The sequence below is a fragment of the Lepisma saccharinum genome, unplaced genomic scaffold, assembly GCF_977018435.1.
Source record: "Lepisma saccharinum unplaced genomic scaffold, izLepSacc3.1 HAP1_SCAFFOLD_310, whole genome shotgun sequence".
Lineage (NCBI taxonomy): Eukaryota > Metazoa > Arthropoda > Insecta > Zygentoma > Lepismatidae > Lepisma > Lepisma saccharinum.
The window spans coordinates 1-238,007 of NW_028143045.1; the positions used below are offsets into that span (position 1 = coordinate 1).

At 37.6% G+C, this 238,007-nt stretch overlaps 4 protein-coding genes and 1 pseudogene across 6 annotated transcripts in view; 4 read left to right on the forward strand and 1 right to left on the reverse strand.

Moving 5' to 3' along the window:
* Positions 1-17,405: 17,405 nt before the first annotated feature.
* LOC145982672 (glutathione S-transferase pseudogene) lies at positions 17,406-21,225 on the reverse strand (annotated as a pseudogene). The gene is made up of 3 exons (XR_014441128.1): positions 21,125-21,225; positions 18,582-18,719; positions 17,406-17,599 (listed from the first exon to the last, which is right to left on the reverse strand). The product of XR_014441128.1 is annotated as a glutathione S-transferase pseudogene (transcript).
* Positions 21,226-27,716: 6,491 nt separating this feature from the next.
* Positions 27,717-46,403, forward strand: LOC145982675 (caspase-1-like). Its single transcript, XM_083116045.1, has 6 exons — positions 27,717-27,816; positions 37,878-38,230; positions 39,428-39,687; positions 41,453-41,628; positions 45,446-45,581; positions 46,111-46,403. Exons 1-6 carry the CDS (start codon positions 27,799-27,801, stop codon positions 46,401-46,403), a joined length of 1,236 nt encoding a protein of 411 aa, XP_082972171.1. The 5' UTR covers positions 27,717-27,798.
* Positions 46,404-56,161: 9,758 nt separating this feature from the next.
* On the forward strand, positions 56,162-165,593 carry LOC145982673 (uncharacterized). Of its 2 annotated transcripts, XM_083116041.1 has the most exons (12): positions 56,162-56,276; positions 57,190-57,482; positions 58,514-58,764; positions 74,192-74,367; positions 75,206-75,347; positions 126,428-126,657; positions 130,177-130,394; positions 135,213-135,460; positions 158,058-158,236; positions 160,481-160,619; positions 164,513-164,748; positions 165,409-165,593. In XM_083116041.1, exons 1-12 carry the CDS (start codon positions 56,259-56,261, stop codon positions 165,460-165,462), a joined length of 2,184 nt encoding a protein of 727 aa, XP_082972167.1. In that variant the 5' UTR covers positions 56,162-56,258; the 3' UTR covers positions 165,463-165,593. The 2 variants fall into 2 exon arrangements, with proteins under 2 accessions (XP_082972167.1, XP_082972168.1); XM_083116042.1 differs by lacking the exons at positions 158,058-158,236; positions 160,481-160,619.
* A 15,894-nt stretch (positions 165,594-181,487) lies between these two features.
* Positions 181,488-185,071, forward strand: LOC145982674 (uncharacterized). Its single transcript, XM_083116043.1, has 2 exons — positions 181,488-181,524; positions 183,279-185,071. The coding sequence occupies exon 2, from the start codon at positions 183,309-183,311 to the stop codon at positions 184,923-184,925; it is 1,617 nt and encodes a 538-aa protein (XP_082972169.1). The 5' UTR covers positions 181,488-181,524; positions 183,279-183,308; the 3' UTR covers positions 184,926-185,071.
* A 4,169-nt stretch (positions 185,072-189,240) lies between these two features.
* The window catches only part of LOC145982676 (uncharacterized), an 89,289-nt gene continuing 40,522 nt past the window's right edge, over positions 189,241-238,007 (forward strand). Inside the window, exons 1-10 of the mRNA XM_083116046.1 lie at positions 189,241-189,317; positions 193,550-193,730; positions 194,882-195,129; positions 195,507-195,682; positions 197,406-197,538; positions 207,601-207,830; positions 215,383-215,642; positions 217,167-217,417; positions 223,612-223,787; positions 225,390-225,525. Coding sequence (XP_082972172.1) covers positions 193,615-193,730; positions 194,882-195,129; positions 195,507-195,682; positions 197,406-197,538; positions 207,601-207,830; positions 215,383-215,642; positions 217,167-217,417; positions 223,612-223,787; positions 225,390-225,525 — 1,726 coding nt within the window. The 5' untranslated portion in view covers positions 189,241-189,317; positions 193,550-193,614. The remainder of the gene's footprint in view (positions 189,318-193,549; positions 193,731-194,881; positions 195,130-195,506; positions 195,683-197,405; positions 197,539-207,600; positions 207,831-215,382; positions 215,643-217,166; positions 217,418-223,611; positions 223,788-225,389; positions 225,526-238,007) is intronic.

The following is a 238,007-nucleotide window of genomic DNA, read 5'->3' on the forward strand; positions in this document are numbered from 1 at the left end:
ATTGGTGAGTGATTCGAAATTGATTGTGCTGCTGTTTTTATGGTTTAGACATATGCCTTTCACCTTGCAAACAGTAGTAACATTAGTATTGTCTGGATTTACTACCTCAAATGCATAACTTTTCGGCCCACTGGATGAAAATGCTCTGATATAAGCATTTTTCCCATAGAGTTCTAGTTCATTTGTTAACTCCCCTAGGTAGTCTCCAACAGGCAGATCAACATCACCTGGCCTTTGAATATAAATAACACTATCGGTATCATAGTACAATACATTTTCGCCTAATGTATCCAAATATTCATAAAGCTCTAATCGTGCATGTGTTGTAGTGTATGCTGCAATAACTACATTTACAGTCGATAATGGAAGTGCAGATTCTTCGAGATATTGCCAGTGAACTATCAACATATCTTCATTTATAGGTATAACTTGATGTACTTCAACATTGGGATTTTCTAGTTTATCGAAAAAATCCTTAGGATTGTTGATAATACTAACTTGACCAGGGTTTTCTCTCTGTCCAAATTTACCCCAAAATGAATTCAGCATAAGTTTTGCTAAGCTTCGTAATCCAGGATTAGCACATATTCTGTTTTCATCCAACAACACACCCTCCTTTTCAAAATAGTCAGCTATGTATTTTTTTTGGATTCTTCATCAATACACCACAATGGCCAGCCGCTTGCTTCAACTTTTGCTTTGAGAAATGTATTGATGTACTCTGCAAAAACACCACCTGATTTTTTTGCAGGATCATATTGTTCAACATTATATTCCCATACCTCATGTAATTCTAAAATTTTGTATTTCTTTTGAACTGCCTTCTGAACTTCATCCACAACCCAGGTTCCAGTTATAGCTCTTTCCCTAGCAGTATGGTTACATTCCGCCTGGTTTATTTCATCGGCACAAGTTCTACATAGAGGGAAAGTTAATTTTGAATTGGTTCGATATGGTAACACAGGATGGTACAGATCTCTCGGTGGAAGTATTGTTGCTTTGACAAGCCCTTCAAAAGAATAAATATCGGGGCATTCTTCCCCCACATAAATTTTCACCGGATGGCCAACTGGAAACTTTTTAACTTTGCAACAATAAGGGTACAGGCTACATACATCCTTATATTGAATTGTTTCAGTTTCTTTCACAGTGTAATGTAGTTTGGTAGCATTAGTTCTACCACCATAAAACGCCTCCCGGGGAATTATGGGGGCTTTAATTGATAACGGATGTTTTTCAACATAATGTTTCATGGTTTTGTTATTTCTCAACTGCTGGTGAAATTCGCACCCCCACATCTCATGGACAATGTAGTTAAGTGCTTTTAATCTGGTAATTTTATTTTCTGTTCTTTCATACCGAAAAGACAAAGTATCATATGGGTCATCATGAAGAGGTTCTGTACGTGAAGTAGGGAAACATTTGACACAACCATGTGTTCTGCATCCTTGATATTCAAATACATGCTCTTGCCCTTTTTGATCTTTAAAATATCCATCTACTTTCAAATTTCCTCCAACTTTTACTTCTGGTCCTCTGGCTGCATGTTGGATTTCGATTTTATGCTTTTTTTCCTCCCATACCAACCATTGAATAGCCTCTATAGACTGAATATCACACCATCTGTATCCGTTTTTAGGAATAATTCCTATATGTTCTGCTTTCAAAAATCTTTTACGGAATACTTTATTACAAGCTGAAGCGATGGTGATGGCTTCCAATAATGGGTTCACTGTTGTTTCTTTTTCAAAAGTGGTCATGAATTTCAAACAGGCAGCACGTAGTACATTAACATCTTCTACACAGTATTTTCTCAACTCCTTCTGCATATCGAAAACTACCCCTGTTTTCTGTTGTTCACTATGCCATTCCAAAAAACTGGTTCTCTGATTCTCCATCATAGAATCAACAGCGTAAAATTCAGTACCAGGGATACATCCGACATATTCTTTATTTTTCAAAGTATTAAAAAAATGAGGAAAATACCCTTTGGACATTGGGAGATCAAATGCTTTCGGTAATTTGTTGAGCGCCATTGGAATAAAGTTGAGAGAATCTATGAAATGGATATTGTGCATCTTCAAAGATAATATTTTGGCTCCATTCATGATCACAGACGGTGTCCATTTCATTTTTTCGATCATAGTTTGCAGTACAAAGTGCGAATCATACCCTCTACTATTGTGTGCAATACACACAATATTGTTAATTTTGGTGCGGTGAGCTGAAACAAATTGCAGAAAATTGTAAACAGGTTCTGTACTATCAAAAATGTGCTGTCTTTTTCCGCATACACTGCACCATTGAGACATATCTTTGTTCTCAATGCAATTATAGCATACATTTTGGCACACCAAAAGATTTGGAATATGCAGAAATTTGTTTTCAGTGCCTTCTAGTTTTGTGTCCTGCCTCGATTCAATATCGTAGAAAACAAGCATTGCTTTTTTTGATATAAGAGAAGATATTTGTTTGCTATAAATTTTTTGGATGTGACATAGATGTTCAGATGGTACCATATTTTTACAGCTGACACAGAATTTCTCTCCACATATATGAGGATTTCTGTTTGTACGGATAGCATACGCTTTCAGGCATTTTTCACAACATTTTACTGTCTGACAAAGAGAGTTTTTTCTATTGTAACATGTTTTATGATTATTGTAACATTTTTGACCATAGAAAAATCTGTTACAATCAGTGCACTTTATTTTGGTTTCTGAAACAGTACATTTGGGCTTTTCTTGGCATTGTGAACAAACAGCTGTACAGGATCCTAGATGTCTAGAAACATGATCATATTTTTTATGGCAAGTTTCACAATAGAAATTAGCGGAGAATGCAGCTGTAAGAGATGTTATAACATTAAAATGGTTGTTTATGTACACCAAATTTAAAGTTTCGCGCCTAGGTAATAAAGGACCTTCATATATCACATCACTCCCGGAAAATCCATTATATACGGTAATCTTGAAATCAGATAAATAGTCCTGAAATTTTTGAATTTCGGTAGTTCCTCCACCACCATTCAAATTTTCCCCAGCTTCTCTGCACAGTTTATCCACTTCTTCTTCCATAACACATTTATGTTGTCTAACATATTGATAACGTTTTTTAGGTTCATTTTTGTAAACATTAATACCTCTTGCCACAACCAACGCATAAGCCAAACACCTGCTATCGGAATTTTTAATAGTTATAATTCCTTTTTTTAGTTTACAGAATTGTTCCCCATTCATTGCATTTTGGCGAACACGTCCTCCCCCTCGTGGCATTTGGACATGATGGAGATATACATAGAAATTGTTGTCAGAAAGAAATGTTGTATTGCTCTGCAATACTTTTTCCAATGCTGCCCACAATATCTCCATATTTACCGCCTGTGCTTCCCGAAAAGATAACCAAAAAGGGCGATCAGGGTGATCTTCATTTCTGATAGTAATACCAACTTGGTCATGCTCGGCCACATCACGTAGAACATATTGGACCAGTTCTTGCAATCCCTCCTGAACCCATATCACCGGATTCTCATTGTGTGGTGCCCCTCGCAACCGAGCACGCACCATTCGTCCTTCCATATTGAATTTTTGGTAACGCCTTTTTGTCTCTTCTATAACTTCAACATGATGTAACACTGCATCATCGCCACCGCCTACCTGTTTGCACACTTCCGCTTCCTGAATACAATCCCGAAGAACCATTTGGTATAACGCTGGCGAAATATGATTTGTACATTGCTCCAATTCTCTAGTGTCTAAAACAGATTCTAAATGGAAAATATCTCCACATTTTTCATCGGTTGTTCCAATACACCCAAATATCCCTGTATCCTGGTTGTTATACTTGTTAGGAAACATTTCAACATGTTGGTTGGTCTCACTAGAAATAGAGACAGAGGGTCTGGATTGATTGCTGTTAATAGCAGTAGAGGTAGAGGGGGTAGAATGTTCTGCTGACTCAACATTAAAACCGCTACGACAGAATGTAACATAACACCAGTTGCATCGAATTTTTGCTGACGCGTAGGAATGAATAATTTCTACGCCATTCCTACGCGTCAGCAAAAATTCGATGCAACTGGTGTTATGTTACATTCTGTCGTAGCGGTTTTAATGTTGAGTCAGCAGAACATTCTACCCCCTCTACCTCTACTGCTATTAACAGCAATCAATCCAGACCCTCTGTCTCTATTTCTAGTGAGACCAACCAACATGTTGAAATGTTTCCTAACAAGTATAACAACCAGGATACAGGGATATTTGGGTGTATTGGAACAACCGATGAAAAATGTGGAGATATTTTCCATTTAGAATCTGTTTTAGACACTAGAGAATTGGAGCAATGTACAAATCATATTTCGCCAGCGTTATACCAAATGGTTCTTCGGGATTGTATTCAGGAAGCGGAAGTGTGCAAACAGGTAGGCGGTGGCGATGATGCAGTGTTACATCATGTTGAAGTTATAGAAGAGACAAAAAGGCGTTACCAAAGATTCAATATGGAAGGACGAATGGTGCGTGCTCGGTTGCGAGGGGCACCACACAATGAGAATCCGGTGATATGGGTTCAGGAGGGATTGCAAGAACTGGTCCAATATGTTCTACGTGATGTGGCCGAGCATGACCAAGTTGGTATTACTATCAGAAATGAAGATCACCCTGATCGCCCTTTTTGGTTATCTTTTCGGGAAGCACAGGCGGTAAATATGGAGATATTGTGGGCAGCATTGGAAAAAGTATTGCAGAGCAATACAACATTTCTTTCTGACAACAATTTCTATGTATATCTCCATCATGTCCAAATGCCACGAGGGGGAGGACGTGTTCGCCAAAATGCAATGAATGGGGAACAATTCTGTAAACTAAAAAAAGGAATTATAACTATTAAAAATTCCGATAGCAGGTGTTTGGCTTATGCGTTGGTTGTGGCAAGAGGTATTAATGTTTACAAAAATGAACCTAAAAAACGTTATCAATATGTTAGACAACATAAATGTGTTATGGAAGAAGAAGTGGATAAACTGTGCAGAGAAGCTGGGGAAAATTTGAATGGTGGTGGAGGAACTACCGAAATTCAAAAATTTCAGGACTATTTATCTGATTTCAAGATTACCGTATATAATGGATTTTCCGGGAGTGATGTGATATATGAAGGTCCTTTATTACCTAGGCGCGAAACTTTAAATTTGGTGTACATAAACAACCATTTTAATGTTATAACATCTCTTACAGCTGCATTCTCCGCTAATTTCTATTGTGAAACTTGCCATAAAAAATATGATCATGTTTCTAGACATCTAGGATCCTGTACAGCTGTTTGTTCACAATGCCAAGAAAAGCCCAAATGTACTGTTTCAGAAACCAAAATAAAGTGCACTGATTGTAACAGATTTTTCTATGGTCAAAAATGTTACAATAATCATAAAACATGTTACAATAGAAAAAACTCTCTTTGTCAGACAGTAAAATGTTGTGAAAAATGCCTGAAAGCGTATGCTATCCGTACAAACAGAAATCCTCATATATGTGGAGAGAAATTCTGTGTCAGCTGTAAAAATATGGTACCATCTGAACATCTATGTCACATCCAAAAAATTTATAGCAAACAAATATCTTCTCTTATATCAAAAAAAGCAATGCTTGTTTTCTACGATATTGAATCGAGGCAGGACACAAAACTAGAAGGCACTGAAAACAAATTTCTGCATATTCCAAATCTTTTGGTGTGCCAAAATGTATGCTATAATTGCATTGAGAACAAAGATATGTCTCAATGGTGCAGTGTATGCGGAAAAAGACAGCACATTTTTGATAGTACAGAACCTGTTTACAATTTTCTGCAATTTGTTTCAGCTCACCGCACCAAAATTAACAATATTGTGTGTATTGCACACAATAGTAGAGGGTATGATTCGCACTTTGTACTGCAAACTATGATCGAAAAAATGAAATGGACACCGTCTGTGATCATGAATGGAGCCAAAATATTATCTTTGAAGATGCACAATATCCATTTCATAGATTCTCTCAACTTTATTCCAATGGCGCTCAACAAATTACCGAAAGCATTTGATCTCCCAATGTCCAAAGGGTATTTTCCTCATTTTTTTAATACTTTGAAAAATAAAGAATATGTCGGATGTATCCCTGGTACTGAATTTTACGCTGTTGATTCTATGATGGAGAATCAGAGAACCAGTTTTTTGGAATGGCATAGTGAACAACAGAAAACAGGGGTAGTTTTCGATATGCAGAAGGAGTTGAGAAAATACTGTGTAGAAGATGTTAATGTACTACGTGCTGCCTGTTTGAAATTCATGACCACTTTTGAAAAAGAAACAACAGTGAACCCATTATTGGAAGCCATCACCATCGCTTCAGCTTGTAATAAAGTATTCCGTAAAAGATTTTTGAAAGCAGAACATATAGGAATTATTCCTAAAAACGGATACAGATGGTGTGATATTCAGTCTATAGAGGCTATTCAATGGTTGGTATGGGAGGAAAAAAAGCATAAAATCGAAATCCAACATGCAGCCAGAGGACCAGAAGTAAAAGTTGGAGGAAATTTGAAAGTAGATGGATATTTTAAAGATCAAAAAGGGCAAGAGCATGTATTTGAATATCAAGGATGCAGAACACATGGTTGTGTCAAATGTTTCCCTACTTCACGTACAGAACCTCTTCATGATGACCCATATGATACTTTGTCTTTTCGGTATGAAAGAACAGAAAATAAAATTACCAGATTAAAAGCACTTAACTACATTGTCCATGAGATGTGGGGGTGCGAATTTCACCAGCAGTTGAGAAATAACAAAACCATGAAACATTATGTTGAAAAACATCCGTTATCAATTAAAGCCCCCATAATTCCCCGGGAGGCGTTTTATGGTGGTAGAACTAATGCTACCAAACTACATTACACTGTGAAAGAAACTGAAACAATTCAATATAAGGATGTATGTAGCCTGTACCCTTATTGTTGCAAAGTTAAAAAGTTTCCAGTTGGCCATCCGGTGAAAATTTATGTGGGGGAAGAATGCCCCGATATTTATTCTTTTGAAGGGCTTGTCAAAGCAACAATACTTCCACCGAGAGATCTGTACCATCCTGTGTTACCATATCGAACCAATTCAAAATTAACTTTCCCTCTATGTAGAACTTGTGCCGATGAAATAAACCAGGCGGAATGTAACCATACTGCTAGGGAAAGAGCTATAACTGGAACCTGGGTTGTGGATGAAGTTCAGAAGGCAGTTCAAAAGAAATACAAAATTTTAGAATTACATGAGGTATGGGAATATAATGTTGAACAATATGATCCTGCAAAAAAATCAGGTGGTGTTTTTGCAGAGTACATCAATACATTTCTCAAAGCAAAAGTTGAAGCAAGCGGCTGGCCATTGTGGTGTATTGATGAAGAATCCAAAAAAAAATACATAGCTGACTATTTTGAAAAGGAGGGTGTGTTGTTGGATGAAAACAGAATATGTGCTAATCCTGGATTACGAAGCTTAGCAAAACTTATGCTGAATTCATTTTGGGGTAAATTTGGACAGAGAGAAAACCCTGGTCAAGTTAGTATTATCAACAATCCTAAGGATTTTTTCGATAAACTAGAAAATCCCAATGTTGAAGTACATCAAGTTATACCTATAAATGAAGATATGTTGATAGTTCACTGGCAATATCTCGAAGAATCTGCACTTCCATTATCGACTGTAAATGTAGTTATTGCAGCATACACTACAACACATGCACGATTAGAGCTTTATGAATATTTGGATACATTAGGCGAAAATGTATTGTACTATGATACCGATAGTGTTATTTATATTCAAAGGCCAGGTGATGTTGATCTGCCTGTTGGAGACTACCTAGGGGAGTTAACAAATGAACTAGAACTCTATGGGAAAAATGCTTATATCAGAGCATTTTCATCCAGTGGGCCGAAAAGTTATGCATTTGAGGTAGTAAATCCAGACAATACTAATGTTACTACTGTTTGCAAGGTGAAAGGCATATGTCTAAACCATAAAAACAGCAGCACAATCAATTTCGAATCACTCACCAATGCTATTCTCAACAACACCTCCTCTTTAACTTTACTCAACTCGAACAAAATCGTACGCACAAAAACACATTCCGTTGTTAGTAAGCCGGAAATAAGGGTTTTTCAGGTGGTATATACCAAAAGAAAAAGATGTGCATCAAATTTCGAGACTTTACCATATGGATTCAAACAACAGAAAACAGAATGAGTTAATTTTGTAATGCAGTGGAATATATTTTTATTAGATTAAGTTAATGCTATCCTTAGTAATAGTATATCTGTGATTTGGTCAACATACAAACTGGATACCAAAATAAATCTCATATTATATGCAAATGTTAAAGCTTTTCATTACCAAATCTGTTACTTAGTAAAAAATAAAAATGAAAACCATTCATTTGAAACCATTTGCTGTCATTGAAATATAATTATGCAGCCGCTATAATTTTTTGCTTATTATCAGTGCAAATCTGATATTATGTTGTGCACTTTAATGATGGAGTGAGTGACTAGTTGACAAGTTGGTTCTTCGGTGCAACGTTGTATGGTACAAACGGCTTTGTGCCCCTCTCCAACTTAAAAAAAAAAAGAGGCCCCCACAGATGGTAGCCACGTTGATGTCGTTGTGGGGCTTTCTACAAAAAGCTACCTGTACCAAGCCCAAAAACTTATTTTGAGATGGCGAGTAAAAACTTTCCATGCCTGTTGACCTTTAGTTTCCTCAACACACATACCCCAGTTGTAATCGAACCCTCGACCCCCCTTTGGTTTCAAAACACATCTGTTTGTGCATAATGGCTAATCGAGACTGTTAACGCATTTTTTTTAAAATTCGATACTATTATTTATTTTTGGTTTTAAAACATAGCATACATTAGTGGTAAAATCTTTGCATTGTAATCAAAAGGTTCCAGGTTCGATATTCGTTGAAACAGCTTTATGCATTACGGTTAATCGGGACTGCGTTAAAAAAACGCCAACATTAGCCCCTGGTTGCAAAACTCCAAAATCACCCCATTTTCTATTTGTGTATCAAAAATAATCGGAATAGTAACTCACTTTTTAAACAAATCAATGTTATTCTGCAAATTTGCCAGCATTGGAACCCAAAACCTTTTGAATACTAAACAACAATATCAGCTATTTTGTTTTGCTTTTTGAATATCTGTTCGTGCTAATCGGGACTGATAACACACTTCTTTTTTATTTAAACAGAAAATCATTATTAGGCACTTTGACAACAATTTCTATGTATATCACCAACATGTCCAAATGCCACAAAGGGGGGAGGATGTGTTCGCCAAAACGCAATAAATGGGGACTAATTGTGTAAACTAAAAAAAAAAATTATAACTAGGAACTCGAACCTGGAACCTTTCGAATACTAAACACCAGTCACAGCCATTTTGTTTTGATTTTTAATATCTGTTCCTGCATAAATACTAATGGGGACTCACCACACTTCTTTTTTTTTTATTTTAAAAACAACATCATTATCAGCCAATTTGACATTGTGAATCGAACCCGAGACCTTTTCATTACAGCATAAACATCCTATTTCCAATTAGTTCATTTTCTCTTTGTGCACAAAAAGTTAATCGGAACTTTTAAACAAATACAATTGAATATCCAATTTTCACCAACATTGGGAATCGAACCCTCAACCACTTGGTTAAAACATCTCGCGGAATAAAAAAACAACCCCCCCCCCCCCCCCCCCCCCCCCCCCCCCCCCCCCCGCGCCGCGCCGCGCCGCCCCGCCCCGCGCCGCGCCGCCCCGCGCCGCGCCGCCCCGCCCCGCGCCGCTCCGCGCCGCTCCGCCCCGCGCCGCGCCCCGGTCGCCGCCGCCGCCGCCGCTAAATACAAAACGCGGCCGCCATATTGATTTTATTCAAATACTATTTATGCACAGATGGACTAATCGGGACCTATAATGGCGGCACAAAACAATTGGCCTCATTTAACTACCTAGAGAATCGAACCCGCGACCTCTTCATTACCAGGCGACAACATTAACCACTAACCCAAAGCCGCCATATTGATTTTATTCAAACACTATTTATGCACAGATGGACTAATCGGAACCTATAATGGCGGGATTAAACAATTGGCCTAATTTAACTACCTAGAGAATCGAACCCGCGACCTCTTCATTGCCAGGTGACAACATTAACCACTAACCCAACTCGATTTTCGAACTCAACCATTTTGTTGCCTTTATTTACATACAGGTTAATCGAGACCATTCAATATTGACATCGTCACCTTGTAATCAAGGGGTCCCAGGTTCGATACTCGGTGGAGGCACATAGTGGTCCGAATCACCACTTTTCAACTGTAGATCCACTCCTGATTAGTCTTGCCGTTCATAAAACGGACTTAAAAAACGAACTCAATCTATCAATCGATCAATATTGACTCTACCAGGAATCGAACCCTCGACGCCTCTTGTTTTACAGAGCAATAACCTTAGCCGCTAAACTTTCGGGGTAAAGCACCTTCGGCGCCATCTTTAAATCATTTCTTCATGTCTTTGAATCATACGCAATAGTTGCGCGCGCATTTCCTCCACACACACACACACACACACGTGTTAGGTTAGCATACATCAAGAAACAACGTGACAAATCCATTGACCCCCCTCCCCCCCACCGCTTCCGATGTCTTCAAGGTGATCACACACGTTCTGCTGACTCAACAATAAAACCACTCGTGGCCCGCTACGACCGGATGTAACATAACACCAGCCGCATCAAATTTTTGCTGACGCGTAGGAATATAATGCTGCCATTACTACTTGAACTACACGATTGCCTTGCAGTTGTGAGTTGAGTACTATTGAACAGTGGTTCCAACCTAGGACATTACATCTTATGATAACATTTACACGTAATTTCGAAACACTTAGTATGTTTACGTTCTAAGAAAACCCGAACTCATACACAAAAACAGATATTCAACTAGTATGAAAAAACTATTTCTATTGCCCGTTTAACTCAAATGACATTGTGTGGCGAGAAATGTGATAAGCGTGTGGACTTGTGTTTAGAAGAAAATATCGACCATTTTCAGCACCTAGTGTGAACTGGAAGTCCCCGAAAACAAAGCGCTGAAATTGGTTTGCCGTCTTGTTAGTGTGCTTTTTTGACCTTATAGATTGCATTATTATTCACATTTAGTTTACAAATGATTTTTGTTTGCGTATTTCAAGATATAGTTAGCAAATGTATGTATTCATTACGTTGACAAGTTCAAAAAATTATAAGCATAAAATTCTCAAACTTTGAATGCGGGGACTTTTCGAACGATCTCTACTTCCCAGGAATAAATCTGACGAAATCAACCATACTTGCCATTGCTTCCGGTTTTCATCGTTTATTTAAAAATGGACAGATAAACTTCGAGCTTTTTCTAAAGCCTCTGGACGACGACAATACGTACAAGTAAACAATAGGCTATTTAAAAGTAGAACTTCAGAGAAGAAGTAGATACAATTGTTTTAAATGTTAAATAACTGTTCCCGAATAATTTCTAAGTCGTGTTTGTTCCATACTTAATAAATTATATAATGGGTATGCTTTGAGGGGGATAAAAGCATCCCTCACAGGGATTAAAAACAAATTCTTCTGCCCGGGATACATTTTTTTGTGAAGAGAAATCCCGGCATCCCCCGTTAATTCGCACACTGCTTCTTCAGGAGTTAAGACCAGAATTCTTGTCTTAACTCCTGAAGAAGCCGTATTATGTGGCGAAAACTTGAGTAAAAGAATCTAGTACATGCCAAAACTGGATCTTTTTAACTTCTCTACTTAGTGATATGATCTGGGGGGGGGGGGGCAAATACCAGGATAAACGTACCAATAATAATAATAATAATAATAATAATAATAATATTTTTAATAATAATAATAATAATGTTAATAACATTATTATTATTGTTATTATTGGTTTGCTTTATTTTACTTCACTTATTGTGCCACTTTTGGCTAGTTTGCGAAGATGGGAATGAGTGATGAGATGAAATTGATGAATGCACACTCACAAACATCCATGCCCAAGTCAGAATTCGAACCCGGGACCAACATCATTATTATTATTAGTAGTAGTAGTATCAAAGACTTTATTACCCTCGTAAATTATGCAAAAGGGGGTAGAAGTTGGTGCTAAAGCATTTGTGTTCGAACAAACGATTTGAATTATTATTTCAACACGTTCAATTTTTCATTAATAATGGAAACCAAGCACACAAACTATTTTTGAAAGACAGAAAATTTTTGATAAATGAATTCCAAATATAATTCTTTTTTACATTAACATGTATAACTTTCATGCACGATATATGTTTCACATTATGCAACATGGAGCGACGTGGGCACTAAATTGTGTACATATTCATATTATATACAACATATATTATTTAAATACATTACACAACCAATTCATCCATCTCACAATAAACCAACAGCAAAAATGACTTAAATTGTCTCTCAAATGTGCACGCGCCCTTTCCTGAAAACAATTCTTCATGAATTTAAAACAAAATCAATTAAGATACAAGTCTTATTTCTCTGCCTGGCACTGCGAGCGAAGCGAGCAAGAAAATTTTCGGATCCAATTTTTTTGCAGGCTGAAATCAATATTGATTTAATAGGGTGCAAATAATTTCACGGAACGCCAATGCATTCTCTCTTTTACAACTTTTGTGTTTCCCCGATGGTGTAGTGATAACATCGTAGCCTTGTGATCAAGGGGACCCAGGTTCGATACCCGGTGGAGGCACATGGCACAGTGGTTCGTATCCCACTTTAAACTGTAGGTCCAGTTCCGATTAGCCTTTCTGTGCGTAAAGTGGACTTAAAACCACAAATCAATAAATGAATATTACAACTTATTTTCATTTAGATCGTTCGGCGTCCAGAGCCGACTCCCGCCGTCCCCTAACTACAGTCCTAAACTTGATAATACGAAGAAGAGCAGGAATTGCGAGCGAAGCGAGCAAGAAAATTTTACGAAAAGTATTTTTATTTGCATAAAATTTGAAGTTGTGGGCGGTAATTGCCCCCTGCAGGCACACTTGGCCGTCAATGTTTGCCCCCCCTAGAACTTATTTCCATCCAAGGTTGGGGGAGGGCAATGCCCCCCACACCCGCCCCTGTGGTTGCGCCACTGGATATGATGGCATGTAATGTCCACCTTGTGTGTGGGACAGTTACATATACGAGTATTACAATGTTAAATATAGCTTTTACACAAATACTGCACGTATCATGCACACGGAATATAAAGGCAACAGTCGTCGCTTGATGCGACAACTAGGCGACGCGTTCTCCAATACTTGAAAAAATGTACTATTGTGTATAAGGATCATATTAAATTATTAGGGACCTTTCAGACCGAAGCGACAAGCTACACGTGTCACTTGGAAACAACCCTTTAGAAATAAATACAACCTTTCTTACCAAAATGAAACAAACGGCAAGCTGCGCGTGTCACTTGTCACTTTAGTGCGCTTGGAAAGCAAGAAAAAAAAAGGAAGAATATTTCACTTCCGGCGGAGAACGTACCCTTTGAGGGGCGGATACTACATTAATTCCCGAACCTAAAACGCCCCAGACCCCAAGTTTTTAAGCCCTCGTTTGTCTGTAATGGCGTCTTCAAAATGGCGGTCATGACGAAGATTCTAAACCTGAAACCTGTTAATTTATTGCAGTTTTTTATCATTCATGACATCTTATTTTCACCTAATTTGCAGCTTGTAAGAAATTAAAAAGACCCACTTTATCAAATAATATTAGATATGGCCGCGAAAGGTCTAAAATTAACCCTTTCAGCTATTTGAACATGTTTTGGATCAAACCTTATGTTTTGGATGTACCAGAACAGCAGCATCAAAAATAGTGTCAGACTAAGCCCATGAAATAATAATAGTTCAATTTTTGACAATCTGTATATGTACAGGGTGTTTCAAAAGTCTTGTCACCATAGAACAACTGCGTTATTAGTGCAGATGGCGAAAAATGGAAAGAGGGGAAAGTTGTTGGAAATATGAGGTTTTCAATAAAATAAAATGTGCTTGAATTTTTCAACGTAGCAGTCACCGTTGAGGCTGCTCGCTGGTACGAGCCTCAATGAGAACTGACATGCCTTGTTGCCACATGCTTCGTCCTTAAAGAGAGCATTTACATTATCGCAACACCGTAATGTACTCGGTAAAGTGAGAATGATGGCGCAAAATTAAAGGCAAACTAAGAATGCGCTTTACGTCATCATAAAAGTTTACTCCTGGCATGCGGGCATTTTTTATTGCTAGTAACTCTCTTGGAGTTAAATGCCGCTTTATCCAAGCAAATCTCTTTTTCGAAGAGTGTATGTGTGTGTGTACAGAAACACAGACACACACGCACACACAACTACAAAATCTAATGTTTTGTGAAATATAGGTTGTTCATTAAGGTATAGTGGTATGAACAAAGGATAAAATTCAGCTGCGTATACTCTGGGTCATCTAGGTAATCGCAGATGACCCGGCTGTATTTCTTTCTTTTTTTTTTTTTTTTAAAAAAAAATATATATATATATATACATTTATTTCTTCGCAATATTCTTCCAAACCAATTTCGATGCATACATTTTTTTGCTTCCAGCGCGCGAATGCTTCCAACCGTTTGCCGCTGAATGTCCGGGAACCTTTCTCCAGCCGGTGGAATGACGTTAGGGAATCTCACCCTGACGTCATTCCTCCCGCTTCCCTTACAACCCTTGGCGAGGAGGGAGGAGAGAGGAAAGAGGGGGAGGAAACACTGCTTCTCAGGCGCGGTGATTCCGTGCCCAGGGTAACCTCCTTCTTGTGAGAGTCCACCGGTCGCACTCTAAACCTTCAGAGCCTTTACCGTTCCCTCCGCTGAACTAGGGAAAACATACCCGGTAGAGTGCGAAGAACAGGAAAATTGAATAACATGGGCAAACCAATTCTACGCTAATTTTCACTTTACATTTGCTTCTGTCTTGCTGATTTCTGTTACTTGAACATAAATTTATCAAAAGGAAAAAGCTTAAATATTGAAGATGAAGCAAACTAAAATAAAATTCAAAGCTTAAGCAATTAAAGCACCTATATGCTGACTCCCCCCATCCTTGTATTTACAAAAATAGTGATTGTTTCTCCTCTCTAATCTTCAAAAGCAGCGAGAACACTTCTTTCACGGAACTGAATATTTTTTAAAGGGAAAGATATCAAAAATAAATTATATATATGTATTAGTTAATTTAAGTTGCTATATTCCGCCTCTTTAGATTAATAGTGATGAAGATGAACGAATTAAACATAAAATGAAAAACACATCGGCACGTAGCCAGGTGGAGGACTCGGGGGGGGGGGCTGAAATCCCCCTCCCCGAAATCCTACAATTATCTAATTTAAAAAGTGCATAGTGGTAATTAATTTTACTTCATTAGCAGGATTAAACACCTTGCATAATACGTTGTCATAATCTGAGATTCATCTTCAGGACTTCTAACCCCACTGTTTCAACTTTATGTGGTGGTTGCTAATAAGGGATGATCCCCATCCCGAAATAAAATTCTGGCTCTGGCCTGCAATGATTCGAACTTTTAAAACCTGTCATTTCGAGCTCGGAAAGGGATTTTTTTATCATTCGTAGGGAATTTCATTCTGAGCCAAGAACACAACAACAGAAGTTTGGCGCGTGAAACTGAATGCGTGTAGTCGTTCTTTTCGTGCTGTGCTTCGTGTTTATTATTTATTTAGGTGTTAGTGTTTGTCGTGATAGTGCTGTGTTAAAGGGTAATGGATGTGATACAAGATTTGCTGGTGAAACCTTTTGGAACAAGATCTTTTCAGGAGAAGTTGCAAATTGTTAATACAGGTAGGCCAGTGTCATCGCTTGAACTTATTTCTACACACAAAGACAAAAATCGGGAATATGTGAGGCATTTTCGCAAGCAAGTTATGACAAAACACCATGGTTGACAGGAAGTATTAGTGTCAATAAGCTTTGCTTTTTTGTTTGCCGTGCTTACTTTTCGGGGCTGAAAAGAATGTATGGACGCGTGGCGAATACTGTAATCTTTGCAACGCTTGTGCCAAGCATGAAAAATCCAAACGTCACATAATTTCCTTTGTTAAGCTGCAATCTTTCGCACAGACACGTATTGACGTGCAACTGGACAAACAGCGTGCTTTGGATGTGGTACGGCACAAGAAATCGGGTCCTGGAGTAAGTTGAATTTTGCACTTAAATAAATATTGCCGGTTTTTATTTCACTAGTGCACGTCTTTCATTTTATATTTCACAGGTTGTTTTTTATAGCTTTATAATACTGTCTTGTTTTATTATTTGAAATTCTACACGTATATTAAACTGCAATAACGAGAATTAATTGATTGTGGTCGTAGCAATAAGACAAACATTCCGCCACAATATTCCTAAATCCAATATGGATCCTGGATCAAGGGTCGGAGATTACCCACTCGTTAGAACCAGCATACGCCACTGATAAAATTTCGAAATGAAAGGGATCTTAATTTTTTCCCTTCTAATCAGGGTAGATCACCTCTAATATATATTTGTGCTCAGACAACATATTCTGTTGGCACAAACCGGAAATGACAACAATAAAATGACGAATAAGATGTCATGAATGATAACTGCAAAAAATTAACAGGTTTCAGGTTTAGAATCTTCGTCATAACCGCCATTTTGAAGACGCCATTACAGACAAACGAGGGCTTAAAAACTTGGGGTCTGGGGCGTTTTAGGTTTGGGAATTAATGTAGTATCCGCCCCCAAAGGGTACTTTCTGCGCCGGAAGTGAAATATTTTCCGGTGTTCCGACCGCACTACTTGCGTGTCGTTCCGAGTGGATGGTTGTTTCAATAGCGTGCATCGTGTCGTTTGGGTCTGTTGGACGCGCATGCATGACGAATGCTTTCTTATAGAGTGAAGGGATCCGTGTGGCTTGCCACTTCAGTGTGAAACTCCCGTGTCGCTTCGATATGGAAACTTCAGAAACACCAGGTCTCTCTAGTAAATCAAAATACGACATATGTGTACACAGGCATGAAACATGTGCGTCGCACAAAAAAAAATATTCTCGCCTCCTTACCATTTTCTGTCACTACTGTTGATTGATTTATTTGGTTTATTTTACTTTCGCTTTTCTGCCACTTTTTTCGCTAATCGCGAAGATGAGCATGAGTCATAAAGTGATGATTTGATGAAGGGGACTCACTAAGAACATCCATGCCCAGGGCGAAATTCGAACCCGGGACCCCTGGCGTCGTTGCGCGCTGTGATAAATATTCCGCCACGGAGGTTGGTTATCATTACTACTATAGTTAAGGCAATTAGCTTACGATTGTGCAAATCCACCATGGTATCCACAACAGCATCAATTTGTAAATTTTCCATATCATCTCTTCCGACCAGTTTGTATTTCTTGGCTAGATAGCGTTCTATTGCTACGGACTGGTTGATCACCTTCCCGTCAATTTCAATAACAGGAACCCTTCGAAACGGCATTGCTGAAAAGAAAATGGAAATTTGCTTCTTTACCTGTAATTGTACTTTATGTTCATAGGTAGAATATTTTATGATCTATAATGAGAGATAAATAGATATCACGGTTCAAAGTACAGTGAAACTTTTGTACAGGGACGTAAACATGTCCGTTATTGAGAAGTGTTTACTATTCGGAATTAAACTTACAATGCGATAAAAACTCTATTTGTGCAATAAAATAGTTTATATATTTAAATGGTTAGAATTTTTTCTAAGTTTAATGCACAAAATGTAAATTTTTCATGTTCATTTCTAACGTACAGTCACGGCAATAAAAGTGGGACACCCATATCCTGAAATACTGGCTTCCCCGCAAGGCGTTATGTGTGTTGCCTAACTCTACGCCGATAAGTGAATTTCGATAGCAGATTTTCAATGACAACTTGTACCACCGCCGTAGACTTAGGCAACAACACACATAACGCCTTGCAAGAAAGCTCGTAGACATCGATGATTTCGATGTTTCATTTAAATTTTATCGTTTGCGAGTCTGCCACCGTAACACACGTGCCACTAATTGCACAAGATAAGAACTGTATTTTTTTAAAAAAAAAGAATGAGCTCTTACAATTAGGTACTCTGTAAACGCGTAAAATACTTACATTTCGCTACCAAATCCACAAATTCTGCCCGAAAAAAACACGTCTTGCCCATTATTGCAAATTTCTACGAATTTCAGAAATCACAATTGTCATTTCTCACGGTTGTCCGTTATCCGTAAGTTTTAAATCAGCGCAAGGGGGTTAGTTTTCAGTATCTGCGTCCACTTCGAGAATGTTGAATATTAAGTAAACCTCCACATACCTCATATATTTCGAGGGAAGTTTCCTTTCATGAAGCAATACTAGTCACCAACTGCATACTGATATACCCAAGAAATAGATAGGTTTATTTTGTAACCTTTGTGACTAATACAGCTTGTGAGATCAATTAACCTACACGTACTTGCTTTAATTTCAGGCCACTTGGCCTTGCTAATCCTGATGTCTTCGTAATCTTCCAGTCCCTGAGCAAGAAGAAACCTGATGGGTTCTGCTCTGCCGCGAGCATTGAAGTAGGTCAGCTTGTAAGTCATTTAGGAAACTGAAGTAAAGAAAGGAGCAGTATCTATTAATTTAGGAAATGTTCAGATAGCTTAGTATGTAAAAAATAAAGACATATGTTATAGAAAGTATATTTTTGAAGAGAACTAGTCTGTTTACATTCATCTCTGCGGACAGAATTGTATTACTAAACGCACGGCTATGAAACAAGGCGGGTGGCAGATGGTCGTGCTGTTGCCACGTCGGAGCACAACCCCGTGTACTAGGAGGTTTAAGAGAATGAAAGATCTCGTTGGTCTTTGTAATCCATGTCATACAAACTGACAGTATTTGCTCGAAAGGTCAGGTATGACACAAAAGTGCCCCGGAGAGAGGTCGGTCTGACGCTCGAACTAGGCAACGCAGCCCGGTTGACGTTGCCACATAGTGCGAAGGAACCAGCGACTTTTGTTCCGCTCTCGCTTTGCTTTCCCCATATTTGACACCAGCGATATGCTGCCCAGTCGCCTATTTTCATGGCTGTGCGTTTAATTATATACGTTCCTTGTTTCGAATACAATGACCGAAAACACGTGAAAGGGAACCAATGACAGTGCCAGAAAAAAAAATAATGGGATGGCAGAGAGGGTGGATATTTGGGGGGAGGGGGGTAGTCACATTAAGTATACACGTAAATTGCGTCTACGTTCCTACCTCTTATTCCGGCGTCGTCACTAGACGGAAAATATAATTTAAAACTAAAAAGACACATTTCACCAACATAAATAACAGATTAAGAGATTAACTAAGGCGCCAATTCATCGCTGTTATGTGACATTGTGAGAGGTTACTCTAAAAACCTAGGTAAATTTAGCAATAAATATGAAATTATTTTCTATAATTCATTTAGATTGTAATTGGTTGTTTAAGAAATATTCACATATTTATAAATATGTATAATACATTTGTTTTTCTGCTTCTCAAGTAGACCAGGGGTTCAGTGTTCGAATCCCAGTCCGGGCATTGGTGTTCTTTGTGAGTATCCATCAATTTCATATATCACTCGCCCTCATCTTCGCGAATAGCCAAACAAAAGTGAAGTAAAATAAACAAATCAATCAATCACTCTACCTCTCTAATTATGTAATTATGTAGTAATGAAAATAAAACCAGACTAGATTGACATAGATTCGTGTGCAATTTTTCATTCTTGTATCAACTGTAGCTACTACTGTGCACTTCGTTGTGATTTTTAAACAATGCATTTCACAAACAAGGGGAAGAAAGAAATTTCTAAAAAAATAAATTATTAGAACTATCTTGAATATGTGAATCTAAAGCTATTTGTAACATAACAACAACTTCAAATATTATTGTCATTTTCTTTTAACAAATGATGGGTAAATTTCTCGTAAGGGACAAACAGCTGAAATTTCCTAGTTTATTTAATTTGAATATTCGTACTTACGTATTCTGCATTGAGAAACATTGCTGAAGGTGGCATTTCGCTTATTTCACGGAAATAAGCTATATTTGCGACATATCGAGTAATTTTTCTTCGTTTCTTTTTGCCTTCGGTAACACGCAAAATGGCGATCACAGTTTCACTACCGTACTCAGCATGCAGTGTTTCCACCCCACTGCACCCAAAGATACCTACGTAGCCCACAAACCATTCATACATAGCCCCACGAACCATTTCCGGTAAGGTTAGGTTAGGTAGGGTCACTATAGGTTACAATAGTTAAAAATTGGTTTCGAAAAAAATATGCGTAGCCCCACACACCATTCTCGCATAGCCCCAGGAACCATTGACGCATAGCCCCACGAACCATTGACGCATAGCCCCACGAACCATTGACACATAGCCCCACAAAGCATTTTTAGAAACGTATCTTCTTCAGTTACAAAAACACGTGTTTGGAAACACTGACCAGGATTACGTCATCACACACAGGCTACATCCACCTGGAAGTAAATGGATGCAAGAACTTCCGTGCATCGGTCACACATTTATATCGAAAAATAGATGATTTACCGTCAAAATTCAATGAACGATGCGAGAAAACACTTCCCCGAACTTCCAGAAGTATAAAGAAACTGCATTCGGTAAGTAATTTCTCCTGTAAATTTGATGAAATCCGTTTGTCCCTTACGAGAAATTTACCCAAATGATGTCTCAAAAGTTGTTTTTGAAAGTGCATCAATACCCCCTCCGGTCACAATAACATTTTATATCTATGAATACAAATAAAAGTGTAAATATATTGTAAGAAGTAAAGTTTAAATTATTACACTAAATTAAATTAAGCGATTATTTATTACTGAAGAGAAGTTGACGTTATCGATTTAAATTCACTTCATTTTGCAAACTAAATTTAAACCGATTTAAGCATTTTGTAAGCCTAAAGTAAAATACTTCTCGTTCAACAATTAATTGCATTTAGTTCTAATTATAAATCCTACCTTACTTAGTATCCAAAATGGGAACAACTTTCTATGCTGTATTCCAGAAACTAAATATCGCACCCGATCACCATCATCAACATCAACAAATTTTATTGTACTTAAGCTTTATATTTGGCTGTTTACGCCCAGCATACATTCTGAATACATAGACACTTTCGATATAAATTTCTACACATAAAGTTCAAATATGTCCTTAAAGAACTTGATTGCATATAATTAAATTCACTTATTCGTTATTTCTTTTCTACTGTTTTCAACATAAGGCTGATAGCTTTCACCAACATTTTCTAATACATTATTACACCATATTTGCCAGATATATTCCTAATACATTATTTCCTCTACTGTAAATTTGTTAAATTGGAGTTTCGACCCTCTGGTTCTCACACGCCGTATTTTAAATAATTATTTTATTGCGATTAATTTTATCCTGACAGAAACAGATCATTACACTGACTCCATATATACCACTACATTAGGAATATTTCTTTATTTATCCCATACGTCTCCAGAATTTTTTATTGGTAGATTGATTGATTTGGTGTTTTAAGTCCACTTTATGCACAGTAAGGCTAATCGGGACTGGACCTATAGTTTTTAAAGTGGGATCCGAACCACTATGTGACTCCACCGGGTATCTAACCCGGACCCCTTATTTCAAGATGACGACGCTACCACTGCGCCATCGGGAGGCCTTTTTTATTGGTAGAAAAGGAGCAAATATTTTTATTGGAAGATTTCAAAAGCCCATTAATCATATTCTAATACTGATCGATAATAATTCTCGTGAAACATAAGAATGCTGGTAGGATGCTCCCCAATCACTATTTGTCATAGCTTTAAATAAATGAAATCTTTTTCCGACCTATTTTTCATCATATTTATTTGATGCTGCCATGATAATGAAGCATAAAATTATACCTTTAGGTATATTAATTGAGGCATAACTGGAATTTGTAATCTTTTAGGGATAATGTTTAAACTTTTTGAAAAACCCTTTTACTTAAATTCTAATATCGCACAGGAAGGACTACATGCATTCTAAAGAAATGTAAATAAAAGAATCAAGGAGTGTCTATATTATGCACAGACTATCCTTGAACGATTCGCGAGTGGCGTTATAAGTTAATAAAATGTACCGTAGTACATCGTCAAGAAAGTGATAACAAAGGTACTATTTGTACGCCCACTTGTTTTAACCCAACATCAGTGCGATGAGCGTCAAAGTGATAGAAGATTAAGGTTATGCCAATATTTTCACTCGCTATCTATGTTATTATTTTTTCGTTCTGTATTTGCCGGAAAAAAGTACTTGCTACACAAAATCCTCACACGATCGAACGGATATTTGAATGGGGTACCGAGCTGAGTCATGCGTAACCAGATTGCGATATCTTGTTTGTTTGTTTTTGTTTGATTTGGTGTTTTAAGTCCACTTTATGCACTGTAAGGCTAATTGGGACTGGACCTATAGTTTAAAGTGGGATCCGAACCACTATGTGCCTCCACCGGGTATCGAACCCGGGACCCCAGATTACGATATCTTTCCAAAGAGATGTGTACAAATATAATTGACTTGCGAAATCTGAGGACCTGGGACAATATCAAATATCAATGTCCTGATTGTGGAGTGTCAGACAGCCTACAGGTTGTTACATGAAATATATGAATTATGAACATTTTACTGTTTTACTGATGAATGTCCAAGGTCAAAGAAACACCAAATCAACGTGGTTGTTTCTCAATGAGTATCTGAATTGAACTCTCAACAAATTTCCTTTAGCGATGAAAAATCTACATTGATCAGGAAAATACGGAAAAATTAGAATAGAGTATGATGGGGGCGTGAATAAGAAATCATACAATATTATATCGGTAGGCTCTTTTCTCGGTAGGGACATACTTCTAAATCAGTCAGTAAACAGCGAAGTGAAAGGAAAGCTAACCAGAATTGAGAGTGAGTATTCCTTGAGTAGCTATACCTTTGAGCTCCAAAAACCCTTAGATATGCCGGTGTGCCTGGTATTGGCGTGGTGTAAGGCTGCGTATTCTGTAAAATACCTTCCTTGTACAAACATATCTTTCAAACTGTTACAATGTAAAAATGCCTAATGCAGCACGTACATACGTACAGTGAGATGCATAAGTATTACCAAGCAAATTGTTCATAGCCATGTTTTTACGACGCAAATTGTCGTAAAAATACATTCTTTAAAAACACGTAGAATGCAAGAGAAAAATGAATGAAATGAAATTAGTCATGGACAATTTGTAGAACAATACTTGTGCATACCACTGTACATCTACTAGTGCTGACCTCCGTGGCGGATTGGTTAGCACAGCGCGCTACGACTCATGGGTTCCGGGTTAAAATCCCGGCCTGGGCTTATGTGTTATTTGTGAGTGTCCCTTCATTAGTTTCTTTATATCAACACTCATCAAATGTACAGTGTTTCATTTATATGCGTAATAGATTTTCAATGCCACAAATACATGTTGTACACAGGTATAAACAGGTTTTGATATAAAAATAAATGATATGATACAAATCGTCCTTAATGGATCCTTGCCCAAATAAAACAGAATAACAGACCACAAGTCACAAACTGCGATCTTCTATTGCTTTCATTTAAGTCAGTGGTTATCAAACCATGGTACGCGTACCCCCCCGGGATAAATGAACGACTTGAAGGGGGTACGCGATCAGCTGAAGGTTTTGTAGTTCAGCATTTTGCTCTGACGTTTTCTCCCACATCAAGAAGTTTGCTCCACAGGCAGAATTTGTCCCCTGTAGTCTTCAGAGGGAAGGTCTATCAGAGGGAAGGTCTAGTTGCCAGAAAATGTCCAAATGGTATGAAAACTGTATTAACAGAAGCAGTGAAAACAGTTAATTTCATAAAATCAAAAGCAGGCAATTCCAAATTATTTGCAATATTATGTGAAGAAATGGGTAGCAAGCATAAACATATTCTCTTCTACACCGAGGTAAGGTGGCTTAGCAAAGGAAATTGTCTTGCTCCTTTGTACGAATTGAGACAAGAAGTTCAAATTTTCCAGTGTGACAGCAAGTGTGAGTTTAGAGATAGATTTTCAGATGAACAGTGGCTTGGTTCAAGACTTTGTCGAATGCTTTCCTGAGACTTTAGACAGTAATTTCTCGATACCAGAGTCTTTTTCTGCAGTGCAAGATTCCAGACTACCAGACTTATTTTCAAGGAAGGAGAAGAAAGAAGTTGTTGAACTGTCCTGTGATGAAACTCTGAAATCCAGTTTGAAAAGAACATCTTTGACAGACGCTTGGTTTCAGAGAATGAACGATTTTCCTCATATCGGTGACCGTTCAATAAAGTTTTTGATCCTTTTCTCCACTACATACTTATGTGAGAGTGGTTTTACATCCATGGTGTAGGGGAGACCGGGGCTAGTTGACACACTTTTTTGTTTTTTGCCTACAGCTACCTAAGTATTTATCCAGAGTAAGAAATTAAACTATTGCAAGAACTGCCATAGTGTCCTCTACTAAAGAGAAGAATCAGAGATATTTTTCGTCCAATACGTTCGGAGTTATGAGCACAAAAATGGAGGCATGTGAAGTGTGTCAATGTGCCCCATACACGGGGCTGGTTGACACACTATGTGGGGTAGGTTGACACATTGAAAGGAAACATAAAAAAAACTGTTTTCTACCTCTTTTGTATTTGAAGCTCATACATTGTTCTGTTTTAAACGATACAATCAATATACAATTGTTTTTCAAACTATAGAATTGCTAATACTAGATTGAAGTACACATTAATTCTTAGTAATGAGATTAACACAAATTGGCCAATCATAATTTAGTGATTATACTAAAATGATGTACACTCTACTCTTCTACCTAAGCAGTGATCAGTCTTTTATCATTATGTTTCAGTCAGATAAATCATCCATGGAATCACAGTAGTGGCATACATAGAAATCTCCTCCTGGGGTGCATGCTGTATGAGCCCAATACTTGCAAATGGAACACTGAATCCATGACTCTTTTGGCCTACTATTAGAATAAAGATCTGTGCAAACCAAGCAGAAGACATCATCTTCATCAGAAGATATATCTAAACTATTTGACTGTTTATGCTTCTTTGCTGACTTTCTCTTATCACTGAAGAGTCGCTTTGGTTTTGATGTTTTTTTCTTCTGTTCTTCTAATTTTGCCTTCACAGGTGTGTCTGTCAATATAGCAGAAGGACGTTTTCTTACATTCCTGTTGTGGCATTCTTTTCTTGGTCCTGCCTTTGGTAATGGTCGTACATCTTCAGGGGATTTTGAATGATTTGCAGGACTAATAGTGAGTTTTTGCTCGTTCAGTCTTCCTATGATAATTGCGTACCACTTTCTGGAAGGAAAGAGAAGCAGATATGTAACACATGTACTTGATCAAATGAGAGTTTATTGTCATGAAAATACGGAATTACAAAGATAGAAATTTAAAAATCCTAATTTCAAAAATGATCATTCAGACAATGACAAATTCAGAATTTATTCTGAAACCGAAATTTAAACTGGAAAATATTATTGTAAAATTTAGTTTTCTTTTTATTATATTTCACAATATCAAATTGTGGAACACTTGGCAAAAAGTGATCTACATGTAGCCAATACATCCAGCACTAGCAATAAAACATATATTTATTGCGGAAAAGTATTACCAACGAATATGTATGGATCATTATTTTGCACATGGGGCAAGTTGACACACTGTGTCAACCAGCCCCAAGCGCTTTGTGTCAACTTACCCCATTGCGCCATTTTGAACAAAGAACTTTCCTTCACAACAACCATTACTAAGAAAGATTCTCTATTCATACATTTTATCAACGAAATATGGTTGCTTGAAAACCAATACCCGGCATCTTCATAACTTCAAATAAACTATACAGAAAAACATAAAATCTGATGATGTCAAAATTTACTTACCCACTCGAAAAACAGTATTTTTCTTCTCACAAGCTCTGAATGGTTGCGATCCGCTCCAAACTACACCAGCAACTGCGTTTCTGTCGCGCGCTTCCACGACAAAGCCATCAGGACTACCAACTGCAGAATATGGATTTTATCGGCAGCGTGTCAACTTACCCGTGTGTCAACTAGCCCCGGTCTCCCCTACCTAACAAACAAGTACCGAAATAGACTGTTCACTTGAAAGTTTCCAGGCTACAAACAGACATTGAGAAACGGTGTCAGGATATGCAGGAACATCCTTCTCACTAGATATCGTCGCCGCCTTGTAATCAAGGGGTCCCGGGTTCGATACCCGATGGGAGCACATGACACAGTGGTTCGGATCCCACTTTAAACCGTAGATCCAGTCCGATTAGCCTTACTGTGCATAAAGTGGACTTAAAACACCAACTCAAACCTTCTCACTAGAAACTCTGAGAATTTACAATAAAAACTTAAAAATTGTGCGTGACAGTAATACATGCTTCCAACATATGAAAAATGCCCGACCTATCAAGCGCCCAAAAAAAATCCCCAAAACTCACTATTCGGAGAAAACTTATGGTGGGGCTACACTAGACGTTTGCTTACGACTAAAGGGTACAATGAGAAAAACGTTTGAGAACCACTGATTTAAGTCATACTGAATCAATTAAAGAAAATATTTTAAGTAAAATGTTATATTGGACATGTGTAAAGATGATAAACAGTTATGATCCAACATGTATATCATATCTGTAATGTTTTCTATTATAGGAATAAACATAAATATCTATCTGCTGTAAAATCGAATTTTTTGACTTACGTGCTTTTTCCAGAGTACGTAATCAGAGAAGAATTAAATCAGATGCCAATAGAAGAAAAACTGACACAAAGACAATTAAAATGGTTCGGACATGTGGTAAGAATGGACGAAGATAGAAAAGCAAAAATCAATTTATGGAAGCTAGAACAGAGGGAAGGAGAACAAGAGGTAGACCCCGGAAGACATTCGAAAAAGGAATAGAGAAGAAATAGGACAAAAGAAAGGAAAATGAATAAGAGAAGAAATAGGACAAAAGAAAGGAGAAGGAATAAGAGAATTGAAGAGGATGGCAAAGGAACGGGAGAGATGGTAGGAGTGGATAGAGGCAACCCCGACGCTATGAGGCAAAAGGGGAAAGAGGAAGAAGAAGAAGAAGAAGTGCTTCTTCCCGAACAGCCTGGGTATTTGCATTTGCATAATGCTGAATTGTAAGAGTTTGTATATTCTTATTTTTTTGCTGATCTCTTTCTTTGTATTTCTTTCCTAGTCGTAGTCACAATGATGAAAGGATGATGGATGAAATGAAATTGATCAAGCGACAAAGAAACATCCATGCCCATGCCAGTATTCGAACCCAGAACCTTTGAAAACAAGCCATTTATTGGGTTCCTTGCACCTTACACGAATTCGGGGCAGCTGTCTTTCTACGAAGTACTGGCTTTGACCTGCAGAATCAACGACAAGAAGTTGTATTCACCGACGAACAAAAATCACAGATAACAGATCAGATAACCTCCCTCCCTTCCACGATCTTTTCTATTTCAATTGTAATGAGAAATCTGATGAGATTAAATTGAGATAACAGTTCATTAGAGGTGGAAGGTTGTTAAATACAACATTTCAAGACGGCTTCTGTACAGCGTAGTCATTTCTGATCACATCCACTATGTGCGACAGCAGTGAGGTGAGTAAGTTATTACTTTGGTTTTAAGCATAATAGCGACCAAGATAGGAAGGCAAAGATTTATTTTTAAATTAGAAATGCTAGTTGCATAGTGTGCCCATTTGTTTCTTCAATTCCCGTGTCCAGAAATTTCGTACCATCCGTGGACTGCCTTGCCGCAAATACTTCAAAAATAAAATTAGATATTAATAATTTCTCAATTTTTTTGTACGTTTCAATTTGATGACTGGTAATTACTGTATATCTTGATTGATTGATTGATTTCTTCTTTTAAGTCCACTTTATGCACAGTAAGGCTAATCGGGATTGAACATACAGTTTAAAGTGGGATTCGAACCACTACGTGCTACCGGGTATCGAACTCGGGACCCCTTGATTACAAGGCGACGACGCTACCACTGCGCCATCGGGGAGGCCCTACTGTATATCTTGACCAAAGCTATTCCACCAGCACTTCCGCTCTGTAATATATCTTGTGGCAAATTTTTATTTTCATATGATTTTTTTATCCGTTTTAATACCTAGCACATTATATAAGTACGTACCAGAAATTAGCATATTCATATCTTTTCATGAAACGGTTCTTACGAGGGCCATTTTTCTTGTAGTTGCAAGACTGTTGGTATACGCTTGTCAGTTGTCGCTAGGACAATAGACGATCGGTTTTTTTTTAGTCTTGTACGCGGATCGTGTGTAGGTGTTTGGTGCTGAACAGTGAACACTACTGTTGTGTGGTAGTTAGAAGACGTTAAAGTGAAGTGTGTGTACAATACCGCCCTCAACAATGTTCACGCGTGAAGAACAGCGAATATTCAATTTTTAGGTTGCACGTGGAAGGAATGCACGGCAAATTCACAAGGCCTTACACTTCAATTCCGGCTCGTACGATCTGTCCCACGTCTCGTCACTGGTAATAATGCGAACAAGGAATGCGTTACCTTCCAATCGCCAACGTGCAAGGTGCATGCGTGCAGATTCCCATCTGTGCCATTCTCAACTTCCGTCAGGAAATGCGATACCCATTTTGCCGATATATTACGCAGACCGATACGGTAACGCGTGGTCCCCACATGCCTCGCTTAAGCTCTTGTGAATTTGCTGTGCATTCCTTCCACGTGCAACCAGAAATTTGATTAATTTTCGCTGTTCTTCACGCGTGACCATTGTTCAGGGCAGTATTATACTCACACTTCACTTTAACGTCTTCTAACTACCGCACAAGCACCAAACACCTACACACGATCCGTAGTACAGTCAACGACAAAGATAATGGTAGGCAAATTGTCCACCTCTATTTCGATTACTTTGCATCCTGTGTTGTTTTAAGGAATTAAACTATGTTGGTTCCAGCAGGCATTGCCCTCTGCTTATTGACGTCATTATTTCAATTCATTGTCATCACATTGTGTAATACAGACTGAATGAATGAAAATGGTGGTGGGCAATTCGCCTACTGTTTCTTTTGCCGTTGGGTGTACAAGACTAAACAAGACCCCATCGTCTCTTATTACAGCGACAACTGACAAGCGTCTCTTACCATCAGGTTGCCTAACAAGAATCTTGTAAACTCTTCTTTCCTCTCCCATTCGTGCCACATGGCCTGCCCACCTAAGTCTTCTTCATTTAATTATCCTAATAATATCTGGACATTAATACAAATGATGTACCCTTCTCCACTCACCTGTATCCTCATCCCTTTTAGGTCAAAATATATTTCTAAGGATTTTTTTTTCAAATACTCTTAATTTATGTTCCTCTTTTAATGTAAGGGACTAAGTTTCACACCCATATAATACTACAGGCTATTGGGTCATATAAAGTGCACGAACATGGTACCGTAGACAATTTGCACGGTAATATTCATGGATCCCACTGTACGTAATATGAATACGGCCACTGGCTCCTTTACAGCCTGACAGTATTTTCGCCTAATGAGGCGCGCATGGAAAACTTCTAAAATTTGAGGTGCGTTTTCTCGGAAATGGCTGGCAAGTGAACGCTAGTACTTCGACACATCAATACCTACAGAGTACCCTAGCGCTACACGAAGTCCCGTCCCAAACTCAATTTCCTAAGCCCTGCCCTCCTACGTAAGACAGATAAAAAAGAGACCTTGTATTTTTTTATCAGAACAAATCGAAATGTCCTAAGTACATTACGGATGCACTTCTCCTGTGACCCAATTTTCGTTCATTGCAACAGATAAAACAAATATTCGTTTCTTTACAGTAGCAACTCTGAGCTTGAACTAAATTATTTATAAATAAAATCTAGGTAAACGGTTGGAAATGGCTGATAAAGCCAACAGTTGCATTCCAATCCGGTTAACGTGTGTTGATATGGGTTCAATAATTCTTCCTGAAACGGTAGTGCTACTTCAAGGTGCTACTGACACCACGGACAAATATTCGGATGACGTCAATCACCTACTTGATTATGCTGTTCTCAACAGCCTATGAGTCAGACATCTTGTTTTCTGATAGTTTAATTACATCAGGAATTCATTTCCATTTTACTAGTTGATCTTGCACTGTTTTGGTGAATTGTGATTTAGTGCACGTCCAGTTCGGTCGGATACCTTAGTTCGTAAGTGCAACCTCAAATAATACTAGGTGAAATAGTGTTTGCGTGTTTGCAATTATGGCATTTGAAAATGCGAAAAGTGTGTTTCTTTTCACTTTATAAGTTTGCAGTTGAGACTTTATGAAAACTTTATATAACTCATTTGATTTACGAAACTTGTTTAAAATGTTTGTTATTGTTGGTGCCGCCGTGAACTTGTACATAATCTCTGCTACGAGGGTCACTATTTACATTTTGAGCCTAACAATGAAAAAACAGGAATTTGGCATTGAAAACTGCTTTATTGTTTTTCGAAGTATTCCCCTTTATGGTCAATACACATTTGCATTCGTTCAAACCATTTGTCAAAGCAGTTTTTCCAATCTTCTTGAGACGCCTCCATAATATGGTTTTTGAACGCATCAACGGCGTCTTCCGCCGACGAAAATCGTTGTCCACGCATTCGGGAACAAGAAGAAGTCATTGGGTGCCAAATCAGGACTGTACGACGGATGACCCATCAATTCGATTTTTTGACTGTTCATAAAGTCGGTTGTTAGACGAGATGTGTAACAGCTGGCATTGTCTTGATGAAGAATGATCCGACGGCGTTTGTTTGTTTTCCGTATTTGACCGAAGACCTCTGGCAAACAAATTGTTGTGTTCCATTCAGAGTTGACCGTTCTACGTTCCTCTAAAGGCACAGTTGCAACATGACCAGTTTTCCCGAAAAAACAGGCGACCATTTGTTTCGATGTGCTTCGACCGCGAACAACTTTTGTTGGATTGGGTTCATCTTGAAACACCCATACAGTCGACTGCTGTTTACGTTCCGGCTCATATGCATATATCCATGATTCGTCACCTGTTACAATCTTATATACGTCTTTTGAAGCACCACGATTGTATTTATTGAGCATTTGTTTGCACCAATTGACGCGAGCGTCTTTTTGAGTTTTTGTCAAATTGTGTGGGATCCAACGAGAACATACCTTTCTCACAGCTAAATGATCATGTAATATTTTATATATGCTGGTGGAACTAATGCCTATGGTTGCCTCAATCTCACAGTATGTCACATGACGATCTTGCAGTATTAGGTTTTGCACAGCATCAATGTTTTCTTGAACAACAACTGATTTTGGACGACCTTCGCGAATCTCGTCGGTGAGCGAATGGCGGCCACGATTAAATTCGTTACACCAGCGTTTCACAGTGGCAAAGGATGGGGCTTCATCGCCAAATGTGGAAGTAAGTTGATCGATGCACTCTTGTCTTGATAATCCACGTCGAAAATCGTAAAAAATCATCGCACGAAAATATTCACGAGTTAATTCCATTTTATTGTTGTCGCGCAATCTCCAAGGCAACATAAACAACACAAATGAAGCTATTGACAAAACATTTGAAGTACGTTATGTTCAATAATGCCAGACGATTCCGTGCAAACGTCAAATCGCGCCTAACTTCAATCAGTGTTGCCAAGGCTCAAAATATAAATAGTGACCCTCGTAATCTAGCAAATAGGAGGCTATAAATTGGATCGGGATAATTTTCTCACTTCCTATTGTGTACAGTGAATAACAAAGATTTCGGTTCATTTGGTTTATTTTACTTCGCTTTTCTAGGCCTCCCCGATGGCGCAGTGGTAGCGTTGTCGCCTTGTAATCAAGGGGTCCCGGGTTCGATACCCGGTGGAAGCACAAGTGGTTCGGATCCCACTTTAAACTGTAGGTCCAGTCCCGATTAGCCTTACTGTGCATAAAGTGGACTTAAAACATCAAATCAATCAATCAATCTACTTCGCTTTTCTGTAACTTTTGGCTAATCGCGAAGATGAGGGTAAGTGAGGATATGATGAAACTGATCAAGGGACACACATAACAACCATACCCAAGCCGGGATTCGAACGCGGCGATTCGATTCCCTGGCGTCGTTAGGCGCTGTTCTAACCACTCCGCCACGGAGGTTGGCGAAAGATTCTTGCTTATGAGAAGATCCTGTATTCTACTAAAAAATCACATATGCATTAACAACACAAATTACTTAATTTGATACCGAGTTTCACTTGCGCAACCTATTTCCATAGTCACTAGCACGGAACTCTTTCTTTAGTTCCAGCACAGACTCTTTTCTTCCTCATATTCTTTTCCAACACTTCTCTATTACCTGAAGTATATAACAGTTATAGCGAAACCACAAGTTTCAAGTTTGTTTTCCGCATGCACTGGTAGACTCATCTGGATTAGACATACAGTTCTTCAAGGTGCAATCCGATCCAATATGTGCTTTAGATCCTGTGGTTGCCAACTTATTCAAATCTAATTTTACATTTGTCAACAAACTTAGATATTACCTAACTTCATATTACTCTTCATTATTATGCCATAATTTAGTTGTTAACATTTAATTTCAAGGGTACATATTAATTATGTGTAAAGTTTTAAAAATTAGAAAGGTATTTACGAGTAAAATTGCTGAGATCGGGACACTTAGACTTAAAACAAAAGAGTTTATCTTGCGTCGCCGACTCACATTTCAAAGCTTCGGTCACGGGATAGTTTTATCTTAATTCAAGACACAAAAGAGTTTTGTAGTAGATCACTTACCGAGACAAAATCGTAATTATTTCACTATGACTTTCCATTACAATCAAGGATCTTTTTACATGCATTGATCAAGGGAGCGCCTTATTGATGATGCCTTTTGGCAATTCCAGTCCTCCCCTGACTCCCGTAAGTGTGTGTGTTACAGCATAACAGAGACAACATGTTTACAAGAGGACTCTGGATAATGAGTCTTCCACACATGGATTTCGCTTGCATAAACCTAGACATTCTAGATTTCAAGATAGAATTTTGCAGAGCACTCCAATAATACCTATTGCTTTCATTTTTTCTATGTACTGATAGTTAATAATAGCCAGTGTTTGGAAAGTTTCTTTTAAAAAGGTAACTAGTTACAGATACAGTTACTTGCCTAAAAAAGTAACAGTTACAGTTACTCATTTTAAAAAGTAACTCAGTTACAGTTACCTGTACTACAAAAGTAACTGTAAGTTACTTTTACAGTTACTTTGTGTTGAAAATTTTCTTGCAACCAAATTACACAAATCGATCATTAATTGTAATAACATATTTTGTGAAGGCTAACATATCTTTTACTTATGTTACTGGTACATAATATAAGTCTTCGTATATTTATATTTATTACAAAACAAAGTGCTCCACTGTGCTTTGCGCGACGCCATGGAGGCGTATGGGGTGTGTGAAGTTAGAGCTCCACACTTTCTTGATCATGGTCGAAGGTGGGGGTGATGTGATCAGCACCACGTCCATGGCATCCTTTAACCCCCAGAGTTTCCTTCAGATACCCACTTTATACGCTGGGTGGGCGCTGGAGCCGCTTCAACAGGTGGAAAAAGTCTCTGTTCTCCCCCACCGAGGATCGAACCCGGGGTCTCTGGCATGGTAGTCAGGCACCCTAACGACATTTTTTTTCAAGGAATTCCCCTATGCGGTAGTATCCCCCGTTATTCACATTTTCTGAATTTTCACGTATGCCAATTTTCTGTATTCTCATTGGAACAAACACAAACATCCATGTCCGAAACGAACTAGAATCCGGGACCCCTGACATATAATGCGTTGTGCTAACCACTCCGCCACGGAAGTTGACCTGAGCTACTGCGACTTAAACATTTGTATTTATTATCATTGTTGTTCTTAAGGACTGTTCATTGGAAAGGGGGGGGGGAGGATTCTAGAAACTATATAGAAAGAGAGAGAGAGAGAGAGAGAGGTATCACTCACGTAGAATATATTCTAAGAAGGGAGGTCTGTTTCGCATACAGGGCGTGTCGGAGAGAAATAAATTTGTTGTATAATTTCAAGTGTTTATGAACCAGAAAATGATAAAAATTATAATGTAGTAGCCTATAATTGTGCATTATCAATGAACGTGAAAATGGCATTTTAAACTTACCTATCCCTTCAGTTCTCTCTGAGAGGATTACATAAACAAGCAAGAATGATGGCTAGGGTCTTCCTGATTCTTTCGTTTGCCACTTGAGTGTTGTAATTCACTGTTGTATCAATAATAATGGTGAAATCTGTCGAATCTGTTATTGCAAGAAAATGGGTTCTCATTTAAATCTTAAAAGAATAGCACTTACCAAATATATTACATTTTACAAAATGTCCAGAAATTCTGAATAATCGTAAGTAAGTGAATTCTAACCGGAAATATTTTTACTTCCATTTTTAACAGGAACTGAGATAAATGAAATCACGTGGAAACAATTACATTGTTTTCCATTCGTATGCGCATTTGCTAGCTCTCGTCTTCTTCAGTTTCGTTCATACTACCAGTATCGTTGAATTCTTTCGTAAAAACATTGAAATATTGCAGTACGAGTACGTGCTTAATACGATATTAGAGCAAAGAAAGAAACTGTCGGATGCTGCTTACAGAAGGGGGAGGGGGGGTTATAAGGTCACAGAGGGACAAACTACAGAAACCAGACGCACTTCACAGCACACAGCTGACAATTGCAAACTGTGAGCAATAGGTAGGAATTCTCCTCCTAGAAGGTTATCTTTCCAGTTCTGGGATATCCATCTTTCTTCTGAGGTGTGTATATCGCTTTGAAATTCAGGTCTACCAAACGAAAGATGAAACATACGATAAACCTTGAAATTCTTGGCACCTGGCTGAAGCCTACCGACTGACCACCGCCAGGAGATAAATTTAGTACAACAACTTTCTCTTTTCCTCTTCATCTATTGTTTGCAAGAATTAATGTATCCAAGGATGGGCTTTATATCACAGCAGAAACTAAATTCCGGATCACCTTGAGTCCTAAATAGCCAATAATTAAGACACTTGCATAGCAATTTAAGTGTCGCAAAGTAAATGTAAGAGTAACTGTAGTAGAAGTAACTGTTAAAACGTTACATCTATCGTAAAAAAGTAACTCAGTTACAGTTACAGTTACTCACTTTTAAAAGTAACTAGTTACAGTCACATTTTCTCAAAAAAATAACTGTTACTTGTAACTGAGTTACTTGTAACTAGTTACTTCCAAACACTGATAATAGCAGAGTAGGTAAGGCTAATTGCCTTGGATGGACGAACAAGCACGAAAAGCAGAAAGAGAAAGGTCGAGAACGAATACCATAGCATAACGTGGAGCCAAAGAATCAAATTATAAACATAGTACACTAAGCACTAATCTCAAATCCAATAGTGTAGAATTCAAGCAAACATTGCGCTTCTTCTCAAAAAACAAATATACAGGCTGCGTGCTTGCATACGTAACCGGGGGAGGCAATTTTAACAGGATTTGTAGTTTTTGTAACAGTTAATTCTGACAACCTGGAATCATGAGAATGGTAAATAACATTATTATTTCACTCATTTTCGTTCCTTTATTTCTCACAACCGACAACTTCTTTTCACTTTACAAAGAGGTCTACAACGCGCCTTCTGCGCTTTTTATTCAGATTTTTTCCCCCAACCCGTGTGCCATTGACAACATTTGTATGAAACGAGGAAGTTTTTTCCGTAATTTTTACGCTAAGTGTGTTACCAATTTTTTGAGTAATCCTCTTCGATTTAAACGATAATTTCCAAATTTCTTCATGACGTGTGCACTACGTCTGTGGGTATGGGAATTTTGGGCATGAATTTTTTCCCCAGTAGTCACTCATTCGTCAGCTGTTAGCAACGTGTCGATTAAGTGTCCAGGGTGTAGTAGTTTTTTCATAATTATTAGTTTTTTGGTGGCAAGTCGGAATATTTCACGAAAATCTACAAACTGCAATAACTCGAAACCCATTGATTTCCGAACCCCGGTGCATAGGGTCAAATTTATTGCAAATGTGCTCTAGTATTACCCCTTTCCAGGAATAGGTCGAATTACCAATCACCCTGTATACGGAGTGGAGGCAGATAGTGGACCGGGCTCCACTTTAAACTGCAGGTCCAGTCCCGATTAGCCTGTCTGTGCATAAAGTGGACTTAAAAGCTCAAACTAAAAAACGAATAAGAATTAGCAACTTAATGGTCATGAGTGCAAAACCCTGAAGGCCGTGTTTGATTTCAAATGTATTTTTTACCAAACTGACTAACCTATATAATTTCTGTTGTAGTATGCTTAATATACACATAGATAGGATACACCTTAATTGTTTCAAAAATTATTGTTTTGAATAGAAAAATAACAGAGAATCATACTCAAGAAAGAAAAATCTATTTCTTTGTGACCTTTCAAAAAATTATATTGCCAATGATTAGATTAAAGAAAAGATATGTATTTATTGAGTCCAAATCATTGTTTTCATTACAAGTGATTCATAAGTATTCATTGTCATAAAACTATCATTGTTCTTGAAAACAATAATTTCCTGGATTTACGTAAGGTACAAAGCCGTTGTCAAAATTTCCAGATTTTTCTAAAGATATGATGGCACATTGTATAGTGCGATAAACTAACATAATACATCAGCGTATACCCAAGGTCAGACATTCTCGTTTTAACAAAAGTAATTCGTAATGAATCTGTCACAAACTAAGAATACGCAATTGATAATTATATTGCGCCGTTAAGGAAATAAATATTATTTTGTAGCTACTGTAAAAAAAAATAACAATAGAAAGACTGTTGTTACATTACATATATAATGAGAATCTTGCTATTGCCTGTATAGATTAATCATAAAAAGCTATTCATACTGTCGTACGACATAGTACGTATGTTGATTATGTTCATTGTGTTGTATTTGTATTTTTGTTATATTATGTCGCTTGAGAATGTGATGATTAGATAAAATGGATGAAGGGACATTCACAGAGAACAACAGTGCCTCCCCGATGGCGCAGTGGTAGCGTCGTCGCCTTGTAATGAAGGGGTCCCGGGTTCGATACCCAGTGGAGGCACATAGTGGTTCGGATCCCACTTTAAACTGTAGATCCAGTCCCGATTAGCCTTACTGTGCATAAAGTGGACTTAAAACAACCAATCAATCAATAAAAAATCAGAGAACAACAGTATCCAGCCGGAGCTCAAACCCCAAAACTTCGGTGGCGAGATCGAAATTTGACCACTAATCGCACACGGACACCACGACGGCTAATTTGCTTGTTGTATTAACAAATATCGTTGCACATAAGAGTAAATAGCCTAAGGGCTGACGCACTCACCTATCAATACATAATTGCTCATGTTATTGAGTCTTTATTGGTAGATGATCGCCCCCTTCGACTCCCTCTCCCCTTAGCACGTCCATATACTTTGCTAAAATTTGCCCTTATGGTACTCCTATTTCTATCATTTCATGTATCCAATGTTTTCTTGTTTTCTTTTCTTTAATCTTAGCCAAAACATCTTATACTTTAATGCACGTCACTACTTATGCCTGCCCAGCCTGCGACACTATAGCATAGCTCTAAGAGCTTAAATGAAATTTCTACTTCTTATAACAACGCCATTCTTTCAGGAAGGAGAACGGAGTCGTAAAGGTGTGAAAGAAGATAAGAGGAGCAGAGTGGACGTTCATTCGGATGATTCTGGCGACAGTCATTGCGATGTCATAGACAGCATTGGCTGCATCAAACCACCACCCGAACCTTATCTAGTGGACACTCAGAGTGAAGAAGTTTTGCATCTAACCACCTTCAAGATCCCTTTGGCAGACATGCGGCACGAAGACATTGTATCGTCCGAAGAAGACGACGTGCTTGTTTCAGAGCCGATGAGGTTACCAAGAAAGAAATCTGACACCGTAGACGTAACTCCATTTCAGCCTAATGCCTACGAGTCGCCTGTTGGTTCTCCAGGCTCGGCAGCCAGGTAATTCCCTATTTTTCCTCCGTCTTTTAACTACCTCCCTTACAGTTTTCACACTTCGGACAATTCGGCATAAATTAATCCCCTTTTTCAATCTCTCAGGCCAGTGTTCGAAATTTCAAAGTTGCAAAACTCTATTGTAATTTGTTTCGGTAGCTATCTTAATCTATTATGTTGCCAGTTCTTATGCCTGTAAACATGATGCAAAATGACACGCTTTCTTCGAAAAATGAATGAACGAGAACATAAATTTGGTGCGAGACAAAGAGCATCATAGTCAGAATATGTACTACCACAGATAAGGGTATATAAGAATCTATTCTTTACATAGATGTACATCATTCTATTGTTTCCTAACCACTAGTAAAAGTCACGCCTTCGCGGTCAGTTTTCAATGTCGAAGCACTGAGGCTTCATGGTGAAGGTTTTCTCGGAATCCATCGCTTCAGGGTAATCGTTCCGGTGACGTCAGGCTTGACAACTGTTGAAATTTAGCAGTGCCATCTCTTGTTCTGTTTGTCAGAATAAGTGGAAGCAAGATTGCGAGTGATGCCTCTCAGCACCTCTTAGCGGATTATTACGAAACTTCTTGCGAATGGGGATTCTCAGCAGGAGATCAGTACACCGGTTTCCTGCCTTCGTTCCAGATCTGCTTATATACCCTTATCTGTGGTACTACTATGTAGGCTACCACAGAAGAAATCTTCGTTCATCCTACATGTTGCCACACAACTGTGTAGTATATTTCAGGAACAAAAAATATTTCAGCGCTCTCATAAAATTATTAATGTATAAATATAATAGCAATGGTGCCAGCGAGTGCTGAAATAATTCTCTGGATGTTAGTGACAATGGTCTTACATTAGCATGCAAAGTTAATTCTATATATTCGACTGTCTAGGACTTTTACCTCATTATAAACTACGTATGTACTAACACCACGTTTCGATAGAGCACCTTTTCTCTCCAAACGTAGTGTTAGAATGCATAGTTAAGAGCACCAGACAATGGGTAATACCCAATTAACTTTGCACGGTAATGCTGAAATAACAATATAATATGAATATTATTAGACCTCCACCTCTCTCTCATCTGGCCACTCCTTTGCCTGTGATAAACGAAAGTTCCATGATGTTTCCAAGTACCTTACCAATACAAGGGTCTTAATAGAATAACTGCATTCTGTACTTTGCTTACAAGTTTCACCAAGACCCGGCGAAGATCTTCCGCCAAAATTTCAGTCTCCAAGGACTCTGACGTGTACAACATGAGCCATCCCCGCAGAGGCCGAGCCATAATTTTCAACCAAGAGGAATTCGACGGGGATTTGAACCTGGAGACTCGAAAGGGGAGTCGAGTGGACAGAGACAGGATGAGAATTCAACTCGAGCGTCTAGGTTTCGAAGTTGCCTGCTACGACAATCCGGACCTTGGGACAATAATTGAAGTTCTAGCAAAAGGTTAGTAAGTGCTCAGTGTCAATTTTAAGAGTAGATTCTTAGTGTTATCGATATTGTTATTATAACTTGTGTAGTTATGTCTTCTCGGTGGTGGAGAGCATTGAGTGATCGGCTCACGATTTTGGCCACCGAAAGCTCTATGTTCGAGGCCTGGCTTTTATGAGTGTCCTTTCATAAATATCATCTAACCATCATTTAGCTATCCTCGTCGTCGCGATTAATTTAAACAGGAAGAAAAGCTTATCTTGAAAGTTATAATTTTGCAGTTGCGTTACCCAGGATTTTACTTTGGAAGAAGGCAAGTATATTTCACACACTTATACAGGGTGTTTACCAAAATAATAAATCCAAAATTCTTGACTTTTTCATGACTTTTTCTTGATCTTTTTTCCTTTTCTTTAGCATATATTTAATATATATAGTATAGTTGCAAAATTAAGAAAATATATAGCTACTTTTATTCAATAAAAAAAACCTACCACAATGCCGGTTAAGATGTAAACTGAAGCTGTAATTTAAGAAGAGATTTAGACTTGCTTTTATTATTAATGCATGTAAAAATTAATGTCTCAGACTTTATCCTGGATGGGGAATGGCCACATTATTTAATATTTATACAAAACTTCACGCATACAAGAATGTAATTCTTAAGAAACGAAGTGAACAAATCTTAACCACAACTCAATAGAATTTCAAATTTCCAAATATTTAATTTTATCAAATCCCGGTACAGGTATATAACAATGTAAATTCACGATACTGTAAAGAATAGCAAAAATTCTTGACAACAAGCATAATTTCTTGACATTTTCTTGACTTTCTTCACATTCTTGACTGGTAGATACCCTGTTATATATACTATACTGTATATTGTCGTAGGAAAGCAAATGAGAATCAAAAGTAAAATTAAAATAACACCTCAAGACAATACACTAACCCAATCAAGGCAAGTACAATAACAAATTGTAGACAGACTGAGCTTGCAACTATCGGGTAGTTGGTTCTTCATGATCGAAACAGGAAAGAAGTGAAGCTTATAAAAAAACGGCTCGTGACGAGTTGGATAATTACCCCGGGTGTTATGTGTGTGTGTGTGTTTCATACCCTATAAAGCCAGATAACAGCAATCATTAAAACATTAAGATGCTGACCAAGGCAAAACTTATTGTATAAAAAATACACTAAAAACGTTAGGGTGGAAACGTTAAGTTTTTAGTGTATATTTTCTATACAATAAATTCTGCGTTGGCCAGCATTTTAATGTTTTATTATCATGAAAACAAGGCTTAACAATGTTATCATCAGCAATCATTGTGTTCAGTACGATTATTTGGAAAACTTTAAATTCGAGTCACGGTCAGGTGATCTTTCTGTGTTCCTTCATTAATGTCATGTTATCACTACTCATCCTCATCGGTACGATGAGCCAAATGTGGCACTAAATGCAAGAAAATACATACACCTAAGACATTACAAAAACAATTTAAGGAAGATATTGTTGTTTAAACAAAAACAATCAATTCACATATTATATAAAATATGTCAATTTGCAAACCTTCAAAAGTCGTAAGAAGTCGGCGCCATTGGTTTCTCGGTACACAAACGCTACAAAATAGAAAAAAAACAGAGTCCATGAAAGTTTTCATGGGCAAAGTGATGATCCTATTTCAAGAGGATCCACGCCTTGGAAACCCTTAAGTATAGAGACCTTTTAGCAGCTTCTCAAATGTAGAGCCCCATTGTAAAGGTTCTTGTCTTGTTCCAGCGAAAGACGAGGACCACTCGGATGCCGACTGCTTTGTGGTAGTCGTTCTCACGCACGGGGACAAGGGCACCTTGAATGCCAAAGACATGGCGTACCCCGTCTACTCGATATGGAAGCCTTTCACGTCAGACAAATGCCCGACTCTGGCAGGGAAGCCGAAAATCTTCTTTATCCAGGTGAGTGGGATTAGAATTAGATGTGACGTATACCGCTAAGTCGCCGATAAAATATTAAGGTTTATTCCTGTTTAGGGATGGTATCCAGAATTCCAGTCCGTATTTGATATTTTTCGATTTTAGATTCTCCTATCTCTTGAGGCTAATCGCTACATTGATTGCTTTTTAAACTGAGGCCACGTTACCACATACATAAGCCTCTTAACTAAAATGAAAATGATCACAGGACCTTAATAAGAAAAATAAAACATGTTAAAAAAATTCTGAATCAATTTCTAAAACTCATACTGATATATGGACTCCTTACGAACAACTAAAGCTACATTGTCTCAGGAGATAAAATCTCCAGACCCTAGTTAAAAAGCTGAGACTGTAAAGGGACACTCAGCACAAATAAGGACGAACACAGGACAACACAACTCAACAGATCATTTTACTGGCTGTGGGTCCAGGTGCCAGAGCCTCTATAGCCTGCAAAACTACAGTTACAGGAGTTTACTACGGGAAGTGAGGTTGACATTTGGGTACCTTCTCAGATCACCATTTATACCTCAATCCTGACAATGAAGATGCATGATGACTGGATGAAATTGATGAAGAAACTCTCATACAGTAACACTTGCCCAGCCAAAGAGACTTAAACCCGAGGTGGCTCTGCTTAAGTCTCGAAATAAAAGTATTGATTAGCCTATATCTCGATCTCATGTCGAGTCGCGAAATACAGGCAACAGAAGCAAAAACGGGGAAAAGGAGTAATTTTTAAACTATACTGAAACAAAAGTCTTTCTATTGTACATTAAATTACGCATGACTTAAATCTATAAATCAATCAATCATGTTCTTAGTATGTCTGCATAAGTCACATAGTAAAGCATTTTATTTGAGTAAAATTTTAATATATTTATGTCACATGTACGATCCCTCCCCCTCCAAAAAGAAATGCTGATTCACTCAAGACGCTAAGCACTAAAGACTAAAACTAAATATAACGTTTTGCTGAGGTTATTTATGAAATAACGAGGATAGGCAAGACAAATGAATTTATTTTATGATATAATTCATTATACCCACCGCACTCTTTCCACGCGGGCCGGACAGGTCCATCTCGACATAATAGAAGTACAGTAAAACCTCGTTAATTCGGACTAATGAGGGGATAAGTTGACCGGTTTAACGAAAGTACCGGTTAACTGAAATATCCTAAAAGAACAGTAGAAAGAGTGCATTAAAACTCCGTTTATAGCAACAAAACACGTTTATTATGGTGTATTTAAAGGGCATAGGCATACAGTACAGTACAAAGTCTGCGGGAAACAGAATTTCATCAGTGGTTGACTGCCTTTTCTTTTGGAAGTTCTCTTGTTGACTTCTAGCCACATTTGAAACCTTGCATTCTGCTTTTTTTTTTCCTTTTGCCTGTCCGGATTAAGCGAAGTCCGGCTTATCGGTGTCCAGATTAACGAGGTTTTACTGTACTATGATAAAGCTGACATTAATTCGAACTGGTCCGTGGGGCTCGAGGCCATCCAATAATTTGCCTATTATTATTAAACTACTAGTATGCTTCCTGTATTTAAGTTTAGAAATGAAGTCATCTAGTTTGACAAATCAATTTTTCACATAATATTTAAAGATTCTCTGATATACGAGTTCGAGTCCTGGCATGGGTGTCGTTTGTGAGTGTGCCTTTATCAATTTCACCTAATCATCATTCACGATTAGGGAAAAAATGAAGAAAAGCGACGTAAAATAAAAAAATATATACAAGTGTTTGCCACGTCCCGGAGAGGGTAGCACCAGTCCAGCTTAGGACAGGGTAAAGCATGAGATACTCAGGGTAACTAAAACTGATTGATAACAAGGAATTGAAGGAAACAACTCGTTTAACCCACTACAGAAGGCATAAACCGACATATATTCTGAAAACATTAGCACGATACATTTCATATACTTGACTGGTTTTCTTTATACAATTTCAGATAAAAAATGTTTGCTTCTTCTTTATATATATGTCTCTACATCTATATTTCCATAGGCTTTTCCTTCTCTGGGACGAAACTGATTTGCTTCTTCTTCTTATATGAAATTCCACAGGCTTCTTCTTCTATGGACCAATCATCTTCTTCTACTATGAGATTCCACAGGCTTCTGCTTCTATGGACTTCTCGGCTTCTTCTTCTAATATGAGATTCCACAGGCTTCTTCTTCTATGGACTTCTTATCTTCTTCTTCTAATATGAGATTCCACAGGCTTCTTCTTCTATGGACCAATCATCATCTTTTAATATGAGATTCCATAGACTTCTTCTTCTATATGTTAATTTGCTTCTTCTTCTAATATGAGATTCCACAGGCTTCTTCTTCTATGGACCAATTATCTTCTTCTAATATGAGATTCCATATACTTCTTCTATAGACCAATTTGCTTCTTCTTCTAATATGAGATTCCACAGGCTTCTTCTTCTAATATGAAATTCTCGGCTGCTTTTTCTTCTATAAACGAATCTGCTTCTTCTTCGTCTGTAGATCTCTGCTTACATATTCATGTTGGATTCTTCTTGGATAAGCATACATGGATTCTTCTTGGGTTACAACCATTTATCTAAATACACAATTCTTCTTGGACTACAACCATTTATATGTATACATTAATTCTTCTTGGGTAACAACCATTTATCTGCATACACACTTCTTCTTGGACTACAACCATTTATATGTATACATGAATTCTTGGGATACAACCATTTATCTGCATACACAATTCATCTTGGACTACAACCATTTATATGTATACATGAATTCTTCTTGGGTTACAACCATTTATATGCATGTATGAATTCTTCTTGGATTACAACCTAGTACCTGCATGTTTGAATTCTTCTTGGACTACAACCATTTATATGCATGTATGAATTCTAATAGGATTTTAACCTTATAACTGCATGTATTACTACCCAAAATATCTGTATGTCTTCCATAGGGTCGCTAGCTAGCTTGTTGCGCCACCTACTAGCTAAATGGAAATGTGGGTAATCAAAGGGCGCCGCCTGTCCCGCGCTCACCTTGATAGATGCGCCTGCAATAGATGCGCCTACACGGAAGTGCTTGGCGGCTGACTATGACTTGGCGCCACACCGGGGAAACAACCAAAAAGTCCTGCAAAAAATCTCATTTCTGCTCGAACGATAGAGATAGACCCAAAATCGTAATTACTTTTCGACTTCTTTAAGTTCTACATATTATCGTATACGCTATACATGGCGATCATTTGTTTTTCTAGCCTTAATCCCATCTCATTATTATTCTCCGTTCATAAATTAAGATAAACATAATCCATTCAAGTATTTGCAAGCACTTTCATTTCATTCTCATACTTATTGTTTCTTTAATCAACGTTCCTAATACATTCGTCACGTGCTGCCGTCTATCAGCCATTATATCAAACATCCGCTAACTATTCTCGCCATGTGGGCACGTGACATGTTCCTACCAAAATGATTCAAAATCATTGTTTTATAGCTCCAATTTGATATTTTCTGTATTCTTACTTTTATAGTAGTACCCGTTGTCACGCCGATATTATGGAAGTTATTACAATGATCCGTGTAAGGAAAGGTAAGGTGTTTACGAATGTGTTATTTTTTTGTATGACATCATAAAGTAAGTCTTTTAGTTGGGAATATCTACAACAGTTGGCAGGACTGGTATGAAGGGTACGTTCATGAAAGAGGACAGTATAATAAGGATGTGTGATAATATCCGCATATAAGATTTTTCCTCTGGCTCGAGCATAATTTATGTTCCTTGTTCTCACCAGGCTTGCCGTGGAAAGGAGACGGATGCCGGAACACTTCTGGAAGCTGATTATGGAGAAACGAAAGCAGATTCTGGTCCGAAGTCCTACTCCATCCCGTCCCACGCCGATTTCCTCATAGCCTTCAGCACCGTGGAAGGTAAGAGGGTGTGACCACTATAGGGATTTAATGGAGCTCTTAGATCCAAGCGACACTTGGAAACGAACCTTCAAAAATAAATGCAATCTTTCGTACCGAAGCGATACGACAAGCTGCGCGTGTAGCTTATCGCTTGTATGTGGCTCGGACTGGGCCGTTAAATAAAATTCCATTCCGTGCTTATTCTCCATTAAAGACATAGTAGGATTTACTATTACAATTTTAATATTAATACAACTACCCAACAACTATTTTCAACAATATTAGGAGACCCGTCACCCTGTGATCAAGGGGTCCCGGGTTCGATACCCGGTGGTTCGGATCCCACTTTAAACTGTGGGTCCATTTCCGATTAGCCTTTCTGTGAATAAAGCGGACTTAAAATCACAAATCAAATCAATATTAAGAGACCCAGAATGATACTCCTTATTTGTCTGTACAATTTTACGATCTATCCCAAATAAATTATAATTTCAATAATTATACCAATCAATCTTTCGTTTTGAGTCATTTGGCATTCTTTCTCCAGGCTTCTACTCATGGAGAAATCCTGATGAAGGAACGTGGTTCATTCAATGCCTCTGCCATGAGCTTGCTGAGCAAGGAACCATTTTGGATCTACTAACACTGATGACCCGAGTTTGCCGGAGGGTGGCTCTGGACTACGAGTCTTTCAACAAGAAGAAGCAGGAAATGCACGAGAAGAAGCAGGTGCCATCAATCGTCTCAATGCTCACTAGAGACATTTACTTCTCTCCAAAGCACTACGAAGCCTCGCGAACAATTCACAAGAATCAAGAGGACGGAGGAACTGATTCTTAAGTCGTTATTTAATCTTGATCAGTACTTGTTCAAATCACTGCCATATTTGCGATATGATATATGTTTGTAGAAAGTTAAAAACACTTGAGGCAGGAAAGTGCAATAGGATACACAAGTATCGATTGGCAAATTGTCCACGACTATTTTCATTTATTCTTCTCTTGTATCTTTTGTGTTTTAAGGAATGGATATTTGTGTGTGCTGGTGCAGAGGTTGTCAGCAGCGTGTTTTGCATTTTTCCAATTCTTGAAGCTCTCGTTGCTTAACACAAATAAAATAAACATGATGATGGACAGTTTGCGTAGTAACACTTATGCATCCCAGTCTACACAGCACCTTCCACTGGCCCGTTGGGGGAAAAAAAAACGGGTAGCTAATAAATATATTCTGCGCATTGGCTCACTTGATGTGTTCTATTTTCGAAACCTATAAGCTCGCTGGATTAACTCGGTTTCTTCCAAAGATAAGTCTACGAATCTTCTTTGAAAGTAACGTGATGGATACACCAAGACCAAGAGAAGCTCTTTGCCATTTGTTGCCTGGGAAGGTTCAAGAGATTCGTGCACAATTTGATTCAAGTCCATTTTAATTTAACCTTCGCAAAGGCTATCCGCATGATATGAACATCCTTCTGGAATCTACTAAACATCTCTTTCACCCATACCTGCTTATTTTCTCTGACTAATTTTTCTCGATTAGACTATTTTTGGTACTGATCTGAAGCAAATAAAGCCTCTAAGAATTATATTAAGTTACCTTGGGATTACACTATACCATGCACAACTTCCACTGTTATATTATTCTATAATAATAAGTTCCAAGATTTGAAAAATATAATAAATTGTTGCAATAAAAATGACATACTTTTACAGATTGTATTTAAAATGAAAATGATACGTGAATGTAGTTAAATAATTTCTGAGAAGACAATGGCAAAGTTCATTACATATTTAGTGTTTTGTTTATTGCTGTAGTGGTCAGAAAGAGAAATGGCAACCTGTTAAAAATAGCTTCAAACATTGCATCGGACATCAATAATACGTAAGAGAGTTGTTTGGAAAATAACGAATAGAGAAAGTTTAATTACAAAAGTCACTTCCAAGTGCACAACTCGATGAATTTTTCCACATTATTCATTATAAATTATGTTGCTAGCAAACACGCAACTTCGTCTTCTGTCCTCAAGCTAAAGTAAAGTCTGAATGTTAGTCTTGATTTTGTTCATATAAGGGGGTACAATAATTGTACATACGATAAACTTGTTTAAACTAACTGTAGAAATATGCGAGTCAAATGTACTTGATGACTAATGAAATAAACGAAATGTTAATTACATAAACTTTACGACTTCACTTCTTCGTTCTAACATTTGTTCTAGATGAGAGAAATCAGGGAGGAAATAGACGCTAGACTGTTCTTGTGATACTAGTAAGAGCAGAAAGAGACAATCAGATGATTATGTTTTGGTTATATGCCGCTATCTTTTGATTCTGAATCCATGCTGGTTCATGAGATTCCTGTTTTTCTAAATAAGGAAAATATACGCAACTTTGACTTCTAGTTTTATAAATTGTGCCAAATACGAATAAAATCTACATCCATTTTCAATTGTTGTTTGTGACAAATTGACATAGTAATTTATTATACATTTTATTTATTTGTTTATAAATATTTATGTAACATCGTTCTAAAATATTACAAGAGATTTCGATGTAATAAAAGACTGTATTGTACATGCTAGTTATTTGTTTATTAAAAATTTAACATTGTAATTTCTTATTAATATTCTGCAAGTTATTATCAAGAGACATAAAATGAAATGTACATTTTTACGCAATGTAAATGTTAATTTCAGAAATAGGTCACAACTGAAAGGTTACTGTACGAATCATCACATCTAGGATGTAATCAACTTAACACTTTACTTCTTTAATTTTTTTAAAAGAAAAGACAGTGCTCACCATCCGACTTAAAAGTAGGAACCGTGAAGAGTGAAACGACTGAAACATACGCGCACCGAAGTGAGGACCTCTTGGGGCATAATTTTCTTGAAGAAAAATAGGTCAATATAATTGTTTCGCTCCATTTTCCTAAACATAATGACATTCAAAATACTTCTGCAGCAGCTGAATCCTTCTCCTTTCAAAAGAAAAAAAATCCTGGATGTATCTGTAGGTTGGAATATGTACTGTGTTCATTGAACACATTGCGAATTTCAGGGAGATTTTTGGATTTTTTACACTCACAAATGTAAAAACACGAACTGAAGCAGATGCACAGCTAGACCACGGAAGACGTCTAGTTGGAGAGGACAAATCCAAACTAGAAAAGAGAAGTATGTAGAAATTACTTTACGAGTTTCAGAGCAGTAGTTTGCTTGTATGCATTCGGTTGCTTATTATCGCTAGCTGTTTGCTAGAGCGACGATACTACCACTACTCTTGATGCTTCAAAGTTCTGTCAGCAGCAGACGATTTTCAAGACTATTAACGATTAACATCTGGTGGGATTTCCCGGAACTACTCTAACAGTTGGGCTGAAAAGTTCGTAGGCTAACATAGTAAAAAATATTTTTTTGGCAAAATTCGATTTTATTATTCAATATAGTTGCCTTCGAGGGCGATACAACGATTATAGCGGTCATACAATTTTTCGATGCCATTTTTATAGTACGATTTCTCTTTAGCCTCAAAATAGGCCTCAGTTTCGGCGATTACCTCTTCATCAGTGCTAAATTTCTTTCCAGCGAGCATTCTTTTAAGGTCTGCAAACAGGAAAAAGTCACTGGGGGCCAGATCTGGAGAATATGGTGGATGGGGAAGCAATTTTATTACTGTTGAATATCGCTAAACATTGCTCCGAATCATCAAAACGTTGTTGCTTTTGATCGATTGTGAGCACGCGCGGCACCCATTTTGCACACAGCTTTCGCATGTTCAAATATTCATGCACAATATGTCCAACACGTTCCTTTGATATTTTTAAAGTCTCAGCTATCTCGATCAACTTCACTTTACGATCATTTAAAATTATTTTGTGGACTTTTTTGATGTTTTCGTCGGTAACAGCCTGTTTGGGGCGTCCACTGCGTGCTTCGTCTTCGATGCTCATTTCGCCTCGTTTAAATTTAGCAAACTACTTCTCAACGGTTGATTTTCCTGGTGCTGAGTCCGAATAATGTTTATCAATCCAAGCCTTGGCTTCAACAGTATTTTTTTCGCCAAAAAGCAATGCTTTATTAACACACGAAATTCCTTTTTTATCCATTTTTTCACAATAACAAAAGCTGCTTCACTCACAATGCTATATCTCACGAACTAATTATCCGGCAGCTGTGAAATTTATACACGTATCTTTTGAAGGTTAGTACTAAGTAAAAATCACATGGATTTAATTCTAGTAACGCCATCTATGAGTCAGCCTACGAACTTTTCAGCCCAACTGTTATGTAGGATACTATGTTGTGTTGAAGTCGTTCAAAGCATGGGAAATGTTCGAAGGAGTAACTTTTAAGGTTCAGTTTTTTGCTCTAAATCGTTTTGTTGGTCAGGACAAGTGAAAAGTTTATAAGGGTTTCCAAAGGTGTTGGTACCATCCAGTTTATTGATGGTATCATGGATGCATATGTCTATTTGGAATTAAAGAACAATGTAAAGGAGAGTGCCCAAAATATGGACATGCCGCCTATCTACAAATTCCAACAAGACAATGACAATAAGCATAAGGCGCAAGTTAATATGAAGAAGTTATGGTAAACCGAGGAAGGTTTGAAAAATTGTGTACGATGGCTCAACAGAAGAAATGGGTTCAGCATACTACTTGAAAGGACTTTAGAAAAGTCTCTGTTTGCCTCAACCTTCTATCGATTTCCTGCCATAAAATTTCCTCACGAACAAAATCTGGCAAGATAGAGGATGTATCGTGGCATAGTTGTGAAAAGCTTATGGCTGTGTAGATATACTCCCTTTTATTTGAAACATTCCGTTGATGAAGTAAAAATAAGATTTGGACCTAATTTTACTTTTATTTCCTGAAAACACATTCCATTAAATTAGATTTCCCTCTCCAAGAGACTCACGTTTGCAGATTATGCTATATTTTAGCATTATGCCAAAAGTAGGGTGCTAGGTGCCAACAAAAATCAAACTGTGCTAGTTTCAGTACCAATTTGCTGGGGTTGGCATCACTGATTGAGGAAACCCTCGATGCTTCCTCGCTGGATGCTTAAAAAAACGCAATCTTCCCCCTGCCTCTTTTCCACTTCCCACCCATCTGTTTATAGTGATACCAGCGAGGTTCCTCAGGCGGGCAGCAAAGCGTGTGTGTCCACTTTCTTTGGGCTGCGGCTGGAACTAGAGACAGCAGTCAACTCTTGACAGTAGTCAGCCTAGTCAATTGTACGTACATTAAGCCCATAATTTTGCAATGTGCATTATTATTAAACTTCTAAAAAGTAGAGAACTGGAAGCAAGTATAAGTGAACTGTAGGAAGTTCCTCACTTCCTACATGGAGGAATCGCCCCTGATCTGACGATGAGGATTAATGGCGATTAGGTGAACTAGAAAGAAAGAAAGAAAGGGGAGATGCCCAACCTTCACACGCATATATTCAGGGGTAGGCGCTTAGTGTCCCGGTGCATTTAAAATAAACCAGGGCGTCAGATCTGCTAAATTTCGGTTCTCCCGTTTTTCTCTTTATTGACAGATGGAACTGGTGAAATGACCATCACAAGTACACGTGGACAGGACAGAGAAAACAAAGTTCTCGAGACGATTATACCGGCTTAGGTCCAGCCAGGGCATTGTCAGTCTGAAGTTGCGATCCTGCATTAAGTGGAAGAGAGCTTAACACGTCAATGTCTTCTCAAAAGATCATCCCTTACACAGCTAACTTGGTATCTGAACCACTGCACAATATGTATTTATCTGGAACCTGAAACCCATTACAAGGTAACACCGTTAGCCACCATACTACAGAAGAGGCTCTGTACATACAGGTGAGAATTTATTTGGTTCAAAGTCGAACGTATCTTCTTTGAAGCTGATGAGCAGAGTTAGGATTTTTAGGTGCGCACCTTTTTTTCGTATTGAAAGTGAGACCTCTCTGGAAGGACGTGTGTGAAATGTTGCCTCAACGTGAGAATGGAGCGAATTTGCCAGCACCTTTTTCCCCCTTTTTGATAACCTTTCCCCTTCCCTCGCTTTTCTGGGACATTTATCTATTTTTCCCCTTTTTCGTGTTCTTAATCGCTTTTCCTCTCCTTTTTGTGTCCTTTTACTGGTGTTGTTAAATATATTTCCTCAGAAAATCATTGAATTTTTCTTTTCTTTTTTCACGATATTTTTCTCTTTAAGATGTTTTCACATTGTTCACTGAAATTGAATGTATTTAAACTGTGCTTGATTGTTGCCTATTTGAAATCAGCAATGGAAAGACCGCTACTGATATGTATCAGATCGCCGTTATTTTTTTTTAAGATAGAAGGAAGAAGGAAACGCAGTTAGGTCTTGGAAGCAGTGAAGCAACAATGTATTTCTGAAGTGGTGGGTTTCACGTTTCATGTGTGCGCAGTGGACAGATATTGTTTGTGGATGTAAGTTCCTTACCTGCTTTTCCACTCTGTTAGATGATGTTAGTGCATGTACTTTACTATGCTGAAAGTGCCCAGATCCCGATTTCTCAGTCTGGCTCAAGAATTTAAGCACGACTTCATAGAAAGTGATGGAACTGTTATTCGATGCACGGTTTGTGATACGGGAATCACATTAGATGAAAAACACCAGAGAGATCGCATCCAGCAACATATTTCCAGTTCTAAGCATCAAAAGAACAAGAATCTGTAAGGAAGTAAATCTCGGCAGCCTCTCTTACGCAATGCATTTGAGCAGTGTTCTTCCAAGAACCAAAATTTAAAGGAATTTAATGTTGACTTGTTGCATCTTTTACACAGGCTTCTTTCCACTCAACAAGATGAACCATCCCGCCTTGAAAGGGTTCCTTGAAAAGTACACACGGTTGTCAGTGCCCGATGAGAGTACATTAAGGAAAGACTATATTGAACCTGTGTATGAAGAAACTGTTCGTAAAATTAAGGTGAAAGTGTCAGATTGCGATATAGGTGTCATTCTGGATGAGACGACAGACTCAATGCAACGATATGTTTTGAACATTTTGGTTTTTCCTCTGACAGGTTAGGAAGTTAAGCTCATGTTACTAAATATGTATGAGTTGCAGGAAACCAATGCCAGTACAGTGATGCAGTCATTTATGGATTTCTGTCAAAAACTGTGGCCCGGTGGAATTCAGTTCGAAAAAGTTGTTCTTGTAGTTACTGACCAGGCTCCCTACATGCTTTTGGCATTTAACCAATTGAAGCCGTTGTTCCCTAAGTTAAAGCACGTAACCTGTTTGGCTCATGCCCTTCACACAGTTTCTGAATCTATTAGGAACGAATACAACATTGTAAATGAGTTCATATGTGATCTGAAGAAAATACTCCTTAAGGCCCTGAGTCGCATTCTTGCCTACAGAGAAACTACTTGCCTGCCCCTGCCACATTTCCCCATCATTACTCGCTGGGGATCATAGATTGTGTGTGCTGCATTTCTGCGTGAAAATTTTGAAAAAATTAAGCAGTTTGTGCTTTCCCTCGATTCAACCACCGCAGATGCAATTTCCAAGGCACAGCAACTTCTCCTCCCAGACAAGACATATGATTTGCAAAAAGAACTATTTTGTGTACATTCCTACAAGTACCTGTCGACAGCCATCAAAAGCTTAGAAGAACAAGGCGTCGAAAATAAAAAAAACAATGGGATATCTTTACTACTGTGAGGGAGATGTTAGATGGTTTTGCCAGATACAAACTTGAGGCTAGTCTTGACAAGAATCCGGACGTTGTGGAATTTGCCACTTCCACAGAGTTGCCATTCCGAGTGACTACTAAGTTTGCCCCACTTGTTTCTGTGGATGTAGAGAGAAGCTTCAGTTTATATAAAGATATTTTATCTCCGAAAGGAAACAAACTCACTTTTAAAAATTTAGAAATGCTTAATGTTGTAAGGTACAACAGCTTTGTGTTTTCCCCGACTGTGGTGAATAACTGTAACACAACCTATGTGTATGATGTGTACGCAGCTTCGAGTGAATAGCTTAGACTAATAAAATAGGAAGGAAAATTTTAATAAGTAGTATAATTATCAGCACCTTTTTTTCCCCAATCAGCACCTTTCTTGCCCCTTTTTGGGTCTTATTTTAGCACCTTTTCTCTTCCTTTTTCCTAATGAAATTTTCCCCTAAAAATCCTAACTCTGCAGATGAGTGTCAGTTTCCAGAAAGCACTACATTGGCTAACTGGCTGACGGCCCGAATTATCCGAAATTCGTCGGTTTCTCCACGGTGTCTGGTTAAGAAACAGACGCACAAAGACGATATATACATATATTTAATTACTACTATACAAATACACGATGGACCAAACAATATACACGAAGTACTGTGAATTCGGCTGTCGAATGTGTCTCTACAGCGCACTTGTAACCTCGTGCGTGTGTTACGGTTCTTGACAGGAAGACTTGCTTACGACGACTGTTGCCATTTGCCAACGCCCAAAAAGAGAGCGTGGCGCAGCTCTCGGGATGTTCCCGAATTTCACTTGTGAGTGTAAGTTCCCGTTCTCAAAGTCTGCGGGAGGTTCCGCAGTTTTTATTCCCACACCCACACACATGTCTAACTTACACATAATATACTAAAATCATTTTACACTTGATGCATATACACAAAAAAGGGAAAGAATATAAAAAACACTAATTATATACATTGTTCACTGAACAAAGCTTTAAACTAAAAGGGCTTTAATATAGAGGGTGTCCCAAAAATCCCTTAACAGCCGTCCTAGAGACGTGTAGTGAAGAGATTGACATGATTTGAGTATATAGTAATACTATATGGGTAGGGGGAACATGATTGCTGTGGGTGACCATGGTGGCGGCCATCTTGGTATCCGCCATATTGTATGGAGGTCAAATTTTTTAAATGGGAAGGTATATGTGTGGCACATAATTTTAGGCTAGAATTGCACCAGAAACAAGAATATGAAGTCGGTTTTCAGATATCTTTAATCTGTGGAAAGTTATTGATGCAATGTTGAATAAATGATGACGTATGAGAAAGTATGGAAATTGTGATAACTGATATCATATCTCTTTTGTTGCAGGTGTAAATGACATAGAACATGATGATATCCAATGAGAAACGAATTGAGATCATCCTCATTTCCGCCGAAAGGAGTTCACGGGACATTGCCAATGACTTCAATCAAAAACATCCGCTTAGGCCGCCAGTGTCGCATGTTAGTGTGGCCAATGTGATGAAGTGGTTTAAAGAAACGGATGCAGTGCACGATAGACGTCGATCGGGAAAACCAAAGACAGCCACGGATGAAGAAACAACAGCGGCAGTTCTGGCATCATTCGTGAAGTCACTCAAAAAAAGTATACGACGACTGTCCGCCCAATGTGGCGTTAGCAAGAGTTCGATTAGCAGGATTATGCAAGAACACAAGTGGCATCCCTACAAGATGCAAATGCAACAACATCTCAGTGAAGATGATCCTGATAGGAGAATGGAGTTTTGTGAGTGGTGTGTCGGGCAACTTGAACGTGACCCTGACATCTGGCGAAACATTCTGCATAGCGATGAGGCATTTTTTTTATACCAATGGCGAGGTCAACCGTCAAAACATGCGGTATTGGTCCTCTGAGAACCCGCACTGGGTAAACTCGGCGAACGTGGTTGGGCCAACAAAAGTTATGGTGTGGTGTGGAATTTGGAATACCCAAATCATAGGTCCATTTTTCATTGAGGGGACATTGAATGCAGAGACCTACCTGCAGTTGCTACGCGATCTTGTCTTACCTTCAGTGTGTATGCCGGATAGGTCTTTCCCAGAATTTTTTCAACAGGATGGTGTGAACCACCTCACTATGGGAACATTGTTCGGCAGTACCTTGATGTCCAATTTCCTGGTAGGTGGATTGGCAGACGAGGACCAAGGGAGTGGCCAGCCAGGTCCCCAGACCTCACTCAACTTGATTTTTAATTGTGGGGCCATCTTAAGGCCATGGTTTATGCAGTTCCAATACGTGATATGCGTCACCTTCGTTAGCGAATCACTGATGCCTGTGCCTCTATCACTCCCGAAACTATTTTGAATGTCCGGCGTTCATGGGAGACTCGCTTACGGATATGTTTACGGGACCATGGAGAGCACATTGAGCATACTTTGTAGCGCAAAAACTTTTCACAGATTAAAGATATCTGAAAACGGACTTCATATTCTTGTTTCTGGTGCAATTCTAGCCTAAATTTATGTGCCACATATATACCTTCCCATTTAAAAAAATTTACCTCCATACAATATGGCGGATACCAAGATGGCCGCCGCCATGCTCACCCACAGCAATCATGTTCCCCCACCCATACAGTATTACTATATACTCAAATCATGTCTTTCTCTGCACTACACTTCTCTAGGACGGCTGTTAAGGAACTTTTGCGACACCCTGTATATTCCCACGTAGAGCAAAGTATATCGACATTGCACGTTTATCTACCTGGGAGACTGAAGATGTTTTATCAGCACCGATTCCAAGAAATTTAGATTTCTAAACGCCCATGTAGTGCAATAAGAGCAAAGGTTGTCGAAACTGCAAGTTTATCTATCTGAGAGACTGAACAGTTCTTATCAGTACTGAGTGAAAGAAATTCATATTTATATAAGCCCATGCAGAAGATAATACACCTGAATAATTGAATACGAAGTCTGTATAGCAAGCTGTTACAACTGGGCGGAGATGGTGAAGTTGGACAAGGTAGGTCATGAAAGGCTTACTTTATTTATTATGTATAATTTATACTTATTACTTAAAAACAGGTAATATAGGGGAAAGTCTTACAGTACCGGACAACGTTAGTTCTCGCTTTGGACGTTACAGAGAGTCTGCACGGAGTGTCCTGGGAAAGGGGAGCGGTTGAAGCAGTTCGTTGGAAAATAATATTTTGAAGTACCACATTCTTGTTTTCAACTTACATTCCGCCTACTCATTTTCTAATTATTTCCAATAAACTTAGGCTGTCTGGTACTGTACGACTTTCCTCTATATATTAGTATTAAATGATGATGTGAATTACCATTTACCAAGTAAAGGCTGACGGTATATGCAGATGCGTTTTGAAAATCGTAAATGAGCAGAAATTGGAAATACACCCATGTCCGACGACGTTTGTAAAATCATATTTTAAGTATTTATTAATTAATAGTCTCAATTACAAAATAACACTTTATTACGGTATTTGGTTTTATTTAGGACACATGATTCAGTATTGCGATATTGTATCATGTATGCTGCATAATTGTACTCAATATATAGTACTGCATAGTTTTGCATTGTAAATTACTGAGTGAGGCACGGAAGTAAACAGAAGATACGAATTCGAACTTCTTATCACAGAATAGTTTTATGTTAATACAAGAAAGACACAAAAGAGTTTTACAACAGAGCATTTACTGAGACAAAATGGAAATGATTTTGATACGGAATTCTATTACAATCATCGGTGAAAATTGCTACCAAGCTCTTGGAAGTCAAAGTCCGGCACTGCTCTGGACATAGGGAATTGCAGACTGAAACGGTGTGTAATTAATTTGAAATTGTTTTCTTAGCAGCTTTTGCAACAAAATGCTTTATCTTATTTCATTGTATTCCTTATTCTCGTTCGGTTCAGCAAAAGAGTAACGGCGAATGTGAGGGTGGCACACAGGAGGAAAATGACCTAGAAAACGAACAGCAAGAGGTAAAACTGCACCTGCCACGAACTGATATCGATGAAGCAACCGAAAGAGACCCCTTAGTAGAAAGAATCGAGGAAGCAAAAAACAATAACGGACTTGGAGAAGCAGGCAAAGCTAAACCAAGTGACGACATCCAACTCCGAAGGGGAACGTCAACATTTCAAGATAACGTGGTCGATAAAAATATACCAACATCTTCACATCGTTCTTCACTTCCAACACAAAGGTATGAACTTATTTCTTACATACAATTATTTCTGTGTAAAAAGTTATAGACTTTTGTGTGTGCACGTCACATTAGACTATGCGAATATTTACCACATGTTCCAAATGGTATGAATGAAATGTTTCTTGTACCGACTCCAACTTCTTTAATCGTAATGAATATTTACACCATATGGTCATTTCACATTCCAGATTTTGTCTAACAATATTCTTGGACACGAATAAATGAGCCTATGTTTCTATCGATTTACAATACCATCTGCTCATGATGAATCTAATAGATTGCTTAGATTTTAGAAAGATGTTTTAGGTTTGAACTAGCAAAAGTTAAATTTGAGAATATCATTGCTGTATTAATTGACAGAACTTTGTAGGTAAAACATTGGTGTGAATATCTTAAATGGTTTTCATGCTACAGACACCAGTGTTCGGAATTTACTTATAACACAGTCACAAGTAACAGTTTCGTTTTCTAGTAACGATAACAATAAGTAGCTACTTTTCATAATGATTACTGGAACTTAGTAACATTTTTCAGGCAACGAGTAAGAAGTGAAGAGTTACTTCCAAACATATTTTTATACGCTTTAACACTAATGAGCAAACTTAATGGTGCCATAAAGAAAATAAATGGTAATGTTAATACAGACATTTGTTAAATGTTTTACGAAACGAAATATTTCCACATTTCAAATTTCTTAACTCTGCATTTCCTTATCTAATCGCTTGAGGTGTATTGTAATTTAATGAACATTAATTAAATGTATTTGGTAATAAATCAAGAAGAGATCAACAATTCATGCATCCAACAAGCTCAACAAGTTATTTCGTATTTAAAATAAAATAACTTTAAAATTAACTTATCGTTACTTTTTTTAAATAACGGAAACTGCAAACCAAGTTACATTTGAAAATAAATAACGTTAACCTTGTTACCATCAAGAAAGTAAGTCTATAAACTCGGATAGACGTGGTTAAAGTGACTTTTACACCACCCTGTTTCTGAAAATTATACTGTATTGTGTGTTTTAGGGTTCAGCGAATGTCTATGAAGAAGGTCGCCACTTCAAAAGTTGCCGATGCATATCACATGAATCATCCTCGAAGAGGCAAGGCTATAATTTTCATCAATGAAAACTTTTTGGAAGGATTAAATGTCACTCCAAACCTAAGCATTGGAGAGAGCAAAGACGATCTTATCATGACACTGGAAAACCTTGACTTTGAAGTAACTTGTTACATTGATTTGGAGTTTAAACAGCTAGAGGGTACTATCACCAAAGGTTAGTGAAATTGTTACATAAGTATACTATGTTTCATTAATGTCAATTTTGTCCTGCACAGTTCACTTCGGCAATGAGAAATTTTTGGCACACAAGTTAAAATGTTCAAGTAGGGTACTGCAACGTTCACCCCCACAACGCAGCAATACAGCACAGCAGTTCAGGCTGCGCTCAACACTTTAGATACTCCAATTAGGAGGTCAGCAAAAGTCTACCCATGTGCTAACTTCATACCAGTAGTTGAACATAGACTCCTATAAATATCTCAGGGCTTACTGGGATAAGGAAGAGGGTACATCTGCTTCTTATATATATATATATATATATATATATATATATGTTTATTATAAACTCAACATAAGAAAGTCTGTTAGTACACGTGTCCTTTACCACTTACGTGCATTTACCTTTACCTCATACGTGGTCTGGAAGAGATAAAGGGGGCAGGGATCATTCAATTTATTCCTCGCAGTGAGGCTCTAGGGGGCGATATGAGGACCAATTTTTATTTAGGGCCTTGGTCGCTGATGACGTCACGGGCTCCCCTGTAAGAGAAAGTAGGAGGCACGCGGTACCCCCGACGAGCGGGCGCTTGGGTAAAGGATCAAAGGATACGGCGACACCCCCAGCGTAAGCCAACCGGTGTCTCCTATGCAGGAACCGCGGGTTGGGAAGGAGGTCCTGGTACTCCCAGTCAAGCCGGGCAGGTGGAACATGAGCACCTATCAGCCGAAGCGATTGAACCAGGTACGCAGGTTGCTGCTAGGCTCTTCTTCCTTCCTTCCTTCTGGGATGGCTGCTAGGCTTCTGGCTGGAATGCCAGTTTACCCTGTATGTTCGCCAGTTGACATCAGGAAGCCAACTGAGCTCCGGATGCGGTGCGGTAATATATCATAATCGATATGGAGTGTCATGCTTATATTTGACTCCAATCTGTTATATGCTGTAGACAACATTTTTAACAATTAACTTCATATACATACTAACAAGAACAAGCTTCGGCAACTGTCGCTCGAAGTTTAAAATATTGTGTTCCCAAGGTGAACGAAACAATTACAATCACCACATACATAACACAACAATCAAAAATTTACTCCAATCTCGGGAGTTTAACGCGGAAATGACGAGGCCTCTCCGACCCCAGCATGCTAATTAATGGATTTGTGTGTCCTCTTATTTTATTCCAAAAGGATACTTTGGCTTGTCGTAGTGCTATATCAAGAAGCTCTAAATTCAGATCTTCATGTATCTGGATTATGCGAGTAAGAGGAGGATGCCTTCCAATTGCTCTAGCAGCTCGATTTTGGACTCTTTGCAGTTTAATTAAATGAGACTTCGCTGCATGCTGCCAGGCGGGACTGGCGTATAGTAATATCGGCCGCACCATCATTTTATATAAATGCAGGCGTGTCTCGAGTGTGAGTGCCATGGACCGGAACATTGGGTATATATATATATCCTATCCTCTGTTTGGCCTTCTTAGTCTGGGCATTGATGTGTGGTCCGAAGGTAAGGCGTTTATCAATCAACACCCCCCAAGTATCTAACTTATTCAGCGCTGGGTACATCTCGCTGAAATTGTTGCAAGCTGGCCCCTTTTTTAGCATTGGATAGACTAAAAACGACTGAAGTACTCTTTTCTGGATTTATCTTACTTTTCCACCATTGATACCAACGTTAAAAGATCGGCAGGAAGGTTTGCATCTGTTTTTGACACTGAAGCACACGTTTGCCGGTAGTGAATAGTGCAGTGTCGTCTGCGTATGTGGCAATTATCCCTTTATCTGGGGTGGGTACATCTGCAGTATACAAAGAGTAAAGTATCGGAGAAATCACCGATCCTTGCGGTACCCCAGCACGCACCAGTCTTGGCGTCGATTTCTGCCCATTTATGGACGTAATGAAATTTCGGTTAGACAGAAAGCTGGCTATGACCTTTCTATAGCTGAGTGGAAACCTCATTCGTCGCAGTTTATACAGGAGTCCAGCATGCCAAACTCGTTCGAACGCCTTTTGTACATCGAGAAATAATCCTAATGCTCGGCGCTTCCAATCAAGGCGAATCGCTACATAGTCAACGACGCGAACAAGTTGTTCGTTCGTCCCATGGGAACGGCGAAAACCAAATTGATCTGGAAGCAGATGGTTAGCTTCTATGATATCATGAAGTCGTCGTTGCATAACTCGTTCAAAAAGCTTGCTAAGATGAGAAAGCAAACTGATGGGACGGTAATTGTTGGCATTGTGGATCCTTTCCAGGCTTTGGTAGTTCGATGAGTTTTGCCAATTTCCACTGAAGTGGAAAGTAACCAAGCTTCAGGATGTTTGTAAATAACTTTGCCAAAAAGACGTAACCCTTAGGGACAGATGCTTCAGTGCAGCTGGCGGTATCCCATCTAAGCCGGCAGCAGAGTTCTTTTTCAGTTTCCGTGTTGCATTTGCCACCTCGCGAGGCGAGACAGGTGGAACATCCAACGACGAAGGCTGGCGTTGAAGACGTTGGAAAGCAGCATCGACAATCTGTTCTGTAACAGCGTCATTGTTTGGTTGAAACTGATCGTAAAAATGATCGGCTAGAAGCTCAGCTTGCCTCTGGGGATCCATAATTGGACCTGCAGGGCTATTAATGGCCGTCATAGTAGGCTGTTGTCGTTGATGTAAGTTACGAGCAATCTTCCAAAATGTAGGATCAAGCTCTGTCAGTTGGCCAAGTTTACGATCCCATTGGTGGATTCGTTCACGGTGTAAGTATTGATGAAGGTGACGCTGAAGGAGCATCCAGTCTCCCCGGTGGATGGGCGATCTGGAGCGATGCCATCGTCAGCGAGCCCAGCGCACAAGTCGTGTTAAAATGTACAAAACTGGAGTAGCCTGCCTGCCTGGCCTGATTGGCGCCAGGAATCTGCGATGACGTTGGGGAAGATAGTAACACCCCTGTCGATGTCTGCAGATGATGACAACGGAGTAGTTAGGTCAACGGAATTGTGGACACGAGCAGTAAAGAGAGTCCAATCAGTAATAGCTTCTCGTAAGGTGCGGAACTGATGTTGATATAAACCGTATCTGATGGAAGCAGAGACAGGGAGATGATCGGAATCGAGGTCCCAAGTTACAAATGGCATATTGCTGAGGCCGACATCTTTGGTCAGGATGACATCTAGCACATCGGGGCGACTTCCATTGCGTGGATAATGAGTCGGTTCGTGAGGAGCAGAGATGGAAAAAGCCAGCTGATCCATTATATCAGCCAAAGCGTTTCCGGCTGAGTTGGAGGTGATAGAATGCCAGTTACCGTGTTTGGCGTTCAAATCGCCCCCCCAGTACAATTCTATCGCCAAGTGTTTCTAGTACAAGGAAATCGTTGGTGGCCAGAACTTCTTGTGGAGGCTTATATGCTGAAATGACAACTAGGTCTTCATTTGGTGCATGGAGCCTCACCGCCAAGGCTTCCAACGAAGCTAAAGGTGGAACTGGTATCTTGATAGAAGTGAGGCCACGTTTAACGAGTATTAACAGACCTCCCTTGCGACGACCAATTCGATCTTCTCGAAATATTTTGTAGTTGGGAACTGTCCATGTGATATGAGGTTTAAGATGAGACTCATTGATAAGAGGGGTGTAAGGGGTAACCTTCCACGTAGTACACCCAAATGTCAACCTCACTTCCACGTTAGTACACCCTGGACTGAAGACTAACGAGGCTCTGGCGACTGGCCCCATGGCCAGTATAATTTTGTGTGTATTGCCCTGTTGTCCTTATGTGTGCTGAGTGCCCCTTTACAGCCTCAGCTTTTAACTGAAGTCAGAACATTTTGAGATTTTTAATTATGCAACGTTCGAGTTGTTCTTTGTAATGATAAGGGGCTGGCCCCCGTATAATGTGACGGGAGCAAAATAGCCTAAGTGCTGACGCTCCCACAATTTTAAAATCAACTTCAACTTCATTGATAAGAGCGACATCTATATTCCATGAGTATAAATAATGTTGAAGCAATGAGGTCTGTTTTTCGATGCCATTTGCATTAAAGACAAGCAGATTTATCTGACGTAGAAGTCCGTTGCGATTAAAAGCACCCATCACCTTGCATTTCAATGAGTGTTTGCAGAACAATCGTGACATAGTTCATGCTGGTTGTAGCACGTGACATTCGCTGGAGTCCTCTAGTAATGTGCTTCAATATCTTCTCGGAGTGCATTTTATTAACCATATCCAGTAGAGATTTGAGTATGGAACCCACATCTTCTTCGTTTTCTTCATTAGCCTTAGGACGTTGTCGTCGTCTGTTGTCTGCCACACTACTCACGGTATTTGCATAGCTGGTGGCATCCTGAGAGGAGGTTACGGCTGGAGTGGTCAAGGACTCTGTGTTCGCATTCGACGCGCGTGTAGACTATGTCGGTTGTACTGTTTGCCATTTCGCCATGGCGGTGAAGTATCGGCAACCACGGTAATTTGCCGGGTGATTTTCCTTACAATTACAGCAGACTGCGGGTGTATCTCTGTCCTTCTTTGGACAATCTGCGGTAAGGTGGTCACTTCCACATTTCACACAACGTGGTCGAGCTGCACAGGTACTTTGGATGTGGCCCAGGCGCTGACTTCGGTGGCATTGTAGGATGCTGGGTGGTCGATATGCCAGAATCTTGATCCGATAATTGGAAAGGTACTCTTCTGTATAGATGTCAGCAGACTTTTCGTTCCTGCGAAGTGTGACCAGATACAGAGGTATTTGCTTCCGGACGTGAGTTTTTCGGTCCCTCTGCGTCATGCGTTGGTACATTTTGCACATCGTAACCCTTCTTTGCCAACTCCGCAAACAAAGCATCATAGGGCACGTCGATAGGTAATTGCCTGATTACGACCTTGTTAAACCGGTGCACTTGCGTGGTGAGGTTGCGTTCGAGAGATTCGAAGTCAGCAGTTGTTTGACAGTGAACTCGGATACTGCTAGCTGTATATCGAATTCGCGGGTCGGATTTCAGAATATTGTGCAGCGTAGCCACAAATGTGTGTGGGGACGAGACATTGTAAATAAATATCGGAGGTATCTTGCGATACAAAGTTGTTTCACCCGCGAATTCAATTCCATCTTGATGTCCGTTGGTGGCAGATGTTCCTGCCGTAGAATCAGAGTCCTTGGTATAAGTCTGAAGACGCTGATATGCGTTGGACACTGGCACTGAGGCAGCAAGCGGCACAGATTGACTAGGCTTCGCAGCTTTCCTTGGATTCACTAATTGAAAACCATCGTAGTTGGTATCTTGGTCTGCACTGGAAAATCGACTGTTGACGTTCTCTCTTGCAAGATTCTTCAACATCTAGCCTACTCACCGGTCTGGGGTTCAGGCCACCACGAAAACCACCTCTTGGGTAGGGATGATGCCGAGGGATGGCGCCGATATTTCTGGATTTCAGATCTTGGAAATGTGGAGTCATCTGGGTTGCTGGCGTGCCATCCTGGTTGGTAGTCTCTGTTGATAGGTTCTCTTCCATCTCGACCTCGTCTGACCAGTCGCGTCCTCCTTCGGAACCCATGGCTCAAGAGATGAACAACACACCGGAAGGAATGCGGTCGTCTAATGAAATCTTCTGCTTCTCCGACATCTAGGCACAGGTTCCACAACTAGGCGACGTCTTCCGTAATCCCTTGGCGTGGTTTGGTATCCACCACACCAGGGACTCCCTGCTGACCTGTCTGATGTGTTCGAGCTCCGGGCCTCGCTGCGCTGGCTATATACTCGCGGTGGAGCATGGGCGGTGAAAATCCTAACTATGAGTAAGCGTTGCCAACTCACTTCTTGTTTACATGTTGCAACCTCCGTACTGAAAATTATCATGGTTTGATATTGAGAAATCACTAGTGGAAAAATCACTAGATGCACGTGCTACCATAACAAAAACTGTGTGCTTTAAGACAATACAATTAATAATGAGAGTCGCCTAGGACTCTGAAATACTAAACAATATATTTAACAGTGCAAATGACAATAATTAATAACGTTTACAGAACAAATTAAATTAAAAACTAAAGGCTTATGCCTCACTCAACTCATTCAACTGATATGTTAATTCAACCGGAATATTGTGACCAAGCATGGTCTAATAATGTGTTAGTGATGACCACGCCGGGTCTATTAGTAAATGGTGACCACGCAGGGTCCATTAGTAAAGTGCGACCACACGGGGTCGTTACATATTGTGTGACCGATTGTTAAGTTGTCCGAATAGACTAAAGTGAAGAACTATAAACACCCCTGCTAACAATGGAGTAGGTCTCGCGGGAAACATCAGTATCAGTTACTTTTGGCGCAAAGAACTGTAGTGAGCGAGCGTGGGAAGTTTTCGGATGGCCGCGCAGTTTTCTTCGTGTTAAGTCGGAAAATGTAGTCTTGTCGACTGAACGGTAGTTCGCGATCACGTTAAGAAGGAATCTAACTAAACTCTGAATCGGTGACTGTCCGTTGTTAGTTTTCGATATCCACGAAAACTGTAGGGTCTAAGTTGGTGGGCCCGGAAGCTGCAGTGAGGAAGATGGAAACGTGTGCCCAGAAGCATGGGTCTGAGCTGATGACGTGATCATCTCGAAGGGATTTTGTCAGCTGTTCCAGAGAGTTTTCTTTTAATTGGATCCGACTTTGCAGAAAGGAAAGTGAAGTGAAAAACTTAGTGCTAAAGTGAAACGTGATTACTTTGATAACAAAGAGTGCTCTCGTATTCAGTGATTAAAGTGATTGTCACAAAACGGTGAAGAAAAAGCGCTATATTCAGAACAATGGTAGAGATCTCAAAACAGGCTAGCCTTTGGTTATGTAAGTAAATGTAGTAATATTCAGTAATTATTTTTAACTCAAACATTACAAGAGTGTGGAGCTACAGAATATTTTTTCTTCAATACAATCCAAAGTACCGCTTTAATCCTCGTATTAACTTGACCTTTATAAACCGAGGACAAGTGGGAACTCAGCGGCATTTCACTTTAAATTTTATAATTGTTTACTAAAGGGTGTTCTTTAATAAATGTAATTTTTATTGGATACGCAACTTGACAGTATTAATAAAACCTGAAAAGGAATTGTTTCCCGCTGAACGAAAGCTAGAAACGACGCAAAATCCAGCTTTATCGTTACATGGCGCCGAAAAACGGGAACTGCTTTGGATTGTATTGCTGAAAGAAAAAAATAATAGCGAGCATTGTTTGTAAACTGTCGAGTGTGTTTCTTTGTATTGATTTTTGTATAATATAAAAAACACGGGAACTACTTTTGCTTATTGGTTAAAAGAAAACACACTCCCGTGTCCAGACATTCTGTCGTCAAGCGAAGTTGAGTTGCGTCAGCTGTTAGGCTTAAAGGAAAAAACTGACACCTCTTTGTTTTGTGTTATCGGAAAGGGGAGAAGTAGGTCAGCAGAAACGACAACATGAATCGTATAACAGTGTCACCTTATGAGAAGAATCAGACCCCCGAAATTCCCTGGGATACCGTGTTAGATTGCTGCGGGAAAAGACTGGACATTGATTGCGTTGTTGAATGTACATTTTGTAAGAAATGGTCGCACAGAAAATGCGAAGATATGAGTGAAGAGGAGTTTAAAAAATTTCAAGATAAGCCTGAGGAATTTTTTTCTTGTGAGCGTTGTCGAGATCAGCTGGAGAATGAAACATCTAGAAAGGGAAAAGACAATGAAATTCCACAGGGTGTCTCTAAAGTAGTCGACAAATTTAAAGAAAAGGAAGATAATAGTTTTTGATGAGAGCTGTGATTTGAAATCTGTTTTGTTAAGCTTGAGAAAGGATCAGCTTAGATTTAGGGAAGAAGATAAGCTAGAGTGGAGTAGAGATAAACACGAACTACTTAAAATTATGGAACAAAACAAGTTAGAACAGGATAAAATATTTGATATCCTATATCAGAGTATAGAACAGACTAAACGCACTTTTCGGGAAATAAGCGACCGATTAGGGGAAAAAGTAGAGAAATTAGAAGTTAGGGCACAAGAGAATGATCAGCAGAAAGCCAGTGCTTTGGGACGGTCTGCCAATCCGCGGCGTAATGTGGTCGTTGTCAAAGACGAACCAACTCAAATAAAATCGAGGTTTTGTGGAAATCAAAAGAATTCTGAAAAGATACAAGATCTTTGTAAACAAATAAGTGCGTTAGAAAGAAAGATGGCAGATAATCAGGCTAGAATGAAAAATGAATTAGAAGAGGTAATACTTAATGTTAGGGACGAACTAACCTTCAAATTGCAGTTTAATAATAATAATTGTTTGAGCAACGAAAGAGAAAGCAGAAGACGACAGCCGACGGGAATGCAGTCTTCTAATTCAAGTGATATTGTGATGGGCTATAGACGACGACAAAATAAGAAATTGAAAGAAAAGGAGGAAAGGAGAAAACATTGATAGGTGATGACAAGGAAACTGAAACTTCGTCATCAATCAGTTTCGAAAGAGTTTTCAGGGAGGCGTAGTAAAAAAAAGAAGCTGTACCGAAAGTATGTAGAGTCTGAAAGTTATATAGAGTCTGAAAGTTCTGCAGGTAGGGAGAAGAAAATTTGTAAAAGAGAAAAAGACTTCAAATATCTTCAAGACACAAGTAGTAGACAAGAGGTCGGCATTAAGTATAGTGAAATTACTAAAATAAAATAAAAATCTCTGGAGAAATGGATGCGCAACTTCCATCAGAATTTCTGCAGGACCTACAGGAAAGTTTAACTTTAATGGCCTTGAGTGATCAACAGTATTTGAATGTAATCCCCTTTGTTCTTGTGAAGACAGCTAAACTGTGGTTTATGGAAAATAAACACAAATTGAACAACTATGGTACTTTCAAGAGAAAATTTCTGAAGACCTTTGAATCCCAAGATGTTAAATCTACCAGACTGACGCAAATTCTTGTGCAAAAATTTGTGCCAGGTAAAGGAAAGAGCTTAGAGGAATTCTTATGACACAATGCCAGACAGCTTAAACTGCTACAACCCTGTTTGTCCGAAGACAATTGTATAAGCTTGATTGTTAATCAACTCCCATTTTGATTGAGAGAAATACTCTTAACAGTTAGATGCAAATCTTTATCTGCTGCTGCTGACTTGGTACGCAGACGTGAATTGCTCTGGTTGGAGCAGAAGAATCAGTCTTCCTATCGGAGTAAGAAGAATGATGAAAGAAGACAGAGGGAGAGAGAGAACAGAGCTACAACGTTAGAAATGTAAATGTAATTTCAAATTCTCCTCGTGGAGATGATTTTACAAATGAACAGAGTGGAAACAAAAAATGATTCGGCAACGGAGATAGGAGCCCGATCTCAAATAGAAACGGATTCAATATGGAAGAGAACGTAACTATGGAAGAAATTCCAGATTTCAGTGGCGGTCAAGAAGTGGAACCCAGGCCAATGATCCTCACCAACAGTCCACTATTAGGGAGACACAGCATCGAACATATGAGCGAAATTACTCTCCAATTAGACGATATGGAAGTAGTGAGACTACTATAGCAGAAGTTCATCATGGAATTGATCCAGAAAACGAAGAAGCTCTAAACCACTAGACAGTGAGCGGATAGAGGAAACAACTAAGGAAGATGACAATGAAACTATGTTCAAAACTATTCAAATTGACAAGAATGATAACTCAAAAATGAATAATTTAGAATATTTTCGAAATTTTGATGTGTACTGTTCGGGATATTTAGAAGAAAAGAAAAATAAAATTTTAGAAATTCTCGAACAGATCCATAAAAGAGAAAATGAATGTGCGAGAAATTCACACGAATATAAGGTCGAGTACGGACCAGAAATTGTTGAAAAATAGTATGTCGATTGTTGAAAGGTTTGTGTACAATGAATATATGAATATATATACTATATAAACTAGAATGTTAAATGCTGTAAAGTTATTGATTAACAATTAATGATGTCTGTTGTATGAAGGTATATATTTGATGAAAGGTTTTCGTAAAATGTTCATTATGCTTGAGTGTTGACTAATTATTATTATGTATACTTAGTTGAGAATATTCTTACTCTACGGTATATATCATGTTAAAGGAAATATGGAAATTGTAATCCGATTTTTTTTAAATGTATGTACGAGGGTAGGATAAAAATTCAAGGAGAAGGAAAGAACTTTAAATGACATTATCTCTCCTTGCAGTCCATATAATGTCTCTTTGGGAGACCGATTGTTAAGTTGTCCGAATAGACTAAAGTGAAGAACTATAAACACCCCTGCTAAAATTGGACTAGGTCTCGCGGGAAACAGCAGTGTCAGTTACTTTTGGCGCAAAGAACTGTAGTGAGCGAGCGTGGGTAGTTTTCGGATGGCCGCGCAGTTTTCTTCGTGTTATGTCAGAAAATGTAGTCTTGTCGACTGAACGGTAGTTCGCGATCACGTTAAGAAGGAATCTAACTAAACTCTGAATCGGTGACTGTCCGTTGTTAGTTTTCGATATCCACGAAAACTGTAGGGTCTAAGTTGGTGGGCCCGGAAGCTGCAGTGAGGAAGATGGAAACGTGTGCCCAGAAGCATGGGTCTGAGCTGATGACGTGATCATCTCGAAGGGATTTTGTCAGCTGTTCCAGAGAGTTTTCTTTTAATTGGATCCGACTTTGCAGAAAGGAAAGTGAAGTGAAAAACTTAGTGCTAAAGTGAAACGTGATTACTTTGATAACAAAGAGTGCTCTCGTATTCAGTGATTAAAGTGGTTGTCACAAAACGGTGAAGAAAAAGCGCTATATTCAGAACAATGGTAGAGATCTCAAAACAGGCTAGCCTTTGGTTATGTAAGTAAATGTAGTAATATTCAGTAATTATTTTTAACTCAAACATTACAAGAGTGTGGAGCTACAGAATATTTTTTCTTCAATACAATCCAAAGTACCGCTTTAATCCTCGTATTAACTTGACCTTTATAAACCGAGGACAAGTGGGAACTCAGCGGCATTTCACTTTAAATTTTATAATTGTTTACTAAAGGGTGTTCTTTAATAAATGTAATTTTTATTGGATACGCAACTTGACAGTATTAATAAAACCTGAAAAGGAATTGTTTCCCGCTGAACGAAAGCTAGAAACGACGCAAAATCCAGCTTTATCGTTACATGGCGCCGAAAAACGGGAACTGCTTTGGATTGTATTGCTGAAAGAAAAAAATAATAGCGAGCATTGTTTGTAAACTGTCGAGTGTGTTTCTTTGTATTGATTTTTGTATAATATAAAAAACACGGGAACTACTTTTGCTTATTGGTTAAAAGAAAACACACTCCCGTGTCCAGACATTCTGTCGTCAAGCGAAGTTGAGTTGCGTCAGCTGTTAGGCTTAAAGGAAAAAACTGACACCTCTTTGTTTTGTGTTATCGGAAAGGGGAGAAGTAGGTCAGCAGAAACGACAACATGAATCGTATAACAGTGTCACCTTATGAGAAGAATAAGACCCCCGAAATTCCCTGGGATACCGTGTTAGATTGCTGCGGGAAAAGACTGGACATTGATTGCGTTGTTGAATGTACATTTTGTAAGAAATGGTCGCACAGAAAATGCGAAGATATGAGTGAAGAGGAGTTTAAAAAATTTCAAGATAAGCCTGAGGAATTTTTTTCTTGTGAGCGTTGTCGAGATCAGCTGGAGAATGAAACATCTAGAAAGGGAAAAGACAATGAAATTCCACAGGGTGTCTCTAAAGTAGTCGACAAATTTAAAGAAAAGGAAGATAATAGTTTTTGATGAGAGCTGTGATTTGAAATCTGTTTTGTTAAGCTTGAGAAAGGATCAGCTTAGATTTAGGGAAGAAGATAAGCTAGAGTGGAGTAGAGATAAACACGAACTACTTAAAATTATGGAACAAAACAAGTTAGAACAGGATAAAATATTTGATATCCTATATCAGAGTATAGAACAGACTAAACGCACTTTTCGGGAAATAAGCGACCGATTAGGGGAAAAAGTAGAGAAATTAGAAGTTAGGGCACAAGAGAATGATCAGCAGAAAGCCAGTGCTTTGGGACGGTCTGCCAATCCGCGGCGTAATGTGGTCGTTGTCAAAGACGAACCAACTCAAATAAAATCGAGGTTTTGTGGAAATCAAAAGAATTCTGAAAAGATACAAGATCTTTGTAAACAAATAAGTGCGTTAGAAAGAAAGATGGCAGATAATCAGGCTAGAATGAAAAATGAATTAGAAGAGGTAATACTTAATGTTAGGGACGAACTAACCTTCAAATTGCAGTTTAATAATAATAATTGTTTGAGCAACGAAAGAGAAAGCAGAAGACGACAGCCGACGGGAATGCAGTCTTCTAATTCAAGTGATATTGTGATGGGCTATAGACGACGACAAAATAAGAAATTGAAAGAAAAGGAGGAAAGGAGAAAACATTGATAGGTGATGACAAGGAAACTGAAACTTCGTCATCAATCAGTTTCGAAAGAGTTTTCAGGGAGGCGTAGTAAAAAAAAGAAGCTGTACCGAAAGTATGTAGAGTCTGAAAGTTATATAGAGTCTGAAAGTTCTGCAGGTAGGGAGAAGAAAATTTGTAAAAGAGAAAAAGACTTCAAATATCTTCAAGACACAAGTAGTAGACAAGAGGTCGGCATTAAGTATAGTGAAATTACTAAAATAAAATAAAAATCTCTGGAGAAATGGATGCGCAACTTCCATCAGAATTTCTGCAGGACCTACAGGAAAGTTTAACTTTAATGGCCTTGAGTGATCAACAGTATTTGAATGTAATCCCCTTTGTTCTTGTGAAGACAGCTAAACTGTGGTTTATGGAAAATAAACACAAATTGAACAACTATGGTACTTTCAAGAGAAAATTTCTGAAGACCTTTGAATCCCAAGATGTTAAATCTACCAGACTGACGCAAATTCTTGTGCAAAAATTTGTGCCAGGTAAAGGAAAGAGCTTAGAGGAATTCTTATGACACAATGCCAGACAGCTTAAACTGCTACAACCCTGTTTGTCCGAAGACAATTGTATAAGCTTGATTGTTAATCAACTCCCATTTTGATTGAGAGAAATACTCTTAACAGTTAGATGCAAATCTTTATCTGCTGCTGCTGACTTGGTACGCAGACGTGAATTGCTCTGGTTGGAGCAGAAGAATCAGTCTTCCTATCGGAGTAAGAAGAATGATGAAAGAAGACAGAGGGAGAGAGAGAACAGAGCTACAACGTTAGAAATGTAAATGTAATTTCAAATTCTCCTCGTGGAGATGATTTTACAAATGAACAGAGTGGAAACAAAAAATGATTCGGCAACGGAGATAGGAGCCCGATCTCAAATAGAAACGGATTCAATATGGAAGAGAACGTAACTATGGAAGAAATTCCAGATTTCAGTGGCGGTCAAGAAGTGGAACCCAGGCCAATGATCCTCACCAACAGTCCACTATTAGGGAGACACAGCATCGAACATATGAGCGAAATTACTCTCCAATTAGACGATATGGAAGTAGTGAGACTACTATAGCAGAAGTTCATCATGGAATTGATCCAGAAAACGAAGAAGCTCTAAACCACTAGACAGTGAGCGGATAGAGGAAACAACTAAGGAAGATGACAATGAAACTATGTTCAAAACTATTCAAATTGACAAGAATGATAACTCAAAAATGAATAATTTAGAATATTTTCGAAATTTTGATGTGTACTGTTCGGGATATTTAGAAGAAAAGAAAAATAAAATTTTAGAAATTCTCGAACAGATCCATAAAAGAGAAAATGAATGTGCGAGAAATTCACACGAATATAAGGTCGAGTACGGACCAGAAATTGTTGAAAAATAGTATGTCGATTGTTGAAAGGTTTGTGTACAATGAATATATGAATATATATACTATATAAACTAGAATGTTAAATGCTGTAAAGTTATTGATTAACAATTAATGATGTCTGTTGTATGAAGGTATATATTTGATGAAAGGTTTTCGTAAAATGTTCATTATGCTTGAGTGTTGACTAATTATTATTATGTATACTTAGTTGAGAATATTCTTACTCTACGGTATATATCATGTTAAAGGAAATATGGAAATTGTAATCCGATTTTTTTAAATGTATGTACGAGGGTAGGATAAAAATTCAAGGAGAAGGAAAGAACTTTAAATGACATTATCTCTCCTTGCAGTCCATATAATGTCTCTTTGGGAGACCGATTGTTAAGTTGTCCGAATAGACTAAAGTGAAGAACTATAAACACCCCTGCTAAAATTGGACTAGGTCTCGCGGGAAACAGCAGTGTCAGTTACTTTTGGCGCAAAGAACTGTAGTGAGCGAGCGTGGGTAGTTTTCGGATGGCCGCGCAGTTTTCTTCGTGTTATGTCAGAAAATGTAGTCTTGTCGACTGAACGGTAGTTCGCGATCACGTTTAGAAGAAATCTAAACTCTGAATCGGTGACTGTCCGTTGTTAGTTTTCGATATCCACGAAAACTGTAGGGTCTATGTTGGTGGGCCCGGAAGCTGCAGTGAGGAAGATGTGCCCAGAAGCATGGGTCTGAGCTGATGACGTGATCATCTCGAAAGGATTTTGTCAGCTGTTCCAGAGAGTTTTCTTTTAATTGGATCCGAGTTTGCAGAAAGGAAAGTGAAGTGAAAAACTTAGTGCTAAAGTGAAACGTGATTACTTTGATAATAAAGAGTGCTCTCGTATTCAGTGATTAAAGTGGTTGTCACAAAACGGTGAAGAAAAAGCGCTATATTCAGAACAATGGTAGAGATCTCAAAACAGGCTAGCCTTTGGTTATGTAAGTAAATGTAGTAATATTCAGTAATTATTTTTAACTCAAACATTACAAGAGTGTGCAGCTACAATTTTTTTTACCAATACAATCCAAAGCACCGCTTTAATCCTCGTATTAACTTGACCTTTATAAACCGAGGACAAGTTCGCGTTCATGTTCAACAACTGCATGGGGATTCTGCTCATCCCATATTCTACAGTTATGCCTATGCACTTTTCCGGAAATGTTTCCAGCAATTGTTTATGCCATTTAACAATGTAATGACGTTCTGGTGCTTCCTGTCCATATTGTTGCCGGAATCTTCTTTGTACCGTTACAGGAGACTTCAATTCTGCAAACCAAAAGCAGCACTCAACTTTCTGACGAACAGTAAACGGTGCCATTGTACAGACTACTCACGAACAAAGCCGCGCATGTGCTTAATTATGTTACGAGTTTTTCCCTTCTGGTGGTAAAAAAAAATCCTTTCTTCCCTCTTCCAAATAAACGTTATTTGACACTTCTATCGTTAACGATTGTTGAGTTATTTAAATTCTTTATTGGTATATTTTTTCTCGAACACACTGTATAACGATAGTACCGATATAAGATGGTAATTAAAGAACATGGTCGTTAAAAGCAGTAATTTATTTCAGCTTCAGAGCTGAAATTACAAGTAACCAATAGTCTTATCTCTCTTGCAGTTCAAGAAGAAGATCATTCAGATGCCGACTGCATTTTGATAGCAATATTTACAAGCAGAAAGGATGAATTACTTTATGCTAAAGACAGAGACTACACAGTTTCTAACATATGGAATCCATTTACAGCCGTTAAGTGTCCGTCACTTGCAGGAAAGCCTAAGATCTTCTTGATTCAGGTAGATTTGGATACGTTTTATACTTAGCAAACTGAAATTATAAAACAAATTCTAAGATCTTTACTGCCTGTAAGATTCATTAGATGTTGGTGTGCACTGTAAATTTACACTATAGCATAATTTATAGAGAGAAAACATACAAATTCAAATAGGGTTGGGATAATTGTAACCTCGTAACCAGTCAAGGAAACTCTGGCATGTCACTGCAGGATTGAACCGATAAGAAGCAGCGGTGGAGAAACATATTACTACATGTAACAGTATACTCAGCGTGAGGAGGCCAAAGCTAAATAATCTCTATTGTGAAATACAGATGGTCATGTTCCATATCAGATAACAAAGTAAAATGTATATGCCTATTCCATGCTCTTAGTTCTGATTGTAACTTTCTATGTAAGATCTACGAAAGTTCTGAGAACAAGTTACAAAAAATTGGGGTTGCTTCTAAAATATTAAGCTTCCTTAGACTTTCTGAATTTATATCTACAATAGTAGTTTCACCTATTTGCTGAAATTTTTATATAAAAAAATACAGATCGTTCGTGCATGCAATTTTTTTTGCACAACAAAACTTCAACTCCTCTAAGAAAAGATAAAATGTGGCGAACAGATTAAATTCAGAGCAGCTGATGTCCTGGTTTATTTATAGACACCAGGATTTAAGCGCATGCCCTCGAATGTATGCGGGTGGAGGCGGGCTTACATCGGGGGTCCCCTCTTTTATCGAAATCAAAAATACAATTTATTAATCCATTGAAACGTATTATTCCTAAAATAGCTGAACATTTAATATATGCACTAAGAAACATGTTCCTAAAATTTGATTTTCTGTTTTCAGACATGCTGCGAACCCGAACCACTGGCGGAATCTGAAGTATCGATTATTGACAAAATCGAAACAGATGTTCCAACCATTGAGTGCACAATCCCACGCTACTCTGATTTCCTAATAGTAAACAGCAAAGTCAGTAAAATCAGAGGTAAAGAACGGTCATAGACATATTGAAATATTTGGGCATTATGATAGAGTGATCTGATCAGATATACAAAATGAAAAGAAAAGGACACTCGTTGCACATTTGTTATTATTTATTTATTCCATACCAGTTAGAAATAAGTGTCTAGTTTTATTGAAATTAACTAGATTGTTGAACAACTGTTACAATTCTCACTCACTCACACACTCATTCTGCTCCAGAGTCAGTTCAATATGTGTAAAATTATCTTCACGACTGGATTTCTTCCAGCAGTTCCCTTCAACCTACCTGTCACTAATTTTCACAACACATTTCTTTCAATACTCAACTTTTCTTACACATATACTCTTCACGTGACTCAATCATTGAACAGAAGCTCTTCATCTATATAGGTATTACTTTTAGTATCTTGCTGTCAATTTTGGGAATATTTTTGTAGATATTTTTGAACATCGCACGAAGATTACATCACTACACAAGAGTATCCTCTTAAAATTACACAGTTCTTGAAAAAACTTGGCCCAGTTTTCAATGTATTTCAGGAAAATATAGAAATCGTTAAATATTTTGACAAATTCAGCTTCTCTGACGACACCACCTTCCACTAGCTGTTTTTTTTTTTTACTTCCCGAACAGCAGATGTAAATGTTGTTCCATTCCATTCACAATACGTTTTTTCAAGATTGTCAGTTCTGCCACTTCACTCTCACAAAATCTTCTGTTTCCCATCTTTTCTATGCAATTACTGCATACTTCAGGCTGGCTATGAATGAACTTGAAGTACAGAATGAACTGTGTGTCATTATAAAAGTCTCTCAAGATTTTGTGTTTTCTATGTTGTGAAAAAATATGAGACCATCAAACATCTCAATCATTACTTCCATTGCTGACACCAAGGAAAGACACCTGGTATTTACGCTTCCAAACATTGACGTGGAGTCAACTTCTTCTAACTTGAAGAAACTATCAACTCTAACTTTAGAAATGCGAAAAATGTTGGAACACTTTGTTAATTATTGATTATAAAATGCAGTTTTTTTTCCTTTCTCGCTTAGTAATGATTTTAACTTACGAAGTACCTATTGGGTTGAACTAAGTTAATCAATTCAACTTCCATCCTTACTTGTTATATTGTGAATTCTTAGAATATTTTTTCTAATTGCCCACCAATTATATTTCCCTGTCTAAGTTTTTGTGCATTATGGTTGCTAAACACATAAGATTAAAATATTAAAAATTATTTTCTGTTGGAACATATACACTGAAAACAAATCTACAAAACTGAACGGGTAATCCAACAACAAATTTTGATTAACAAAATATTTGCTTTAAAGATATAAACATTTCATTTGGTAGGTTATACAGTACAGTAAATTCAAATTCTACTTTGCACAATATTTGTTAGTATTATTAATGAAATATGTCACGAATGAAATGTAGCAAATGCACTTTGATTCTATATCAGATATGCATTTAGAGAACATAAGATTATAGTAGTGTAATTGATGATACTACTGGGTCGATAAAGTATGAACCCCCCTCAGGGAGATTTGGCTACACTTAAAACAAGCTCAACATGCCCATATGAGTTTTTTGCTCAAGTGTGGAACCCTGTCTAATCCAAGATTTTTGTAAAAATGCCCTCGGGAATTTCCCGTGAAAGTATGACCCCCCTCAGATTGATTTGCCTACACTTATAAAAGGCACTTCTGTGAGATTGTTGTCCATAAATTTGTTAAAAATATGCCCCTCTTGATATTTTTTTGGCTACACTTACAACTAGGCCAAACGTATTAACACACACACACACACACACACACACACACACATTGACCTTGACCTTGAGATGACCTTGACCTTGACCACACCTACACCCACATACACACCCACACCCACCCACACCCACCCCCATACACACCCACACACACCCACACCCACCCACACATATTTACTTCCGGCCCACTTGTGGCCTATTTCTGGTTTATTTATATTGCATCATGTTTTGCAACAAATTATTACCTAATATTATGCAAAAAATTATTAGACATGTGTTGTTTTCTGATTGGTTGGTTATGACATAATGTGATGATGTGTTATATTCTGATTGGCTTACTGTTTCAGATGTTTTCAATGCGGTCTGTGCTTAGGCTATATAAAGAGATTTTGCATTGCATATCAGCCAGTATTGTGAGAGTTGTTGAAGAGTAAGGGTGTGTTGTTGCAGTGCTGCTCATATTTTTTAAACACAAAAATATTGCAGATTTGTATAAATTGAATTACAAATCTATTTGATTTAATATACAGAATTTTTAACAACCTGTCATAGGTTTATTAAGTATAAAGTTTTGATTTGGACCCCAAGAAATTTTATATAAATAGCAAAGCCAAAAATATTAACACACACACACACACACACACACACACACACCCACAGATTTGTCTACCCTACCATGCGAGGACATGAGCAGATCACATACAATACGAGGACATGGCTCAACTGCAATTAGTAGCGCTCAAGAAAGACGTTTTATTGAGATGAAACACCACGCGCATCGGCATACTAAATGGCTAAATAATAACGAAGATATGACAACTTTTCTCCTTACAGGCATGTAACAGACATTACGAGGACGGTCCTCTAACTGTAGGTCATCTGTATAACCAAATGTACACCTGTGTTTCGTGTGCACAGGTCCTCGCATCGCACATAATTCTATCAACGATGCGAGGACATTGATGTCCTCGAACTGTAGATTCTGCAACAAACGAAATGAGGACCTGAGTGTATGTATGTTGCCGCAGCTGGTGCACCACAGGGGGCAGGGAGAGGATCGGATAAGGAGGGATGTGGCTATAGCGAAGGGAACTGTTCTAAATGAAAGCCACGTGTTTCCTTCTTTGAAGTATACCGTGTTGCGGTTAGCAAACTTACAACTTAAAAAGACTCCTGAGGGTCTGGATTCCATTTTAGAAACAATGCCAGAAATGGAATTTCTGATCCAAGAAAAAAAGTTTTCCAGGTAGTTTCACTGAACCTTCTCAGAATGTATAACGTGATACTGTTTCTAATTATAATCTAATTTAATCTAATTAATCTTATGTAATAAATTGTATATCTCTTTTAATCGTACTTTTAACCAGCCACCTTTCTCTAGGGATGGCCAAAAAAATCCTCATTCGGAGAATTTTAAAACCGGATTCGGAAAATATAATATCAGGATTTCGGAGGGAATCCAATCCGGATTTCAAAGGGAATCCAGATTTCAGAGCGAGAAGAATACCGGAGGCAAGACAGGTTCTGGAATGATAACGTATTACAGAGAGAAAGCAAATTTTGGAGGGAAACTGATTTCGAGCCATATTTTCAATAATTGCCTCATGAATTTAACAATATACTCTAATCTACCAACCCAATGTCAGACTGTCTTCCACGTAGTACACCCTGTACTGCATTTAGCAGACTAACGAAACTATGGCGTCTGGACTCACAGCCAGTACAATCCTATATGGAGCTTTTTTGTGGTTATGTGATTTGCCCATGTTTGTTTGTGATTGTCCTTTTGTCTGCTTCATCTTATCACAATTCATCGTCAATGTAGCAATTGAAGGGCATCAGGGAGGGGACACATACATGAGGGAAGTAGGGAGGCCATATCAAGATTCAGACAGGAAAGATAGATTGATTGAGTTGGTGTTTTAAGTCCACTTTATGCACAGTAAGGCCAATTGGGACTGGACCTACAGTTTAAAGTGTGATCCGACAGGAGAGATAGGAATGATAGCCAAGAGGCTTTACGACAGGTGACGGACGACATCGGTTACTTTGCAATCTATCAAAATATCGCTCTTGTGAAACTGCTACGACAGATAAGGAGTCATCGAGCAATGTGGGCATGTTTGGCGGAAAGAGAGAACTGTTGTACAATACTACTGCACATTGCTTTTCAGTTAGCCAACTATTCCTCTTTCTCAGTTTGGAATTAGCTGCAAACATATTCAGTAGACTTAGTTACGTACAATTTAAACATTTAAAATAAGCGTGAGCCAGGATGGATCGAATTCGAAATCTGGATTCCATTCAAAATCCGGATTCCCTCCGAAATCCGGATTCTCCGTTTTTACTATACGGATTCCGGATTTTTTTTTAAAAAAAAACAACGGATTTGGCCATCTGATATTTCTACATATGTATGACTTTTCCAATAATATTACATGGAAACTTTCTTAGAAATATTAGCGAAAGTAGAAATCTTCCTTTCTACTTGTTTTCCATTCATTTGCACTGTATGGATATTTTATTTCGTACTGATGTGTATGAGACTTCACAATCATCAGAAAATACATTGTAGTGCCTGTCAGAAGGAAAATATATATATTTCGAATTTATTTTTCTTATTTTGCGTCGCCATTCTACCTTTTTCTTTAATCGCGACGATGATGATGAATGATGAAAATTTGTTACATGAAAGGGTTTATCAAATTACCGAAATCCGATAAAGTTAAAGATAAAACAACATAAATTTCATGAATAAAATTGTCCTTCATTGTCATCTGACAAAATACAATTATGCCAGATATTAGCTCATCAGGTGCTTCGAGTGGATTGATTGATTGAATGATTTGCTTTATTTTACTTCGCCTTTAGTGCCACTTTTGCCTAATTTGTGAAGATGAGGATGAGTGATGATATGATTAAATTGATGAATGGACACTCACAAACATCCACGCCCATGCCGGGATTTGAATCCGGGACGCCTGTCGTCGTAGCGCAATGTGCTAACCACTCCGCCACGGGGGCCGGCTGTTTCGAGTAGAGAAATGCACCAAGTTTATAATCATAACATTAATAATAATATATAAAACTAATGGTTTCATTGCAAATGACGTATTTAGGGGGCAGGGGGTCTTTTTCCCCAAAGTTCATGGTATTATTTAAAACGCCATCCCAGTTGTATTATTACGACACAGAATGTACACATAATTCTGATTCCGAAGCTTTTGGATATATTCATGCAGTAGTTCCCAACCTTTTTTTACTGACCACGCCCTTCACCAAACCCCTGCAATCACGACACACGTTCATTTGAATTTCTAATTATTATTATTATTATTATTACATACAATTATATGTAGTATCAGAGCGCTTTGAGTACACTGATAAACAAACACTGTAAATTCACCTTACAGGGGTGACTGGATTGTAACAAATAGACGTCCACAAAAGGCAAGTTTCCTCGTTCTAAACAAAGGTGAGTTTTCCTTCATGAACTTGGAAGCGCATTTACACGCCCGCGAAATGATGGATGGTTATACTCACCCGAGCTGAGGGGGTGCATTTGCACTGTGTGCAGATGAAAGGGTGTAAATACACTCCCTTAGCCAGGGTAAGCATATTCACCACACACATTTTCTAGAGGAATAATTACAAAGCGTAGACTAGTGTGAGAAAACTCGCCCCTGCTTAGAAATTGGAAACTGGCTCTTTGAGGACTCCTATTTGTGACAAAACTCGCCTCAAAAGTCGTAAACTACTGACTCTTCATGCAGTTCATCTGATGATCATTCATCTTCATCGTCGCGATTAGTCAAAATTGGTAGAAAATCGGCATATAAAAAGATCAAGTCCAAATTGAAATTAAGCACTTTGGTAAAATAGTTGCACTGCTAGCACACGCATATGCCGAGTATGTTGGTTCACGCTAGATATTATAAAAGGTATAAAGATCAAGTCGCACCATCATAAAAAATGGAAACAAAAACAAGGGAATGTAGGGTATCATGAAGCTAACTTTAAAGCCCTAAGAACGAAATTAAAAGCGGAAATAAACAAAGCTTACCAAAACTACCTTAACAGCTGCGAAGCTAATCTGACTCGCGCCCCAAATCTATTTTGGTCTTTAGTTAAGAATCAAAGGAAGAATCCACCAGCCCAACCAACCAAACTCAATGGTGAACCTATCGATAACAATAACATCCAGAATGTTTATGCTACATATTTCGAATCTGCCTTTTCCGCGGAACCGTCCTCTTACGAAACCACACGTACGAACGCGCTCCCGAAATCCCAACTTAGTATCTTAAGCATCCCAGAAATCTCCCTAAAAGAAATCGAAAAAGCCATCAAGAAACTCAAACCAAAAAGAGCAGCTGGACCGGACCTAATCCCCCCCTACGTTATTAAAGGTTGCTCAGAGGCGCTCAAGTTCCCTCTCCACACCCTCTTTAATTTAATCTTGAAAACAGAAAAATTCCCCGCAAGTTGGAAAACGACGGAGATTTGTCCAATCCAAAAGCGGCAGATAAAACACATAAGTAACTACAGACCAATCGCGAAACTGTCAGCTCCAGCTAAACTCTTTGAGCAAATAATTTATAATCATATTTACTCTCATGTCAAACCTATCCTTTCTCCACACCAGCATGGATTTGTACAAAACCGTTCAACTGTGACTAATCTCGTCGAATTAACAAATTACGTTGCGTCAACTATTGACGATAAAGGACAGGTCGATGTAATATACACGGACTTTTCAAAGGCCTTCGACACGGTACACCACGATACTTTAATTCAGAAACTAGCTTACATCTGCCTCTCCCCGCAACTTATAAAACTACTTGCTTCATATTTACAGAATAGACGACAATATGTCATGCACCAAGGACTAAGGTTCTCCTATTACGTAGCCAGCTCCGGTGTCCCCCAAGGTTCGAACCTAGGCCCCCTGCTGTACTTGATTTTCATTAACGATTTACCAGATGCACTAAAAAACTCCGAAAAATTAATCTTTGCTGACGATGTCAAAATTTTCAAACAAATTAAAAGTGATCACGACTGTACGAAATTACAAGACGAACTTAACGAAGTACTTGATTGGTGCAAGAACAACAAGGTTAATCTCAATCTCAAGAAATGCAAAGTAGTGTCATTCACACGTAACAAACATCCCATCCAATATTCATATAACATTTCCGACATAGAAATCCTAAGAGAGAATACCGTAACTGATCTTGGAGTCACTTTTGACAAAGTTTTAAATTTCCAGACACACACTGCGCGCATCCTCAGTGAAGCGCACAGGAACCTAGGATTTGTGATGAGAATGTGTAGCCAGTTTAAGAAAAAAGAAACCTTTTTGCTACTTTACTATACGTTTGTCAGATCAAAACTTGAATATGCCTCAGTCGTTTGGAACCCGTTATTTATAAAGGAAATCGAAAAAATAGAGAAACTCCAAAATAAATTCTTAAGGTATTTAGTATATAAATTAGATGGCATTTATCCAAAATTCACTTCGGGTGACATCTTACGCAAAATGCTGAGTGTCACGTCCCTTGAAAAAAGAAGACAGATGCACCAGTTAACATTCCTTTCGAAACTTGTCAATGGAAAAACAGACTCCTCCGCACTTCTCGCAAAAATAAACTTTTACGTTCCATGCTCAAAATTAAGACCCAGAAATGACCTCTTTAAAATTTCACGCGGTAGAACCAGGATGGCTGAAATGGATCCCATGAGGAGGATGTGCGCGTTGTACAATATAGTCTCCAATAATAACCCTGACATTGATCTATTTAGACCTAAAAGCAAACTTATTATGTGAACCCTGTATAATAGCATTGTAACCAAATATGTTGTATACTTTATGATATACCACCCTTGTATTATATATTGTTGTTATGTAATGATTATTCTGTTCCGTCTTATACGTAGTTATTTTCTACTTGTCTTTGTTGTTTTCTCTTACTAATTTTTAATTACTTGTTTTGTCAATATGTATGTAAACTGAACTCAGTTAACCTCAAAGCACTGTAACTGGGCATTTGCCTGTAGTGTTTAATAAATAAATAAATAAATAAATAAATAAATAAATAAATAAACTGACTATTACAATCGCACGATAGCAGCAAGTAGAAAAATTAAACTTATCATTGCTACCGGTGTTGACCCTTTGGTATAGATATTCTCAAAATAAAACGACGTATTATAGGGTAGGTAGCAAATAGTAGAAAAGCAGTATGGAATATGGAACCATTCCAAATGAAATTATATGTATTTCGCCATCCACTTACTGGGGTTTCTACACTTTTTTTAATGTCGTGTTTTCAGACATGGGCGAGGGAGGCTTAGCCTAACCTGGACCGAGACCCCTTTCATCGTATTTCACAATGTCCTTCCATGCTTCTTCTTCTCATGCATGTCAGAAAGAATTTATAAGTTTATTGATATCTAATAAATTTGCATCTCTTAGCCTATATCGCAAACGAGAACCTTTACTAGGGGCAAGTAAGGAGGTACAATGCATTCCATTCAATTTCAAAATTTTAACTAATAATTCAGTTTAAATTATCGATTTGTTTAAAAGAAAAAATAGTAATTTGTTCTTGCTCAATACGCTAGCACCACGTTGATTTGTATATTAGTCATATCAACTTCATACTTATTACGAACTATGAAAACTAGCCCTCTCACCGGTAAAATTAATATTGTTGTCCATTTTAAAAAATAGAAAGAAGAGTAAAAATCTTCTCACTTGCTCTCCTTGCAATGAAAGTGCTTTTGAAACCATCATAACAACTTTTCTAAAAAATAATACAATTCTGATAGAAGAATTTAGTTATGTGTATGAATTCAAGGAATTCTATTCTCACTTTGAACAAAAAAAATAAAAAACATCTCTAGTTGCAGTTCATGTTTCATTTCTGTTTAACTATTGAAAGTAAAAGTATCATGTTTTACATGTTTGAAACAAGCTCTCCCCCACTAACCAGTAACCCGTAAACGCCTCCTCAAGAGATCAATCCAAGCTACAGGCCTGCGTGTTGTCAGAGTTTGGCATGTATTTTACCAGAAACACTACCGAAGACACGATTTCCGTTTGCATATTCATATTGGTCTGCAAAAACTCTTTCACAATACTTTAAAAACATCAGAAGGAAATATTCTGAACGTGCGAATTGAAAAAAAAATACTAATAAAAATAGCAATGAAAGCTAAGCAATTTGGAACAAGTAACATATGCACTGGAATATATAAAAACATGAATATTTTCAGTGGTGGTTGTTCAAGAGAATATTCACCCTTCAGTACGTATGATTCTTCCGTCCTCTGAGCACTCCAATGTGTGAGCAAATACTGATTAGTTTAAATAATTTCAGGCAAGAACTTTAGAAACTCTAGTGCAGTTTAGAGTCATGCGATTGGTCAGTGTAGGGACACTGAAGACAGACCTTTCAGCCTTATATTGTTTTCAGTGAAAAGCGTGGAACTACGGGAAAAAAAAAGGGTGCGACTCAAACGAAATGCGTTAGGGGTCAATCAAGTAATTTTCGAAAACTCACTAAAGATGGGGAAAGCTGTCATAAATTACCGATCTTTCGAACCAGAATGTCCAACCCTTCTGGTAAAATTGATGAGGCTATGATAGGGATGAAAATGTTAAAACATTTAAGAGAGAAGGGTCGGTAGAGAAAGCGTGCAGAGGGATTGGGAACAAGGGGGGGTGTTGCACATAAACTCGGAAAAACACAATAAAAAGGAGCCTGTTTTTAAGAATTGGCCTCAATGAGAGAAACATCCCTCAGATGGTTAAGGGGTTACATAATGGCACGTGTGGAGTTAGAAGGCTGGGGTCAAGAAGAGAAAGTGAAGAGATCTCCCCCTTCAGAAAGTGAAAACCGTCACTCTCTTCAGATTTATTGTACTTCCCTTGTTAGTTCTAACACTTTCCCTTATTGGAGTAAACACTCTACGAACAAAGGCGGTACGAACTTTACCCTGTGGGTGAACCACTTCGTGGGGCTTCTTTTAAGATATTCAACGATCTCTAAAGGGCCACAAAGATTATAGATTATATTGATATTGACGGTATTTATGTGCAAGCTGATTATCTTTAACGATACAATAGTAAATCTAAATGTTGAATTGCATGATTTATTTATATTTCTGGCTATTTTACATCAATGTTTACAGGTTTCGCTTGACCATGACAATGAAAGATGAAGTAATAAATTACGGAAGTGCAATTACCGGAATTTGTTTGACGGCACAGAGAACGTCAATGGTATGAGATTTTAAGGGAACATATAGTACGAGATTGCGACTATTTTAATCTACTTTATTTAGTTGCTTTTGGATCGTTAGGGGTGAAATTTGAAAAGTCAATGAGGCAACGAACGAAATGATGAGTGATAAGTTTTGAAGTAATCTTAAAACTTTAGCCATTATATTTATTTTAGAAAGTAGGTAATGTCCCCTTCCCCCTGGATACCGCCATAATTGGATCTGTACTTTAAAGCGGGGTCTGAACCAATGTGCAATGTTCCTCCATCGGGATCAAACTCGATAAGCCTTGATTTAAAAGTCACAATGTTAGGTTCTACATTAACATCGAGATCCATCGTGTACCTCCGTGTCAACCATAGCTTCTGAGACACTCATAAGTGAGTATCTCAGAAACTACAACAGCCAGAGAGACAAAATTTTGGGATTGTTAAATTTAACACACAGCTAAAACACCACCACTAGACTCTGCGAAAGTTCGGCTCCCCAATCCCTGGTTTAACTCCGGCCTTCGGGATTACTTCCCTTCCCTTGTATTATCCTTTCAATCTCTCCTTCCACCTCACCTTGCGTGCCAAGCGAGCAGATTATATTTGCGCCGGAATTACGAAGGGGGGGGGGGGGGGGTCACATAACATTTATATTTTTAGTCCCTGGTTCGTTACACATGTACAGAAAGTGAAAAAAATATTTTGTTAAAAATGGACAGTAACTGCAGTTCTTGGAGTTACTTCAGCAAATCATAACATTTCTAGTAGGATTATATGGATTTATTATACGTTGGTATTATTTACATATTTACAAAGTGTTTCCATACTTATGTGCATTTACATAATCAACCAATTGCCTTAATTCAAGCAAATTCGTACCTATGGCCTAACCATTGGTACTTTCATTAACACAGAGTTAGCCTAACTATCTCTGTAGCCTGCCCTCGACTTACTTGATATTCCGACTAGTCTTGCGTTTCCTTACGCAGCATCCTCATTCAGCCCGCTAGGCATTCTGATGCGATTCGGCAATATCGTACAAATGCAAATCTTTTCCTAATTGGGAATCTTGGGGATTTCAAACAGGGGTTAGCTTTACCAAATGCTACATATATTTTCCATCATTAGTTTAGCCACCATAAGTGAACTAAAACTAAGACTCTCGAAGCTGTTCATTTGCCAAGTATTACATTTTCTATCATTCAGTCTTGCCACCCTGAGTGGACAAGACTTTCGAAGGGTCTTCGTAGTTGTGAAGGTAGTAAAAAACTGTTGTTTTTTTCTAAAGCCCAACTGGCCCTTCTTTATAGTCGGGGTAAATGTCCGTGAACGTGAACCCCGTACCTTCAACCCGACCATTACAACTCCTACTTCTTAATTTCTGTCTAGCTTGGGTATTACTTGACCTTTTATTTGAAAGATTGAGGGGCTCCCCGATGGCGCAGTGGTAGTGTCGTCTCCTTGTAATCAAGGGGTCTCTTGTTCGATACCCGATGGAGGCTCATAGTGGTTCGGATCCCACTTTAAATTGTAGGTCCAGTCCCGATTAGCCTTACGGTGCATAAAGTGGACTTAAAACACCAAGTCAATCAATCAATCTTCAAGGATATTCGAATTTCGAAGATTGCACCTGACAAGTTGGATTGTGGCACGTAATAATAATAAAATGTCAGATTGACGAGTATGAAGTGGAACTCTAGAAGCTGTGAAAAACATCTGAATTTTTCAATCACATGTGATTACAAACGCATTTCAATGAGTGTACGTAACTATTAAAGGCTGTACCAAAGATGTGAAAAATACTATACGGCCGTAGGACGGACTAGCTATTGGGACAAGAATGCATTTCTCCCCTTGCCCAACACAATAATCGTCCCTTGTACTTGGCATCAGTCAAAAGAAGAGAAACGTAATGAAGGGGTCCCAGGTTCGCTACCCGGTGGAGGCACATAGTGGTTCGGATCCCACTATAAACTGTAGGTCCAGTCCCAATTAGCCTTACTGTGAATAAAGTGGACTTAAGACACCAACTCAATCAAAACTCAAAAGAAGAGAAACGGATTTACGAAAACAAATGGTTTCTAAATCGAAATCCAATGTCCGTGTGCAACGGTAACAGTTGTCGCTGAGGTTGTATTAACATGTTGCTAGAAAAATTCTGGATTCCTCTCTACTTACACGTTATTTTTTCTTAAAAAAAAACTGGTCACCGCACTACAATTCAAAGCAAGCTAAGTGCATCTGGAGTACACCATTATGCTTGCAAGGTAAAGCACCCGAAAATATAAATTTGTGTCTGATATTTTGAAATTCCTTTGAAACAATAGCCATGATTATGACAAAAATAAATTGATTTCTTGAAGGAACAATATTAAAGATGATGGAAGTATCCTAAACCTGCTGTTCCTAGACCTATTTGAGATTACTAGGTTATTTTACGTCGCTTTTCTGCCACTTTTGGCTAATCGAGACAGTGAGTATGACTGATGATTTATGAAACTGATGAAGGGACACTCACAAAGAACAATCAACACCAGACAGGGATCCGAACCCAGGACCCCTGGCGTCGTAGCGTGCTCAGAAAGCCACTACGCCAGGAAGTCTGCTCCTAGGCTTACCTGAATTGACATTGGTTTATTTTGGGAATCTCTCACATAGTATGGTGTTACAAGTACAGACTTTTACAAGAAAGTTATGTTCTCTTTGGTATAATGATACAGCATCTTTTACAAACATACTCTCATCGCATGAATTCCAAAAAAATATATAGTAGCGTGCCAAAAATGGGGGCTGGAGGAGATTATTATCCCCCTTTGGCCCAGTAAAAAGAATGTCAAAGCAGGAAAAGGTGGCGAAATGATGACTGACTATTGTAAAAATGTATAAGTGCCCCCCCCCCCCCAATTTCGTAAGTCCTTGGTACGCCACTGTATCTAGAGTTTTGTCTTTAAACCCAGTTTATGCACAAGATGGCTAATCGGGACTGGGGATTTGCAGTTTAAAGTGGAATCCGGACCACTTGTACCTCCACCCTGCATAAAACCCGGTACCCTTTGATTGCAAGGAGGTGACATTACCACTACGTTATCCATCAAAGAAATAAAAGCTAAAACTATCCTACAACTTTTCAAGACATGGAGTGTTCCACTTGGAAGAAAGAAAGGGAGGAGAAATGGCTGTTCCACTTTCTGATAAGAGAGGAAGCGTGATAATTTACATTGACATTTCTTAACATTTTGATTTTTTTTTTCTCGAAAATGGGACGAGCCCCAATGATTTTTTATTTCCATGTGTTAGTACATGTATTCAGCTACAATATATCATACCACGTTTTTTGCTACCCTTCCGCTGTTTTGAGATAAGCCTAAATCTAAAGTTGCCGATTTCGCAGTTTTTGAGTGTTTAAATCTGCGTCAATATCCAAGTAATGTGCTATATCAGGTAGCTTTCCCTAATAGTGAGTTTCCATGCCCAGTAAAAAAAAATGGGGTAGTGTTACTTAACCAAGATATTAAGGGCCAAAAACAGGCAAAAACTGCATTTTGGACCCTCTTTGTTGCCGCATAACAATGGAAAGCAACAATACCCCATCAAAACAATTAAATGTATACAAGCAGTCTTATAATAACAGTATATCAAAACAAAAGTTTGGGGTGTTGTTGCTTTCCAAAGATACAGCACTCCAAACGTACTCATGTTTCACTTTTCATGAAAAGTGGACGGTTTGACCTTGAAGTATGACATTTTCTACAGGGTACGGAAAATTTTTCCAGAGTCTGAAAATTGCACAAAATTCATTTTTCATGACCTACTTCAACATATAAAAAAGTCACGGAGAACAAAAAATACAACTATCCAAATATAACTTTTTGGTTCGAATTTCAAAATAATGCCTCTTAAACACATTAAAAAAACTTTATGTTTTTTCCTATTTCCCTTTGACTACTGACACATTGCAGACATCAAAGAACAATAGATAATGCATTATGCATTCTCACTTTCAGTCAGCTATAATTCTCTTAGGTCACCTTTCTTTACACTTTTCATTGTATTTTATCTCCCTTTTAAAAAAATAAGTTCCCTGAGTAATTTTGCAGTTGACTTGCTAAATAAGAAAGTCATAAAAGTTTTCTTTACTAGTTCGCACTAGAAACGTTTCTCTAAAAATCCCATCCCGACACCCTTCCTTCAAATACACTACTGTCAAGAGGAACTAATAAATCTTGCTTATGTGCCTAGACAGAAATTGAATAGTTTATTTCAGAAACCCCATATCTCCACAAATATCGTTTGTGAGAAAAAAAATGCTATTGTCCCACATAATATTTGTATTCTAATTTTAGGTGGAGTGAAAATGTTGACAGAATATATTAATTTGTTCACAACTTCGTTCGTTCATCTTGTGTATGAGCAGAAGTCTAAGCAGCGGAAAGTGTTTAGAAGATTATCTAGACTTTAGAAAGTTCTTTCATAGAGCGCCTTCTTTATCTGTACCATCCCTGCCCCTGTTGCAGCCTCTCGTTTGACAGAAATCTGTGACTTTGATGTCATTATTCACATTTCTCCCGCATCTGCGTCAAATGTCAACAGATCCCAAGTTTATTGCTTTGGCCGGGGGTTGAATGTACGATAGGCACTATGATTGAAGTGAATATTGTACATCTTGACATGTATGATATAAATATTTGTATCATCAAAAATAGTATGGAGTGTGTGTTAAGGGATGGTGTCAGTGGCAGTCATTAGCACTTCAAGAGATGTTTTAGAAGATAAATAGAAAAAAAACTGTAGTATTTGTATATTTCTAAATTTATATTTTAATTTCACTTAATGACCCCTACACACATAATTTACCTTCATTTAATACTATTGAACTTTTGAAAAATGGACTTGGTTCACAAAGCCTCACCTGATACCGGTGAGCCCCACCTGATACCGGTGAGCCCCCCTGGAGGTCAGTTCTAGCTACGGGCCTGGGAAGGACGCACAATAGTTAGCACCCTCCCCCCAAGTTGTAAAATGAATGAACCCTTCCTTCCCATTTTTCGACATCGACTTAGGCTATATATCAGTTTAGTAGTTTGTCGAAACTAAATCAGGGTGGTCTGAATCGCTAATAAATAACTGGATGAATACATTAGAAATATTTTATCTTACTTCAACGCACTGGCACAGCCAGGATTCTTTCTTAAGGAGGGTGGAGGCTTCACACAGCCAACTATTTTGTTCATGATCCTTTGTATTTTTTGATCGAAGCGTTTTTTTTTCTTTAATGTAGGTTACATATAATACACATATATTTAAAAAATACTGTTTGGATAAATTGTTTAAAGGCTAGTAAACACTCCTTTTTTGGACTTAGAGGTGGATGCACCTTCAGCCCAAAAGGCCATCCTCTGGCTATGCCAGGCCAAGATTCAACGTAAGAGCACTCACATTACGCTTCTAATACTAATACTGAGTTATATACTCAAGCAAACTTATCATTTCAGTTACGGGGGTTGAAATGGACCTCTACATTGTCAATGGTGAGCTAATATCTTCGGGTCAATTGCAATCTACTGCTAAGAAATAGAGGCGGACTCAAGTTTTGAGAGATAGAAAATTAAGCAGCGACTGGACTTCATTCACTGAAAATTTGTCACTCAATGAAATGTCTATTGGAGGGATTGGAGCACTTCGAGCACTGTATACTTTGTATACCCTGCATGGCGGTATTGGGGCTACTGGACGTAAGGGCAAAGGGAAAATTGTCCTTGGGCTCAACATCCTAGGTTTTTGGGCTCCTTTGAAGTAAAACGTAATAGGTGTGGACAATGTGGGAAATTTATCTCAGATGTTATTTCAATCTCACATTGAGGCTTGGGGGGGAGGGGGGGCTTGAAAATTGTTGGTGGGAAGTTACATTTTAAATATCACGTAATATTACTTGTAATAAAAATGGCATAAATTATCAAGTTTGCTTGTTTAGGTATTGTGTAACAATAAGACATCGACCGGTTGAGCAACTGAATCTTTCTACCCGATTCACAACTGTACTACACTACACTATCACGAAAACCACGTAGGTATAAAGGTATGAGATGAGAGAAGCTTCCTATCGATTGCCATCTATGAGCAAGTAACTTAATTCTGAATTTCGGAGGAGACCCATAATGTCAAGTTGCCCGGGCCCCTCTGCTTATTATCGCAGACGTCGTCATATGATATGTTACTGGGAACCAACTTTCTGTTTCGTAAATCCATTTCTTAAATAAGCGACAGTAAGTGCTGAATTTCTGAGATTATATAAAATTTCAGGATGACAGAGAGAACTCGCCCCCCGCATTGCGGGGTTTGCGGGTGGCGGCTGCTACGCCACTGTCATAGACCAAGTTGAAGCATTCAGCATGTGTTGTTGGCCACAGAAGAATGTTGTCGTAGAAGTTGTCATATTCTCGTGTGTAATCCAGCAACTTACGAATATCGTCCAGTTTCTTCCTGATTATGGGGACCTTTCCTGTTGTTTTTTTTTTGGTGAATTTAGCTGAAGATGAACTTTGTCAGGCAACATTTCATGCAGTGGCGTGCTCAGGATTTTCTAAAAGAGGGGGGGGGGGTTACGTATATATTTGTTTAGTCGCCAGCCTTCATTTTGCCACTTTTTCGTGCTTTTGATGTCCTTTTATTCTTGAATGCTGGGCCAAAGGAGGTGGGTATGACTTCCACCAACCCCTCCCCCCTTGGGCACGCCACTGAATTCACGACAGTGTTAAACACGCCAATCCACGGGAGAACACTTGTTCTTGGATACAATGTAGTATTGCCAACTGTACGGAACTTGCGATTGAATCAGTTGGTACCAAGTGAGTTACATCTTTACTGCAGAAAGCCTCTATGTTGCGACCCTTGAGGAGTTTCTGCAGTAAACGGATATTTCATGGCCACTTACCTGCGTTACGGTATATGAGCGGTTTCTACATCAAATGATGCATCTTGATAAGGGCTAAATGAAACTGTAAAAATGTCGTTTTGGCCAAAAGTAGTAGGTAGGGGGTCTCTTAAATAAACAATTCAATTGTGATGGTATTTCGGCATTGGAAACCTGGGGTTGAAGCGAACCCCATAAAACTGTCATCAGTAACCTTGTTCCTTTGCCAACCATTCTTCCAGGAAGACACCTCGTCTGTTCTTCCACTGCTTTTGTCGACCGCTTCACACGAAAAAGGACTGGGATAATCGGAAGCTGAGGATGAATGATGAAGCGATGAAAAACATAAATAGACACAAATCCAATACCTCCCCCAGGATTTCAACATGACAGAGAACCTCTGGCGTACAAGCCTGCTACACTCATGACTTCATAACGGAGGCGGAAAAATAACAAATTTTATATTATAATTTTTAATTTATGTTGTATATTAGAAATAATGCAAATTATTTCTAAAAAATAACACAGGGACTTGAGATGTTTGTGAAGCAATGGAACTACAGTACTTTTTCTTATTCGAAGTTTAGCATGCTGCTTGGAATATAAATTAGTAACAAACTTTGAGACGAAAATGGATAGTTTAGAAGTGGAGGGGGGTAAACACCCATTTTCTGACAACGAATGCTTTAAATGTACTGTAAGCACTGGCGTACGCAGGATTTTTTCGGGGGGTGGAGTTCTGGAATTGAACAAATGGATGCTTTAAGTGGCGCGAATTTATAGGGGCCCGTGGCAACATATAGAACAGCTAATAATTTGTCGTGTTATTACTATTATTATTATTATATTTATTATGTATTTGCGTGTTGAAATCAGTAAATAACAGATTGAAAATAGCGAGTATGATGCATTAATATCATAATACATGGAAAAGAGAATTTCAGATATTTTCTTAACTTAGAACCCAATGTTATCAAAAATGGCAACTGGGGGTCAAATTATGGGGCTTGCATTTACCACTCTGGCTTTTCCCGAGTTTTTACAAAGTCAAGAAATCATTCTTGTTGTCAAGAATTTTTGCTATTTTTTACAGTATAGTGACATTGTTATATACCTTTACTGGGATTTGATAAAATTGAATATTTGTACAAATCTTTTATAAAATCACAATACAGGTACACAACAATGTAAATTTTCTTAATTTCCAACTGTACGTAAGTAGATACCGATTAAATAAATGCTAAGAAAAAGAAAAAAAGGTCATGAAAATGTCAAGAATTTATGATTTGTTATTTTGGTAGACACCCTGTTTTAGTGCTTTTATTTTAAATTGTTGATTTTTCAAAATTTCGGGGGGGGGGGCTGTAGCCCCTTTAGCCCTCTTTGCGTACGCCATTGACTGTAAGTACCATTACGCTTACTCCTTTTTGTCCTTCAGATTATTTCTTGAATTTATCCCACTCAGTCTAGTCTCAGTTTATTGTTATTTAAGTGAAAATTTATTTCCTTCATTTTCCTTTCTCTTAATTATATTGGAAAAACACAAAATAAGAAAATAAGGAACATTGGTTAAAAAAGCTTTATTCAAACATTGGTTTCAACTCTATTTTAAACCAAAGTGATTTAGAAAAACAATCTTGTTGATTGCCCAATTTTAATCAACTGAGTCAAGATATAATTTAATGAAAAAAAGTAGTTAGAGTTTCCGCATGTAACCGCCGCAAAATATAGTCTGAGAATGTGATGAGGAAATGACAAGTCGTAACTTAGTTTCTTTTAGATTCTGGAACCATCTTATAAACAACGACGTTAGTTGTTAACATAAGAATCTAGTATCTGATAGGTCTTCCATCAGTAGACCACGGATTTTTAGGTTCTAAAAAAGTGTGCTTTTACGTACCTAAAATAGGCTCTGAAAATTCAAAAATAGGTTCTAAAAATCCTAAAACAGGTATTAAAAATCTTAAGTAAGGCTAAAAAAATCCTGAAGTAGGCTAAAAAAAAAACTTAAGTTAGTTCAAGATTCCTGAAAAATACTGATTAGGTATAGTCACCGGCAATGAAAATGGGACACCTATATCCTGAAATACGCACTATCTTGTATAACGTTATGTGTGTTGCCTAACCCTACAGCGATGGCAGAAGTTACCATTGGAAATTTGTTATTAAAATCCACTCTTCGCCGTATAGTTAGACAACAATCTGTTTTCATGTTATCCACAGTCAAACTCCGCAATTTTGTCTGTGAGGATCAGCTTGTATGCTGAAAATAATCTTTCAACAAAAACAAAGTCAGTGGTGCAAACTTCAATGCTGGAATGTTAGTTTGCAATCAGTGAATGCCACAAAGCACCAAAGTGATGCGAAAGTGAGCAAGACCACACATATCAGAAGTTTGCACTTTGGACTGTACAGGTATCAGTGGCACCAGACATTTTGCTTTGTTTAGAGCTTTGAAAAATCACCATGGACGTGGAGGAAGAGAAATCGACAAAGAGTACGTTTCAACACGTTCGTCATCGAGTTTTTTCTTGACTAAACAAAGCAAATGCCTCTGTGTGACATAAAAATCCTGTAAAACATTTTAAAATATATAACAAACCTAAAAAGGGCTTGATTTAGGCGCATAAATCTAAAATAGGTTTTAACAAGCAAAATAGGTTTGTTTAGGTCCTATAAAACTTCACCAGTCGTTGCGTTTTGTAACGAAACGCTGACATAACTTATTATTTCTTACATACCTGTAAAGGAAACAAAACATTAGGTTAAAAACCTAAAATCCGAGGTCTATTCATCAGACAGTTTTCGTTTGCGCCTTTAGAAGTTGTGAGTAATCAATATAGTCTGAATCGATCAGTTCGAGTCTTCGAGTACTTTCTTAACGATCGACGATGGGAATTAATTCTGATTGTTGTCTACAAAAAAAATTGACAGGAGAAGGGAAAATATGTATATCAAAGAATTTGATAATACAGAGTTCTTTCAATTCAAGAAATTTTATATTTACTAAAAAATTCACCTATTAACAAGTTTTCGTTATATATCACCATTTACGAGTAGAAAAACGGAGACTAAAAGTTACCTCATTAAACTGGTAATTACCAGCCTTACAACTTGAGCTTACTTCAAATCTTGAAATTTATAAGTTTGTGGAATTTACATGTGTGGTGTTTTCCGGTTTGGCTTCTTTGAAAACACCGTGGTAGACAAACCGATATCAACGTTACTCTATTGTCGCAAGTGTTCGAGGAATAAAGCTTGAAGGGTTTTTACTGTTTTGTACATTAAGAGTAGGATACAGTAACAAGATAGAAGCTGCCACCAGACGTAACGTCAATATAGTAATGAAATACTACATAAAAACTTCTGAGAGGAATTTTGAGTCTGTTTGTGTGGAATTATGTGAGGAACGAGGTTTTACCCAGCGGAGTTCCAGGCGGAACAAAATGATGTTAAAAGGAGGTGTTTTTTACTGACAGTGTTCCTTCGACTACAGTGCACACTGTCTTGTACTGTCTCTTTCTGACGAGACTATTCGTTGAGTGAATGGTTTCTGATAATTAACTGTCTATCACCAAGTACGAGAGGGCCTCCCGGATGGCGCAGTGGTACCGTCGTCGCCTTGTAATCAAGGGGTCCCGGGTTCGATACCCACTGGATGCACATAGTGGTTCGGATCCCACTTTAAACTGTAGGTCCAGTCCCGATTAACCTTACTGTACATAAAGTGGACTTAAAACATCAACCCAATCAATCAATCAACTACGGTCGAGAAAGGTCCAGTACTAAAGTGTGGAAGAAAAGTTTCAGCGTGAAGAGTAATAATGTGCCTAATGTGTTGCTGAGAATTATGCTGTGCAACCTGGCACGACGCTCATCGCAAATGGTGTTACCTCGGGACCGAAGTCCCTTTCTTTTCATCCAAACCAGTGATGCATAATTTTGGATGAAATGCTCTGGTATTTTATTTACTTTTGGAGAAACATTGTTTTCGCAATTTGTGACGTAAAATTGCACTTGTTAACTGCATTTGCTACTTTGCTGGTGCATGAACGATGCGTAATGATAGCATGTTAACTATGTGTATTCTCGGCGAGCAATAAGTGTGTTTGTACGTAGTGTTCATATCAGTGGCAACGCTAAAGGGTGGCCAGGGTGGGCCACAAACTCCCAGAGACACGTCTGCCCCCCCCCCCACACACACACACACTTTTCCTGACTCAAAACTCGCAGCGTAGATCGAAGTAACTTTAGAAATCCCTGGATATAATTGCTACCATAGATTGGAAGCCCACGATTTGATGTAGATGTGATAGCAGATCAGTAATGTACTCTAAATTCAGCAAATTTCTTGTGCTTACTCCTCTCGCAATACAAACCTTTGTAAGGGAACCTCCTGAAGTATATTCTTATTACTTTGAAAGTATTGATACAACAATAAATTAATATTCTTGCCGCTTTGCTCGCTGCTCTCACAATACAAATGTTTCTGACTCATATCAACTTAATATGAATTACTTGCTGTATTATTGTTGAAACAAAGAGTACCGTTATTTATTTATTTTCTCGTGTACAATAACAATGATGGTGCACCTTAACCAGAGTATGTTTCTTATGTACGTATTATTTGCCTTGAACTCCCTGGAAATCAAAATGGATCGACTAATATGTCTGATTGCCGCGTTCACGCCCCATGGAAAAATGTATCCGGACACCCTTCCCTCCCCTCCCGTCTATCGTTCGCATCCATTATAGTAACCTTTCGGTCCACCTGATAGCTCCCAAATGAAGTAAAAAATAGCTAGTTTGAAATGGATGCCATGTTGTTGTTGCACTAAAAACAGTGGGAGAATATTAAATACAATTGTGAAAATATGGAAAGATTAAATTCAAATAAATAATAAGTTCTATGGAGCAAAAATGTCCAGTGTGGCTATGTGTGGAGAATATGTGGAGCCCTCCGTCTCATGTGCGTCTGTGGCACGTTGCAATGCACCGGGGATGTATTTACACATAGCCCACACTCCTGCACGAGGGTAGAGAAGCCAAAACAAATAGACATCTTACTATATTTTTGTACCCCCCTCCCCTTCTCTTGCGTTCTGGTCGCCTCTTGGCCTCCCTGGTAATTTATTTATTCCTGACTTAGCCGCTGGTTCATGTGGTTTGAAAACTGCTAGTCCTCATTACAATTTTAATGTTTAACTACCAAAATTTAATTGAACCTTTCTCTTAGTCACTTTTATTACCTTGGTGACTTGTTACAATCCAACCATAATATTCATATCGATCACGTTTTGAATCTCAGATACTCAAAGAGGTATCTTCTTTCCTTGTAGGGCTATTATTTGAATTACTCTTAATACAATAAAAGGTTACATTCTCTTAGACACCTTACATCATATTATTAGGTCAGTCAAAAAGTAAATGCAATCATTTTTTATTATTTTTCACAGCAACAATAGAAAACTTACAATGATATCATATTCCAACATAGTCCCCCTGCACTTCAATACACTTGGTCCAACGTTCCACAAGCTTTCCGATACCCTGAGAAAAAAAGGTTTTCGGTTGAGCAGCAAGCCACGTATGCACCGCTTCCTTCACATGTTGATCTGTGTCGAATCGACGGCCTCTTAAAGCATCTTTAAGTGGACCGAACAGATGGTAATCCGACGGAGCGAGATCAGGACTGTATGCAGGATGCTCTAACACCTCGAAGCCCAGATTCTGAAGAGTTTGAGCGGTGTTGGCGGCGGTATGGGGACGCGCGTTGTCATGCAACAAAAGAATGCCATCCGACAATCGACCTCGTCGTTTGCTTCGAATTGCAGGCTTCAACTTGTTCGAAAGCATATCACTGTATCGTTCACTGTTTATTGTTGTCCCCATTTCCACATAATGTTCCATAATTACCCCTTCTGAGTCCCAAAAAAGTGTGAGCATCACTTTTCCTGCAGAGTGTTGATGCTTGACTTTTTTTTCCGAACTTGTTCGACCGCTTTTGAACATTTCAATCCACTGGTAAACACTTCGCAGCGGTAAAACATTGTCACCGTATTGTGCTGAAAGTCTTCTATGGATATCAGCTCCTGGTACACCTTCAGACCACAAAAAACGGATTACAGAACGCTGTTCTTCTATGGTGCACACGGACAGTGGCGCAGCCATGTTTACTTGACAACACTGCAGAGCGAACTGAAGTGATGACGCTGTAACCTGCCACAGGCGAAGACAACGATACTATCTATCGGCTTGCGAGCGCAGAAAGCTGTACAGCCAACCTACGGAAGAAAACAAAAACATTGCATTTACTTTTTGACTGACCTAATATTTTAATATGCTTCCGAATATTTTGATCACATGAGATTATGCCTTTTGGCATAGATCCGGTTGTTGATTTAAGAATTGGGGAGGGGAACTTTATAAGCTGATGCAACACAGTGTTTGCATCACAGTGTTTGCAATAGTTACTACAACTTGGGAAAATAGAATTGACATTGTCGTGTCATTGGGGATGAATAGCGGACAGATTATTATTTGTGTAGATTTATAGAATCGGAAATTACTCTCTCTTAGCGTAATCCAGTTTCAAGAAGATAGAATGAGAGTGTAAGATGAAGGCTTAATTTAAGATATGTCGTTGGTTCTTAGACAATGGTTCATAATGCTACAAGAAGAGATTTTCTTCTCATCGGGCACCCGGCTTGGAGAACAGAGCTTTAAGGAGAGATCTTTCAAGGAAAAGTAATGGCAGACATTTTTATATTCCGAAAAATACAAGTTCTGAATTTAATGAATTCTCGTCCTATTACACGCAGATCATGTAAGATATTATTATCCGTTATGGACAGACGATGGAAGATACAATTCTCTTATATCCCAACGGACTACTAATTTGTTAGTAAATCAGTTTACCGTTGCCTATTTAGTTTTCCTGCTTATGCTGGTTAGAGAAACGATTCAAAATCTATACTTGTGCAAAAAGAAGAAGAAGAAAATGGAAAACTTCCCTCGCAACATCCTTTGTAGGTAAAAAATAAAATTGAACAAAACCAAATGGACTGGAATTATATTCAGTCTGGTTTTTTGCTTTCATCCGACCGTTCATTATGCGTGGTACGGCCGTTGGGTGACATACGTTTTGAATCAACATGGATGGGTGGTCCACAGTCCTTGGAATACTAGGCTCGTTGGGAATACTCTTCTGGTAACCTTGAGCGCAATTGTTGTGCGGGGCCCCCGTCGTAAAGCCAGACCAATGGCTGTTGCTCTTTGGATTTCACCCTTCTCCAGGGTAACACATTGTTTGCTTCGACAGGGATGGCGAGGTTGAGGCCAGAGGCGAATCCACGAACAAAAGAGGAAAGAAACTTTCACTTACATCAACCATGTCAAATTCAGTTTGTAAGTAGGGCCGCATATCTTGAAAGTTGGCCCAGACGGGAGGATTCTAGTGATTACTGTTAAAGCATCGGTATATTATATAAACTATATAGAGAGTGTCCCCCCCCCCCCAGGTGACAAAAATTAGCAATCAGAAGGAAAAATTCCCCCTCATCCCCCTTCATAAATAACGCTGATTAGAACTGAATGACTCCATAATTACGCGCGTTTGTAATTGTAATGAAAAATATTTTTTAGTTCTTATATATTTTATTGAAATAAAATCAAACTGAAGTATATTTTGGTAGTTTGTGAAAGTATTTTACATGTTTGTTTCAAACGTACATCGGTTACAATTGTCAAAACATAAAAAAATGGGGGGGGGGGGGTTCTATTTTCATGTACCACAGATTTGATATTTTGTTTTTCGAAACCAGCCAGCTTCTCAATGTCCCAATGTTCGCACGAATTTATTTGTGAGTAGAAAACTCTTAATGCAGAAATGTTGATCGTTGGGCTCTTTCATTTATTTTCATGATGGAGAACAGGTGTTTACAAAGTAAAGTGCTTCCAACATCCCTAAAATTCCACCATCAAAATGACTTATTCGAGGACGCTGCTCTGGGAGACATAGGAAAAGGCTAGAAACACTAACCTTTGATGATATTTCTCTCTCAATGCTGAGTTGCGTTGTATTTCAAAATGTTCGATTTCAAGCTCGGAACTTTCACACGCACCATCAAAGGAAAAGGAATTAGTGAATAAGAAAATTCCCCTCAGAAGCCTTGAAACCTATTTTCAAATTCATCAATGCCTATCTCGGTGACAGAGTGCTACGACGCTGGGAGCCCTGTGTTCGAATCTCGGCATGGGCATCAATGTTTTAGTGAGCGTCCCTTTCATCATATCATCGCTCAATTTTCAAGGCAATGTCGCTGCGTAACTGGGTGTAGGGTTCTTCGAATTTAGTTACGTCCCTGGATTGATTTTTTGATTCGGCGAATTAAAATAATTGGGTACTTCAGCACTGCAGGCTATTTCGCAGGTTTCTTGAAAGCGGGGGAGAACAGCTAATCCTTTCCTGCGAACCCGTGTGCTTCCCTGGAGGGTAATAACAACCGGTGGATGGCCCTGATCACATCACCTGAAATGTGGCCCTCACGGTAAGGTGCAAAGGTAAAAGCATGGTAGGTATATTTATTTAAAGGTAAAGTTTAGTTTGTTAACTTCAAGAGTTGCATTATTTCACAGCAAAGTAAACTGTACAATTGTGCGACGTTAATAATTTGTCTTATTTCGGGGAATACTTGAAAGCAACCATACACATAAAAACATTTACACCTTTGCAGAATGCCGCCATATGTGCAATTTGGCGGGGAAGACGAAAGCAGAATATATTTCCTTTGTACTTCATTTACTAGATGGTTCCAAGTTACTTTTTCTACTCGATGCATCATATTTAATCCGTTACATGAAGAAAAGGAAGATTTTCGGGTGAGACAGATCAAAGTAATGTGTTCAGTAAAGCTTAAAAAAATAGTGATTATGAGTAATAGGTGTGGTTCTTTTTCTGATCATTTAAAATCCTATTCACACTAAAACGCTAAAGGCTTTGAGTTGTGATTCAATTTGTGTATTTATCTTCCAAATCAAATTATCTGCGTAAATATGCAGCCAACAGAGAAATGTGCCCAGTCAGAATTAGTGCTGTGGTTGCTGAAGGTAAGGGAAGTTAAGTAAGTAAGTAAGTATTTATTGCTTATCTCATGTGCGAGCCATCGGCTGTGCGCACTACATCTATTTGTATTACACAACTATGACTTTTCCTTACAGACTACACTTTCCATTACATTCCATATAGATGTTAAATAGCAGTTCTGGTAGTTTTAAATGTACTCACTTAAACTAACACTATTCTTCTTCCTTATCCCGTCTCTGTGCAACACTTCTTTTCCCCCTAACTGTTTGTAAATATACCCCCACTTTTTCCAATAGTTCCATGTTTCTTTGCACTACGATTGATTTGAACATAGTTTCTAAGCTGATGTTGCGTAGCTTCTCCTCCTGCAGAACGCGCGTGTCCTGACATAGGAATAAATGTTCTGTCCCATCATCACCATTGCATAATACACATTTATATATCCCTTCCTCATTTTTTACTGTGTTGTGTCTCCATCCCCCTAGCCTCATCCATGCCAACCCCTTTCTTGCCACCATGCTCACCTTCTTGATGTACGGTACTTGTCCCCATTCCCGCGGTCCCCTTCTTTGGAGTTCGAGCGATCTCTTGGTTTCACATTCCGCTATTATTTCCTGCCTATCTATATCCTCTAATCTTTGTTTCACTAATTGCAATGTCCCCTGGTCGACGTGTTCCTCCTCCCAGATCCATCCCAGTCCAATTTCGTATAGTTTACCTCTGATCTCTTTCGCCCATGTTCCCATTTCCTCCCCTTGTACCTGTTGCATCAGCGCTTGCCCTTTTACCGAGTTCTCCCTTCTCGATATTAATGTCGCCCAGTATTTAACCCTTCTCAACATACCCCATGTTTTCTCCCTTACCAATCCAAGTTCCCGTAGTACGCCGCAGTTTGCAGTGCCCATGCTGATATGCAAAGCCCTCTTGTAAAATGTGCATTGGATTCTGTTTAGTGCATCGTCCCCCTTTGCTCCCCATATCTCCCTCCCGTACCCTATTGACCCTATTAATAATGTACGATACAGTTTTTCCACAAAATGTATATCGTATTTCTCCAATTTCCATACTGTCCGCATTATTTCATTTGTTATTGCCCCAGCCTTTCCTTGTACCGTTTGCATATGTCTTGTCCATGTCCCTGCCATAGTGAGAACTAATCCCAAGTATTTTATTCTTTTTACCCTTTCTAATTCTTGCCCTCTGAAAGTCCACCTTTCGTCTTTTCCATATACATATCCGTTCTTGAACACCATAATTTTTGTTTTTGTCAGATTTACTTGCAGTTTGGATTCTCTGCTGTATCTTTCCAACCCGTCCAGAGCCCTTTGTAGGCCGCCATTTGTCTCCGAGATCAGAACCACATCATCTGCGAACAAGAGCGCCGGTACCCTTGTCGTCCCGACCTTGGGGGTGTCGGCTTGTTCACCCTCTATATATGCCACTATATCATTTATATAGAGAGTGAAGAGCAGGGGTGACAGCACACATCCTTGCTTTACCCCCGCTTCCGATTTTCGTTTCTCTGTCACGGTATCCACTTGACACCGTACACAGAATTCGACTTTTGAATATATTGCCTTTATTGCGTTTATCATCATGGCCGACATTCCCATTTCCCACAGTTTGTCCCAAAGTTTTTCTCTATTTACAGTATCGAATGCCTTTTGGAAGTCGACAAAACCTTTCATTGGCTGTGTTCGCAACTGGGCAGCGCAGGTGAAGAGTGAGTAATTGTTGGATATTTTAGGAAGCAACTCATTCTAATTATGGAGATGGGTAAACAAATCAAGTGCATGTTCTATTGGAAAATATTTATAAGGGTTACGAATATCAGGAATTTCTAAAAATATATGCTTTTGGCTTCCTGATTTGTCGGCAGAATCGTAAGAACAATTAAATCCTAAACACGAAAGCGATCTAGAACACGAAGAAATGGAAGTGTACAGTGTACGAGCTACAGAGGCTTAACTACAAGCTTGGAGATCCCTGCCAATGTTTCAAGATGGGTACCCAATTGATTTGTACAATTTACCGCCCATGCGTCTTGTTCGCAAATTGAAAGATCGTTGAATTTTCTACACTATAATTTACGTGCAAAAGAGACGTTCTGAATTGATTTCTATGCCACGCATATGAAAAATACATTACTAAAAATACAATATGTCCAAAATAGATGATATTAATTAATTTCAATTTTCCGGAAAACTGGATGAAGGAAAGTGATTTTCCTCTATACGATATTAGAACTCATGCGCTATGTATTTAATTGAATGGTGAAAACTGCTTTATTGGAAGGAGGAAGAAAAGGAGGGAAGAAAAACAAATAGCGAGAGAAAAGCGGGTTGGCTCACTTCATATCACGACCCCTGACTTTTGCCATACGCCCCTAATGAGCTACGAATCAAGCGTTCAAACTGGGGATAGCCAAATCCGGAATCCGGATAGTAAAAACGAAGAATCCGAATTTTGAATGGAATCGGGATTTCGAATTCGATCCATCCTGGCTGACGCTTATTTTAAACGTTTAAATAGCACTTAACTATAAGTCTACTGAATATATTTGCAGCTAATCCCAAACTGAGAAAGAGGAATAGTTGGCTAACTGAAAAGCAATGTGATCAGTGTTGTTGCAGTAGTACAACAGTTCTTTGTTTCAACCAAACATGCCCACATTGCTCGATGACTCCTTATCTGTAGCAGTTACACAAGAGCGATATTTTGATAGATTGGACAAGTTCGCGCTTCAGTTTAATGCGCAAGCACTTTCTGACGCCGAAAGAATATAATAATTTGCATCTGATTCCTGAGATTACATACTTCGGAGCTGAAACAATGAAATCGTAGGTACAGGTAATGGACAAAATAATATGAACACCAATGCAATTGCAGAAAACTTGTATTAGTAGGGGGTTGGGCCCCCCCCCCTTGCCTGAATGACAGCTTGTATCCTACGTGGGATACACAAATAAAGGTCCTGTACAGTGTGAACTGGAATACGTAGCCACTCCTCGCACAAAACAGTCTCAAGTTCCGAAAGTGTCATTGGAGGTGGAAACCGATTACGCACTTTGGCCTCCAAAATACCCCACAAAGGCTCAATGATGTTAAGATCGGGGGACTGTGGACACCAGATGAGATGTTCTACCTCATCACTGTGCTCATCAAACCATGCATCAACGCACCTAGCAGTGTGAATAGGGGCGTTATCATCTTGGAAGATGGGGCATGCATCGGGAAACAAAGTCTGAACCATGGGATGGAGGTGGTCACCCAGGATGGTGCAGTACTTCTATGCGTTGATTCTCGCACGCAGGACGACAAGTGGGCCAACACCATTCCAAGATATAGCCCCCCAAACCATCACAGACCCCCACCATGTTTCACGGTACGCACTAAGCAGTCAATATCAAATGCTTCAGCAGGAGTTCTCTACACATAAACACGTCATGTGGTCTGAAATAATGTGAAAGACGATTCGTCTGACCATATCACATGTTCCCATTGCTGCTGTGTACAATTCTTGTGCTCTTAGCACCACCTTCTTCGTGTCACTGCATTACGTGGAGTCACCAACGGTTTGGGGATGGCAACTCTGCCATGAATGTTCACAGAATGCAGCTCCCTTTGAATGGTTTTCGTTGATACAGGGTCCTGGAGGTGATTGTTCATCTCTGCGGTTATCTGGGACAGTGTTGTCTTGTGCTTTCGAGTCACTATTCGCTTCAACACACGTCGATCCCTGTTGGATAACTTTGTTTTTCGCCCACTATTCTCCTTTGCAGACGTTGTCTTTCCATGTTGTCTGTAGGCTGTCAGAACAGTTGACACTGTGCTCCGTGCTACACCAACAAGTGTAGCTGTTTTTGTAACAGATGCTCCAGCCAGGCGGGCTCCTATGATCATGCCTCTTTTGAAGTCTGAAAGGTCGGACAGACCTGCATTTGACGGATAGCTGACTGCTCGCATGCAACTCCCACACCAGCTTCTGATAGACTGATATGTTTGCTTTCATCGCCACTAGATGGTTGAAATCTCTGCTGAGTGTTGTTCCTTTTCCACGACGGCGTATATAGACCTTTGCAAACCAAGGTGTTCATATTATTTTGTCCATTACCTGTATACAACACAAAATTTCATATATATTTCTTTCTGCTTTCTACGAAACTTTTCTTGCTCTCATGCATGGGTAGCCCGGGAAAGAAGGTGCGAAGGGGTTCTTTAGCACCCCTTAATTTTCTTCCGCATCTGCTAGTTACGATATGTATGACTTACTATGATAGTAATTGATGTACCGCGAGATAGCTTTGTGGTCACATTGGAGTAACACCGCTGTCATTGTAGACAACAGATATTGATCGTAATCTGAAAGAGAACCCGCATTTGCTTTCCTCTATTGGGGGGGGGGGGAGTTTCAACAAATATTAGTGGCTGTTGTCTTTCTTCCACCATTATCATTTTTTTTGTTAAAAAATTATTTTTATTACACAGTATATGGTCATTGGCCTTCATAAACAAGCTTTGTTCGTTTAAAATTACAAAACATGTGCTTGCAGTGGCAAAAACAAACAAAACTGAAACAAGTCACTAGTAGTCTTCAGTTTCATTGGCATCTTTTTATAATAGCCTAATAAATGTTTTGATGTATTTGATGTAATGGCTAAAGACCGCATGTTTTCCTTATTTTTAACATCACACCCCCAAACTGTCATTCCACGCTCCCTCAGTGCACCTACATGATTAATTCGCCGCTGCTCTCGTATCATAGGTACAAAAAAAATATTCAGATTACATTTGATTGTTGCGGAACTGATCTCATGTACCAACTTCTTGTTAACCTGTACCAATTAAAAATGAAAACATAAAGTAGTGCAATCATTTCATAAATGAAGGGCAATCTACTATATTACTAAGCGCAGTCGGCTTCTTTCATGCGCGGCGCCAGAAAATTTTGACCGGCTGGGCAGGAGCCAAATACTGATAAATTAGGGTTGACAGATATAAAGTTTGAGTTTCACACACATATTCCCTCGCCCTCTCCCGAATTCCTTTGCATTTCTTTCACCTTTTCTCATTGGTTTTGTACGTCTTATTTTTGTGTTCCACTATTTTTCTCTGCTTGTATTACTCCCCCTCCCCCTCTTTCTGTGTTTTAAAAGACACATGGTAAAATTGCATGGGTAATCCGTTCACCAGATCTTCTGATTAAAATTCTCTTCATCCCCTCCAGTCTAGAAAAAAGTAGCGAAAGTAAAAGATGTCCTCACCTGTTGTAAGGTCTTTTGGCTATCATTACTATATTTCCTCTCGGATCACACTTTAAACTATACGTAGGATGACCAGACACATACATTCAAAAAAGAGGACATAGCATGGTGAAAAAAGAGGACAAAGTCATAAAAAAGAGGACACCGCAAAAAATGGGAACACATTTTGCCATTACTCATAATTTAATCAATATAAAAATAAAAAAAAAGCTACCAACACTTTACTCACAGATAATTCTGATGATTTTTTCAATAAATTCCTCCTACTTTTAAGCAACAAAAGCAATATCCTAATCTATTGTTTAACATGACAACCATAACTAAGAATATCTATAGTTTGAAGCATAGAATTTTACTATTTTTTCCAATTCTTGGATATTAGAATGTAATATCCCCATATGTGAATGCAAATGTTACAAGTAAGCTTCACTTTAACTTATTTCCAAAAACGAAATTTAAATTTTAGGTAGTTTATATTGTGTCAGGACATATGATTTTAATGTCACGAACATGTTTGCACTCTTTCAACAGCAGGGGAAAGTGACAGCCACCTTACAATTTACCTCATATTCGTTTCTTCCATCCTTTAAAAGCTGGATATATTCTTACTTAGATCATCATCATTCGTTATTTCATAAAAGTAAATATGACTTAATAATAAAAATTCACACTACGCGTTTTTGTATCGCGTATATTTGACTCTAAAATGAACTGGACGACCTCTGTGGCGGAGTGGTTAACACACCGCGCAACAATGCCAGAGGTCCCGCGTTCGAATCCCAGCTTGAGCATGAGTGTTCTTTGTGAGTGTCCCTTCATTAAAATCATGATATCATCGCTCATCCTCATCATTGCGATTAGTCAAAAGAGGCAAAAAAGCGAATTAAAATAAACCATATCAATCAATCAAAAATGAACTGCTCAGATTACACGTGTTTCAGAAGTCTCAGATTGCGAAGCAACGACTTAAAATAATACGTACTAATGTAATGACTAGGAGTGGGCGGGACAGAACTTTTTTTGGTCGGGACGGAAGAGATTCGTGATTTCCGGACCAAGACGGGAAATTTTTGGGACTGGAAATGTTTAAAAATTTCCCGACGCTGTGGAAATCACGAATTTTACGTCACTGTCTTTTATTTTATTATTATTTTTTTTACAATTTTCAAGAAGTGTCAAGACACTTACAATGCAGAAAACATCAAGAATTAACTACTTTTCAAAATGACCATTTGAAGGTTCCTGACTGCTCGGGATCCTGAAAAGTGTGGAAATCATTCCCCGACGTTGAGATCGGAATGGGAAATTCTTTTTACCTATCTCGGTACCGGCTTTTCTGGATCCCGCACACCCCCACTAATGACTCAGTTGGGAAAATGATCGTGTTCAGCTCCCAGATGCTAGGTGAGCATTGCTCGAATACGTAACGCGCCCAATCTGGATCCAGTTTTTCTTGCAGACTGAAATCAATATTGATTTAATAGGGCGCAAATAATTTTATGGGACGCCCATGCATTCTCTCTTTTACAACTTTTGTGCCTCCCCGATGGTGTAGTGGTAACATCGTAGCCTTGTGATCAAGGGGTCCTGGGTTCGATACCCAGTGGAGGCACATGGCAGAGTGATTCGGATCCTACTTTAAACTGTAGGTCTAGTCAGTGGCGCAGGAACGTTTTTCATTTGGGGTGGTACAAAATTCAGCCTCCCATATATATACACATACTACTGCACCTAGAAATACATATCGGGGGTCCAACCAAGTGTTGCAATAATAATAACAATAATAATAAATAATTACAATTATAATAATTATATTTAATTAAATTAAAATATTAATTAAATATGTAAGTTAATTAATATTGTATTGCTGTTATTACATGAATAGGTAAAAGAATAGAGATATAAAAGCATATATTCATTATCTAGCTTACGTGTAGTTAAGATCGCCAAGATTTTCATAGAAACAACTGCCCTGGCAAGGAATTTAATGTCAAATAGAAAAATAATTGAATATTTATTGAATAGCAAACAAGGAGTTAGATCCAATTAACGAAAAGTAAAGTTTCTGATTAATATTTTATGGATATTATCATTAGTTGTGTGCATAAATCTTTTGGAACCCTTCAAAGCCGTATGAGCCAAATTCCTTGCCTTCCAATAAGTTCAGCGGAAATAACTATCGATTATATAACAAATGCTAATCAAATTTTATTTTGATTATTTACTTTTACTTCTTGGTAAGTATTTCGGGGGAGTGTCCGGACCCCCTCCTAAATATGTCTATTCATTTTAATGCAGGTTGAGATTAAAGGGGGTTAGGAGGATCTTGAGCCACCCCAACCAGGAATAATCATCTCCCCCCACTGAATATAGAAACCACATTATGAATATATCATACTTATAGAGTTCCACTTCAGTTCAGTTGATTCTAATTTTAAATTCCCATAGCTACGCATAAAAATATCTTTAAACAATTTATGGCAGATGTGTACCACATCCAATGTCTTTTAGAAGCCATGTATTTGGTATTTACTTAGTCATCTGTAGGGCGTTGTATTAAAAAATAAAGAAACTGAGTTGAGATGGTTCCCGACCAACTCGTAAGAAGTCTAACTTTGAAATATTTGTGAAACATTTGACAAAGCATTTATTTGTTATATAATTAGCTGTACCTAATGACACTCTTCAAGCACTGAAAGTACTATCATTACATATACAAAACCAAAATCCTTCAGATGTCAGAGGAAGCAAGGAAAGGCATACGCTCGAAATGTTTTTTTCTTTCCTTTCTTTTCAATCTTTGGTGGACAGTATGAAGAACCGCCCAAGGTTTCCTTTCGTATGTAGTGGTATTAAATGAAGATACATGCGTGTGTTTTATGGTGACAATTCAATTTCTCGTTTATGTGAAAAGGCAAACTTTAATGTAAGCAAAAGCATGTGCGCGTCACAGTTAAAGATTTTCGCATCTACAAAGAAAATCCAAAACACATTCCCACCTCGCCGGCTGGCATAGCGCGCTTTGACGCCAGAGGTCCCAGGTTGGGCATGTGAGTGTTCATCAATTTCGTGATATCATCGCCCATCCTCATCTTTGCGATTAGCCAAAAGTGGCAGAAATGCGAAGTAAAATAAACCAAATAAATCAATCAAACATTCTCATCTCACTCAAATACCTTGCGAATCCAATCCAAAATCTACCAATAGAACCTGCAGTGAATTTAATTTATCTCGTGCATTCATCTGAATAATGTAATTTTCTTACAGATTGACTTTAGGGTTTAACTTAAAATGGCGTTGTGTTTGTGTTGCATTCGATACCAAAATTAGATTTTAAGTAATTAATGTCCAATTATAAGTATATCTAATACATAGGTAAAAATAATTCACCCCCACTCCCTCTGATAATATCGCAAATTGCACCTTGTTTAAATGTCTAGGAAAAATTTCATTCCACCTAGGAATGATACCGCTATGCGATGAGACGAAAATTGTCGCAGCCTCATCTCGTCTTCTGTGTGGGGAGGTCCTTCTCGTTCTTGTTTGTGTTAATTTTTGTTTCGGTTTCCACTCGGAAGTCATTAAAACTTATTCTAGATTCACTTCATGCTCAGATAGGCTAATCGGGACTCTATTCTCAAAATCTCTTAATATTTAGGTTTAAGTATAGTTTTCCGAATACCCCCTTACAAAGTTATCAGAAATATGGGTGAGATACAGCAGTACATTGTACCCCCCTCCCCCCAAAGTTGGTGTGTAGTATCTCGTCTCGTTCGTGTAAGTATTTCGTTTTGGAACATACCATTTTAAGTATTCAAAAGAAAATTGGATCAGTCATATACTCTTCTGATGAAGATTTGTATCTTATCTTCGAATCGAAGCCACCATTTCTTTAGAAAAGTGTACCCCCTCTACGCAAAGGAGCATTCGTCTGCAGCGTGATTTTCTGAGAGCAACTCTGATTCCATCGTTCCATACACATTTTAAACAATTTTCATCTCCTTAAAGAGGTTTCCAAGAACTTAGGTCAATGAACTAACTAGTAGCAACCACAATGTATAGTGGAACCAGAAGCAAAACAACCTGCGCACACCCGCGACTTCTGTGCACCCTACTCCCGCGAGGAGGGGTGGGGGAGAGTGGACCTTCCTTATGGCCCGAGGTGAACGGAAGAAGGGAAAGCTGTGTGGGGACTTTTCGTCCAAGGTTTTTTCCTTGTGGTCGCTCAATAGTAGAAAACGTTTAGAATGGTTTGAATTTCTGTGGTAAGGAAGATAATGTTTATAAGTTATAAACAATGTACAATTTTTTATTGAGCGAACTGAAAATAGGTTATTTTAACAGTAGCACCTTGCGTCTGCTGTCAAATTACCAAAGCGGGGGTACAGGGGATACAACTCTATTTACGGATTTAGGGGGGTACAGTACCCCCTTCAAAAATTTAGGGGGTACAATGTACCCCTGTACCCCCCCGTTCCTGCGCCACTGGGTCTAGTTCTGATTAGCCTTTCTGTGGACTTACAACCACAAATCGATCAATCAATTTTACAACTTATTTTCATTTAGATCGTTCGACGCCCAGAGCCGACTTCCGCCATCCCCTAACTACAGTCCTAAACTTGAGAATACTAAGAAAAGCAGATATTGCGAGCGAAGCGAGCAAGAAAATTTTACGAAAATTATTTTTATTTGCATAAAATTTGAAGTTGTGGGCGGAAATTGCCCTCTGTTGGAACACTTAGCCGTCAATGATTGCCCCCCAGAACTCATTTCCGTCCAAGGTTTGGGGGGGGGGGGCAATGCCCTTCACTGGTTGCGCCACTGGATGCTATCAAAAAAGGAGGACATTTACAGATTTCTAAAAAATCCGACCTAAAAAGGAGGACATGTCCGGATAAAAGAGGACGTCTGGTCACCCTAACTATACGTCCAGTCCCGATTAGCCTTAGTGTGCATAAAGTGGACTCAAAACACCAACTCAATCAATCCATCTTTCCTGTGTGAATCTTGATATGGCCTCCCCACCTCTCTCATTTATGTGTCCCTTCCCTGATTCCCTTCAATTGCTCAGTATTTCATTTTGTACAGTCTGGGTTGTAACGATTCCATTGAAAGTTAATGGAATTGTTATAACCCAGAAGTATCCGTGACTGCACAGGAGGTATTTTATCTTATCTCTTTAAATTTAGAAGAAATTTATCATAGCCCGTACTTTATTAGTTGAACGACATATTACATTAATTGATTTGATTTATTTGTTCTATTTAACTTCGCTTTTCTTCCACTTTTGGCTAATCGCGAAAATGAGGATGAATTGTGATGGGATGAAGCAGGCGAGGAACAATCACAAACACACATGAGCAGATCACAAAACCACAAAAAAGCTCCACGTTGGATTGTACTGGCTGTGAGTCCAGACGCCATAGTCTCGTTAGTCTGCTAAATGCAGTCCAGGATTTACTACGTGGAAGACAGTCTGACATTGGGTTGGTAGATTAGAGTATATTATTAAATTCATGAGACAATTATTGAAAATATCGATCGAAATCCGTTTTCGCTCCAAAATTCGGTTTCCCTCTGTAATCCGTTATCCTTCCAGAACCTGTCTTGCCTCCGTAATTCTTCTCGCTCCGAAATCCGTATTTTCACCGAAATCCGGATTTTATCCGAAATCCAGATAACGGAAATCCGAAATCCGGATAGTATATTTTCCGAATCCGGAAATTTTTTGGCCATCCCTAGTTCAAACCGCTGGTAGGATATGAATGCTTTTGTTCTCTTTGTTGCGTCATCCAATTGAATAATTCATATTCGTCTGAGAGAAAAGCAAAGAAAAACTAAGAAAACAAAGAAGGGTATAAAAGGAAAATGATTTAAAAAAGTCATGGAACAGATTACAAAGAGAAGTAAAACTGGAAAATTGTCATTCTTAGTGGTTTCGTTGACATGAACAAAAGGCAAGCGTGAAAGGGCATGGACTCGGTGGAAGCTTTCTTTCCAGAAGCGAGGGGGAATTATAGTAAACACATGTCCACGGTCCACCCTGGGAGGTCTTTGTCCCCTGCGTGGAAAGGAGGTGGGGGCGGTAGAGAAGTCTGTGACGGGCACGCGACATTCAGACCGAGGACTTCACCCCCTCTCGCCCCGGACCCTTGGCGGGCTTTCGTGACCTTGAGGAGAGCGGAGTGTGAAATCCGAGATGTGTTACTTATGCCTGCGGACCGTTAATATAGGGACATTTGTGTGAGTGTGTTTATCGCTACAGGCACCAGACCTACGTTCCGAGCCACGCCTGGGAAAAGGACCAGACGCTGAGAAAGCATTGGGATGCTTGAATATATTGTCGAGACGATCCGAGGACGTCCTCGCATCTACGGTCGGCAAAAAATGTCCTCGGACTGCTGATGTGTTAACACATGGAAGTCCTAGCTTACACGGGTACACCAACGCACACCCACACACACACACACACACACACACACACACACACACACACACACACACACAAATCACACTACTGAACCCAACTGATATTTTTTATTAAGTATAAAGTTTTGATTTGGACCCCAGCAAATCTTATATAATAAACAACAACAAAAATGCCAAATCAAAAATATTGTAATCAATGCAAAAAGAATATATCTAGCCCCAATTGGGCTAAGCATTAAAGGAATTGTAATCCAGACAAATGCAGAACCCCCACAAAAATATGCCCTAAATGCCATAGAAAATATAGCATGGAATACTTCACTTATAAACATAAAGGTACTTGCTCTGCACAGTCATCAACATTGCCCCCACAACCATCTACATCTGGTCTGAAAAGGAAGCATGAAGCACCTGTTAATGCTAGAGCAGCAAAGCAGCCACGCTATGCACCACCTATCCATAGCAGTTTTAATGGCCAACTTAGGGATCACCGGTTTGTATCAGAGCCAAAATGTGACATTAAGAATTTTTTGAACAGTATAAATTCTGATGTGCAGGCAATTCTAAATGCACAAAATGGCTCTTATAAGCTGTCCCTCAAATTGTTTACACAATATAAGAAGCCAAATGGCACAAAATTTACACAGCCCCACATAACAGAAACTGTACCGGTATATTCAAATGCAAATTCAGACAAAATAATAAGCAGTTTGATAGATCAATTGAATATTAAACACTCTGAATTTGCGGCAAAAGAGTCTGGATGGAGCCTATGCGGATCTCCACACAAGCTCTATGTTAATATTTCTGAATTCAGCCCATTACAAGGTTCCACATATGTGCCTTTACCTGCTAATATTAAAAACAAAAAAGCTGTGCTTAACATAGAAAATAATGATCAGAAATGCTTTCTGTGGTGTATTTTAGCTGCTTTGTATCCAGTTTCAGATAATCCAAAGAGAATAATTTATTATAAACAACATGAAAATGATTTTGATGAGGCAATGGAGGGTTTAGAATATCCAATGTCTGTTCAGAATATTGATACATTTGAGAAAAAGGCCAGGAATATCAATGGTAAACAATTATCTATTAATGTATTTATTTGTTCTACTGGCCGTGGCAATTGCTTGATAGCACCTCTCAGAATCAGTACATTTGATGATGATTCTGCTGTTCCGATTGATCTGCTCTTAATTGAAGGGGATGATACACGCCATTATACTCTGATACATAATCTTGAAGCTTTAGTCAGAACACAACTAGACAAAACTCATAGAATATTCAAGTTGTGCAGAAGATGTTTGTCTGTATTTGATGGTCAAAAAATGGTGAATGGGGTTCGGGAAGAGAATGCAGAAATTGCTAAAAACAAGTTAATTGAGCATCTGAAATACTGTGGCAACCATAAACCTGTTCATATGGTGATGCCTAATCCAAGTGAAAATGCCAAATTCAAAAAATTTGAAGCCTTGTTGGAACACCCAGCATATATAGTCTGTGATTTTGAATCAAACCTCAAACCCCTTGCATTCTGCAGCCCAGATCCTGAGGAATCTTCAAGTACATCATACCAGTTACATGAACCTTCCAGTTTTTATTATGTGGTTGTACAGGATGGTGTTGTTAGTAAAGAAGATATATACATGGGAGCAGATGCCATCAAAGAATTTGCAGATAGAATAGAAAATGAGTGCCGTTGCATAGCATCTAATGTCTTATTAAAATCAAAACCCATGTTGCCTTTAGCAGAGGATCAGATTGAAGATTTCAACAATGCAGAAAAATGCCCGGTATGTGATTCTGAATTTTCAGATGCAAATATCAAGGTGAAACAACATTCTCATACAGATGGTAAATTCTTAATGGCCCTGTGTAATAGCTGCAATATTAAGATCCAGAGACCAAAATTTGTCCCTATATTTTGCCATGGTGCATCCAATTATGATTTTCATCATTTGATCAGGTACGAGGGGTTTGACAAGCAGAATTTAAATATTTTAGCTGAAAATAATGAGAAATATATTGCCATTAACAAAATAATTAAAGTTAATGGTGTTTCTATTCACTTAAGATTTCTTGATTCATACAGAATTTTATGGGCTAGCCTGGCTACACTGGCCACTCAATTATCTGATGATCAATTCAAAATCACATGTGCTTTGTTTCCAAATCAGGAGCTGAAATTAATTAGGCGGAAGGGTGTATATCCATATGATTATGTTACAGATTTTTCAAAATTTGATGAGTGTTCTCTGCCACCACAACAAGAGTTTTACAGCAAAATCAGAGGATCTGGAATCACTGATGAAGATTATCACCATGCCCAGTTGATGTGGAACAATTTAAAATGCCAGACATTTGGTGATTATCACAAGGCTTATTTAAAACTTGATGTGACCCTCTTAGCTGATATACTGCAGGCATTCAGAAAATCTTCCATGGAAAATTATAAGCTGGATCCAATGTATTTTTACAGTGCTCCGGGCCTAGCATGGTCTGCAATGTTTTTAAACACTAAAATGCAGTTGGATCTGATCCAGGATCAAGATATGTATCTGTTTATGGAACAATGTATAAGAGGAGGCCTGGTGCAATGTTCTCAGAGATATGCCAGAGCAAATAACAAATATATTCCTGATTATGATCCAGCACTGCCATCAAATTATATACTGTATGTAGATGCCAATAGCCTCTATGGTTATGCTATGATGGATAAATTGCCATATGCAGGGCTTGAGTGGGTTGAAGATTTCAATATTGAAGATCTTAAGGATTTTGATGACAGTAACTATGGCCTGTTCTTAGAGGTTGATCTGACAATTCCAGATAATTTACACAACACATTTTCTGATCTGCCCCCAATTCCTGAGGTTGAATGCTCACCTGGCTCTAAACAGAAGAAATTGATGATGACTCTGGAGCCAAAACAGGATTATGTCATATATTACAAAAACCTCCAGTTCCTGATGAATCATGGTGTTCAAGTGACCAAAGTTGGAAAAGTTTTGAGGTTCAGGCACTCAAGATGGTTGAAGCCATATATTGATACAAACACAGAGCTTCGAACATCTGCAATGAGCCAATTTGATAAGACCTTGTTTAAATTGATGGTCAATTCAGTGTATGGCAAAACAATTGAAAATGTCAGAAAACATACTGATGTTAAAATAATTACTGACCCCAGCCGGAGCAAAAAATTGATTGCAAAGCCCAACTTCAATTACAGAAGAATTTATGATGAAAATATAGCACTTTTCAACATGAAAAAAACAAAGATTAAGTTTGATAAGCCTATTTATGTAGGGGCTGTGATATTGGAATTGGCCAAATTACACATGTTAAAATTGTTTTATAATGTGTTGAAGCCTTTTTATGGTGATTGTGTAAAATTGATGTACATGGACACAGATAGTTTTGTTCTTGATATTCAAACAGAAGATGTTTATCAAGATATAGCACAGCCTGAATTGTTTAAATATTTTGATACCACTGAACATTCAAAAATTAAACACCACAACAAAAAGGTGCCTGGCAAGTTAAAAGATGAGACACTTGGTGATGTTATTGTGGCATTTGCTGGGTTAAGGGCCAAGATGTACAGTTTTGAAACATGTAGTGGCGCTGTTGCCAAAAAGGCCAAGGGCATTGGCAAAGTGACTGTAGACAAAGAGCTTGAATTTGAAGATTACAAAAATTGCCTCAAATCATGTAGCACAATCAGAACATCAGAATCCAGAATTCAGAGTATGGATCACTTGTTGACTAGCAATATTGTAAGAAAAGTGGCTCTGGACCCACATGATGATAAGAGATGCATTTTGTCATGTGGCATACATACTTTACCATGGGGTCATTGTGATTTGAAAAGTGGTAATCAATGCCCAATTACAGAGCATGATTTGAAATAAATAAACATTCCTATGAATTTATTTGGGTTCAAAAAACAGGCTATTATGGACCTGCCAACACCACAACCCTCTTATGATATAATATCTAAACTAAGTGCTTTGTTAATTATTCATCTGAACAGCATACTTACAGATGTTGATGATGAAACAGGTAAAATATTGTACATATTTAACAATAATTTAAATCATTACCAATTACCTGTAGGTGGTCAATTGCAATTTATTACAACCCCTGAGGGTAATGTCAAGATTTCAGTAGGGAGAAATATTTATAGAATTGAGCACTCAAACATGGTTTCTGGCACTGTATATACTGTTTCTGCTGGTGACTGCTTATATATTGAGGTCCCTGGATCCTATGACAAGCTTATACCTTTTTTTATAGAATTAAGAATCAGATATTCAATAATAAATAACCACTAAAACAAAATGCCTAATGATATATTTGGCCATACAAGACATGAAGATCACAGTGATGAGATTCTGATGCTTGATGTCAGAGTCAAGAAATTAAGAAGTGATTTACAAGCTTTACAAACCACACTCAATGCCAGTCTTCAACTAGAAATTACAAATTTACAATCACAATGCATGGACCCTCTTCTTAAAATTGATTCTGAACTCAAATTGCTGCTTCAGAAATATACTGACTTGGCCACATTGGATAATTTTCAAAATTTAGAAGAAGCTGTAGCAGCTCTTCAAGCCAAATTTAAGACCCAGGCTACCAACTCTGAGCAATTGAAACAGCAATTGGAAGAGCAGATAAATAATGTCCAGACACAGCTCCAAACAATTGTCAAAAGCATAAAATCACAAGAAGATTTTGATCTAGTGATTTCCACTCTAAAGGAACAGATTCAATCACTCCAGATACCTAATCTGGACCCTCTGAACAATGCCATAGTTAAAGAAAAAATTGAGACACTTGAAAATTTTATGAACAACTTGCCATCTTCTGATGCTTTGAGTGCAATAACTCGGAGTGTTGCCAACATTAAGCTGCAACTTGAAACATATGAAGATTTTGGAAAAATTCAAAGTACCATAACCCATCTTGAGGGTACAATAGCAGCAGTGCAAAGTGATTTGACAAATGTACAAGAATCTCTAGAATCCCGCCTCCCTGGTATTGTAGACACACTTGTCAGTGTCCAGCAACAGATCACAAAGCTTGAAAACCTCAACACTGAATCTGAGCTATCTCATTTTCATCACTTGATCGATGATATCCAAACAAAACTTGAAATTTTACAACAATCAACACCCACTCAGGCAGATATAGCCCTGCTCCAAAATGCTATGCAAAATGTGGCTGATGCATCTGAATTAAATAATGTGAAATTGGCACTTGAATCTTTGCAAAATACTGTAACAAATCTGCCTACATCACAGGAACTTAAAAATATTAAGAGAGCAGTGAATCGCATATTGAAATCAGAAGATATCAAGAATATCCAGACAGAGATCAAACAACTTACTCAGACAGTGGCCACTCTACCAACTAATCAACATATTAATGAACTGCATGCCCTGTTTGAGGATATCAGAAGACAGGTCCATGATCTTACTGCTCAAAATTCAAAATTGGCAGTTATTGAAAATTTGCAACAAATTGTAGCTAATATCAAACAACAGCTAGGGACCATGGAATCCAATCAAGCAAATGCTCTGTCTGTTTTTGCCACCCAGCTTCAAGAGATTGTGCAACAATACAAGAAACTTGTTGTGGACATAAAGATCAAGCCAGGCCATGATGATGTTGTTAGGACTATCAATGAGCACCTTGAATCTGTAACAAGCAGATTGCTTACAGCAGAAAAAGAAATAACAGGCATAATTGAGAATTCAAAACATACAGTAATTCTTGAATTGTACAGCATCCCCAACAAAGAATATGATTCACCATTTACACCAGGTGGCAAAATATATATGCTGTCCCCTGCACAATTTTATTACCAGTTTTTTGTTGGGGGCACATTGAGACCAATCAAGATCAAATATTGGCTTCAACCACAGGCACACCACTACCCCACCTTATCAATAACAAATGCTGAAAACAAAGCAAAAATCACCAGTGTAGAGTTAGAGGATTTTACAGATTCCAATACATTAGAAACATCTTGTGCTGAAGATGATGGCTCTCTGGAATTTCATATACAAATAGGAGACAAATTATATTTAGAAAATCCTGTAGTATCAGCTGCTGAACACCCCATAGTTGCAATATTCTTGTTTTCATATTATGTCTAGATAAATTATTGTTGATGAATTACACAGACAAGCCAGACATAATTATAAGAGAATGCCAGTAGTCACAAAAGGCATAGATGATTTATGGCAGAGCGACTTGATTGAGATGGCAAGTGGACAGCTGAAAAACTTAGACAAAATCAACAAGAGCTACAAGTATCTACTCACTGTAATAGACACATTTTCAAAATTTGCCTGGGCTGTGCCACTCAAATCCAAGACTGGAAAATGTGTTACAGAAGCCTTCAGGACAATCATCAATCAGAGTGGAAGATCACCGCGCTATTTGCAAACAGATAATGGCAAAGAATTTTATAATTCTGTGTTCCAACAATTTATTAAAAGCCAGTCAATAAAACATTATTCAAGTTACAGTGATCTCAAAGCCTCAATTGTAGAGAGATTCAACAAAACCCTAAAAAATCTTATGTATAAACAATTTACACTTCAAGGTAATTATAAATGGCTTAATATTCTTCCAGAACTTCTACATAAATATAACAACTCGGTCCATTCCACAATCAACATGAAACCCTAAGTAACTTCATCTGATGAGCAAAAATTGATCAGGACTGTTTATTATCCTAGATACCAGCCAACAACAAGAAAAGCCAAATACAAGGTGGGTGATCAAGTAAGAATCAGCAAATATAAGCACTTATTCAAAAGAGGCTTTACAAGAAACTGGAGCTCTGAATTATTTACAGTGGTTCAAATTAAACCTGGGACCCTTAACACATATATAATAAAAGATCACCGAGGAGAAATTCTCAAAGGCCGGTTTTATGAAGAAGAACTCAACAAAACTAAACAGCCTGACACATATCTCATAGAAAAAATCATCCGCAGAAAAGGCAACAAGTTATTTGTCAAATGGCTAGGACTTCCAGAACACAGCTGGATCGATGCAGACAAAGTGATAATATGAGCACCTGGGATGTTATAAAAAGGCTGCCAGAACCTGAACAGCAGATTAAGAGAAATGGCAAGTTGCTGCCTGAAAATATTAGATGTCTTATTGTTGGGCCATCAGCTTGTGGTAAAACTACACTAATGATTGATAATTTTTTATTGGCACCCAATTGGTTAGACTGGAAAAACAGGCACTTGTATGTCTTCTCTAAGAGCTTAGAACAATTAAAATATCAGCAGCTGATGAAGCTATATGATGGATTGGATATTGCCACTTTTGAACCAGATGTTAAGCCACTCCATGAATGTCTTGATAACTCTGTTGTTGTGTTTGATGACATTATACTGGATAATCAAAACAAGGTTAGAAATTTCTTTACACAGGGTCGACACAAAAACATTGATTGCTTCTACCTGGCACAGACTTTTTCTAAAATTCCGAAGCAGCTGATCCGAGACAACAGCAATTTTATATGTGTGTTTCATCAAGATCGTACCAACCTCAAACACATACATGATGAATATGTAGGTGGGGACTTGAGCTACAATGATTTTTCCAAGTTTTGCAGTAGGTGCTGGAACCAGGACAGTTATGGGTTGGTCACAATTGATATGACAAGAAAACCCAATAGTGGTAAATATAGAAAAAAAATTAACAATTTTCTAGACATTGAAACATATATAAATAGCCATGAAAAGGCCAATCATTGATGATCTTAAATTAAGAGATTATCTTGTAAAAAGATTTAAGGGATGGAAATCAGAGAACCGAGGAATTTATGAACAACACAAACAAACAGAACAGCCTATTATTGATGCTATTAGTGAATTAGGTAAAAATATCAAAACTGTTACAGAGCAAAATCAAAATTTGATCACAGAGCTTGTACCTGTAGCTCCTAGGAACATATTAGATTATCCAATCACCCCACTTTCCAGTATTCATACACCTAGTCCTGTTGCTCCTCGAAGAATTGAAGCTACTCAGGATCCTATTGAATTGGGTCTTCTTGCTCAAAAATATTTAAGCACACCTAAAGACAACAAATATGAGGTTTTTGGCTTATATGCCGACACAGAGCGTGATGGTAGCATCGTACATAGAATTGGCAATTTCAGAGTAACATTTATGGGAGATGATCTAATTGTATATTCAGAATCTCATCTTGGAGAAAGAGGTGCTTTTGTTAAGTACCCTGGAACTCCTGGATTGTGGGAACTGATGACTAGGAAGAGACCTGGCAGCTATACATATCAAGATTATGAGCATTACAAAGAAATATTAATAAAATCAGATGCTCTATACCAGAACAATGATCCCACACAAAAAAGAGTCAAGTCTAGCAGTGGAGCAAAATACAACAACTTAATCAAGCCCATATGGTCACAGATCAAGACTGGTAGTGGAATCAAACAATACAACACCCTGCCTAAAGAATTTGTGTGGGTTGATGATGTCAGGAAACTTGTAGATAGGTTGCTGGTGATAACTGGGGAGGAAAATGCTGGCAACCACAATTTTTACAATGAAAATGTTGGAATTATGGACATGATAAGCACAAAATTGTCTAATTTTATAGTGAATGACACTAAGGGGATTGGATATCTTATAAAAATTATTAATACTCTACCACCTAAATTTTGGAATATTTCTGAGGGTCGGGGGTTGGTTAATGACATTATAAACAAGCTGCCATTTGAACTACATATTCCAGGCTATCAGTATTGTGGTCCCGGTACAAAATTGGACCATAGATTAAACAGAGGGGACCCTGGTGTTAATCCCCTAGATGCTGCTTGTAGAGACCATGACATAGCATACAACACACATTCTGATCTTGACAAGAGACATGTTGCAGACAAGAAATTAGAAGAGGCTGCATTTGGTAGATTTGTAAGCAAAGATGCTTCTTCGAGTGAGAGAATAGCAGCATTGGGGACCACCATAGCTATGAACACCAAACAAAAACTGGGGTGGGGGCTGTGAATATGTATATAATAAACCTACAATGAAGGCCAAGGGTGTTATGTATCAAATACCTTATGCAGGTCTTAAATCTCTTAAAACTATTGATAGTCTTTTAACCAAAAAGCAGCGCAAGAAAAAAAATTCTTGTATTGCCAAGGGCCATGGTATGAAATTGTTGCTTAGTACCCCCAATTAAAAAAATTACAGCAATCTAGAAAAAAATCACATGTGGGGGGTTTCATATTTACTATCCCGGCCATCTTAGCAGCACTTGGGGCTGTTGGGAGCTTGGCTGGGGGATCAGCTGCCATAGCAATAACAGTAATAGATGCCAAAAAAAATAAAGCAGAATTAGATTAATTGAAGCGCCATAACCTGGCCATGGAGAAACAAGGCAAAGGTGTTAAGAGAGCCATGAATAAGTTTAAAAAAACAAGAGCCGCTTACAAACCAAGATATTGAAGCTTTAATCAAGCCACTGGGCATCAAAAATTTTAGAGGTGTGTACATGTCTGATTCTTTACCAGAACAACCACTCAACAAAGAGTGTGGCATTGTTAATTTGGATAAGTACAAAAATCAGGGCACTCACTGGATTTGTTATCTTAAATATTTAAACAATGAGGCATTTGTGTTTGATTCATTTGGAGGCGTTCCACATGAAAATTTAATAAAATATCTAAAATCAGCTAATCTTTATTACAATAATGCCCGTGTTCAAAATTTCAAAGATGTTAATTGTGGACATTTGTGTTTATCTGTTCTTAGATATATGTCTCACATAAATAAACCATCAATTGAAAATTTTCAAAAGGCCCTGTGGTATTTAAAACATCATGGGGGTATTCCATCTCACCAGCCAAAATTCAATATTGAAACTCAAATTACATGATCATATAGTGTATCCCAAAACAATAGCTCTCAAGCATTTTATGGCATGTACTTGATCCCTAATATTACACACCACAACAACAAAATTGCAGTAGGGGATCAAAAAATTGTCATCACTCCAGGGCAGTATAATCTGTCCACTCTAAATGCTCAATTACCCAGAGGTATAGTATTAACTCAAAATTCTGTCACTCACAGAGTAGAGATTGTATCTGCTACAGAAACAGTGGATCTGGGTACTATAGGAGAGCTGTTAGGCTTTGAGAACAACACAAAACTTGAACCGGCCATCAAACACACTGCTATTAATATACCTAAATTCTTAGCCATAGAGACTGAATATTCACTGTAATGTGGCCGAGGGTATGATCACCAAATCAAATGGCATAGGCACTCACAAACAAACTGGCATCATTGCAACATTCAAACCTAACTCTGAATTTATGGAGCCCATCATCTACACTCAATCCCCAACATTATATTTTCCTGTGTGCCATAATAGAATAGATTACATTGAGTTGATGGTCACTAATGAAAAAGAAGAATTAGTTGATTTTGCTGGAGCCACAACAACTGCAATCATAGAGATTAATATTTAAATAAAAATACATACAAAAAAAATGGAAAATATTGAGAGTTATGAGCTACAATCATTCCCCCCAAACAGGAGGACCTTTGCAAATTTAAATCAACCCAACACAGAGATTGAGGTTGATCTTGATGTAGGGGATGGCTTTATACACCCCCACAGAGCAGATCTATACATCAAATTTGATGTTGTAAAGCTCGATGGAACAGATTATCCGGCAAATTCAAATATAAGATTGGTAGACAATTTTGTGCCGCATCTGTTCTCTGAAATTGAGATCAGAAAGCATGGTGTTGTTATAAACAGAGTGGATTATCCCGGCATTACCTCCACAGCTTTGGCCACACTAAAAGTATCCAAAACCGAGGCTTCTTACTACAAAATAGGTGGATTTGAGGCTGGTGATAAGATGTTATCTAAGAGCCACACAGTGCTGTTCCCTATGCGCCTGTTGCCAGGATTCTTCTCAGATTACAAAGATATTATGTGGAAGGGTGGTTTAAGAATCACATTTAGAAGAGCTGCCAATGATAATAATGCTTTGATGAGGTACAGCACATTAAACTCTACAGGGGAAGCTTTGCCTGATGAAGGCAAATGCATTATTCAGACTATGGAGCTAAGAATCCCAGTTGTTGAATATGAAGCCAGTTATGCTCTTAAATACAAAGCAGATATAATAAAAAATCCACAAGTACCTTTACAATTTTATACATATCAATGTGTACAGAAGCCTGCCACTGGTACTTATTATGAGTTTGATGCTACAAATTCATTCTCCAGTATACAATATGACATGCCGGATTTTGTGGTGGTACTGTTTCAGACTGGAAGACACAATAATCAGGAAAAAAATTCAAGCAGATTTGATAACTGCAACATCAAGAACATATATCTTAAAAATGGCAGAAATGAGGTATTCCCTAGAGAAAATTATAATTTAGACATGTCCAAGGATGATTTCCTCAAATTATATGAAGCATTTACAGCATACAAAAGGGTCACTACTGGCAATACTGACATGTATTACACACCAGATGAATTCAAAGCACAGAGACCCATGTTTGTCATCAACACTTCAAAAAGGAAACAAGTTGTGGTTAATGACAGGACAAACATTAAAATTATTTGTGAATTCCATGATGCACTCCCTGATGACACCATATGTAGTGTTATTCTCATAGGTGAAAAATCATATTTTTATGATGTAAGAAATGAGAGAGTCACAGAGCAATTCTAGAAGAATTACATTGTTTTAGTACTAGATATGCAAGTTGAGCCTGGTGCCCAATTGAACTTAAACCGGAAGTAAATATGTGTGTGTGGGTGTGTGTTTTATGAGGATTTTGGCTTAATTTCAAGTGTATCCAAAACAATATCAAGAAGGGGCATATTTGTAACAAGCTTATGGACAACAATCTGGCTGATGCAACTTTTGTAAGTATGGGCAAATCAATCTGAGGGGGCTCATCATTTGTACACTGTAGTTTCGGGAAATTCCAGAGGGCATTTTTACAAAAATCTTGGATTAGACAGGGTGCTACACTTGAGCAAAAAGCTCATATGCTCATCTTGAGCAAGGTTTAAGTGTAGCCAAATCTGCCTGAGGGGGGTTCATCATTTGTTGAGTTTATAATACCACAAAACATACTACTGATTATAATTAAGTACCAATTTAAGATAATATGTCCAGGTTACCCCCACACCCCCTATACGCCTTCATGGCATGGTGCTATGCACAGGGGAGCACTAAAATGTCCAGGTTACAATTAGTAGGTGTTCAATATTTACCATTTAGTGGCCGCGGTGGCTCAGTCGGTAACGCGTCTGACTACCATGCTCAAGGTCCCGGGTTCGATCCCCGGTCGGTTCAAATCCGGGAACTTTTCTAACGGTGGAAGCGGCCCCGGCGCCTACCCAGCGTCGAATAACATGGGTACCTGGGGGAAACCCTGGGGGGTAAAGGCGGTCAGGGGCGTGATGCTGATCACATCACCCCCACTCACGACCGGATCAAGAAAGTGTGGGGCGTTACCCCCACACCCCCTATACGCCTTCATGGCGTGGTGCTATGCACAGGGGAACACTTTACCTTTTTTTACCTTTATCAATATTTACCACGAAATTCAACCCCCAAGACACATAGACACACAGTTTTTAAATAAATAGAACCTTTCAAAGAACTAAATTAAAACATCCTTTCATTCAACACTGACAAAATAGCTTTTATGGTATACATTCTCCAAAAATAAAATAATGAAATCAGAAATTCATATTGTTTTAGAGAATCGCTTATATGGGTTTGGTCTAAGAAGGATGTTACGTGAAAATTTTCATCAATTTCAATTCTGAGAAACTTTTTCCACAAAAATTGTATGAATCGTATGAACTAGTACTAAGCAATCACTCAAGTTAGACACGCAAGAGAAATTTTTTGATTTCAGAAACTATGGAAATCATAGTGAAATCATACAATTGAACATATGTTACCATGATCATTACAAGAAACATATTCAGTATACTTCTGTCTGTAATTTACATTAACATGAGTTTATGCAGTACGAAATTTAGTGATAAAAGTATATGGGCCATTATGGACAAATATATCGTCGTACGAGAAGCAGAGGAACGTAACTCCAAAGAAGCAGTTTTAAGTTTTGATTAAATAAACTCCTCTGAAGAGCTCTATTTGGAGCGAGATCGGCATATCTCTACTTCTAAGCACTTTGTAATCTGTAGCTTATTTCAAAATAATGTGAATGCAATAAAGTAATAATATCACAGACCGCCTTGCACTAATCGACATGTTTTCTTTTGCAGCAACGGAACTTGTGGAAATCGAAGATAATGGTAGGTGGTTTGTGGAATCTCTCTGTGACGAACTGAATGAGACAGGAACGTGTCTAGACGTCTTAACTATCATGACTCGAGTGGCTAACAGGGTAACTAATATTTACGAAAATAGAGTCAGAATACGGACACCTCTTCAAATAATACAAATTCCTACCATTGTTAGCATGCTTATCAGGGATGTCTACTTTCATCCAAAGGTAAAACATTTTAAAATATATTATTTAAATTTATTAACTACATTGGAAATTCTAACTGATGTGTCCACTAAAAGTAATAAAACTCAATGGACAAGGAAAGTCTCGACAAGAACCTTTAAAATGTGTGGGGATGTAAAATGAACTGAGAAATATAATCACTACTTTAACATGGATTCCAACCCTGGATCCCTGGCTTGCTTCTAGTCTTGAGACCATATGTCGCTCTACGATTGGGATGAATTTAAGAAAAAGTTCATTGTGTCGATATAATTAGTATCTTTATCAAGTTATCTTATCGTGTACTTGTTCTTCATTTACTGAGAAACAGGATATATAGAAATAATTCATTTCGCAATTTTACAGGCGGATTTTATGGCGGGAAAGGGGTATCACCAGAATTTTTGAGATTATTTATAGATAAAATCTACAAAACTTTCTATATTTCTATTAAGCGATATTAGCCTGGTGCAAATTCTCAGAAATGTGGCTGTAAAAATGGTAGGAAGCATTTTTGAGGAAAAGCGGACAAACAACCTTTTCTGAATGTAATTTGATGTGCTGATTCCGGATATTTTGTTTGCCACTCTCGATTTTGATGTTATGTGCTTCAAATCGCTAAAAAAACAAAATGGCGACCATACGAAATGAGCTACAACTAACTTTTGAAGGAGCAGAAACAAAATAGTGATCTTGGTGTCAGACATTATGTTTTTGGGTATGCTGAATCCCAATATTATGTTTTGTAATCTGAAATTTTAAGCTATTTGCTCCAAATCGCCAAAAAACAAAAATGCCGGCAATACGAAATGAGGTCCTAATAACTCTTGAAGGTGCAGAAACAAAATAGTGATCTTGGTGTCAAACATTATGTTTTTGGGTATGCTGAATACAAATATTATGTTTTCTAATCTGGCATTTTTGAAAATTGTTGTAGTTTTTTTTCCTCTTTTTTAAACAAAAGAACAACAAAAATGACTTAACCTATAATATATTTTTTCTTTTTTTACTTTATCTCAGAATGATAGAAACATAGAACCATGGATCCACTTATAAATTTGAAAAGACCTGCACCTGTGAGCCATCATTTTTGCATCATTTGTCAAGAATCCAGGGGTGACACACTATTCGATGCAAGTCCACAAGGCCTTAATTCAGGGAACGATGCAACCAACGCAAGAAAAATGTTACGTGATATCAGTTACAGAGATACAATTGAAAGATAGGAATCTGCGTTCAGTTCTGACCCTAAACCAGAACTGGTTTGGCATAAATCATGCTATGCTGATTATACCCACAATGGAAAAATTTCGAGATTGCAGAAACGTTACGAGTTTAGCACTTCTGTTCCGAAATCTGATGTTCCGCCGGCAAGACATTTGACTCTAAGAAGCAGGACAAAGGCAATGAACTGGAAATTGTGCATTTTTTTTGTCAGGATTTCAAAATCAAGCAGAAGACATGTGTTGTTACTAGTGAAAGTATGAGTAATCAGATTCTTTTAGCATCTAAATACATCGAGGTAATTAGTGTACGTGTGGCAGTGATCTTATTGCTGCAGAAGGTTGCTACCACCCAAACTGTCTAAAGAAATTTCTAAGAGACACAATTAAGGCTGAAATTGAAATGAAGAAAGTGGATTAGCTATGATTTGGCGTGGACAATAAGTGATGCAGTCAGTAAAAGATGGTCATGTGGTAGAATTAGGAGAGGTTTGGATGCGTTATAAAGAACTTGAAATCCACAAATCATTCACTAGCCGGCTGTCGACGTTCAAAGAAAAGATCGCAGCACATGTGAAGAACGAATATGAATTCATTGTATTGAGAGATCAATCAGCACCTGATAGGCAAACAATACTAGTACCAGTAAAATTTTGCCATTTTCCCAATGGACCAATAACGATGAAGACGAGTCTGAAGAATTTGCCAATATCCCTGCGTTCAAGTCAGAAGATACTGAACAATTTCTTGCCATGATTCATGTATCATTAAAACTGCGATCAGACATTTTATCTCAGCCTTCATACAAAGGAATGGATGTAACTGAAGAATCAGCTATTGATTTTTTTCCGGAGAATGTTTACATGTTTCTCCGTCTGTTACTTGGTGGTCAGCCACTTCTTGATGCAGACCCAGATGAACAGAATAGTGAGGATAAGGAAGAATCAAGTAAGAGGTCTAGGGTTTTAAGTATTGGTCAAGATCTTGTGTTTAGTGTAAGGGAAGAGGGAAGAAAAAACCTCCACAACACGTCGGTCTTGCTTCAACTTTGCACCAGGCTACAAGATCAAAGCAACTTGTGGACTTATTTCATCAAGCTGGACACGTTATTAGCTACAGAGAAATTCTGAAAATGAATACATCATTGGCCAAGACAAAATTAGAAAACATGGACCACAAAACAGGATCTGTGATTCCACCAAATTTGGTGCAACAAAGATTTCTTCACTTCTCAATTGATAATATAGATATCAACGACTCAACTCTTGACGGAAAGGACACATTTCATGGTACACAAATCGCAGCATGGCAGAGAGGTCCTGGACCAGATGATCAAATGAAAAACATCCATCCATCGAAAGAGAGTACTTTGAAAGTTCCGAAAGTGCTAGAGACATTGATTCCTGTAAACATCGTAAAAGGCACAATTGAACCGAAGTTTGGAGAAGTAAATGCAGAATAGTATCTAAAACCGAAACATGAATCCTTTTGTGCATTGGAAGATAAATCAATGGACTTTTATTCCTAGTTCAAAAGTATGGATACGAAACATTGCATGGATGCACGTAGCCGCCATTTTAGAACAAACAGCTTAAAATTTCATATTAGAAAACATAATATTTAGATTCAGCATACCCAAAAACATAATGTTTGACACCAAGGACACTATTTCCTTTCTGCTCCCTCGAAAGTTATTAGGACCTCATTTCGTATGGCCGCCATTTTGTTTTTTAGCTATTTGGAGCACCTAGCTTAAAATTTCAGATTAGAAAACATAATATTTGGATTCAGCATACCCAAAAACATAATGTTTGACACCAAGATCACTATTTTGTTTCTGCTCCTTCAAAAGTTATTTGGAGCTCATTTCGTATGGCCGCCATTTTGTTTTTTAGCGATTTGAAGCATATAACTCCAAAATTGAGAGTGGCAAACAAAATATTCGTAATAAGCACATCAAATACATTTAGAAAATGTTGTTTGCCCGCTTTTCCTCAAAAATCCTTCCTACAGTCAGAATTTTCGAAAATTGTCCCAGTCTATATAGCTTAGATTGTTTTCAAAAATCGTACCTACATCAATTTAAATTACCTTTTAAATCCAGTAGTTGCTGCTGGAAGGACCGTAGAAATTTTTGGCATATCCAATAAAAGTTATAATATATAGATGCTAGTTAATAATATATTTTTGCAAGCCTGCAACCAGCACAGAAAAATATTGTATAGAAGTATAGTAACATTTTTTATATCTTTTAAAAATAACTTTGTAGATTTGCATTCGTTTTAATTTGCATGTGCAGTGGAAACTGTTTCCAGACACAAGAGAAAAACCCCTTAGCCCTATACCTGAGCACGAGTTCAACAGCGACATGGAAGCCCATCCTTCGTCTACTACCAGTGATGTTGAAGGTGCCTCATCTTCCACTGGGAATGCCATCGAAACAGACGGTTCAGGTCCTAGTGATCAGATGATACTTCAAGAGATCGTCGCACCAGCACTCAATAAGCCTTCAGTGAAGTAAGTTTTCTCTGTCAACCGCAATGCTTTTACAGAAAATGTTTCAGATATTATTTGAGCAAGGATAAGTGTGGATTAACTAAGTGATGCCAGGCATGTCTCCATGGGCGTATTTAAGTGGGGTTCAACAAGTCCAACCCCCCCCCCCCCCTTTGGGTCAGTAAAATTACCAGATTATCTGTTCTATTCGCTATGCGCAGTGACTTGCGCTTAAAAATTTATTCGGATTTATTTTGTTCTCCTAAATTAGAGGCGTATAGGACGGGATACGGATGGGAAAGAAATTAATTCCACACACCAGATGGAATTGCAGAACAAATGTCTGCAATTGCCTGATAGTTTCGGAATTTCTCTGGAAAATGCTCAGAAAATTTCTGATGTGTCGCAAATTCTAGAATGCTACATGTAAGTAGAATTAAGTATTAAATAATTAAGTATTTCTGAGGTTCTCATTTTTTGACGATTTGAAATTTCCCAACTGTTTGATAATCCCGAAAGTAGATGAATAATTTCCCAAAGTACAGATCGGAATTAGAAACTTTCTTTCCGATTTCTCCCTATTGGAGATTGTCAAATCAGTTTTCTTCTCTCGAGTCTTCTCAAAGGAATTTGGTTTTAAAAAATGCAGTGCAAGAAACCAGGGAAATACCGTAACATTCTCAAGTTGTTTGAGACAAGATGGACAGAAAAGTTTCAATACTTATTAGCGTGACGTGTGGAATTGTATTCACTAATAGTAGACAGTTTACAGTTTACCAGTACAAGAGAAACATTGCAGCAAGCTCTTCAGTTTCTTCAGTGTGTAACCTGTGGGGGATTTGGAATATCTCCACTTGTTCTAACTAAATTGTTTTCACGCAGTGCAACACTATTTTGGTCACCTTAAAAGGTGGACTGTTCAATATTGTGAACATATCAGTATTCTAATATAGATATTAAATAAAAACTAAGAGAAAGTTCTGAGAACGTTAGTGAAATGTATTCCAAAGCAGAGAAACTGCTTAGAGACTATGATGAAGAAATGAAGAGACCTAGAACATCCAGCCGTCAAATCGGAGGGAACAATGCTCCAGTAATTGAAAAGACATGCCCAGGGCGTGCATTGTAAGCAGTAGAAAATTGTGACAAGCTCTTTTACTCAAATATGCAGAAATTGTTGGTGATCTTGGCAAATTTGACACCCGAGAGGATGTATTCAACACTAAAGAGGTTGAAATTATATCTTTGCAATTCAACGGGAGATTCTCGACTAATGGACACTGCGCTGTTAAGGGTACATACAAATATTAAAATAACACCGGTGATGGTATTTTAAATTTTCTAGCAAGGAGGAAAACACTAAATCTAATATTGTAATTATTTTTTAAAGTGAAACTGGGAATATCTCTTTTAAAAACATTTTCTGTTCATTTTATGTAGGGAAGTTAGAAGTTCGTAGATAGACTTAAGTTCATAAAGTTGTGGCCTTTCATGTGGTGGCAGATTGGATTTTGATAGCCAGATCATACTTTGGAGTATTATATGTCCCAGAGTTTCCGGAACGATCCCGGAATGGTATAATTTGTACCGGTGTCCCGATTAGTTTATTCGGGATTCACAAATGTCCTGGAATCGGATGGGAAAGAAGAAATGATTAAGACTATACTTCCTGAACTTTATTTATATTTAAGTGTGTGGAAAAAACTTTAAAATGCTCATTTTACAAACAATCTAACTGTACATTGGATCGCTCTCTCTCCATAATACCAGAGTTAACGAGTTAGAAGAAGACGCTGCAAGGATATTTGATCAAGATGACGCCGCCTTCTACTAGCAGTACTGAATTTCAGTTACGATTCTCTTCCACTGCATCGTATAAAGCGTCAGTGCTTGGGTGCCTAACTGTTAAATCTTCAGTTTTCAAATAAAGTTCCCACATTGTGAGATAGTAGCTTAGTTTATTTGGCACCGAAAAAGAATTGCAAGGTTACATATTTATTCGAAGTGAATTTATGTCTTTTTATTAAGAAGTGTAAATAATATGATAATGGGACTGGACTGTACAAATGTAAATAATAATTATGTTGTACATACATACAACTTTATCGGGTCCAGCACCCCCCCCCCCGCTCCAAACTTCCGGTCGGCAGTGTCCCGGATTTTCACTTATGAAATATAGGAACCCTAAACCGTACCAAAAGTTGAACCCTCCCCACTTACGTGAACAATATATACGCCCATGCATGTCTCCTTAATAGAACTAAGCACACTTGCCAACAGATGTATATTTTCATTCCTTCTGAAAATAATTTTATCTTGTGTGTGCCAAAACCTAAGGGGAGGGAGTTGCTTTGGATCGGTGCGTAGAACTTACGACAAATACTATATTATATTTGTGATTATTGGTATGTACAGTCACGGACACTTCTGGGTTGTAATCTCATTGAAAGTCATTGAGGTTGTTACAACCCAGAAGTGTCTGTGACTGTACTAATATTGTTTTGCCTGCGAGAAATTTTACAGGGTGATTCAAAAGTCCATTAACACCTCCTATAAAATGTAAAGGATTTAGGCTGGGTACAAATGGCCATGATAGAAACAGGTTTGTGAGCTTGCAAGATCTGAACGATTGATGGTTGTCTGTCACCACATTCTTGTGATAATCGGCGTGTGCTACGGTTTGGGGACTTTGCAAATGAAGGCAGGACTGCTGTGGCTGTTTTTCTTGATGGAAGTTCTGGAACGTCCTGATCATCGCCTGTCGTTGACTGATCTTGTCTCCCGGAACTTTTGAAGTATTTGTGCAACTGTCACATGCGACACTGGATCTCTTTTTGGGTGTCGTTGATTAAAATAATTTGCAACGGCACGTGAACTTCTCCCCAGACCCCAGACAGCAGTACGATGTCGATGCCTTCCTCACACGTTAGGAGCATTCTGGCACTGTTTTCTCACACACAAATGAGCCATTTGTTACAATCATGCAGTCATAACTTTTTCCTGATTAAAGATAGGTTGAAAAGAACCTTCACCATTGCACTTCTTGTGAAATTCTAGCCTAATTTGATACTTCACATTTAAAAATTGAATCCCTTCAAACTCTTAAATCATTTAAACTAGGGCTGGTATCGGCCGATACCAAGGGTATCGATATCGGAAAGTATCGGTTCATATTTTTGCACCGATACTAGCCGATACCATTCTCTTTGAGTCGCTAGAAGCGTGGCCAAAACAAATATTTGTTCCTTTTCAAAGGTTCATTCACCTTTTCCAACTTACCTTTGGCTTTGAAAAAACTGAAAAATAACGTATTTATTCATTTGTTAGTTGAACGTGTACTCAAGTTCCGTGAACGGCAAGTACGTGACAAATAATCCATACGCAGATAAGACTCGCGGTCAAGAATCTTCCAAATCAAGGGTAACGTGAAATTATCCCCATAGGAGTTCCTTCGAAGTCTCCCAGGCTTTGTTCCCATAGATGCAGTCTCGTGTAACAATAATCCCAGGGCTGGTAAATCGCCAATTATTCTTGTATTAAAGGATGATTTAATGTTAGTTTGGGAAGATTGATCCCTTAGTTTTAGAGGATGTTGAAGAGACATGATCTCATTTTTCAACATTGGGGGTGAGGAGACGACGACACGATTATCTCGCTCTTAGCTTCTTACAATATTTCTCTCATATTTGAAACATCTGATCAATTGTCACTGCTCTAAAAAAGACTGTAAACTTGAGAGGCATCGTTGCAACAGAGCACACACACAGATATATAGCCTTTATTATTTTAAATTGGAATTATACAAGTATCGGTATCGGTATCGGTGGGTATCGGTGAGAGTATCGGCATTGGTATCGGTTCAAAGTGGTATCGGCTCAGCCCTAATTTAAACCCTTCCCATTAAAAATATATATATTTGAATTCAATATGGCGGCCACCAATATGGCGGAACACACCAATATGGTCCTCCCTAGGCCCAACCTGTTTCTATCATGACCAATTGTACCCAGCCTAACTCCCAGTGGCGTAAATAACACCCCCGCAACCCCGGCGATGCGGGGGGGGGGCTCACGAGCCTCGGGGGCGCCGTAAGACTGATCAATTACGGAAGTTTTCCTTTCGGCGTTAAAATATATTTTCAACCGAACACATTGGATTTTTGCGCCCCTACAACTGCAAACGGAAAATGGTAATCACTAGAAAAGTAAAAAGAATCACCAGATTAGAAGAAAACCTTCAAAGAAAACGAAATGTGCTGAATTCACATATGCATGCATGCATGACATATGGTGCCTGTAAAAATCATAAAAATGATCAAACAATGTTGCAACAAGGTCAGGATAAGTGGCGCGAAATCATTAAAAGAATTTTAGATATAATTATAATATTATCCACCTGAAATTTTACTCTCAGGGGACTTTGATAAGATATGACAAAAGTGCAAGTGGTTTTGCGAATTTTCTGAACTTTATAGACTTGTTACTGAGCTATGACCCACTTCTTAAAATGCATGCATTTTCACACATAATATACTCGTATAATTTCTTAAAGTTTGTCTTTTATCTCAACCTTTCGTGCCAGATTTTACATATGTATGTATTTTCATATTTGTATATACCTAATGCAAAAGAAAGGCGTGCATTAATACTCGTATTTTAGAAAGGAAAGCTTTTGTTTTTAAACGAGTAGGAGCGCACAACTGAAAATTGCGGGCGGGGGGGCGCATACGCTACTGCTACCTCTTTTACATTTTATAGGGGAGGGGGTTAGGAATTATGAATCACCCTGTACTTCTTGCCATTACTTTGCAAGTAACTGTTCGTTTATTTACTGATCTAGAGGGCAGCAAAGGACATCAACTGGACTCGATGCAATCAAAGAACCCAACAGATACAATATGGATCATCCTCGAAGAGGCAGGGCAGTCATTTTCGACCATTATCGTTTCAAACGAAACAACCCGAAAAAAAGAAAAGGCACAGAAAAGGATCGGAAGAATATTAGGGAAAAGCTGACGGATCTTGGGTTTTCTGTCATTTGTCATAAAAATTTGTCCCACCAGGAAATTATGCAAGAGGTGGCAAAAGGTAAGTGTTTCAATTCTTTAATATCTCTCAAGAATACACGAACTATTATGTTCATTTAGATGTTGTAGTGGTAACGCTTACGGCTTGATAGAGGAGTACTGAATTCAATCACCGGTGATGGTATTTGGCGCAGTGGCGTGGAGGATACCACTTTAAACTGTAGGTTTAGTCCCCATTAGTGTATCTGAGCTAACTTTGACATACGACGTGTATAAACGTGTGCAGACTTATATAAAAAATGTTCCCTGTGTTGGAACGATCACAATTATTATTACTATCTGACCGAAACTAAGTTATTGTTAACTTAGCTTTCAAATACGATTACTTAGAAAATCACATTAATGCAGGCAATTCATCATATTTTCCTATCCATAATCTTTATCCCCTGGTCAGATTTCAGATAATATACGTATGTAAACGTTAAAATCTACGAAATAATATCTTTCCAGTTTTATGCAGATATTAAATGTGGTTTCCCTAATATTAAAAGATGTATGTAAGTATTTGAAGATGTTTTTTTAAAGAAATATATTTGCGTCTAAAAATTAAAATATATTAATGGAGAAATCCTGAATTACACAGTTAGTAATCTTTAAAAATTTCTAGATTAATAAAATCAAGAAAATTCTGATAAAGAAGTCATGTGGCACGTATGGAAGAGGAAGAAGAATGCTACCAAGAGGAAAAACGCTGTCCTCCCATTTTCCACCGCAAGCGATCGAAGTGTGGGTGATGTAATCAACTGATTACCATGTAATCCTGCCCTTACGTTGCCAAAATGTTCGGCGTTCTTCAATACATCGTCGTTACATTTATTCAGCGCCAAGTGACTGCATTATATGGAAGGGGAAAAACAGCACACAGCGAACAGTACCCTAATTCTGTTTACAGACTCATCGGGTACATTGCTTCTTCATTTTACACACAGGCCCAGTATCTTCTAATTGTTTGTATCAACGGTAATCCACAATCTCTTCTGAGATGGTGGATTAAAGGTATTTTCTACTGTTACAGCTGCCGATCCTAGTGCTGGCAAGAGAAGTGGGGAGCGGGGAAGCGACCAATCCACCACGATAAGAAACGCAGCAGCCACTATAAAAAAAAACGACGCACGCTTTTAGAAGCGATATCGGGCGGGGCCACGCAGAGGGTGTGCGTGGCGATCAGCCAATGGCAGGAGTGCAACGTTGTACAGTTAGGAGACTGCGGCGCTGAAGTTGAAAGCCGTGTTCTGTAATTTTCTTGCGCGCAAGAAGTTTTCATAAAACTCGCCACTTTAAGGTTCATCATAAGATGGAGAAAGACAATTTGAACCTGACTGTCCAAGTCCCATGAATTTCCGTCGCCTACAGCCGGAGTTATCGTTCCTTGAAGAAACAAGGGGAACATCACCTTTCATTTCCTTCCGCCTGTTTTTTTCGTTGCCACTGTATTGACGCAGCTGAGTTGTTGTGTCTGATAGAGAAAACTGTGCGTGTTAAATTCGTCTCGATATAAACAATGACCCTTCATTGTTCTGAGCGTTCTCGAACATTGAAATTCTGGGTCAGTTTGAGTTCAGCGTTTTCGTAGCAAGGCTGATGTAAAATTATTCGCTTATCGTTCACTCGTGCGCCACAAAGAACAGTTTGTGAAAAGATTAAATACAGACCTTTCGTGCAATAGTGTGTGTCCCGTGTGTGTCTAATCATTAACCTCCAGGAGAGTGACTCGGAAATGAGTGAAATCAGTGACACGGAGACCGAGGAAGACGACGAGAGCGGTGATGAATAAATACCTTCAAGCTTCTTTCAGGTATGGGTTTCTCGTAAATGCTACAGTGATATGATATTATAATCCTGTGTAGAAATATTCACTATATTATTTCACTGTACTCATACATACTGTGCATGCATTATCAAAATAATGGACACATCGCGAATCTTCTGTCCTTCCCTTGCGCTAGCAGTTACTTTGGCAACAGCGCAGTAGCACTGGCTGCGTATTGGCCGAACTCATGTTCCTTCTAAAAGCGTACACCGTATAGAACAAGGTTCACTTCTTCCTGCCGCGTCGTATCTCTCGGCGCCAATGCCGTTGTCTCTGGTTGGTCTGGGGCATAATCCCCGCTCCCCACTTCCCTTGCCAGAACTAAGACCGTCCGCCGTAAGAGTGGAAAAGACCTATAGTACCGAAATGCCTACGGAAATGTCTTTGCCCCATTGCGATCGAACCAGTCTTAAGCCCGGTATCCACTTGATGCAAACCAGCGTATTGTATCCCCGTTCCGTATCAATTTATTCGAAAAAACTTGCAACGCTCCGTTTCAAAATGTGAGAAAAGATACGCAACGGACCCGATCGCTCATTTGGCGGTTTTTCCCCGTCACATCAAAGGAAGGATACGATACGCATGGAGGGTCAGTGTGGACGGGCGCTAGAGGTCTGCACGGGCCTAAATTGTAAGGCCCGAGTCCGGCCCGGCCCGAGGAAAAGAAACCCGAACCCGACCCGAGTCCGATAATAAGTAAACATGAGCCTGGCCCGAGCCCGAAAACATAATTAAAATTACTTTCCAATTCAGCATTTGAAAAAAAAATGGGCACTGTTGTACTTCGTTAACTAGCTGTTATAAAAAAATGTAAACAATCGATGAGAAAAAAAATACTGTTACTTTTGCTACATCTACTATTGGTGAAACAAATATTAACTTAACATGCGCTACTTTTTTTAAAAAAAAAGATGTAGGCCTACTACTGACTGGTTACTGGTTAGTGTCCCATGTTACTGTGCAGAAAAAGTACAGAGTCCACACTTCGAGAACTGAGGCTGGTTCGTCTCTGTTGGATCAGCAACCCAGCTGCACTAAAATTCATTTCACTGCTAGCACTTGAAGCTGGTATAGGGGCTATCCACGAGTAAACAGAAACATATCGAACGGCACAATCGATTGTGGTATTGTAGCACAACTACTTCCGGTTCACGGCGGCCGGGTAATTCAAGCGCGTACTTGTGGCCTTTCTTCTCGTTTTGTATACCGGATGAAATGGATCATATAAAAGCACTTGACGACGAGGAGAATAAGATATATCAGGGTAAAGTAGAGGCCTTTGCGTATCAATTGGATGAGAAACTAGGAAGTAATACGGCATTATTCCAGATGAGATCCATTGTCGTTGCATTGGCGATATTTGTAGCCTACATATTTGTTTTTCCTACAGAGCGAGAGCGCTTAAAGCATGTAAATCTTTGGATGCATACATTTATGTTTTAAGTGAAAAAGTGCGAGATGTACGGACATATAAGAAACGGAAAAAATAGCTTTTTTTCCCTTTTGTTTCGTTCCCGTTTGATCGCAGAAATACAAAACGCTCATTGTTATTTTAAGTCAATTTTCTGCTATTTGTGTTAAACATGACGATGAAGATGAATAATAAACTGGAAAAATTAATGATGGGACAAACACAATGACACACCATTGCCTGACCATGCTGTTCAAACCTAGGACTTCTTCTCTATCAATGTTGAAAAGATTTCCATTGCAAAAGACGAAAATCAATAATAGTACCCGTACTTAATTTTCTGGTTACACAAAAAAATATTTCCTATGGTTGAACAGCCCGACCCTGAGGCCGAGTGGTTAGCACATCGCGCTGCGACGCCAAGGGTCACGGGTTCGAATCCCGGTCGGGCTTGGTTGTTTGTGAATGTCCATTCATCAATTTCATTATTTCATCACTCATCCCCATCTTCGCAAATTAGCCAAGAGGCACAAAACGCGAAGTAAAATAAACTAACTCAATCAATCAATCAATCTATGGTTGAACAAAACTTTTTTTCCTCTGGTTACACACAAAAGAAATCTGGTTACACCAAAATTTAATACAGTTCGTGTGTACTTCAAGAACGTAACGTGTAACCTATCTGACTACGACCGAGCATCGTTTGAAAGGAAAAGTAATATTTTTGCTCATATCACTAAAACAGAGAGAAAATCGAGATTTGAATGATTTCTCTTCTACCTTTAATGAAGTTCAAGGGGTGCGGGACGCAAAAGTTTTGGTTGGGAAGGAAACATGACGGGTTATTTTTCAAGTCCTGGCGTTCAAAACGGGAAAAAATGTTATTTCCCGACTAAATTGGGAGATTATAGGAGCGGAAAATATTCAACATTACCCGATACTACAATTTTTTTTAATTAGATATACACACAATTTCACCCTCGGGTGATGATTTATTTTGCATTTCTGGAATAAAAACTAATTTCAATAATTTCGGACCTTATGTACAAAAAAATATGTAGGGAATAAACTACTTTTAAACTCTATCATTTTATCCGAAGTGTGGATCGGAACGGGATTTTTTTTTCAGGTCCCGACTTTTTGGTGTCCTGCACATCCGTTGACATTACTGCTAATGGGCTTCCAATTTTCACGCCTGACAGCTTGAATGCAATAATTTTGGCTCGAGGAAATGGATGAAGAGAGATCCGTGAACGATTATTTAGCCCGCATCGTAGTTTACATCCTCCTTGTACACACCCATTCGTTCCTCTCATACATGACACAATCTCAGCTCCCTTTAGCGGCATGTTGTGAGCCTACGAACCGGAAGTTGTTGTGCTACAAGTATGGCGTCCGAGCGAAGGCACTTCCTTCCGGTGGATAGCCCCTATACATAGGAATTGTCTGGCAAGCCGCGATAAATACGGTAACTCCTGTTCGTGATCTTTCCACCATTCCAGTAGGTCTTTAATGTCAACCGAACCATAACTATGATTTAAATATTTTTTAATTTCTTCGGCCTCGTTTTCACTTCGGGCATCAATATTTTCATCTTCGATACACGTGAAATCCAGTATTTTTAGTCTTTTGGAAACATGAGATTGAGAAGGGACAGAAGAACTATTTCGCTGAGAATGATCTTTACATTGGGATTCTGGCTCTTTGCTCTTTAGATCCCGTATTAAGGAACACACATCGAGTCTTATCTCCTCTTTCTCTGTATTTTCAAGCATTCTCAACTGACGGAAATTAGGCCACAAGAAGCAAGCAATCTTATGAAATTTGTGCAAAACAAACTTTTCTGCGAGTAAATTTAATGCAATTTGTTTTAACTGCAACAGATCCTCTGGATCTGAGAGATTCTGTTCTTTAAGGTGATGTATTAAATTGAATCGCAAAGGAAGCACAAGTGGTAGTGTGGGGTATGTATCTGCTTCTAATTGCAGAGAAGCGTCTTTGAATGGTTCCAGAAACTCGATAAGCATTCTCAGGATATCTCGTTGAACGTGTGCCATTCTCCCTTCTTCCTGGCGTTCGATAAGAATATTTTCAATGTCATTGTAGTTGACATCAAAAGATTTGTACATGTCAATCCTACTGTACCATCGAGTTTCACATTCTTGATATAGGGTAGTTTTCAAATGTTGTGTAAGACCTGCGTGTTTCATGTACCGCACTATGTCCTTTATCTCTGTTGTCAGTGTGTCTATATACGATAAATGAACTTCCGCCGAGAGTTTCTGGAATAAGTTCCTCTGTATTGTGTTAAGTAGATGGGAAGAACAGTTTAATCTGATGTACGCCTGAAGGGCACTCACGATGTTACTTCCCTGGTCCGTTACAAAAACAATTTGAGAAAGGCTGCCTTGTTCAAGACCCACTGAAACTGCTTTTCGATATAATTATCTTTTTATGTTCATTCCCGTTTTCCGGTCAGGTGTAAATTCTGCTGTGAAGAGCACTTTACTACACAACCCCCATTTCTCATTAACGAAATGAACAGTAAGAGTTATGTAAGAAATGTGTTTAAAATCATCACTCCACATATCAGTAGTAGCAGCACACTCCCGCCTATCAATCATTGTTTGCACCGTATGAGCCAGCGAATTTCGGAGGATTTCAGCGTCTTTCACTACATTACGTGACACTGTGGTAGGGTGGGGGAGCAATTCTTTTATGTTCGCATTACCATGTTGGGAACCTATTTTAACCAATATCTGAGAGTATTCTATGAATCCTTCACCTTGCACAATGTCAAAAGGTCGTATATCTTTGCAACACAAAGAGACACATGCTTTTGTAACTTCATCTTTAACATTTTGTGGAAGACGCGATGAGGAAGACTGAAAAAAGGATAGAATTTTACCTTGTCCCGAAATTACTTTACAAAGATGCCTTCTTAAATGAGAACTACCGGTTTTCGAAGCAGAATAACTTAAAACCACATTGCACTTCATACACTGCACAGCACAAATCTTCTCATCGCTATCCCTCTTCTTTATCTCTCGAAACTTTTTCCAAATGTCACTCTTTCCACGCGTATTCTCCACTAACACATATTCCCCATCCTTCAGTTTAGTTTTAATTTCTTCTGTGTTCATTTTCGAAAGTAAAAACAAAACCCGAGCGTGTACAACAGAACAACAAACACCGGCACTTGACTGACGAATGAACGATACACACTCTCTTGCTGTGGAAAGGGGAAGTCCCAAATTTTGCTGACTGCTCGCCTGGCGCCGCTCTGGCTGGGTGGCGGTTAAGCTTGGCGACAGTGAAACGCGTGTACACCTGGCGGCAAAGCTGAGGTCGTGCAGTCCTTCAAATGATGAGACATTTAAAAAATGCTCCTATTCTCATTCTCGAAGTAAACCATAATTTCAATAATTAAAAATTATTTTTCGATGACAATATTCGCTAACAAAATAGCCACGAGGCCCGGGCCAGACCCGAGCTCGAGACGTTCTGGTTATTTATGGCCCGAGGGCCTGGCCCGAGCCCGTGCAGACCTCTAACGGGCACGCGCGCGTTACGTTGCCTCATTGCATCATCCTTAAGTGTGTAGTGAGCTCTGTGAATGCAACCGCAAGTCTGCCAATAAGCTGCTTCCACTATACAGTTTACGGTTCGCGTACATGTTTGTCATCCACCAACGTGATGATTTGTTTTTTTTTCTTTTCTTTCGATAAAACGTAATTAATGAAAATATATGCGGCTGCTGCCACTTGCTGCGGTGTACTCATCGTAATTTGAGACCAGACTGTGAACCGTATCGCACTCCCATATCAATCATGCTACAGGGTGGATGATACGGAACGCAGTGATGATACGCGACAAATCGGGGTGCGTATCGTATCAATGATTGATACGGAACGGGGATACGATACACTGGTTTGCAACAAGTGGATACCGGGCTTTAGAATAGATGGTGTTAAAGGCGGAGCTACTGCGGAGCATGCGCACCCGTCTGGCTCCCCTGGAACATCCGGTTACGCTTACGGTGCTATGGACAATAATATGAAACGGCAAAGTGGAGATTCTTTTACAAGGAAATAGCGTGTCAGCTGCATAGCATATGGTTGCACAGTTCGATCGGGAACAAATTTATTGAGTCGAGTATCACTTCCTAGGTTTCCGAAGGACGTAGAGAGACGAAACCTGTGGATAAAAGGATTCGTACCCGGAAAGGATTTGTACGACTTGCATTTTGTTACAAGCATGTTGATCGCTTATCTGCGTATTGTGTTGTGGTGAAAAGAACGGCTCTTAGTAAGGTTTCAAACCGAAGCGACACGCGACAGCAGTGGTTCACATCGAAGTGACAAGCGACACAGTCCATTTAGTCTATAAATAAGCATTTACCGCGCATGGGAAATCAAGTCTCAGGCGGCACAATACACGCCATTGGGAATCTAAGCGACACGGGCAGCTTGTCGCGTCCCTTCCGTTCGATACATTTCGTTGATCACTGAGGATTCACTTTCAAGTGGCACGGAGATTACACACCGAATCGACAAGCAACGGCCCCTTATTCTAAAGAAAACAATCAAGCTTTCATACGAATACAACAGACCGAGGCGACACGATGTATTCATTCATTCATTCATTCATTGTTTTCTGCCTAATTGGCAGGTTTTTCACTGCAATCTCCAGCTTTCCCTGTTCTCTGCCTTACGCTTCGTAATAGCATACGACCCAGTTAATTTAATATCATCCATAAGCTGATATCTCTTTCTTCCACGGACTTTTCTTCCTTCAACCATTCCCTCCAAGGCATCTCTTAGCAGGCAGTTTCTTCTTAGACAGTGTCCTAACCCGTTTCTTTTCCTCTTCTTGATGGTCTCCAGTATATATCTTTTTTCACCAACTCTTTTCAGTACGGCTTCGTTTCTTACCTTGTCTGTCCATTTTACACGCTCCATTTTTCGCCATGTCCACATTTCAAAAGCTTCGAGTCGTTTCTCTTCATTTCTTCTCAACGTCCAGGTTTCTGCACCATATAGTGCTACACTCCACACAAAACATTTCACTAATCTCTTCCTTAGACCTATGTCCATGGGTCCACAAAAAACATTTTTTCTTCTATTGAAAGCTTCTTTTGCTATTGCGATTCTCATTTTCACTTCTTGGTTGCAGCTCATGTCACTGCTTATAGTGCATCCGAGGTACTTGAAGCTATCCACTTGCTGGATTCTTTCACTGTTTGCTCTCACATTAATATTCCTTGGTTTCCGTCCTATAACCATTGCCTTTGTCTTCTTTACATTAATCTTCATTCCATACTGCTCACAGCTGCTGTTTAACTCTTCTAACATACTATTTATGGTTATTTCATCCTCAGCGAATAATGCCATGTCATCAGCAAATCTTATGCAGTTTATTCTTCTTCCTCCCAATTTGACACCTCCTGTGCCCTGGAAACAAGTTTTCACTATATCTTCTAAATAGATATTAAACAAAGTAGGTGATAGGCAGCATCCTTGTCGTACTCCTCTTCCAATTTCACAGCCTTCTGTCATTTCGTCTCCTGTTCTCACTTTAACTCGTTGATTCATGTATAAGTTGCTTAGAAGTCTTCTCTCTTTCCAATCTACACCAATTTTCTTCAGAATTTCTAAAAGTTTAACCCAATTCACTCTATCAAAGGCTTTCTCCAGGTCTACAAATACTACAAACACATCCTTTCCTTTCTCTAAATATCTTTCCCCAATGGTCCTCAGTAAACCAATTGCATCCCTTGTACCTCTTCCTTTCCTGAAACCAAACTGTTCTTCCTCTAACTCGCCACTGACCTTCGAGTATAGGCGTCTGTTCAGAATTCTTAGAAGAATTTTTGCCGAGTGAGATATCAAGCTGATTGTCCTGTACTCAGAGCATTTTCTGGCATTGCTTTTCTTCTGCAGAGGTACCAAAACAGTCTCCGTGAAATCTTGTGGCCAATCCCCTTTCTCATAGATTTCATTGCATAAGTGCAGTATTTCTCTTTTTCCATCTCCCAGGCATTTGATAAGTTCAACAGGAATTTCATCAGTGCGATGTATAGTACTGAGAAAACAGACCAGTCCAAGTGACACGTGCATTTTCTCGTGGTGAAATGGTTCGAAAGGAAGCTTTCAGATTGTAGAAACCAACATAATTAAAAAATAAACAACACTTTCCGAATTAAAGCGACACGACAAATTGCAGGTGTCGCTTCTCGCTTTCATGTCGCTCGGACTGCGCAGTTTCATCAATACCGTGCATTGAGTTTCCCCGGCCTGTTATTTGAGCAAGCGTGGTGAATGGTTTGCTTTAGATCGAATGCTTCCGTGCGAAATCTCGATATAGCATGTCGCTTCAGTCTGAAAACTCCCTTGTTGTTTGAAGTAAATTCGTGCAAGTGAAAGTGGCATGCCGAATAGGTTCTCCCTAAATCCCTCAGGCGGATAGGCGAAGTTGAAAGCACACATAGTATTTACTAGCATTTGCATGTGTCATTACTTCTGCAGATTTGTTGGCAAAGATTCACTTAAGCATACTTTATAATATAACAATATCACTAGTTTTTTTGTAGAATTCTCTTTCCCTCACTTTTCCATTTACAAAATAATTGAATATATCTAAACTTTCGTACGTTTTCAGTTCGTCGTGGGTGTACATGAGATACGTAGTGGTAGTATGCTATACAACTGGCGGCCACAAAGACACGCCATGTTTTAATAATCTGCTCTGCAGTTGATAATCCTACGGATTCTTGACGTCCACTCCTTCATAGTAGAACTTTAACAAATACCTTTCTTGACTATCGTCGCACAATTGATGAAAACAAGCGCTCATTTCTTACTTCGTATGCCGGTGAATCTGTACTGGAAACAACGGGAACTGGCCTAAACCAATGTTTATGTTTACGTTATTAACAAGGTCCATACGCCTTCAGCTCATCATTCGCCATTTTGCCACACTAGCGATCCTGACGGAACAGCGGCAAGCAGCATAAGCACGCCAAGTCGGAATTGAACTTTCAAGTTATTTTCTTTATATTGATGTCTTGTTTGATTTTCTAGTTGTGTCATTCATTTTGCTTACCATGACTTGTCTCATCAAGTACCCACCAACCCCCTTTTTTTTTGGCTCACATGTTGTTTTTAAATGTTGGTTCAACTTCAGTTAGTTATTAGCAGGGCCCGGAATTTGATGTCCTAAAAATATCTGAAAAATGATCTATCTATAAAATGCCTAAAAATATCAATAAGATGACCTAAAAACTACAAGTTTAGCTTTATTTCAGGGTATGACAGTTAGTACGGCACAGTTCTTACTTCTGTAACATTAGAATTGAAATTACAAGGTGTATGTGAATTTTAGGTATAAAAATCTGTAAAAATCTTACCATATTCAGAATTCTTGTAGTAGATAATGTCGAGCGGCACGTTGCTTTGTTCCTACAATCGCGTGGCTATGGAATTCTTGTTTTCATTGTTACCGACCTCTATATACTTTCGTTACCGACATCAAGGCAATAAATGTCAGTTCCTGGCTAAAAATGAGTACGTGAAATGTAATGTAATTACATTACGTTTTTTTGCAATTACGCAAAAGAAGACCAGGGAAAGACATAATACGCGAAAAAATGACCACAAAATGACGTAAAACTTGAAAAATGACGTAAACCTTAAAATATAGAAAATATGACGAAAATATGCACAGTAAAATTCACATCTTTATAACCAGAGGTTCGTATTTAGGATTTTATTACCTGAGAGTAATGCATACTACATGAGGGAAAAAAAGGAGTCCGTGTCGCTTGCGCCGAGTCATTTGCGCCCAGGGTTCTTTACGGTTCATTTCCGCTGCGACATATGTCAAGACCTTCCTTGGTGGGTTTTCCCACAATCCGGAGTGTCATTACCGCCGCGCGCACATGTGTTTATGACGTTGCCCAGCTATAGCTGTGCTTATCTTCGATTGAAAAGGAAGGTGATTGGTAAATGAATGTAAGATGCAAGTATATATGAGGGATCTACAATGGGAAATTAGTATTTATGTAAAACTGAGACTTGAGAGAGACGACAAGATGGCTGACAATATGGAAATGATAGAAACAACGCGTGGAAAGCCGTCCCTTATTTACGAAGGCCAGCAGTATAGGAAGAAGAGGGAGAACAAGGATGGTTCGATAGTTTGGGTAAGCAAATTTCCACATGTAAACTTTTATGCCTATTAGAAAAGGATGCCTTCGAGCATTTGCATACCTACAAGAATTCAAATAACGTTTGTATTATTGTTGTGTAAGTGTATCGAAATATTGTGTTTATATATACGTAGCTATTACTTATATAATGTTTGCAAAGAAATAACACTGTATTTATAATGTTTTTTGACGATTTTATGTAGTGTATAATAATTAAGTCTAACAGACTGGCATATTTATGTTGCTTCCAAAGTGTACATATACGTAGTAGGCTACTTTAAATATAATGTTCGCAAAAAATAACACTATTTATAATAATAATCAAAATCTGGGCCCTGGTTATTAGAGAATCTGGTGCAAAACTTCAATTCAGCATTGAATTGAATTGCTGTTTTAAGTTCACTTTATGCACAGATAGGCTAATCGGGACTGAACCTACAGTTTAAAGCGGAATCCAAATTACTGTGCAATGTGCCTCCAGCGGGTATCGAGCTCGGGACCCCTGGATTACAAGGCGAAGACGTTACCACTATTTTTTTTTATTATTTCCAATTTTAAATCAAACAATTACAGTAAATCTTTACAACTCTTACAGGTATGTTATTCAAGTATTACATTTAAAAAGTTGGCATAATGTGATTTTCTATAATCTAAAGACATTTGTTCATAATCTTGTATTAGAGTTAGTCCAAAGTCCAAGTAATTATATTTTTTTCCCACAGGAAATAAAAACATTAGGTATTGTGCTATTAACCACTGAACTGATTTTTGCTTTGAACTTGGGAACAAATGAAACTCTGTTAAGGTAATGTCTTTTGCTGATACTTGGTTTGGTGAAGTGCGACAAATTCTGCTGAGCATTGTTCTTAATTTTGACCAAGCTGTGACTGCTTTCTTACATTATGTTATCTTATGGATAATCGAATCTGGAACATGACAATTATAACAATTTGGAGAATTACTGAAACCATACTTATGATATCTGTCTGCCGTTACAATTAAAGTACTTGTTGAATCACTGTGTACCATATAGATAATTTCTTGTTCGTTAGATGTGTCGCCGTTACATTGTTCCATATTTGTTTCCAATTGTATTTGGGATTTTCTCTTTCGATTCGAACTGTTATTATATTTGCGTTAAGTTGTTCTCTGTAAATCTGTCTGACTGATGGACTGTCATAAGTATGTTGCCAGTGGCGTGCCCAAGGGGGGATTGGTGGGGGTTATAACCCCCCCCCTTTTGGTCCAGTATTTCTAAAAAAAGAACGTCAAAGGCAGAAAAGTATGGCAAAATGAGGACTGACTACTTAAAAAATGTACACATGACCCCTCCCTTTTGAAAATCCTGGGCACGCCACTGTATGTTGCACAGTTCTATAAAATGTATGAATAGCGATCTCGGTATAGAACTTTAATTCTCTGGGAATGCTTTGTATGTCCATTGGTGCTGTTAATGGTACATCTTTTAACACTGTAATTATTATTTGTTGCGTAGTGGAGTCAATTGAAGAATATGCCGCTGAAAGACCGCTTTGAATAAATAATGTTCTTGATTGTATCGCCACACTCTTTAAGTTCATACCTCCCCTCTTTTCCGGGAGATATAGCTCGCTCATGGCCACGCGGAACACTTTGGATGTCCTTCTCGTATAGATACGGACAGAGGTACTTCATTCACAGCTAGTTTATTTAAAGAACTATCGGAGAAATGTGGAATCCATCTGAAATTCGCTCCAGCAGCTAATCACAATTTAATTGGATTATTGGAACGATCACATGCTATTTTACAGGGACTTATGAAAAACTTCGTGAACTCAAAACACACAGACTGGCTTTTATACTTGCAATCGGCAGTGTGGTCGTACAATGTTAATTACCAGGGGAATTTGAAGAACAGTCCATTTTTTCTTCTTCATGGATTTACGCCTAGATTAGTCTGGGAGAGCGGACTACATTTAACGCCCAGTGTGAATGTAAACAACGAGATGAGATTCAAGATTCTCGAAAAAGCACGAGAAGCAGCTTACGAGTCTCTACAGAAACGCCACCGACAAGCAAAGAAGTACTACGATAAACGTCATCAGTCCATTCAATTTACGCCAGGAAAATTGGTTCTAGTATACGATGGCAGTCATCGTGTACACACCGCTAAATGCTTTTCGGGAGTATATAAAGGACCTTGTAAAATTATAGCAAAAGAAAATCCCAATGTTTACAAAGTGGAATATAAGACAAGACGAGGACAGACAGTCGTAGACTCAATTTCGGTCCAGAGATTGAAGAAATACTATGCTTCGGAATACGGTTCCGGCGATGAGAATGTAAATGGTGATGAGACTGAAGAACAGGAACAGTCAGGAGTGAATGAGTGAGAACATACCCTTTTACCCTGTACGTAACTTCCTTTTCAGTACTCTGATGCACTAAATAAATTTTACATCTTGCAAATATTTTTTTTTAAACGAACAAACACTAAAATTATGTGAAATATTATTGTTTAGCCCTTAATAATTGCACGGAAGTGTAAAACTAGTTATTACCACACTAAAATCATTAGTTATAACACGTAGACATCGAGGTTTCATAATAATGAACAACAAGTACAGTAACGCGCAAAAATAATAATAATTAATATTATTGTATTCACGGATAGTGAACAAAGGGAATGTTGATGAATATAAATTGCGCGCAAGGAATTTTCCTCAGATTTTTGTAGGCCTGCAGAGAACTGATGGAAATAATCTTTTGTGAACTACAAAAGATAAATAGTGTAAGTCAATAATAGACTTTAGTATTTTTTTTATGAATAAAATGTGTTAAACACATTCGGTAAGGAAAAATGAGAATTAAAATTCTCTATGATTTAGCGTGGTTAGTCAAAATAGGGTTTAAACAAGTACACATTTTAATATTTCAATTGTTAAATTTAAGTTAATTACATTTATAATTTTAATAACTAAATAAATGACAGAAATATGAGATTATCAGTTTTATAAGTTTTAAATAACGTTAAATAAAGAGAACAGTTATAATAAGAGCTGACTAGGCATACAGCCAGTAAATTATTCAATTAAACGAGCTACAGATCAATAATAACTAAATAAGAGCGATAATAAGAATTATCATATAGATAATTATAATAACGAAGAGAATAGTGAACATATTGAGTTCTTTGATATTTATAATAAAATGTATCACATGGAAATAATATAAATATTAAGATTACCTTTATAATTATACGCATTTTACATTGAGATTTAATTACTTTGTATATTTTTCTTACATAACTTTACATAAAAGCTAGATTTGAAATCTAATACGAAGATTAATAAGTCAATTAAGAGCATAGGAGAAGTTACAGCTACGATCGTGAGTTATCAGCAGCCACTTGTCAGATTTTATTAACAATTTAACGACACAGTCATGAGATGAATTACGACAGTCTTGAAGGAGTAAAATATCATTAAACATGTACATTACTTTGATCCATCTAATTTGGGATACTTCATTCCAAATACGACTCAATTAGTTTATTGAATGTTATAATCAAGTTACTTAGAGTACTTCCTAAAATTTGTTTTCCGCATGGTAGAAATTTCCCATCTTGTAAAATTCCCACTTAAAATTTCCCTCACATGTATTTCATACTTCTCGAAGCGATATCCAAAGTCAATTTCAACTGCCTTCATGGTAAAATGTGTTTCGTCAGCAAAAGGATAAAGTTCAACTCGGATGCACCGGGAAAATTCCTTCCTCTTTAAGCAATGGGGAAACTGGAGTGACATTCAGGAAGACAGAACAACTGAAGAAATATGCAAGTGAGGCATTCTATTCGTTTCTTCCGGCAACGATATCTATTTACATCGACAGAAGCAAAATTCTCTCTTAACATGAAGTAACCAACACGTTGCAAATTAAACAGCAGATATCTTACATTCCACATTAGCCGGGGAACTGAATAAACTGCGACAGAGCATCCTTTCAACTCAGGTTATCAAATCGAAAGATACAAGGGAACATGGAATTGTATGTCTGTTCAGAACGATATTTCTTCATCTGGCAACATTTGGAATATAAATTGCAATTAAGTTTTTATTTTTATGTTATTTAATGTTAGATGCATATGCATATAGTTACACACTACCTATTGTCAACTTTCATTTTTTTTTCTCCATATTTTTTTGCATTTTTAGGCTGATTGCAATATCATTAGGAGAGAAAGAGTCTATAATGGACAACGAAATTTCGGATTCTTAGAATATTATTTTCCGTATTCCAATTGTCATGAACACTATCAGCAAGTTGTGTATTTTACAATTAATCTTTATTAATGACGTTATTTTTAACAATTATACTAATAGAAGGGCGATCGTTATACACAGTATTTTTAGTAATATTTAAAGTATTTCATTTCATTCAATTGTTATTTATAAATATTTTCAGTCAATTTAAGCATTCATATATTTTCAGAAACCAATTATAATTTAAATTTTTGCAGTAGTATACAGTATACACTCATTAAATCTTCAAGAGTATTTACAGCATTACATTACATTCATATGTAAAGTTCAATTTGCTTTTAGTAATTATTAGTAGTTATATTTATTTATTTTCTCTTCTCCAGATTGTAATTATATTTGGTGTGTAAAGGATGGCATTAATCAGAATTTGGGTAATTTATAGTAAGAGTAAATGTTATGACTGAATCGGTACTCCTTTTCAAATTCCATTTCCTCAAATATAACAACCCTCAACTACAAGATTTTTCATACTTGTAATATTTACAAGTACTACTTTCTTAAAATAAGGGTGACTTAGAGGCGCCCTTGTCTCAACAAAACCTCTACACATACCGACATATTAAGTTCTCTCACACACACATTACACTAACGATCAGGAGGAAATACCTGTTCGGTATATGAAGCAAATTTCCTTTCCAAAACCTACCTGAATTGCCTCACAGATAATTCAAATTTTAACGGTGAAATGAACATTTTAACAATATTATGAAACCATATTAACAGTCCTCAGTTCAACTTTTTCACAGATGTCAATGTCTAGAGATGTTCACCAGCTAAAACCTTGGAGAAATAAGAAATCAACACGAATTACACCTGAAGGACGCAGAGGAATTATTTGTCCTACGATTTTTTTTGAGAATTTCTCAAGATTTTTATTTCTGAGATTTTTCTTTTATTTTTTCGACACGTGGAAACAGGAATTACAATTAGACCTTTCATCAATTTTAATTACGCAGTTCAGCGAAATCAGTTGATAAGCTAATCTTCAACGCTGATAATACATACATCGATTTGAAGGAATTTTTACATACAACTAAATACTTCATATTCACAATTCGACGATATGCAGTTCTCTACTGTACGTTTTTCTTCAATGACAATATTTGTAGCTGCAAAGTTAATGCATCACAGTGAAAAACATTTTTCACGGCCACAAGGAATTGACTATATACATATATATACATGGTTTGGTTCAAGAAGAAACTTCATTGCTATACGCAGAGACTATTAAGTGATGATAACAAGAGTAAAATTATGGTATTTTACTTGAACTCTTTGTGAGAATCAGGATAACTCAAGGATTATTTTATGGACAAATGTTAGTGCTGTGATTTTATCTATCGAACACTATTATATTCTTATCTTCAAATACATAAATTCATGTACATATATTATTACTCAAGGACAGTTACTGATACAGTGTATATATTTTGATTAACTTCAAGTTTTTTAATTAAATATTTACTGTGATAATTGACATATATTATAAATAAAAACGACAGCGATATTTACATGATACACTAAAGTAAGAGACGGTGAAATTTACATCGATAATATGACATATGTGTGCAAGTGTAACTCGGATGAGTATCACAAACTTTGCCGATTTTGTAAATAATTAACTTCAAAATATTTAATAGTGTTGTGCAGTGTCAGTGTTTACAGGATTGATGACATATTACCTCATTAGTGTGTTACTGTGCCACACACCTTTTAACTAGGTCAATACGGATGGAACAATAACCTTATAATTGTGTTACGTGTTGTGTGTTTACATATTTTATGCATAGACAATCATAACGTCAACGTGTGTGACGTAAAACTCTCAATCATTGCATACATGAGTCAGCATAACAAACTCACATGTCAGTGTTCACCTTTCATACGCTGACAAGTATTGTTTATTTATTTTGTTTATTTATTGTTTATTTTTCTCCATTCCTTTTCCTTTTTCAAGAACAATATTACTCAAATTTCACATTTTCGGTTATGGTATGTTAATTCAATAATTTTGGGACTATATTTTGTAATAAAAAAAAAATCTCTCCATAGAAAGGATCGATATGGAATACAGCTTTAAATTTTTCATTTGTAGGTGAAAATCAAAAGATTTTCATTAGGGGGTAGAGGAGCGTATCGTACCCAAGGTATTGGGTAAGAAGTATAAAGTCTTAGGATAGCAGGAAGCAGAGAAAGGAATGCAGAATAAGCAATTAGGCAAACGTGAGGTGAGTGTTGGGATTGTCAGGAGGTGTGATCAGTTGGCGAGAATAGGAGAGAGAGTAAGGACTACGGATTGTGAGAGAGGAGCAAAGTGGGGAACGACTATTGGACGATGGTGTGTGACAAGAGACAAGTGATAATTGAGAGGACAAGCTAGGAACAATCTCCATATATTTGTAAGGCAAGTAATATCCTTTCCTTAACCAATCCATATCGGTTCAGTCACGGAGAGTATAAAACCCATATCTAATCTAAGTTAATTTCTATCGCCATTCCTTTAAAAGGTAACCTCTTGCATTTGTCACATTTAGGCCAAGCGAGTGATAACCATCTGAGAGATGAATAACAAATAACTACATCACCCAATTAAATCTAGAGGTTCTAGGTTCGATCCCAAACGCAGCATGGGAGTTGCGTTACGGAGTCGTGCCAGAGGAATTTGTCAACCTGTTGCTTTACCCTAGCTATTTGCTTCGCTGACAAGGTCAATGTCTTGGATAGGTACCAAAACTTCGATAAGGCGTAGATGTTTACGTATCTCACTCACGATTTCAAACAAAGAAACCTGAGTTGATTTGCACGTAAAGTATATATAACTTGTTCGGTCACTATCCGACTATTATGTTCGATGGTATCTCGGATAGTTGTATAAAAATGTATACCTAGTATTTTCACTTTCTGTGCTACACGTACACTAGTGTTATTACTAAACAAAATTGTTGACTCCCAAAGGTAACAAAAACGTTTTGTTTAAATTTAGCTTTGCACCCGAGACATTTTCGAAATATTTCAAGTACTTTTGTGCATTTTCCAAATCCCTTTCGCTATTTAACAATATCGTAATGTCATCCATAAAACTACTAACTTGAATCGTTTTAGACATGACAGAAATGCCCTAATTTATTTCTTGTAATCTTTTAAGTAAGGGAACTAATGTTAATACATATAATGCACTACTGAGTGGACTTCCTTGTAAAACACCTCGTTTCATTTGAAATGTTTTCGTAAGACACCCATTAAGTTTTAGTTTTAACTTAGTGTTTCCGTACAAAATTTGTATCCATTTGATAAAGGTAACCAAAACCAAAAGCCCTTAAAACACTGTACATATATTTATGACTAACTCTTATCATAAGCCTGTGAGAAATCCACTGTTAAAATTGCTTTGTTAACTTGCTGGTTTTGTGTTGTAATAATTGCATCACGTATAGTTTGTAGTAAATAATGAATTGTTCTTTGAGGATTACATGCATATTGTGTGTCTCCTACTAGTTTATGCATGTAAGGAATTAGGCGGATGTTTATGCATCTACTGATAATCTTGATATCGCTACTTAGAATTGTAATCGGGCGGTAGTCAGTAACCACTTTAGGTTTCGGTTTTTTTGGAACGAAAACCACAATTCCTGTTCTACTTGAGGACCCTAATTTCCCACTCTGTAATACATCATTGACCCATTGCGTAAAAACATCCCCAATTAGATTCCAAAAGGTTTGGTAAAAGTCTGAGGGCAGGCCATCTTCTGCCGTTGATTTATTTCTGGCCGCTTTGAAAACTGCATTTCTTACTTCAGTGTTCGTAAAGGGTTTGCTAATTTCCGTTCGCTCTTCTTCGGTTAATCTTTCTGTTACTTGGTTCGTAAAGTCCCAATTGGAGTCTTCGGGATTATGAGCTTGGCCCATTAAATTTAAATAATATTGTAAGAATGTATTCTGAATTACTCTGGGATTAGTTGTAATCTCTCCTGTGTCGTCTGTTATCTCTGTTATTAGGTGACTTTTAACTTGTCTATGCTCTTGTAAAATATGATATAAATTTGCCTCTTCATCATTATCCAAAGGTAGCTTTTTGCTTTTAATTTTTACAATGTTTCTCTTTTTTCGGTGTAGAGAGAGTAATTTTGATTTCATCTCGTTAATGTAAGGCATATTTACATTATTTTGTAATGCTAGACTTTATAAATCATGTAACACGGCATAATAGAAATTATACATGTTGTTAAAATCTCTACTTTTTTCTATACTATACATTTTACTAATATAACGAAATTTTGGTTTTACAATGAATTCCCACCAGTCTGTTAGGGTCTTACTGGGTGATCTACGCTTAACAAGCTCTAGCCAAATGTCTTTTATTAGCAGTTCATAATTTTTATCCGCCAATACTGAACAATTTAGCATCCAGTATCCTCTTCCCATACATGATTTGTTTTGTTCCAATTTTATTTTTAATATTAAGGCACTATGATCACTGAAACAAACAGGAAACACACTTACACTTTGTACATTTTCTTTATAACCCTTCGCTATATAAAAACGGTCGATGCGTGAAGAACTTTGAGTTGTAAAATGTGTAAATCCTGGTTGGTCTCTATGGTTACAACTCCATGCATCTTGTAACTTTAAGCCCTTTGTTAATTCATATAGTGCCCGGGAAAAATTATAGCCTGGTTGTTGATCTTGCCTGTCTAGGACGGAATTGAAATCGCCAGCCACTAACGCATTTAATGTATGCGATGTTAATTCTGGACTTAAGATTGTTGAAAAGAAATGTTCTCGTTCTTGCTTATTATGACTTCCTGAAGGCGCGTATACATTGCATAAAAACAAAGGACCTAATTCCGCACTTATTAATCTTCCTGATGGGTGGAAGGTGACATTATGTAAATCAATTCTTTGATGCACCGCTATTGCTGTGCCTTGATATGTGGCAGTAAAATTATTATGAACCTTGTACCTTGCCAAGGATGAAAAATTGTCAATGTCTACTTCTTGTAGGAAAGCTATATCAATATCCGACTGTGACAAAAAATCATTTAACGCCATTAGTTTATTCTGACTTTGTAATTTGTTAAGGTTAATCGTTGCTAATGTAAATATGTACATTAGGGATGTCAGGATCTTATTTAAGCAATACATTAATAATTTTTAGTACTTTATGCTTTGCAATTGTTCCACTTTTGACGCTGGGCAGACTCACTCATATCTCTTCGTCACTACCTGAGACAAGAACTGTAGGCATTTCTGTATCACTTGGTTTATGTGTCCCTGCCCCTATTAGTTCTAAACTTTTTTCCTCTTTTCCTAAAAAGGGTTCGGTTGAATAGGGTTTTCTCTCTTGGGCTTAAGCTTTACTTCTACTGCTGTACTTACCACGTCATCCTTTTTTTGTTTCTTCGGACGTAAGGTCATATGGTCTGTAGCATTTTTCCTCGCGTCCCTGGCGGATCGTGAGCGGGGTTTTTTGGGGGTAGGTTCTGGAAATTCTGCTTCTGCGAACATCGAACTTGTTGGGATTTGGGGGTCTTGATTCGGGAATTCGAACAGGATAATTGGAACTATAGATTCGTTCCCACTTACACTTTCACTTGCACTTTCGTGCACACTTTCCTTGTTCCCGTCACTTGCATTATCTTCTTGCTGATTTAACTGGGGGGGGGGGGGGGGGTGGGAGTCTTAGTACTTGCCTTGGTCTCGTTGTCTTCAGTGACTACCATCTGCTCGTGTTGTTCCTTGTGGTCCTCTGGTGGAGCCTGTCGGTATGCCGGTACTGGTAAAATGGTTCGGGTATTCTGTTCTTGAGCAGTTGGTTCCCTAGGAGGGTGTGAAGAACTGGGGAGTGTATTTACCACCGCTGCAGCGTATCCAGCAGTACGTGTCGACCTTGCCACCCTATGCTGGCACTCATGATATAAGTGGTCCTGTGCATTACATCTAAAACAGAGTTTGGGTTGCCCTTCATACGTGGTCCAATAACGCTCTTCATTTAACATAATGTAAGATGGCACCGGTTTTTGTAGGATGATGCGTACTATCTTCCTGCTCGTTCTGACTGGGTAGGGGAGAGAGGTGGAATAAACTTCATCTCGTACTGTTTGTACTATTCCGTATTTGGACATTTCAGTTGTTATGGCACTGTCTGGTAATTCCATGGACACTAGATGAATACGAACGATTGTGACAGGTTTGTCTGCTCTATGTACTGGTATTTCATATTCTCCCGTGTCGTCTGTGAATACGAAAATTCCTTTACTACGTGCTATTATTTACGTGCAAAATTGTTCGGTGCTTACTTTAACAAACACTTGGTGTTTTACGAAGTCTACTTCGATGCTCAAAACGTCCGCTACGCGAAATTTCACTACATCTCTCATCCATTCATGAATGGCGAGCGTGGTCGGTCTTTGCTGCACACGGGCGAAGGAAAATTGCAAAGTGTTTAACCTTTTGACCGGCATGTCTGAGAAATTACATACGTTCACTTCACGTCACTGATACTGAGCTACTCGCTCTGCTGTTAATATAATATTCACCTGTCTGTAGAAACTAATTCCGCGTGTTGATTCTACTCTACTTGACGAATGTTCGGGAGCGCTCGCTAGACACGTCTGCTCTCTACCTCGCCTCGTCGCGGAATAACGACTACGCCACTGGGGAGGTCCTTCAATTCAGCACTTCCGTTTAAAATATGTTTCGTTCGTCATAAAAAAGGATAACAATTCTGATGTACGAGCTACCGATTGATATCAACATCAAACAAGATTGGATACATGTAGTGTATAATTTCTTTTAGGGAAGCATGTACCAGGAATATTTTTAAGGAACTGTAATTTCCTTCCACTGAATTATGTTGTTTGCTTTCAGTGCAAGAAGAAGACCACACGAACGCTGACTGCCTCGTCGTGGTTGTCCTCACCCACGGATTGGAGAATTCCTTCGTGAATGCGTATGACGTGGCGTACCCTCTAGAAGAAATCTGGTCTAAATTCAAGGATGAAAATTGCCCGACTCTCGCAGGAAAACCTAAACTGTTTTTCGTCCAGGCGAGTTGAATGATATTCTGAACATTTTCGTCTGTAGAAATTGCAAGGGGAAAACAACAGCTGATATTTCAAAAGTTCGGAAAAGTAACACCTGGGACCGTTTTATTCATTGTCAATTAATGCATACAAACAAATATTTACATAAAACAGCAGTTGTCAATCGGTTAGCCTTGAGGCATATTATCAAGAATTACAGTATTGCTACAGACTATAAGTTCTGTTAACAGATCCAAAGATCATTCACAGTTAACGTCAAGAATGTCTTCCTTTTCTTCTCACACTTTATTAATAGTACTAGGATTTTTATGACCTAAAAATCACCAAAATATGCAAAATAAAATATGCTCTTATGACCTAAAATTTTACAAAATATTCAATACAATTTCAAAAATATGCCCTATAATTTCAAAAATATGCCCTATAATTTCAAAAATATGCCCTGGACTGTTTCAAACGCCAATGTCTAAATGCTGAGATATTTTCATACACATACTATTTTTAGTTCACTTTATGAGCCCCGAGTTGCAATGTACAATGAGTACTTTCTCTAAATTTTCAAATAAAAATGAAAAAGATTTTGCTACAGTGCAAAAAAAAAAACAAAAAAAAAAACGAGTAAATGGGAGTAAGAAGGAATCCACTTCGAAAATGACTGTATATTTCTTGAAAATGCATAAATATGCTCAATATGACCGAAAATCCATCAAAATATGCTCTATCACGTATGGCCAAATATGCCAAATTATGCCCTTAAAAAGCACCTTAATTTAATTAGTTTCTTCACAATATGAATTTCTATATGTTTAGGGAACACATCACCCTTACCAAAAAAAAAATGCTAAATCATGAAAATCCTAGCCCTTACATAGACCTCTGGTTTTAGGTTATTAACCTATTTTTTCCTTTGCAGGTAAATAAAAAATAACAAGATACGTCAGCGTTTTATATAAAAACGCATCAGCTGACGAGGTTTTATAGTGGCTAAAATAACTTATTTTGCTTGTTTTGTTACAACCTATTTTCGGTTTGTACCTAATTCAAACTTTTTTTAAAGGTTTTTATATATATATATTTAAGGTTTTACAGGATTTTTATATCTCTCAGAGATATTTGCTCTGTTTGGTGGCAAAAACTTCAAGACTAACGTGTTCGAAACATACTCTCTGTCGATTTCCTTCCCTCCAAGTACATGGGGTATTTTCAAAGCTCTAAGCAAAATGTCTGGCGACACTGACCTGCACAGTCCAAAGTTCGTGCAAACTTCTGATCCATGTGGTCAGTTCGATGCATTGTGGCATTCACGCCTTGCTAAGTAACGTTTCAGCATTCAAATTTGCACCACTGACTATGTTTCTGTTAGATCATTTTCAGCACATAAGATAAGGAGTTGGACTGTGCATATAACATGAAAAAGATTATTATGTATTCAGGGTGACCACTCTAGGACCATGATAAAATTTATGTACAATTTCCGGTTCCAAGCCGAACCTTCCAATAATTCAAGGGTACAAGCAGAAATGTTCTCTATTTCAATCTTAGGTATTACCGTCTATCACAACCTACACACATACTCACACAAACATATTAACAGGTGTGATTCCACTGTACCTAGAAATTGTAATCCAATTCAATTATAAGGTATATACATATTTAAAATAGGCTATTTAATTTATTGTGCGGAGATTTACATTTGCCATTTCAATACTCAGACTCGGAATACACAAGTCACAAATGTTACGGAATATACTGATCTTTGAAAAATTGTTAATTATATAAGAATTCCGAAATCCGACTTACCTGATCAACATCAAAATATCTTCCCGGTTACTAGCCACCCTGGTATTGTGCAACGACTTATATGAAATTCATTCTTCATATCAACAAGTAACTAACAGCACAAGTATAGTATTACAAAAAATTGTGGATAATTTTGAAAATGATGCATACAAATGAAAATTTGGTTAGAAATTAATATTTGGTAGTTACGTATTCCTATTAAAATTTCTTACTGTTCTTTTGAAATTTTGTTTTTTTTACGATTGTACCTAATCAGGGTTTTTCAGAAAGTTTGAACCATTTTCAGTTTTTTGGAACTTACTCCAGGATTTTTCGAGCCTAATTTAAGATTTTTAGAAACTATTTTAGGATTTTTAGAGCCTATTTTAGGAACCTAAAAGCACACTTTTTAGAACCTAGAACTCCAAAGTCTATCAATAACGTACAATTTGAATTTTCCCATTACAGGCGTGCCGTGGAACTAAGACAGATACAGGGAGAAAAGTGAAATTGAATACAGAGAACACGAAACAGGATTCTGCCGGGCCCATGGATTTTACAATGTCCTCTTGTCCTGATATTATGATCGCGTATAGCACTGTGGAAGGTAATACATTTGAAAAATGCTCCACATTTTTCTCTCTCTACCTCTTTTCCCGCTTGAATTCAATCTCTCTCTTGTTCTCTCTCTCTTCTTTTCCCCTTGTAACATATCTTCCTCTCAACCTTTGTCTTCCACCTCTCTCTTTGCCTACATGTGTATACATTTCTTCCTCTCTCACCTCTCTTCCCCTTGTATTTCTTTCTCTTAATCTCGTCTCGCCTCTTTCTTACACCTTTGTCTTTGCCTATATATTATATAAGTATGTATATATCCCTTGTATCTCTTTCTCTCCATGTCCATGTCGTTCTCCCCTGTTCATTACTGTCTCACTTTATCTCTCTCCATATCTTTAACGGCCTCATTTTATCTCCTTGTTTATTTTCTCACTCTCCATATCTCTCTATTTCGGCGCGCGGGTGTGCACAGAGTAAGTAATAAAAAAAGAAGAGAAAGAAACGAATTTACCTATTTAAAATAAAGTAGCTATTAACGACAGGAGTATGTGTAAGCCAACAAAGCACATGAATCGCTCTAAGTTTTACTAACACATGTCCAGTTCACGCTTGTGGTTTCGATATCAATAGCAATACGCTGTCGTTGGAACAAGTTGTTGTAGATCTTTCGGCAGATGTGGCTCGCATACAGCGTCCCTCAAAGGGAGAATTCACACCCAAGACACAGGCGTCACATGCTACTTGGGAACGAGCCAATCAGTAGTAACGCTTCACACCGTAGCGGCACAACAGGCTGCACTAGTGTGTGTTCGATTGGAGAAATCTTCAAGCGTCGCGTGTCGCTTCGGTGTGAATTGTCTCTAATACACAATACGTCTTCTGAGTAGCCATCAAGGAAGCCAGGTAGCCAAGATCAAAATAAGGGACAAAATCGCAATCGCAAGTTGAAAATAAGGGACAAGACAGATGATATAGCCTTAATAAACATTTCTACTCACCTCTTCTTCATTAGAACGGTTCTTTCTTATGAAAAAGTAGATAAAGAAGATACTTTGTTATACTTGTGCACCGCTATGGTCATTGAAAATCCTTCGTTGCAGTACTTGCAACCTGTTTCATATTTACAACCACGGCTGAAAAATCTTCACCCAACCATGTCTTGCGAAATACACACGGACGTTTCGTCTTCCTTGCATTAGAAGTCTACGCGTTTACCACTCATCTTGAAACACACTTGACAGAACTTACAACAACATCCACGTAGCACGCTCATTGGGAAGAAAGTAGAAAGAGTGCAGGGGAGGTAGCGGGCACATAAAGTGGGAAGCGGAACTGGATTTAAGATCTGTTCTACAATGCACCGCCACAGGTGAAAGAAAAGTTGATGATCTATGCATTCAGAATCATGAATATAGCCGGAGAAAATGTAATTTTCAAATACAGGGCAATTGACGTTTCGGGAAAGATTTTCACTGAACGTTATGCATACTATTATTAAATAAGGGACAGTTCCTTAAAATCCGATACGTCTGGCAATCCTGCTTGCCATTAAAAACTATAAGGTGTCTCATAAATTAATTAAAATTAATATTAATTTTATACATCCATCAGTCGATGTTTGCCAAACTAGCGTAATTTCTCTCCACTCATGCTTGTCATCACATAATCGTCACTCATCCTCATAGTCGCCATTGGTCAAAAATGGCAGAAAAGCAACGTATAAAATAACAAAACAATATAGAAATAGAGACAGTCTTTGGAAGTTACTCTCTAAAAGTAACTCGGATACAGTAACTTTTATAACAAAATATCTGTTACACTTACTTTGAACTGTAGTAACTTATTTACAGTTACTCATACTTTAGAAAATTATGTTCCAAGTTACTGTATTCTAGAATAGAAGCAACTCGCAGAACGTTTTGCAATCATGAACCGGAAGCTTGTTGTTCCTTTTTTAGACTGATGGATGTATTAATTAACATTAATTTTATTAAAGCTATGAGAAACCTTGTAGTTGTTTTAAATATGAAAATAGATAAATAAGAAAATTCAAAGCAAGATTTATACTTGAAACATTAAGACATGAAAAACATTTTCTTGTAATAAATATGTGATATGTAATGTGTGTAGATTAACATGTTATTTCTCATTACTGTTGATACGTATTAAAAAGTTTTTGTTAATTCCGTAATTGGTCTATCGTTACAGTTAGGGAGAATACACACTGAAGAGACACGCGACATGAGAATTTCACACCGAAGAGACAAGGTGCACGCGACACGCGACAAGCGACACTTGTTTCTTTGCTCAGTTTGCATGATGGTACCGATATAATTGCATTAATCAGTTTATTACTCACCCGAAAAAACGTAACAAGAGACATTGTTACATGTAAATCGCGTTGTAAAATTTGTGCAAGTTATTGAAACTCGGGAGAGGCATGTTGCGCATGAGAAAACTGAGACATAATATGCACTGACATCAAACTGTAAACGCTAGACTTTCCAGCCTGGATAAAACGAATACCTAAACACTAGAGAAATGGTTCTCAGTCTTCGTGAAACCATGTCCCGGTATTTCTTTTTAAGTCAATGCTCTTAGCCCAAGAAGTTTCCTCGTAAATACCTTTATAGTATTTAAGATTTTATGCATGAAATTAAATAGCTATTTGATAATTAAATTCTAGCATAATCATAAAGAGTAATAATAGTTTTATTACGTGTAGGATTGTTGACAAATATAAAAATATGAATGACGAAGTGGTAATGTCGTCTCCTTATAATTAAGTGATCCCGGGTTCGATAACCGGTGGAGGCACATAGTGGCGCGGGTCCCACTTTAAACTGTAGGACGAGTCCTGATAAATATATTGTGCATAAAATTGACTTAAAAAACAAAAACTCACAACTCAAATATGATATTGGGATTATGATAGTTGTCAACCACTTACAGCAGAACCTTCCGCAGCTCAGTGTAGTTGATACGAGGGCACGGTATCGGGTCACGGCCCGGTGGTTGAGAAATTATACACTGGAGTACTTGACAATGTTTTGTACTAAAGTGCATCCATATCCTGGCTCTTTCTAATAAACGCAGTCACGTCGTAAATGGCGAAAACACGTCCTCTTTAAATTATGTTGAAGGCAATTTACAGCCGATAACTGCATAAAAAAACTTGATAAAGCTAAAAGAAAGTTGTGTTTAAATCTTAAAATATTGTTAAAACATTGTACATATCGATACTTTATTATATCAACAAATTAGAGGTTCAAACATCATGCTGATTGGGCTCTCTTCTAGAGTCTAAATATAGCTCGTTGGAATGAAGCATTCGCTAAGCATACGCGAACAACAAACTGAGGCGACATGATGAACGGTATTGAGATAACGGCCCAGTCCGAGAGACACGTAAGCGACATGCGACACGTGCAGCTTGCCGTGTCTCTTCGATTCGAAAGGTTTCATTGATTGCTAAGGGTTCGCTTACAAGCGACACGTGTCTTGTGTCGGATGTCGCGTGAATTCTCTCTTACTCATTTAAAAACCAACTAGTTAGGTTACTCATAAGAAAAAGTAACTAAGCCCCGCGACAGGTTAAGTTTGCAGCAGGTTTTATGTATCAATCCACTCTAGAGCGGCACTCAGCATCTCCTGTGCTGGTCTCACCTTAACCGCCGAGCTGTTCATATCACAGACAGTGAGAAAATCCGTAGTATTGCAGCGGAACTATTTTCTGCGCGCACGTTTGGGTCTATATATGTGAAAGGTTGCTGCAAGGTTAACCTGTCGCGGGGTAGTTACAGTTTTTGATAGAAGCAACTGTTACTTGTATCTTTCTTACAAGTAAGTCTTTACTTGCAAATGCTGGTGACTGTAACTATCTACTGAACGGAACTACCAGAACGAATCTAATATTCAAATGTTACATTCATTCTTTTGCAGGTTACGTCTCTCACCGCAACGTAAACTTTGGAAGCTGGTTCATAGTGAGCCTTTGCAAGGAGCTTGAGAACTGGGGCAAACGGATGGACCTTCTGAGCCTGATGACCAGAGTGTCCAGGAGGGTGGCTCTCGACAGGGATACCAAAGAACAGGTGGACACCGAAGAGTACCTGGGGAAGCAGATTCCTTCCACAGTCAGCATGCTCCGAGGAGATGTCTATTTCAAAAGCAAGGAGGTATGATTTCTCTTCGTTTTAACGGTAGGACGTATAATTGAAACCTTCATTTACCAGAACTTGTCTGTTGCAATATGTTAAATGATAGTTGTTTCTTGCAAAAAGGAAATATTTAACCTACACCAATGTACAATTACTTCCATAAAACGGTGTTTAATATACACGTATATCCTTTATCAAAGAGAAGAAAAATTAACTTTTTATAATAAAAAACGGTGATAAAAGTAGCAATTTTGTATAATTTAACAACAACTATACCCGTTTTTGACTGTACTCACTCGTATATTCTGTAAATATGTTGAGATACGGCGTAATGAAAACGATAAAAAATATGAAGAATTATTCTCTGGTTCTAATTACGCGTAGTCAGGTCATCAAACTTGCACTTAAGATCTAGATTCATACAACACAGTTTCTCACAGAAAGACATTATAACGACACTTTTGCCTCAATTAATTTGAAAACTTTATTACTATGATTTGAGAATTTGATGCTAAACTTTACTGCTAAATTCGAGTCCTTTTAAAAATAAATCAGACATTGTTAAAATTGCACAAGCAGAAATTAAAGAATTGATAAATAGCTGTAATACGATCTTCTTACTACTTGCATATTTTTTAGTTTGTACGTAATTTTAAAATAATATTTATTTATTTCCAGGTTATCACAGACGATAAGAATACTAACGCTAACATTTGCTCGTGTTTTTGGTAGTGGAAGCTGTTGCAGGAAGGATTACAAATGAATTGCAAAAAAGTAATGAAACTCAGTTACTTTGTGATTGTGAATATGATTAGTGTGTTTCATAAAATAAAGAACTAAGATTATTTCAATAAAATTTGTTACGAAGCTAAAAATAAATAAATAATGAAATCTGTGCAAAGGCTTATGATTAGAGATTGGATTTTAAAGGGAAGTCCTTTTTTATTTTTCAACACGGATCATGCAATAAATAACAACAATGTTGATAATTATCTTCCACCAACAATATTACATGTTCTTTTATACTTTCCTTTTTAAAAACATTTTCCTTTCTGGTCCCTTTATTGACAATATATCAAATATTTTGTACGACTGTTTTTTTTCCTGAACAAAACATTCAATAATTGTCTATTTGGTGCAATTTAGAGGACTGTGTGACAGTGACGACAGTATTGAGTGTCAGTGAAATGGGGAAGCGAGGTACAAGTGGCACCAAGCTATGGAATGAGGTAAGCTGTTGCAAGGAAGATTTAGTCGAAACGGATGGTAAGATTATTCGCTGGACTTTAAAAAAAAAAGGAAATGATAAAGGACCATAATTTATTCTTGCACTCCACTGAAAATACTAAGATTTATTTTCAGTTTAATATAGCAAAAGTAAACTGTTCAGCTTTCGGAAAATTCTCGCCTGTTTTCATCTTGGCCTATTTAGGAATGGGCCTAATGCTGCAGCATCAATAGCACCTACCTTAATCCGTCACTGGGCGAGGTGCATGGATGGTTCCTGTCCTACTCCCATGTATCAATAAAAAAATGCCCTGTTCTACTCCCATGCATCAAAAATACATGATATTTTGTGTGAAGCATGATGCATACCTGTGTACTAAAGCTAGGAAATTGCATATCGGTGTCTCATATAATTTTCTGTTACAAAGCTGTTACACTGAAATAGGATCATGAACAAAAATAAAATCCTAGTTGTGATCCATGAAGTGCTCTTGAAGAGGAAATCTCCGAGGGAAATCTACGAAGAGATGACCGGTGTATATATCTTTGTGAAAAAGATGCTTAGATGTGGTCGGACCCTGGTAGAATCTGCACCCATTCCAGACAGTCGTTGATGTTAGACAAATAGAAGTGTGATTTGCTAATCATTTAAGACCATCGGATATCTGTGCGGGAAGTTTCTCATGAGTTGAAGATAGCTCAGATTAAGGAATCATTCATGACCATCACTATGTACAGAAATAGAGTAACATATTGATTCTCAGAACAGTTTTTCAGACAGGCGATTGACAATAAAAATCACAAGTAAGTAATCCTGTGTAAAAATTGTGGAAGGATTTTTCTCTTGTCTTATCACTAGACCTCGGATTTTAGGTTTTTAACCTATTTTTTCCTTTTGTAGGTAAATAAGAAATAACAAGTTACATCAACGTTTAATTAAAAAACGCAACAACTGGTGAAGTTTTATGGTGCTTAAAATAATCTATTTTGCTTGTTGGAACTTATTTTATGTTTATGCGCCTAAATGAAACTTTTTTCTTAGGTTTTTATAGATTTTTTCAGGTTTTTTATATCACACAAAGGTATTTGTTTGGTTTGGTACCGAAAAAATTCATTGACTAACGTGTTTGGAACATACTTTCAGTCGATTTCCCTCCCTCCTAAATCCATAATGTTTTTTCAAAGCTCTAAACAAAACAAAGTAAATTGTCTGGCGCCATTGTTAGCCTACCTGCCGAGTTCAAAGTACAAACTTGTGATCCGTGTGGTCTTGCTCGCTTTCGCGTCAGTTCGGTACTTTCAGGCATTCACGCCTTGCGAAGTAATGTTTCAGCATTCAAATTTGCCTCACTGACTATGTTTTTGTTGAAAGATCATTTTCAGCATTCCAGATTATCCATACAGACAAAAGGCAGAGTTTGACTGTGGATGACATGAAAAAGATTGTTATGTATTCAGGGTGGCCACTCTAGGATAAAATTCAACTATAATTCCCGTTTTTCAAGGCGAACTTTCACAAAATTCAAGAGTACAAGCAAATGTTTTCATACCTTACGTATTAGTATTGCTAGTGTCGTAGAGGCTTGAGCATTTTACTTTATGCTCAGGAAATCACTATTCTACTTCACAGCAAATTATGAAATAAGAGTAATGGAAATAGTTCAAAATTACAACACCGTTCTCTGGTGAATATACTTGTTATTTTCACTAAATAAATACATTAGTTTGTCACGGACGCAATGGGCGTGACCGCAATTGCAGGATCGCAAATTGTCACGAACGCAATGGCAGTGCCACTTGCCAAGGACGACGTGACTTCCAGTCGGACGTAAAGTTGTATATCCAAATATACTGTGGACAAATGAGGCACAGGCGAAGAAAAACGTACAACCACTGATCGGTCGCACGGCAGCTGCTAAACTGGACGCGACGAACGTCTCGACGCTACTGTCAACTCAACCTCTTTCACAGCGAGCGCGGCTCTGCTCGTCTTACCTACCTGCGAGACTTACTATGGCCGTTACGCGCGCTTATTCACGCATGAGGGTTGACCTTAGCTTAATGTAAGACGCAATTCATCTGCGTAACATATATATATGTATGTTCATATAACTATAACTGTGTGTTATTTCACTCTCCACTATAGATAACCTTTCAGTAACACACACACAGAGAGCTGCAAGTTATGGTAATCATAGCCTGCCTCAATCTTCCAAATACCTTATGTTCTAATTTCACCTCGGCTAAAACTCAGACGGCTAAATGGGATACTCTGACCCCTCTCAGGTACGGGCTTGGTGAATAAAGCATTGAGAACTTAAGGGTGTTGTTGGTGAATCATGAAATAAATGAACGACTATTCTCAAATTTTAAGATTGGCAACTGCATCTTCTGGGAGGTTACTTTGACCTTTCTTTTCATTCATTTTTATCCAGGAGATGGTTTATTTCCAATACATACGAAAGCTTACATTACACTCAAGTTACAATTTACAGTCCATGAATATCCTTAAATTTAAAATAAATACAAAATCCCCTGTTCGTTAATATTAGAATCGATGAATCCAGAATTCTAATTTGCTGCATGTCTCCACGGGAAAAATCCAAATATGTATATGTGCAGGGAATAGTTACGTGTGCATGTGCGTCGCTAGGAGGAAGCCGTACCAGGGAAGAGAACCCTGTCGTTTTTGCAACCGTTGACGAAGCTTACGGCCTACCATTCAGTAGCAGACAAAAACTTTCGTACGTGCCCCTTCCTACAGTATTGCGACCAAAATGTGTCACGAGTGTCGATGTTAATACGGGCAGGATTTTTAAACAGAATAGAATCTACGGGCTCCACTGAGTACTTGGGATCGAGAAACGTTAATAGGCAGAGCTTGCAACAAGATACACTCCAATGATGACATTTCCATTGAAAAACGAGACATATTGCATTACATGTCTAGTTTTGCTTCCTTGCCCAAATAAGTCTACGTTGAATAAATTTTGAAGAAGGCCAAAATAAAGTTCGGAGATCTGAAATTCTATCATTTTTCCGTAAGAATGAGAATATATGGGTCAACAGTGACAAATACATGTCCAATAGGCAGGCGTCATTAACCTCAAAGGATTTCGGCCTATCCTAACCTGTCGTCCCATAACATTATAAATTTCGAAGTATAAATTGTGCTTGGCGAAATACAGGTATATTTATTCCCAAGTGTCATTAGATGTTTATATCGTAGAGCCGACGCTGATGGAATGCGTGCAAACTAAGCTCCGCATTTATTTATATACCCTTCAAATCGATGCTCACTTGTTAAGCATTACGTAATTTTGACAACGCGATTTGCGACATCTCCACAAACTAAATACCCATCAATGTCTATATTCACAATCTCAATATCAAAGTTTAACTAATTTCCACGTTGCAGCAAAACCAAATAAAATTGTATAAGGGGAACGATTCGCCTCTGTTAATAAAGACTAAACTCGAATCATTCCCCGTTGCAACTTGAACCTTATTGAATACATTAAACTTAAAAGAACAGATTCGATCTTCCCATTGTTGCTAAACGAAATCTATGTCAATCTAAATCATAAACATTTTTCTGCCGTGAAAGAACACAGATTTACATATCCAATCTGAAAGATTCGGTCAGAAAATTAACATATAGATTATTACATTAGGCCGCGTTTACACTTATTGTTACAATAAAGGAAATATTAGTGGATTATATAAGTCTAGTAATAATCTTTCTATTTATCAAAAAATATGAAATATAAAAGATTACAAATACGGAATATTAACAATCAAGTAATATGAACCAACTAATATAAAATAACCAAGAATAATTAACGGCACATGGATATGAGCCGTGAGGTTCATATCAAGTTTATGCTCGATTTGAAGTGATTCGAACTACTCACACACTTTCTTGTTATCTCTATTCACTTGTTTCTTACAACTGGTTGCTACGCAACAAAACAGTATGCTATAACATTTCTTTCTTTTTCTTTTACACAAGAAGTGATTATACCTTTTACAATTTGAAAATAGTCACAACATTCTCCATCCTTCGGAGAAAAATTTTAGAACATCGGTTTTAAAATATTTAGACAACATGAAAAACTACAAAGAAAACAAACTTTCTCATGACATACATATCGTCATTAATTAACACAGAAAATATTGAAAACATATCATAATTTTTTAAAACATATTAACATTTCTTAATAAAAGGCTATTGAAATCTTTTGAAATTACTTAAGTTTACATAATTCGTCCTTTCTTTCCTGACTATAATTGAATTTCTTTAAATTGGATACATTATGTGTTTGTACAGTTCTCTCTCCATCCAACGATAACAATTCACAACAGTTACCATTAACTTCTTTAACTAAATATGGACCAAGCCACAAGTCCATAAATTTGTGTATTCGTTTACACTCAGCACTGCTTTGTCCATGGTTTTTGACTAATACTATTATCATTTCTCTCTATCCTTGTGTATCTATCACTAGTTTCCTTAGGCTTAATTTTATATTTTTCCTTCAAACGAGATTTGGCAATTAAACATTTATATTTCCAAGGAACTGCTTTCAATGTCTCAGGCCAATCAATTTGGTTTAAAACAGGATCTCTTATTTCGTAATGCAAAAATAATTCATTTGGAGTGTATCCCGTTACTTCAGATACGGAGATATTTAATAGTTCTAAAACAAAACTTAAATATTTTGACTAATGTTCATAATTTTTGCTTATGTACAATCTTAATAATCTAATTAACTCCTTGTTGTATCGTTCAATAGGATTGGCAAACGGAGAATAAACTGAAGTTGTGATATGCCTTATTTTAAATTCTTCCACAAAAGTTTTCCATTCTTGTGACTTGAATTGCGAACCATTATCAGACAGTAGACTATTACATACAGGATAATGATAAAAATATTGCAGTTTAAATTTATTAATTACTTCTCTAGATGTTGCTTTCCTTAAAGGATATGCCATAAGAAACTTAGATATTACATCTATTACAGTCAATATAAATGTGTAACCTTGAGATTTCGGAAGTGGTCCTATCAAATCAACTGAAATCAAATAACGTGGACTGGTAGAATAAACGTGTAAATCATCCTTTTCATTTTTCAAAAGAGCTTGTTTAGTTCTGGCGCAAGTTAAACAATTATTCAAATACTGTTTAATACCGAAGTTCATCTTTGGCCAATAATGTAATTTCTTACATTTACTGAAAACCTTTCTATATCCAAAATGTCCTTGCAAATCATGCAGTTTATGTAAGATTTTCGGTATTAATGAAACTGACACAACTAATCTCCAATTATCTTCAGAAACACATTTTAAAAATAAAATGCTATATTGGATAGCATACTGAGTCTTACAAGACTTGGAAAGATTTCCGTTCTCAATCTTCTGAATTAAAGCACTACAATATGCGTCACGATGTTGACACTCCTTCCAGAACTCCAAAGTATCTTCTTCAATAATATCCAATTTTAAGTTATTAATAAACAACTCGGATAAAGAAATATTTCCTGTACTAATATCGACTTAATGTGTCAGCCGCTTGAGTGTTTACTCCCGAAACATGGTGGATATCATAATCAAAACCTTGCAGTTTTAAACACCATCTATTTAAACGTGGATTTAAAGTTCTTGCTGACTCCAGCCAAGAAAGAGATTTGTGATCTGTGAACAAATTAGTTTTAGTTCCGGCTACATAAATATAAAATTTCTCAAAATCAAAAATAATTGCTAAACATTCGATTTCATGTGTACTGTAAGATAACTCATTACCACGAAGAACTCTACTTGCATATTGAATAATCCTGGGATTATCTTCTGATGTCTTTCCCTTTTGCCATAAAACACCTCCAATACCTTTCTTTGAACCATCTACATTTATGTTAAAAGGTTTAGAAAAATTAGGCTGTGCTAATGCTTCTGGAGATATAACCAAATCACGTAACCTTTCAAAAGCTTCTACATGCACTTCCTTCCACGTCCAGAGAATATTCGACTTTAGAAGTTCATAAAGTGGATGGGCAACTTCTGCAAATTTATTCACGAATTTTCTTCTCCAGTTGAATAAACCCAAGAATTTTCGAAGTGACCTTTTGTTATTTGGTGTTGGAAAATTTATTATAGCAGAATTATTGCTACTATCTACCTTAATTTCATTTCCAGAAACAATATGTCCAAGAAAATCAATTTCTTTAGAAGCAAATTTGCACTTTGAAAACTTGATGGACATATTAACAATAATTCAATTTTTGCAGAACAGCTTCCAGGTGTGTTAAATGCTCCTGCCAAGTTTTACTAAAGATCAAGATATCGTCTAAATAGCAAACAACAAAGTCGTTGAATTCTCTCGTGAAAATTTTGTTCATCCTGTCTTGAAAAATGGACACAGCAGATCGTATGCCGAAGGGAAGATATCGAAATAAATACTGTCTACCACGATATGAGAAAGCAGTATAAAGATGTGATTCTGGAGTTCATGGGATCTGGAAATAGCCACACGATAAATCAATAGAAGAGAAATATTTTGATACCAAAAATCGTTGTAAGATTTCATGAATTGGTTCAACTCTAACTTGAGGACTGATGACATGCTTATTCAAATTTCTAAAATCCACTACTGGTCTCCATAAACTACCTTGTTTTGGCACAATGTGTAGAGGATTTAAATATGGGGAAGATTCTTGATATATAATACCCCAACTTTCCCATTTGGCGAGTTCATCTTCTAAATTCTTTCTCCTAGAAATTGGTATAGGATAAGGTGCCGTGGCAATAGGTACGTCACTGTCTAACTGTATCTTATATGGTTCTACCTTGTCATGTCTTGGTTTGTCAGAAAATTGTTCGTGATAATTCCATAAGAGTGAAAATAAATCACGTTTCTGTGAATCACCGATATCATCAATTGAAAATACTTTCTCGTGAATATCCCTCTGAGAAGGCATATAATTTGCTTCAATATCTAACATATGTACATATTTTAACATCCTACATGACTGGAATTCATTCTCCGTTATATCAGTATCATGCTCCACACCAGATACAAGCTTGTCAGATTTAACACTTATCGTACTATAATCCTTATTATCTAATGTTGTACACACTTGCTTTCCTGATGAAGTTATTAAGCTTATATTTTGATTTCTAAAATCCACAATTGCTTTGTACCTTCGTAAGAAAGGAACCCCTAAAATAATGTCTGCATTAAGTTCTTTTAAAATGAAAAATTCCATTGGAAAGTATTCGCTGTCAATCTGAATATTTATCGTCTTACAACCGACAATTTTGCAGTTTTTATTTCCAGCAAATCCACATAATGTCATCCACCTTGTCCAACGTAAGATTACCAATACATGACGATATCTTACACCAAACCTCATAATTCATAAAATTTGCTTGGCTACCACAATCTATTATACAAATGATAGGCAATTGACATATAATTCCATGTACAATTGGAACTTCTGTTAAAGGTACAGGAATATCTTCATCGTTAATAACCCAGTCAGGTTCTTCCTCAAACCATTCTAACAAAAAATTAATTTGCAAGTTACTTAATGCACTTTCATTCGAAAATTGCATAGCATCACAAACATTAAATAAATCATTTGACTCTTCCTTGTGCCTCTTGTAGGTAGTGAAGAGGGAAAGAGGCTCTTCCGACTGCCACTTTAATCTAAAGTAGACTGCCTTTCCAACTGCTGTTGCCTAGCATCATTAAATTGTAAAGACTGAACACCTGAAGTTGGATTTTGAGTCAAATTAGGACTTACACCAGTATTAGATGTACTCATTATTATATTACTTTGCATATTGCTGGGCTGATTCCTCATTGTATCACTCACCACTGGCACATCTCGATTTTGTGGTGGACAGTTTTCGTAAAGAGAGGGAAACAAAGATCTGTTACTATTAAAGTAACCATTCCTAGAAAATCTGTAGTTAGGCTGCCTAAAATTAAGACCATTATCTTGTCTGGAATTCTCATTCGGGATATTTCTATTATTATTACGGTAAAACCTGCCAGTATTGTAAAAATTCCTAGGAAACATCTGATTTCTATTTCGTCGGAAATTTCCAAAATTAGTAGCATTACTTGCATTATATCTTGAACTCATAGATTGGTTTACGTTGTCTGAACTATTTCCAACAGAGGCATCCAAATTATCAGAAGGCAGAGTTTGAGTAGAAGAAGTATTAGTACTTCTTGTTTTTCGAATATTTACTTGTCGTACATTTAATCTTTGATCTTCTTCTTAAGACCTTTGTTAGACTTGTCGCAATCTAAATCTTCAGGTAAATAAATAAGTCCTTTCCTACTAGTTCTAATAACGTCTAACTTACGAAGCATATTTGTAAGCTGATCCATCGTCTGAACACTATGACAAGCGATATTGTTAGCAACATTATCAGGCAACTGGCTCATTATCAATTGTATAACATCAACATCATTTGGATTGTTCACTAAATTACAATATGTGGAATGTGTTTTAAATGCAAAAGTTTCTAAACTTTAATGCGCATTTTGGTCAATTTTTTTGATTCCTTAAAACAGCTAACTATGACTGTAACATTTCAGGCGAAGCAAACTGTTGAATAAATTTGTTTTCAAAATCAGAATAACAAAAGAAATATCTTTTGTGTGTTCTAAATAGTGTTGCCCACGGGACGAGACGAGACAGGCTTTTAAAAATTCGAGACGAGACGAGATTGATCATTTGTCCCTTTGACAAACGAATATTTTCGAAACAAGACAGCATTTCACAGCATTTCCACGAGACGAGACAGGTCAAAGTCTCGTCTCGTGGGCAACACTAGTTCTAAACCAATAAGCTGCTCGATTTGTAAAACAATTCTGAATGCTCTGCAGTCGTTTATCAGCAGGTACTCCTATCAGATCTAGCGTTGAGTATATTGTTCCAAGTATTCTCTTGCAGATTGCGTTTCAACTCGACCTGAAAACTTTGGTAATAAAGACAATTCATTTAACTTCAAATGTCTATCTTTCCTCATGTACAAGGTCAAAGAATCAGAGTCCGGTCTTGCATTACAATCTTCTTGAAAATTATGTGCACCATTACAATTTTCTATTCCATTCACAAATGCACTATCATGAATGTTTGGTGACTGTTGATTACCAGCAAAATATGTGCAAGGGTAAGAACGATTAAACCTTTTCCTTCTAGACTCATCGTTATCATTATGAGAATTAAATGCTCTCTGTGTATTATTCATTCTTGAAGCTGTGTTATCAGACCTGTCTGGAAGAATTTCAGTATAATTAGTAGAACCAGAACACCAAGTGCAAGGATAGTTTGTGTAATTCAAATTACAATATCCTCCATAACTGCGGAAGTCCTCTGGCCTACCTAACATATTTGATGTTGTTCCAGGAAATGCGTTATTCGAGGAAACATCAATACTATTCTCAGTTTGTACTCTGTGTTCGTTAAAAATACAACTAGATCTATTCATACAAGAGCAATTAGAATTTATTTGCGTCTTTCTAGCATTATGTAAACTAGATTGTTTGAGATTTTGCTTCCAACTTACATGCTTAAGATGCGGTTCCCTTACATAAAACGTCTTTACTTTAGTAGTGTCCGTAGAGTTAATAGAACTTCCATCTGAATCACTCAAACCAGAATCATGCTTATGACCAGTTCCAGAATCACGCCTTACAAATAACCTTCTCGATTGGCGATTTGCAACATTATCAATACCATGAACTTGAGTGTTCGTATTAGAATATTTGTTATGAGAAGTACCTGTAACATTACAATCAGCACCACCATAATTTGCATTAACTGGTTTCTGCATATTATTCTCAATGATATCAACACGCAATGCAAGCTGTTTCAAATTATTATCGTACTGATTAACAATTTCGAAACACTGTGAAACCTTAGAATCGGATGTTTCAACTTGCGAACAACAATAATCAAATCCACATTTGAGTTTACCTATAGGGTCAATCCATATGAAGTCATACAACCTGGTTGCTTGACCATTTTTAAAAACGTTTATTTTTTTGTGTGGTGTGAGCCTCATATATTGACAGTTCAGAACCACTCTTATTTTATTTTTACTATCACCGATTTGAAGATGGCGGGCATTTTTTTTTATCATGGCGCGCGTCATTTTCTCCATTCGTAAGCAACAGCGGCAACTTTTTTTTCTCAGCTCTGGTAAGTCCTACAACAATGAGACAAAATCTGTGATGTTAAGCACATTATAGGCTACAATTATATTTCTGTGTAATTTTCTAAATATTATTCCTTCATAATAAATTTTAAGGTTAAAATTGTGTATTTTAATCGCTAAAAATGACATTTTCGGACATTTTTTTGGGGGGGAAGGCAGTTTGTTTGACACTTGATTTTTTTTGTGCAAGTACCTGTGTACCAATAGAGTATGTCAAAATTAGTTGAAGCTTGAGACTTTAATATTTGTTTTTCTACAGGGTCATAAACATGTACTTTTTGTTAAAAAATGCCAAGTTCAGGGTTAAATATCTCTGGTGGGCAGTTGTTTAAAAATCTGAAATTTGTTCACAATACAGTACTTCATGATAAGTAACTTCAGTAAAAATTTTGAGTTTGAGATTCAATTGGTTTAAGAGATACAAAACTCGTGAAAAATTCAACATTTTGCATTAAATATGGCATGTCTTATTTCATTTATTATTAACATTTTGTGTTGAAATTCTGCAAACTGTAATTTGGAATGTCAATGAACAACATTAGAATCCTGAAATGGCTCTGCAATAAAGTATATATACATACGAGTGCGTGCTGAAAAGTAAAGCTTCCTATGATTTGATTTTCTTTGTTACCTTGTAAACGCATTTTGGATTTTGAACAACCATACATTGCACTTATAAGACTTTCCCGCTTCTCCATTGAAGGTTTAAAACTTCTATCGTCAGGGGGTGCTGAACTATTGCGAGGAAAATGCCAGCATGTAACCATCCAATGTAGGTGGAGCGCCTGAAGTAGCGTGCAGTGATCGAGTTTCTAACCGCAGAAAATGTACTACAAATTGACATTAATCTGAGACTGAGGGCACTTTATGGGGATGAATGTGTAGACATCAGTACTGTGCGATCTTGAGTTTATCATGCTCTTAAAGAAAACCCCAGCTGAAGAAATCTCAGCTATGTGAGAGAATGGAATGAAAGGCCGCGAACTGCAACTGATGGAGGTCATCGGAATCGTGTTCAGCTGGGGTTATTTTTAAGAGCATGAAAATCCCAAGATCGCACAGTACTGAATTTATACATATATCATATATCTGGATTAATAAAAGGTGGAATTTTTCATGTAATGGAGAAAAATTCACGTAGAATTCCCTGAATTCAAGAAATTCTCGGCGAGTTGCCATCCAGGTATTATGCAGCAAATTATACATGCGTAATGCATTCTTCATATCAACAAAGTAACTTTTGCTTACAACACAAGTACTTATAGTATTTACAATAATTTGTGGATAATTTTGAAAATGATGTAAGCAATTTAAAATTTGGTTAGAAAATTAATAATTGGTTGTTAATATACCTATTAAGATTTCTTATGGTTCTCATTAACGATTGTATCTAATCAGTATTTTTCAGGAATTTTGAACTGTTTTCAATTTGTTTTGGAAGCTACTTCAGGATTTTTCGAGTCCAATTTAAAATTTTTAGAACCTATGTTAGGATTTTTAGAATCTATTTTGGGATTTTTAGAACCTATTTTGGGATTTTTAGAGCCTATTTTAGGAACCTAAAAGCACACTTTTTAGGACCTAAAAATCCGAGGTCTACTTATCACATAGCAGGCGCGTAGGCAGAATTTTATTTCGGAGGTGGTTTACCTTATCAGCAGCCACTTGCTAAAAGCGAAAAATTGGAGGGTAGTAGCCCTGAAGATGAATTTCTTAGTATATTAGAACTTATTATACAAAAAGCATGCTTCAACATGCATCCCGAACACAAAAATGCGTGAGACAAGTCATACATATGTAACAATATGTTTAATCCTTCTAAGGAAGTAAAATTAATTATCACTATACATTATGTAAATTAGATATTTCAGGGGGAACTTCAGCCTGGCCCCCAAAAATTCCTGACTGTTCGATATCCACAAAAGCGGGAAATTTATTTCCTGAATTCGTCATCAGGGCACATTTTTTTCCGACATTTCTGGATCGACCACACATCTAGGTTGATTGATTGATTCATATAGTTTATTTTACTTCGCGTTTTGTGCCTTTTGGCTAATTTGCGAAGATGGGGATGAGTGATGAAATGATGAAATTGATGAATGGACAAACAACCAAGCCCGAGCGGGATTCGAACCCCGGACCCTTGGCGTCGCAGCGCGATGTTCTAACCACTTTTATATATATATATATATATATATATATATATATATATATATATATATATATATATATATATATATATATATATATAAGGAATACCCCTATTCGGCAGTATCCCCCGTCATTCACACATTTTCACAATCTTTCAGACATGTTAATTTTTTTCACTGTATTCACTTTGGTTCTCATTATTCGGACAAACACAAACATCCAAGCCCGAGCGGTATTTGAACCCGGGACCCCTAGCGTTGCAGCGCGATGAGGTAACCATTTGGCCACAGGGTCCGGCTCGATCACACCCCTAGGATTAAGTAATAATTAAGGAGGTGATAAATTCATGTTATAAAATAAGAAAAAAAATCGAGCACAAAATCTGAGATATCGCTAAGCAATTTCACCACTAAAATTGTGCAGAAAATTGATTTGATGTACAAAATCATTTTATATTGAAAACATGTACGTTAATCAAAAACCACACAAGTTATTTGTAGCTGACGAATTGAATACTTTGATATCAAAGTAAGGACTCGTATACGAATGGAACAGAAGAATCTATCCCTGTTATGTTTCTTTTCCTTTACCGAGTGGAATAACAATTCACATTAAAAGAGCTCTGAGTCCAAAAGTTTAGCACACTCCTTAGCAGAGAGCTATCCATTGATTAATGTTACTATTAAATGTTATAATAGGCTCTGCAGCACTAAATCTAATTGGTTTCTACTTGTAATAATTATTATAAGTGTGTGCAAGTCCTTGGCACAAACAACTAACTTTAAGTAAACGAATTAGAGGAATAAGTATCTTATATAGAGCAAATATTATATCTTCTTATCAAGAACGAATTAAAACACGTCGAAGCTGATAAAAGCTGAAGCTGTAAAGAAACATCCGGCACACAGGATGTCAAGACACAGGATAACGCAGATCATACAGGATAACGTTGGGTGCTGACTCAGTGTGAGCCTCATGACAAGAAGTTGTCTTTATGCTCAGACAGGCTAATTGGGACAGGATTTACACTTTCAATTGGGATATGAACCACTGGGAATAAAACCTGAGATCCTTTGATTACAAGGCGACAGGATTAACCACTCTGCTATCAAGGTCCAGGGAGAACCTCATCGTTAGGAAGCTACTTGAGAAGTACCAGACCTTGGCTACGAAGTTCAGTAAATTACAACAAAACGGCATTTTATTTTCTTATAATGGTTTTTCTTCATATATCAGTATTTTTCTTTTTTAATCGAGGTATAAATTGGCGACCATTTTTAATGCATTCAGAGTCAAATGGCACCTGAATGCAAAAGTCTGGCTTCGAACATTGTTGCGCTGAAGTGTGATTATATAAATGTAGTTCTCACCCCCCCCACACACACATACATATATATATGTATAATGTATATATATATATATATATATATATATATATATATAATACACATCCATACATCTCTGCATACATACATACATATATATGTACATGGCACGTATATCTAGAAATATATTTTTGGGGTCCGAACCAAGTGTCTGATAATAATAATAATAATTTTTATATTACATTATTATACGTTATTTATAGCTGCGTATTATTTACATTAATAGGTAAAAAGACGGTATAATAGTAGAGATATAACTGCACATATTCATTATAGCTTACAAAACATGTACTGTAGATCGCCAAAATTAAGGAAATTAATAGAGAATTGAATATATATTGAATAACAAAAGAAGAATTTTAGATCCAGTTGACAAAAAGTAAAGTTCCTGACGAAACCGATGCTAGAAGATCAACATTGTCTCGGAAAGCATTACTATTGTTCCATGGATCTTCATCCAAAAGCTCCGGAAACTTGCTAATTTCTTCAAGGTACCTTTGTTTCTCCATATTACTTAAAAAATTTAAACGATCCAGTTTGTATCCAATAAGCTCGAAGGCAATCTGCATTCTATGTGATTATATGGGAAACTTGGTCAAACCGGAAGTTTTTCGCCATCGATAATCGAATTGTCTGATCGATTATTTTTTGTTTACTCAGGAATAACCCCCATACCGACCTTTTGGAACAAAATGGCACCCATCTCTAACTCCGTTGATATAATAATTATGAAGTTACTTCTATTTGTAGAAGAAACACTTTGCGTCCAATTTGTAACAAACATGTTGGATCCAAAAGTCACGTTTGTCATTTGCAAATCCAACGTAAGGTACCTAAACCCAATATGGCCTAGTACCCAATATGGCCTATTTGCTGTTTCCAAGTAGTTACCATGTAAATTCAACAGATGACGTTAATATGATATTTAGACTGTCCGAATGACGTGATTGAACCTGTTGGATGTACCTATAGTGCAGTAACTTGACGACAAATAAGGGAAATAGCTGAACCTCGTGACTGTGTTTTACGTGATCTATAATATTGCATATGGAAGTTATTACTTACTGCATCTTCCAAGTGATAGGTGCTGATATCTCTAATTAATATTATGATAGCTTATAATATATACTTCACAACAATGTACTTAATTTAGACTTTAATCTAAAGTGCGTGGAAATCACTAAAGATGACGAATGACCTTTCATTTGCCCAGACTGTGATTTGTAATCCGTGGTCTTCTGGTGACAAATTATGACACGTCACTTCCTTGTTTATCGGTTTGTAAACGAAGCTATTTCTTATTGTAATCTCATTATGTCGTTATCTAAATAAAACGTAAGTGTGTCAATATACTTATACAAATAACACTGTAGTACTTTCTTTACAATTTCTGTTGCATTTTTTGCTGTGAAAGTTCAAAATATATTACAAGGCCATATTTGGTACATATGGCCTAAACGTAACTTTTTAACAAAACATTCACTGCACCCATGTTATTATTTTGAATCGACTCCAATTTTCAGTATACGTCCAGAAATGTTCCCTCTTTTGAATTTTGCAATTAGTTTTACCATTGTGTCTTTGTACACCATTAGAAACAATCGCAAACCTTAGGTAGGCCATATTGGATTCAGGTAACTTATATAACATTGCAACATGAAGCACGAGTTGTCCTAGCCTATTTGAACTGTTAAACAATATAATATCATTGTTGGAATTAACAATAAAGTTACATGTTTCTATGCTTGTTTCCTTGAAAACGTTGACTTGTCGATGTAAGGTTCTGGAAGAACCATTTGTAAGAATATTTTATGTCAATCTTGTGTGGTTAGCTATAGTTGTAAAATCTATGTAGTTTACTCCAAGTACTGTAGTATTGCACAAGATTTTCAGACACACAATTATTTATGGTAAATTAACCTTCAGGTTACAATTTATATGGAATGAGTTCAGGAAAATACTATTTTTATGACATTAATATTATTTCGGTACCGCGTTCCACAGGAGTAATCAAATAAAAGCCTGTGATGCACCAAGAAATAACCGATTGGATCTCTGTGTCAAATGCAATTGAAATATTTTAACTTTGCGAGCCATGTCAACTTTTGAAACTCACTTATTGTGGAGTGAGGAGTTTTGTCGATGACAAGATTAATTTGTACTAATCACTAGGGAAAGTATTTTAAGGTAACCGCATAGAGAACTGTGGTTCTGCCGAATAGGTTTCTTTGAAGTTTGTGTTTTCTCTCGCGTGTCTTGCTACATTTTCTTGGGAACTATTGGGGCTGCAAAGAGTGAAAATAATTTATTTTTCTGTCCATTTCTTTTTAACAAAACATGAAAGAAAGGGAGGAAAAAAGGCGCATCAAAGATGGGGTAAAAAGTGGATAAATCTGCTAATGTCACAAAAAGGTGCAAAACGGTGCAACAAGCGTGTTTATTTTACTTGATTCCATGTCCTAAAATAGATATCTCAAACGATCGGTGAAAACAGCTATATTTTTGGAAAAGTGCTGCACCTTAAAATCCGTTCCCTACTCATCACAGAGGTCGAGGTCTCTTGTCGTTGGCTCAGCTTAATACTATCAGGACGCAATCTGCTGGCCTGGGAAAAGAATTGTATGTTCTACCTGGGGGTGACTAATAAAATTTTGTCCGGGGTGTGTATTTCCAGGTTAGCTTAGGCTACAGTTATTATGCACCTTTTTGCTTTAATTAATGCATTTACTTCTCTGTGTTTGCGTCATATACAGGCTGTCTGAAAATGATTGAAACGGTTTCACGATGTTACTGTGAATTTTTGAACGTATCATGAAGTAACATTACAGTTCTTCTTCTTCTTCTTTTTAAACTCATCAGGTTTCGTGACACATTACAAGTTATGGGGTTTATGTTCCCCAAGGCGTCGTTGAGCATATTCATGACTTTGCAAAACTCGATGCATTTTGTGCAATCTCAAAATTTAGAGTTCACGGCTCCTTCTTCTTCAGCGAGCAAACCATTACAGGACGCGAGTATCTTGACATGTTAAAAAATTGGTTCATGCCACAGTTAGAGACAGACAATGAGAACTTTATCTACCAGTTCAATGGTGTTCCGCCCCACTTTCATCGTGATGTTCACGAATTCTTAAAAAACAGACTGTGAAACCGATGGATCGGTCGTTGTTGAAATGATGATCAACAACGCTTCCCTGACTTAACTCCGTGTGGCTTTTTTGTGTGGGGGTTATATGAAGAATTTAGTGTTTGTGCCTCCGTTTCCGAGTGATCTAGCAGAACTGCGGGCTCGCATCATCAGTGCTTTTAATCAAATTGATAGTGACATGCCGCATCGCGTTTGGGAAGAACTTGATTATGTAGTTGATGTTTGTAGAATCACAAAAGGGGGACACTAGTAATGTGTCACAAAACTTTTTTAGATTCTCTACAAAAGTGTAAAGTTGCTTCTTGACACGTTCAATAATACACGTAGAGTAACATCGTGAAACCCCTCCAATCATTTGAAGATACCCTGTAGTTTTGCAACTCGTACATTTCCATCCATTTTCAGGAAATGTCGCCTTGAAAGAGAACAACAAAGATGGAACCTGTGTGGATATTTAAGCCGAAGAAGGCAAAGTCGACTCTCCAGACTATTTTGTACGAGAAATTGGGAAGGATGTTAATATCGTCACAACCAAGTGCGAATTTTCATGAAACTAAGGAAATCGTTCAAAACTTCTTTAGTCAAATACCACGAACACAGCAATCAATACTTCTGGAGAAAACGATCGAGTTGTTGAAGCAAAACGAAGATACATTGGAGGAATGGCCTGCAGTTGTTTACGTTGTTCAAGTGTTGTTCAAGAAAGGTTTCAAGAAACTGGACGTTCTATTCAACACTAAATTAAAACTGGGCTTTTTCATGGAGATTGTGTTACATCTTGCGCAGGAAGGAAAAGATTTGGACGTCCTCAAACTGGAGTTGAAAGCAGGTTCAGACGAGAAGAAATGGGAGATCCACGGCCAGATGCAGAAGATGCTGGATACAACCAGAAAATTAGTTCACTTAGAACTGCCTCAAGTTTGCAACGACAAAGTTTTGAAACTCATCGGAGAGAACTGTCATATTCTTCGGAGCCTTAATGTCAGGTGTTCACCAATAACAGACAAAGGTCTTCACTACCTCACACAAAACATGGTGCAAGTTCAGCCACAGTCCAATGAACTCCTAACTGATTGGGCAAGTGTCTTGTTTGGAATACCTGGTATGTTAATGCCTTTGGAGAAACTCGTGTCACACGGAAAGAGGGTTGACTGTTATCAGAGAAGAAAGAGTCCCTTGTGTCAATTTTTAAAATCATTGGAATTGAGTGAATCAGAAAAAGTCACCTACAAAGGTATCTTGGTTGTCTTGGGATTAGTTTCTAATATTGAGTACTTTGGGAATTTCACACTAGATAATGTGTTTTCGAATTTAATAGTTGCTACAAACAAAGGCATCCCATCACCAACATTCAATCTCGACTTCATTTTTATGAACAGCCTCACCAAGGAACGTTTGGAGTACATTAAAAAGAGTTGTCCAAAACTTACATACTTCCATATTTATCAATCAGTGTCAATCCCCCTTACCAGTTTCGAATCTTTGAACTCTCTATTATACTTACATTTAGAATCTATAAACGGGCTGTATACAGATAACGATATAATGGTCATATCGCCAAGTTTCAGAAACTCGCTTAAATCTTTGACGTTGAGCAACGGTCATGAAAATTGCAATATTCATGTGGTTCTTCACGCTTTTCCTACGCTCAAACGACTCTGGCTCTACTTCCCTACTTTTACATGGAACAGTTATGACGTATGGGATGGTAATTTGCAACAAAAGAACATCACTATGATTAAACTAGATGGAGACGTTATGGCAGAAGCAATATTGAAGATCTTGGAATGTGCAATCAACCTGGAAGAAATTCACGTGATGAAAATAGTAGAGAGGTCTCAGAATTTCTTGGAAAGACTTTGTTCAATTTCAGAATCCCCTAAACTCAATACCTTTCTTGTTGCTGATGTTCCTTTCGTCACTACAGAAGAAGATCTCATGTTTTTTCTTTCTCGCTTCAAGAACATAAGCAGAGTAGGTAAGCTTCCATTCAAAGTGAATTTCTCCCCGGGGTTCAATGTGACCAAGTGTCCATCATTTCATGGGCCGTAGATTATTGAATGCCGATAACTTTCCATTTGCAACGTGATAACCGCTTTCATGCAATAAATGTGCAAATTTACGTAAACGAAATTTAACAATTGGAAAATTTCTATTAATATGTCCAAAATTGTTAAAATCAGCTGTAACTTGCGTCAATAAACCACTCGCTGCAGCCTGTTGTGCTCTTATAATTCAATTGTTTATTTTTAGGCTGTAACTCTAATGCACTTTTCCTAACATATGTCAGAGCGTGTATTGCCGTGCAGCAAAGCCAGCATTCTTTGCCTACAGCGTTATTATATATAATACATAAAGGTTTTTAAGGTGCAAAATTATGGTCGCGAAAGGAAAAGGAAGGTTTTGAAAATGTTTTCAAAAAGGTGTGAAAAAGGTGCTGATAAATTGTCTTGGGAATTATTGTGGCTGCAATGGTAATATTATACCATTCTATAGCACTCGTTCTGCTTTACAAAATAAGAGTATAGGATTTTATGTAGCTCCTCAAGAAGAGTGACAATAATTTATTTTCTTGTCCTATTTTTTTTTAACAAAACATGAAATAAAAGGAAGGAAAAGGTTCTGATGCATAAAAGGGGGGAACTAAAAAGGGGATAAATGTGCTAATCTCACGAAAAAGTGCAACAAAATGTGTTCATTTTACTTGATTTCATGTCCTCAAATGCATATCTGAAACGATATATTTTTGAAAAGGTTCTACACCTTAAAATCCGTTCCCTAATAATAACCCGTGGCTCTACAGGCCTAGAAGAGCCTTGGCCTATCTCCCGACTGCCAGACTCTCTCCCACATTCCTACCTAGAGGTGTGGAGATCTTTAACCGGTAATAGGTGACGTGGGGTCAGCACGTCCAACCCTTAGCCGTTATAGGAGATATCCGTGACCGGGTAACGCTACTCACTCCTAGCTCCCCAATGGGTTGCCATGCGCTGGAATACGTCTTCAGTCAAGTAGTGTTGCAATCCCGTTCCATTCGAGACCATGTGGCGGAGTCGAGGCAAGTCAGACATCATTTCAAATTGAGGAATCTTATAAAAGGGAAATGTTGATAATACCTTCGACATCTCACTCTGTTCAGAGTATGGCAGGGCATAAAAACCCGCTATTGCTCTCTCCACGAAAATAGACCAGTCAAGGTCAAAGCTTCCCCTTTCCTCCTCCACACTCCTGGCCCTCCAGGGTTGCCATACTTCTTCTAAGTTGCTGGGTCGACACTTCGCGCGTTGTACGTAAGCGGTTGATTTCCTTTGTTGAAGTTGTTGCTTATTGGCAACACTGTAGGTGGTCGGCGTGACCTTGACAGGACTATTTTCATGGCTTTAGCGTTTTGATGTTCTGCCTTGAACGATTTGATTTGATTTGATTTAGTTTATTTTACTTCGCGTTTTGTGACTCTTGGCTAATTTGCGAAGATGGGGATGAGTGATGAAATGATGAAATTGATGAATGGACATTCACAAACAACCAAGCCCGACCGGGATTCGAACCCGGGACCCTGCCTTGAACGAGAAAGGGGGGAGGAAGGAAGAGGAGGGGAAAACAACTGACAGCGAAACTGTCGTAGAAACGTCTTGCACTGTAAAAATGAGCTGCCTTTGCTCAGTACACTCACCTCACTTAGTACTCAGGCAGTTTGTTTCTTTATACAGCATATTTTCAGAAGATACAATTCAACCTACGATGTATAAAACACACCTTATTACTAACTTTGTTGACCCTGTACAGCTTGGTCAAGATAAGATTGTCTCCGTTGCGCTCTCGTCGAATTTTCAAGCCTTAAGAGAGCAGAGGAAGCATGGGCGATGCAATCGGCTGCATGCTTTTATCACCTATTCCTGCGTTGCTAAATTGTGCAGCACTGTCAAAGGTTCGTCGCTCCTTCAGTGACAAGCGTTTGTGACAACCTTGAAGGGGAAAACTGTACACTGCGAAAGCAGGGACTTAATATTTAACGTTGTCGAATTTTTTGACAACGAAGCAAAGGACAGGAGTTACCAACATTCTAGAAGGCAAGCTACAAGGCGTGCAGTGACTTCAGTAATAATACTGATAAATCGGATTCAGCGGAAGGGAAAAAGATTTTCTGAATTACGAAACATGGCAGTGTGGATTAAGTAGTTATTATTATTTCATATTTATTATTCTCTTGATTTTGATTGTTCGGTCAGTCTGTTACCACTTTTAGGGTTTTGAATTTTTTTCACCTTTTAAGAATGAGTCTCTCAAACCACTTGTCCACTACATTTAAGAGATCAGAGGCTGAATCAGTGACAACCCCCCCCCCCTCTCACCATACGCACATATTTCCAGTCAACACTGTTTTTATCTGTCCTTTTTTTTCAATGCTCCTAGATATTACACTTCAGTGACGTCCATCCAATCTTTGTCGGTCCAACAAACAGAAAATAGTTATCAGTTAAATTCGCATGTGGGAAGAATGATGAAATGCAGTAAACACTCCATGTTAAAAATAAAAGTGGAAGTTACTTGCAAGGAACAAATATAACTTATCTTTGCTTGCTCATGATCCAGTTCATGGATGTTAACTCGTCACAGCGGCCTGTTCAAGAATTCCCTAAACTGGTTATGAAAACATTTTAATTAGATTGTAAGTTTTTCCATCTTTTAGTGTATTTAAAACGTTCTAAACCATCTTTACCCTTTCTTGAGCACGCTATTCACGGGTGACTCAAGATAAATTTTTAACCGTGCGAGTTGGATTATTGGCGCCATCTTATTTTTAACCCTACTACCCGCCCCACCCATAATTTTCCACCACCCCTCAATAAAAAGCATGACCATGTTACATACTCGTATTTACGGTTTTAAAGAGGAAATATAATATATATATTTTTTAATATTTTAAGTGTTACTGTTAAAGAACACGTTTATTGTAGGTATGTACACCCGGTCCTTAAGCCGCCCCTGGTGCAATTCACTACTCAGTTCACATTATCATCAGTCAAATCTTACTTAACCGTTCATGTGTGATAATTACATGTATCCCTCTCAGAATAAACTGACAAATCTCGGAAGTGTAGCGAAGAGATCGAATGGTCATAGATAGTTAACCATATTTTTCGTGGTGTTACAACCACAAATTCTTACATTATAATGCATATGTGAAGCAGTGGGCCTCCCCGCTGGAGTAATGGTGACGTCGTCGCCTTGTAATCAAGAGGTTCGATTCCCGTCGGAGGCACATAGTGGTTCCGATGCCACTTAAAATTGTAGATCCCGCCCCGATTACCCTGTCTGTGCCTGAAGTGGACTTTAAAACTTAAAAAAAAATGTGAAGCAGTGCTCTGAAAGTTGCATTTTAAAAGTAATTCAGTTACAGTTACTTGGTTCGAAAACTAACCGAGTTACAGTTAATCATTTTAAAATTAACACAGTTACAATTACTGGTAATTGAAAAGTGACTTAAGTTACTTTGACAGTCAATTTCTGCGGGAAATTTTCTTGCAAATTACACACAACAGTGGCGACGATTGGGTTCAAAATCCGGGGGGGAAGGTGCCAAAACTGGGGTGGCAAAGACAGTATATTTCAATGTGTATTGTATATAAGGTTTAGCATAGTGCGGGGGCAAAAGTTGCGCCACTGACACACAATCAATGATAATTTAATTGTAATAAAGTACATGAAGACTTTCATGTGTTTTATTTATGTTTCTGGTACATAATATAAGTCTTCATTTATTTATATCATTACAACAAAATAATACTGGACACTGTTATCAATTTTACCGAGCCGCGATAAGTTCTATCGAAACAGTTTTTCTCGAAACATCATTAAAATCCAATTAATAACATACTGTACTTATCAGTTTCCCAATTAGTATTAATCGAAGTTCTTTGACGTTCAAAATGCAACACGCCGATGAAAATCAACGCTTAACAAACTAATTTGACGATGTTGGCCTGAGGAAAATACAGTATAAGATCCAATGGTTGACAACAATTTAAATCTAACTTTACATTTGTCAAAAAGCTTAGACATAAACGAACTATTACCCATTTTGATTATGCCATAATTTATTTATTACTACAATTTCAAGGGTGCATATTAATTACTGTATAAAGTTAAAAATTAGGAAAGGTATTTACCAGTAGAATTGTTGGGATCAGGCATTGACTTTAAAAAATTCCGGGTCGCAATCTCACGAAAGTTGAGAACACCTGGTAAATATCGCTACATAAGTTCAAGGAACCGACATGATGTCGAGACAGCAAAAAAATCCCGAAATACATTTCTAAGAAATAGATCATAAAGTAGTTAAACAAACCGATAAGATAATTGAGCAGGAAATCTAATCAGCTGTAGATATAAATGTCGTCTCTAGGTGGGGCACGTCTGCATTGTAGATCTGCCTCAAATCAGGTAAGATGCATTGTAGAGAATATTAATAATAATTATGTGGTTCTAATATTGAAATGTATATTAGGTCTATTATCATTTTAACTGACTTATAAGGTGAATTGTCATGGTAGGAAGTTTACCGTGCATACATTGTTCTTGGAGATTCTAACATTTAATTTAGTTACATGAGTTCGTCTCTCATGTCTTAACAATCGTTTTTAGATTTTTGATAAGCTCGGGTTTTTTACACTGTCTCTGAGAAAGTTTTCAGTGCTTCCTTACCTTTTAAACCTCTTGTACATGACCGAAGAGGCATATTTACAACCTTGAGCTCGTAACATTTCTCATGTGGCTTTTTACACCCCTTTATACTAGGACAGATCAAAAAGTAAGTTACACCCCCTGTATAAAATAAACAAAACGCATTATAAATAAAATAATTATTGGACAAGAATGTATGAACATTTAACTTTTTTCGACATAGTCACCAAGGCATTCAAAACACTTTTTGAATCGTGTGACCAGTTTTTTGATTTCTTGTGTGTAAAAATGCCGTCCAATTTCAATTGAGTTGACTTTTGTGCTCATCGGTTAACAATCGCGGCACCCAGTGAGAGCACAGTTTACGATACACCCAACTGGTGATGAATCAGCATAGACACACTGTCGTAGGATATGTTCAGTTCACTTGCAATCTCTTTTAATTTTCACGTGGTGGTTGGCAAGGATGATTGGATTCACAAGCTCCGTTTTGTTGATAGTGTTCGCTCCTTCCCTTATTTCATTATTTTATTACCGGGGTGTAAGTAAGAAACGGTACTAGCGAGAGGTTCAGTAATAAGGCTCAGACCATTCTATGTTCGCCTCCGTCCTCCAGGTACATACCTGCGCTGTCTTCCTCGATGTTCACACACCAAAACCAAATCCAATACTCTTCACGAAAATTCCTTCCGATCTTCTCAGATCGGTTCGGTTGCTTCGCTATACAAATTCCAATACCTGTCGATTCATATCCGTCTGTCAGGCTGGTACCTTTCCACGGACGAGGCAAGTAATGGAATTTGTAAGGTCTGCATTCCAAACCGACGAGAACATCCTGTCTCCGTAATGTTTCGTTTCAAGTACACCTTCTAATTTTTACCACCCCAGCCAGGAAGTAAGCAAATAATTTCTGAAATTTATGACACTAACGTCAATGCGAATGCAAATAGTGGTCATAAAGTACATCATTCATTGGAGCAAGGTGACGAAAATTTAGACCAGGAAACCTTAAAACGACTCAGTAAACATAGGAAATTTTATGACGTTAAACAAATTGATATAAATCCCGAACTAACAGAAGACCAAAAACTCAAAATTCAAAATTTAATTTACAATTATGCAGATATCATGTATTGGAATTCTGAGTGCTTTTCTAAAACAAACGCAATGGAAGCACACATAGATGTTGCTGAATGTGTTCCTCCATTTGCTAGACAAATTCCCATACCCATAAATTTAAGGGAAAAAATGAAAAATGAAATAACAAGACTTCAAGAACAACAGATCATTGAACCTTGTGAAAACTCACCATTTCGTCATCGCATATTCTTAGTTAAGAAACCAAATGAAACCTACAGACTAGTTTCAGACTTTTCAGAAATTAATAAAGTAATATACAATGTTTCATATCCCACTTCAGATTGCAATGACATTTTAGCACGTCTTGCGGGTAAATTTTTTTACACTACATTGGACATGGCTCAAGCTTATTTTCAAATTCCAATATCAGAAGAATCACGTCCAGTTACGAGCTTCGCAATTCCAGGTTGTGGTTCATTCCGTTATAAATGTTTACCTATGGGCATGAAGACATCCAGTAGTTTTATGAATAGACTAATGGACATTGTATTTAGTGGTCTTCCCGACAATCAAGTAGCCACCTATTTAGATGATTTGTGCATAGCAACTTCCACTTTTGAAGAGAATTTCTCCCTAATTCAACAAATATTTGATAGGATTAGGAAAGCAAACATGACGGTTGGAATAAAGAAGTGTTAGTTCGCATTTTCAGAAACCATCGTTTTGGGACATCTTCTTTCTGCAAAAGGGATGAAAATTTCCGACAAAATCATTAATTCAATCAAGAATTTTCCAACACCTAGCAATAAGAAACACGTGAAGAGCTTCTTAGCACTTTGTTCTTACATTAGAAAATATGTGTCCGGATTCTCATTTTTAGCGGATAACATATATAAACTTTTGAAAAAGAACGTTCCGTTCACGTGGACAGAGCAGCACCAGAAAGAGTTCGATGAACTAAAGGATAAAATTCTCAGTTCTCCCGTTCTCAAACCGTATTCTCAAAACAAGAAGACCTACCTCATCACCGATGCGTCTACAGTTGGCCTCGCAGCCAGCATTTGGCAAGATTCGGAAGACGGAAGCTCACGCCACCCAGTTGCCTTCGCGAGCCGCAGATTAACCGACACAGAGAAGAAGAAATCAATATTTGAACTAGAATTTCTCGCAGTGGTCTATGGAGTAAAAGCGTTTAAATATTATTTGCTAAACAGCCATTTTACTTTAATAACTGCTAATCACTCCATATCCTATTTACGACAAGCATCAAATTTGACAGGTCCATTGGCACGAAGAGCTCTGGAACTACAGCAGTTTTCCTTCGATGTGAAACATGTCAAATCATCAGAAAATGCCCTTGTGAAGACAACCCTGAACTAATTTTCCACCTAGAGGACGAAAACTTCAGCATTCGACAACATCAAGAAGACGATCCATTATTCGGCCCTATCATTAAAGTCATCAACAACGATCCGATGCAAGATCCAGGAGTAGTACGAGCAGCACAGTATTACGTCATCAAAGACAACAACCTGTACAGACGTCATCGATACAACAAGACAGAGGAACTTCTCTTGTGCATTCCACACAAATTAAAAGATGAAATTTTCGAGAAGATTCATTGCAGTGAATACAATGCAGCTCATGCTTCACCATCTTCCACGTATGAAAATTTCAGGAAAATATTTTACTTCCCAGGATTAAAACGATGGGTGTACATGAAATCAAAAAGTTGCCTCGAATGCCAGATGTCGAAGAGAGATTTCGGACCAAAGAAGCTCACCCTTCAGACGTTCGAACCGATCGCCACCCCAGCGAGGAAGTGGGTCATCGACACGTGCGGTCCACTGCAGGCCACAGCCAACCACGGACATCGCTACGTTCTCATCTGCGTTGATCAAGCGACCAGGTACATGGTAACGACATGCAGGCTGGCCGACACATTGTACGTCGTTCACGTTCGTTCTTTCCTCTTCGACCATTTCCTGATCATGGACATTGCATTGTTGTCCATACGCGTACACCTCGACAATTTGGCGATGGATTTCAATCTGATTACGTCTTCGTGTCCACAAAAATCGGACGACTGAGCGCAACTCAATGTTGGACGACACTTCAGTACGACACGCCATACTGACACGGTGACTACTCTCCTATTAAAGCAGATGCAGCGTGGCTGTTTCGGGTATGGGGAGAATACATTCCGGACAGTGCTGTCACCAAGCGTAATTATTTACACGGCTCGAGTGTAACTTACTTTTTGATTCGCCCATATCGAACATATCATGTAAGGATTTCTAGATAAGGGGATTTATTTCTCGTATACTTTGAAGGGTACAAACATGGTAGGCCATTTGTGCCGACGCGCTCAGAATTCTTTTAACTCGTTCATTCGTTAATTGTTCGTTCGGCACCCAATACTAACTTCAGGGATAAATTTGATAGCTTGTAATTTCCTCTAATGCACAACATGGCCTTTTGCTCGTTTCGACAGAAGATTCCGTGGTAGGTTAAGGAAAAGTCATTTTTCTCATTTTTAGCTCTAGATCAATGACTTTGTATTATGATGATTACTAGTATTTATTTATTTGATGACGATTTTCTTCCTCTCTAAGATAAATGGATGAATGGTGAACTAATGAAACAGATAAGAAACAAGCGCAACGAAACATTCGTGCATTACCCAGAATTCGAACTTAAGATACTTGCCATCTTGGGTATCTGTGAATTTCATAATTCACGGATCCACAGAAGCTTTTTCATCTCAAGCTGTTGCAGCCACGAAATAATTAAAATAATCAATGAGGAAATCTGAATCCAATTAAAAGAGGTAAGGTTGGAATTTAATAACTTTGACGCGCTCTTGAGTTAAGGGAATTTTTCATGGTATAATTTTATACTTCATTTTTTAGTGAGGCGAAACTTTCACGACAAAAAAAGAAAATGGGAAGAATGGTACTACCAGCATTGTAGTAAGATGAGAAAAACAAGACCATCATCCCAGCAAGAACAAACGACAACAATGGAACAAAGTGTTTCTGACCCTATACCGTCTCGCCTTCCTGCATATGAGCTACCACCGTCAGCATTTAAGTAAGTATGTGTGTGAGTATGTATGCATACGCGCAAACAGACACCTACAAACTCTCACAGCATGTAGACGAAAAGACAAACAATTTATCTCAATAACGTTTTTCTCGTTAATGCATCATTTCGACATCACAAACCCTCGAGAAACGGCGCTTTCTATCCTGTATGTATGCAAACATACGGTACAGATTCATGGTTGCCACTGTCATTTATCTTTATGTCGGATAGCAGAATACTAAAAGCGATAATATGTTACAGAGACAGCAATATGGCAAGAGATAACACCAGCACTTTTTGTTCAATCCTTTCTCCTCAAATCAGACATGCATCACCAGCCATGTACATTATGTTGCACTTCCTATTTTATGCTCTCCAATTGAATAAAGGTTTCGTTTAGAAGTCTTCACATTTCAAAGATTTGCAACCATGAATTTGTGCCATACACTGGCGTACGCAGGATTTTTTTCGAAAGGGGCTGCAATTTTTAAATTTGGATATTACGTAGCTGCGCTCGGGGGTGGGGGAAGGGGGTGGGATACACTTTAAAATATTTCATAAATATCATTTTTAACCTTCGTCTTAGAGGTTTTTCAAAGACAAAACATTGTAATCGGTGGTCATTTGAAAGCGGAGTTTCAGTTACCACTTTGGTTTTCGGTACGTGCATTGTTGGTACGTTGTATGAATGAAATAAACATTACAACAGTTCACTAAACACAGATAATGTTATGTACAAAGTATAACTTAGATATATATGTACGAAGCGTGTCCAACATATCTGATGTCTCTGTACACAGTTTGAAAACAATGCAATGTTGATATTCAGGAATGACAAATTTACAAATTAAATATACAGGAAGAAAAGTTACATCATCTTATACACAAAAGCATAGGCAAAATTAAAGCACTTTTACTAGATGGCAGAAATATTTATGATGTTCATATAATAAATTATGCTTATGAGAAATAACTTCTCTTTTGAAAAAAACTATTTTCGTGAAATATAGGATCTCAGAATCTAGTCTATGCATATACGATTTGTTGTCTTAATTTTGACATAACATTTTTGAATGTCATCGTTTTTAATAGCAGTTGTGAAAATACTTGACGTTTACGCACGGGGAAATAAGGATTTTCTTTACATTCTTTTGCAGACAACCACCTATTGCCGCCACTCTCAAGTTGGCTAAAGATGCTGACGATTACAACATGAACCATCCCCGAAGAGGAAAGGCGATTATTTTCAACCACGAGAATTTCGATTTCGAATTGGAAGTCGATAGGAGACAAGGGACTTCCTACGATGCAAATGCTCTGGGTACAGAATTCAGGAGTCTTGGGTTCGAGGTGTCCATTTACAATGATTTCACGCGTGACGAACTGAAAGGCATCTTATCTGCAGGTAAGGTCTTGGTAAAATGCTTTCTAGAACCAGGCGTATTTCGTAAGTAAGATACATGGTGCATGCTCTAATCTTCTTACTACGGTTCATTTGAACATTAACCGGTTCACATAAAATTACGTTTACCGAAATGTTTCTCACACGCTTCAGAATCAGTAATCACCAGCGAAACTTAGGGTCACCTCTGGGGGAAGAGCCAGACCAGATTCGAACCCGGGGCCTCTGGCGTCGTGCTGTACCGACCACTCCCTCAAGAAGATCGGTTGCTCAGGTTTGGACCCTAACCCACAACCTTCATGACGACGTAGCGAGTCTAAAAATGCAATAGTGAAATATGGGAACTCTGCAAGATTAACTTCAGCGTCTCTTATTTTCAGTTCAGCAAGAAGACCATACAGATGCGGACTGCCTAGTGATTACAGTTCTCACTCATGGCGACGAGAAATTCCTTCTAGCAAGGGACAGCAAGTACTCAATTAAAACCATACTGGAACCTTTCACAGCAGAAAACTGCCTGTCGCTTGCTGGGAAACCAAAACTTTTCTTCATTCAGGTAAGGCCTCAGTCTCGCACAACCTTCAAAATGAAAACTTGGACAACTATATAAGAATTTCAAAATATTACTGCTAATACATTAATTTAAATTTACTTGTATTTTTCTTGCATTGTTGACGAATTCAATATTCGAAAAGACGCTTAGTCTATAAGAAATAACTCCCGCGAAACCTAATGGTTAGCGTTCTCGCTTTGTTGAGAGCGGTCCCGATTTCGCTAATCGCGAAGATGAGGAGTGATGATATGATGAATTTGATGAAGGAACACTCACAGAACACTCACGCCGGGATTCGAACAGTGATTTTCGAGTATACCATGATTTGCAACAAATAGAACTCGCGTCAACCATGTCAATCATTGGTATCAAGCGATTATACTTCAAAAGCATGTCTGTAAATACAACAATTCAGATATTAAAAACTCTAACTCAAAATACTATTTTCTACTTACCACGTCCTGGTCGAATGGCCGTTTTCAGTTCAGTCTGCAATCCTGAGGAAGAAAGAAAAAATTAAATACTGCTACTTTTAGATGCATTTTAACATACAACCATTTAAACTTTTGCAATCACAGTGACAGCAAAATCAAAGCAATTTATTTAGTTTCATAAAAAAAACATTAAAGATGTTACTTTCAATCCCTCGAAACAAATTTTTATGTATGACAATAATTCTTAATTTGTCTCTATTACGGTCTTGGTTTTCTTACACACTCAGATGTAACAACGTAGATTTGTTTAATCATCAAAGTAGTGATCAGGAAATCAGCACTTGTTAGCTGTTCGTAATACTCCTGTTTTTAAAACTTCATTGATTGTGTGCATAAGATGTTCAGGTGTATCAGTCTACAGTTTGGAGTAGGAACAGGCACAAACTGCATTTTGGACTGTTTTGTTGCCGCATAACAATGCAAAGCAACAATACCCCATCAATACAGAAAACATTTTTCAACAACACCACTGACATCTGTTGACTACAAACACAAACTGGCAAACAAAACATTTGAATGTTTAAGAGTAAACTATCTTATATTAACATATAAAAAAGAAGTTTGGGATGTTGTTGTTTCCAAAGACACAGCACTCCAAACTTACTTATATTTCACTTTTCATAAAAAATGGAGGGTGTGACCTTAAACTTCAATATTTTCTACAGGATAGGGGAAATATTTTCAGGGTCTTAAAATTGCATATTATTAATTTTTCATGACCTACTCCAATATAAAAAGTAATCATCGTGATCAAAAATACAACTGTCTATAGTGCAGGAGGCCTTAGAAAGAGCGTTTCGCGGGCTAACAGCAGACGTGGCTCGCACACTATTGCCGATACTCTCGTGTCGTCTGCTCCTCAGCCGAACAAACAGGCCGAGGTAGCAAGAGGCAGAGGTGCAGCGAGCTAGCTGTGCAACCGGGCTCGCTCATTCGCGAACCTGATTGGTTCTCGCAGACACCCCCGCATATTGTCGTCTGCTGCAAGCCCGCGAAACGATCTTTCTAAGGCCTCCTGCACTATAATTATCACTTTTTTTGTCTGAATTTCAAAATAATGGCTCTTAATCATTTGCTAAGTTCTCCGTTCCTTGTTGGTATTTGTCGGTTCTATATAAGTTTTTACAATATGCAGGTAATGTGGATGCTTAAAACATCCAGTTCTGATTTCAGTCTCGGAAAATGTCGTCCGTGTGTAGTTACTGAAGATGAAGCATTGTGTTTCCTTTCAGGCATGTCGTGGGCAGGAGACCGATGATGGTGTCACACTGGTACCAGATGATCACAGAACACAAACTGATGATGCGACTACCTGTTCCATTCCCAGCCACGCTGATTTCCTCATAGCCTACAGCACATTTCAAGGTAACAGTTTCCCAAAACAACACCTGACGAATTATTTAGTCCCCAGTAGTCACAATTACTTGCCCCATAAAGTTCCTTATTTGAGAAGTAACTCAAGAGTGACCATTGCATTAAAACAAAACTATGTTACTTGTACAATTACTTTATTCTACTGAACATGTAACTTGTATAAAGTGTTTCGTGCGTAAATTGAAAGTGGTTCTTCTATTTGTCATGGATAACCACCAGAATTTTCGTTGAATAATAATTAACCCATTGGTAACGCCAAACTGGTGAGTCGCTAGATGGCTTTCAAAGATTTGGGTGGGCCATACTCTAGAACAATGTATTTTGACATTCACATTGTTATTACGTGATCCATTTTATTCATTTTATATTTATCACAAAATTTGCAAATTACATTTTGACACGGTGGGTCAGCAATACGGCCAGACTCATTTGGAATTTTTCGTGACACTGAATTAACCTCATACTTTTAACTATGAAAATATATACGGAATAAAATTCATAGCAAGTACGTACATTTTAAAATTAAGATTAATATTTCATATCATTTTCAGAAACTAACTAACTAACTAACTAACTAACTCTCTAGCCTTCTTAAACCCGAAGGTTCATGGCTGCAGCAACACAGGCCTTCCATCTGTCCCTATCTTGAGCAAGATCGATATACTCTTTTCCATCCCTACCGATTTCCCTTAGGTCCATCTCGACGTTGTCCCTCCATCTTCGTCTTGGCCTTCCTACTGGTCTCTTACCATCAGGTTTCCCAACAAGAATCCTGTAAACTCCTCTTTCCTCTCCCATTCGTGCCACATGGCCTGCCCACCTAAGTCTTCTTGATTTAATTATTCTAATAATATCTGGACATGAATACAAATTATGTAGTTCTAAATTATGTAACCTTCTCCACTCACCTGTCTCCTCATCCCTTTTAGGTCCATATATTTTCCTAAGGATCCTATTTTCAAATACTCTCAATTTATGTTCCTCTTTCAATGTAAGGGACCAAGTTTCACACCCATATAATACTACAGGCAAAATTACTATTTTGTATATTTTAACTTTTAGTTTCTTAGATATTAAACGAGAAGACAAAAGTTTATGAAGAGAGAAGTAACATGCATTTCCTGAATTAAACCTACTTTTTATTTCCTCTTTAATATAATTTTCATTTGTACAAGGTTCTAGACATGAGATTGGATTAAAATATTCATAATGAATTGAATTCATAGAATAATGAAGTACTTTGTGGTGTCTGCTAACAATTTTTTTTTAAAAATTGAGTGTGTTGACATAACCTGAATTCATCATTAACGAAAATGTGTGATGCTTTAAAAATCTGAAATTCGTTTATTTTGTTATTTTTCACATTCGTACTTACCTGTGGGGGTTATTCCTGAGTAAACAAAAAATGATCGATCAGACAATTCGATTTGCTTAGCACTAAAATGTAGTAGTAAGTGTGCGTTTATGTTTTTTCTTGTGTAGAGGTTGTTATATGTTTGGGTGTATTGTGCAGTAGTTGTGCTGTGTAGTGTGTTTGAGTTTGTCTTGTGTAGTAGTTGTGGTGTCTAATGTGTTTGTGTTTATCTTATGTAGTAGTTGTGATGTGCTTGTATGTGGGTTTGTCTTGTGTAATAGCTGTGCTGTCTAGTGTGGTTGTGTTTATCTTGTGTAGTAGTTATGCTGTCTAATGTGTTTCTATTTGTCTTGTGTAGTAGCGGTGGTGTGTATGTATGTGTCTTGTGTTGTAGTTGTGCTGTCTAGTATGTTTGTGTAGTAGTTGTGTTGTCTAGTATGTTTGTTTTGGGTAGTAGTTGTGCTGTCTAATTTGTTTGTGTTTGTCTTGTGTAGTAGTTGTGGTGTGTTTGTGTTCTTATTGTGTTATAGTTGTGTTGTGTTTGTGTGTGTCTTGTGTAGTAGTTGTGCTGTCTAATGTGTTTGTGTTTGTCTTCTGTAGTAGTTCCTCCATTCATATTGGGGGTTAGGCGTAGAGCTGACAACTCTGCACTGTAAAAAGCCATGTCAAGAATCAGCAATATAAGGCCATGGATATTCCCAAGGTAAAATATTCCGGAGGTAAAATAGTCCCCCGTTCGGATCTCCGGGTGGGGACTACTTTGGGAGGTCCCTGGACTAAGGATAAGATCTACGTTAGGAATAAGGATATTAAATTAGGCACCTGGAATGTTCTGAGCCTTTACCGGCCTGGGGCATTTCAGTGTACAGTTAATGAGATAGTCAAGTATAAATTAGATGTAGTAGCTGTCCAGGAAGTTAGGTGGCCAGGAGAAGGGAATTGTAAAACTAAAAATTATACTTTTTTCTATGGTGGTACTGAAAATCATAATTTTGGAACAGGATTTTTCATAAATAATAGAATTATCTCAGCTCTTAAAACAGTAGAATTTATTAATGATAGGATATCATATGCAGTTTTACAGGGTAGGTGGTGTAAAATTATTTTAATAAACATACATGCACCAACGGAAGATAAAGATGATAATACTAAAGATGATTTTTATACAGAGTTAGAACAGGTCTTTGATAAATTTTCTCAGTATGATATGAAAATTCTGTTAGGTGATTGTAATGCACAGATTGGCAAAGAAGAGACATTTAAACCCACGATTGGTAAAGAAAGTCTTCATGAATTAAGTAATGATAATGGTATAAGATTGATTACTTTTGCAACCTCAAAGAATTTAATTGTGAAAAGTACCACTTTTAAACATAAAGATATCCATAAATATACCTGGTCTTCTCCAGATGGTAAAACTCATAATCAGATAGATCATATTCTCATTGATAAGAGAAGGCATACTAGTATAATTGACATTCGTACACATAGAGGTGCTGACTGTGCCAGTGACCATTATTTAGTAATTGCTAAATTAAGAGAAAGACTCTCAGTGATAAATCATAAGCAACAAAATCTAAAAGTTCTAAAATTTGATACAGGAAAGTTTACTGATGAAAGAATTAAGAAAGATTACCAAATTAAACTGTCAAATAGATTTCATGTTTTGCAGGATTTAAATGATGATGAAAATATAAATGAAACAGACGTAAATAAGAATTGGGAGCACATACGTAATGCAATAGAATCAGCAGCTAAAGAAAGTATAGGATACCATAAACCGAGAAAAAGTAAGCCATGGTTTGATAATGAATGTCATAATCTAATAGAAATAAGAAATCAGGCTAGACTTAGGTGGTTAAATAACTCTGATTATACGTACAAATCTAAACAATTATAATAAAGTAAAGCGAGAAGTTAACCGCACGTTTAGAAGTAAAAAAAGAGATTACTTGAAAAGCAAAATTAACGAAATTGAAACAAACAGCAAAAATAAAAATATCAGAGATTTATATAAAGGTGTAAATGAGTTTAGAAAGGGGTGGCAACCTAAAGTAAACTTGATAAAAGATAAAGACGGTGATTTTCTAGCTGACCCAAGCGATATTCTAAATAGATGGAAGAACTACTTTAATGACCTTTTAAATGTTCATGTAGGAGATAAATCAGAAGTAAATGAAGTGCACACAGCAGAACCTTCAGTTCCAGAACCTAACTTGACTGAAGTTAAAGATGCTATTAAAAGGCTAAAGAATAACAAAGCACCTGGCATTGATTTAATACCAGCTGAGTTAATTAAATATGGTGGAAATTCATTAATATGTCAAATTCATAAATTAATTTGTTTAATATGGAATAAAGAAGAAATCCCTCAACAGTGGAAAGAATCCATAATTGTTCCTGTGTTTAAAAAAGGTGATAAAATGAACTGCAATAATTACCGTGGAATTTCTCTACTCTCAACAACATATAAAATATTATCTAACATTCTTTTAACAAGACTAACCCCATATGCTAATGAAATTATAGGTGATTATCAATGTGGATTTAAACGCAACAGATCAACTACAGATCAAATTTTTCACATCAGACAGACACTTGAAAAAAAGTGGGAATATAATCAAAATGTCCATCAGCTATTCATTGATTTCAAAAAAGCATATGATTCGGTCAAAAGAGAGAAATTATATAATATATTAGTAGAGTTTGGAATACCTAAGAAGCTTGTTAGTATGATAAAAATATGCACCAGTGAAACAGAAAGTAAAATTCGTGTGGGTATTAATATGTCTGACAAATTTACAATTCATGATGGGTTAAAACAAGGAGATGCATTATCTCCATTGCTCTTTAATTTTGCCTTAGAATATGCTGTTAGGAAGGTAAACGAAACTAAAGAAGGACTAAAATTAAATGGTGTGACTCAGTTGTTAGCATATGCAGATGATGTAGACTTACTGGGGGATGATGTGAATACAATTAAGAATAATGCTAAAATATTTTTCAAAACTACTAAAGAGATAGGTTTGGAAGTTAACAAAGAGAAAACTAAATATATGCTTACAGGCCGAAAACAAGTGTTAGGTAATAATCAAAATTTAATTATTGATAACAACTCGTTTGAACCAGTTTCCAAATTCAAATACTTAGGAATAATATTAACAAATGAAAATTATATTAAAGAGGAAATAAAAAGTAGGCTTAATTCAGGAAATGCATGTTACTTCTCTCTTCATAAACTTTTGTCTTCTCGTTTAATATCTAAGAAACTAAAAGTTAAAATATACAAAACCGTAATTTTGCCTGTAGTATTATATGGGTGTGAAACTTGGTCCCTTACATTGAAAGAGGAACATAAATTGAGAGTATTTGAAAATAGGATCCTTAGGAAAATATTTGGACCTAAAAGGGATGAGGAGACAGGTGAGTGGAGAAGGTTACATAATTTAGAACTACATAATTTGTATTCATGTCCAGACATTATTAGAATAATTAAATCAAGAAGACTTAGGTGGGCAGGCCATGTGGCACGAATGGGAGAGGAAAGAGGAGTTTACAGGATTCTTGTTGGGAAACCTGATGGTGAGAGACCTGTAGGAAGGCCAAGACGAAGATGGAGGGACAACGTCGAGATGGACCGAAGGGAAATCGGTAGGGATGGAAAAGAGTATATCGATCTTGCTCAAGATAGGGACAGATGGAAGGCCTGTGTTGCTGCAGCCATGAACCTTCGGGTTTAAGAAGGCTAAAGAGTTAGTTAGTTAGTTAGTTAATATTACTCCTAAGTATTTGAATTTGGAAACTGTTTCAAACGAGTTGTTATCAATAATTAGATTTTGATCATTACCTAACACTTGGTTTCGGCCTGTAAGCATATATTTAGTTTTCTCTTTGTTAACTTCCAAACCTATCTCTTTAGTAGTTTTGAAAAATATTTTAGCATTATTCTTAATTGTATTCACATCATCCCCAAGTAATTCTACATCATCTGCATATGCTAACAACTGAGTCACACCATTTAATTTTAGTCCTTCTTTAGTTTCGTTTACCTTCCTAACAGCATATTCTAAGGCAAAATTAAAGAGCAATGGAGATAATGCATCTCCTTGTTTTAACCCATCATGAATTGTAAATTTGTCAGACATATTAATACCCACACGAATTTTACTTTCTGTTTCACTGGTGCATATTTTTATCATACTAACATTTTCAGAAACAAAAAAACAATTTAATCACTGTTGAGCCAAGAGGGTGTGGCATGTCCAGAATGATTGTCGAAGATTATTATGCGTATATACCCTTATGCAATATGTGTTCTAATACAAATAAACGTGCCACGTGCGTTTGCAATTTTGGAGATGAAAATTTTTCTTCCAGTTTTAATAATTAAGTTTCCTAGCCTTTCATAAAAACACTAGATTCAAGATATTCCAAAATTTTTACGGAAACAAATATTTTAGGGGAAATGAAAAGTAACCGTGTAAGTAATTCTTAATTTAGTTACTATTTACTTGAAAAAAGGAACTTTAATTTCGTTACTATTTACTTGAAAAAAGGAACTAACATCAAAAGTTAGGTGGGTGGCAGAAGTTCGCGGTGTTGCCACGTCGGGGCACAACTCCGTGCATTTGGAGGTTTAAGAGAATGAATGATCTCGTTGTAGAGTTGGTCTTTGTAATCCATGTGATGCAAACTGACAGTATTTACTCGAAAGGTCAAGGATGACACAAAAGTGCCCCGGTGAGAGGTCGGTCTGACGTTCGAACTAGGCAACGCAGTCCGGTTGACGTTGCCACATAATGTGCGGCAACCAGCGACTTTTGTCCCGCTCTCGCTTTGCTTTTCCCACCTGTGACACCAGCGCAATTCTGCCCGGCCGCCTATTTTCATGACCGTGCGCTTAGTCATAATTATCGTTACTTCCGAAAGTAATTGGTAGGCTTCTTGTAACTGCAAATTGGTACTAGAATGTTAGAACTAATTGTTGAAACGGAAAAAAATTATATTCTAAAAAATATTTGAAATAGCCACTGTAACGAGAAATAAGCGCTCTATTAAGGCAAATACTAGAATAATAGAGTAGAGTAAAAATGTGCTTGATGAGGAAATGTAGGTACTAAAAAGTAGAGGTCTTGAAGAAGGGAAAATGTTCACAAAAATGAAAGTAGGTAAGTAGTGTAAAATACAATATTACTGGGGCGAGAAAGTATGAACCCCCCTCTGGCAGATTTGCCTACACTTAAAACAAGCTAAACATGCCCATATGAGTTTTTTGCTCAAGTGTGGAACCCCGTCTAATCCAAGATTTTTGTAAAAATGCCCTCGGGAAGTTCCTGAGAAAGTATGACCCCCCTCAGATTGATTTGCCTACACTTATAAAAGGCACTTCTGTGAGATTGTTGTCCATAAATTTGTTAAAAATATGCCCCTTTTGATATTTTTTTTTTGGCCACACTTAAAACTACGCCAAACGTATTAACACACACACACACACACACACACACATATTTATTTCCGGTTTAAGTTCAATTGGATACCAGGTTCAATTTGTTTATCTATTATTAAAACAATGTATTGTGCAGAGCTCTTCTAGAATTGCTCTGTGACCCACTCATTTATTACATCATAAACATATGATTTTTCACCTATGAGAATAACACTACATATGGTGTCATCGGGTAAAGCCTCATGGAATTCACAGATAATTTTAATGTTTGTCCTGTCATTCACCACAACTTGTTTCCTTTTTGAAGCATTGATTACAAACATGGGTCTCTGAGTTTTGAATTCATCTGGTGTGTAATACATGTCAGTATTGCCAGTAGTGACCCTTTTGTATGCTGTAAATGCTTCATATAATTTAAGGAAATCATCCTTGGGAATGTCTAAATTATAATTTTCTCTAGGAAATACCTCATTTCTGCCATTTTTAAGATATATGTTCTTGATGTTGCAGTTATCAAATCTACTTGAATTTTTTTCCTGATTATTGTGTCTTCCATTCTGAAACAATACCACCACAAAATCCGGCATGTCATATTGTATACTGGAGAATGAATTTGTAGCATCAAACTCATAATAAGTACCAGATGCGGGCTTCTGTACACATTGATATGTATAAAATTGTAAAGGAACTTGTGGATTTTTTATTATATCTGCTTTGTATTTAAGAGCATAACTGGCCTCATATTCAACAACTGGGATTCTTAGCTCCATAGTCTGAATAATGCATTTGCCTTCATCAGGTAAGGTATTGGGCAAAGCTTCCCCTGTAGAGTTTAATGTGCTGTACCTCATCAAAGCATTGTTATCATTTGCAGCTCTTCTAAATGTGATTCTTAAACCACCCTTCCACATAATATCTTTGTAATCTGAGAAGAATCCTGGCAACAGGCGCATAGGGAACAGCACTGTGTGGCTCTTAGATATAATTTTATCACCAGCCTCAAATCCACCTATTTTGTAGTAAGAAGCCTCGGTTTTGGATAATTTTAGAGTGGCCAAAGCTGTGGAGGTAATGCCGGGATAATCCACTCTGTTTATAACAACGCCATGCTTTCTGATCTCAATTTCAGAGAACAGATGGGGCACAAAATTGTCCACCAATCTTATATTTGAATTTGCCGGATAATCTGTTCCATCGAGCTTTACAACATCAAATTTGATGTATAGATCTGCTCTGTGGGGGTGTATAAAGCCATCCCCTACATCAAGATCAACCTCAATCTCTGTGTTGGGTTGATTTAAATTTGCAAATGTCCTCCTGTTTGGGGGGAATGATTGTAGCTCATAACTCTCAATATTTTCCATTTTTTTTGTATGTATTTTTATTTAAATATTAATCTCTATGATTGCAGTTGTTGTGGCTCCAGCAAAATCAACTAATTCTTCTTTTTCATTAGTGACCATCAATTCAATATTATCTATTCTATTATGGCACACAGGAAAATATAATGTTGGGGATGGAGTGTAGATGATTGGCTCCATAAATTCAGAATTAGGTTTGAATGTTGCAATGATGCCAGTTTGTTTGTGAGTGCCTATACCATTTGATTTGGTGATCATACCCTCAGCCACATTACAGTGAATATTCAGAGTATCTATGGCTAAGAATTTAGGTATATTAATAGCAGTGTGTTTGATGGCCGGTTCAAGTTTTGTGTTGTTCTCAAAGCCTAACAGCTCTCCTATAGTACCCAGATCCACTGTTTCTGTAGCAGATACAATCTCTACTCTGTGAGTGACAGAATTTTGACTTAACACTACACCTCTGGGTAATTGAGCATTTAGAGTGGACAGATTATACTGCCCTGGAGTGATGACAATTTTTTGATCCCCTACTGCAATTGTATTGTTGTGGTGTGTAATATTAGGGATCAAGTACATGCCATAAAATGCTCTGAGAGCTATTGTTTTGGGATACACTATGTCATCATGTAATTTGAGTTTCAATATTGAATTTTGGCTGGTGAGATGGAATACCCCCATGATGTTTTAAATACCACAGGGCCTTTTGAAAATTTTCAATTGATGGTTTATTTATTTGAGACATATATCTAAGAACAGATAAACACAAATGTCCGCAATTAACATCTTTGAAATTTTGAACACGGGCATTATTGTAATAAAGATTAGCTGATTTTAGATATTTTATTAAATTTTCAGGTGGAACACCTCCAAATGAATCAAACACAAATGCCTCATTGTTTAAATATTTAAGATAACAAATCCAGTGAGTGCCCTGATTTTTGTACTTATCCAAATTAACAATGCCACACTCTTTGTTGAGTGGTTGCTCTGGTAAAGAATCAGACATGTACACACCTCTAAAATTTTTGATGCCCAGTGGCTTGATTAAAGCTTCAATATCTTGGTTTGTTTAAACTTATTCATGGCTCTCTTAACACCTTTGCCTTTTTTCTCCACGGCCAGGTTATGGCGCTTCAATTCATCTAATTCTGCCCTATTCTTCTTGGCATCTATTACTGTTTTTGCTATGGCAGCTGATCCCCCAGCCAAGCCCCCAACAGCCCCGAGAGCTGCTAAGATGGCAGGGATAGTAAATATGAATCCCCCCACATGTGATTTTTTTCTTGATTGCTGTAATTTTTTTAATTGGGGGGTACTAAGCAACAATTAAAAAAAAAATATCAAAAGGGGCATATTTTTAACAAATTTATGGACAACAATCTCACAGAAGTGCCTTTTATAAGTGTAGGCAAATCAATCTGAGGGGGGTCATACTTTCTCAGGAACTTCCCGAGGGCATTTTTACAAAAATCTTGGATTAGACGGGGTTCCACACTTGAGCAAAAAACTCATATGGGCATGTTTAGCTTGTTTTAAGTGTAGGCAAATCTGCCAGAGGGGGGGTTCATACTTTCTCGCCCCAGTAATATTGTATTTTACACTACTTAGGTACGAAAATTTTGAAGAATATATTAAAAACGGGAAAATAGTTAAATGTATTGAATTTAAGCACTAAAATTTAGAATTATGTTTTAAAATATGGAAAATAATCCCATAGAATGGGTCCGATTAAAAATAATAAATGGTTGCTTATCAGTAAGTACTCCAATGCCATCGACCAACAATAACCTTAGATTCCTCGTTCTTAATTTTTCGTGGTATTTAAGTTTTTGTTACATGTATTTTATTCTTGAAGAAATGAAAACATGGTGCATATCCTTTCGTTTTAGGTTATCGGTCATTCCGAAGGGGAGTGAGCGGAGCTTGGTTCATCCAGAGTCTTTGCCACGAGTTGCGGGAGAGAGGAACTTCTACTGATCTGGTAACTCTGATGACCCGAGTATCCAAACGAGTTGCCCTGGAGTACGATAGTCAGAATCGAGCGCCACAACTCGACAAGAAAAGGCAAATTCCTTCCATTGTTAGCATGCTGATTCGCAACGTCTACTTTACATCTAAGGTACCTCATAAAGAAAGCAACAGAAATTTCATTTGTACATTGTGTTGATCCACAGCCATATTGTACCTTTTGCACTTGCAAGCATGTAGTTTGAATATCCGTCTGGCCTGAAAGTAGTGGCGCTAGCGTCGCATCACCACAGATAAAGATATATTTTATCTGTGATATCACTTTGAAGCATGCAGTTCGCATATTTTTCGAAGGGCAGATATTGTGGCAAGGTAACTTAATATAGTATAAGGTAGCGCTATGCGAAAATTGGGAGGCTCGGTTATGCTCGGTGCCCCTTCGGTTATGTTCGTTCGGGGCTTGGCCGAAGCAAACGACCGCTATCATTTCTATACGAGTTTCAGAGAGGGAAAGTGTTTCATTACTTTGAGGGGGAAATATTAATTATCATACTTCGGGATGGTATTGAGGTATTCCTTTAACGAATACTAACATAATTAAAACATGCTACTTTTAAAAGAGGGAAAATTGCACATGCAAACGTATTGTAAAAAAAATCATGATTCTGACCCCTGATCGATATATTACGAAGAAGGTTGTCTGTGTTCTCATTAGCATTTCAGAATGTTAATAAAAACGTTGCATGCTAAAGAAGAATTGCATAGTGAAAGAGTTACAAAGAAATAATTGATTGACAGATTTGGCTTATTTTTGCTTTTCTGTCTTTTTTTTAAATATGAAAGGAAAACCCATAAGAGGTAGTCCCCCCCCACGTCGTTCTCTTTCTTTGTTTCTACAAGCCGCCTCCGTGGCGTAGTGGTTAGCACATCGCGCTTAATCCGATAGTAGTCCGGTATAATCTATTTACAACATTTAACACAACGCAGTACAAAAGCCTAATATTTAGTTTTCTGACTGAATCGTTCCTTCTTATTCATTCAGAACTTTGAAATCATTTCCAAGAACATTTCAAATTTTACATAACATCAGAAAGTATTAAAATAATACTGATATACTTAAAATTTAATCTTTACCGTTCTCCATAATAGAACTTTATTTTTCAAATTATCGAGTGAAAGAAGCAATATACAATCTATATAAAATTTTACTCTGCATTTGAAACTTACTCTAAATTCGAAAGAATCCCCAACCTTCTTCATATATTTATTTACTGTACAATAATTTACGGATCAAAGTTCCACATGCAAAATTTTTTGGGAAAGTTTTATGTGGAGGAAGATTGACGAAATAGTTTGTAAGATAGTAGTTTCAGACTTTGAAAACTCAATTCCAGTTTGTAATTTGAGGATTTTATTTAAAAGTTCTCTGGTTCAAATTTGGCTGCAAGTTATCGTTGTCATAGTTCTAAAAAGTTTTTTTTCGTATTAGGAACTGTACATAAACATGCGTGCAGAAGACGAGACAAAGTGTACAAGTACTAATTTAACTACAAAGTAACTTAACTTACTCGAAATACTTAAATGTCTTAACCTGCTAATTCAAGCCTATAGAAATAGATTTATGATCACACGGTAAATGAAACGCTTTTAGAATATCCATGAAAATATCTTAGTTCTTAGTTTAATTAAACAATAAAGTAGAAAAGTTACATGTACTCACAATGATTGACTGTGCAAGTGTTCGAATTATTATTATTCGTTAAAGGACTTTGTCCGCAGATTTTCCATTTCCATTTCCATGTATGTCTGAGTTGTATAACCGGAAAATATACTCCAAGGCTGATATGCGACACACATTTGTACATTAACAAGTAACTTGCATTACACTAATCTTTTTGACAGAAATGTACTACAAAGAAATAAAGAGTACAAAATTATCCACAATGTATTTGTGAAATACCAAAATTGAACAAAGTTGCAAAAATTTCAATGATGGGTGTAATATTCACTCATGCAATATTTACCATCGTGTATACAACGCTATGTAACTCGAATTGAAGATGTAAACAACGTCTTTCACAATAATGTGAACATACAAATCACAATCAACATCGGTTTGTGTAAAATAAATAAATTTGTTAGTAATTACAAATCCGACTTACATAAAATGTACATAACAAATCAGTTAGGCTCACTACGTACTTCGCACTAGTTGAACACATTTTCAAGATATTGATGACTTTTCTTGTAGTACTTTCGGTTAGGTTACGTTGTAGATTTTGAACTTCTTTATTTAGTTAAAACAGGTTGAAAGAGGTTGTTTGTAATCTTTAATTTATTTGCTTCATTATGCAGATGTGTATTTCTCCTTTGTAATAGATCGAATATGTTTTCCAACAACGAAACATTGCTTGCAATTTGTGTATATACCTTCCTCTATATATTTTTCTCTTTTTGGGCAGCATAGTCTTTAGCCTGTTTAGGGCACGTCTCCTTATTGCATGTCTTTCGTAGCGTACATCTCTGCAAACCTCATCAGCACGTCCTACAAGCGAATCATATTGTGAAGATAAGTGTTTAGGAGAGCTACACAATTTCCTCGATTACGTATTTGGTACTAAAGTAATTGGGTGTAATTTTAGCGATGGCACTGCAGTTGGCTTCAGCACGTTCTTTGGTGGAAAGTACAGAAGTTCTGCTTTCAGATCTAGCACATAGTCTTCTTCACAATAATAGGCACTGCACACTTGCATTTTTTACATTTCGTCTACAAACATGAATCCACTGCTTACTTACGCAATTATCGACTGGAAATCTATGATATTTTATGGCAGTTCCTTTAGTTTTCTGGTTATTGTTTTCATAAATTGCTACCAGGGGGTGCTCGTTGCTATGTGAAGTACGTATGCATTACGTCATCTGGGAGGATCGGGTTTGACGGTGCTCGTTGCTATGTGCAGTAAGTTTGGTGCGGGGTACATTTAGCTAGTAACACGTCGCAAAAATCGGAACAAGCAGGTTATTGATTTTGTCGCATTAGATATATTTTTATTGTATTATTTCTCTTGAAATGAGATTGTTTTGTTCATTCCACCTATAATCATGACTAATTGTGCAGTAACAAGCTGTGAGAATTATAACCAAAAAACTAAAGGAAGTGATATAAAATATCATAGATTTCCAGGTGATAATCTTGTAAGTAAACAGTGGATTCGTGCTTGTGATCGAGAACATAATATTAATATTAAAAATGCGAGAGTGCGCAGTGCCCATTTTTCTAAAGAAGACTATTTGCGAGATCTAAGAGCAGAACTTCTGTGTTTGCCAACAAAGAAAGTACTGGAGCCAACTGCAGTGCCATCACTAAAATGACACCATATTACTTCAGTGCAAAATAATAGAGAATGTGGTGTAGCAAATTCTCCTGAACCTTCCTTTTCAAAACATGAATCATTTTTAGGATGTGCTGATAAAGACTGTGGAGATGTACGCTACGAAAGGTGTGAAATAAGGAAACGTTCCTTAAATAAGCTAAATACTATGTCGCCGAAAAAAATAAAAATTGACGTAGGTACAGAAACTGCTAGCAATGTTTCGTTGTTGGAAAACACTATTCATCGCTTACAGAAGAACAACACACGTTTACATAAAGAAATTAATAAGTTAAAGATTGAGAACAAGCTCTTGCAACTTGCTTTAACCAAAAAAACTAAACAAGTTCAAAATCTTCAACATAACCTAACCAACAATGTAATAAGAAAACTCACGAATATCTTGGGGAAAGTGTTCAGTGACACTCAAATACAATACTTAGTACACGGTAAAACGAAATCCCTATGGACTAAAGATGATATAAGCAAAGCGTTGACTCTTCGAGCCGTTTCAAAAAAATGTTACGTTTATTTGAGAAATACAGTTGGTATACCTTTACCTGGACTTTCTACGTTAAGAAGATGGGTGTCGAATTCCTTTCGTTGCCTGCCAGGTATATTAGGTGATGTTTTGCAATTGATGAAATATGTGTGAACTCTCTCTAATTGTAAATCACATTACACTAATAATTTGTTTAAAAGTTTGTTTTATTTAATTTCGTATTAATTATGTTCGGGTCTCTGAGTTCCATATTTTTGGAAATTTTACGTACAGCAGGATGAGGAAGTAGAGTGTAAGATTGGAATTTCGTGCTACAAAATTTGTGTTGTAAATAAAACCCCAAACCTTGAAAACGCAAGTCCAGTTTGTAATTTCCATAAAATGTTAATTTTCGATATCAAAGTGAGGTTGTACAAGTTACCGTGCTGATAATTTGCAGTTGTGTGAAATCGTTTTGCGTATTAAAAGCTATAATACGTGTACGTGCAAGCGAAGAGCGAAAGTGTACAAATACGAATGCAACCCCTTAACTAGCCGAACCTACTCGAAACTGGATGCTAAGAACATCAAACTTAATTCACCTAACCTACTAATTCAAGCGTACAGGAAGGGATTTACGAACACAGAAAATTTAGCTCATTGATAATATTAAGCAAAGGCAAAGCGAGATGCAAAGGACAACACGGTAAGCTCACGTATAGTCAGGAGAATGTTGCCACTATTACTGCATTTTTTGTTTTCAATTCCATATAATTTATATTCCTTTGCGGTGGACAAGGTCCCTAACATGACAACGGCAATCTACTTCTGGCATACATACAGTCATATAGTACACATGTACCGAAATCTTGTCATGCGATTTTGTGTGTAATGAAGAGATTATCACCCTGCAGTCTAAACTTGGGCCAAATTACGAATTCAAAGGACATAATTAATTCTTCAGAGAATAGTTTTTCTATTAACTCTGTCCATTTAATTGATAATCATTAATTAGATTTAACTTGATGTTCACTGACATTAGGTTAATAATGTTGATAATTATATTTCTCCCTTGTACATGTGACATTTAGAACAGGTTAAGATAATATATATGAAGCATAAATGAAAATGTAGCAAATAAGTTACAATAAATCACAATGAAGGACTGTACAAGGGTATGAGTCGTTAAATAGTAAAATTTCATTTTTGGACTTTGTCTTGGATTTTCCTATTACATTTCCAAATACATTTTAGGCGTCTATAACCAGGAAAAACTATTCTATATGCCGAGCTCGTGGCACAAGTATATAGTTCGTCAACTACACCACAAAGAGCTTACTGTTTTAAAGAAAATTTTTCCATCGAAGGAGAGTATGACATCCATTCTTTACACTGAGTAGAAAGGTACAAAATCATCCACATTACATTTGTGAAATATTAAATTGAACGAATTAGTAAAACTTCATTAATGGGTATTATATTTATTTCATACAATGCTCAATATCGTGTACATAATGTTATAAAACCGGAATATACATTTTATTCAAGAAGTGTAATTTCCTTTACTGTCGTTAGAAGGCAATTACGTGACATTTTACTATCTTGTCTTCGCGATTAGCCCAAAGTGGCAGAAAAGCGGAGTGAAACAAATAAACAAAATAAATCTATGAAACGATCATTTCTTTTTTAACTCTCTCATTCATGCAATTCTTTTTTAGCATGTTAAAATTATAGAATACTATGATTATAGAATGAAGACATGATAAATGAGAACATGCGCAACTATCTTTGTAACACATCGATCAGAAAGTTTGAAAAGTATGGATTTTAACAATACGTTTGCGAGTTTTCAATTATGTTACTACTAGTGCCTCCCCGATGGCGCAATGGTAGCGTCGTTGCCTTGTAATCAAGGAATCCTGGGTTCCATACCCGGTGGAGGGACATAGTAGTTCGGATCCCAAACTATAGATCCAGTCCCGATTAGCCTTTCTGTTTATAAAGTGGACTTGTTGAAACACCAACTCAATCAATCAGTTATGTTACTAATCATTAAAGGAATGCCTCAATACCATCCCGAAGTTTCGATAATTAATAATTCCCCGTCCTCAAAGTAATAAAACACTTTTCCTCTTTGAACCTCGCATAGAAATTATAGCGGCCGTTTGCTTCGGCCAAGCCCCGAACGAACATAACCGAAGGGGCACCGAGCATAACCGATCCTCCCATAAGACGTCACGCGATCGTGCATGATCGGCAATTTTCGGATGGCGCTACCTTATATTAAGTTACCTTGGATTGCTACAGCACAATTAAACATGATTGCAGTCTACAAGTACAAAAACACAATAAAAATAAATCGAACGCGACAAAATCACCAACCTGCTTGTTCCGATTTTTGCGACGTGTTAGCAACTAAATGTACCCCGCATCAAACCCAATTCTTCCCAGATGACGTAATGCATCCACGGACGACTGCGCATACGTACTGCACATAGCAACGAGCACCGTCAAACCCGATCCTCCCAGATGACGTAATGCATACGTACTGCACATAGCAACGAGCACCCCCTGATATTGTGGCACTCTAGTATCAGCGACGACGTGGTAAAAAAAACTCAAGACGATTTCAGACAAGATTATGACTCAATTATCAAAAATTATATATTATATCACATACATTAATTACTTTTTGTGTTTTTGCCCGACCCTGTGGCCGAATGGTTAGCACATCGCGCTGCGACGCCAAGGGTCCCGGATTCGAATCCCGGTCGGGCTTGGTTGTTTGTGAATGTCCATTCATCAATTTCATCATTTCATCACTCATCCCCATCTTCGCAAATTAGCCAAGAGGCACAAAACGGGAAGTAAAATAAACTAAATCAAATCAAATCAAATCAAAACTTTTTGTGTTTTTAAAAGTTAGAAGCCAAAGGCATGCCCAAGTAAAAATTTTCGGGAGGGGTTTTCAGAGGGTAATAATTATCATAAATAGTAAACACACAAGAAAAAGTTGCCTAAATCACACCAATTGCCTGCATCTCCGTCTGCACGTCAAGATCTCAGACTTAGGAAGCTGAAGTTTTGCGACCAAGATAAAACCCAAGCTGCTCCTGCGTGGAGAAACTGTGGAAGAAAACATAGAACAATGCAGCAGATTCTTGTTCTGGACTCTCAAAATAGGAACTGCATTTTCTACATGCGTAACGTGTGCAGATACATTGCACTTCAATGTTTGTTTAAAGATATTTAACAACTTCAAAAATTACCTAGACTTTTCGATCTTCATGACGAGAATATCTTTACTTGCTTTCCATTTTTCTTTTCTTATACTGAAGACCTGGTATGTCACACATGGCTTGCAATGGGTATGGACTTTCTTAAATAAATATACTTCAAAGAGGATTCTTTCCACTCTATTAAGTAGTAGTTGAAATGTTATTTCTTAATATTTTAAATAGCGGTCCGATTTAGGAGACTAGTACCGAAATTGCACCATTTGCAATGATTTAGAAGTTTTTTTGATACATCCAATCAGAATAAAATTTAAAAAAAGAAATATATGAAGTAAGAGATCTCTTTAGAAACTTTAGAACTTAAATGTTTAACTAATTTTGCAGCTACGTCTAATTATTTGAAAAGTAGAGCTATTTGGGTAACTCTTCCTGTGTTAAGGGATAGGTTAATACACCACAGTTAATCTGTGTTTTGAGTCAAACTCTTTTATACGAACCGTAATCAGATTTTTTTCTATTTAATTTTAGTTATTTTGTTTATTAGAAAGTAAAAATCTGTCTAACTTAAATTTACCAATATATAATTCCGCCATTCTTTCACAATTTTTCCCCAAGGAAAGTAGTAGTGAAAGGATAAAGGCAGTAATGGAAAAGGACACTTCAAGTTCCGAAGAAACGATGGATCCACCACAGTCGACAAGCTCTGTGGCTGACACTCTACCCTTTCTTCCATCTGTGTACGAAATGGAAAAGGACACTTCAAGTTCCGAAGAAACGATGGATCCACCACAGTCGACAAGCTCTGTGGCTGACACTGTACCTTCTCTTCCATCTGTGTACGAAAGAGAAGCTATCAGCCAAACTCCATCAGAAAGGTATGTTTATATTTCTCTGTTAACAATAATCACATTTTTAACACAAATACTTATTTAGATTTTCAAACGTGTATACTCCTCTGTGATGCCGTTGTAGAATTTTCAACCAGGTGCGTGGGTGATGCAATCAGCTGCTTGCCATGTAATCCTGCCTCTGCATTGCCAAAACGTGTGTTATTCTTCAACACATCGTCGTCACCTTTATTCAGTGCATAGTTTTTGTGCCAATATGAAGGGAAAATCGTACACAACGAAAGCAGACACGTAATATTTAACGTTCTTGAAGTTTTCGACAACAAAGTAAGGGAGGGAAGTAATAATATGGCAACACTGACAGCCCTCGAACACAAGCGATGAGGATCATCTTCGTCTGAGGTGACTGCTGGAGGAGAAAACAAATTACTTTATTTGGTGGGTTAGCTGCAGTCTTTTCCTTCTTGGTATGACTGTATAGTTTGGTGCTTACAAATATCATCAATGAATTTTCAACATATTTGCTATTGTCAAACTCACAGCATACCCAGTTTGGTGCAAAAAAATATTCATCAATATTTGAAGTATTATTAGTTCTATGAAAATTAAATATATTAATAACTCTATTGCCCGAAATCTACGAGTTGCAAAATCTATGCAATTCCAATTTTCTTATGTAAAACCTTTGCACAAGAAGACAGGATATTGTAAACTATTCTCGGTAACGCATTTATATAAAATCAAGACATACGATTATGTCTTGTCGTATTAATTAAGATAGTTCTCCAAAAGTCAGTTCTATTTGTTTTGTTTCAAAATGCAATAATACTTTGTGGAAAGAAATCAGTATACACCACCAAGGGAACAGTTGAAAGATATTGTGAAAGGAAATGGATACTTTCCTCTAACACGTATCTACTATTTATCACTTCAATGCTGTTATTGTTGTTGTTGATGATGATGATAATATGTACTTTATCGCTCCCCAAAAAGAGAAGAAGTTTCCTTGGACATGCATGAATTTCGTGTTTACAACAAAATGATATCCTCTCCAAAGCATTCACATATTATATAAGTAAATTATATGTATGAAGATAAAGAAAAATCTATCAAAAGTAGTAAGCAGAAATTCAGAACTAAGAGTATCATTTTCTAAAAAAAAATATTAAGCACAACGTCAGTACGCATGGGGAAAAAACCTTAAATATTTTTAGTTTCATCCCAATCAAGTGCTGAATAACTGGCATCTATTACGAAGTGGTTAGCATAGCATTGAATTCTGGGTCAGACACCCGTTTCATCAAGTGATCACTCATCTTCATCGTCCTGATTAACCTAAAGAGGAAGTTAGCCAACATTTAAATAACGATACAAAAGTGGTTCAAAGAAATTCCTCTTTCCCAATATAATTCAAGCCTATCTTTCAAGTCTATCTTTCTCTTGCAGTTTCAAAAAAAGTACAGTACATCCGCTAGATATTTTGCAACTTTTTTCTCATTACGTAAATAATAAAAGTATTGCACAATTATTTCCATTTCTTTCTCGTTTCAGAACTGCAGAAAGGTTATCAGCGAAAATGCCTATTTTCAAGGATTCTGATGTCTATAACATGAACCACGTCCGTAGGGGAAAAGCAATAATATTCGACAACGAGAAGTTCAGCAGCAAATTAACTCGCAGCGTGCGTACTGGCACGTCATTGGACAGAGACAGACTACAGACGCAATTCACGAATCTTGGTTTTGAGGTCGTGTGTCACAAACATTTGAAATATGTGAAACTGCTGGATGAACTAAAGAAAGGTAAAGCATTTGGATGCTATACTTCAGAATTATTTTTCCAATAAATTAATTATAGATTAAATTTATCTTCCGCCTATTATCCAGACTGAAACAACGATAATGCTAAGTTTAATTACTTTTGTCATTCTTGATGGAAACATTGCGAACGATCTTAATTCTCGCTACTACATTTTTCTCGCTACTATCAAGGACATATCAGCATACATAGTGAATTATTGTTAGCAGCTACGCACAGTTTATTTTATAAAATCGTGGTAAAAAGTTAATTTAACGAATCCGCACGAACTAGTGCAATTCACATTTATTTGCGCCTCGCACTTGCCACGTCCCTCGCGTAAACACCTACCAGCTTAGCACAGGGGAGAGACAATGAGATACCTCTGGGCACAGATCAGGGTTACTAACGCTACAAATATATGGAAAGAAACAGCAGATTTAACCCACTACTGAGGGTACAATTCGTACTATATTCTTGATTAATTATGTACACATATTAAATAACTTTTGAAGTCTTTTCATACAGTAATTTTCTTCTATTTTTATTTTTTATTAATTATAACCAATCTTCTTTGGGCTTCTTCTTCTTGTAATCAAATATGGCGTCTTCTTCTTATAGCCTCTTCTTATGATCAATATGGCATCTTCTTCTTATAATTAATATGGCATCTACTTCTTATGGCTTCTTCTTCTTATAATCAGTATGGCATCTTCTTCTTATAATTAATGAATCTTCTTCTTCTAGTATTTAATAATTAGAGTGCCTTCTTCTTGCAATTAATAAGGCTTCTCCTTCTTATAATCGCTAATATTTCTTCTTCTATATATTTACATCTTTATTCCTCATCCTTTCTTTATTCTTTATTTACATCTTCTGTTTCGTTCATTGATTTTTTCTAAGGAACATTTTATATCCTGGCTGTCTTGATTATTCCGTGGATTCTTTAGATGAGCTTCCCTTTATATCAATTGACGTAAATATCAAACTTCCAACTAAACAAAGAGAAAGAGGTTAGTTAAAGATCGCCGCCTAGCCGGCGCTAACCTTAACTTGGAGCTACAATGTATGCGCCTCCAAATGTGCTTGGGTGCTGCCCTGAAATGGCGCTACACCTGGGGAAAGCAACCCAAAAGCCGCACGAAACTCTCAGTTCGTGGGAACTGTAATAGACACAAAATCGAAATTGCAATTCGACTTCGTTACTTTTGTATATTAATCGCTTATGCCATTACTGAATGATAATTCCCCTTTCTCCTTATTTATATCCTGTTATTCTGTTAAACTTATTTATTTATTTCCTTATAATTAGTATTAATATATACAATCGTTATTTCATCACATCTGCTCTTTCCGTTGTCTCTATTTACAATTGTATAAGTTCTCCTGGGTGGTGCCATCTCTTACCCACTTTCCAAACTGATTTATGCAGCATCTTTTATAACCGTTGTTCCTCTTGCATGCTGCCATCTATGGTCCTTTATTTCAAAGAATAGCAACGCAATTTGTGTACGTGACAGACTATTACGTTTAATTGTAGGAAAACTATAATTCATATAATGCTATGCTACAAACAATTCCTACAGAATTGTATTGTATGTGTGTATATTCGAACTTGTAGGTTAGACAATTATTCTTGTATGTAACGGGGTATAAGGTGTGATCCTTCCTCGTAATTCATCCAATTGTCAACCTCACTTCCACGTAGTGCACCATGGACTGCATTTTGCAGACTAACGAGGCTCTGGCGTCTGAACCTACAGTCAGTATAATCTTCGTAACACTGTTTGCGATGTCTTGTGTTTTGTCCTTATTGTGCTGAGTGCCCCTTTACAGCCTGCTTTTAAACGAAGTCAGAATGTTTTAATAGTTTACTTAACTGTAATGTCGTTAAGTAAACTATTAACTATAATAGTTACGGTAAGGGGCTGAACCCCGTATAACGTGGAGGGTGCAAAATAGCCTTCAAGTGCTGACGCACCGCAAGATTTAAATTCAAATTAAAAAATTCCAATTCCTGTATGTACACTTATTTTCACTTTAAATTATTTGTAAACATACCTCATTATGTGCCGGAGCAAAACTGTTGATCGATTGATTTGGTTTATTCTTCTTCGCTTTTCTGCCACTTTGGGCTAATCGCGAAGACGAGAATAGTTGATGATTTGATGAAACTGATGACTGGACGGACATTCACGAAGAGCAGTCATGCCAAGCTCGGGATTCGAATCCCTAGACCTCTGACGCGATGTGTTAACCACTCCGCCACGGAGGTGAGCTTAGCATAATTGTAGATATACCTAGGTAAATATGGTTAAGTGGAAGAACATGGTAAACTATGTAAAATAAATAATAGAAAGACAGAGTTATTATTAAGGCTAGGATTTTGATGACCTTAAAATTGCCAAATAATGACCTTTAAAAAATGCATTTATGACCTAACACATGAAAGAAAATGTTCTATAAACTTAGAAAAAATACCTAAAAATCCTGAAAGATTTGTAAAACAAATTTATAAACTACCAAAAGAAATTCAAATTACAAATTAACGTTACAGTATCTATCACATGTTCATTTCGTATGGTAGTACAAGTAAGAAAGTTCACTTCTTGTCATTTTTTACACTTTAAGTACTGAGTTGCAGTACACAACGAAAATCATATGCAAATTTTCAAAATTGAATGATTGTCGGTTGTTGGACAAGAATTCCTTGTACATGGAAAAAACTTCTCTCGACTTCCACCGACACAAGAGGAGCATACTTGAAATGAACAATATCACTTGCTGTTAAGTCACTTTCAATTCCATGGAGTGCAACTAAAGAGGAATTTTGAACAATAATCCGTTCGGCAATAATGTATATACTGACAGAGGGGAAAATCAAATTGTTTGAGCTGAATTGTTACACAACAGCTTGTATCAACAATACTGCACAATATTTCTTTGTTTCTTCAAATTCCTACAGTCAATTATCTTCAATATGCAGATGATATCTGTATCTATATGTACACGACACAAATTCATACGGATTTTCCTGTTTTAGAGGAACAAATATTGGAAGTGCAAAAGTAGCTTGGAAGTAAAAACTCTCGATTTCAATGGAAAAATCTAATATTACAATTTTTAGTAAAAAGGGAAAACCTCCAATAGTTCACTCATAGTCTCGAAAAACAAGAATTCCCATTACATCCAGAGTCAAATATTTAGGCGTCATCTTGGATGAAAAACTAACTTGGAAGGACCAAATTAAAGCAATACAAGTCAAATCAGAAAAAGTGTTTAATTTGTTCAAAGCAATAGCAAATACTCAGTGGGGATGTCATCCTCGAGTTATGCTTTTATTTTACAAGAATTATTTTCGGCCTATGATAGATTATTCTCTATTGGCAATGTGTAACTTGACAGAAGGAAAATTGAATGCCATTGATGTCACACAAAGGAAATTCTTGAGAAGATGTTTAGGCGTTATGAACAGCACTCCGAACGTAGTAGTATACATGGAAGCGGGTGAATGTTCCATTTCATGTAGACAGAAGATGTTAGCAGCAACTATGCTTTTCAAAGTGAAATCAAATTGTGAGCATCCTTTCAACAATGTATTAAAAATGAGATACACTTATATGAAACAGGAAAAGTAACAAACAGAAAAGCTGCTGTGTGGATAGAATTGTATAATTCGTTTTGTCAAGAATACCAGGATGTTCTACAGATGCGTTCACGGCCTGTTTTTCATTAGATTATCCTCAACAGTCTCTGGATAATATTAATTTCCCTCGTTATTCGCACATATTAGAATATTTTAATCAATGCCAAGTTTTTATTTCATATACACAGATGGATCTAAAAGTGAGTCAGGAGTTGGATGTGCAGTGTACGATCCACAACATAAAACAGACCTATTATTTCGGCTTCCACAAGACTGTTCAATATTTACAGCAGAATCTTACGCAATTTACTAAGCTTTAATATATGTCCAAAAATTAAATTTACGAAAGTACTTACTGAATAGCAAAGTGTATTACAGGCTCTTAAATCTTCTTACAAGAGTCTTTACAAATTATCCCCTTATATTATAAATTGTATACAATTAGTTCAAACAATACAAAAATCTGGAAAAACCATTGAGTTTTCTTGGGTTAAAGCCCATAGCAATATTACAGGCAATTCTCATGTAGATGAATGTGCAAAGAAAGCAGTGCGTCTTCCAAATATTACGAACTTATCATTATATTACACGGATCTTCTCCCTAGAGTAAAGAAGAAAATTCTGAATGGATGGTTTGATTGGTGTCGAAATTAACTTACAACAGTTGGAGAATCATACAGACCATTTGCTGAATTCAAAACACAAAAACCATGGTTTCATCATGTAAGTGCTACAAGAAATGTAATTGTATTAATTAATAGACTGAGAACGGGCCACTTGTGTACTAGGCAACATTTATCCAAAATTGGAATAACGAACAATATGTGAATGTGGCTGGGAAAGTGCAGATGCACAACATATAATACTGGAATGCTCAAAATATAATAGAGAGAGAAATATCTTGTGTAAAACTTTAAATAATCTAAAGGTTCAGTTTCCAACAAATTTGTTAAGTTTAGTTGTTAATCCAGATGTGCGGATTGGTTATAGTTTGTTATCATTTTTAAGAAAGTGTAACATACAATTGTAAAAGTTAAAGTGTTCTTCGTTTTTTTAAAAAAAATCTAATATCTGTAAAATAGGGGGGAAGGACTGATATTTTTAATGTGAAACAATTGTGTACATTTTATATGTGTATTGTTATGGAAAAAAACGGCATAAAAGCTGTTAGGTTCCAAATAAAGGAATGAATGAATGAATCAATCAATCAAATGCAATCGTTCAGAACTGTGCTGAAGGCAATGAGACGAGAGTCGGGAACCTCTCTCCTTCAAAGGGTTACATTTGCATGTAAAATGCACCTTCTTTCACCAAAATGTAGAAAAATGTATGAGATGACTTTTAAAAGGCCAAAAATGACTTGAACGGTTTAAAAAGTTTAAAAAATGACCTTTACTCCAAAAAGGGTAAAAAATTACAATAACAAAGGCATCCCAATTTATTCACTTACGTGTAAAAAACGATCCTATCTACTTACGCAACGTTTCTGCCTTACCAAAAAGAAGATGCATTTGCATCAAAATCCTAGCCCTAGTTATTATTACGGCAGATGTTTCGATGGGTGGACTGCAAAGTACTAGTGAATTGCAAGAGTAATGAAAATTTGTGGATTTGATCGAACTTTAAGTCTGCGTTTCTCACAAGTCCGAGAATGTTGCTTAGCACTATCTCGCCCCGACCCCTTCAACTATTGATTGAGTTGGTGTTTTAAGTCCACTTTATGAACAGTAAGGTTAATCGGGACTGGACTTACAGTTTAATATGGGATCCGAACCACTACGTGCCTCCACCGGGTATCGAACCCGGGACCACTTGATTGCAAGGCGACGAAGCTATCACTGCGCCATCGGGCAGGCCTGACCCCTTCAATTAGTGTAATTACCTAAACAATTAGTCATTTTATAAATAATGATCAAACGTACAGTGGGATGCACAAGTATTGATAGAAAAATTGTCCATAACTATTCTATTTTAATATTTTTATCTTGCATCCTATGTTATTAAGGAAGGAATTTTTACGTAGGTTGGTGCAGAAGTTGTCAGTAGCTTCCTTGTTTTGTTTTAACGCTTGAATCCCTTATCGAGTGAAACTAAGCGAATGAACATGGCTGATTTACTTGGTTATTCATTTCACTGTACACTTTAAACTGCAATAGTACACCACAATTGACATTACATACAGCAATACGTTTCATATTTCTGTTGTTTTCAATATAAAATAGCATTTGCAAGACCAGATATACTTGGTACTTCATTTTGACAATGAGAATGTACAGTCACGGACAATTCTGGGTTGTAACAACTGCATTGACTTTCAATGGCATTATTGCAACCCAGAAGTGTCCGTGACTGCACAAAGATAAACAGCAGAAGAACCAAGTCCACCGAGATGATCGAGATACCACTTGTCGGGATGTCTTGGAGGCTGGAGGGCAATTTATCCCACTACCTTAAGAGAAAAATCATAAAATTTTGCCACATTTCCTAGTTTATGGTAAATGAGCACTAAAATTGAAAACAGTTTTCATCAGTCTGCTCTTCTCTTTGTTCCAGTGCAGAGAGAAGATCACTCGGACGCCGATTGTCTTGTGGTGGTCGTCCTCACACATGGAGTCCAGTCCCTCCTCTACGCGTACGATGTCGCCTACCCTGTCGACGACCTCTGGACACCCTTCACTGCAGACAATTGCCCATCGCTTGCAGGAAAGCCAAAGATTTTCTTCATTCAGGTTAGAGCTTCTCAGCGTCTGTCTTCATATGTTTAAAATATACTTTTTACTCAATTTGCATAACATTGTTATTTATGGTAAAAGATTCGTGGTAACTAATGTTTATTTATTCATTTATATCGGCTATGTATGCATGGCGATGATGAGACTTTAATTATTACTTTTCATCCACATTACCATCAACTTACATCTGTTCACAATTAAAGTTTAATAGAAAGAATTAAGAAGTAATACAACAAAAAATATACCGTTTTTAGACTCAAACACAGACAATAAGTTCATACACACACACACACACACACACACACCCATTCTCGTCCTTGCCCACACGTGTGTACAAGCAAATTCATTACGTTACGCTTAAACATAGCCAAAACAGTCTAAATTAATCAAAATTAATCTGAAATATTGTATGTAATCATTTTTGTTCCTGTGCTTTATTTTCTTCCGTTATTCTCTTCACCTGCTACTTAGTTTGGGAAGTCAAATTTTTAATTTTCATTATTTATAGATGTAATTTTAAGAGTTTTTAAATGTCACAGTTGAGGAAGAAGCATGAATGTTTTTTGAGGAAATAAAATATGATACTGTAGCTTTTATGTATTAACTTTAGTGCTGAGATTTGAACGACACGTATTTATTTATTTATTTATTGAACTCAACAGGTACATATCTAATTACAGAGCCCATATGAAGGATACATAGTGAATACAATTACATATAGTATCTCTGTAATACAGATATAGAAATTAATTACACACACACACACACACACACACACTTTATCACATCATTTCATTAGGAAATCATGTGTTTAAGCTTGATAGTGGCTTTACTGAGGTCTCTTAGGTTCACAGAAAAGATGTCAATGGTGATATTCTTGATTAGCAATTTATTGTAACTGGTGCACATTCTCCACAGTGGAGATGTCTTTTTAATTTCCGATCTAGCCTTCTTTATAAGAAAAACTTCATTCTTGAGTCTAATTTTCGACGACGGGATTCGAAAATTTATCTGGCAGAGTAGATGTTCAGCATCTACTTCCACAAGAATACTATTCCGTGTGACGTTCTTCTATGACACAGTTTGTAAACCGACTTTCATATATTAGGTTGTAGTAGTGTTCAAATCTGGGGTAAACTTCTTAAATGTCCATTTTAAAAATCTAAGGTATCTTGATTGGACTCTTTCAATTGCTACACTGTGTCTGTATTCCATACAACAGATGTATATTCGAGTTTTGGTCTTACATATGAATAATACAAATCTTTTAGTGTCTCTATACTCTTGAAATCCCTCCCCATTCTAAGAATAAACCCGAGGTTCTTGAACTCTTCACTAATTATTTGTTCTACGTGTTTATTAAAAGTAAGATTTGTATTCATGCTAGTACCTCAGAAATAGTAATTTTTTTCACGAAAAAATTAATGTCCTTGAGTTCAAGAACGAAAATAACCCTTTATTTTCACATTATGCATTGTCCATTCTACATAGACATACAATTCAGTGGCGGCTGTTGGTCTGCCTCTATGGGTGTGCACTTCGGTCTCGCGTATGAGCGTGTAACGTGCCAGTCTTAAAAAAAAAAAATATTATTTTCAGGCCTGTCGCGGAGATACGACTGACAGAGCAGTGCACGTGGAATTTGAAGGCGGAACCACGAGAACCGATGCTGGTCCCACAGACTATACAATTCCATGCTGCTCTGATATTTTAATGGTTTTCGGTTCATCTGAAGGTAGGTTAGTTTTGTGCATTATAATGCGATTATTTACACCACGGGATGTAAAGTTCAAGAGTGGAATTTGAGCTACTGGAATATATTATTGATCACCAGAATAACCGAGAATTCAACGCTAAAAACTACATCTCGTCACCATGTTAACACAGATTAATTCACACGCATACTACGAGATAGAAAAATTACTTCTGACAGAATAGTAGGTGTATAGTGTAAAGACAATAATTTCTAATTCAAATTATTCATTTCTTTGAACAAGGTTCAGCCTGAGGTAGTTTGTCACCTAAGTGATGCAAACAGTTATCAGACAGTAACAGTGCAGAAGAAGCGTGTACTGTGCGACCAGATGTGACAAGAAGATTGGTTGGCTTAGAAAATAATATTCGCATAAGTTAGCGCCAGGATCTGTGTCTGTGATATTTGAAGAATTGGGGCATAATAAAGGGTCTTTGCTAATTAATTTTATTTACGTGGAGTGGACAGTGCTCGTTCTTCCTACTTCTCTGTGAATTCTTATGGGGAGACGTCCAAAAGAGGTTAGGTCAGGTGACTGGGGAGCCCATATTATGATGTCGGGAAAGTCTTTTTCAGTTATTTACGAACAATTCAAAGGGAAAAATAAATTAAAGATTTCTCATTACAATGGAGTGCTTTTGGACTTCCTGTGTAAGAACAACATCACGTAATTCTACAAATATCTGACTTACAAATATAGTCTCTTACCACCTTTTGGGTCAACCATTTTTAGCAACACACCAGGCCCGCACCCAAGGGGGGCAAGGGGGCCATGCCCCCACTCTCGAGCCATGAAAAAAATTAATTTGAACATATAAAAGTCTATGAAAATAACGTTGATGATTTTTCAAATTTTGCTAGAATTTCGATTTTGTTCTTGCACAAATCAATGGGCTACAGAATTCTGCAGTCTGAAATATTTGGCAATTTTAGTTTTATAACCATTGATTCAAGGCTATCAGACATCCTGATTTAGTCGGGAAAGTCCATTCCTTTTAATCCATGTTCCGACTTTTTTCGTCTCGGCTGGGACACTACGTGCTATAAAGGAAGACTCTTGCGCCACTGCAGACATGTTACTGGTTATGTAGGACTTTCTGTATAATTCTGTGTACATTTTAAGAATTGCCTGAATTTTTTTTATGAGTCAAAAACAGTTGTTTGACACTCGAGAAATAGGAACCCCTTGATTATTGAATGGTTTCTTCTATTACAGTGTCACTAATTTCTCACATTAATTAGCATAAAGGGGAATTTTGTATGCTTTTACATTATGGATCAAAGGTTCTTCAATGACTGCAATACAAAACCAACCATATAACGGGGGGCGCGCATTTAGCTCTCCACCAGTAGCGCAAGGTCTGGTCCCTTTTCGCCGCTACTGAGCAGAAGCATAAAACCTTTATATTTCTCCAGCATCAAGGTTTTTCTGCAACTGATATCACAGAATGGCTTACGATTATATGTAAATAGGAGAATCCACTTTGCAGAAGAATCGTTGCTAGATTTTGGGGGCAAAAGATTACCTGAAGTAATTTCAACAGATATTGTTATTTTCCCAAAATACTCAAAAAAATAAGTACAATATTATTTACGAGATTCAGTCAATCTGAATTTATTTTACTACAACTTTTGTTCTTTTCTACTTCTAATTGTCTTGAACATAAATACACGGGATGTGACCATACAAGACTGACAACTTTCACAGTGTATAGAGGACATCAAGATGAAAACATTTCGATGTAGCAAGAAGCTGCAAATTGCATTTTCTATCCCACATGTATGCAACTCCATTTAATAGCTTCTTGGTTGCCACTGGCATTTATTTTTACTGTCAAATAAGATTCCAAAAGCGAAAAGAGCGAAACAATATTTTGTAGGCAGAGACGCTGCCAGGGTGAAGTCACTTATCTTAGCCGTTCCCTTTAGGTTTCGCACTGGACAACTGGAGGAGTCAGGAAAACCAGGATAGGAGTGAGAAGGTAATTGGAAACAAAGGATTTTTTTTTTAAAAAAAGCGTTCAAAACCTGGAAAAGTCAGGTGAATTACAAGATTTTTGCTTGCTTGCCAGAATTTGTAACCGAAAACACATTTCGTTTTATCTTCCCAACAATCTTCCTTTTTGTTAATATTCCTTCTTTTTATTTTTAATTTACTTTCAAAAATGTTCAACAAACTTGATTCATTTGATTAACTTGCAAAGTTGAAGTACAACTCTAATTTATTAGCATGTTAAATCATTATACGAGGTGTGGCAATTAAATAACGAGACTGGTGTCATAACTGTGATGTATTGCAAGAAAGTTACAATTGACTGGTATCCCCTTCAATATACTCCCCCCCTATCAATGCACCGCTGCATACGTGTCTTCCATTGTTCAAAGCAATGCTGTAGGTCATCAGATGTCACACTGTTCAACAACTCTGCCGTTTTTCGTTTCACCTCTTCCACGGAGTGAAAATGTGTTCCCTTCAATGCACTTTTCACTTTTGGGAAGAGATAAAAGTCACAGGGTGCCAGGTCTGGGGAATACGGAGGATGGTCGAGCACAGGAATGCGCTTGGCGGCTAAAAACTGCTTCACAGAAAGGGCATTATGTGCAGGCGCATTGTCCTGGTGGAGGATCCATGCATCGTTCTTCCACAAATCCGGTCTCTTCTTCCTTATTCTTTCCCTCAGTTTGCTTAGGACTTCTTTGTAGTAGGTCTGATTCACCGTTTGACCCTGAGGCACCCATTCAATCATGATGATACCCCTGATATCGAAAAAAAACGATGAGCATTGCCTTCAGTTTCGACTTGCTCATTCGTGCTTTTTTCATTCTTGGCGATGTGGGAGTCTTCCAGTGCATGGATTGACGCTTGGTCTCGGGATCATATTGGAAAATCCACGTTTCATCACATGTGATGACACGTGTTAACAATTCTGGGTCTGCTTTGAGTCGTTCCATGATGTCACAGCAAATGGTCTTTCGATTGTCTTTTTGGTCCTGAGAGAGGTTTTTTGGAACAATTTTTGCACACACTTTTGTCATGTTTAAATTCGCATGCAAAATTTGTCTTACTGTCTCTTTGTTAATGTTCATCATGTCTGCGAGCATCCGAATGCTCAGACGTCTGTCTTTCCGCACAAGTTCATGAATTTTTTTTAACATTGTCGTCCTTTCTTGAACTCACAGGGCGGCCGGGACGTTCATCATCTTCAACCTCCTCCCTCCCTTCTGAAAATCGTTTGTGCCATTCGAACACTCGCGCACGTGACATAGCATTATCACCATACACCTCTTTTAACACTGCACAACATTCCGTCGGTGTTTTTTCTAATTTCACCAGAAATTTGATGTTAATGCGCTGCTCAACTTTATTGTCCACCATGATTCCGGCACTACTACGGAACACTGTCCTCTTCAAGCAAGCCTGCAAAGAAAAGAAAAGCTTTCAGAATCATGAAACAAACAGTGGATGCGCATGAAGGTTCAATATCAACAACACATCAATAGCTACCTCCCCTCCCACTACCACAGGAGGTGCGCAGTCTCGTTATTTAATTGGCGCACCTCGTACAGTAGTCCGAAAAGTTATGTAAAATCCCAGGAAAACTCAGGAACTTTGATTTTGCAAAATGGGTGAACACTCATCTATCACCGCACAGACATATGTTGCTTCTCGTAGGCTATTTTTATTATTTAATTCTTAAAAAATCGCAGGTTAGAAAATGTCGTTCTTCAAGGATTCCTAGCATCGAAATGAGCAAATTTCTCAGTAGTGTCACAAATATGCCTTTGACCGCAAACCTGATTTCTTGACCAAACGACCACCAAAACCTCAAAAACTCACTTTCTCTCCACGTTCCGCGCCTCATTTATTGCGCTGACGATGTTTCACGGCGCAGAAAAGCCGGTACGAGTGAATTTCACTCTCTCATCCTTGAAGTACGAATGCACCTTATCGTAATTTTCCAAGTCCGGGACCAATGTTTATATATCGTGACCTTTGTAAACCTCTCTCGGGGGGAACGATGTGCCACACACGCGCGCGCGTATGCCTCTCATTATTTCCGTATTGTGACGCAAACAAACAAATAATAATTGTTTTTTTTTTTTTTAGGATCCCTGGCCCCTATAACCTCGCCAGGGGTGCGTGGTGCCCATCCAAAAAAAAAAAAAGGTTCTAACGGCTGCGGTTAGATTACCACACCTCTGTAGAGTTTTACGTGTTTTATTTTCTCAAAGGTCCTATGGGACACCTCTGTTTGTCAAAAATTCGAGATATTTGCAATTTAACGCTGGACTTGGAAAATTTTCGATTGATAAAAAATTGGTTCCATGACGACCTATGTTTATTTTGGTATGGGAGGACAGAGGACACCAAGACTTGACCAATGCACTAAACCCGACCTCTTTACGCCTATTCGTTCAAAAGTTACGAGTGATCAAAGCTTTTGGGAGGGGGTGGGCTAACTTCTTACCTCTTGACCCCAGGACCACCAAACTTTGGTATACGTATTCTACACCTCCAAAATCGACAGGGGGCATCTAACGATGCCGTATGGGGGTGTTTTTCGATATATTTTTTCGATAACTCTTACCATTTTCGAGATATTTGCAATTTAAGATTTTTTTAACGCTGGACTTAGAAAATTTTCGGTACATTTTTTTTTTGTTCCATGACGACCTATGTTTATTTTGGTATGGGAGGACAGAGGACACCGAGACTCGACCGACACACTAAACCCAACCTCTCTACACGTACTCTACGTCACCAAAAAAGGTTAAAGGTTCCAAATAACAATAGTTAGAGTTTCCCCAATCTAGTAAAGTGGATTGGTTGAAATCTCCAAGGCGTATTTTGCATTTTTTTTTCAAATATGAACACGTTAAAACTGAACTGTCTCGGATTTTTTAGTTTTGTATTCGACCTGAGAAAATTCTATATAAAATAACATACCTGAAAATTATATTCACAGTAGATTGATTTTTTTTTTGAGTTTTGTAATCACCTCAAGAAATTCTATATAAAATAACATACCTGAAAATTGTATTCACAGTAGATTGAATTCTTGAGTTTTTGTATTCGCACACAAGAAATTCTATATAAATAACATACCTGAAATTCTATTTACAGTAGATTGAATTTTTGAGTTTTGTAATCACTCCAAGAAATTCTATATAAAATAACATACCTGAAAATTGTATCGCTATATACTAGATTTTTTGATTTCTGTGATTTTGGAGAAAGCAATGGCATCCACCACCAGTTTCAATCATAAAAATGATAAAACTGAATGTGTTACTTGCGAAAAATTAATATCTAAAACTAATATTAGCAAACACAGGGCAAGATGTAGCGAAACAGGTTCGAGAATTAATCGTTCCTTACCTTCTAAGTCTTGTGCTCGATGTGGAAAGATGATTAGCATTACAAATTTAAGTAAACACCTCAAAATTTGCAAACCATCGACCGGACAAGCATCGAAAAGGAAAATCGATAATGCAGATACGGAAGCTTCCACTTCCAAGCAAATTAAATTATCCAATGAACGCAAACCAATTAGATCTGCATTCAACGACCAACTCCAGGATTTTTCAATTAAGTCAGAACCAGGCCGTGACATCCTTAGTTTCTTGCATGAAACGAAAACATCTGTACTAAATATTTTGAAAGATAAACTTGAAAACAACTCTATAAAAGTATACGTTGTTCTGTTTTCCGAATACGAGAAAGTTGATGGCACAACGAGTATTTTTTATCATCGTACAAAAAAACAGACTCTTTATTTTGCTGACGTCGAAAATTTGGACAACTTCTATTATAAAGTTTCCAAGGAGCTGGTTAAGAAACACGACGAGTTCGAGGCTAAAGGGTCGGGATGGTCTCTGTGTGGAAGTCCTCACACGTTAACCGTTTACGTGAACCAATTCTCGCCTCTTCGCGCTTCCAGCTACGTTCCTCTTCCACCGAACATTCAACACAAGAGGGCTGTGTTAAATATACAGAACAGCGATAACAAGTGTTTCCTTTGGTGTATATTGGCTGCACTGCATCCTGTTTATTGCAAAAATAATCCACAGTGGGTTGGACATTACAAACAATACGAGACCGACTTTCAAAGTGTAATGTCTGACATTGAATACCCGGTGACATTGTCGGATATAACAAAGTTCGAAAATCGTGCAGGAAAACGCATCGCTATTAATGTATATTCCTTCACGTCAGATAAATATCTCGTGCATCCGGTCAGGATAAGCGATATCGACGATGACGATGCTCGTGTAATAAATCTTCTTCTAATTTCAAACGAGGATGTTCATCACTACACGCTAATTCGTTCTCTATCACGTTTGGTCAGAAGTCAAACTACCAAGTATAAACATTGCATCGAAGTTTGCCCGAGATGCCTAACCACGTTCGACGATCAAAAACAGCTCAATTATCGAAAATACACCGGACGTCAAATTGCTATCGAGAAACTTGCCGAACATAAAATTTATTGCGGTGACAACAGGCCGGCTAGAATGTTGATGCCCGAAACGAACGAAGTCGAAGAATTCAAAATGCACAAGGCATTGTTGGAACATCCCGCAATCATCGTCGCAGATTTCGAGTCTTTCCTGAAACCACTCTCCTACTGCGAACCGGATCCTGAAATTTCCTCCACAACGCCGTACCAGCTTCATCAACCTAATAGTTTCGGCTATGTTGTTGTGCGACGTGATAAAATAAATGAAGCATATATATACCGCGGACCAAATGTAATCGAACACTTCCTGGAAAAAATGGTGGAGGAGGTTGAGGTAATTGGTAGCGTACTGCTTACATCAAAACCGATGGCACCTTTAACTGAAAATGAACTTCAAAATTACAATTCCACTGAGGTGTGTCCGGTATGTGATCAAAGTTTCACTGATGAGAACAAAAAAATATTCCACCACGATCATTTCAGCGGAAACTACATAGGTGGAATTTGCAACACGTGCAATCTTAAAATCCAGAAACCTAAATTCATCCCCATATTCTTTCACAACGGAAGCGGATATGATTTTCACCACCTGGTGAGACATCTTGGCTACGATCCGAAACGTATAGGTGTCTTGGCCGAGAATGAAGAACGCTACATTAGTCTCAGCAAGCAAGTGTCGATTCCGGGAACGAAAAATACAATCGAGATGCGCTTCCTGGATTCGTATAGATTTCTCTCTGCAAGTCTGGATGCTTTAGCGAACAAACTCACCGACGATCAATTTAAAATAACTAGAGCTAGTTTTCCCAACGTAGACATAGAACTCGTTAGACGTAAAGGGGTTTATCCTTACGAGTACGTTAGTGATGGTTCTAAATTTAACGACGACGCCCTCCCACTTCCAAGAGAATTTTACAGCAGACTCAGGGAGAAAGGAATCACGGACGAAGAATACCAACACGCGCAACTCATGTGGGAGAAATTAGAATGTAGGACACTCGGAGACTACCACGACGCATACTTAAAATTAGACGTGACGATACTCGCGGATGTTTTTCAAGCGTTCAGGAAAACGGCAACGAATATTTATAAATTAGATGCAGCGTATTTCTACAGTCTACCGGGATTAGCGTGGTCGGCAATGTTATTCCAGACAAAGGTCAAGCTGGAACTGATATCGGACGTGGACATGTTGCTATTTATCGAAAGAGGGATACGAGGTGGAATGGTGCAATGCGTACAGAGACATGCAAAAGCTAATAACGTACACATGAAAGAAGATTACGATTCAAATCGAGCATCGAATTACATCTTCTACGCCGACGTTAATAATCTCTACGGACATGCCATGGTTCAGAAACTTCCTTACGGGGGATTCGAATGGTTAGATCCCACTTCGATAGACATTATTCATTTCGACGATAGCGAGTGTGGTTTCTTCGCAGAGGTAGATCTCCAATTCTCCGACCACCTGCACGACACGTTTTCGGATTTGCCTCCGACTCCCGAAATCAAATGTCCACCCGACTCGGTTCAAGACAAGCTTTTGTTAACATTGGACCCTAAACAGAGATACGTCGTCCACTACAAGAATCTCCGGTTTTTGATTGGGAAGGGTGTTCAGATAGTAAATGTTAGAAGAATACTAAAGTTTAAACATTCCACGTGGTTAAGACCTTACATAGAAACTAACACACAACATAGAACAGCTGCCACTTCCGATTTAGACAAGGACTTCTTTAAATTAATGAACAATGCGGTGTACGGAAAGACCATGGAGAATGTTAGAAAGCACGTAGACGTGAAATTAATTTCCGATAAGAATAAATGTCGGAAGTGGATAGCCGATCCTAGATTCAAGTCGAGAAAAATTTACAACGAGAATTTGGCACTTTTCAATCTAGATATAAAATTGATGAAATTCAGAAAACCAATTTACGTTGGCGCAACGGTTCTCGACTTGTCGAAACTTTACATGTTCGAATTTCATTACGACGTGATGAAACCCTTCTACAATGATAAGATGTCACTTTTGTACACGGACACCGACAGCTTCATTTACAGCATACAAACACCTAACCTCTATGAAGACATAAAAAATCCTTCCATGCTTGAGTATTTCGATACTTCTAACTAAAACGTTTCTCACAACGTGCAACGTTTAGAAAGTCGTTGATTTTGTTTCTGTATTTTCCGTCGTTGGGTTTCCTCGTCATGTCGATCGTCGCGAATCCGAAATCGTCACTGTTCCAGCAAGAAGAGCAGCGTTACGAAAATTGATTGATCAACACGCCGTTGAGTTTAGATAACATGGAAGGTAGAAATTCATGATCTGCCGTGCGGTGTACAGTCTCCATTGTTTGCTTTCGGAAACCAAAGAGATTCATTGTCCTTGCTAGTTATTTATTGTGTATGTGATAATTTGAGACAGTTAAAGTTTGTTTTTTTATTTTAGTTATAGTTATTTAAGTTTATTTTTTTTCAATTGCATTGCGTACAATTTTCACTAATTTCTAAACGATAGTGTCCCCAAGGCAACGTGTGGATTCCACAAGACAAAATACATCTTTTATCGTCATGCGGATCTAATGCTACTTTCCTAACATTGTTTGTTGTAATCACGTGGTCTACACTTTGGATTCTTTGTTCTATACTTAGTATCGTCGATTGTGAGTAAAGGCAATCGATGTAATCGTGGAAGGTGAGTTTGTTCTCCACCGTATTCTTGCACACACCTTTTGCTTTCTTCGTGACGCTACTTTCTGTTCTCATGGCATACATTTTCGAACGCAAACCCGCGAACTCGACAATAATATCACCGTTACATTCATCTTTCAGTTTACCTAGGACTTTTTTGTTGAGGGAAGGAATCCCAAATCTGTTGGGTTGAGGATATGCAGAAGTATCGAAATACTCAAGCATGGAAGGATTTTTTATGTCTTCATAGAGGTTAGGTGTTTGTATGCTGTAAATGAAGCTGTCGGTGTCCGTGTACAAAAGTGACATCTTATCATTGTAGAAGGGTTTCATCACGTCGTAATGAAATTCGAACATGTAAAGTTTCGACAAGTCGAGAACCGTTGCGCCAACGTAAATTGGTTTTCTGAATTTCATCAATTTTATATCTAGATTGAAAAGTGCCAAATTCTCGTTGTAAATTTTTCTCGACTTGAATCTAGGATCGGCTATCCACTTCCGACATTTATTCTTATCGGAAATTAATTTCACGTCTACGTTCTTTCTAACATTCTCCATGGTCTTTCCGTACACCGCATTGTTCATTAATTTAAAGAAGTCCTTGTCTAAATCGGAAGTGGCAGCTGTTCTATGTTGTGTGTTAGTTTCTATGTAAGGTCTTAACCACGTGGAATGTTTAAACTTTAGTATTCTTCTAACATTTACTATCTGAACACCCTTCCCAATCAAAAACCGGAGATTCTTGTAGTGGACGACGTATCTCTGTTTAGGGTCCAATGTTAACAAAAGCTTGTCTTGAACCGAGTCGGGTGGACATTTGATTTCGGGAGTCGGAGGCAAATCCGAAAACATGTCGTGCAGGTGGTCGGAGAATTGGAGATCTACCTCTGCGAAGAAACCACACTCGCTATCGTCGAAATGAATAATGTCTATCGAAGTGGGATCTAACCATTCGAATCCCCCGTAAGGAAGTTTCTGAACCATGGCATGTCCGTAGAGATTATTAACGTCGGCGTAGAAGATGTAATTCGATGCTCGATTTGAATCGTAATCTTCTTTCATGTGTACGTTATTAGCTTTTGCATGTCTCTGTACGCATTGCACCATTCCACCTCGTATCCCTCTTTCGATAAATAGCAACATGTCCACGTCCGATATCAGTTCCAGCTTGACCTTTGTCTGGAATAACATTGCCGACCACGCTAATCCCGGTAGACTGTAGAAATACGCTGCATCTAATTTATAAATATTCGTTGCCGTTTTCCTGAACGCTTGAAAAACATCCGCGAGTATCGTCACGTCTAATTTTAAGTATGCGTCGTGGTAGTCTCCGAGTGTCCTACATTCTAATTTCTCCCACATGAGTTGCGCGTGTTGGTATTCTTCGTCCGTGATTCCTTTCTCCCTGAGTCTGCTGTAAAATTCTCTTGGAAGTGGGAGGGCGTCGTCGTTAAATTTAGAACCATCACTAACGTACTCGTAAGGATAAACCCCTTTACGTCTAACGAGTTCTATGTCTACGTTGGGAAAACTAGCTCTAGTTATTTTAAATTGATCGTCGGTGAGTTTGTTCGCTAAAGCATCCAGACTTGCAGAGAGAAATCTATACGAATCCAGGAAGCGCATCTCGATTGTATTTTTCGTTCCCGGAATCGACACTTGCTTGCTGAGACTAATGTAGCGTTCTTCATTCTCGGCCAAGACACCTATACGTTTCGGATCGTAGCCAAGATGTCTCACCAGGTGGTGAAAATCATATCCGCTTCCGTTGTGAAAGAATATGGGGATGAATTTAGGTTTCTGGATTTTAAGATTGCACGTGTTGCAAATTCCACCTATGTAGTTTCCGCTGAAATGATCGTGGTGGAATATTTTTTTGTTCTCATCAGTGAAACTTTGATCACATACCGGACACACCTCAGTGGAATTGTAATTTGAAGTTCATTTTCAGTTAAAGGTGCCATCGGTTTTGATGTAAGCAGTACGCTACCAATTACCTCAACCTCCTCCACCATTTTTTCCAGGAAGTGTTCGATTACATTTGGTCCGCGGTATATATATGCTTCATTTATTTTATCACGTCGCACAACAACATAGCCGAAACTATTAGGTTGATGAAGCTGGTACGGCGTTGTGGAGGAAATTTCAGGATCCGGTTCGCAGTAGGAGAGTGGTTTCAGGAAAGACTCGAAATCTGCGACGATGATTGCGGGATGTTCCAACAATGCCTTGTGCATTTTGAATTCTTCGACTTCGTTCGTTTCGGGCATCAACATTCTAGCCGGCCTGTTGTCACCGCAATAAATTTTATGTTCGGCAAGTTTCTCGATAGCAATTTGACGTCCGGTGTATTTTCGATAATTGAGCTGTTTTTGATCGTCGAACGTGGTTAGGCATCTCGGGCAAACTTCGATGCAATGTTTATACTTGGTAGTTTGACTTCTGACCAAACGTGATAGAGAACGAATTAGCGTGTAGTGATGAACATCCTCGTTTGAAATTAGAAGAAGATTTATTACACGAGCATCGTCATCGTCGATATCGCTTATCCTGACCGGATGCACGAGATATTTATCTGACGTGAAGGAATATACATTAATAGCGATGCGTTTTCCTGCACGATTTTCGAACTTTGTTATATCCGACAATGTCACCGGGTATTCAATGTCAGACATTACACTTTGAAAGTCGGTCTCGTATTGTTTGTAATGTCCAACCCACTGTGGATTATTTTTGCAATAAACAGGATGCAGTGCAGCCAATATACACCAAAGGAAACACTTGTTATCGCTGTTCTGTATATTTAACACAGCCCTCTTGTGTTGAATGTTCGGTGGAAGAGGAACGTAGCTGGAAGCGCGAAGAGGCGAGAATTGGTTCACGTAAACGGTTAACGTGTGAGGACTTCCACACAGAGACCATCCCGACCCTTTAGCCTCGAACTCGTCGTGTTTCTTAACCAGCTCCTTGGAAACTTTATAATAGAAGTTGTCCAAATTTTCGACGTCAGCAAAATAAAGAGTCTGTTTTTTTGTACGATGATAAAAAATACTCGTTGTGCCATCAACTTTCTCGTATTCGGAAAAACAGAACAACGTATACTTTTATAGAGTTGTTTTCAAGTTTATCTTTCAAAATATTTAGTACAGATGTTTTCGTTTCATGCAAGAAACTAAGGATGTCACGGCCTGGTTCTGACTTAATTGAAAAATCCTGGAGTTGGTCGTTGAATGCAGATCTAATTGGTTTGCGTTCATTGGATAATTTAATTTGCTTGGAAGTGGAAGCTTCCGTATCTGCATTATC

Bases quoted from the DNA above. Each gene is read 5' to 3' on its own strand.
- LOC145982674 (XM_083116043.1), top strand. From the start codon at position 183,309: ATGGAACCTGTGTGGATATTTAAGCCGAAGAAGGCAAAGTCGACTCTC.
- LOC145982673 (XM_083116041.1), top strand. The intron at 75,348-126,427 runs GTAAAGAACGGT...TTTCTTTTGCAG, and splicing joins CAAAGTCAGTAAAATCAGAG to CAACGGAACTTGTGGAAATC. The intron at 164,749-165,408 runs GTATGATTTCTC...ATTTATTTCCAG, and splicing joins TCTATTTCAAAAGCAAGGAG to GTTATCACAGACGATAAGAA.
- LOC145982675 (XM_083116045.1), top strand. The intron at 41,629-45,445 runs GTGAGTGGGATT...TGTTCTCACCAG, and splicing joins CGAAAATCTTCTTTATCCAG to GCTTGCCGTGGAAAGGAGAC. The intron at 45,582-46,110 runs GTAAGAGGGTGT...TTCTTTCTCCAG, and splicing joins AGCCTTCAGCACCGTGGAAG to GCTTCTACTCATGGAGAAAT.